The sequence below is a fragment of the Nelumbo lutea genome, chromosome 7, assembly GCF_056320005.1.
Source record: "Nelumbo lutea isolate HS-2025 chromosome 7, American lotus-T2T, whole genome shotgun sequence".
Taxonomy (NCBI): domain Eukaryota; kingdom Viridiplantae; phylum Streptophyta; class Magnoliopsida; order Proteales; family Nelumbonaceae; genus Nelumbo; species Nelumbo lutea.
Genome location: NC_142690.1, coordinates 7,748,720 through 7,992,512, shown reverse-complemented (window position 1 = coordinate 7,992,512; position 243,793 = coordinate 7,748,720). Strand labels below are relative to the sequence as shown.

At 37.8% G+C, this 243,793-nt stretch overlaps 2 protein-coding genes and 5 long non-coding RNA genes across 10 annotated transcripts; 1 reads left to right on the top strand and 6 right to left on the bottom strand.

Moving 5' to 3' along the window:
* Positions 1–583: 583 nt before the first annotated feature.
* Positions 584–30,016, bottom strand: EMB2654 (Tetratricopeptide repeat (TPR)-like superfamily protein). 2 transcript variants are annotated; one of them, XR_016102164.1, is made up of 10 exons: positions 29,235–30,016; positions 28,320–28,492; positions 15,753–15,858; positions 5,782–6,891; positions 5,598–5,703; positions 5,302–5,506; positions 4,891–5,023; positions 3,986–4,261; positions 2,198–2,318; positions 584–841 (listed from the first exon to the last, which is right to left on the bottom strand). XR_016102164.1 is itself a non-coding variant. In XM_088954451.1 (10 exons), the coding sequence occupies exons 1-10, from the start codon at positions 29,661–29,663 to the stop codon at positions 756–758; spliced, it is 2,574 nt and encodes an 857-aa protein (XP_088810577.1). In that variant the 5' UTR covers positions 29,664–30,016; the 3' UTR covers positions 584–755. The 2 variants fall into 2 exon arrangements, 1 of the variants encoding a protein (XP_088810577.1); XM_088954451.1 differs by having other exon boundaries at positions 3,986–4,090.
* A 6,149-nt stretch (positions 30,017–36,165) lies between these two features.
* On the bottom strand, positions 36,166–143,308 carry LOC148844907 (ARM repeat superfamily protein). 2 transcript variants are annotated; one of them, XM_088954448.1, is made up of 18 exons: positions 142,557–143,308; positions 140,553–141,096; positions 123,542–123,793; positions 118,592–118,683; positions 91,573–91,783; positions 76,658–76,842; positions 76,269–76,511; positions 73,743–73,930; positions 71,717–71,810; positions 71,553–71,609; positions 71,342–71,476; positions 68,306–68,377; positions 57,020–57,130; positions 38,130–38,291; positions 37,915–38,043; positions 37,714–37,815; positions 37,046–37,122; positions 36,166–36,945 (listed from the first exon to the last, which is right to left on the bottom strand). In XM_088954448.1, the coding sequence occupies exons 1-18, from the start codon at positions 143,097–143,099 to the stop codon at positions 36,585–36,587; spliced, it is 3,558 nt and encodes a 1,185-aa protein (XP_088810574.1). In that variant the 5' UTR covers positions 143,100–143,308; the 3' UTR covers positions 36,166–36,584. The 2 variants fall into 2 exon arrangements, with proteins under 2 accessions (XP_088810574.1, XP_088810575.1); XM_088954449.1 differs by having other exon boundaries at positions 123,752–123,793; positions 142,557–143,231.
* Positions 143,309–157,208: 13,900 nt separating this feature from the next.
* LOC148844906 (uncharacterized) lies at positions 157,209–157,985 on the bottom strand. Its single transcript, XR_016101741.1, has 2 exons — positions 157,850–157,985; positions 157,209–157,645 (listed from the first exon to the last, which is right to left on the bottom strand). It is a non-coding gene; the product is annotated as an uncharacterized LOC148844906 (long non-coding RNA).
* Positions 157,986–170,310: 12,325 nt separating this feature from the next.
* LOC148844905 (uncharacterized) lies at positions 170,311–186,999 on the bottom strand. Of its 2 annotated transcripts, none has more exons than XR_016102470.1 (4): positions 186,468–186,999; positions 185,332–185,428; positions 171,516–171,722; positions 170,311–170,994 (listed from the first exon to the last, which is right to left on the bottom strand). It is a non-coding gene; the product is annotated as an uncharacterized LOC148844905 (long non-coding RNA). The 2 variants fall into 2 exon arrangements; XR_016102471.1 differs by having other exon boundaries at positions 171,516–171,683; positions 186,468–186,821.
* Positions 187,000–187,628: 629 nt separating this feature from the next.
* LOC148844904 (uncharacterized) lies at positions 187,629–188,373 on the top strand. Its single transcript, XR_016102472.1, has 3 exons — positions 187,629–187,755; positions 188,037–188,085; positions 188,245–188,373. It is a non-coding gene; the product is annotated as an uncharacterized LOC148844904 (long non-coding RNA).
* A 5,722-nt stretch (positions 188,374–194,095) lies between these two features.
* Positions 194,096–200,957, bottom strand: LOC148844903 (uncharacterized). The gene is made up of 3 exons (XR_016102469.1): positions 200,582–200,957; positions 199,412–199,508; positions 194,096–194,542 (listed from the first exon to the last, which is right to left on the bottom strand). It is a non-coding gene; the product is annotated as an uncharacterized LOC148844903 (long non-coding RNA).
* Positions 200,958–229,098: 28,141 nt separating this feature from the next.
* Positions 229,099–235,627, bottom strand: LOC148844902 (uncharacterized). The gene is made up of 3 exons (XR_016101816.1): positions 234,792–235,627; positions 230,214–230,445; positions 229,099–229,782 (listed from the first exon to the last, which is right to left on the bottom strand). It is a non-coding gene; the product is annotated as an uncharacterized LOC148844902 (long non-coding RNA).
* Positions 235,628–243,793: the final 8,166 nt, after the last annotated feature.

Sequence of the window (243,793 nt, the reverse complement as noted above, 5' to 3'; positions counted from 1 at the left end):
TTAAACAAGTTGAGGTAATAAGGTGGAGAGAGACTTATAAACTAGATCCCTAGTGTCCAGAATAACCATCTCATTTAAATGGATTTTATCAGACAACTCTGCGCAAGGAGTCTCGATCCCCTGGTAACAAAATCACGCTTGGCACATCATAGTTTTATACCACCTGTCCTCAATATGCACTTGTTTACATTGTTGTTTGAAAATTCGAATATGTCAAGGACAGAAGACATGAAATTGTAATGTGCCTAGTTTTGTTTGTTTGTAGCAGATCCGAACGCCTTAGGGAGATGGTCTCAATATGATTATATGAATAGGTTGCTGTGGGGATTATCTTTTCTCGGGCAGTTGAATCTGGTGGGGTGGTTACTGGAATGTCTTGATACATGTGACCATCCATTGCTCTGGTCCTCTTTAGTAGGGCTTGACAACTGTACCATCCTTTTATGCACTTTCATTGTAATAGAGGTTTAATTTTATTTACCCAAGAAGAGAACTGAGAAGTAAAAAAAAATGAAGTTTTAACATATGATCCTAGTCTAGGGACAGTAATAATCAATAAATGCCAACATGTATCAGGAAAAAATTTCCCACCAATAGAAACATTAATTTCAATTATGATATGTGATTTTACATTTGCATTGTATGTGTATATCAGTAAGCATCTCTTGCCAGTGAATGGTACATACTAGTAAAGAATTCTGGACACTGTACAGCCTTAAACCTGATATTATGACATTAGACTTTTGTCTGTTCAGTCATTGTACAGGATGCTTCATGCAAGTTTTCCCTTTGTACAGCGTATCTGGTGGGATTTTATCCATTGCTTTTGCTTTCAGGGAGCCTGTGAAATGCCCAAACCTCAATTAATATGGCAAAATTTACTGATTGGAAGCTTCTAATGGAAGATCATAGATATTCACTTAAATTGGAAGATAGCCACTGAGATCATGAATACCAAAAGGGAAAAAGAATAAAAGGAAGACCAAAAATCAAGGTGGAAGAAAAAGAACAAGCAGAAAAGACTTTCCCCTAACATAAAATAAAACACAGTTGTCACAGTGCATAGTGGAAAGGACTGCAAAAAATAAACATCCCAAACACACCAGCCTCTGTCAAAGTCCAAAAAAAATGCAGCCAATGATTGCTTTAGAATACAAAGAGGTAGTAGACAGTATTCTATTTTTCATCCATAAGGCAAGGATGTGCATAAGCGTTATAAGCATGATTACTCATACTTGATAAAATTCTGAAGCAGAAGTTTTATCTAGAATGACCAGCATACACATGCAAGCATGCTACAGGCATATTTACCAAGGATCATTTCAGAATGAATTCAAGAATTTAAGTTAATAAAAAAATTTAACTTTCAAGTAGCCCATCTTTTCCAATTTGCCACATTTTCCTTATTCAACAAAGTTAGCCACAAGTGACTGTACCATGAACACAATGGCCAATCTTAATCAAACTTTTTCCATGTCAAAAGCAGCAATGGAACATGATTGTAAGTTGCTTATTGTTTTCCATTTCTCTTTCTTTTCTTCTCTGGTTGTGTATCGAGACACTCTCCATGCAAAAAAATAAGTTACAAATTTACAACATATGCCAACCTTTTAATTATGGATGGTTATGTTTTATATTTTCTCATTGTATGAAATTAGGTGCAAACACAAGGCATCTGATGGGATATGATAGGCATTCAATGAGGTAATAATCCCATCACTTTATTTTAACACTCAGGTTTCTATGTGAAAGCATTTAGAACATTAGAATATTTATCCAGTTACCTATCCAATGGGTACAGGATTGCACTATATACACACACACACACACACATTATGGCCATTTACAGAGAATGCACTAGACTACAAGTACCACAGGTAGGGATGTCAATCGGTCAGGTTCAGCACACATTTTTCTCAACCTGAACCTGACATGACCTGTCCCACAAATGGTATCCCTATACTCAGCTAAGGCTATAATTAAAAATGTTTGAATGCAATTTTTGTCAGCTAGCGACTACTTTATCACCTAGGTAGGTGAGTAGTTACCTAGACAGACACCATTTAACATAATTCATGGTGTTCAGGCTGGATACCCATCATGGATGCCTTATTGTCAAGGTAATGCCTTGACATCCATGCTATGGATACAGACTGAGTTATAATGTTATATATCATTGTCAAATAAATATTCTTACCCATTCTTTCATGTATGAGAGAAGCATATTCTGTCCCACCACCTTTCCATGCAAAGGAGGTAATGCTGCGATACATTCCAAGTGAAGGTTGAATTCCTGCTTCTTCCATCCATTCCAGTACCTGCATTCACATTCTTCATGATTTCTTCCAGAAACAACCTTAAAAATGCATAACCTTAAAGTATTCAAATGCAAAAAGTTTACATTACTTGGGACATAGTTAAAAAATTAATAAAAATAATAAACAGAGAGAGAGAGAGAGATGGAAAGAAAAATTAGATATTTATGACAATCCTTTTTCTATAAGCTTTGAGCTGTTCATACCATTTTTGAGAAAAGAGGTAACTAATATTCATTTTTCAAGGTGGTGCTTAGGCAAAGGCCCTCATAGAGGGTCACCTCACTTAACCACCAAGGTTTTTTTTACATGGTTCTCTGGATACTTTTATATTCTTAACTTTTTGAGATTATAATAATATAGTAGGCATTGTTAAACTAAATTATTCAGCTTAAGTTAAAATACTACTTTCATTTCATTATTTTCTCATTTGTTAGGGTTCAATCAACATGTATACTTCCTTGAACCCTCAAAGACTTCACAACTTTAATTGATAAGCATGGAAGAACTCAATTTTATCCAATCAACACATATTGATTATTTTCGTCATCTTCTTTCACCTTTTCTTTTCTTTTCTTCTTTTCGTAGGACAAAAATAGAGACTCAGCCCCCTCTATTTTTTGAAATTTCTTTCCTTTTTTCCTTTTTTTTCATGAATGTGTTGATTTTCTATGTTTCAAATAAAGCATAAAAAAGATTGTCTCTAGGGTCTACTACCTTACTATAACAATTTAGAAATATCAAGGTAGTCTAACATGTTAAGCGATGAGTACAAATGACCACGACACTTTCACTCAACCGTCTAATAAAATACAAACATGCTATCAATCAAATAAAAAACCAAATCACCCAGTGAGTGCATGGCCGAGTGATTTGGTTTCAATGATTTCACATGGTCACAACACTTTCTTGCAACCCTACAGTAAAACACAGACATCATCATAGTCGTTCATGCCTTATCCCAACTATATGGGGTCAGCTAAATGAATCCTGTTTCGCCAATCCATTCTATTTAAACCATATCCTCTGTTAAATTATTGGTGCTTAAATCATTTCTTACTACTTCTACCCATGCCCTTTTTGGCCTACCCCTAGCCCTTCCAACCCCTTCAACTTCTAACAAATCGCTTCTCTCATCGTTTCTTTTCTTAGGACAAAAATAGAGGCTCATCCCTTCTATTTTCTGAATTTTCTTTTTTTTTCCAATTTTTTCATGAATATGTTGATTTTCTATGTTTTAAATGAAGCTTATATATTTTTTATGAAGATTATAGACAATTAATAGTGAAGGATGGTAGCTACTTGCTAATGGAACCTAGGTAATTACCCTAGAATTCATGGTTTTTATTCAAAAAAAAAAACATCACCTAGGCAACGAGGCTACAAGGCACCCACTATCGCCTAGTCTCACCTCAACACCTTGAAAACTATACTTGTATTCAATAACTCAAAAACAGGGGGGAAGGGGGGATGTAAAAGAAAGGGCAATGAAAACATACACACACACACAAAAAAAAAAAAAGAGCCCAAGCTAAAAGATTGGCATTGTACTAATGCAATTAATTTTCTGATTTCTATATGGTTCTATACATGCATTTTTGCCTTTTTGAATGCATTAGTACAACTCATTTCTTACACATCAAAGAAACTTTACATGTTATTATAGGTACCTCAATATACTTTCTCCATTTTCCAGCAGCCAAAAGATTCTTCAACAAAACTGAATAGGTCCCTATGTTGACATCTGCACCTGATGCCAGTATTTTGTAAAACAGCTGCAAATTGTGAAAATGAAAATTAATACTGCTTTTCCAACTTCACCCCAAGGATGATAAATAACAGACAATTGCTACGCCTGAAATTTTTAGTTGCAGAAATCCTGGGTAGTGCAATCTTCAGCAAAATGAGACTGCATCTGGACTTGGGGAAGACACAGCTATACAAATCTGAAAATTCATTTAGTAACTATATCAAGACTCTTTAAACAGGAATTTTAGACAAATTTCTGGAAATTAAATTCCAAGAGAAAAGGAAGTAAATGAACAAGACTTGAAGCCTTTGTGCTTAAGCAGAAAATATGGCCCTAGATAGTGTGGAGAGGCATAACAAGACACATGAAGCCAACCAACCATTGTTAGGTTGAGACTCAGAAATAAATAGAGTAACAGAACTATGTTTCTTCCCCGGCATATATGTAATTAGGTAATGAGAATGATAAAACTGAAAGACCAAAAACTTTACCATTGGAAGATAATTACTCCATCAAGGATCAAAGATAATTCTTTTGAAAAAAGAAAAGAATCTTATACCACTTATAAAAAAAAAGACAATTCTTTTAAAATATTTAATTAGCTTTTCTTTCTTCTGAAAAAATATTTGACAAGATCAATATATAGGAGGGAAGGAGGGAAATCAATGTCTTTAAATTTCCTTTCTGAGATAAATGAAACAAAATTTCAGTTATTTGATATGCCAATTGAACCTGCAAAGTAAAGAGTGATATTATCCTTATAATCTTATTACAAGTTAGGAATTAAAGAAAGGAACAATATGAGAGAAAAAATACGTTTAGTACCTTCATCATGGTCTCAATCTTTCCACTTTTCCCAAGGAAATGCAGAAGATGATTTATTAATCCAACTGAGACCTCTGAGAATGACACCTCCATCACTTCAATTAGGTCCGTTGCTGTTCTCCAGTCTCGTAGCCTTATGGAAGTTCAAATAGTTTAGGACAATATAGGACGAGTAAATATGTTCTCATTCTAAAACAATAAATATCCAAAATACAAAGAAACTGATGGATATATCAAAGTGAATGAGCACCATCAGAAAGTAGCTAACACGGTGACACCAACAAGAATTTTATCAAATAAGAAAAGCAGCATGGCATATGCAACTTCTTTAGTGCCATCATGCCCATGTCTACAGTGTAACAATTATAGAAAAAATATCATCTATCTAATGTACAAAAACATAAATCTTACATGCTACAGGCTGATATAATTTCAAAGAAAGTGGCTTCAATGAAAGGGATTTTTCTCTCTCCCATCAACTCTGCCAGAAGAAGAACCTTGGATGGTTGGCATCCTCTGTTAAAAGCTTTCATCAGTGAAGAGCATGCAATAGAATCAGGTTGGATACCATCCATTTCCATTTCTTCAAATAGAGCACATGCTTTCTTCCAGTTTTCTGCAAAATGCAAAATCCAAGTAAATGGAAATTAAAAGGGTTTCTCCAAGCGAGAATCTGATCACCTCAGTATCTTTAAGTGCAATCCAACCTGCTGCATTATATGCATGTATCATGGCAGTATAGGTTATGACATCAGGACTACAGCCATCCATCTTCATTGTTGTGAACAAAGATTCAGCTTCACCAAGTTGGCCCTGAAAATTAGAGAGAAAGCCTTTAATGAATTTTGTTAATCTACCATTGAGGCAAATGAATCTTGTAAAAACACTTGCCTTTTTGCTGTAAGCACAGATTACAGATGAGCACACCTCATTAGATAAAGGAATTTTTAAATCCATCATCTCACCCAAAAAATTGAGTGATTCGTCATACTTTGCCATTTTGCAAGAGCCACTTATTAATATGCTGAAAGTGGCAGAATCAGGTTTAACTTTCTTTCTTCTCATAGATCTATACAAGGTTAGAGCTTTTTCATACTCCCCTACACTCAAATAGCTACCAATAGCTGAATTATATGCAACAGTGTTCAATTCAATCCCTCTCAACTCAGCTGCAGAAAGTACAGAATCAATTTTCGCCAATTGACCACAGCGGCCACAGGCCGCCAAGAGAGTGCATATTGTGACAATATTTGGTTGAACTCCATCACGTTCCATTTCACGCAGCACCTCCACAGCCTCAGCTAACAAACCTTCAGATCCATACGCATCAATCAGTGCATTGTAACTCACTAAATTGGGCTTCCATGAGTTCTGTCTCATCATATCAAATATTTCTCTGGCCTTTTCAGGTTGGTGTGATCTACCATAAGCATTAAGTAAAGAAGTATATGACACAACATCAGGCCGAATGCCAGAACTTTTAAGTTCATTAAAAACTGACAGGGCCTCTCTATGCATTCCATGCAAGGCATATGCACCAATAAGTGAATTATAGGAAACAATATTTGGTTTTAAACCTTCAGCAAGCATCATGTCAAATACAGCCTTGCAGTTTTCTATCTGTCCACAAAGAGAATATGCATGAATAATACTTGTAAATGTTACAATATCAGGGCGACACTCAGCTCTTTTCTCCCTCATTGAGTTGAAAAGGTCCACAGCTTTCCCATATTGTCCCAGCTTTGCCAGACAGTCTATGACTATATTAAGGGTGATTGTGTCAGGATGGATATTTGTCCCTTTCATTAATTCAAAATAGGACAAAGCCTTAGAATACTGAGCCCCATTTTTGTATGCAGATAAAACAATATTGTGTGTCACCAGATCAGGCCCAACTCCATTTTCTGTCATTTTCTTGCAGATTTTCAGAGCCTCTCTCCAGTGTCCACTTGATCCACAAGCATTAATAAGATTATTGTATGTTGACCGACTTGGAGGAATCTGCACCCATATTCCAAAGGATAATTAAAAGTATAAGAATCTACATTCAAATGCTACAAAAAGATAAGCTTCAAATCAGCAGCTTGTCCACTTCCAAATCAAGTCCTAGTATAGCTTTAAGTAAACTGCTTAATTTTTATTTATTCCAAGACAATGAAATTGATGAGGTATGGAAAACAAATAGTGTTAATGAGAGAGTGTAATGATGTGCAAAAAGTGTGAAATAACAATCTCCCTTCAAACCATAAAATATAAGAAAAATGAAAAAAAAGAAACTAGGTACGCAAATAACTAAATACTTGTTATTGTATAAAAGGCCCTCTCTACCAAAGACATAGCTAGGTCATCTAGAATAGAATTCAACTCTCTAGTCATCCTGTATTCAGAGAAGATGGCAACCAAGGTTCGACCTTTTATTTATTTATTTTTTTATTGATAGGTAAGATTTGCCACCTTTATCCTATTTCATTAGGATAAGGTTCCATGGACCTTCTACACCTTGGACATATCTAATAGCACTACCTGAATCCCCTTCTAAATAAGAGGTGAGGCTAGCTTGTTTGACTACCCACTAACCTGTCAAGAGGATGAGGACCACAGCTTTAGTAAAAGCCATGTTTCCTATGGGGCCACTGTAAGCCCAAAACTCACTACCATCAAATTTGAATGCCCCTATATGCCTAAGGGTCCTGGATTAACTTGTGAGCTCCTATCAAAGTGTAACTTATTCAGAAGGAGGATAGGAACCTAATTAAGGGGGTCCACCAAGTTCCTTCTAAGACATTAGAAAAGATGCCTAAAAAGTCCTTCAATGATAGTTACAATAAACTAGGGAGAGATAGGATGTGACCCCTTAGCAATTATCAACAATTTCAAGGAAACCACAAACCACATTTATAACCTCATAGGATGTCATCTTGTATCATCCTATTTTAGCTTATTTTAATAATTCATTAATAAAAAATCCATGCTCAGGAGGCTTACACTGGCATTCTGGTTTACACATCACGCCTCAGGATGGTAGAATGCCTTGTGTCATGCCCCCATGTTTTAAAACATTGGAATGGACACATGTATGAAAATAAAAGCATCACCCTACTAGAAAAATTGTGGCCTATATCCACTCAATGGTGGTAGAATGGGTTTGGCCATTTGGGTGCATCCTAAATTTGACAATAAAGATGGAGAACCTCTGATATCTTTCTTTTTACAGTAAAGGTAAAAGTATATTAAAATAACATAAAGGAAAATAGGGCTTTGTGGCCCAAGCAAAATAATTAGGACCAATTTGAATGTATGGTATACAAGGAAATAGAACCTCCAAATGATGTATACCTCTCATTCCTTAGTTACAGGTGGCTTTGAATATTGTCATGAGTGATGTTTAAGATTCTTAATGGTTTCTTAAATAAATTATTTTGTTTTCCTTTTTTTTCTAGTGAAACCTCTTCACCTTCTCAAGGAACAGTTCCCCTTGCTTTATTCTTTGTCCACATATAAGAGAGAACCCATCTCAAAATTCTGGTTTAATTCCATTTCCAGGCTTATTTGGGACTTTGGTTTAAGAAGAGACTAAAAGAGAGAGAATGTTCTTCTCTAATTGACCTGTTGGTCAAACTTGGTACAATTTTCTTGGACAAACATACAGAAGGCAGTAGGGTAGGGTTTGTTTCTCAAATAGGTGTTTTCTCTTGTGCTTCTTTTTTTAGCACCTTCACCCACTCAAACATTCTAGGGAAAGATTTCCCAGTGAAAGAGATTTGGAGTAGACCTATTGCCCCTAGAATCCAAGCCTTTTATTGGGAAGCTTTCCTTGATAAAATTAGTTCTTGTGATGTGCTCCATAGAAGAAGACCTAATAAATGCCTTTCTCCCATATATGCATTCTTTGCAAAGCAAGCAGTGAGACCATTCCCCATTTACTAATCTCTTGTTCTTTTGTGAATTGTGTTTTTTTATAAAATAAAATTTCATTAAAGAGATGCATCAAACTAGGTGCATTTGTTCTCTCTTTGATTGCAGATGGGACCCTCCTCAAGATGTGGCAACCCTCTTTAGCTCAAGTTTTCCAAGGCAGCTGAAGAAGAGAGGAAGAATTATGTGGAGGGCAGTTAGAGAAGCCTTAGTATGGACAATATGGGAAAAATGAAATGAAAGAATATTCAAAGAGAAGAGTAAGTCCAAAGAGTTAATAGTAGAGAGCATAAAAGTAAAATTTGCACATTGTAGGACTTTCAAGGATTTTCAATGGATGACATAATAAGATCTTGGGGAGCAATGGAAAACTCTTCTATAGTGAAAGGTAAAGTTGTGATGGAGTGGAAACCTCCTCTTACCAATGTGGTGAAGCTGAACTGATGGAAGCTTTCTAGGCAATCCAGGCCCGACGGATATTTCAGAAATGCAGAATGCAAGATGTGGCAATGTATTCAGGCCCAATTAGTTTGGATATTATTTGAAAGGTGAAATATTAGCATTTCTACGAGGTCTAAGGATAGTTAGCAGCTAGGGTTACAGAAAATGGAGGTGGAGGGAGAGTCAAAGTTGGTCATTTCCTGGACAAATAATAAGAATTCAGGTGTTTGGGAATATAGGCCAACACTAAGGGAAATCAACCATTTAGCTAAGAAAATGGGAGCTGCCTTCAGATGGGTTAAAAGGGCTGCAAACGGGATAGCAGATTTTTTAGCTAAGCAAGGGGTTCATAGGCAGCAAGTGTTCTGGACTGAACATTCATTGGCTTAAAGTTGTAACAGGAAGGTTTTTTTATCAATAACAGAACCGGTTCATTAAATTAAAAATGCACGGCAGTACAAGGAATAGAAAAGGGAGAGATAAACTCTCTTAACTCTTCCAAAAGAGAAGAAAAAAATTACACTGTCGCCCAAAAAAACTGATTTCTCCTAAAGTAAGGCCGGAGTGGAAACCACCTGAAGGCAATAAAGTAAAGCTGAATTTTGACGGGTGCTCATATGGAAATCCAGGCATTTCAGGATTAGGAGTATTAAGAAACCCTGACAGGAGGATATTGGGTATGTTCTCAGGGCGGATTGGCAACAGTAACTTGCTGAAGGCTGAACTATTGGCATTACTACAAGGGTTAAAGCTAGCCAAACAACTAGGATGCAGACATGTTGAAGTGGAAGGGGATTCAAAAGTAGTAATTTCATGGGCAAGAAATAGCAGCCACACCCCATGGACATTTAAACATGTGATTAGGGAAGTGGAGAAGATTGCCAAGGAGGTTGAGGCTGAATTTAAATGGGTCCGAAGAAGTGCAAATGGGCTAGCTGATGGATTAGCAAAACAAGGGGCATTGAGACAGCAATTATTTTGGGCTACACTGTAATGAAGGATGAATAGAGTGAGGAAAAGGGATCAACAGTCCCATCATCAAATTGTATAAAATGCTTACAATCTGAATTTTAATAAAACACGTATTTACTGAATAAAAAAAAAAAAAGATTTCTCCCCACCCCTTGTTTAGCCAAACAGTCGGCAAATGAATTAGCATCTCTTTTCACCAATTGTATAATGACCTCCATGTCTTGTAGCAAGCTTCTAATTCTTCTCTTCTCAAAGATGTAGCCCCACCATCCAACATCCTCCTCTTTTTGCAGCCAATTAATAACCATCTTGGAGTGTCCTTCAATCACCAGTTTGCAAATAAGTAATTCCTTAGACTTCTTCACTCCTTCCAACACCACCATTATTTCAGCCCTCAGAGAGTCACCCTACCCAATTGAGCCTGAAAAAAGAGCAAGTACTCTACCACCCTCATCGCTGAATACTCCTATACACCTTAAGGACCCAGATTTCCTTTGTTGGGAATTAACTTCCAATTTTGATGTGTACTCTTAACCATTTCTTTTAATGAAATTCTGTGCTACAGATTAAAAAAAAAAAACTTCTTTTTCATTAATGGAATTTTATCTTATTATCAGAAAAAAAAAACTAATTGTTCGAGTATGAGGGCATTTCTGTCCTTTATGAATATTTGTATTTGGGCGCCTATTCAAGGGCACCTTTGTAATTTTTTCTTGTGAAGAAAAATGAAAAGTCTCTTGGTGTGAACAGTACCACACCAAGCATTCTCAACACTTTCTTCTTCTTCTTCTCTTCTCTCTTCAACATCTCTAAACCTTCGAACTTGGTATCAGAGCATCATACAATCAAAGAAACTATCTGCTGCGGGTTGTGGCTTACAAACAGACCTGCTGACATCAGCATGCTGCCGGTTGACGTCAGGAATCCGTACAGTTGGCAGCATCCTCATGAGTTTTTTATGGTGGCTGATTCGCTCTGATTTTAGGGGAATTTTGGTATAAGTTTCATGGTGGTTTGAAGCTGCTTTGGATTTTTTGGATGAAAATTGGCAAAAAATCCAGATCTATAGTTTAGGGCTTGCATGCTTGTATGGTGGGTTGGTTGCTACTGAAACCTCTTGTATTTGAGTTGTGGTAAACCCCTAGGACTGCAAGAAGTAGTCCTGAATTTTTGGAGCCCTAAAAATTTTTTGGGAAATTCTTTCTTCCCATGTTTTGCCGCCAATACCTATTTTTCCTAGTTTTTTTGGCTGTAACTCGTGTCTAACCCTGTGGGAAAGGTGTTTGGGAGTTCAGCTGGTGTTGGAATACTATGGTGCTGGTGAGAAAATTTTTTTGAGGGCTTGTGATCGATGGGCTCACACAAGGACGTCTGCGTACCTACCTGTGTTCTCCCAGGAAGCAATGACAATGCCGGAGGGCAGATTACTGCTGTAAAACTTGATGGAACAAATTTTCTTGAATGGTCTCAATCAGCCAAGCTTATGATCGGTGTAGAGGTAAAATCGGATTTATTACCGTTAAGGATGCTAAGCTGAAGCCTGAAGATCCAAACTATTCCAAATGGGAAGCAGGATAATTTGTTGGTTGTATCATGGCTCGTATGCTCTATGCAGCCACACATTGCCCGTAACTATATGTTCCTTCCGACAGCTAAAGATATTTGGGATAGACTAACTGCAACTTATTCTCAAGTGAAAAACACTGCCAAAATCTATCAATTGCGGAGAGAGGAATGTAATATGCGATAGGGGGAGAAATCAGTGGCCATGTATTTCTCCTCCTTACAATCAAATTGGGAAAAAAATTGATCATCTTGAGGCTTTGGAGTGGAAGGGTCCTATTGATGCTGAACAATATAGGAAGTACATTGAACAAAACTTAGTTTTTTATTTTCTTGCTGGGTTGAATGTTGATTATGACTTCACCAGGGAAAGGTAATATTAGCATTACCGATGGATCCCACACCCCAATATCAGGTTTGGATGAAGTTGAACTTACCAATAACGTTTCTCTGAACTCTGTACTCCATGTGTTTTTCAGGACCTGAGTAAGGAGATGACGAATGGCAGAGTTTATCTTCTTGGTCAGTCTCCAATGTTAAGGTTGATGTGTTAGTCTGACTCTTGTCATGATGAGAAACTAAGTCAATTGAAATTGTGGCATCACCGTCTTGGGCATGTGTCTTTTGGTTCCTTGAAGTTTTTGTTTCCTAGTTTGTTTGAGTCCTTGTCTAGTTCTGGTCTACAATGTGAAGTCTGTCAACTATCAAAGCAATGTAGAACCACCTTTTTTGCAAGTAACAAAAGAAATAATGTTGCCTTTTATTTAATACATGCTGATGTTTGGGGACCTTATTCTATTCCATGTATGGGTGGCTGTAAATATTTCATTCTCTTTGTTGATGACTATTCGCAATATACTTGGTTGTATTTGATAAAGAGTCGAGATGAAATTCCTTCCATTGTGAAAGGCTTCTTCAGTATGGTGAAGACACAATTTTAGAGGAAGATCAAGATTATTAGATCCGACAATGCCAAGGAGTACTTTGAGAAGCACTTGCAATCCTTCCTTGAAGAAAAAGGATTCACCAGAGTTCCTGCCCTTATACTCCCCAACAAAATGGGGTGTCGAAGAGGAAAAATAGGCATGTGATTGAAGTTGTCAGAGGCTTGTTATTCCATATGCATGTTCCAACTCGGTTTTGGGGGGGTGCTACTCAAATAGTTGTATATCTTATTAATAGACTTCCCTCGCGGACCCTGCACCTCTAGTCTCCTCATTAGCTTCTTTTTCCTAATGAGGATACATTCCATCTTCCTCCCAAGGTTTTTGGGTGTGTCTACTTCATCCATGACATGAGTCCTTTTAGACTGAAATTTGATTTAAAGTCTATCGAGTGTGTCTTCTTGGTGTATTCTTCAGTCCAAAAGGGGTATCGTTGTTATGACCCTTGTTCTGGAAAACGGTATGTGTCCAAAGATGTCACATTCTTTGAGTCAACTCCCTTCTCCGTCTCTCATTCTTCTCTTCAGGGGGGAGAATGTTAGTGAAGATCCGACTCCTTTTTGTATGCCAATTCCTGCAACTGATGTTGTCAATCCTTCTTCTCCTCCACCTCCCTGTGGTGGCAGTAGTCCTCCTCCTTTGCCTCCTCATATTCTTTGGTCTTGGCATTAGTGGTTCATTAGACGAAAAAAGATGATGACTCCAGAGATTAAATGTCCATTACAATCTGACCTCTCGGACTTAGGTAATTTGGATTTTGAACCTCTTCCTATTTCCGATGCATGTGTTGAATCTGTTGTTGAGCCTCCTCTTATAGATTATGACCTTAACCTTCCTATTGCAATCCGTAAAGCAAGACGGACATGTCCTAAGTATCTTATTTCAAATTGTCTCTTATGATACTTTATCACCCTCTTATTGCGCCTATATCTCTTCTATTTATTCTATTTTTATCCCTCACAATGTTACTGAGGCAGTGTAGTTCCCTCATTAGAAGGATACTATGAACCAGGAAATGGAGGCACTCGAAAAAAACCAGACATGGGAAATTGTTTCTCTTCCAGAAGGCAAAGTTCCTATTGGATGCAAGTGGGTTTACACAGAAAAGTATAAAGTTGATGGCTCAATTGAAAGGTATAAAGCTTGACTTGTGGCAAAAGGATGCACTCAGTCTTACGGTATTGAGTTATCATGTCTCTTGCTGCCCACTATTCTTGGCCCTTGTATCAAATGGATGTTAAGAATGCCTTCCTTAATGGAGATCTTCAGGGAGAAGTTTACATGGAACTTCCTCCAGGGGTGAGCATCCCTAGGAGTGAAGGAAAGGTTTTTCGTTTGAAGAAATCCCTTTATGGCCTTAAACAGTCCCCTGAACTTAGTTTGACAGATTCAAGAAAGCTGTCTTAAAAATTTGCTTCTCACAATCACAGCTAACCATACCCTTTTATTCGGAGAGCAAATGGAAAAATAACTATGTTGATGATATTGTTATCATAGGGGGATGATATCTCTGGGATTGTTGAACTAAAGTATTTCCTTACTACTGAGTTTGAAATTAAGGATATCAAAAATCTCCGGTATTTCCTGGGGATTGAGGTAACAAGGTCAAAGAGGGGCATTTATGTTTCTCAGAGGAAATATGTCCTTGATTTGCTCCAGGAGGTAGGAAAATTGGATTGTAAACCAGCTAAAACTCCAATTGATCCCAATCATAAGTTGGGAGTTGATGATGGAGATGTCCTTCCTGACAAAGGTGTGTATCAGAGACTTGTCGGTCACCTTCTCTATTTGTGTCTGACTAGACCAGATAATATCATATGTTGTAAGTGTGGTCAGTCAATACATGCACAAGCCTAGATCATCTCATATGCAAGCAGTGAATAGAATACTTGCCTATTTGAAGGGATGTCCAAGAAAGGGGATATTGTATTCTAGTCATGGGCATCTGAAGGTAGAGGCCTATTCTGATGATGACTAGGCAGGTTCTATTGATGATAAGCGGTCTACTTCTGGCTATTGTACTTTGGTGGATGGTAATGTCGTATCTTAGAGAAGCAAGAAACAATCAGTTGTGGCTCAATCTAGTGCAGAGGCAGAGTACAGAGATATGGCACATGGTGTCTCAAAATTGTCGTGGCTGAAGAACTTGTTGATAGAAATGGGAGTGTAGATTGATACTCTAATGATATTATATTGTGACAATCAAACTGCCATAAACATAGCTCACAATCCTGTACAACATGATCGTACAAAACACATAGAGGTTGATCAACATTTCATTGGAGAAAGAATTGCCAGTGGAGAGATTTGTCTACCTTATGTGAGGTCTGAAGACCAGTTGGCTGATTGTCTTACTAAAGGTGTTCCCAAATCAAAGCTCGACAACAATTTGAACAAGCTGGGCATGATAAATATATAAGCTCAACTTGAGGGGGAGTGTTAAGAGTATGAGGGCATTTATATCCTTTATGAATATTTGTATTTGAGCACCTATTCAAGGGCACCTTTGTAATTTTTGCTTGTAAAGAAAAATGAAAAGTCTCTTGGTGTGAACAGTAACACACCAAGCATTCTCGACATCTCTAAACCTCCAACTCTAACTCTAATAAACTTTCCAACTCTAATAAACTATTGATAGTCAATTATAAAGAGAATATGTCAAGACAATATAAATTTTTATGGTAAATGAAAAATTATTAAAAGAAAAAGACTATTACACAGATAGGTGATGAGGCACTGCCAATTGAGATAAAAACCACAACTGCTCCTATAAAAGAAAAGACCCCTAAAAAAGAAATGCATGAACAATATATACCCCACTCCCTTGCTATTCACATTTACATCCATCTCCTATTAACCTGTTCTCTTCTCTCCAAACTTCCTTATCAGATATATTAACCTTCTTCATTATGCTAAAGTTTGGAGAGAATAATGGGTTAAATACTTAAATATGGAAATAAAAAGAATAATGATCATGTTTGTTACATTTACTAAGACTGATCAAGTAGGAAGAGTACAAATACACACAGCTGCACGAAGCATGTCATCCATGATATTCATAGCCCAACGCCATTGACCAGCTCGACCATGTGCATTAATGAGAGCATTGTACGTTTCAGCATCAGGTTTGCACCTAGTGACAACAATTTACAGGATAGAATTGTTAATTGTTAAGTCACATAAAGTAAAGATGGTTAACTAGATACACTTCTACTAACTAGTCTAGTATATTACAAACCTAAATTAGATGGACAGATAAATCAGTCAATTCCAACAGTAAACAATGACAATTACATGAGCTTGTGATGGCAAATACCACTTATTTGTTTGTTTTCTCTTAATTATTAACAGAACCTTTTGGTACACATCAAAAAAATGGAAATTTTGTTGAAAGATGGAGGGGGGAGGAAAAGGACCCTAAACAACACCTGATTCTACCATGTGAAGAAACCATGTGAGCAATCCAGACTCTCCACCAGATGTTACCCCTCAAGATTGACCATGTGCAGATCCCCACAGTCTACATCAGTTCGATGCTCCAACTTGCATTAAATGGTTGCCTGATTAATAACAGCCCCCTAAACTTTCAATTTTTCAATAAATAAAAGCTTGTTTTGGAGAAATGGACAGGTCTTTTGAGCAGAAGTTTATCAATATAGGATGAGGGGAGGAATAACAAATTGTCTATAAATATACATATGTATAAAGAAGGTAATGAGGCACAGCCTTCATATGCAAACATACACATAAACAGAAGGATACAAGTAAGAACAGAAAGGCAAGCACCCTACACATAATCTACAACAGTATCAAAAAAAGATGCCAAATTTATACCCATCCAAAAAACAGAGAGCCCAAATTCTAATCCAAACGATGCCCAATTTGTTTCTTCTATTCCACTCTCTCCAAATTCCCCAACAGGTTGTAAATGGAGTCATGCTCCATACAATCTTTACCTTTTACCACCAGAAATGTTATGGCCAAGAAACAAATATCTCATGAGGATGATGAAATAGACTGATCCTTAGTTGCTTAAACAACTAAGGAAGTAGGATAAAATGAAGTCTGCCACCTTGTAAAGAATGAACAAATGCATGGCAGTTTCCTCAAAATTCTTGCACATGAAGCACAAGCTTGCCAAATGATACCCTCTAGATTTCAAATGGTTAACTGTCCAAAACTCCAAATGATGTCAAATGACAATAACCAAGCAAAAGCCTCAATTCTTAGAGGGATAGGACTACCCCAAAGGCTCTCATTATGGAATGTTCCACCTGATTTCTGAACAAAAACTCATGATAAGATTTCAATTTGAACATCCTAACATACATTCTTTCCACCATCTTGCATCAGCTAAATCAGGCTTAATCTTCAATTGCTTCTAATATACTGAACAAATTGACACATTTATCCAATTCTCTGTCTAGGAGTGGTCTTCTCAATGTTGGGTGCCATACCATCTAACCTCTCCTTGTTTCAAAGCACTGACTTACTGTGATATCCTTAGAACTCAATTGATATAACCTACGATACATTCGTCACCTCCATCCTTGGCCATGGCAGTCATCCAGTCATCAGAATGACCACAACGATGGCATCTTTATATCACTGTCAACAGAGTAATCAAAACCACGAGGGTCAGGCAGTCAAGCTCTTAGGGAACCATACACTTAGTGTTAGATCTGTGATCAAATTGCTGCCTACTTCTAAATTTCTTTAAATGATAGTCCTCTCTTCACGTTCCTTACAATTTAAGCCAACAGATATCATATCTATTGAGAAAGCAAAATTGTTGGGTCAAACTCCTGCTGCTAATTACCTTCTCTTTTTTCTTAGCTGAAACAGTAGGTTCATTCCAAAACATTAAGCAGTAGTTGGGCATGATTCTTTTGAGAAATGCTAGGAATGTTGCTGGGGAAGATATTGAGATATAGATTTTTGCTCCTTATGGATTTGGCCACAAAAGGTTATAATCTATGGATTTTTTTTGAAATCAAGAAAAAAATTCATTAAAAGAAAAAGATTACATCCTAACACCCGTGGTTGTCTAGATGACACACCAATACAATCACAAAGGATTCTGCATTACAAGGCTGTAAATCAAGGAAATTCCAGAAATTTTCAAACAAATCAGCTTTGGAGACTTGATCACATTGCCCATTCCTGCTATCAAAAATTCAAAGCTCCACCCATTCACCTCCCTCCTCCTTCCTTCTTTCATACCCCTCACAATCCAGCTAAGAAACCTCAACTTCCTCCCACTCTCCTTGTCTTCCCACCAACCCCAAGATCACTCAATCTCGTCCAGTCCCTCCTCTTCTCCCCCTTCCTCATCCCACCCCTTGATTTTCTCCAAGTATTCTTCCTTACTTTTTTTCTCTTCTCTTTCTTTTTTTCAAACTTCTCAAATGCTATTTTTGTGAAGCCTTTCCCTCCCCAAAAGACTAAACCAAGAGACTTTCCTATCTCGACCTCCCTCTCCACCAAATTATTGATATTCACCTTCCCATTTTGTACTAATTCCTTCCCTTATTGGTCCTTTTGAATCTGTTCTGCTCTTTTTCTCTCTCTATTCCTGTCCCCAGTCTTTGAAACTTCTCCATCTTCTCCTTGGTTTTTTTCTTCTGGTCTCTGTTGTGTACTCTTGACAGTGTGGCTGATCTGAAATAAGAGGAAGAGAAGATAAGGGAAGAAGAGAGAAGGGAGAAGAGAAGAGATTGGCAATGGAACAGTGCTGGCGGCGCCAGCTTCTATTAGTGTATATAGGGCGACTACAATAAAAGGGGAAAAGACCCTTGTGCCCCTCTGTAAGTGAAGTACAATAAACAGAAAAATAGAAAAGACATTAATCAACCAAACAGACCCTATCAAGACAAGACTAAAAGACAAGAAATAAAATAAACTATTTCAACACTCCCCCTCAAGTTGGAGCATAGATGTCAATCATGCCCACTTGTCACACAAATCATTATGCCGCACATGATGAAGACCCTTGGTGAAGATGTCTGCAAGTTGTTCTTCTAAGATGACATATGAAGTGCATACTTCTCCATTCACAAGTTTCTCTCTAATAAAATGCTTGTCCACTTCAATGTGTTTCGTCCTATCATGGAGGATTGGATTAGTTGCAATGTTGATAGCAGCTTTATTATCGCAATAGAGTGACAGGGTTACTAACTGCAAAACCCAATTCACCTAACAGGTTTCTTATCCACATGATTTCAGCAACCCCATGAGACATGGCTCTGTATTCGGCTTCAGCACTGGATCTAGCCAACACACTTTGCTTCTTACTTCTCCATGTGACTAAATTTCCTCCTACAAAGGCACAATACCCATTGGTAGACTTTCGGTCATCAACTGCCCCTGCCCAATCAGCATCAGTGTATACTTCCACCTTTAAATGTCCATGTTTTTGGAACAACAAACCAGCTCCGGGGAACTTCTTGAGGTATCTAAGGACCCTCTCTGCAGCTTCAAAGTGAGTTGTCCTAGGATTGTGCATGAACTGGCTAAGGACACCCACTGCATAAGCAATATCAGGCCTGTTAGCGTAGGGGTATTTCTGTCTTTATACCTTGATTGATGTTGCTGATCTGTAATGTTGTGTTGAAACATGTGCTCTTAACTTAAGTAAGGGCACATAGGTCTTTTCAGTTATGTTTTAATAATAATATAAATACTTACTGGCCAACTGGGAGAAATCAAGTTGACTCTTTCAGTTCGAACCAGAATTCTCTCTTCTCTCTTTCTCTCTTTCTCTATTTCTCTATCACTCTTTCTTCTTCTACATAACTGAACTCAGTCAGGCCGAACTCTAAGGCAGACCTGAATTCGAACATGGTATCAGAGCAGGTTAAACCTGCCTAGATTTTTGCTTGACTAGGGTTCATTCTCTGCGCACCCTATCTAGGGTTTTCCTCTTTTTTCCTGTGTTCGATTGGAGATAAGGGAAAGGGCTGAAAAGGAGTGATCGCCCTCTTCCCTTGGGGGTCTCTATGCCTCCAATCAGGTCGTATGTGGTCAGTTGCTGTGATTTCTGAGATCGCCCTCTCCTAGTAGAGGAAGAATAGAGGGCCGAACTGTGTGTGGCTGTTGTGTGTGAAGCGGCTGTTGTGTGTGGACTGCTCTCCTGCTCACATGGCTGTTGTGTGTGAACTGCTCTCCTGCTCACATGGTTGTTACTTCAGCGATAAGGTAAGAGATTTCAGTTCTTAATATCAGTTATGGATTAAATAGGAGGTGTGTTTCAGATCATTTGCTAGTGTTTCGGCCAGTAAGTGCTAGGGTTTATGCTGGTTTCTTTGTGCATGTTGAAGGAAGAGATATGATCATATAGTGGTGAGATTTCAGGTAGTTGTAGGAGCAGGGTTTGTGGTGTAAAGAGCACACATTCCAGCAACAATTAGTGCTGCAATCAGTGTGATAGGTGTGACCTAGTGGTGTGTAGTGTGCAGATCTCAGTGATAATAGAATTCAGCAAGTGTGCAGAATTGGTGATAACATAATGGGAGACGGTAATGATTATAAACCTAGTGTGATGGTGCCTACAGACTACCTGAATGTTCAGATGACCTCCATTAAGTTAAATGGAGAGAATTATGTGCCTTGGGCTAAATACGTTGAAGTCTTTCTAAAGGCAAAGAAGAAGGTAAAACATATCAGAGAGGAGAAACCCTCCTCTGACTCTCACGAGTATGAAGATTGGGAGCAAGAGGACGCTCAGATCATCACATGGTTGTGGAACAGTATGGAACCCAGGATTAGTGTGAACTTCATGTTCCTTGATACTGCCAAAAACGTGTGGGATCATGCGAAAAAATTGTATTCGGGGCAGGACAATACACCTAGAGTTTATCAGCTTTATCAAGAGTACTTTAATCTACAACAGGGCAATCAGAGTCTTGAGGAGTACTATGCCAACATGAGGAACATACGTAATGAGTTGAATGTCTATCATCTTCTCACTTCTGATGTCAAGATTCAGCAACAACAGAGAGAGCATCTTGATGTGACTAGATTTTTGGTGGGACTAAAGTCTGAATATGAACCAGAACGGGCTCAGATATTAGGGGGATCAGCTCTTCCGTCCCTAGAAGAGGTATTTGCTCGACTTCGGAGGATTTCTATCGGATCTACTGAGAACTCTAATATCTCAGATAGATCTGCCTTTGCTGCATCGAGAGGCCATGGTGGTAGAGGTGGAGCTCGAAGAGCTCAGTCTGGCTGTGGTGTTGGTAGAGGTTCTGCATATGGCCGAAGTGGCAATGGTGAGTCTACTTATAATCGCGGTGGTGGTCGTACTGGGAGCAGAGATTCAGGGGGAGCACGTGGTAGAGGACGTAGCTCAGGCCCGAGGAAGTGCACTCATTGTGGTATGGATGGACATACCATCAACTATTGTTATGATTTACATGGTCCTCCCTCAACCTGAGCCAATCATGCCGCGACCGGTGACTCAAGTTCCAGCTTTAAACAGGAGAATCATTCATCTGACCAGTTGCCTCCTACATCCACAGATGGTCCCATGAAGGAGATGGTGAGTGTTCCCCGTGATGAATATGAGAGGTTTATCCAATCACAGCAGAATACGGTGACTTTTGCTCACTCAGGTATGGCTTGTCTAGCATCTACACCCAATCCCTGGATCATTGACTCTGGAGCCTCCGATCACATGACTGGAACTCCAAGTGTGTTTTCCTCCTTATCTCATTGCTCAACATCACAATCTGTCACCCTTGCTAATGGTTCCACATCCTCAATTTGTGGTGTTGGTAATGTTGACCTAGATCCTATATCCCTCTCATCAATTCTGTATGTTCCTAAATTGCCTTTTAACCTTATGTCTGTTAGTAAGCTGACCAAATCACTTAACTGCTCAATTACCTTTTATCCTTCTATGTGTGTCTTTCAGGATCTCAAGACAGGGATGAAGATTGGTGGAAGGCATGAAGCAGGTGGACTGTATTATCTTGACGGTGGTGGTGGTAGAACTTCAACAGCTCTCTAGTCATCTCTTTCTCCTCTCCAGTGGCACTATCGATTTGGTCATCCGTCGCTCAAAGTCTTGAAGTCCTTGGTTCCGTCCTTGAGTCGGTTTTCTGTTTTGGATTGTGAGTCGTGTCAATTTGGGAAACACCATCGTGTTCCCTTTAGTTCTAGGGTTGATAACCGTGTGTCGAGTCCTTTTTCTTTAATTCATTCTGATGTTTGGGGTCCTTATAAAGTAATGTCATATAATGGATACAGATATTTTGTCATTTTTGTGGATGATTTTTCAAGGATGGCGTGGCTCTATTTAATGAAAGAAAGAAGTGAATTGTTTACCATTTTCCAAAAATTTTATGCTGAAATTCGTAACCAATTTGGTACCCACATCAAAGTTTTTCGTTCTGATAATGGCCGCAAATATTTATCCTCATCATTTCAGGAATACTTGGACCAACACGGCATTATACATCAGACCTCGTGTACCTACACCCCACAACAAAACGGGGTGGCTGAGAGAAAGAATCGCCATCTCCTTGAAATAGCAAGATCCCTAATGCATCACATGCATGTTCCCAAACCTTTTTGGAGTGATGCAGTGCTTACTGCTTGTTTTCTGATTAATCGGATGCCAACATTCATCCTTGATGGTCAGTCTCCGTTTCAGGTCTTGTTTCCCTCTTTGTCTCCGTTCCCTCTTACGCCGAGAGTTTTTGGGTGTGTCTATTTTGTCCATAATCTGGGTCCTGGGAACGACAAGTTTGATGCCCGTTCTCTCAAGTGCATCTTCCTTGGCTATTCTCAGACCTAGAAAGGGTATAGGTGTTACCATCCTGGTTCTCGACGGTCCTTTGTGTGTGCTGATGTCAGTTTCTTTGAGTCTACTCCGTTCTTTTTGGGGTTTGGTGATGCTTCTTCCTCCTCATCACCTCCTCCCCTTCCACTTCCCGTTGTCAATCCTCAGTTTGTTTCAGTTGTGACCAAATCCTTGCCTCCGGTGCCACCACCTGTTGAACGCCCACCTATCCGTCATGTGTATACACATCGCCCACATGCACCGGCTACTACTCCTCCGGCTACATCTCCGTCGACGGATCCGGCACCAAAACCCCACTTGGCATCTGAGATTGATCTACCCATTGCTTTGCGGAAAGGTAAGCGTACTTGCACCATTCATCCCATTTCTAATTATGTTTCTCTTACTCACCTTTCCGCTTCCCATCGCCAGTTTGTTACCTTGTTATCATCAGTTATTGTTCCTAAAGATGTCCAGGAAGCCCTTGCCTCTCTAGGGTGGTGTCGTGCCATGGAAGAAGAACTCTCAACCCTTCATCATAATCATACTTGGGACCTCGCTACTCTTCCTCCTGGGAAGCAAGCTGTTGGTTGTAAGTGGGTTTATACGGTTAAGTATTTGCTTGATGGTAGTGTTGAACGCCTGAAAGCGCGATTAGTTGCAAAAGGGTACTCCCAAACCTATGGCATTGACTACACAGAGACCTTCTCACCGGTTGCTAAGATAGGGTCAGTTTCTTGTTGTGATCTCTCTTGCAGCCATGTATGAGTGGCCACTATATCAGTTTGATATCAAGAATGCCTTTTTGCATGGTGACTTACTCGAGGAGGTCTACATGGAGCAACCTCCAGGGTTTGTTGCTCAGGGGGAGGATGGTAACGTGTGCAGACTAAGGAAGGCTATATATGGCTTAAACAGTCTCCTCGAGCATGGTTTGGTAGGTTCAGTGAGGTAGTAAAGAAGTTTGGCATGAAACAGTGCAAGGTTGACCATTTTGTATTTAGTCATGACTCTCCGGGAGGAAAATACTGTTGGTGGTGTATGTAGATGATATTGTTATTACTGGGAATGATAACATTGGTATTGATAGGCTGAAGACTTATCTGCAGGATCACTTTCAGACAAAGGATCTGTGTAAACTAAAATACTTCTTGGGGATAGAGGTAGCGAGATCCAAGTATGGGATTAACCTATGCCAGAGGAAGTATGTGCTTGATTTGCTAGAAGAAACATGCTTGTTGGGTGCCAAACCAGCTGAAACACCCATGGACACAAATACCAAGCTAAGCAGTGATATGGGTGAAGTGTTTGAAGACCCTGGCAGATACCGACGACTTGTGGGCAAACTGAACTACCTAACCATTACCAGACCAGACATCTCATTTGCAGTTAGTGTTATAAGCCAATTCATGCAAAAACCTCTGACTTCTCATTGGAATGCGGTTCTGAGAATTGTGAAGTATCTAAAAGGGGCCCGGGTCGCGGTCTGATATACAAGAGTGGGGGAAAACTTGAAATAGAAGGGTATTCTGATGCTGATTGGGCCGATTCTATGTCTGATAGGCAGTCTACTACAGGCTATTGCACATTTCTAGGAGGTAACCTGGTGACATGGAAAAGTAAGAAGCAGACGGTTGTGGCAAGAAGCAGTGTAGAGGCAGAATATAGGGCTATGGCGCATACTGCTTGTGAATTAGTGTGGCTAAGGAACCTTCTACAGGAAGTAGGGTACAACATTAACACTCCAATGAAGCTCCATTGTGATAATCAGGCTGCAGTTCATATCTCCTCTAATCCAGTGTTTCATGAAAGAACCAAGCACATTGAGGTTGACTGTACTTTGTGAGGGAAAAGGTGCTGAATGGAGAGCTAGACACTACACATGTTAAAACAGGAAATCAGTGGGCTGACTTATTTACAAAAGGCTTGAATCGGGGAAGAGTGGACTACATATGTAACAAGCTGGGAGTATATGATATATACTCACCAGCTTGAGGGGGAGTGTTAGCGTAGGGGTATTTCTGTCTTTATACCTTGATTGATGTTGCTGATATGTAATGTTGTGTTGAAACATGTGCTCTTAACTTAAGTAAGGGCACATAGGTCTTTTCAGTTATGTTTTAATAATAATATAAATACTTACTGGCCGACTGGGAGAAGTCAAGTTGACTCTTTCAGTTCAAACCAGAACTCTCTCTTCTCTCTTCTCTCTTTCTCTCTTTCTCTATTTCTCTCTCACTCTTTCTTCTTCTACATAACTGAACTCGATCAGGCCGAACTCCAAGGCAGACCTGAATTTGAACAAGGCCTAGTCATAGACAAATACAAGAGTCTCCCTACAAGTCTCTGAAACTTCTTCACATCTTTCAAAAACTTCCCCTAACTGTCTCCCAGCTGATGGTTAGGTTCAATTGGTGAGTCAATTGGTTTCAGCCCTAGCTTGCCAGTATCTTTTAGTAGGTCCTATACATATTTCCATTGAGAAATAAAGATGCCCTTTTTAGAGCGGGCAACTTCAATTCCAAGAAAATAACGTAAGGCTCCTAAATCTTTCGCTTCAAATTGAGTGGCTAAGAATTTTTTTAATTTCTGTATTTCAGTCTCCCAATCTCCTGTGATCACTATGTCATCCACATACACAATTAAAGTTGCAACTTTCCCTTCACCTTTCTTCACAAACAGTGTATGGTCTGACTAGAAAATATGAATTTCAGTTTGGAATTGGGTGAACACCATGCGTTGAAAGTCTTTCACAATTTTAGGCACTTCATCTCTAGATCGCATAGGGTAAAACCAAGTACATCTAGAGTAATCATCAATCAAAGTAATGAAGTACTTATGTCCAGCCTCAGTAGGTAGAGTAACAGGGCCCCAAACATCAGAATAAACAATATGAAACAAAAATTCAGATCTTTTATTTCTCAAAGGAAAAGAGTTTCTACAATGCTTACTCAATTGACATGTCTGACACTGCAACTAACTCACTGACAAAGACTTAAACAACTTGGGAAACATAACTTTTAATGACTCAAAAGAAATATGACCAAGACGACTGTGCCATAAATAGGCTTGACTCTCATAGAACGAACTCAAAGACTCTGTAGCCACAAGATCGGCTTTATTCTCCAACACGTAGAAACCATCTACCATGCTTCCTCTACCAATCGTCTTCCCTGAGGCCAAATCCTTAAACACACATGAAGACGGAAAGAAGGTAATTGAACAATTCAAAGAGTGAGTGATACTACTAATGAAAAATAAATTTATAGGCAATTTAGGAACATGCAACACATTAGAGAGGGTAAGACCGAGTGGGAGAGATATGGTTCCTTGGCCGGCTATGGTGGAGAATGAACCATCAGCCAGTCTAACCTTCTCTTGTATGCCTGAAATAAATTTGACTTACCGATCATGTGGTTTGAGGCTTCGAAGTCAATTACCCAAGGAGAATCAGATGTATGAGGTGACACATGGAGAGCAGTGGCAGTGTTACCTGATGTAGACGCAAAGGAGGTAGAAGGGGTAGGACCAGAATCCATTTGGCGAAGAGTCCTACCATATAACTCCAAGTGGTCACAAAAGGAGTTGATAATCTCTTCCTTAGGGTCTGAACTGGGAATAGTCTCTTGAGATGCCATATTGGCTGAGTTGGTTTTGATTTTGTTGAGTTGGTTTCTTACTCTCATAAGATGTTGACTTCTTACCCAAATCCTGTGCCCATTTAGGTTTTCAATGGAGATCCCAACATGTGTCTCTAGTGTGTCTTGTTTTCTGGCAGTGAGTGCACCAAAGTTTACTTTTGTCATCTGCTCTCTTCTATGAATCACCCTTCTTAAAGGAACCTCCGGCATTAGTATTTGTACTTCCCCGGATAGCTAGGGCAACTGGCTCCCCCTCTGCACAATTCATCACACTTCTTCTACTCTCTTCTAACTGGACTAAGGCATAAACCTCCTGAACTGATGGCAAGCCTTTACTTCCCAAAATTTGTACTCTCATGGACTCGTATGAAGGGTTCAACCCCAAGAGAAAAGCAAATACACGTTGTTGAGAGACAAGTGACTTGTATGCCTTTGCATCTTCATCACACTTCCAATTTACATTATGATAGTGATCCAGTTCTTTCCAGATCGATGTTAGATCTGAATAGTATATTGAGACTTTTCTCCCCCTGCTTGCAAGTAAAGGACTCGGCTTACAGTTGGTATATCTTGGCATAGTGCCTTTGCTCTGAATAAGTAGACTTCGCTTGTTCCCATATTTCACAAACTATTTCAGCCCACATGAATGTCTTTCTTACTTGTGGCAACATAGAAACCAAGAGCCATGACATAACCATACTATTTTCTTGGTTCCACCTATCATATTCAGCACTTCCACCCTTCGGTTCCTTCACTTTTCCACTAATGTATAATATTTTCCCCCTATCTGTAATATATAGTTTTATTCCCCTAGACCACTCAAGGTAGTTTAGTCCATCGAAGGGGATTACAGCCATGGGAAAACTCATATCAATTCCCCCATTCAGTCCATTATGGTTTCCTAAAACCCCCGAAGTAGCAGAATTCTCAGATGACATGGTTAAAACAGACAATCAGTCCCAAACAGTGGACTTAGGATCCCTCCTTACTCCGAAAATAAATTGTTCCACACACGTACTCAGTCCACACCCACACACTTGGGTTTAAAGCTAGTTTGAGCACAAACAGTACCAATTTCAGGACAAAAAAGGCAAGTTTCGGCAGATTTCAGACCTGTACGGTTTAACAGTCCCAACCTACCAGCCTTCCAGAATGTCTAAGAACATTAATCAGCAGGAGAGATCCTTAACACTTATAATCAAGCCAAAAAATTGAGATAACAGGTCATCCTTGACCTACAGTCACCTTAACACAGGAACATGATCACATGATCCAAAAAAAAACAAGAGGTATAAACCTCACAAAGGCCTGACAGCATTCAGCAGCCCAGATTCATTTGGTTTTTTCACTTGGTACACGACCAAGGAGGGTAAGGAAGAGAAAAAGGAAGGACTGTACCAGTCGTAGATCTGTTTTCTTCAGCCCAGATTCAACAAGTTGGAAAAGGAAGGAAGCTTGTTCGATCTGTTCTCTCAGTCAGTATTCCCACTCTGATACCATCTTGACAGTGTGGCCGGCCAGAAATAAGAGGAAGAGAAGAGAAGGGATGAAGAAGAGAAAAGGGAGAAGAGAAGAGAAGAGAAGAGGAGATTGGCAATGGAACAGTGCTGGCGGCGCCAGCTTCTATTAGTATATATAGGGCGACTAAAATAAAAGGGGAAAAGACCCTTGTGCCCCTTTGTAAGTGAAGTACAATAATCAGAAAAATAGAAAAGACATTAATCAACCAAACAGACCCTACCAAGACAAGACTAAAAGACAAGAAATAAAATAAACTATTTCAACATGTACCTTGAGCTTCACTGCCTGTATCAGCTTCTAAACCATATACACCATTGCTTTTGATCGGACATTTCTGAGATCTAGAGTTTGCCTTAAGTCCTTTCCTTTTGTAAATTTTCAGGAGAAAAAATTTTAAAGAAACAATCATTACCTTTAACTCCAATTTCTTTGTTTTGCAATCAAACAACTAAACCAATGAAATGGGAGTTTAAGGTTATAACTTATAAAAAAAAATGCATTTTCTCCATAGGTTGGTTTGAGAACAAGATAGAGTATCAGACAATGAAGGAAATGCCTTTCAACTTTTCAAGGGTAGCACCCACAGGTGCAACATACTTTTTCATGTGATGAATTATGAAAACATGAGATATAAACACAACGACAAACCTCCACTCTTGCATCTCAAAAAACAAGCCACGTGCGAGATCTGTTCTATTATGCCTTGCATGCAACCTAATCATCATATTGTAAATATCATTTCGAGCACAGTAGTTCTTTTGACTTTTCATCCAAGAGAAAACTTGAACACTATGTTCAAGCGAACCCAGTTTTGTCATCTCCTACAAAAAGAAAAAATAGTATGAGGCCATTATGGCTTTGTTTGAGGCAATGTTCATCAGGATATCTACTTCTTTTGTAACTATTATAGAATATAGAAATAAGATATACTAATAAAAATGAAAAGCCAATTATACTAGAAAAGAAGTGATTTTCCCTTTACTCTGTCAGAAATAAAAGGAGAATTATGCAAAAACATGCTACGCTTCTGCTTTCAATGATTGAAATACAAGTTCCAAGTGGTCTTTTAAAGTCACTTTCTTGTACATTTAAGCTAAACAAATTCTTCTCTGTGGGGAGCCTATTATTACAAATATACTCATTCTATGACCACAAGGTCCTCAGGTAATATTATAGAACATTAGGTGTTGAGTGAAACTTATCATGGGGGATCTAATAACTTATAGGCCTTAAACATCTCATTGTATGGTGGCCATTAGATGGGGTGGTGATTTCTAAATCACTTGAGTCAGAGACTCTAGACCTGCACATCGTGTATATCGGATACTTTGATATGATCAAAATAAAAGATTCATTGAAAACTTGTTCCATTGTCGGTTTTGAGCTAAAAACTATAGGTGCCATTTTGATAAAAAAAAAAAAAAAAGTTATGAATTTCAGTTTATTCCATCACTCATCAGTCCATGTTCCGTCAATCTAACTAAAAAAAACACCGAATCCTCAGCTTGTTGCAGCAAGGAGAAAAGGCAGGAGAGAATATCGTATATGTCATTTTCTGCATACCCGAATAAGAACAGGGAAATTCTTCCTTGCGAATCGACCAGGCCACCGATTAAGAACTCCTTCAATGTCATCCCAGCGATTGAGCTTGAGAATTTTCTGAACAACCTGAGAGATTGTCCAATCTCTTTGCCACCGGTCCCCTTCGACACGTAACCGGTACCGCTTCGGGATGTCATCTTTCCTGAGCCCACTCACCCGAGCTGAAACTCTATGTTCCCCCTTGTCGTAATCTACAAACCCATCTTTCTTCTCCTCCCAAGCTCCCTCTTCCTTGCTACTTTTGCAGGAAATTACAGTTCTTCGGCTGCTACTCTTCGTCTTGGTCGTCATTTTGGACGAAGGTATGTGTGAGGAATAAAAGGGAAAGGAGTAGGTTTTGGGGTCATTTGAACAATGTAATTTGAAGAGCTCTGGAGTAACCAACGCCATGAATGTGAGATTCAGACAATCAGAGGAAAGGAGAGGGAAGGAGCATTAGGATAAACCTTTCCCTGGATTTTTATTCTACTATCCGTCAGACTTTTAGGAGTGCTGTTGGGACTTGGGACCAGGGGACTATAGAAATAGAACTACAGAAGTGCAGACTGCAGGCCGCTTCTCGTCCTCGACCACCAGACCCAACACCCGACAGAAGAAACGAACCGTGGGCGGCTCTCTTAAACCGGCAGAGCCGGATTCAGTCAGTGCAATACCCGTTCGAACACCCATAATACATTTTGGGAATGAAATAAAGCACAGAAATCCGGAGATGTTCCCGATGCAAATTGTGCAGGGTTTGCACCGACTGAAGCTGATCTCTGCAGCAAGTTACGAGTCAGGATGAAGTGCACATACTCGGCAAATTCGCATGGGAGCCCCACATAAATTTGAATAGCTGAATCCTTTTGACCTTAGAATCAATGATGAGGTTTCACGCCAGTAATAAAATCATGGGCCCATGTATTTAAATGTTGGCGTTCCATACCCCACTGAACAACAAAATCAGTCATTGCAAGACCCTTTCTAATGTTGTTCGAACTTTGAATAGCCTTGCATTAAGAAGATATTCCCAATGCAAAGCTATAAAGGCTATTGAAACGGGCTTTACACAAATTGAATACGGTTTCATTAAAAACATGTCCTATAACAAGTACTAAAGATGTTTTTAATGCATGTTGAGATGTATGTGTGGAGTGCCAATCTAATCTCAAACAGCGCAGATCTCTTCCTCACAGAGAGCTGACACCAATCTCATAGAATGTATTCTCGAATGTCTTAGGCTCCCAGCTGCACATCGGGAACATCACTTATATTTGTATGTCATTATACATGGGAGATGTTCCCAATACATAGTAGGATGTGACTGTAACTACTCTGTGAGGTGAAAATCTCAGTTCTAAGATTGGATTTACTCATGGAATATTCCTCACCTCAAGAAGTCAAGATACATTTGCAACTGCACATGGAAAATAATATCTTTCATATTTGTATGTTTTGATTCATTTGGATGTAAAGACCATTTTGTGAGTAAAGAACACTTTGTGAGAAAATCTAGATTCCCTAAATTCTACCCTTAAATTGATTCTAACGTTTGGAAGCACTTGGAGTGCTTTAGGTTTTAGAATTGAAAAGCCAAAAGCCAGTAAAAAATTAGTTGACAAAAAGATCTTTTTTATAACTGTTTTAACAAAAAGACTTGGAAACAAGTTTTTTTGCATAAAAAAGGCATGTTTAAAAATGCAAAAAAAAAAAAAAACTTTATTTAGCATTTTAAGTTTATAAGAAGCTACTTTTAACAAAAACAAAAAGATAATTGATGTAACCGTTTCTGGTCACGTATCATTTTTTTGGCTAAGTACCTCGTCGTTTGGTCTGCTCCCAAGTGGCCGATGACTCAGAGGCTGAAGTGGAGCTCCCTAGCGTAACACAGCCCAGATGCTCCCTACAAGAATTGATCTGGCTACCAGCAACGACGGGAACTGAACCGGCTACTCCCAAATTGAAGATGATCTGCTCATCTTTGTAGGTGGCGGGAGCTGAGGAACCTACAAGAACTGAATCAGAGAGCCTGGGGGTGTATACCTGGTGAAGTCACTCCGATGGCTAAGTTAGCACTTAGTAGTGAGCTAAGAATGATATTAGAGAATGAGAGAGTTAGAGAGTAAGGGTTACCACCTCATTTTCTCGCCTCTTTTTTCCCCTGGGGGGTGAGGTCTTTATATACTGGAGTCCTCGTGGGTTTGGTGGAGTAGTTCCCGGATTCCCGTTGTAATGGGACATGCTTTCGTGTTAGGTGGGCATAAAGCCACCAACTGGTAAGGTTGCCCATTTCCGTCTAAGTCAGGGAGTGGGTTAGCTAATACAGCCGTTACAAGTCACAATCTCGTAAAACGCGGAGTATAATGGTGAGCTCCTCAGGGTTGTCATGCAGTGGTCGGTTTGATTAGGAGACGAGCTGCCTGGTGGCAAGCTGCCTAGTGGCAAGCTGCCTAGTGGCGAGTTGCCTGTGTAGTGCCAAGTTGTCTAAGTTGTCAGGTTACATGATGGTGAGCTGCCTAGTAGCAAGTTGCCTGAGCTCGTGCCGGGCTGCACCTAGTTGTCAAGCTACACGATGGCGAGCTATCTGTGGTGAGCTGCCTATAAGTGCCAGGCTGTTTGTAAGTGCCAGGTGTCATAATGTCATTGGAGGGCCAAATTCGGCCTCATCAATAATAAAAGCTTGTAAACAGCCAAACACTAAAAAAGTTTTTTATCAAAAATTTCATTTTAAAAAGAAAACCATTTAGACCAAAAAAGCACTCTCAAACATGTTAATAGAAGTCAGTACCTGTTTGGAAGGGCTTTTGTGAAACAACTTTTAGCATTGTGAGATGGGCCTCACTTGGTATTTTTGGTGAAACATCTAGAAAGCCCAAATACATTGTCCTTTAGCCAAAGAATAGGTTTTTGCACAATACTTTAGTTTTAGTAGCTTCTTCAAATTTACTCAATGATGAAAGCATGAGATTGCCATCTCAATACGGCATAGATGTGCTATGGTACATTGTGGGGGGCTGATTTGAACTCCCTAACCACTCTGCATTTGCTACCCACAAAAAGTTCCCACATCTAGACCCCTGGAACACCTCCCTATGAATGGAAAGAGAGATATTCCCAATGCACAACTGTTATATATCCATCAAGCCCTGTGCCCAAACTCACTTTATTTACCAATTACTACACACATAAAAGGGTGGCAACTATCACCTGATTAGCGAATATCCAACAAATCCGATTCTTTTCTTCCAAACCAAATTAATTAAATTACTTAAGACGCAACAAAAATCAACAAGTACATCCAAAACAATTATATAGATGAATTTTGAAAAAATCCTTAGGATTCTTGCCATGGGTACCATGTTGTTGGTATATATATATATCAAAACAAAGTGGTCAAGAAATTTTCTCCATTTTTTGAATTTTTTGTTTTATTATTTCATGTCATTTTTGAAACAACCAATGAGATGCACTTTCCCAATAACTTAAATAATCTCTTCTCCTAAAATTTATCTTAAAATACCTTCCCCACTTTCACAGAATTATCTCTAATTCTAATTTATCTTCTAAATTATCTCTAGATCCTATTTATCCTCTCCCCTATTTTTTATCTATTTATCTATATCTAAAAAAAGTTTGGATTAAAAAATTTAAGAATTATTTAAATATTTTAACAAAATTATATAATAACATTAAAATATTTATTAAAAACACAAAAAATAATTTTATATTTTTACAAAATATATCATAAAATTATGTATTAACAGTTTAAACTATGTTTTTCCAGATCATCAATTTAAATGCTTTATAAATATTTAATAATATGTATTCAAATAACAAAAACAATTAAATATTTTATGGCTATTTAAATATTTAAAAAACTAAATATTTATCATAACTATATTTTAAATAGTTAAAATAATGAAATTATCTAATAAATAATTTTATAATTTTAAAAAATACATCACAAAATTATGTACAAACAATTTAAATTATGTTTTTTGGATCATCAATTTAATTTTTTCAAACATTTAATAATATGTAATAGCTTCAAATAAATAAAATTTAAATAGAAAAAAAGTTAAATAATTTATAGATTATTTAAATATTTAAATAACTAGTTTTTAAATAGTTAAAGTAACAAAATTAAAGCAGAAAAATAATTATAACATAATATTTAAATTAATAATAATTTAATATATTACAAAATTAATAATTAAATTATGTAATAATAGTATAAATTATGATTTTATGGATAATTAAACTCCGTAAATAACTAATATTTTAAATTTTAAATATTTTACATATTATTTAAGTATTTAAATAACTAGGTATTTTGAATAACAAAATATTTAACATAACTAGATTTTAAATAGTTAAAACAAAGAAATTATGTAATAAATTAAAAAAAATCTGAAAAGTAGAAAAATAACTATAACATAATATTGAAATTAATAATAATTTAATATTTTTACATAATATTGTAAATAACTAATTTCACTTATATCAAGTGATAATTTAAGAAAACAGCTTTAAAAAAATAACATTTATTAATAATAATTTTAAACTCTTTAATCTATATTTATTATATAATTATATATACTAAAATTAATATTTATCGTATTTCAGTCATTATTTATTATTTTTGTGATAAATATATTATCAATGATTATGTTTTTGTTATTTAATAGAAAACTTTCAATAATTATTAGAGATTAAATTACTATTAGTGAAATTTTTAAATTTAACTTATGGTATTTATTGTATTGTTGTTATAACTTATTGATTAATATTTATTAGAGATTAAAGTACAACTTGAGATTATACTATTTATTGACTAAGTTAATATATTTTTATTACTTATTATATTTTGTCATTATCAATATATATTTTTAATAGTTATTTATTTTTGCTATAAATTTTTAAGAATTATTGGAGATTAAATTATTATTATTTATCGAAGATGACAATTAATTTAGCTGAAATTATGAGTGTCCATGAGTTGGTTCGGTTCGGTCGTAGGCTATTTGGCCAATCAAATTGACCTAGTCAGGTTGGGGAACTAGTCAACTAAAATCGACTAACTTTTTGTGAAAACCGACCCACTCAACTTGTATCAGTTTGGATCAATTTTTTGGTTTAGTCAGTCGGTTCCAAAGATTTAAACTTAAAAATTAAATTAAATTTTTAAAATTATAATGCAATTATTAAAAAATAAATTTAAAAATTAGATTTATGATATAAAACATTTTAGACTAAGAAATATGGAAAATTTCTCACTTTTCTAGATTAAAAATTATATTTAAAATATAAAATATATAATATGTATATATCCATGGTTAGGTCGTTGAATTTTGGTTGGTTTACAAATGGCAAAAATGAAATTGATCAAACTTGGTCAAATTAGGAAATTTTTAAACCAAAGCCGATCTAAAATACCAGGAAACCGACTAGTTGGTCAGTTTCATCAGTTTGATGAATAAACCTAACCGAAATTAATTATTGTTATTTTTATATTATAAAAAATTTATTAAAAGTATATATAAAATATGAATAATTATTAATTATTTAAAAAGTTGAAAAATATAAAACAATTGTATACTCTTATGTGATTCTATTAGGGTCATTAGTAAAACACATCTTATAATTTTACATATTTACTTAAACCTACCTTATGATTTTCATTTTATTAAAACATCTCATATATTTTACAACTTATTTACTTAACCAACATTTCATTAAGGAGTGTTTGTTTTGCCATTAAGCACATGATTTTTTATTCCAAAAATACCCTTTAACACTTTTTTTTTGTACAAAAAACAAAATTAACCAAATATAGCCAATAGAATTGTTACCCGTGTCTTATAAAGGGCAAAAATGGTATTTTAATTTTTATTTTCTTTTAATTAAATTTATTTAAATGAGCATTATGATCAATATTGTCATTTTCCACTATCATCTAATGGAAGATTGATTAAATCCATTACAAATTATAAGTGGTGTTTTAGTAAAATCTTAACTATAGGGTAGATTTTAGTAAATCAATGAAACTATAAGGGGTATTTTAGTTAATGACCCATTTCTATTATTTAGCTTTTGCTTAACAATACTTATTGCATATATTGTATTTTTGATGTACTTTATTCATTGATATTTATTAGAGATTAAATTATTGTTTGAGATTACAATATTTATAGACTAACTTAATATATTTTTTTAGTATTTTGTAATTATTTTTATTAACAATATATTTTTAATTATTATGCATTTCTGCTATAAATTTTTAACAATTATTGGAGATTAAACTACTTATTTATTGACTAACTTAATGTAGGCTATTTAGCCAACCAAATCGACATGATAAGCTTAAGGAATTGGTTACCCAAAATCTACTGACCATTAGTGAAAACCAACTAAATCAGGTTGTATTGGTTTGGGTTGATTTTTAGTTTGTTTAATTGGTTTAAAATATTATATTAAAAACTTGATTTTAAATTTAAAAAATTACATTCACATTATTAAAAAATAAATTTATAATATAAAATATTTGAGACTAAGAAATATAGGAATTTTTCCACTTTCTTGTATTAAAAAATTATATTTAAAATATAAAAATACTAAAATATATCAGTGATTAGGTCATTCGATTTTGGCCAATTTACAAATGGCCATAGTGAAACTGATCCCAATTTCAACCAGAAATATTAGAAACTGAGCAATTATTGTTATTTTTGTATTATAAAAAATTATTAAAAGTATTATAAAATATAAATAATTAATCATTATTTAAAAAATTAGAAATATAAAATAATTATATGTGTTTTATTGTTTAGCTTTCCTCAACAAATAAATATAAATTCTTTTTATCAAAAACTAACAATAGTAGCTAGTAACGAGCCTATCCAGTAACCACAACTTAAATACAAGAAAAATAGATTGATGAAACAAAAAACTGATATGGAACATCTAAAGAGACCAAAAATGGTTGGCACAATAGCATCTTAATGTCATTAAAAAACAAAAAAAAAAAGGATCAATTATCTTGATAAAGGACAAACCAATGTGCAAAGTGCAACTTCACATTAACTGAATTCCTGACAACTGGTACTCATTCCACCTTCAAGAGGAACTCAGAAATTCAAGCCACGCAATGTTTCATCATCTTCTAGCTTTGCAGTGGAGTGGTGGTATTTTGCAAAATATATGCAGGACTACTCTGAAACTGTAAACTGCTTTCCGTGCAGTTAAAATAGTAGCTGGAGGCACTGCGACTGGCTTTTATGTGCAACAGAAGCATTTTAATATTCCAAGCTCAATGCAGATGTCTAGTTGTTATTAGTATTTTTTCTTTTTCTTCTGGACCTTCAAAGAACCAGCAAGATCAGGAACCAATGCTTTGCCTGCCTTTTTTCGCCCCACCTTTCCCTTTCCTCCAATTGTGGCAATTTTCTTCAACCCCCTCTTTTTGCTCTTATCTCTGTTCATTGGCTGACCTTTCAATAATTTCCCTGATTTAGAGTCAGGTTTGTTCATCCTTCGATTTTCAGTACCACTAACCATATGCTTGTGCGGCTCATTTTTGCGGGAATTTTCAACTTTGCGTTTCTTTTCTCTCCTCTTATGCACAATTCCAAGTGTCCTGGAACCATCTTCCGCATCTGGCACATCTACTCCTCCATAAGCCCTCTTTTTCCTCCTGAGATGGGCAAGTTCCACAATGAGAGATGGAAATCTAAACCTGAAAATTGGAACTAACAATATAATAAAATTCTGTAGGCTTCATAGAGAGTCCAGACCACTTTGGAGATGTATCTGCAAGTTCCAATGCCGTCTCAGTACTACCATCTTTAGAACTTTTCTTTCCATGGCGTTGCTGCAAATGAGTATAAAATCAACTATATAAAAGCTTCTACAGGAAATCCAAGAAATCACAAAATACAAATGACAATCATCTTATTCCATGCAACCTGAGAAAGCAAATAACTTTCCATGAATTCTGACTTGTATAATGGAATCATATATATGAAACGGATTTATCTTTTCTTTCAGGAAAAGTGATCTGTTACAAGTTTAAGGGGCAGACCAAAATGGACTTGGGTATATGTAATAGGAAATGATTTAAGGGTTCATAATTTAATGATGGATATGACACTGAACATAATAGAATAGTTAAATAGGCTTCATGTAACTGATCCCGTATAGTTGGGAAAAGGCTTAGATGATGGTTTTTTTTCTTTTAAGAAAAGGCAAAGCAACAAACTACATCAATTGTCAAATATATGCAATAGACTAACTCTCATCCCTTCAACTGACTGGTCTGACCCCTAATATTCTTCTTATAATTTGTTGCAATCTGCAACATCTAGAACAGTAAGCAAGTATATGAAAATAAAACTCAGGGAACTGCTCAAACAACATGCCAGTAACTTGTTTTATGATGATAACATTCAATGAAAAAGATTACCTCCAAAACAGTTTTGATAAGCCCCTTGTATTTATCTAGCACGATGGACTGAACTAAAGAAGCACCACACTTCCGTATCATGATTTCCAGTATAACTGTGACCTGTAGTGACAAGCATAATCAGAAATCTGTAAATGTCGAGAACAGATAAATATAAAAGAAAACATTGCCAATAAGAGATTCTGCCCAAATTGTATGTACCTTTGATCTAAAGTGATGTCTTGAGACAGAAGACCATGGAAGAACTCCATTGACTATATCGGAAAGAATTTTCTGCAAGTCTTCTACTTGTAAGCAGGATACCACCACTTTCATGAAGCCCAAAACAGCCTGTTTCATGTCAAGTATACTTAAAACAATAAATATAGTAGACAAAAAAAAAAAGATAATACAATGAGTTCGGTCTTTCCAGGTACTTTTATAATTTTTATATCTTTGCTTCGCAGCAAAACTAAAACTGAAGGCAACAGATCAGGTACAGAAAAACAAAGATCACTGTCCTTGTATATCAGCACTGAAAGTGCAGAAACAGCTGCACTTGTTATGTGAGGAGACGGACCAGAAAGATAACCCAATATCTGACAAAATGAACAATCGAAACAGTAAAAATTAAAATTATGATCAAAGCATGAATCAATCACAACAAACTGTCTAACAATGGAATAAAAGCTATTTAAAACTGACCAGCAAAAGATATTAAGACACATGTCAATAAAACTGTGTTTTTCTTATAAAAAAACAAGCTTTTTTCTTTATAATTCGTGAGCATCTTGGAAGAGGGGGAAGCAAGATATTGATATTTCATTTTTATATTGCACAAAACAGATGGCAAAATAACTATATAGGCGCATGTCAAGTTGATAATTACAAATGTAGAAAATGAAACTAGGCCAAATAGTTCTACTTTGGCTGTGAAATTGAACTTGAATCTTTTATAAAGGAAAAAAACAAATGAACCAAATTGGTCAACCTAAATATTTATGCGAGGCATCTCACTCATTAAGAATTTTGATCTTAAATTGAATTTTATTTCTTTTTGCTGACTCTTTCCTATGTGATGTTACCAGTTCATATAGGTTCAGACTGATGGTCAAACAGTTTGAACTGAACTGGCCCTGTTTCTGGTTCATTAGCATGGTTTTTTTAGCATTGAAAAGCGTATACATTTATATTACATTTGTTGAAACTGAAGAGAGGAGAGGAGACTTGTGTGTTTCGGCAATGAGGGTTCTGAGAAGAGTTTTCGAACAGTCTCAATCTCAGCCCTCTAACACTGTTCTATTATATATTTTTGAGTAATTACAAGGAGGCCCTTAGTTGGGCAGAATTTACAAAGAACTTAAAAAAAATAACATAACATTGACAGGATGGACCCAAAATAACAAGAAGAATAAACAACCTATGGGCCGATGGCCCATCTTCTCTACACTCCCCCTCAAGCTGAGCATAGATGTCAATCATGCCAAGCTTGCTGGTATCATGCTGAAGTTTTGCCTTGGGAATGCCTTTGGTAAGAAAATCTGCCAACTGTCCTTTAGATGTGATGAAAGGAAGACACACTTCACCCGAAGAGACCCTTTCCCTAATGAAGTGTCGATCAACTTCAATATGCTTGGTTCTATCATGTTGCACTGGATTGTGAGCAATGTTGATGGCAGCCTGATTATCACAGTATAACATCATTGGCATGTCATATTCAACTCCAAGTTCTTCCATCAAAGATTTTAGCCATAATAATTCAAAAACCCCATGTGCCATGGCCCTATATTCTGCTTCAACAGAAGACCGAGCAACAATCGATTGTTTCTTGCTTCTCCAAGAAACAACATTACCAGCTACCAAACTGCAATACCCAGATGTAGATCTTCTGTCATCAATGTTCTCGACCCAGTCAACATCGGTGTAAGCTTCAAGTTTCATATGACCATGCTTGGCAAACAGAATACCCTTTCCTGGGGAGCCCTTCAAATAACTTAGTATTCTCTCTGCAGCTGTCAAATGAGTGTCTCGAGGAGCATGCATGAATTGGCTAAAGCAACTGACTGCATATGCAATATCTGGCCAAGTCATGCATAGATACAAAAGTTTCCCAAGAAGTCTCTGAAAGATTCCTTTGTCTTCTAACAATGTCCCTTCTGAGGCTGAGAGTTTATGACTCATATCAATAGGAGTAGCAGCTGGTCTAGCACCCATCTTTCCAGTTTTAGAGAGCAAGTCAAGAACATACATTCTTTGGGAGATAAGAATCTCATCCTTGGATCGAGCCACTTCTATGCCAAGAAAGTATCTCAATTCCCCCAAATCTTTAATCTCAAACTCTGTATGGAGAAAAGATTTTAGATCTTGAATTCCTGAGGCATCATTACCCATCACTACAATATCATCTACATACACAATGAGATATATTGCCAGAGGTCCACTCCTCACAAAAAGAGTATGATCGGATTGTGTCTGCACATAACCAAAGTTAACAAGTGTTGTTCTAAATCTCTCAAACCATGATCTAGGGGACTGTTTTAGTCCATAAAGAGATTTCTTCAGCCTGCATACCTTCCCTTTTATATCAGTTCCATACATCCCTGGAAGAAGAGACATGTAAACCTCCTCATGTAATTCACCATTCAGAAATGCATTCTTCACATCCAATTGATAAAGGGACCAGTCAAAGTGAGCAGCTAAAGATGGAAGAACCCTCACAAATGTCATCTTGGCAACAGGTGCAAAAGTCTCTAAATAATCAATCCCATATGTCTGTGTATAGCCTTTTGCAACCAGCCTGGCCTTGTACCTTTCAATGGTACCATCAGCTCTGTATTTGATAGTAAAGACCCACTTGCAACCAACAGGATCCTTCCCTTCAGGCAAATCCATCACTTCCCATGTGTCATTCGTGTAGGGCATCTATTTCAGATTTCATAGCATTCCTCCATTCTGGAATCTTAAGAGCTTCTGACACAGACCTGGGAATAGGATGAGAAGCAACAGAAGCGAGATAGGCAAAATATGAAGGTGAAAGCAAACTGTAAGAAAGGTGCTTGGAAATGTAGTGTGCAGTGCACTTCCGTTTTCTTTTTCTAACAGCAATGGGAATATCAAGGTCAGGGAAGGATGAATCCAAAGGTGCTGAACCAGTACCTGTTGTCTCTTTTGTGACTGGAAGTGTAGGAGGCTAATGTGTTGTAGGAGAAACAACCTGCACATTTCTGGATCTTTGCCTTTGATACACCTTGGGATTGAGGGCAGGACGAAGAGGTAGGGTACCAGGACAAGGAGAATGGAACGACTGATCCAACCTTGATTCATTTGAGGGAGAGGCAGACACATCAAGGGACAGGAAGAGGAAGAGCAAACACCTGTGTCAAATTCCCCCCCTGTGGACAATGTCCTTCTGGAGAGGAACCATAAAAAGGGGAAGACTCATCAATGGTGACATCCATTGAGACATACCGATTGCCAGACTTTGGATCAAAACAACAATAGCCCTTCTGTTTGGGGGAATAACCAAGGAAGATACACTTTTGGGCTTTGGGTTCAAATTTATGCCTTTGGACACTTGGAACATGTACATAACAGGTGCAGCCAAAGACACGAATAGGAATAGGAAAAAGATCTTTGTCCAGATGAAGAAGAGTGAAGGGAGACTTAAAACCCAAAACCCTGGATGGCATGCGGTTTATGAGATAGGTAGTAGTAAGTACAACATCACCCCAAAACCTGGTAGGAACATGTGAGGCAAATAAGATACTTCTTGCAACCTCAACAATATGCCTGCTTTTCCTCTCAGCAACCCCATTCTGTTCTGGGGTCCTAGCACATGAGCTTTGATGAATAACCCCCATGTCAGAAAGATAGCAGGATAGGTTTTTCTCAAAGTATTCTTTTGCATTGTCTGATCTGAAGATTTTAATCCTGGTATCAAATTGGGTTAGAACAAATTCATGGAATTGTTTTACAAGTCTTGGGACTTCATCACGGGATTTCATCAGGAATATCCAAGTGAATCGTGAAAAATCATCAATAAACAGGATAAAATATTTGTAGCCACCCATGGAGGGTAAGTGGTAAGGCTCCCACACATCAGAATGCACAATATTAAAAGGAACAGAAGATCTTTTATTTCTCAAAGGATACTTGCTTCTACAATGCTTTGACAATTCACAAGGCTCACAATGAAGACTGGACAGACTAATTCCCTTAAACAGTTCAGGGAATAGAAGACTCAAAGCCAAAAAAGACGGATGACCAAAACGACAATGACACAACATAATCTGACTAACAGACTCTGAAGAGACAGATCCAAGAGCAACATTCCCAAGATGATCAGTGCATTGTCCCGGAGTATCAAGCAGGTATATTCCGTTCACCTCATGGCCACTCCCAATCACCTTCTGAGACCCCAGATCCTGAAAAACACATTAGGAAGGAAAAAAGGTTACACAACAGTTTAGTGACTTGGTTAAACTGCTCACAGACAACAAATTTGTATTTAGTTTAGGTACATGAAGGGCAGAAGGGAGGTACAAGGAATCTGTAGCCTTGATGGTTCCCTTACCTGAGATAGGGGCAAGTGAACCATCAGCTAAAGTGATTTTATCACGTCCAGGAAGTAAGTCATATGAAACAAACAAGGTAGACAGATTGGTCATATGGTCAGAAGCACCTGAGTCAATAATCCAAGGTATCTTGAGATTACCTGAAGAAGTAGCATGACTAGCAGAAGCCCTTATACCTGAATGAGCAAATGTTGAAGTAGTAGATTTCCCGAAGGGTGGGTAGCAGAGGTCACATCACTCAGCTGATTGATCATCTTCCCAAACTTCTCATATTCTGCTCTCTTGGCTGCCAACTGTGCAGAAGCAGACATCTCTTCACTATCTTGTTCTGCAACTACATTTGCACTTCCTGATCTTTTACTATCATATTTTTTCTGAAACCTGATGGGAACAAGGTTAGGATGTAACTTCCAGCACTTGTCTTTGGTGTGCTTCGGCCTCTTGCAGTACTCACATACAACTTCTTTCTTTCCTGTGCTACTAGAAGTTCCAAAATTCCCTTTAGGTTTAATCCCCATATTGGCAAAATGATCATTAATATCAACCCCTTGAACCTATACAGCCTTTCTGCTCTCTTCACTACTCACCAATGCATAAGCTTGTGACAAAGATACACACTCCTTGGAAAGAATATTCTGTTTTGTGATATCATATTCCAGGTTAAGTCCGGTTAAGAACTCAAATACCCTGTTTCTTTCAACCAGTTTCTTGTAGGTCTCTGCATCATTGGTGGTGTCCCAGGTTACAACTTCTATCAAGTCTATTTCTTGCCACAAAGACTTCAAAGTTGAGAAGTATACAGATAATGGTTTCTCCCCCTGTCTCAGATTCTTCACATCACTTTTCGGCTTATAGGCTCTAGCCACATTTAGTTTTTGGGAATAGGTTTCAGCAACACTATCCCATATTTCCTTTGTTGAATTCATCCATAGATAGTGTTGGCTGATCTGTGGCTGCATTGAGTTCACAAGCCACCCAATGACAGTGTAATTTTCTTGCATCCACTTATCGTAGGATGGATCATCTTCTGGGGGAGCCTTCTTACTCCCGGAAATGAACCCCCACTTTCCTCTACTACAAACATGAATCTTTACTGATTGTGACCATGCCAGATAATTAGTTCCATCTAGCTTAACTGTGGTCACTGTCAATAAGGAATCACTTGGAGTCCCCTGACCCAATCCATATTCAGCACCACTTTTGTTTTCAAACTCTGAGGAGTACATCATGTAAACACTCCGAATATGATTTCAGATGATTTCGACAAGTATGCTGGATAAGAACAAGCAATAACTAAGTTCAGTTGACCACAAGGAGACAACACACTGAGTTCAGCCGACCACAAGGAGACAACACACTGAGTTCAGCCGATCACAAGGAGGCAACACACTGAGTTTAGGCTTTAAGAAGAAATCAGGAATTCCTAGGCACTGTGCACTTAGCCGAAGTACCTTTTCAAGGTTGTACACTCAGCCAAAAAGAGTAAGTACCAATCGGTATTGCTGAATATGCCTTTTCACAAACACAGTGTGGGCAATAGAGACAACCCCACTGTCAAAGAAGAGAAAAGACCCCAAAAACTGTTCGTACAGCCCTCTAAAAACAGCCAAACAAGAGTAACAATACACAGCCTTGTTACAAGGATGTTTCGGCAGATTTTAACATTCCAAGAAGAAGAGAAAAACAGCCCAGAAATTTCTGGGTTAAACCAGATTTAATGGAGTTGAAGGTAGTACAGAACAGCTAAGATTTTCGAACACTTCAACAGTCCAAACACAGTCGAAGGTAATGCAAAACAGAACCAGAAAACTGAGCACAACTTATAGTTCGAGCTTCAGCAGTCCAAGCACAGTCGAGCTTCAAAAACAGAACCGAGCTGTTCCCCTTCCCCTTTTTTCTTTTTCTCTGACTCTTCCTGGTCACCGAACCCCTTCTCCAAGAGATTCTAGTCTTGGGCTTGTCCAATGACCTCCAAGAATCAGGCGATACGTGACTAAGCCTCCAGCCCTAGGACGTTTAAGTTCAGATATGCTCTGATATCATGTTGAAACTAAAGAGAGGAGAGGAGACTTGTGTGTTTCGGCAATGAGGGTTTTGAGAATAGTTTTCGAACAGTCTCTATCTCAGCCCTCTAACACTGTTTTATTAGATATTTTTGAGTAATTACAAGGAGGCCCTTAGTTGGGCAGAATTTACAAAGAACTTAAAAAAAATAACTTAACATTGACAGGATGAACCCAAAATAACAAGAAGAATAAACAACCTATGGGCCATTCGGCCCATCTTCTCTACAACATTGTATGGGATAATTCACAAAATTGGTTCTCTTTATGGTTGTTATGGGGCTAGGGAATAGCTTCCTTCTCACGTCCAACTGTAAGGATAAGATTATGTGCAAATGCCCCACACAAGCCATGGTTTTGATCACCTAGGCTGCAAGCAATGGTTCAGGTCCCCATGCCACTCCATTTGAAACAAATAACAATCTTGAACCAAGTCTCTCTTGTAAGCACTCATTACCACTCCATTTTAAAGCTTCATGTAAGGTCTGCCTAGTAAATACTACTCTTCCAAAAATGAATACGATAACCAGATTTCACCACATAGGATATATTTGAAAATCCAAAAACATGCTCATATATTCCATGTCAAATACTGGATCTATAAGATTCAGAATTAGGTCCAGGTTCCATCCATGTTGAACACTCCATACCTGCTAACACTGATATGCCCTCATCCATTTCATTTCCACATCTTCATTGTTACTCCCGTAGTAGTGCTTTATTCGTCAGATTAAAGGGACTCCAACCAGATCCACCTTTTACTCCACTCGATGAAATGGGACTTCTCTTTCTATTTTCTCTGAGGTTTCAGCCACCAACACCAGAATAGATACAAGTGACAAGTGAGAGGTACATTGAAAGGCAATTTTAATGAGTATCAACTTGCTTTTGAGAGGATTCCTCTCTTTCATCCTGCCAATTTTATTCACGATCTTCTCCACAATTACGTCATATAAAGCCTTCTACTAACAATTAGCTCCGAGAGAAAGTCTGAAATATATTGCAGGGAAAAAACCATGACTAGATCCCAACAGATTTCACTAATTTCATTTTTCCATTCAAGACTTCTTTCTTAACATTCAAGGCACCACCTACTTAAACAACCTTGCTTCTTCTTTAATTCATATAGAGATGAATATTGCATCAAAGCAAAGGAAGGTAAATCTTTCATATCAAAGTGCTTATTTTGTATCACAAAAGAAATAATGAAAGAGCTAACTCAACAACTGTCCCCTAACACACACACACACACAAACACACACATGAAACCCTTCAATCATAGCAATACTTTCAGCATTGGAGGAATACAGAACATCCCCTACCTCATGGACGCAGTTTAGATCAACCACATCATTACTCATTGTTTAGTGCAAGATGGATACTCCTGGCAGAAGTTCCAAGATTATTAATAACCTACTTTCTCCTTGAACAAGGGGGAAGCTCATGAGATGTATAAGTGTAACATTTCTGCAGTAAATTTGCAAGGAATGCCATAGTCTTCCATGATAAGACTCAGATGTGGTTGGGGCAATGATGCCTCAATCCAAGGATCTTCTCTCATTGGTTCTTTCCCTTTTCACATTCACCACCTTCACTGCTTCTATTTTATAAACAACACTTTTTGCAGTGGTATCAAAGTGTCAACCGGTTGACTGACTAGTCAGTTGAGGACCAGACCAACTGCATCACTAACTAGGTGGCTGATACCCATTATGCAGTCGTCTAGGACAACTAAGAATTGACTAGGCAAAGTAGTCAAATAACAAGTTAACCTAGTCAATCAGAGAGCCGGTTTAAAGCTAAACTTGTCTTTTTTCATCTCTACTTGTTTGAAATAATATAGAGCATTTTACATTTTGTTATATTCATGTTGTTGCTTCTTAGAGAAAGAAATGAGAAAGTGGTGACGGAGTGTGTTGGAATAATGTTAGAATAACTTAGTTGCAGTTGTTAGGGCCTATTTGTCTAATTAAAGTGTTTTTTTATTTCGTTTTTTATTTCTGTTATGTCTGTTATTGTACTCAGGGGCACAAGGGTCTTTTCCCTTGTTATTTCTGTCGCCCTATATATATTAAATAAACACTGGCGCCGCCAGTACTGTTGCATTGCAAACTCTCTCTTTTCTTTTCTTTTCTCTTCTCTTCTCTTCTCTTCTCTCCTCTTCCACCTATCTCTGGCCGGCTACACTGTCAAGATGGTATCAGAGCAGGAATATTGATTAAAAGAGAGCAGATCGATCAACCCTACTGTCAAGAGAAGATCGATCAACCCTACTACTGATTAGTGGAACAGGCTAGCAGAAAGGAAATCTGATTCTGGACTACAGAATAGCTACGACTGGTACAGTTCTTCCTCTATTTTTCTCCTCTTTACTCTCCTTGATCATGGGCCGAGTGAAAACCCTATGAATCTGGGGCAGCTGAATGCTATCGAACCTGTGTAACCCTAGTTGTCTTGGATGGTGTGATCCTGTTGATGTGTTAAGACAACTGTAGGTCAATGCTGACCTGTCTTCTCAATGGTTTGAGTTGACTATAAGCAAGAAGGATCTCTCCTGCTGATTAGTGGCTGTTAGCCATTCTAGAATTCTGATAGGCAGGTCTGAAACTGCCGATTATTACCTCAGTTTTGTCCAGAATTTGGTACGGTTTGTGCACAACCTAGTTGGTAAACCCTAGTGTGTGGGTGTGAACTGAGTGGAGCATTGCTTTGTGGAGTAAGGAGGGGTCCTAAATCCGGTGTGTGGGACTGAGTAACTGCTTGACCATGTCGACTGAGAATTCTGCTACTTCAGAAATCTCAGGGAGCCACAATAGAGTGAGTGGGGGAATGGATATGAGCTTTCCCATGGCTGTCATTCCCTTTGATGGTCTGAATTACCTTGAGTGGTCTAGGGGGATAAAACTCTACATCACTGCTAGGGGGCGAATAGGATACATCAATGGGAGAGTAAAGGAACCGAAGTATGGAAGTGCTGAGCATGATAGGTGGGACCAAGAGAACAGTATGGTGATGTCTTGGCTCTTGGTTTCAATGCTGCCACAAGTAAGGAAGACCTTTATGTGGGCTGAAACTGCTTGTGAGATATGGGAACAAGCGAAGTCCACTTATTCAGAACAGAGACACTATGCCAAGATATATCAACTACAAGCAGAATCTTCTACTTGCAAGCAGGGGGAGAGGAGTCTCTCGATGTACTATTCTGATTTTACATCAATATGGAAAGAACTTGATCACTATCAGAATGTGAATTGGAAGTGTGATGAAGATGCAAAAGCCTATAAGTCACTTGTATCACAGCAACGTGTGTTTGCCTTTCTCCTAGGGCTGAATCAGTCATATGAGTCCATTAGGGTACAGATCTTGGGTAGTAAAGATTTGCCATCAGTCCAGGAGGTGTATTGCCTTGGTGCAGTCAGAAGAAAGCAGAAGAAGTGTGATGAATGGTGTAGAAGGGGAGTCAGTTGCCCTAGCGGTCCGGGGAAATTCAGATGCAAATGTCGGAGGTGGTTTTAAAAGGGATGACACTCAGAAAAAAACAGAAGATAAAAGCAAGCTTTAGTGCACTCATTGCCAGAAGACACGACACGCTAAAAATACATGCTGGGATCTCCATGGAAAACCTAAATGGGCACAGGATTTGGGTAAGAAGTCAGCACCGGATCAGGGCAAGAAACCAGGCCAGCAGAATCAAAGAAGGTATAACTCAGCTAATCTGGAATCGACAGAGACTAGTCCTTCCGTAACTCAGGAGAGACATCCCGGTTCTGACCCTAAGGAAGATATTATCAATTCCTTCCGTGAACATTTGGAATTGTATGGTTGGACTCTCCGCCAGGTGGATTCTGGGCCTACTCCTACCTCATTTGCATCTACATCAAGTAATGCCATAGCCTTCCATGTGTCATCTCATACTACTGATTCACCTTGGATTATTGACTCCGGAGCCTCAAATCACATGACCGGTAAGTCAAATTTGTTCCAGACATATAACCTTCTCTCTGTGAGAGATAAGGTAAGATTGGCTGATGGTTCCTTTTCTACCATAGCTGGCCGAGGCACCATATCTCTCCCACTTGGCCTTACTCTACCAAATGTCCTGCATGTTTCGAAATTACCTATTAATTTGTTGTCCATTAGTAGTATTACTCGCTCTTTCAACTGCACAGTCACCTTTTTTCCGTCTTCATGTGTTTTAGGATTTGACCTCGAGGAAGACGATTGGTAGAGGAAGCATGGTGGATGGTCTCTACGAGTTGGAGAATAATGCTGGTCTAGTGGCGACTGAGTCCACAAGTTCGGCGAGTGAGAGTCAGGCCTATTTATGGCATAGTCGTTTAGGTCATCTTTCTTTTGAGTCGTTAAAAGTTATGTTCCCAAAGATTTTTGAGTCCTTGTCAGTGAGTCAATTACAGTGTCAAACTTGTTAGTTGAGTAAGCATTGTAGAAGCTCTTTACCTTTAAGAAATAAGAGATTTGAATTTCCATTTCATATTGTTTATTCTGATGTTTGGGGCCCTGTTACTCTACCTACTGCGGCTGGCTATAAGTATTTTGTTACGTTGATTGATGATTATTCTCGATACACTTGGGTTTATCCTATGCGATCTCGAGATGAAGTGCCACAAATTGTGAAAGATTTCCAACGCATGGTGTTCTTTCACTTCTAAACGGAAATTCATATTTTCCAGTCGGACAATGCAAAGGAATATTTCCATAGTGATCTCACGAAGTTCTTTGCTTCGAGTGGGTCACTTTAGTGAAGCTCTTGTGCCAGGACATCCCAACAAAATGGTGTGGCTGAACGAAAAAAATCATCATCTACTCGAAGTTGGTCGTGGCTTGCTGATTCATATGAATGTGCCGAAACAGTTCTGGATGGATGCAGTATTGTGTGCGACATATATCATCAATCGCATGCCCTCTCGGCTACTAGAGTATAAGGCCCCACATCAGCTCCTGTTCCCTACAGCCCCGCTGTCCTCCATTCCGATGCGTGTCTTTGGGTGTCGTTGTTTTGTCCACAACCTATCACCTACTCGTGGTAAACTTGACCCTCGGGCTATTCCTTGTGTTTTTTATGGTTACCCCTCATCTCAAAAGGGGTATCGTTGCTATGATCCCATTGCCCGTAAGTACTATGTTTCCATTGATGTCTCATTCTTTGAGAGTCAACCGTTCTTCTCGGTTTCTCCTCAGGGGGAGAGTAGGGTTGAGGAGAAACAGGCGAAGACTCAGATTTAACTACCTCCTTTACCCGATCCTCCTCCGTTCCGGGTTTTCCATCGTCGTCATAAGAGCCAGCAGAGTTCAAGAGCCGTGGAGCCGGACACTATGCAACCAACATCATCGGATTCACCCGAGGCAAATCCGTCTCATCAGCCAGGTACACTTGCTCCCATTGCTCCTTTAAATGTTGATTCACATGTCCCCAATGATCTTAATATTCCTATTGCTAAGAGAAAGGGTGTTAGATCTTGTACCACTAATCATCCTATCTCTAACTTTGTGTCCTATGAGCATGTTTCACCCTCGTACCGTGCCTTCCTCTCCTCTGTGGACAGTGTTCCCATCCCTAAGACCAAGGCAGAAGCTTTGTCAAAGCCTGAATGGACATATGCAATGCAGGAAGAAATTGATGCCTTACATAAAAATGGTACGTGGGAGTTGGTAGATCTTCTTGAGGGGAAGGAACCAGTGGGGTGCAAGTGGGTGTTCATAGTGAAACACAAAGCTGATGGAACTATTGAAAGGTACAAGACTATATTGGTAGCAAGAGGCTTCACACAGGTATATGGAGTGGACTATGTAGAGACTTTTGTCCCTGCAGCGAAGATGAACTCCATCCGGATTCTCCTTTCCTTGGCAGCAAATCTTGACTGGGATCTTCACCAATTGGACATCAAGAATGCCTTCTTGAATGGTGACTTGGAAGAGGAGGTGTACATGACCCAACCCCCAGGGTTCTGTGCCAGAGGCAGTGAACAAAAGGTGTGCAAGTTGAAAAAGTCCCTATATGGATTGAAACAATCACCTCGGGCTTGGTTTAGTAAGTTCCATGTAGCAGTCCAACAAATGGGATTCAAACAATGCCAATCAGATCATACCTTGTTTGTAAAAAGAGGTGAAGGTAAAATTGCAACTCTTATTGTGTATGTGGATGACATAGTGATCACAGGAGATTGGGAGGCTGAAATCTAGAGACTAAAAAAATTCTTAGCCACTAAATTTGAGGTGAAGGATCTAGGCTCCTTTAGCCACTAAATTTGAGGTGAAGGATCTAGGCTCCTTACGATACTTCCTTGGAATTGAAGTTGCCCGCTCTCACAAGGGCATCATTATTTCCCAACGGAAGTATGTACTAGATCTACTAGAAGATACAGGCAAGTTGGGGGTAAAACCATCAGATTCACCTATTGAACCTAATCACCATCTGGGAGACAGTCAGGGAGAGTTTTTGAAAGATGTAAAGATGTTCCAAAGACTTGTGGGGAGACTTCTGTATTTGTCTATGACCAGGCTTGATATTGTCTATGCAGTGGGTGTCCTTAGTCAATTCATGCACAGTCCGATGACAACTCACTTTGAAGATGCAGAGAGGATCTTGAGATATCTCAAGAAGTTTCCTGGAGCTGGTTTGTTGTTACAGAAACACAGTCACTTAAAAGTGGAAGTATATACTGATGCAGATTGGGCAGGAACAGTCAATGACCGAAAGTCCACCAGTGGTTATTGTGCCTTTGTAGGAGGAAACCTTGTCACATGGAGAAGCAAAAAACAAAGTGTGGTGGCTAGATCCAGTGCTGAAGCAGAATATAGAGCGATGGCTCATGGGGTTGCGGAAATCATGTGGATAAGAAATCTGTTAGGTGAACTGGGTTTTGTAGTAAACAATCCTACTTCACTCTACTGTGACAATAAAGCAACCATCAATATTGTTGCTAATCCAGTTCTGCATGAAAGGACGAAACACATTGAAGTGGACAAACATTTTATCAGAGAGAAACTTGAAAGTGGAGAAGTGTGCACACCATATGTCAACTCGGAAGAGCAACTTGCAGATATCTTCACCAAAGGTCTTCATCATGTGCGGCACAAAGATTTGTGTGACAAGTTGGGCATGACTGACATCTATGCTCCAACTTGAGGGGGAGTGTTGGAATAATGCTAGAATAACTTAGTTGCAGTTGTTAGGGCCTATTTGTCTAATTAAAGTGTTTTTTTATTTCGTTTTTTATTTCTGTTGTCTGTTATTGTACTCAGGGGCACAAGGGTCTTTTCCCTTGTTATTTCTGTCGCCCTATATATATTAAATAAACACTGGCGCCGCCAGTACTGTTGCATTGCAAACTCTCTCTTTTCTTTTCTCTTCTCTTCTCTTCTCTTCTCTCCTCTTCCACCTATCTCTGGCCGGCTACACTGTCAAGAGAGTGCATAGTAACAAGGGGGATACATTGGGTTAAAACCTTGGGCATTTCCTCACAACCTCTGATGATATTTGGAGGAATTGGGGTACGGTGGCAAAAGGCTCTTCAGAGAAGGAGAAGATTACTTCCTCTTGGATTCCACCTGAAGATGAATTTATTAAGCTTAACTTTGATGGGAGCAGCCAAGGCAACCCAATTCGGGTATAGGGGGTGTTTTCTGAAATAAGGAGGTATTGTTGCATTGTTCTCGAGACCAGCTGGTGCGGGGGATTCAGCTAGAGTGGAGTTTTTAGCTGTACTTCAAGGGGCGCAATTAGCTAATGGAATGGAAGATTCTCTAGCCAAGCAAGGGGTTAATAGGGACCATTTATTCTGGCTCAATTGTAATTCTGACTTTTTTTTTAAGTTTTCTTCTAATCAGTGGTTTGTTGGTACAAGGACCATTACTTCATGTAATGGTAAAATCTCAGGCTGGCACCCAAAAAAATGCAAGTCCAACTCTGAGAGCGGCCACTGTGTAAAAAAAAAAGCCAGATGTAAGGACCTTATCCAGTCTACCCCTCCCAATACACCAGATTGCCGGGACTAACATTGGTTAATGGCCTTTTTAGAGGTATGCTGGTGTGTAGTTGCCACAAACAAAAGGCACATCAAATAGTCACGGTTACTCTTTCTTGGAAAACAAAGGCTGTGATTCCTTGCCCTAGACTATGTACCCTAACTTTTTCTTTGTTTTCAAAACAAAGACTGCAAAGTAAATGTTTAGTATGTAATAAAATATCTGGAGAAACTGGAAAGGAATGCAAGGGTAATAGAGCAGCCGCCATGTGGACAATCTGGGAAGAAAGGAATGCAAGGGTATTCAAAGAAAAGGAAAGAAGCATTCAGACTGTTGAGGATTGTATCTTGACTAGAGCCATTCCTTGGTTAAGAACTATGAATTTTTTTCATACATTTTCCTTTGATGATATTTTGAGAAACTGGAAAGTGGTGGCCAATAGTCATACGAGGAATGACAAGAAATCTGCAATGTGGAAGCCTCCGCCTGAAGGTTGGGCAAATCTGAACTTCGATGGTAGCAGCCAAGGAAACCCAGGCCCTTCGGGGATAGGAGGGGTGCTGAGAGATAAGTAGAGCAACATTTTAGCTTTGTTTTCAGGCCCTGTGGGAATAGGAGACAAATAGATCAGAGATTTTAGCAGCTGTACAAGGTATTCAGATTACAGAACAATTAAGAGTTCAACACTTGGTATGTGTTGTGGGATGGCTGACAGAGCCAGCTTCAGCTATGTGGCGGTATAGAGACTTATTGAGGAAAGTCAACTGGCTCACAAGAAATATGACAGTTACCTCTCTTTGGGTGGAAAGATCAGCAAATACCTTAGCAGATGGGCTAGCTAAGCAAGAGGCTTCAAGGGATCATTTATTTTGGGCTGCTATGTAATTTTATTTCTGTTTATTCCTGTTTTTAATTTGATGTAATAGTTTGTTAGAAGAGGTAACAGCTCGTGCCTCTTCATGGGTTTACTATATTGCCTTAATTTCTGAATTAATAAATTATTTTCATTCATCAGAAAAAATGTTATGTAATCTTTGGAGAAAAATAGTAGAAGAGTGGCAAAAGAAGAGAGGACTGAGGAGAGAAGAGAGAAAACAGAGATTTGAGATTCAAAAGTTCTTGCTGGCGGCACCAGCAATAATATTTATACTAGGGAGTCCCAATACAAAAATTAAAAGAAGGGAAAATTACAAAAGCACCCCTACGGCACTAAAGCTTTTTTTTTTTTTTATAAGTAATAAGATAAGTTTCATTAATAGAGAATTAATGCAGTTACAAGCTTCCCATGGAGAGGCACGAGCTGCGTCCTCCCCTAACAGCAGGAAGAAAGACAAAAAGAAAACGGATTCAATCTACAATTGAGCCCAATATAAGCTTTCCCTGTTTACCCCTTGCTTTGCAAGACCATCAACCATAGAGTTTGCTGATCTCCCCACCCATTGTAATCTCACTGTCAAGCTCCTTGTCAGGCAGTTGAATTTTTTAATTTCATTCTTAAAACACCACACTATAGAGTCCAGGTTTTGTAGCCATCCCACTACCACCTTGGAGTCCCCTTCTATTATCAGTTATTCCACACCTATCTGCACAGCTAGCTGTACTCCCTGGATAGCGGCTGCAAGTTCCGCCCTACTAGAGTTTTCAACTCCTATGGGCCCCGAGTAAATAAGAACCACATTCCCAGCCTCATTCCTCAGTACCCCTCCCACCCCTGACAGACCTGGATTACTAAGACTACTTCCATCAAAGTTCAACTTCAAAAAGCTTTCAGGAGGGGGCTCCTACGTCAAACTCATTTTAGCCTTTCTAGATGAACAATTAGCCACTGCTAACCAATTCCTCCAAATATCATTAAACGAGAATTGATGGAATAGGTCAGTGATTTTAGCCATAGGATCACCCTATTTAGAATGCAGTCCTTCATCTCTTCTAGGTTTCTCTCCTTCTCTTGGAAAGTTCCGGTATTCCTTTCTTCCCAAATGGACCAGATCAGCGCTGCTCTTGCACACCCACATAATTCTTCCTCTTCTGTGTCGCCGAGGGAAGAAAGCAGGATCAAAGATCAAACTTGCATCCGCTGAACTAACCAACCTGCACCCAAACAATGAGAAGAGCCACTCCCATAACTCTGCAATAAATGAACAGGATATTAGTAAATGGTTACAGTCCTCACCATGTGACTTGCAAAGGATACACCAGCAAGGTGAGAGACAGACATAAGGTCTTCTCTTTTGTAGAATGTCTAAGGTGTTTATTTTCCCATAATGCACATCCCAGCAAAAAGCCATAACCTTAGGGGGAACAGGCCTACACCAGATTTCCTTAAAAGGGAAAGGCTGAATGGGGGTAGATTGAGTAATGGATTTAAAGAAAGAAGCGCAAGAGAAGGATCCATTTGGCTTGGGTGTCCAGATCCGTTTGTCGGGTTCAAAAGGGTCCAAACATACTGTATCAAGTAGCTTAGCAGATTTGTTAGGGACACAATTTCCTCTTCCCTTAGACCTCTACGAAACCCAAAGTCCCAATTTGGTGTTAATGGATTAGTCGTAAAGGAACAAAACTTTGACACAGACTCCTTTTTGTACCTTGAAACAGAGAACAAAGAAGGGAATAGGTCCTTCAATGGAGCCTCTCCAACCCAAGTATCCTCCCAAAAAAGGACAGAGTTACCATTACAAACATCATGCCAGACAAAACTGAGAAATTGAGGAAGGATGCCATAATGCTTTCCATGGTGTTGCCCAGGTTTCCTGCCATGATACTCTAGCATCCCACCCATGCCAGAGCCTCTCTCTCTCCACCGGCCACCTCCACAGCCACTTCCCCAGCAGTGCTTTATTGTTTTAATCAAATTTCCTAACCCCAATCCCCCTCGTCTTTATTCTGGCATACCACCTCCCATTTTATCAAGTGATCCTTCTTACCTTCCCCCAGCTCCCAGAGGAAATCTCTCATCACCTTCTCTAGCTCCTTAGCTTCCCTAGGTGGTATCCTAAACATAGAAAGGAAATAAGTTGGTAGGTTAGCTAATGTGGCTCTTATCAATGTGATTCTACCCCCCAAAGATATATAGTTTTTCCTCCACGAAGTCAACTTCTTTTGAAACCTCTCCACCACTGGACACCAAAAGCTACTTTCCTTAGGGTTTTCCCCTAACAGAAGCCCCAAGTAGGTCATAGGCCAAGACGAGATAGAACACCCTAAGCTTCTTGTTATAGCCTCCACCTGACTGTCCTCCAAGTTAACCCCGGCTACACAACTATTCCCAAAGTTGACACTCAGATTTGACACCCTCTCAAAGTTCCTAACCAGATCCTTAAGATTTCTCACTTTCTCAATATCATCCCCTTCACAAAAAATCAAAATATCATATGAAAATTGGAGATGGGTGACCGTAGTACCATCCCTACCCATCCTCCACCCTTTAATCACTTCTTCTTTGTCAGCCTTTGAGATCATTCTACTAAGCACCTCTGCTATTAGAGTGAAGAGGAAAGGTGAAAGCCCCTTGCTTGATACCTCTACAAGCTAGGAAGAAGTCCTTCACCACTCCATTAACCAAGACAGAGTAATGGCATGAACTCACACATCCAAAAATCCAACCGCACCACTTATTCCCAAAGCCACAATTTCTCATTACTTGTACCATGAAGTGCTAGTCCACCAAGTCATAGGCCTTTTCTAGATCCAAACTTACAAACAAAACCTTTTCTTTTCGATCTTCTCATATCCTCCACACACTCACTAGCAATTAGGATCTGATCTACTATTTGTCTCTCTTGTACAAATGCCCCTTGGGCTTGGCTTATTAGGGATGGGAGAACTACTTTCAGCCTCAAAGACAACACCTTAGCCAAGATTTTGTAAGTGCTAGTTACCAAACTAATGGGCCTGTAATCCTTAGGTTGGATAGCATCTGGTTTATTAGGGACTAAGGCCAAAAAGGTGGCATTGACTCCCGGGCTTACTATATAATTCTCGGCAAATTCCTTAACAGCATCACATAAATCTTCTTTCAAAATGTCCCAACAATCTTGGTAGAAAGCCATAGTAAAACCATTTGGACTTGGTGCCTTAGATCTATCCATCACGAACACTGCCTTTCTGACTAGCAGCATATTTAACAAGCATCATTCTTTTCCTGCATACATGTAATCTATATTTACTTAATTTATGAGTTGTTTATAAACAAGTATAAAAGGCTGTTTATAAGTTTGTTTTTCTTTGTATTTTTGTTTCTGTTAGCGCTGCAGGGGTACTATTGTAATTCCCCTCTTTATGTTATATTTTGGTCAACCTAATATAAATACCAAAAAGCTGATGCCGCCAGCAACACTTCTTGCTCTCAGATCTCTCTTTTCTCCTCTCTCTTTCTCTCTTCTCTCTTCTCTTCACTTCAGCTTCTGGACAAGAATGAGATTGCATCAATATCTTAAATTCAAAACATATCTTTTTTTTTTTTTTTTTTTTCTACCAACTAGTCAATGCCTAGACACCAAATTAGTCATCACATTCACTAGAGGAAAAAACAACCAGTCATCACTTCATCATATTGACAAATGATAACACTTCTCTTTTGACATCATTATCAATAAAAAAGGGGCTGGTTCTGTAGGGAAGCTCCATACTTGACCCAATTAAAAAAAAAGGTTTCTTTCATGTAAATATAGAATTATTTGTAACTAGGAGAAAATATAAAGTTACCATACTAAACAGTCGTTGATGAGGTGTACCACTTGAAAACATATCCCTCTTCAAGCTGGAACTTATCGAAAGTAGTACATCATATGCTGCTTTCCTGGATTCTTCCTTCGACTGCAAGAACATTTACAAGCATAAATCAAATGAATAATGTAGTATTAGACCACTACATGTTTCAATGTTAATAAAGAAACTTACGATTAGATAAGTTTTATGCAATATCAGGTTTCAATGTTATTAAAGAAAACTCTTAGGAAAAGCTAAAGTTCAATTTCAACCTCGTCACATGCAACTTACAAGAAACAAACCTTAATCCTTCTTTGACCATACAATTTGCAAGAATTTGTAAGGAATCTTCTGTTATAATAATTTGATGTTCTTAGATGACCAAAAGACATAAAATGGGAAGATTTATAGCGAGAAATAATAGAAGGTTATTTTTTGAGACATGTGCTGACTTTTTCATTTTGATTTCTTAAATAGATTTATGAAGTACCTACATGGCCAATAAAAGTTATTTGCATCACAAACAAGATCCAATGAGCACCACAGAACTAGTGCCAAAATGTCCAAGATCATCATACAGAACAACCGTGACAAGAAATTACAATACTCCCTGAGTATAAGGACAATAATACCCAACATCTGTAACACTAGAAATTATAATACTTCTCTCAAGTGAAATATATATATCATGCATATCCAACTTGTCACAAACTTCAACATGACAATAGCTAATTACACACTTAGTATGTTATCCAATTGTCCCTTAGAGCTTACAAATAAAAGACAAATTTCAACCCTTGCAACTTTCTCACAGATAAAGTGTTTATGTGCAAGTACAATATATTGACTACTGTATTGTAATAGACATTGATCCTGAAACTAGGAAGCCCAACTCATTAACAAATTCTTTAGCCATAAGGCCCGTAATATTTCACCCACTCTGTGTGCCATGGCTTTTTGTGTAATGGAAACATCTCGGGATGGCCTTGTATTCTACCTATCCCAAGACCCCAAATAGCTGGGAACAACATTGTGCAGGGCCCTTTTATATGCCATGACCTTGTATTCTACCAACACACCTGATCTCATCTCTATGTCCGTCTGAATCAGTGTTTTCAAAATCGTGTGATTCACAATTTGAATTGTACGATTCAAATCGAATCAGGGCTAAAGCGATACAAATCGTATATATAAATCGTTTTTTGAATAAATCGTACGATTTGTAAGCAAATCGCTAGTGTAGATCGTAAATCACAATTCTTGGACAATTCATACGATTAGAGTTTGAAAGATTAACTTAAGATTAAATGACCATTTAACCCTCTTCCTTTTTAAAGTTTCGTCTTTACATAGAGGGGCAGAATCGTCAATTTAGTTAATAAAACATAGAATATCCACTTTGGTCAATCAAACATGACTTACCATTGAAGAAAAAGACTTGGTAGGAGACTGGAAGAGAAGAAACCCTCCTCCATTGTTTCGGTGAAGCTCCCAACCTCCTCTACTTGTCTGCATTGAAAGGTGAGAGGTTTTGTTTTGTTTTTTTTTTTTTTTTATTTCTACTGTTTTTATATTATCTGTACATGGTTTGTATTGTTTTCTTCTTTCTTTCTTCCTCCTCCTCCTCATCTTCCTCCTTTCCTCTTCTCTTCTTTCTTCTCCTTTATTTCAGTTGGTTTTTTGGCATGAAAACAGGGGCTCCACCCTATTTATTTCTGTCGGTATTTTGGCATAAAAACAGGGGCTCCGCCCCATTTGTTTCAATCGGTTTTTTGGCATGAAAACAGGGGCTCCATTCCATGTTTTTCATTCATTTTTTCATGAAAGCTAGGGGTACCTAGTTTCATAATATTTCCCCCTTGTTTCATAATATTTTATCTTGATTTTTTTTTTGCATAAAAATAGGGGCTCCGCCCTTTTACTTTTCACCCTTTTTCCATACAAAAATAGGGGCTTTTCCCCAATAATTTTACTTGTTTCTTGCAAGAAAATAGGGCTTTATCCCTGATATATTCCCCACACCCTTTTTCTAATCACAAAACAGGGGTTCATCCCCATTTTTCATTCTTTCTTACACAAAATAAAACTGTATTATGCAAAAACAGATATGTATTTGCACTTTTTAGGTTAAAACAGGGTGTTTTCTATTGTGCAAAAATAGCTTCCTTTTTTTTTTCTTTTTGCTAATGTTAAAACATGTATCATTCAATTATTTTCACTCTCATTTTTTTTTTATGAAAAAACAGGGATATATTCTATTTTTTCACTCTTCTCTAACATGAAAACAAGGTTCATTTGTTTTCTTTGTTTCATTATTCATATTAAAACAGTGACTTTGCCACATTCTTTCCTCTCTTCATTTTTCCCTTGTTTATATTTTCCTTCCTCCTTTAAATTAGATTATGATTTATGAAGCACTTACACTTAGACTTTCATTTGTAGTGTTTGTCTCACTATCGTATAAATTGTATGGATAATTATTAATTGATGACTTGATGTGTGTAGTTTGTTACTTTGTTGAACACTTGAAAGTTAAAATTTAAAACAATAGAAACAAGACTCTATACTATATAGTTATGGTTCCTTTTAAAAAATTATGGTTCATTCATATTTCATATCAAGATAATTAAAGATATTGCTTTTTATTGACACTAGTGTAACTATAAGTGTGTCATTACTATATAGTTATAAGACGTTTATGGGTTAGAAAGCTTGTGCAAAGCATTTTTTTCTTTTTTGTTTTTTTGAGAGATTTAGGTATATTTTAGAGTTTTGAACATCTTTTGAAAAAATAAGAAAAAATCTTGCGATTCGATTCAAACCCCTTTATGATTTATGATACAACTACAATTTTCAGAACATTGGTCTGTATCGGGGTGTCTTGATACTTTTAACACTTTCTCACAATTCTTTTTTGATGATATTTGGAAGAACTGGCATCTAGTAGCAAAAAGAATTCTCATAATTCTCTTTTGATGATGCTTGGAACACTTTCCTAATTCCTACTACTTACCACTGAACAGTTTCTCATAAGAGTCCATTTGGTTCACAGTTGGAATCGGAATGGAGTTCTCTTTTGATGATATTTGGAAGAACTGGAATCTAGTAGCAAAAAACGTTTCTCATAATTCTCTTTCGATGATATTTGGAACACTTTCCTACTGTTTACCACCAAACAGTTTCTCATAAGTGTCAAATTTGGTTCACAGTCGGAATTGGAATGGTCTAGTCCCCCCCCCCCACCCCACCTGTTTGGTTCAGACAGGAATCGGATTTGGAATTGTAATCAAATGGAATGGATTCTCATTCCCAAGGGAGGGGAAGGGAATGGTCATTCCCTGAAATGGGGGGACGCCATTCCAACAGGAATGGGAATCAGATTCTGATTCAGCCCAACCAAATGATTGCAATAGGAATAGACCATTCTGATTCTGATTACAGGAATGGGAATCAGATTCTGAAGTGGGAGCAGCCAAGGCAACCCAGGTCCTTCCGGTATAGGGGTTGTTTTCAGGAACAAAGTAGGAATTGTTGTGGCCTTCTTTTTGGGACAGGCAAATGTGGAGGACTCAGTTAGAGCTGAGCTTCTTACAGGAACTGGAGGCAGTAATTTGGGCGTATACGAAGCATATTAAGAAATTCAAATGGATTACTAGTAACATGACATTAAGAGATCAATGAGAAAGAAGATCAACCAATGGAAAACCAGACGCTTTAGCTAAACAAGGGGTTACTAGGGATCATTTACTCTGGGCTCAGTTGTAATTTGAACATGTTACTTGTGAGAGTTTGCACCTTGCAGCTCTCCCTTTTCTTTGCACCTTCATTTATCTATCAAAAAAAAAAAATGCAGCAACAATTATTGGAGAAAGAAAGGAGAAGAAAACAAGAACCAAACCAGAATAACCCAAAGTACACGACTGTCACTTTACAGAAGATCACCGAGGTCTGACTAACTTAATATAAAGGACAATACCCCTAGAAGACCCCAGATTACAAGATGATCCAAGACACAAAAAAAATCAACAGCAATGCCAGCACAAACTACCCCTAACTTTCCAACTTCACCAATAAATGGCATTCAGCAATTTGTATTTTTTTCCCATTTGTCTGCCTCTCCCTCCAGTATCTTTGCTTGTTATTTCTTGGTGTTTGCTGGTTTTATCCCAGCTTTGATGCCTCTCTGTAGATATCTGAGGCTCCTTCCAGGCTTCCACTCAGTACAATAGCTCCAGTAAATTCTAGAAAAACAGCTTTTGAATCGTCTTGTTCACCTCCTCTGTCTCCATCTCTCAACCAATAACCTGCCCTTGCCTATCCAAATTAATGAGCCTTTTCTTTTAGCTTCCTAAATATAATACCAGCAGAAGTGTCACCATGATGCAACAAGTACAAGGGTACAACAACCCAGGCAGCTTTCCCACATGCACAGTCGCACCTCAATACCTCATGTTGCGTGATGTTTTCCAACAAAAGCAACTTACCCATTTGGCAAGCTTCATCAATTAGAACCTTTTCATCATCTTCACCTCATCTAAAGGGGAAAAGTACCGCAAGGTCTGTCATTAAAATAAAATAAAAAATAAAAAAAAAGGAGCTTGACCCCAAAAGCATGACACAAACCACCACCTCAACACTCTCAAAAAAGGGTGTCTCAAGGGGCACAACAGTAGGAAAGTCAGTAACATCCCCTACCTAACCACGAGCCCAACATTTGGATTCTCTTCAAGAACCTGTAAACTCTATGGATGTTTCACCAAGTTCAAACAATAACCATTTCCCACAAAAGAAAACTTCACCACCAGAAGTACTGAAACATCTTCCACCATAGCCTGAACACCATCCCCCCTCCCCCCAATAATCTCAATCGAGACAAATGACAGGGCAAGATGGTGCCAACAACCTTAACAACGAACAGTGCCATAATCACAAGGAAGCCACTAATGAAAGAGATCTCACCTCAATAAGGATCTTAGGACTGATAACAGCGAACCTCATTAAAGATCCTAAGGTCATATGTATTATAGTCTTTCCAAATATAGGGTTTTGTAGAGAACACTGGATGTGGGCCCCACTGCAGTGGTCCCCACTGTGTTCGTAGGACAGCATGTGTAGTTATTTGTTTCAGTTATAGTAGTGTCAGTTTGTTAATTCAGTTGTTATTTATTTCAGTTTTTATTTACTTTATTTATCATGTAAGTACTAAGGGCAGATGTGTCCTTTCCATTATGTACTAAACATAACCTATAAATAATAAGAGAGTGGCGGCGGCAGATCTGTTAGAATCTGTCCCTCCTTTCAACCCCTTGTGTTCTCCTGCTTCTCTTCTATTCCTTTTCCTTTCTCTCACTTTTCTTCTGTTTTGTAAACCTAAAACCTATTAGGATTCAAGACTGATTACAGTCTTGATCTTCTACTTGGTATCAGAGCCTATCTAGGGCTTCTCATGTGTGTCTAGTCCAGCCGACCACATGAGGACTAGCTAGGGCTGGAAGCTTATGAAGAAGTATTCGGTGGCTGAATCTTGGAGATTACCAGAAGAGGTTCGCAGCAGTTGAAGACTTGTCGCGACTTGCAGAGAGCTGGTAATCAAGAAGCAACAACGAAGGTTAGGGTTCAGGTAACCTTGGAAGGCAGTAAACCGAAATCCATAAGTTTTTTTTGTTTTTTTAATTATTGAGTTTCAGAGACTGTAATCATTCGAGATAGGTTGGACCTATCTAGAAGGAGAGGCAGCGAAGGTTAGGGTTCAGGTAACCCTAGAAGACAGTAAACCGAAGTACATAAGCAAGTTTTTTTACTGAGTTTCAGAGACTGCAATCAGTCGATATAGGTTGGACCTATCTAGAAAGAGGGGCCAAACTGTGCTCAAGTTTGTTCTAGGGTTTGGCTTGTCGAACTGTGTTTAAGTTTGTTTCTAGGGTTTGACTGTTGGGCCGAACCCCCCTCTTCAAAGGTGATTAGTTTTTAGGGTTTCATATTGCCCTACGACAAGTCCCACTTGTGTGGACTGCTTGGAGAGTGCAGCTGAGCACTTACTTCAGACCTACAGTTGAAACCCTAATTTTGCTCTTGCAGCAGTGGGCCCCACAGTAGTGATTTCAGAAAATAGCATCTCAGATTGATAGGCTGCCTGGTACTGTGCATGCCGATTGATTTCAGATCAGATTTGAGTTGATTTCTTGCATATACTGTGATAGGCGATTGATTTCAGATCAGATTTGGGTTGGTTTCAGATCAGATTTGTGTTTCATATCAGATTTCAGACCTGCTTGTTTTACTCTATTTTCTGGTTTAGTGGCTCTGCCAGTTTGTAGCCACTGATTCTTGATCAAAGATGGAGTTTAAGGGTCAGGGAGAAATAGTTTTGGAAACAACAGTTATGGTAGTGTATCTGAAACCGAGTTTCAGATTACAACTATGAGATTTGATGGGTCAAATTACTTAAAGTGGGCTCAATCAGCCATGATGGCTATTGGAGGAAGGGGAAAACTGGGTTACCTCTTGGGAGATGTGAAAGAACCTTCCAAGGAGGACCCAACATACACCAAGTGGATTCAAGAGAACTATTTGGTTATGGCATGGTTGTGTAATTCTATGCAGCCACATATCAGCCGAAATTACTTGTGGGCAAAGAGATATGGGATGTTGTGAAAGAAACCTATTCCCAACCCCTTAATGTTGCCAGAGCCTATGAATTGAAGTGTGAGGTGAACAGCCTTAAACAAGGAGAGAAGCCAGTTTCTATCTATTTCTCTACCTTGAAATCCTTGTGGCATGAGATTGACCATCTAGAGACCCTTGAGTGGGAGAGTCTCAAAGATGCACAGACTCACAGAAAGCAAGTCAAGACGAATAGGGTATTTGAGTTTCTGGCTGGTTTGAATCCAGAATATGACATTGTGCGACAACAGATATTGACAAGGGATAGTGTGACCCTTTCTCAAATATACTCCCCGGTGCATAGTGAAGAGACCAGGAGGAAAGTTATGATGCAGCCTCAGCCCTCTTTCCCAGCCTTGGCAGCTATTAAACCTAAGCCAGGGGGTGATCCAGAAAGGGACCGGAAGAAGGAAGATAAACGGGATCTGGTATGTGAACATTACAAGAAACCCAAGCACACAAAAGATACTTGTTGGAAGCTACATCCTCACTTGGTCCCAGCAAAACTAAGAAATAAGAAGGGTAATGCTGATGTGGTCGTGAACACTGATTCAACATCCTCATCAGGCACATCCCTAGAGACTTTAGCTGCTGTTCGGGCTGCCCTCATTCAGTTGAAAAAGGAAGTTGGGAGTTCAGCTCAGCCATCTTAGTAACCATTAGCTCTTGCCACATCTGCATTTGCACATTCAGGTACTCGAGCCTCAGCTTACCATGCTTCAGCTCCAGGTAATACTGACCACTGCTAGGTAATAGATCCAGGTGCATCTGACCATATGACTAGCTTGCCATCATTGTTCACCTCTTATCACTTGCCCTCTGGCCGAGATAGAGTATCCATTGCTGATGGCTCTCTTGTTCCCATTTCGGGCAAGGGGGACATCAAGCTCTCGGATACTATCTCTTTATCTTCTGTCTTGCATCTTCCTAAGCTTGATACTAACCTGCTTTTAGTTAGTAGTATTACCAAACACATGAACTGTTCAGTAACCTTTTTCCCCGACTGATGTGTTTTTGAGGATTTGGAAACGAGGAAGGTGATTGGGACTGGGCGTGAGATGAACGGGATCTATCTGCTTGGAGAGAGTTCTCGTCGGGAGGAGTCAGTGGATAAGAAAGAAGTCTTTTGTTTCCCAGTCTGTGAGTTCAGTTATGCTTTGGAATAACCGATTAAGTCATTGGTCTTTTAAATCTTTGAAGAGTCTGTTTCCTGCTTTATTTGAGTCTGTTGAGTTATCAACGTTGAGGTGTGAGAGTTGTGAGTTTGCCAAACATTGTAGAACCTCTTATTCTTTAAGTAATAAAAGGAGTAATTCCTCTTTTGATATTGTGCATACTGATGTTTGGGGGCCATATCATATCTCTTCTATGGGTGGGTACAGATATTTTCTACTGTTTGTTGATGACCAAACCCGCTTTTCTTGGGTCTATCTTATGCGTTCTCGGGATGAGGTTCTTGCTCTGACCCAAAACTTCCATCAGATGATTCTCACTCAGTTTGGGGCCAAAATCTAAGTCCTTAGATCTGATAATGCAAAGGAATACTTTGCTCAGCCATTGACCTCCTACCTTCTTAGCCATGGAGTTATTCACCAGAGCACTTGGCCTTATACACCACAACAAAACGGCGTTGCCGAAAGGAAGAATAGGCATATCTTGGAGGTGGCTAGAAGCATTATGTTTACCTCCAATGTACCTATTCGCTTCTGGGGTGATGCTATCCTCACGGCAGTTTATCTCATTAATCGAGTTCCTTCCCGGGTTCTTGATATGAAAACCCCTTTTTCCCTTCTATACCCAAACGAGAAGTTGTTCATTGTTCCCCTTAAAACCTTTGGTTGTACCTATTTCGTTCAACTTCTTGGGCCTCATCATTCCAAGTTTGAACCTAAGGCCTCCAAATGCATTTTCCTCGGTTATGCACAAATTCAAAAGGGTTATTGCTACTATGATCCGGTTTTAGGGAAAAGGTTTGCCTCCATGGATGTCACCTTCTTTGAGGAGACACCCTATTATCCTAGGGTTTCTCCTCAAGGGGAGAGCAGTGAGAGTGGGGCTGTTTTGAGTTTCTTTCCTCAGGGGGAGAGCAGTGAGAGTGGAAGTGGGGCTGGTGGAAGTGGGGTTGTTCCTTTACCTATTCCACTAGGTAATGAAGGCTGTAGTGGTGAGGGGGGTCAGAGGGAGCCGGAGTTGAGAGTCTATCACATGCGATGCAGGCAGGTTGATCCTAGTCATTGGCAGTCCCGGCCAGTTCTAGATCCAGAGCCTACTGAGACACCTCCCACTGTTGCCACTTCCCCTCTTATGGATGACCTTGATCTCCCTATTGCCATTCGCAAAGGGAAACAACATTGCACCACTTCTACAGCTCACAGCATCTCACAGTTCTTATCCTATGATCGTTTATCTCCATCTTACCGGTCCTATCTCAATTCCATTGCCGATGTCCCTATCCCAAGAACAGTGCAAGAAGCCTTATCAGTTCCAAAATGGAAAGAAGCAATGCAAGTCGAAATGGATGCCTTCTTGAAGAATAATACTTGGGCACTGGTTGACCCACCAAAAGGAAAGAAACCAGTGGGATGCAGATGGGTGTTCACTGTGAAGCATAATGCTGATGGCTCTATTGAAAGGTATAAAACCCGGCTGGTTGCAAAGGGGTTCACTCAGACTTATGGTATAGACTACTTGGAGACTTTTGCCCCAATAGCCAAAATGACCACCATTCGAGTTCTGTTATCCCTTGCAACAAATCATTATTGGCCCTTGTTTCAGATGAATGTTAAAAATGCCTTTCTGAATGGAGACTTACAGGAAGAGGTCTACATGCAGTTGCCTCTTAGATTCTATGATACAAAGATAGGTAAGAAGGTTTGCCGACTGAACAAGGCAGTATATGGTCTGAAACAGTCACCTAGAGCCTAGTTTGATAGGTTCAGATTAGCCCTTGGGAAGTTTGGCTATGTACAGGCCCAGTCAGATCATACACTATTCATCAAGAGGGTGGAGTCCTCTCTAGCACTATGCAGTATATGTTGATGATATTATGGTGACAAGAAATGACAGCCATGAGATTGAGTCCCTCAAACAACTCCTTCATCAAGAGTTTGAGGTGAAAGATCTTGGTGCACTACGGTATTTTTTGGGTATTGAGGTTGCTAGATCCAAGTAGAGGATTTTTATCTCTCAAAGAAAATATGTTCTAGATCAGTTGGTGGAAACTGGAAAGTTGGGTGTTAAGCCGGCTGATACATCCATCGAACAAAATCACAAGATTAGTGTAGAGGGCGGGGAGCCTCTTGAAGACAAAGTTATGTTCCAACGGTTGGTTGGAAAGCTCCTATATCTTTGCCTCACTCGGCTAGATATCAGCTATGCAGCTAGTGTTGTTAGCCAGTACATGCACTCCCCTAGAACTTCTCATCTTCTTGCGGCAGAGAGAATATTAGCATACTTGAAGAGATGCCCGGGTAGAGGTATATTGCTCAAGAACAATAATCACATGAGGGTGGAAGTCTATACAGATGTCGATTGGGCTGGGAGTGTTGATGACAGAAGGTCTACCTCTGGATATTGTGCCCTTGTGGGAGGTAACATTGTCTCTTGGAGGAGTAAGAAGCAGAGTGTTGTTTCCCGCTCCAGTGCCGAAGCAGAATACAGGTCAATGGCTAACGGAGTGGCTGAAATCTTATGGCTGAGATCACTACTTGAAGAGTTGGGTATTGACTATGAAAAGCCCTTAATGCTGTAATGTGATAATCAGACAGCTATTAATATAGCCCACAACCCAGTGCTGTATGACAGAACTAAACATTGATCGACATTTTATGTGAGAGAGGGTCACATCACAAGAAGTGTGTCTTCCGTATATCACATCTAATATGCAGCTCGCAGATATCCTCACCAAGGCTGTACCAAGGAAGAAGTTAGAGACAGACCTATCCAAGTTGGGAATGATAGATATCTACTCCCAACTTGAGGGAGAGTGTAGAGAACACTGATGTGGGCCCCACTGCAGTGGTCCCCACTGTGTTCGTAGGACAGCATGTGTAGTTATTTGTTTCAGTTATAGTAGTGTCAGTTTGTTAATTCAGTTGTTATTTATTTCAGTTTTTATTTACTTTATTTATCATGTAAGTACTAAGGGCAGATGTGTCCTTTCCATTATGTACTAAACATAACCTATAAATAATAAGAGAGTGGCGGCGGCAGATCTGTTAGAATCTGTCCCTCCTTTCAACCCCTTGTGTTCTCTTGCTTCTCTTCTATTCCTTCTCCTTTCTCTCACTTTTCTCCTGTTTTGTAAACCTAAAACCTATTAGGATTCAAGACTGATTACAATCTTGATCTTCTACTGGTTTCAATAAAATTTTCCTAAGTTATTGAAATCTAATATCCTTAGTCAAATGTAAATAAATAGAAAGATCCAAGAAAGCACCAAACAGAATCCTAATAATCGAAACAAATAATTGGAACAGAGTATAACCTCTTTTAATTTTTCTTCTTCTAGTCAAGGAGAGATAAATAGACAAAAAACAATGTCTTAAAACAAACTTATCAATGAGCAAAATTAAATCAAATAGGATACCATTTTAAAGCAAACCCTTAAAAAGTTCTTACATCCTTTAGTCTGAGTATGATCTCATTGAGAATAAGAAAAACCTTTGCACTCTTCTCCTCCTCCAAATCACTCTGCACAAAGCATAGAAAAGATTTCAAAGAGAAAGGGAAGTTAATCAGCTATAAAACTAAGATCATTTAAAGCTAATGTACATCACATTAAACTTAAAATATTAATATCATACAGTATAACACCAACTCCTACTAATACATATTCAGAGTAACTTTGACCAAGTCAACACTTCAAAGAATAGGCATTCAAAAAACCATTTCAGACTGCCATTTTCCTGGACATAACAGGCCTGCCTGGTCCTACTCCTATCCAAATCTGACAAAATTAACAAACCATTGAAGACAACTTACAACATTTGCGGTGAACTATTAATAGTACATGAAGTGATAAATGTGATATAAAATCTAAGGATTGACAATTATATAAACTAAAAATTAGTTATGTGTTCAACTGATGACAAAGTTGGAAAGATTGAAACAAAAAGAAATTTGTTCAGAAAAAGCACTCATGGAAAAATTACCATAAATTATCAACTTAAAGCCTAACAAAGCATTAGAGAAGGAGGAAATAATTCAAGAATGCAATATATGTATATTTGATTTCTTCTCATAAACTGCTGTTCAGTGAGAAGCAAGTGCTATACCAAGGAACCCCTTTTTTTAATAAAAAATAAACTTAAAAAACATCCCCAGAAAACCAATTTTTGAAAAACAAAACTAAAAAAAATATAAATATACATGGTTTTTAGTACCAATACGCCTCTGCCAATACACGGGTGTATCAATACTTTGAACCATGGGTGAAAGGAAATGCCTTGCATTGGAATTCAAGACCATGTTCAACATGCCATCAAAGTAGCATAGAGAAGACAAATGATCTTTGACAGCTTTGAGCTGACTGAAATGTCTTCTCTTTATCCTCTTTGGATACTGAAGTTTTTCCCTTTTTCTTAATACAATTCAAGGCTAATGATCAAAAAAAGAAAGAAGACCATAGCATTGCCTTCATGGATATAATATGAAGAACAAGGGGATTCTCAAATAGCTATCTTGTGGACAATCTGAAAAATGGCTTGATAGAAAGCACTATTGTGAAGTGGTACATAGGGCAAAAAAGTTTAAGCTTTTTTACTCATTGGATATAGATGACAATATTTAGGGGTTAACAGATTCTGGTGTATTCTTCATCAACTAAGAGCATCAGATATTATCTTTGGGAAACCCAGGCCCCTAAAGGATTGGTGGTGTTTCCAGGAATAGCCATGGAGACATTAAGGCTATGATCTCTGGACCTTTTTTTCTTTTTTTGAGTAAGTGATGAATTGTGCTGATAAAAGAAAAACAATAAAAAAAGTGAAGTGTACTAGAAGGACAGAGAGGGTTCAAAAGCAATGTTCTCTGAGAATGGCTAGGGAAAGAACAACTTTTATATTCACACAAAGATCAGCCAATAGCCTAATAGATGAATTGGCTAAACAGGGGGTGTACAGAAACAATTTGCATTGGGGAATTACCCCCATGGGGATAGAATGAAGTGCACAATTTATGACAAAATCAGGGTTTAGGTAGCTTAGACTAGGGGTGCTCACAGTTCGGTATGAAAAAATCAGGGTTTAGGTAGCTTAAACCAGGGGTGCTCACGGTTTGGTTAACCGAACCGTGGGGTATTTTTTCAAACCGAACCGACCTGATCGGTTTTTTAAATACCCTAACCGAAACCAAACCGATGCAACTGGTTAACCAGTGGACCGAGAGAAGAGAAGGTTTCAGTTTTTTATGCATTTAAAATACAAAAAAAAATCTAAAACAGAGAACTGAGAGAAGAGAAGGTTTAGGTTTCGAACTTCAAAGAGACAAAACAGAAAGCCAAGACTAACTAGGATGAATGCACAGGTAAATAGCTTGGTGAAAGTAGTATCAGGCACAATGTCTCCATATCCTACGGTGCAGAGAGTCACTACAGAGAAGTACAATGCATCTACTAATCTGACTGTAGAATGACCAGTGAAACTTCCAGTTCTCACCATATAAATGGAAACACCAGCCATGATATACAAGACTACACCGATGAAGGCTTGACGAACAATAGAAGGGATCGATCGGGGGGCGGGGCACTGCTCCACAGAACTGGAGGGAACATCATTTTGATCTGCTAATAAGGAAGGGGCCGAATGGGACTTACACTTAAGCTCCTTCCTTCTACCCAAGTTGGCTATGAGATTGACAAAGGAAGAACTGTTGGCCTTTGCTCGAGTGGTCTGTGGTGGGAGAATAGGAACTATGGCCTCTGTATTGAGAATATGGGTCGGAGGTTGACACAAGGATGAACCAAGATCAAGCCCAGCAGAGGAGATGAAATCCCTGGTCAGTGGTGCTGTGCTAGACTCCTCAGGCAATACTTTCTTATTGGAGAGCAGAAGCTCATCCATGGTGAACCTTTATTATTACATGGCATGAATTAAAGATCAAACCTCAACCAGAGCTTTTGATTGTGGAGATGGGGAGGCTTCTTTTCTCTTTTTTCTTGTTTTCTCCTTTTTGTCTTCTCTGTTTGATAAAGATATGACGCATGAGTAGGTCCAGCTAGTAGAGAAAGGCTGAAAGTTTCGATTTTTGAAGAAACTGAGAAACTGGCAGTCTGAGACTTTCAGCCTTTCTCTTCGAACCTTTCAATTCGATTTTCAAAAAAATGTAAAATATATAATATATAATATTATACAAATATAAAATACTGTATATATCAGTCGGTTCGGTTAACCGGCGGTTTTTTTTTAAATGGTTAACCAAAACTGTCAGTTTTTTTAAGAATATCGAACCAAAACCAAACTGACCGGTTCGGTTAACCGATTTTTCGGTTTGGTTTCAGTCGGTTCAGTTTTTTGGGTTTTTTTTTTGCTCACCCCTAGCTTAAACTACCTATCATTTAAATAAGGATGCCTGGCACATTCATCTGTTACCATTCTTTTTCATTAGTGATAAGGCTTCAAGTTAACAATAGAAAACAGGGGGATTCTGAGTTCTGACCTTTAACATATGAATTAACAAAAAGTGAAAACAAGCAAATCGATTTCTTAGAGACATGACATCAATCGGTGACTTAAGATCAAGAAGTAGTTCCAAAAGTTGATCACACCGTGATGTATAAAACCAAGTATGTTCCTGCACAATACCACAGAAACAATTAGTTCACAGTTATCTGCATATAGATACATGAACGCAAAATGGTTATACAGACCTCAAAAATTCGGCTCAAAGTGTAGTATGCTTCCGAGAGACCAATTCCATTAGATGCCTAAAAAAGAAACACAGAGAAATTATTTTAACCATATATGACTATTAGAAACAAATATTAACTTTCGGTAATATCATACAAGAGAACATATCAAATCAACATCATACCTGTAAAACTGGCTTAATGTGGTTAAAGATTATATCAATGAGGTCTTCATTGGCTCCTTCAATAAGAGAGCATGCAAACTCTACCACAATCAACCTGTTCCAGTAAATAAGTTACTATGTAATTTATCATTTTACTTTTACCTACATGTAGCCTATGATGACCAGATACAGATACGGGTAAAGAAAATGAGGAAACAACTCTCAATTTCTTAAAATCCCGATTCCTGGACACGGATACAGGTATGGCATCCTATACTATATGATTATATCATGTATGTATATCAAATTTTGAAGCTTAATATCATTTCTGAAGACTCATATCTTGCAAAGTTTAATTAAATTCTATCATGTGCAGATCTTTTATAGGATGACTTGTTAAGCATAAAATTTTACATACTATAGAACTGTCAATTCTATTGAGTACATCTAATGGCATCCATCCAGTATCATACCTGACACAGGTATGCCAGGCATGTAATGGCATCCAGGCATCATAGCTTGTAGCAAGAGGCAACCAATAAAATGTGAATTATTCCACCAATAAATGTGCATTATTCCACAACATTAGGATATTAAACCATTTATTCTCACGGGCTTCAAAGAGCTTGATAAGATTCTTAACATCCAAAAGAAATAGAACAGTTGGTCAAGAAGAGAAAAATACCATAAACAAAGTGGTTCTTATATTTTCTTGCACAATAAGATACATAAAGCAGCCAAAATCAACCCTAGCTAGAAACACAACTCATGAGACTCCAAGGGAGGGTAATTTCATAAGATATTACACCAGCAGAGTTTTAAAAGCATGAGGCACAAGGCGAGGTGTGTGCCTTTTTGAAGCAAGGATAAAAAATACAAAAAAATGCCAAAAAATAAAAAAAAAACTATTATAAATGTTTAAAAAACCTATTATCTAAAATTAAAATACATAAACATAACATGTAAAACATATTCAAATGAAAATTTAAAAATAAAATCAAATATATAAAACATATTCAAGCATGTAGAACCCTCAATCTCTTTTTCCTAATTGCATTACTTCAAATAGCTAATGTGATGTAAAACATTTTGCATTCCTGATTTTATGAGCCACCTTTGTACAATTGTACCAAGCCCCCTGAGGCAAGCCCAAACAAGTCCATGATAGGGTTTCAAATTCTTAATCGCTACATAAAAATAATTTTACAGTTTTAATTGCCTTTTAAAAATATATTTTATCAAGATGAAAGAAAGAACAACATTAGTAAATAGAAAGTCTTCATCAAGGTTTATCTTTATGTTGAGATATGGTGTAGTTAGTTGGAAGAGCAGCAAATAGTTGATGGCAAATTCCATAATTGAAGTGGAGTACATTGTCGCAAGTGAAGTTGCCAAGGAAGCTATATGGATAAAGAAATTTGTTCAAGAGTTTGCAGTTGTTTCTTCCGTTGCATCTCCCATCCCTTTGTTGTGTGACAACATTGGGGTGATTGCTCAAGCCAAGGAGCCTCGAGCCTACTCAAAGTCAAAGCACACCGATCGGAAATCCTACATTATTAGGGAGACATAGAGGTAAGGAAGGTAGCGTCAACGGATAATATGACAGACCCATTAACAAAGCCACTTTCATAGGAAGTCTTTGAGAAGCATGTGGATAATATGGAACTTTGCTATGTACCTAATTGGATCTGAGTGCAGGTGAGAGCAGTCGGACAATTTATTATTGCATAAAATCAATTTATGTATGTGTCATTGGGTGTGTTTTTGCGTTTTGGCCCCAAACTCACAGTTTAGGTTAATGGTAATTTACTGGAGACTCTCATCATCAATATGTGATCTAAATGTTCCCAACCAGTGGGTTGACTTGGGCAATTAATCCAATTAAGGAACCACCAATGAAGTAAAATGATAGTGTCACAAGAAAAAGAAACCACCAATGAATTAACAGGAAAAAACTACAAAAATATTCATAAATGAAATAACATTAGGATAAAGGAAATAAGGAAACTCAACAATTGCAAATAACATCAAACCAGATTCATTTTACCTCTTTGCAACTTCTTCCTCCACACACTTCGAATCCCCTCCTTGTTTTGTATCAGCAATACCATTACGACTCTCCAAATTTGCATTATCACCAATACCATTTATAAGCTGGAACCTCTCTAATGACGATGTGAAAAGTTTCTTCACCTTAGAAGTCTCAGCAATAGAAGCCATGCATCTCATAGCCTCCTGAATGAGTAAAGAAAACAATTATGACTGTACATGATTTAACTTCTAGAAGGACATCTCAGAGCATGGAAAAAGAAAAAAGATTCCCCAAAGAATGGTTGGTTTTTGGCCCTCAGAAATATTCACAACAGATCCAGAATAAAGGGAAAAATTACCTAATATCTATGGCCTTGAAACTGTAGATATTTTGAAGAGTTTAAACGATATGATAGTATTAACCTTTTCAATTGATACTTGATAGGATAGTAGATTTTGTTAATAAAAAGAAAAAACAAACTGAGTAAAATAGGGATATCCATAGGAATAAAATTCAATACAGAAATATATGCTCTCTACAATACCATCAATAAAGCATGTTTTTCCCAGCAAACTAGCCGAACCATCAACTATCTTCAAACCCAAAGTCCAATCTAGGATTAAAGAACTAATATACATGCATAATCAACTAGCTTAGATTACTTTCCTATCTTCCAAACTAGAATCATTCAATTAGTCAATTCCTACCATCATCCTGATGGGTACTTCTACCACCAAAACAGACAAGAGAGGGGCAATGACAGCTCCCTAGCCACAGCCCACAAAACTTTAAGATAGATAACAAGGTAAAATAAAAGTATCCATACATCCATCACCTCCATATAGCCACTAAGTCCATCCTGCCCAACTTCTCACCAAGGAGGCGTCGCGCATTAATCCAATACAGTCATAAGCCTTTTAAAGTTCTATGTTGTAAATAAGACCAAGCTAGCCATCTCTAAGTCCTCAGTCCACATGTTAAGTTGCTATCATGATATTATCAAGAATTTACCTACCTTCAACAAAAGTTCCATATCTACCTCCCACACGGATCTCTATTACTTTCTCGATTCATTGAGATGACTTTTTTATAGATAACTGAAAACCATTATCAATGCAGAGAGTAATATTATTTACAATAATACCAATCCAATACCTGTGATGTACTACAAAAGTAGTGGTCTTATGTGGCAGGCCTTTTTGAAGCAAGCTTCATCAGGCAACCAAAAAAAGGGGTCAGATGTTGTGGAGAGCCACAAGAGATGTGGTCTGATGGGTAGTATGGAAGGAGAAAAATATTAGGATCTTTCAAGGAATTGATTGATTGTATCACTATTAAGGTACTGCACTGGGTAAAATCAGCTGAGCTGTTGAAGGAGCTCTTGGTGGATGATTTTCAAGATCCAGTCTCAAGAGAGTTGGGCAGTTTCTACACAACAAAGAACAAAGTTGAACTTCGAGGGCAGCTCATTTGGTAACCCAGGACCTTAGGGTGTAGGAGCCCTTAGAGATGAGGAAGAAAAAATATTGGCTCCTTTTTTGGAGCCTATGGGATTGAGTGATTCATTAAAAGCAAAGGTATTAGCTTTGCTGCAAGGACTGAGGCTGGCTAAACAGATAGGACTGCTCCAGATTGAAGTGGAAGAGGATTCAAGGTTAGTAAATAGACTGGATGAAAGCTGGAAATTTGGGAATCTGGAATCACAGGCAAGCTATGAGATAAGTTTGGAGTCTTACAAAGGAAATTGAAGCAAACTTCACAGGGGTTAGAAGAACAGCAAATGGCCTGGCTGATGCTTTAGCCAAACAAGGACCAAACAGGAGTGAACTTTTCTGCACTGTATTGTCACTGGATCTGTTTTTGGGATCAGCATTCCAGCTATGGAATGTCTAATATGTAATGCTATGATTTTAAAATTTAATTATAAAAGTTACCATGCCTTATCATCCCAACTATATGGGGATAAGGCAAGAATCCCAAATATTAGCTCACAAAAGCATTGCTGGTATCTGACGGTACAGCTTGTAGTTTTTCCCTTTCTCTTTTTCTTTTTTAGATCACAGGTTGCAGCTTCTAATTGGTTAGGTCAATTTGAGTGTCTTTGGAAATCCAAAAAACAAGTTAAGAGATCTGAAGAGGAAGAAATGACCTAAAAGAGTCTTCTGGCCTCATTCTCATCTTGAAGGAATTTCATATGTGAGGAATTGACAAAAACAAGAAGTGGGACTACTTAAGATGCAATTCCATTGAATTTGTAGGTATCTCAAGAATAGGGTTTTAAGTTTTCCAGAAATTTACTATTACTTTTAAATTACTATTTATGGTGAATTTCAGACTTAATAGTAATATCTATAATCACTATTTATAATTTATAGTAAACTCGCGATTTACTATTTTTGGTAATTTCTGGTGCCTTAAATTAAATTAGCTTTCATAGAATTAGGAAAAGTAACATTAGAGTTTGTTCAGACACAAATAAGAAATAGATGTGTCAAGTAGATGTGTAAATAACAAGAAACAAATTAGAAATAGACTGTGAACCTTCAAATAAGTCCGCTTCTCTGGAGGTGAAATAAAGAATACATCAGTAAGGGCCTCAAGCAAGTCCACAGAACATGATGAAATAACCTTGATGTTTCTTCTTGCAATTTTCTTTGAGTAGTGAGATGGTATAGTCCTAGATTCTGCAGAAGAATCTTTTACATGATAATCAGTTGGCTCTTTCACAAACTTGGTAGCATCCTTACTAGATTTTAAGATATTCCTGTTTTGGTTAACAAGTTCCTGCGGAGTCCAGAAAATAACAAATAAGATCTTGCCTCGCACAACTAAAAAAACAACTATGGCCATTATAATTGTTTTTTTATGGGATGTGTCCATTATAATTGTAAAAGAAACTTTTACTTACATTGATTCAAGTAGATCCCTACCTGCAATGCAGTGGCTATATTTTCATGAATATAGGAGGCATCTTTCTTGAGGAATGCTATGAAGAGTTTGGCTAAAGTTTCAAATTCCTGATCAATATCAGTAGGATAACGACAAAAGGAAGGTAGCAGGCCCCAAAAACCATGAGAATAACTCTGCAGATCATGTCGAAGTGATGCCTTTTTAACTGAAAATAACAAAAGCAAACATATCATACATGGATATAAATGGAAATCTTCAGTGAGATACATTAGCATGTAGAATCAGGTAACCAAATGATAAGCCCTATAGATAATAAAACCAAAGAGCTAGCTTCATTATCAGTTCCATAAAGAAGGTATTATTAATCCTTAATAAGAAATGATGGCAAGGTCTAGTTTCTGGATCTAGTGGTTCTTTCTCTTCATTTTCATTACTCTTCAAAATATGCATAGACCTCCCCTACCCCTCTTATCTTAGTTACACAAAGATAAAATCTTTTGAAAGGAGCATGTGTAAAAAAAATTCTATTAATGTAAAGAGAGCGAGAAACCCTCAATCATTTACAAAAAGATAAAGGAAGTTATTCCCTCTAATAGTGTAAAAATGCAGGAATAGAGAACTGGTTAAAGAAGAAAATCTTGCTATGCTAAAATGGTTAAATAAATGCATATTGTTGGACCTTTAACTTCTATTATTAGAGAGGGATTTATAGATTCTAATTGGATGGATCATTGATGTGAGTCTATTGGTGGCTGTGATTTGGGTAATCCAAAATTCTTCAGTGTATCAGTCTTTAGGAGTCATTTAGGAGAGATTGCAGGAACATTAACTTCAGCCCATGCAGATTTTTTTAATGTCTTGTAATTCCTTTTTTGATATCTTTCGAAGGGCTACACAACAGGAGTAGCCCATAACACCCCCCCCCGGGAGCAGGCAGGATTCAATCCTAAGTCTCCGCTACGACTAGAAGGAGACCTTACCAACCAGTTGGTTGGCACCTTGCCAGCCCATGCAGATTTTTTAACTAGTAAAACAAACTTTTATAATCATCAAAAGAAATTGAACAGTGATGCAAAGGAAAAAAAAGAATCATCACCCAACAAATAGACTTAACCCCAGTTTTCAGTCTTCACCAATGTTCTAAAATGCAGAGGCATGACGCGAGGCGTTCCACTACCTAGAGGCATGAGGCGTAGTTTAGAACACAAGGAGGTGTAAGCCTCCTTAAGAAGAGGGGGCTTAGGAGGAGGATGAAGAGGAAAGGGGGATCTCATTTTTTTATTTATTTTTAATAAAAATCTTTTATATTAAGAAGAATAAAGATGCATAACATTAGTTGAAAGGGGGGTCTTGTCGAAAAGGGGGTGGGGGGTCTGGGGGGCGAAGCCCCCAACTGAAGGGGTAGGGGGCAAACCACTTTTTTCCCCCTTATCTTTTCTTCCCTTCCCTTTCCTTCTCTTTTTTTCTTCTCTTTCTTTTTCTTTGATTCTTTCCCTTCCCTTTCTTTTCCTTTCCTTTCCTTTTTTCTTTTTTCTTTTTTCTTTTTTTTTTTGTCTTTTTATATAAGATGTGCATAAGGCGCATGAGGCGTACGCCTCTAGCATGCCTCATGAAAAAAGTGCATGAGGCGTACGCCTCTTGCACCTGAGGCATACGAGTAAGAGGTGTCAATGCCCCTAGCATACGCCTCAGGGCATTTTGGGGGCGCCTCACCTGTCGCGTACGCCTTCCACGCCTTTTAAAACACTGGTCTTCACACAAGATAGAGAAAGTTTGCAAGGGAAAGGGTAGAAAGAAAGAAGAAAAGAGAGGATGAGGAGGAAAGGAAAAATTTCGAAGAGAAGAATTTGGAGCCAAAAACAAAAGTTAGGAGATGTGCCACTTTTCTTAGAATTTATATTTATGCATTCAAATTATATTTAAGCCCTTAATAACAAGAAACAAAAAAAAGGACAAGAGTGCCCTCAAACTAACAAACAATTCACACAAGACTCCCCCTCAAGCTAGGCATAAGATTTTCTTTCAACCTAGATTTGGCTTGGCCTGTAGTCAAACAATATGCAAGTTGATCACATGATTTCAGAAAAGGTAAACACATATCTCCACTAATCACTCTTTCACAAATGAAATGCCAATCAACTTCTATATGCTTTGTGCAATCATGCTGAACCAGATTGTTTGCAATGTTGATGGCAGCCTAGCTGTCACAAAATAGTTTGGATGATCAAAAACAATTTCAATTTCCGTCATGCGCCATTGATCTATATTCAACTTCAGCACTAGATCTTCCAACAAGAAATTGCTTTTTGTTTCTCCAAGAAACAATATTTCTTGCAACAAATGTACAGGATCTAGGTGTGGATCTAGCCCAATTGTCATTAGCATAAGCCTCTATCATGAGATGACCATTAGGACCATATAGAATAGGGTATGTCACAATGAGTAAAGCAAAGGTAGAGCAGCATTCAATCTAGATGTCGGCACATACCCTTGTTTGGGAGGACATCACCATCAGCCCCATTGATTTTGTGGATTGGATCGACAGAAGTGTCTACAGACTTAGGACCAAGTTGACCTATCTCTTCCAGCAGATCTAAAACATACTTCCTATGGGATATGAATACACCCTTCCTAGATCTTGCAATCTCAATTCCAAGGAAATATTTGAGTCCACCAAGATCCTTAATTTCAAATTCAAAGAACAAAAATTGCTTTAGTTGTTGCATTTCAAACTAGTCATCACCAAAAGAGTATGACCAACATGAGAGTGGGAGCAATGTTATTAAAATCTTATGATTTACGATACAATTCATGATTTTAATCATGAACCCAAAGGGTTCCCATTTGAATCTTATGTCTGAATCCTTTTATGCAAAAATCTTAATAATATTGTTAATCGTGGATTTACAATGGCTTTCTATCAAGATTGGTGGGAAGTAGTGAAAGATGAGCTATTGGAAGTCTTTAAGGAATTCTAAAACACACATATTGTGAGCCCCGAAGTTGATGCAAATTTCTTGGGTCTAATTCCGAAAACATCTGATGCTAGCCAACCCAAGGATTTCCGACCCATTAGTTTGGTGACTAGTATCTATAAAATAATTGCTAAAGTTCTGTTATTGATGATTAAAGCAATACTTCCATCCCTCATCAGCCAGTTTCAAGGAGCTTTTGTTCAAGGGAGACAAATAATTGATCAAATCCTAATAGCCAATGAATGTGTAGAGGAAATGAAGAGATCTAGGAGAGAATGATTTGTTTGCAAATTGAACTTCGAAAAGGCTTATGATCTGGTGGACTAGAACTTTTTAATAGAGGTGATGCAAAAGCGTGGATTTGGGGAGAGATGGTGCAATTAGGTGTTTGGTTGTATTCGGTCTTGTCACTATTTTACTAGCGGATGTTTTTAGTAGACTCCTCTCTAAGGCTGACAGGGAAGATGAAATTAGGGGTTATTGATAAAAAAAAAAAAAAAAGAGATTAGGGGTTGGAGAGTGGGGAGAAACAATGTTCCAATTACTCACCTTCAAAATGTAGATGATATCATAATTTTTTGTGAAGGGGAAGATACTAGGAGGGTGAGGAATTTAAAAGAATTCATCAAGAAGTTTGAAAGGATATCAAATTTTAAAACAAACTTAGACAAGAGTTGTCTAGCAAGGATTAATTTGGAGGGGAATGCCTTACGTGCGGTAACCGAGTCCTTAAAGTGTCCTATCACTGGCAAATTCTAGAACCCAATTTCAGAGAGATGTGAAAGGAGGCTGGCTACTTGGAAGAGAAACTATATTTCCTTAAAAGGTAGGATTACCCTAATAAGATCAGTCTTGACTAACCTACCAATTTACTTTCTCTCTATCTCTAGAATTACACCAAAGGAAGAAAAGAAATTAAAGAAAATCATGAGGGACTTCCTTTGGGAGCCAAGTTAGGCTAGAAGACACCACCTAATCAAATGAGAGATTGTATGTAGAAGTAAGAAAAGTGGTTTAGGTATTGGAATGTGATTTGAGAATGGCTAGGATGTTGGTGTATCCATAGTTGTTAAGGCGACACCTAGGCAACAAGGCAGCCACCCTTGGAGGCTCACCTTGCCAAGTCGCCACGCAATTTTGTGTACTATCTTGTATAATACATTTATATTATTATTTTTTTGAGATTATAATTATAAAAGACATTATTAAACAAAAATATTCATTTTCGTGTTTATAAACTAATTTCTTTTTATTATTTTCTTATTTGTTAGGATTTAATCAACACAAACATTGCTAACTGCTCTAGGATATGCTTTTTGAATTTTTTTTTTCTTTCTTCTTTTTCTTCTCATAAATATGTTGATTTTCTCGATTTACATGAAGTTTATATTTTTCTTATGAAAAATATAGATAATTATTAAGGAAAGATGGTTATGGAACCTAGAGAACTACCCTAGGATATGTGGTTTTTACTTAAAAAAGGCAAATTTCTAAACTACTCTTATGGTTTAGCTAATCGACTAACTCTACCCTTACTGTTAAGATATTGTCATAAAGTACCCTTAAGCTTTCTGACAATTGACATCACCGTTAAGTGCTAACGAAAAAAATGAAAGGTCTAATTTGCCCTCCACTATTCCTCAAACTTTCAAAATAAAACCCATCTGATAAAAAATTTGAAGAATTGTAATCTCTCACTCCATCCAATCGATAGCCCCCGTTTAGGTAGAAGAAGACCCAATAAAACACAAATATCACTTTAAAAAGAAATCCAGCAAACCCAAATATTTCAATTGTTTAGGGAAAGGCACACTGTAGTTCAAAGTATCACCGTCCTTCATGGGAGGCGGCACCAAATCTCAAGTATTGGTTAAGTTGTTTTAGCTATTTACCTTTGGGAGACCATTCTGGTTGCGGCATGTGAAGTGGCAAAGAGAGCTTGTTTTTCTACAACTTCTACTGCATCTAAGACCTTGTCTGCACTTTGCCACTTCCAAGGTTGAAACCCTGGTTATTTAATCTTTTATGTAGATAAAAAAAACTTTATTGTACTTAATTTATACATTTAAACCTTTAAAATTATAGTTTACAGGTGAGAGTAAGATACCGATAAACAACATCCTGAATAAAGCATATCCATTTTAGGTTTCACTTACTAGCAACATTGAGTGAAGCCGGGAGGGCATCTCTAAGGACCATGGCTAGGAATGTTTTCCTAGCCTTGGATCGAACCAAAGGCATAACCACAAATCTAGTGACAACCCCCACACCATCTAAGTAATGATTTGCTCATCTTCTCTGTCATTTTTTATAGCTTTCTCACACTATAAAAAAAGTAATGCTACATATAACTTGATCTTGTTGGCAGAGTTCATAACAATCGTAGCGACAACACTAGTGACGAGGAGAAGGAGGAGAATAGGACACCAAAGGTCATAAAGGGTTGGTACACTATCTACACCTTTGACAACCCAAAATCCCCCTTCACTAAATTCAGTGCCAGAGTTCAATTACTAACCGAGATAAAAAAACTAGTGGAGAAATACAAAGGTAAGGAGCTAAGTCTAACACTAACAAGTAATAACCTTGGCACATGCCATCCTGAGTGCTTTCGATGTTGTTGATAACATGTTGTCGATGCCTATAGTAGCAATTGTGTTCGGTTGTCCAAAGGTGGCTAACAAGGCATTCGATCAGAGGATCAAGAAGTTTCCAAAACCTTTGATCTAATACCGCACTACCAAAGCAAAGAACTGGGTTCATTTAGAACTCAGCTAATGAATTTGGAGAAAGTAGAGCTCCTCCCAATCTCAGTGCCCTGAATTTTCTATAACAAAAGGGTATTTTAGGGAGTTTTGAAAAATATATCAGTCACGTGTTGTCACATGTAAATGATTTATGACAGAGTTAACGGTAGGAGAGGTTTTAGACAATTGTCAAAAATTGTAGGGGTATTTTAAGACAATATGTAAGTAGTAAGGGTAGAATTAGTCAATTAGCTAAAGCATAAGGGTAGTTTAAGAAATTTGCCCAAAACAATCTATCGCCCTATCGCCTAGCCTCGCCTTGGCAACTTGAAAACAATGGCTGTATCACGTTGGACTACTTTGGCAACACCTTGGAAAGCAACCCATAGCTTTCGCCATCAATTCCTCAAGTTTGTCAAGTATGACGCTTGTTCAGTGTTGAAGATTAATCAGTTTTATGGTGTTTTTCTGAGTAGATGTTTTATGTTAGTTGTTAGATAGGAGGTGGGGACCACAGTAGTTATGTGAGTCCAAACTTTGTTATGTTTTTTAGCCTTATTTATGTTGTTACATGTTTTGCTGCCCTATAAGGGCATAGTTGTCTTTGTACTGCTTTCTTGGCTGTTATGACCCAAGAGCCAATTTGCGCCTGAGGCGCAAGGCAAGGCGCACGCCTTTTTAAGAAAGGCACAAAATTACAAAAGAATAGCTAAAAAATCAAATAAAAGATCAAAAAATTCCAGAAAATTCCAATTTCTTTTTAAAAAAAAAGCAAAAATATTAAAAATAATGTTAATAAAAATATAAACTTAAGTTTTAAAATAAATTATTTAAAAAACCTATTGTCTAAAAAAAAAATACATAAACATAACATGTAAAGTGTATTCAAATGAAAATTTAAAAATAAAAGCAAACATATAAAGCATTTTCAAGTATGTAAAACCCACAATCTCTTTTTTTCCTTAATTGCATTGCTTCAAGTAGTTAATGTGATGTAAAACATACTGCATTCTTGATTCTACGAGTCACCTTTGTAGCACGCCCCTCGAGGTGTAAAATTTTAAAAAGGCGCACGCTTGGGCTGAGGCGCAAGGCGCATCAGGCGCACCCCTTTTGAAAGAGGTGTGCCTAGGACCTGGGCGAGGCGCATACCCCAAAATGCACCTCGCTTGTGCGCCTAGGCACGCCTTTTAAATCATTGTTACATTTTGTTCCTCTTCCTGTTTCTTTGGTGCATCCATCAGTTCCATCATCGGTTAAGCCAGCACCTCCATCATCAGTTCAGCCAACACCTCCATCGATTCAGCCAGTTTCATTACCTGAGCCACTACGAACAGCCTTACAGAAATATCAGCGCCGACAAACGATGGTTGACTCCACACATCCTCAATCCACACCACTATCTATCAGTCCTTCTGAAACTCTAAAATTCAACAGATACAGTTCCAGGTATTCCTCTTAAGCCTGAGCATGTTATGTTTTCTAATGATAATGTTCTTGTACCTAACACCACTGTTGCAATTGATCCCACTGATCTTGATGTTGCAATTGCACTTCGTAAAGGGAAGAGAAAGTGTACAGCCCATTGCATTTCACACCATCTTTCTTACAGTGCCTTATCACCCTCATACCGTGCTTTCCTTTCTTTTCTGGATTCTGTGTCTATACCTAGGAATGTTACTGAGGCCCTCTCCAAACCTAAGTGGAAAACAACCATGAAAGAAGAGATGGAAGCCTTGGTTAAAAACCAAACTTGGGATAAGGAGACAGACGGATGTGGATGGGTATTCATAGTGAAGCATAGGGCTGATGGCAAGATAGAAAAGTACAAGGCAAGGTTGGTAGCGAAAGGGTATACTTAGACATATGGTGTTGATTATCTGGAAACCTTTGCACCGGTAGCTAAGAAAAGTTCAGTTCGTATTCTTTTCTATCTAGCAGCCACCTATTCATGGCCTTTGTTTCAGCTTGATGTCAAAAATGCTTTCCTCAATGGTGATTTTTAGGAGGTATACATGGACATTCTAGTAGGCTTTTATGAAAATGTTGGTAAAAGAAAGGCGTGCAAACTCAGAAAATCTCTATATGGACTGAAACAGCCACCTTAGGCTTGGTTTGACAGGTTCAGAGGGGCACTTATCTGTTTTGGATAAACACAAACCCAGTCTAATCACACCCTCCTTGTAAAGAGGAGAGATGCTCTGGTATCAATTCTGATTGTGTATGTGGATGATATAGTGGTTACAGGAAATGATCTGGAGGAGATTGATGATCTCAAAAAATCATTGCAGCAAGAATTTAAGATCAAAGATCTTGGTGAGCTCAAATACTTCTTGGGGATTGAAGTTGCAAAATCCAAGCATGGGATCTTCATCTCATAGAGAAAGTATGTACTTGACCTACTGCGGGAGATTGGGAAACTAGGGACCAAACCAACAAACACTCCTATTGATCCAAATCACAGAATTAATGGTGTGGATGGTGAATTGGTAAAAGATGTGGGGAGATATTAAAGAATAGTGGGCCAACTACTATATTTGTTCATGGCACGACTAGACATTTCTTATTTTGTCAATGTTGTGAGTCGGTATATGCATGCACCTTGGTTCAGCACAGGAAAGCTATTGAGAGAATACTTGCATATCTGAAAAAGCACCCTGATAGAGGCATTCTTTTCTCAAATCATGACAATCTGAAGCTAGAATCCTATACAGATGCAGACTGGGCAAGATGCTTAGATGATAGGAGGGGGGTCTACATCAGGAGTGTGTACCTTTGTAGGTGGAAACTTGATCTCCTGGAAGAGTAAGAAGCAAGCGATTATGGAAAGGTCAAGTGCAGAGGTTGAGTATGTTAGACAGTTTGAGAATTCATCTGAGTGGGTGATCATAGTGACAGAATCAGCCACTTTGTCGGACAAAGGGTAATGATCGGGAATGCACTCTCTCTGATGGAAACCAAACTGCCGGCAGTTGATTTCAATCGTTGGAATTTTTGTTTTGCAAAATTAATATATTTATATATATATATGTTCGGTTTCGAATTGTTTGCAAATGGTTTTAATTCCCGGGATCCATGTGAGAGGAGAGTGCGGCACTGTTCCTTGCAGCCGAGGGAGAGGTCCTCTCTTGTCGGGTAGTGCTTAATCATTAAGGGCTGAGAGGTTAAGTGTAAGACCATTGAGGATAATACCTGATGGGCTAATCTTGCACCTGCCCACAGTCCCTGGGTTTTTATAAGATGGCTTGGCCCAGGGACCACTTAATGTAAGTGTTGGGCCCATAGGGTCCATATGATGGACTCAAGGGGTTCATTGAGTTTTTCAGTGAATTCGGCTCGGCCTTGTTTTAGAGGCTAGGCCGAACCCATGTGGCTGGTGTGTAGATCAATGCTTGGGTCCCACGCCATACAAAGAAGCCCAACTGGGCAGTAGATTGGAAAGTAATTAAACACTGAACACTTAATGGGCCAAAAGCCCATTTCAAGGTGGGCTGATATGATCACCCATCCTTGGGGCGAATTTGATATTAAAGTTAGTAAAGGATTGGGCCTTTAGCCTTATCCACTCTTAGAGACCAAATTCAAATTAGATTTGAATCTGGTAACCTCCTGATAAGATCAGGAGTAAGCTAACTCTATCTGCAGAAAAGGATTAAGATTATCCCCTATCCAAATACTGATTTGGATTGGGATAACTCCTAAAAAGGAGGTTTCTTAATCAAGAAGAAAGGAGGAGATTTCGAACCACTTTGAAGAGGTATAGGATACCTCCTGCGAATTCAGATCTGATCTGATTCATACTCTCCAGAAAAACAGAAAAAGCAGTTCAGCCTTTTGTTTTGGAAATCTCCTCCTGCCGCCGCCATCTGCCTTTGCAAGATTAGATCTTTGCAGAGAAGAAAGTCAAGAAATCTGTTTTTGACATCAGTCTTGCAAGAAAGACTGAAAAGGATTCAGTGTTTAGTACTTCCAGAGGATTCTTGTGAAGGATCCAGTGTGTAGGACGCACCCTGCTGGTTCTGTTCCATTCACAGCTGTGTCATCTTCAGCAGGAACGGATCTTGGAGCATTCTTTGGGCGTGAACACCAACTTTGGGAGATACTGCTTCTCCGGATCAGGTATATTCCTCCCATTTATCTTTTGGTACAGATCTGGTTTGATTATGGCTCAAGTAGGATCCTCGAATATTGTATTCTAAATTTAGGGAATATGATTCCCAGTTGAGAGAAGGTAGGAAATTTTTGAAATTCGCCCACCCATTCCGCAACCTTTATGGCGTCCATTAGATGGATCCTACCATTCTTTCAGAGTATAGATCCATAACTCATGGTGTCTCAGAACTTCTTTGGGTTAGATCTCTTTTGAGTGACATTTGGGTGAAAGCAGAGGAACCTATGATGTAGTATTGTGACAATCAGGTTGCAATCAATATTGCCCATAATCCAATTCAGCATGACAGGACAAAACACATTGAAGTTGATAGACACTTTATAAGAGAAAGGGTAACAACCGGATATGTCTCTTTAAAGTTGCAACTGGCCGATGTTCACTGAAGGGGTGGCAAAGAACAAGCTTGAACATGATCTACACAAGTTGGGAATGTGTGATATTTACTCCCAACTTGAGGGGGAGTGTTGAAGATTAATCAGTTTTATGGTGTTTTTCTAAGTAGATGTTTTATGTTATTTGTTAGATAGGAGGTGGGGACCACAATAATTATGTGAGTCCAAATTTTATTATGTTTTTGAGCCTTATATACGCTGTTTTATGTTTTTCCGCCCTATAAGGGCATAGTTGTCTTTGTACTACTTTATTATTTTTAGTATAAATAATAAGTGAAGGAGGCTGCCAGATTGCTGCTCTCTCAAGATCTCTTCTTCTCTTCTTCTCTTCTCCTTTTCTCTTCAAGAAACTACCTTTTCTATTCATATTTATGAATTCAGCAGATTTCTACTTTCGGGGACTCAAATCCAATTTTGGTAAGACTTGTGGATCGGTGACCAGCCTTAAGGGACTTGTTTCCTTCTCTGTATTTCCTTTCCTTGTATAAGAATGAGATGATCTCCAAGTTATCAATACCTCCTAAATTGCCTTTGGATCATAACTGAGATTTTGGGATTCAAAGGGGATTGAGGGATGAAGAGGACACTTGCTTGTCGATGACTTTAGTTCTTCTTGATAAAGCCTGGCTAGAGCCTTCTAAACCAAATAGAAGAGTTTGGTGTCCAAGTCCTAAAGGTTTATTTTCTTTTACCTCTTTTTTTCTTGTTCTTTGCCAGTTCCCTACCCCTATTTCTTTTCCTGTTAAGGAAGTTTGGTGTTAGCCAATTCCCTCCAAAGTCAAAATCTTTTTGTTGGGAAGTGGATTATGAGAAGATTAACACCCTGAACTACCCACAAAAGAAAAGGCCTTTCTTGTGTATTTCCCCGAACTGATGCACTCTTTGCAAATCTGATGGTGAATCTTGTTACCATTTACTAATTTCTTGTTCCTTTGCTCCATATATTTGGGATTGGTTTTTCTCTCAATTTGAGTGTAGGTGGAACATGCCAATGGAGATTAAGTTACCATTTGACACTGTTACCTTTGCTTGGCCAAAAAGAAGGGGAAGAATAATGTAGAGGTTGTACTAGAGCAGTAGTGATTTGGACCCTATGGGAAGAACAAAATGCAAGAATCTTTCAAGAGAAGGAGAAAGGCAAACAACAAATTTTGGATTGTGCAATGATCAAGGTAATACATTGGCTACTAACACTAGATTTATGTAGACAATTCTCCTCTGATGATATTTGGAGGAATTTGTTTTTGGTAGCATTTAGTTCAGTGCAGAAGATTAAAAACAAGGTCGGTGTGGACACCTCTGCTTGAAAGTTTTCTGAAATTAAACTTTGATGGGAGCAATCAAGACAACCCAGGTACTTCAGGACCTGGAGGTCATAAGAAATAAAGAAGGGATCATTCTAGCACTTAATTCAGGATTGGTGGGGATTGGAGACTCTTTAAAGGCTGAAATGTTTGCAATCTTATAAGGTGTTCAGACTGCAAAAGACTTGAACTTAGGAATGGCAACAGGGCGGGTTCAGGGCAGGGATCATATTCCCCATCCCCGTCTGCGGGGACCCAAATCCCCGAAATTTTTTTAGATAATAGTATTCGTTTTGAAAAATAAATTTACTTAAAATAAATAAAAATTTTAAATTATAAATAATGTTTTAAATATGTTTTGTTATATATATAAATAATATATATTTAATATAAATAGCATTTAAATATATAATCGGGGTTGGGGTCGGGGTAGGGCGGGGACCTCAATCCCCATCCCCAACCCCGACCCCGATCAGGGATTCCTATTAATCCCCCACCTGATGGTCAGGTCCCCGTCGGCGATGGGGAAAATTGCCATCCCTACTTGAACTTGGTGAACCTGGTAATTGAAGAGGACTCCACGGTGGTGGTAGGTTGGCTAAGAAATCCGAACTCAATGATTTGGTGGTATAGAAATGAAATGAAGAAGTTCCAGTGGTTAACACAGTAGATGAATATAAGTATACAGTGGGTGGGGAGGGAGGCTAATCCATTGGCCGATTCACTAGCTAACCAAAGGGTAATTAGGGATCAGATGTACTAGGCACAATTGTAATTACTGTACTAGTTATGTTCCAACAGTGAGGCCGTATCTTGTGCCTCCCTTTGGGATGCTTGTAAAGATGCCTACCATTATTGATTTCAATGAAATTAATGATCTTTTACTTATCAAAAAAAAAACTCAATATTATTGTTTGAATCCTATGATTTGAATCATAAATCTTATGATTTATACGATTCTTGTGATTCAAATCAATTCAATTAAGAATTAGTCTACTACTTTTTCATTTTATTTTGTTAATATTTAGTTTTGTCAAAGGTGACTTGTTATAAAGACCTTACTAGAAATTGACTTATTTACGTTATTTAAACCATATATTGTGTTTATTTTCCATCATATATACGATAAAGAGTCATTGTATGTAGGTTATTTGACTTTCAAGTAAAACTTGATTATATCACCTTAGACTTCTATTGTATAAGTGGTAAATTGTATTGTTTAGGTACAAACATGGTAGATATGGATTAAAAACAAGGGAGAATCACTTTTCTATATTTATTTTTTCTTTTAACATATCTATATTTTATTTTTTACAAGTTTTTAAAAATAGAAATAATCTTGCAATTTATGATACGATTCACAATTTTACTCAATTCGATTTTCTCTACGATTTACTATACAATTACGATTTTCAGAACATTGATTAGGAGTATCCAATTGTTAAGAGCACTTCAAAATCAATCAAACCAATTGTTTCAGATCATAGATAGATTTTTTTAGCTTACAAACCTTGCCTTCACTTTTTGGAATAATTACACCAAGAGGGAGATCCATTAACACTCCTCTTGCAAGTCACCATTTAGAAAAACATTCTTAGCATCCATATGATATAGTGGCCAAGAAGAGAAATGAGCAGCAAGAGATATCAAAACCTAGATAGTATTCATCTGGAAACTAGAGCAAAAGTCTCAAGATAATCAATACATGGTTTTGAATATATCCCTTAGCTACTAGTCAAGCGTTGTATTTCTCAATAAAACCATGAGCATCAATTTCAAGGCGCCAAGGAAAGGCTAGGCAACAGAGGGAAGCCTCGTCACCTAGTCACTTAGGCAAATGCCTAGGCATCACCTAGGTGATGAATCTTTTTAAGTAAACAACATATATCCTACGGTAGTTCCCTAGGTTCCATAACCATATTTCCTTTGTAATTATCCATAGTTTTCATAAGAAAAGTATAAACTTCATGTTAAAGAATAGACAACCATAATATTCATAAGAAAAAGAAGAAAGAAAAGAAATTTCAAAATATGGGGATTGAAAATATAGAAGTATTTTATAACACAGTGTACAAAACGGCTTGACAATTAGCCGAGGTGAGTCTCCAAGGGCACCTTGTTGCCTAGATGTCGCCTTGACAACATTAAAGATGAGCATTATACTTTACAACGTATACCCACTTACATCCAACTGATTGCTTTCCCCGTGGAAGCCCAACTAACTGCCAGGTTTGATTCTTTTCCAACTAAATACAGAATTCCTTCTATTAAAAGTATACAAAATGCTTGAGTCTCAAGATCCAATCCATGAAAAAACCGCTAGAATCACTACAAAATCTAGGAAGATCCTTATTTTTCCCTTAGAAATACAAAACTCCTTTTTGTAGCCAAGAATTGCTAAACAATGAATTGAAGAATTCCCAAACAGGTATAGAGCAAACAAGCTATCTATAGATTCCTCCCATCACTTTTATATGCATTTCTGGTTTGGAATGGCAATTCCTTTTATTCAGATGGTCCACTACAAGAACCTCATGTAGAAATAACAGACAACTACTGCATTAAAGCATCAAACCCTGCATCAATAGAGTCACATATTCCCCTAGCCAGGGCCACATAGAACGGACAGAGAACTTCTCATCATAATCCACCTTCAAGCCAACTCATCCCTACTATCAGGGAAGATAAAGAGTGAATCAATCTCTGTCATCAAATAAAGGAATTCACCAAACACCTTTTCTTAGTTGCAAATAAATCAATTCACTTTTACAACTAAAAACTTATTCCCTCTCACAAACAAGAATCCTAAAACATTCATTAAGATGTTGCATATATCTGGAACTAGAGGTGAAAAGGTGAGAGGCACTTGCATTTTAATGGCCAATATTGAAGTTTCTTCGAACATTTTGTCTTTGTTTTTTTTTCTCTTTCTTTTTTTGCTGGATTTTTCTTATGTTCAACTTTCACACTTTCTTTTCTCTTAAATAAAATTCTACCGTCAATAAAGAAAAAGCAGAAACCACAAAAGGCAAGGTCCCTTTGGAGAAGATCTCAAGACCGGTCTAGAATCCTTGCTCTGATATTTGCTTATAGCTTACTGTTCATGTTCCAAGTATCATCTTCCTCTTGTAGCCTACTCAGTATGAGGCATTGAGGTATCCTTTACAATGATGTGTTCCTTATTGATAAAAAAGAATAATGAAACAACTCTTAAGGAGAATCTCCAAAAGCATGGAAAAAAGGCCCAAGCTCCAGATTTTTGTTTACATCATAGGATTGGCTAAGAACTTATCATCGGAAATAAAAAGAGACTAAGAGGTGGTTGATAGAAAATTAGAGCAAATACCTTTACATAGAGCTCCCTCAAGAGATTCTGCAAGGGGCACAATATGCTTCATAAAAAATCCTACAGATTTACCAACAACATATCTCTTCAAAATTGGAACCAACCAAATGTTTAAACAAGTTAACTTTTCAGGATGAATTGTTAAGGGTATCAGTGTCAGTAAATTCTCTGGCCCCATTGCAATAACGGCAGACCCGATGCATTCTTGAAGCTGCAGGCAATAATAAAATGAAATTATCAATAATTCAAAGCAAACAAATTAATTTAGCATTACACATTTAGATAAATAGGTAAAGCATAGTCACCCCCAGAAATATCAATCAAATTAGAACCCAGAAAAATGAAAGCAAAGAGCTCTCTTAATGCAGGTTCACCCTACCCTCATAAGTATAACCAACAGAAGCTCCTAACAACTCATCATCATCATGAATTTTACAAAAGATCCCTCACAGGATTATGCAAGGAGAAAATATGCTTCACATAAAATCTTAAAGATATGCCAACAACATAACTCCTCAACACTGGTACCAAGCAAATATTTAAACAAGTGAACTTTTCAGAATAAAATATTATGGGTATCAATGTCAGTAACTTCTCTGGTCCCACTGCAATGACAGAAGACCCAATGCATTCTAGCCTTCCCACCCATCCATGTCAACATTCACATTTCTGTCACACCCAAGTGATATTCTCCTATCACGTAAGACACTGGATGAACCTTTCCATTATGCCCATCCTGCTTTGATCCTGTTGATGACATCATCCTCAATCTTTCCCCTGTTGGGGTTAATTGAACCAATAAATTGTCATTGATGATAATCAAACGACTTTTTACAGTATATGCAAAAAACAACTAGACTTCTACAGGAAGTCCAGTAGGAGATTCTGAAACATTAATGAATGCATTTCCACTTTTTTTCTTTTGAAAAAAAAAAAGGCAACTTCATTTTTTCGACAAGTCAACAGTAAATGGACATGGAGGATCATATCCTAGCGAAGAAGCTACAGCTGTTGATAGAGTAAATCCTAGACTGGAAGAAAAACAGTTTTAAGCAGTAGAATTAAAGAAAGGAGAGTTGTTAAGCACCATTGAAGAGCTGGATAGGAAAGAAGAGCTTGTGAACCTATCTGAAGAAGAGAAGGCAGCTAGGACTGAGGCCAAAATGTGTTTTGATAAAGTAGCTTACCAGGAAGAGATCAAGTGGAGACAACAGGCTAAAATCTCTTGGCTGAAGGTGGGGGACAGGAATACAAAGTACTTCCATGCAGTTGCAAATTGTCGAAGAAGGGAGAATACTTTGGAGAAGCTACAGGTGAGGGACAGGCTTATCGAGGATCAATCCTCTATTAAGGAGGTGGTGAAAATCTATAAAAATTTATATAAGTTAGTGTGGCCGGTCCGTCCGGGTTTGAATGGGAGCTTGTTTGAAGCCATCTCCAACATTCAAAGAGATGACCTAGAGAAAGCTTTCTCAAAAGAGGAAGTTTGGGGAGTTATCACAAGCCTAGAGGGAGAGAAGACCCCTGGTCATGATGGGTTCACAATGCTGTTCTTCAAGAAATGATGGAGTTTCCTGAAGCCAGAGGTGATGAAGGCTTTGTCAGAATTCCACGATAGAGCATCCTTAGAGTGTAGCTTAAATTCTACGTTTATAACTTTGATTCCAAAGGTTCAGTACCCTATTTGCCTCTCTGATTACAGACCCATAAGTTTGGTAGGGGTTTCTACAAAATTCTGGCAAAAACCCTTGCCAATAGAATGAGGAAGGTACTCCCTGAGATCATTTCAGGGGTGCAGGGGGCATTCATGCCCAGTCGACTATTATTAGAAGGTGTTCTTGTTGCTAATGAGCTGGTAGACTCGAAGTTAAGGAGTGGCAGCAATGGGGTGGTATGCAAAATTGTTTTAGAAAAGGCATACGATCATGTAAAATGGAGGTTTCTCAACTTGGTGCTGCAGAAAATGAACTTTGGCCAGAAATGGAGGAATTGGGTCAGAGTGTGCATATCTACTGCTAAGTTTTTCTATACTTGTGAATGGATCATCTTCTGGCACTTTTAGAAGTTCGAGCGGTCTTTGACAGGGAGACCCTCTTTCTCCCTTGCTGTTTATTTGTGTGGTGGAGGCTCTAGCTAGATTAACTAAAAGAGCTGCGGCTGAAGGCTGTTTGGAAGGTTTTAGAGTGGCAGAGGAAGGAACCGAGGTCCCTTTACTGCAGTATGCAGATGATACTTTATTCTTTGTTCAGGCAGAAAAGGAGCAGTTAAGTAATCTTCAGATGATTCTGGTGTGGTTCGAGGTGATTTCAGGATTACGGGTGAATTTCCAGAAAAGTGAAATTATCCCAGTTGGGGAGGTCAACAACATCCAGGAACATGCTATGGAGCTTGGTTGTAAAGTGGGAAAACTCCCTTTCAGGTTCCTGGGCCTTCCAGTTGGAGCAAAATGTCACACCAAGTCCATGTGGGACCCGCTGATTGAAAGACTAGAGAAGAAGCTGGGGGGTTGGAAGTCCAGGTATTTGTCCAAGGGAGCTAAGATTACTCTGTTGAAAAGTGTCCTAGCTAATCTACCTATTCACTTTTTATCTTTGTATCCAATCCCAACACAGGTGGCTGAAAGGATGGAAAAGTTAGAAAGGAATTTCCTCGGGTGTGGGAAGGATGGTGAACAGAAGATTCACCAGGTTAAGTGGGAAACCATCTGCAAACCTGTCTCAGAAGGGGGTTTAGGAGTGAGAAACTTTAGGCAGGTGAATACTGCTCTCCTAGGTAGATGGTTCTGGCTCTTTAAGTCTAATCCCTGGGCTCTCTAGAGGCGGCCAATTGTGGAAAGGTTTGGAACTAGAAACTATGGATGGGACCACCTACACCCACTTCTGCTGGTTGCTCAGTTTGGAAAGGAATTGAGAAGGGTCCAAGGGATTAGGCTAAAATTAGGGGATGGCAACAGGACTAGTTTCTGGCGAGACACCTGGTGCAATGGTTCTTCTCTAATGGAGACTATCCCTTCTCTATTCCTTATAGCAAAAGACAGGGATGTGATGGTGGCAGATCAGTTTGAGTGGCATGGAAATTCAGGATACTGATGTCCAAAGTTTAGGAGGCATCTCAATGATTGGGAAGTCTCTGATCTGTTAGAGTTGCTCCAATTAATTCAGGACAATCAACTCAATCCAAATCAGCAAGATTCCAGAATTTAGAAGTGGACTAGGGATGGAATTTTCTCAGTGTAGTCTTTTTATTTAAAACTGAGTGCTGGTTCGTCTCAGGCTTTTCCATGGAAAGAGAATTGGCCCCCTCACATTCCTACTAAAGTCTCCTTCTTGGTCTGGACAGCAGTTCATGGTAAATGTCTTTCCAAGGAGCAGCTAATCAGGAGGGGTCTGGTGCTGCCCTCCATAAGATGTGTGATGTGTAGTGGAGAAGATGAATCTTGGATCATTTATTTCTTCATTGTGAGGTTGCCCATCTGCTGTTCAATCATTTCTGCTCCCTGTTAAATGTTAGGTGGTGCTGCACCATATCTATAGCTGACCTGCTTTTCTCTTGGAAGTTGACGGGCTTAAGCAGCAGGGGCAAGGTGCTGTGGTGTATGATCCCTCATGTAGTGTGCTAGGTCCTGTGGAAAGAAATAAAATAGTAGGATTTTTGAAGGTCAAAGGTGCTCCTTAGATGAGTTGGTGGTTCGGGCAATGGCTACTATACATTCCTGGCTGTCAGCCAAGGACTCTTTTAAGCATATCCCACACCATCAGTATTTTGATCTGGGTTTTTTGTTTACTTGATTTAGTTGGGGATCTCTTGTATGTATTCCAGCGAGACCAGTTTTTGTTGGCTTTTTGTATAGTTTCTGGCTGTACATGGAGTTTTTGTGGACCGAATGGTGTTATGTTTTACAGTTATACTCATTAATACAATTACCTTACTTTTTCTCAAAAAAAAAAGGATCAAAAGAGATGGGAGGGGGGATATACATGAAGGATGTACAATAAAACCAAAAAAAAACAGTCCATCTACAACATTAATGAGTTTTCACTACACAAAAAAATATATATATATGTATCCACCCCCGATTTAGAGAGTGAGTCAGCCCAAGAATTCAATTCCCTTGGAATCTATCAAAAAGAGCAAAAAACATCTACAGGTATCTCCTAAACCACATTTAGCAGATTAGCAAGTCTCCAAGGGTCCCCATCATTTGTAGGCCCAGCCAATCATGTTCCCAGAATCACCATCCACGAGGTAAGGCCAAGCATTGATGGATTTTGCCAGTCTCAAACCAAGAATAAGGGCTCTAGTTTCTGCTTCTGAGGCATCAGAAAAGCCTATAGGCCCCACTAAAAAACCATATATGATTGCCTCTAGCATCCGTAATATGCCCCCCGATCCTAGCATGCCTTCTGTGGCCCATCAATACCTCTGCAATTTCTATCAAACTTCAGATAAACACTAGTAGGTCATGAATCAGCATTATTCTGTACAGTTGTCAACACTATATGTAAGCATGGTTGTGAGCTACTTTTGCTTTTTTTATAATAAAATAAAATTTATTAAAAGAAAAAAGTGAAGATTACAAGAAAAGTGAAACCAACAAGAAAGAAACAAGAATCAAAATACTCCGACCACTGAAACAACCAACAGCCCACCACCCCTAAGTTGAACAAGCAGAATTCCAAACTTACAATCTCACAACAAACTAAACCCCATATGAGAGACCAAAGAACAACGAGACCCAACCCAACACAAGCCAACAGTCCAATCCCGATATGAACCGAAAATGATCAGATGCTCCCTACTTTTGCTAATATTGCCCACCAATTCTTTTTAAAATTTTGGTCAAGGTTTGTTTTGATGCAGCTCCCCAATAAGCAATTGTTAGAAAATACATAGATTGTACTGCCAGAAGATAGACTTGCTTCTTGACCATATCCATAAACACAAACAGTTTGAGGATTGAGTAGTGTAGGCAAGGCATGGATTCATGTGGTAAAGATGGAAATGCAAAGAGAAAGGCTTTCTATGCAAATGCTTAGTAGGGAGAAATGTTTAGGGCACAGTAGTAGGAAAGTTAAAAGAAAACCCAATGGGTGGAGATAAGACTCCTTATCTCTAAACTGCTTTGCTGGGAAGTGATTTTGAATATTTGGGGAGAGTCAAGGAGGGCTTTGGAAAAGGGTGGTGCAGACTAAGTATGGTTTAGGGTTTAGGGTTTTAGGGTTTAGATCCAAGGCAACTGGACCAAATTGATTTACAATGGCATTTTACCAAGATTGTTGGGAAGTACTGAATGATGCTTTGTTTGAGGTTTTTAAGGAATTTGCAAACAATCACATAGTGAGCAGGGGTGTCAACGCCACTTTCGTGGCCTTAGTCCCTAAGAAACCTGATGCTAGTCATTCGAAGGATTTTAGACCAATTAGCTTAGTGACGAGCATCCACAAAATTGTAGCCAAGGTTCTATCTCTGAGGCTTAAAGAAGCTATCCCCTCCTTAGTCAGCCAAGCCCAAGGGGCCTTTGTACAAGGAAGACAAATAATTGACCAAATATTGATTGCTAATGGAAATGTGGAGGATTTGCGGAGATCGGATGGAAAAGGCTTTGTGTGTAAGTTGGATATTGAAAAGGCTTATTGCATGGTGGACTGGAAGTTCCATCTTGAAATCTCAAGAAATTGTGGCTTTGGTGAAAGGTGGTGTAATTGGATCTTAGGTTGTGTTAGTTCCTGTCACCATTCAATTCTAGTGAATGGAGTGGTGAAGGATTTCTTCTTAGCTAGTAGGGGTGTTAGGCAAGGGGCCTCTCTCACCTTTTCTTTTCACCTTAGTTGCTGATGTGCTTAGTCATTTAATCTCTAAGGCTGATAGAGAAGGTGTAGTTAGAGGGTAGAGAGCTAGTAGAAATGAGACCCCAGTTACCCATCTCCAATTTGCAAATGATATCTTAATCCTTTGTGAGGGGGCTGATATTGAGAGGGTGAAAAGTTTAAAGATGCTGATTAGAAATTTTGAAAGTTTTTCTAACTTGAAAATCAATTTTGAAAAGAGTTGCATTGCAGGGATTAATTTGGAACTAGGAGAAGTGGAGGCTATTGCAGAGTGCTTAGAGTGTTCTATCTCTATTTGACCTTTGACCTATTTGGTGCTTCCTCTAGGAGAAAATCCTCAGGAGAGTAGGTTTTGGTGCCCAGTTGTAGAGAAGTTTTAGAAGAGATTGGATTCATAGAAAAAGAATTACATTTCTCTAGGAAGAATCGCCTTAATAAGAGCTACACTTGCGAACCTTTTTTTATGAATAAAGATAATTTATTAATTCAGCAAAAGGCAATACAGGAAACCCAAGAAGAGGCACGAGCTGTTACCTCTTCAAAAAACTATTACATCAAATTAAAACAAAAATAGCCAGAAGTAGAATTACAGAGCAGCCCAAAATAAACCTTCCCACCCAAAAAGAGGTAACAGTCATGTTTCTTGTGAGCCAGTTGACTTTCCTCAATAAATCTCTATGTTACCACATAGCTGAAGCTGGGTCTGTCAGCCACCCCACAACAATTTGAGAGTCTCCTTCCACTACTAGGTATTGAACTCCTAATTGTTCTGCAATCTGTATATCTTGTACCACCGCTAAAATTTCAGCTCTATTAGAGTCTCCTATTCCCATGGAGCCTAAAAACAAGGCTAGCATGTTGCTCTCCGTATCTCTTAACACCCCTCCAATCAACAAAGGGCCTGGGTTTCCTTGGTTGTTGCCATCAAAGTTCAGCTTTATCCATCCTTCGGGTGGCGGGATCCACACTGCAAATTCCCTGTCCTTCCTTGTATGGCAATTAGCCACCGCTATCCAATTTCTCCAACTATCATCAAAGAAATAGGTATGAAAGAAGTCCATAGTTCTCAACCAATGAATGGTCCTAGTCAATATACAATCCTCAACAACCTGAATAATTATTTCCTTTTCCTTGAATATCCTTGCATTCCTTTCTTCCCAGATTGTCCACAATGCAGCTGCTCTCATACATCTCCACATCAATTTTCCTTTTTTGTAGGCCACACAAAAAATGAAGGATTGAATAGCTGACTTAAGTCTGTGGACAGATTCCACCTGCACCCAAACAAAGAAAAAATCCAAATCCAAATAGCTCTAGAAAAAGAAGATACAAGTAGGTGGGAACAATCCTCACCACTAGCCCTGCAAAGTACACACCAATTAAGGGGACAAACACATGAAAAGGCCGTTTCTTCTACAAGCAATCCAAGGTATTAATCTTACCATAAAACACCTCCCAGCAAAAAATAACAAATTTAGGTGGAATAGGTTTAGACCAAATCTCCTTGGTTGGAAAACCCCACTGCCTCAGGGAAGAGCAAAGGGACTTACAGAAGAGAAGAAAAACAGCCTTTTGAGAAGACAGGACTGTTTAGAAAGTTGCAAAAATCAAAAGAAAGTAGCAGAAATCAGAGTTCAAGAGGAGAGAAGAAGAAAAAGAAGGTGGCAGCAAATAACATAAAAGATAATTTACAGAGAAGCCCCTAGTTGGGCAAAAAATTAAAAAGATATAACATAAGAAAGAATAAATCCCAGATTAAGGCACATTACAGCAAAGAACATAAAAGATAAAAAAGGATAAACAGCCTATTGGCCATTCGGCCAATCTTCTCTACACTCCCCCTCAAGCTGAGAATAGATGCCAATCATGCCAAGCTTGCTAGTATCATGCTGGAGTTTAGCCTTGGGAATGCCCATGGTGAGGAAATCAGCTAACTATCCTCCAGAGGTGATGAAAGGTAGACACATTTCTCCAGAAGCCACTCTTTCTCGAATGAAGTGTCTGTGAACTTCAATATGCTTAGTTCTGTCATGTTGCACTGTGTTGTGAGCAATGTTAATGGCGGCTTGATTATCACAGTATAACATCATTGACTTATCATGCTCAATACCCAGTTCCTCCATTAAGGATCTAAGCCACAATACTTCAGAAACTCCATGAGCCATGACTCTGTATTCTGCCCTGACAGAAGATCGAGCAACAACTGATTGTTTCTTGCTTCTCCAAGAGACAATATTACCTACCACCAAACTACAGTACCCAGAGGTAGATCTTCTGTCATCAATGCTTCCGGCCCAGTCAAGATCTGTGTAGGCTTCAAGTTTCATATGGCCATGCTTAGCAAATAGAATTCCCTTTCCAGGGGAGCCCTTCAAATAACACAGAATTCGCTCTGCTACTGCCATGTGAGTATCCCTTAAAGCATGCATGAACCGACTGATGCAACTGACAACAAATGTAGTGTCTAGCGAGTCATGCATAGATAAAGAAGTTTTTTAAGTAGCCTCTAGAAGACTCCCTTAACTTCTAACAATATTCCATCTGAACTAGAGAGTTTTTGGCTCATACCGATAGGAGTAGCAACTGGTCTAACACCCATCTTCCTTGTTTCAGAGAGCAAATCAAGAACATACTTTCTCTGAGAGATAAGGATCCCATCCCTGAGACATCATTACCAGTCACAACAATATCATCAACATACACAATCAGGTAAACGGCCAAGGATCCTCTCCTCTTCACAAAAAGGGTATGATTAGACTGTGTTTGTACATAGCGAAAGCTAACAAGGGCAGCTCTAAACCTTTCAAACCATGCTTTAGGGAACTATTTGAGTCCATAAAGAGATTTCTTCATCCTGCAGACCTTTCCTTTCATATCTGTTTCATACATCCCTAGAGGAAGAGACATATAGACCTCTTCATGTAACTCTCAATTCAGAAATGCATTCTTTACATCCAATTGATAAAGTGGCCAGTCTAAGTGTGCAGCCAAAGATAGCAAAACTCTCACAGAAGTCATCTTGACAATAGGGGCAAAGGCTGTGTATAGCCTTTTGCAACCAGCCTAGCCTTGTACCTTTCAATGGTGCCATCAGCATGATATTTGATAGTAAAAACCCACTTACAGCCTATTGGAACCTTCCCTTCAGGCAAATCAACCACTTCCCAAGTGTCATTCTTGTGCAGAGCATCAATTTCTATTCTCATAGCATCCCTCCATTCTGGAATAGTAAGAGCTACTGAAACAAGCCTAGAAATTGGGTTAGAAGCAACAGAAGAAAGGTAGACAAAATATGAAGGAGAGAGCAAACTATAAGAAAGGTGTTTGGAAATGCAATGTGCAGTACACTTCCTTTTTCCTTTCCTAATAGCAATGGGGATATCAAGGTCTGGAAAGGATGGCTCCAAAGGGGTTGTAACAGTACCTGTTGTCTCATCTGTAACTGGAAGTGCACGAGACTCATGTGTTGGAGGGGAAACAATCTGCTCATTTCGGGTTCTCAGTCATTAGTACAACCTAGAATTAAAAAAAGGGCGAGGAGGTAAAGGAGGAGGAATAGGAACACTGAAATGAGAGTGAAGTGACTGATCCTCCCTTGACTCATTTGAAAGAGGAAGAAACTCAGCAAAAGACTGAACTGGAAAAGGAAGAGGAAGAGCAAACATCTGTGACAAACCCTCCCCCTTTGGACAATGTCTCTCTAGAGAAGAACCATAAAAGGAAGAAAGCCCATCAAAGGTGACATCCATTGAGACATATTGAGTGTCAGTCTTCAGATCAAAACAACAATAATCCTTCTGTGTGGGGGAATAAACAAGGAAGATACACTTATGGGCTTTTGGTTCAAATTTATGTCTCTACACTTGGGATATGTACACAACAAGTGCAGCCAAAGACACGAAGAGGAATAGGAAAAAGATCCTTGTCCGGATGAAAACTAAAGGGAGACTTAAACCCTAAAACCCTATATGGCATATGGTTTATAAGGTAGATAGCAATGAGAACAGCATCACCCCAAAATTTTGTAGGGACATGTGAGGCAAATAGAATACTTCTTGCAACTTCAACAATATGTCTATTTTTTCTTTCAACAACTCGATTCTGTTCTGGTGTCCTAACACATGAGCTTTGATGAATAACCTCTAAATCAGTGAGATAACAGGTAAGGTTTTTCTCAAAATATTCTTTTGCATTGTCGAATCTGAAAATTTTAATTCTGGTATCAAACTGGGTTAGGACAAATTCATGGAATTGCCTCACAAGTCTGGAACTTCATCACGGGACTTCATCAAAAATATCCAAGTGAATCGAGAAAAGTCATCAATGAACAAGATAAAATATTTGTAGCCACCCATAGAAGGTAAGTGGTAAGGACCCCACACATCAGAGTGCACACTATTAAAAGGAGAAAAATATCTTTTATTGCTTAGATGATAATTGTTTCTACAATGTTTTGACAATTCACAAGACTCACAACAAAGACTGGACAAACTAATTCCCTTAAACAATTCTGGGAATAAATGACTTAATGCAGAAAAAGAAAGATGATCCAAACGAAAATGACATAACATGACTCGACTGATGGACTCTGTAGATGTAGACCCAAAAGCAGTTTTTCTAGGTTGTTCATGGCACTGTCCAGGAGTATCCAGCAGATATATTCCATTCGCTTCACGGCCACTCCCAATCACCTTCTGAGACTCCAGATCCTGAAAAACACAGTAGGAAGGGAAGAAGGTTACACAACAGTTTAATGACCTAGTTAGGCTATTTACAGACAACAAGTTTGTATTTAGTCCGGGTACATGAAGAGCAGAAGAAAGAACCAAGGAGTCTGTAGCCTTGATGGTTCCCTTGTCGGAGATAGGGGCAAGAGAGCCATCGGCTATGGTGATTTTGTCACATCCAGGAAGTAAATCATATGAAACAAACAAAGTAAAAAGGTTGGTCATATGATCAGAAGCACCAGAAACAATAATCCAAGGGATCCTACGATTACCTGAAATGGTTGTATGATTAGCAGAAGCCCATATACCTAAATGAGCAAATGTAGAAGAGGTTGAATTTCCTGGAGGGTTGGAAGAAGATGTCACACCCTCTAGGTGACTGATCATCCTCCCAAACTTCTCATATTTTGCCTTCATAGCTGCTAACTGCTCACTAGCCGTCATCTCTTCAGTTTGGTATCTGTCACTATCTGGACCAACAGCAACATTAGCACTCCCTGCCTTTATATTATCAGGCTTCTTCTTAAACCGAAGTGGTAGGAACTCAGGATGCAATTTCCAGCACTTGTCTTTAGTGTGTTTTGGCTTTTTACAGTACTTTCAGATAATCTCTTTCTTCCCTGAGCTACTTGGAGTCCCTACAACCCCCTTGGGTTTCACTCCCATATTAGCAAAGTGATCATTTAGACCAGCCCCTTGGACTTGGACAAGTCTTCTGCTTTCTTCACTACTTACCAAGGCATATGCTTGAGACAGTGAGACACTATCCTTGGATAAAATATTTTGCTTTGTAATGTCGTACTCTGGATTTAGCACTGTCAAGAACTCAAAACACCATGTTTCTCTCAACCAGTTTTCTATAGGTCTCAGCATCTTTAGTGGTGTCCCAGGCTACAACTTCCATCAAATCTATTTCTTGTCATAAAGATTTCAGTGTTGAGGAGTATACAGCTAATGGTTTCTCCCCCTGTCTCAAATTCTTCACATCACTTCTCAACTTGTAAACCCTAGCCACATTTAATTTTTGGGAATATGTTTCAGCAACACTATCCCAAATTTCCTTTGCTGAATTCATCCACAAATAGTGCTGGCTAATCTGTGGTTGCATTGAGTTCACAAGCCATCCAATAACAGTATAATTTTCTTGCATCCACTTTTCGTATGATGGATCATCTTCCAGAAGAGCCTTTTTGCTCCACTTGTCCGGATTCAGCAACATGCTTGTTTTCAAGGTCTGAGGAGTTCAGCTTCTTAAATACTTCAAAAATGACTTCAAACAACTTCAAATAACAACAAATGAAGACAGAACAAAATTGTGTTGTGAGCCAACCTCTATGCAACCGTACCAATAACCTGCATCAAACCCAGAAGTTGGGAGAAACAAAGAAAACCCAACTGCTCCTTGTAGACTTCACAGAACACCAATCCACTTGATTTGATCTTCAAGAAGAATGAAAAGGCCTTCAGTCACTGAGCTCCCAGGTCAAACTCCCTATGGGGCCCGCAATCAGATTTCTCTAGAAAATTAGGGTTTTGGGCAACACACTTTAATCCGTCAAGAGGACAGCAAAACCAGTCCCCTTCTCTCCAGAAACCACTAACAACTGGGTTGAAATAGGTTTCTTTAACTATTCATATGAATCAGTTCTCCATACACACTGTGTATAGAAAAAAAATGCGAAAAAAAGGGAAAAACGAGTTTGCTCTGATACCAAGAAGAAAGACAGCATTTTGAGAAGAAATGATTGTTTAGAAAGTTGCAAAAATCAAAAGAAAGTAGAAGAAATCAGAGTGCAAGAGGAGAGAAGAAGAAGAAGAAGGTGGCGGCAACTTGGGTTCAAAGAGAGATTTTTCGAACATAATCTCTTTTCTTACTCCCTTAATTATATTTCATTAAGTTAAACTTTAGTAATTTACAGAGAAACCCCTAGTTGGGTAGAAAATTTAAAAGACATAACATAAGAAAGAATAAAGCCCAGATTAAGGCACATTACAGCAAAGAACATTAAAGATAAAAAAGGATAAACAGCCTATGGGCCATTCGGCCCATCTTCTCTACAAGAAGGAAGCACAAGAAAATTGACCTTTTGGATAAAGGGACCATAATCTCACATCCACACTAAGGGGGTCCAAAAAGACACTGCCAAGAAGAGACAACAAATCTGAAACACTGTTAAGTTCATCATCCCTCAAACCTCTCTGAAAGCCAAAATCCCAACTTAAGGACGAGGGTGAAATAGGGATGGGAGGAAATGAAAGATAGCTTTTTCCTTGAAGAGGGAAATAGAATAAAGAGACGGGAATTGGTCCTTAAGAGCAACAATACCCACCCAAGTGTCTTCCCAAAATAAAACAGAATTACCCGAATTGGCATCATACCTGACAAAGTTGAGGAATAGAGGGAGGATACTCTGGATTGCTTTCCAAGGAGATGCTGACGTTGCTCGACGTGATACACCCGCATCCCATCCATTTTCCAAACTACCATGTATACTAGCTATCACTTCATATCACAACCTCTCCCTTTCTCTAGGCCACCTCCACAATCATTTTCCAAATAGGGCTTTATTCTTGATAGTTAACCTTCCTAACCCCAGTCCACCTACCTCTTTGCTCCTACAAACTATTTCCCAATTGAATAGATGACCTTTCGTTTCCTCCTATGGCTCCCAAAGAAAAGTTCTCATTAATCTCTCCAGCTTCTTAGCCTCCCTATTTAGAATCCTAAAGATGGACAAAAAATAGACAGGTAGGTTTGCTAGGGTGGCTCTCAATAAAGTTACTCTACCCCCTATAGAGAAATATTTCCTTTTCCAAGAAGCTAGTCTTTTCTCAAACTTTTCCAAAATTGGGGTCCAAAAACTACTCTCTTTCGGATTAGCCCCTAGAGGGAGACCTAGGTACTGCAAGGGCCAAGAAGAAATGGAACAACCTAGACAATCTGCCACAGACTGAAGAATCCCCTCATTCATATTGATACCTACCACATAGCTCTTATCCAGGTTTATCTTCAAATTGGAGACCTTCTCAAAGTGTTGCACCAGAGCTCTAAGGTTCCTCACTTTTTGCCTGTCACCCCCTTCACAAAATATTATGATATCGTCGGCAAACTGTAAATGGGTTATCCAGACACTGTTCCTTCCTATCCTCCACCCACTCACTTCCTCTTCCCTATTTGCCTTAGAGATTAATCTGTTGAAAACATTTGCAACTAAGGTGAAAAGAAACGAGGGAAGTGGGTCACCTTGTCTAAGGTCTCTACAAGCTGGGAAAAAGTCTTTGACCACCCCATTAATCAATACTAAGTAATGGCAAGAACTAATACAGCCCTTTACCCAGTTGCACCATCTCCAAACCCACAACACCCAAGGACCTCTAGTAAAAAACTCTAATCCACCAAATCATAAGCCTTCTCTAAGTCTAGCTTACATTCAAAACCTTGATTCCCCGACTTTCTCATGTCCTCCACACACTCATTTAATACTAAATTTTGATATGTTATTTGCCTTCCCTGCACAAAAGCCCCTTGTGCTTGACCAATGATGGATTCTAGTTCCACTCGAATTCTCATAGACAACACTTTAGCCAAGATTTTATAAATGCTTGTCACCAAACTAATTGGCCTATAATCCTTCGGGTCCTTTGCATCTATCTTCTTCGAAACTAGGGCTAAGAAAGTTGCATTTACTCCAGGTACTTTAGATCTATCCCAACAATCTTGATAAAAAGCCATTGTGAAGCCATCTGGACCAAGTGCTTTAGATCTATCCATTGAAAACACCGCCTGTCTGATCTCTTCACTAAAATCCCTTTCTAGCCAGTTTACCTGTTCTTCATATATCCTATTTCAATCCAAATCTTCCAATGTTGGCCTATTATTCAATGGTTTCTTATAGTTGATTTGAAATGATCCACAAACAATCTTGCTATCTCCTCTTGATTTGTTACTTCCTCACCGTTCACCTCTAACTTAGCCACAAAATTTTTTCTTCTCCTCTCATTCGCCAACGCATGAAAAAATTTTGTTCTCCCATCCCCTTCCTTAATCCATTTGTGTCTTGACTTTTGCCTCCAAGAAATTTCCTCTCTCAGAAGGACCTCTACCAAATCCTTCTTCAAATTTCTTCTCAAAACCCTTTCTTGCTCACTCATCGTCCTTTGGGCTTCTTTGGAATCTAATTCCTTGATACTAGACAACAACCTACTTTTTTGCTCCTCTATTCTTCCAAATTGTTCATTGTTCCACTCCTTGATTTTGGATCTCAAACTTTTCAGCTTTTTGTGGAATCTCACTCCCTTCCACTTCACCCCACTTAGATCTCTCCACCATTCCCTAATTAGGTGCACAAAATCTAGGTGAGTTAACCACATATTCTCAAATCTAAAAGGTCGTGGACCAGAGGCTATTTTCCCGGTAACTGGATAGGGCAGTGATCAGAAGTGACTCTGGGTAAGGCACTAGCCATCAAGTTCCTCCAATGACTCTCCCACTGTTGGAAATTAGACAAAGAAAATTTGGCCTATAAGAGAGATAAATCCTTTAGACCACAATTACTAATGAATTCATTAAACTTTCTAATGCTAGTTGTAACCCTCCCATAAGCCTCGTATTCCACACAATTCTTCCCACATCTCATTCCTCTCTCTATAAGTGTTTGCTCCATAGACATTGGTTAGAACCAAGGTAAATCTACAGTAACCCGAACCAGCAAGAGGAAGAAGAAGAAGAAGAGGAAGAAGAAGAGAAGAAGAAGAAGAATGAAAAGAAGGGACTGTCGAATCTGATAGGTAAACCCTATCAGTCGACCCCTTAATAGTAATTAGTCTCTAATAATTTCTACAAAGACTAAACTGCCCTTACTTAAGTGTGGGGCAGAGTGTCTCTAATAAAACTACCACATAAGCATACAACTTAACAAAGATAAGATGACTAAACTACCCTTATTCGGCTCACTTTAACACTCCTCAAACAGGAGAATATATGTCATATAATCCAAGCTTGCTACATAGATAGTTCACTTTCCCAGAGCTTAGAGCTTTTTGTAAACAAATATGCCCACATGTTCTGTGCTTATCTCTACAACAAGAACCTTCTCCCTCACAAAGTGGCAATCAACCTCTATGTGCTTCGTTCTCTCATGAAAAACAGGGTTGGATGAGATATGGAGTGCAGCTTGATTGTCACAATACAATTTCATAGGTTTATCCATGTGGAACTCAATTTCTTGTGGGAGATTCCTCAACCACACTAATTCATAGGTAGTGTGTGCCATGGCCCTATACTCGACTTCAGCACTGCTTCTAGCCACAACCATCTGCTTTTTACTCTTCCACGTCACAAAATTTGCTCCAAAAAATGCGCAATAGCATGTAGTAGATCTTTTGTCATTCATTGAGCCTGCTCAGTCTGCATCTGTGTACCCAACTACTTCAAGTTTTCCTCCTGGTTTATACAATAGCCCACGGCCTGAAGCTCCCTTTAGATGTCTTACAATTCTAAGAACTGCATCCCAGTCAGGTATACGAGGGTTCTGTATGAATTGGCTCACCACACTGACTGCAAAGAAGATGTCGGGTCTCGTGATAGTTAGATAGTTCAGCTTCCCCACTACTCGTCTATACCTTTTAGGATCTTCAAATACTTCCCCTGTATCACTGCTCAACTTAACATTTGGTTCCACAGGGGTCACAGTCGGTTTTGCACCTAACAGTCTTGTTTCTTCCAATAGATCAAGAACATATTTTCTTTAGCACAGATTTACACCTTGTTTTGACCTGGCAACTTCTATGCCCAAGAAATACTTCAATGTCCCAAAGTCTTTTGTTTGAAAATGATTTTGCAGAAATACCTTTAGTCTGTCAATCCCCAATTTGTCACTGCCTGTAATAACAATATCATCCACATACACTACTAATAAAATATTTACAGCTTATGAGTCATAGTTGAACACTGAGTGATCAACTTGGCATTGCTTCATTCCAAAACTCTTCACCACTTCACTAAACATCCCAAACCAAGCACACAAAGATTGTTTCAACCCATAAATTGTCTTCTTCAATCTGCACACCTTACCATCCTCCCCCTGAGCAACAAACCCAGGTGGTTGCTCCATATATACCTCCTCCACAAGGTCACCATGAAGGAAGGCATTTTTTATGTCAAGCTGAAACAAAGGCCAATCATACATAACTACCAGGGAGATTAGCACACGAACAGAGCAAATCTTAGCAACCGGAGAGAATGTCTCCATGTAATCCACTCCATACAACTGTGAGCAACCTTTAGCAACAAGCCTAGCCTTTAGACGCTCCACACTACCATCTGGCAAGTATTTAACAGTGTACACCCATTTACAGCCCACAACATGCTTACCAGGTGGGAGAGTAGTGAGCTCCCACATTTGAGCATGTTGAAGAGCAGAGAGTTCCTCCTCCATTGCCTGCCGCCACCCAGGTGAACTAAGAGCTTCTTGGACATTGTTAGGTATGGAAATAGATGACAAAAGTGAAACAAACTGACGATGTGAGGTGGAGAGGCGAGATAATGAAACAAAATTGGAAATGGAATGGAGAGTAGAACTGCGTTTACCTTTCCGTAAGGCAATGGGTAGGTCAAGTTCTGAGGGTTCAGCAACAAAAGCCATGACAGGATCCGAAGATAAGGTAGAAGCTAGAGGATGGGCCGGTGTCATTCGACGTGTATACACTTGCCGGATCAGTGGTCGTTCAGTAGTATCTGCACTGGATGAGATGATGAGTCTACTCCAACAGCAACATCTGCAACAGGATCACTGACAGGAAAAGGAAGAGAAAGTAAGGGTGGAGACGAAGGTGCTTCAGGTCCTGAGAAGAAGGGGATAGACTCAAAAAATGTGACATCAGGACAGACATAGCACTTTCGAGTAATGGAATAATAACACTTGTACCATTTTTGAGTCCGAAAGTAGCCAAGAAAAACACATTTAACGGATGGTGCATCTAGCTTGTCTATTCCAGAACTCAGATTGTTGACAAAGCACATGCAGCCAAAGACACGAGGAGTTAATGGAAACGGAGATAAAGTGGGGAACAAGATAAAGAAGGGGGACCGACCATGAAGAATGAAGGAGGGCATCCGATTAATGAGAAAACATGCAGTGAGTACAGCATCACTCCAAAAACGTTTAGGAACATTCATGTGGTGAAGAATAGACCGAGCAGTTTCAAGAAGCTGACGGTTCTTCCGTTCAGCTACCCCATTTTGTTGAGGGGTGTATGCACATGATGTCTGATGAATAATGCCATGCTGTTCTAAATACTGTTGAAATGAAGTAAGAAAGTATTCACGACCATTATCTGAACGGAGAATTTTGATTGGAACACCAAATTGTGTGCGTATTTCAGCATGGAATTTTTGAAAAATAGAAAACAATTCACTTCTTTCTTTCATTAAGTAAATCCATGTCATTCTTGAACAATCATCAATAAAGGAGACAAAATACTTGTACCCATTATAAGACTATTTTGATTGGACCCAAAGCATCTAAATGAACCAAAGAAAAAGGACTCAACATACGACCCTCAACTCTTGGACTGAAAGACACACGACGGTGTTTACCAAACTGACATGACTCACATTGTAAAACTGACAACTGACTCAATGACGGAACCAAAATCTTGAGAGCCTTGAGAGATGGATGTCCCAGTCGGCAATGCCATTGTAGAGTAAGGAAAGTCTAAAGTGCAATTGAAGATCCACCAACGTCAAGGTAATACAATCCGCTAGCTTCATGCCCCCCCACCAATCTTCTTCCCCGTCTTGAGATCCTAAAAAACACAAGAGGAAGAAAGAAAGGTAACAGAACAGTTAAGAGTCTTGGTTAATTTACTAACAGACATAAAATTGAAATGGAAACTTAGGTACATATAGAACAGATGATAAAGAAAGAGAAACCATATCAACATTACCAACACCACAGATGGGAGATGAAGAGCCATTGGTAAGTGTAACAGTTTGTGATGTGGAAATTTCAGAAAGAGAAGAGAACACACCTAGAGTCCCGGTCATGTGATCAGAGGCTCCAAAGTCAATAATCCAAGAAGAGGTTTTAGATGGCATGCAAGCAATACCTGAGTGGGCAAGAGTAGCATTGGTATGCTGTGAAGTGGTTTGAAGGAACCGTTCATACTCGTTACGCGGTACACTCACCATCTCCCTCCCAGAAGCAAATGTAGATGTGGAAGGAGTTAGATCTGCCTGTTTACTGTCACTGATATCAACCTCACCAACTACAACATGATTAGCCCATTTAGAAGGAGGGCCATGTAGATCATAACAGAAATTCGCTGTGTGTCCTTCCCTGCCACAATGAGTACACTTCCTTGCAGAGTTACTCTTTCCTTTGCCACGGCCTCCCCCTGAGTCACGACCACCACCCCGGCCAAACATGAAACTGCCACGGCCACCTCGAGTGGCATGTCCTCCCCCTCTTGTACCATGTCCACTTCCTCTAGATGTCACAAGTGTTGATCTATCAAAGTGTGTGGGATTCTCTGTCTGTCCCAAAGAAATCCTACGAAGCCGTGCAAATACTTCCTCAAGAGTAGGAAGGGTAGAGCTCCCTAATATTTGGGCTCTAACTGGTTCATACTCCGATTTCAACCCCACTAAGAATCTTGTAACATCTAGTTGTTCCCTCTGTTGTTGTTGAACTTTAACATCTGGAGTGAAGGGATGATAGACATTGAGTTCATTCCTTATATTCTTCATGCAGGCAAAATACTCTTCTAGGGTTTTGTTTCCTTGTTGCAAATCAAAGTATTCCTGATAAAGTTGATATACCCTTGTAGTATTATCTTGTCCAGAATATAGGTTCTTAACATGTTCCCATATATCCTTAGTCGTATCTAAGAACATGAAGTTGGCATTAATTTTGGGTTCCATACTATTCCATAGCCAGGTCATGATTTGAGCATCCTCTTGTTCCCAATCATCAAACCCTAGAGAGTCAGTCGGTGGTTTATCTTCTTTCGCATGCTTCACTTTCCTCTTTGCCTTGAGGAAAACTTCCACTGACTTGGCCCATGGAGCATAGTTCCCCCCATTCAGTTTAATTAAGGTCATCTATACACCTAGGTAGTCAGAGGGAACCACCACACTAGGTTTCTGATCATTATACCCATCTCCTATTGTTGCCATGGTACTCTTTCACCGTTGCCTCTAACCTGAATTCTCAGCTACAAACTGAGTGTTGTTATTAGGAGTTTGATGTTCCAGCACCTATAGCAGCCCCTAAAAACAATAATAGGTACGCAAACCTTGTTTTTGTTCACACTACTACTAATCTCACAACACCACGAACCACATAAACATCAATTCAATACTTACTAATCACATGCAAACCTTCTTACAACCACTCAATAAAAATTGTGCATCACAAGCACCACCACATAGTCATATATGTTACACCCGGTACAGACCTGTTTAGCACCTTTAAGAGGGCACTACACGACCACAAGGAACTCGGCTAGGTCACTGCATTACGTTTTGCACCACTTGGCCACTTACAGCAGCCCTTACACCACTCGGCAACTTACAGCAGCCCCTACACCATTCGGATACTGTACACACAGACCGTTCTTGGGATTTTCTCCAAGAACTAGGGCAACAATAAACCTAGTTCTCTAGGTTCTGATCAGTACTAGCAGGTTATTGAAGATTTTCTACCCAGAAATACCAGCAACACAAGGAGAAGAAGAAACCGACCTTCTTTTGAGAGTCTCAACCAACCATTCACCACTGAGGTCATTTTTCTTAATAAAGAAGGTTATGCACAGCAGAGAGAGACGAGCTGCGATGTTTCAAACCTAGGACGAACCAGTTTTCTCCATTAACAGCCCAGAAACGAAGAAAGAGAGGTCATGAACACTGCTGAGATGTTTCACGAACTGAAGTAGGTCAGGGACATGGCTCTGATACCATGTTTTGACTGCTGCTACAGTAACCCGAACCAGCAAGAGGAAGAAGAGGAAGAAGAGAAGAAGAAAAAGGAAAAGGGACTGTTGAATCTGATAGGTAAACCCTATCAGTCGACCCCTTAATAGTAATTAGTCTCTAATAATTTCTACAAAGACTAAACTGCCCTTACTTAAGTGTGGGGCAGAGCGTCTCTAATAAAACTGCCACATAAGCATACAACTTAACAAAGATAAGATGACTAAACTACCCTTATTCAGCTCACTTTAATAATCTGAAATCAATCTCTCCACTTCTGATCTATTCTTCTTCTTTTTCTTATTACCCTCGGTCTCCCTAGATGATGCATTAGCTTCAGCCACCTCTCCCCCTAACTCGGAGCTTCTGTAGTAATCCCTCTTCTGAGATTTTACTACTTTCTTCCTTTGATCTAATTCCTCCTCCTCTCTGTACTCCTCCAGCAGTGTGCAGATCATTTCCCAAATTTTCTCTAATTCCTCCTCCCGTCTCTCTCTAAGTGCCACTTCTCCCTCTCTCAGTTCAATCTCAGGATTTCCAGTTTCTCTTCCCTTCCACCCAACTGGAATTTCCGCTCGAGATGCTGGTGTATCCATTACAAGCACAGAAGGCACATTAGTATCCAAAACTGAATGGACATTCATACCTGTGTTATTGGGGACCAATGGGCCATCATTCAAGGGAGGGGGCTGTGCATAAGGAAAGAGGCCTAACTCTGTTCCCCATGATTGAGCATGCCTTAGAGAGTTTATAGTAGGAGTCAATACCATGTCGGCTTTTACAGTTAAACTATTCTTCCAGTGCTGTCTTTCTTCTGGTACTACGTTACAGACCAAAGTGTTAGGACTTTTCCTTACCGACCCCATATCCTGATTTTCCTGAGCTACTGGACTGACTTCCCTTCAGAGTGCAGGCAGCACCTGAACTGCAGCTTTTGTTGGACGATCCAAACCATTCGCAGTGTCTTCTTCAACTCTTTGTGAATCCTCTTCTTCCTTGTTCTCTTGAAATAGTATCTCTGCACCCAAACTGTCTTCATCAAAAATGTTCCTCGAGCTGCTCAGATCAATGCATCCTAGACTTACTGTATTTTCAGAATCAGTATTACTTGAAACTTCCTCCTCAGAGCACTCATAATGCTTCGCTCCTCAAGAACACTTCTCGATTTGCGTTTTTCCGGCGACGTTCTGTTCGATTTTTCTGACGCAACCCAATGTAAGGAGTAGCCAGGAGTAGCGAACTTCGCTCTTCGTGGTTTTCGATCCGTTGTTCTCAACGAAGAAGATAGATGGATTTTACCATCTATCGACTTCACCCCCTGGTCAAGTGACCTTTTAAAATCTTTTTGGGCCCCTTCAGTGGGCTGGTAATATTCGGCCCATGTACTGTGTTAATATATTGTCCCCCCTGTCCCTTAGATAGACCCACCATTTTGTCCCTCCTTTTATTATTTGGCCCATCTTTTTGAACCTGGGGCCCACCTCTTTGAAAAGGCCCATTCACAATTACCTGGCCCGGATTGGGTAGAGATTAGGCCCTGTTCATTTTAAAAAGACCCAACGTTTCAGCTCCCCTACTCTCTGCGGCTCTGCCCCCTTCTTACCTTTTGTCATTCTAACAGGTGTATTTAATGAAGAAGCTTGAACGCCATTTGTTACTGCTAATGCATATGATCTATCAGGTACCCAGTTAATGCCTTGTTGGTCACGTTTGTGACTTTCCATATTCAGCAACGCTTTTGAACTTCCAGCATCTTGCTTGCTCTCTTTTATGTAACTGCATCTTCCTTGCAGGTTGGCCAACCCCTTACTACCACGTAAGGCTTCTTCTTCAACCTTACCATCTTCCTCCCTTCGAGCTTCCCTCCACATATCAGCTTCAAAGGAGGAAATCAACCAGACCGCCAATGAAGGCTCCAACTTTCAGATTCACTTTCCTGGGAATCTCCTCAGGCTTGACACCATTTAATAAGATTGCTGCAGACCTGAGATCTCTCCAGAAAACACCAACCAGTCTTGCTCCACACAGTGTTGCCATGACTTCTGCTATTTCATCCTTCCACAGATGGAAAGGTAGACCAACCACTCGTACTTTAACTCCATCCATTACCAAAGACTCCTTCGAGTTTGATGATGGAGACCACCTGAATATGTTCACAGAACCCAGTTTGTCTTGCAAACTCGCAGCCTCAGTTTCTGGCTTATTATCCAGCGGATCTAGCAGAGCTTTGCACCCATCAAAAGGAGTTAATACATATGTGGTCGTCATCCTTAGCTGTTTTGTCACCAAATCAGCAATCTCCTCCCAATTTCTACCTGGTTTATCAACTTCAACAATCAGTTTGTTAGACCACCCTCCTTTTGCCACAGATATCAATAATGCTGCTCTATTTCCATCTTGCACTAAGGTCAGGGCCAATTTGTTGGGAGGCTCAATGTTCACTACTGTCTTCAGGATATCCTCTCTTACTTTTTCTTCCAAACCCATTTCCTTTTTCATCTTCATTCTAGATATAAAGTCTCTCAGAGCCTTGACAATTTCAGTCCACCCTTGGCTCTTCCTTCCTTCTGGGAAGCAGACCATCTGCTTCCTAGTCTTGTCATACTGCTCTAAAACTCTCATGAAGAATTCTTTGTGGTTTTTCCTGCATTCCACCACATACCTCCTTCCCACCTCTGTTAGGAATTCTTGCCAGCATCTGTCCTTTCCTTTTGCACTCCCTGCAACTATAAAATCTATTAACCATTCTACCACATTCAGTCCTACCAACAGAACTGTAGCCAGCTTAGCTTCCCTGATTTTCAAGCTAATCTGCCCTCTGATTCTTAGTTCTTCCAGCAGAAAGCTCTTCGTCTCCACCTTGAGATACTTTCTCCATCGATAACCTCCACGAAGTTCTTCGCCTCCATTCCTTCAGCTCCTTGCTACACTTGTGAACCTTCCAACATAATATCTCTATATCTTTAGGATTCCAACTAGGGAAGCTAAAAAGTTGGAAAAATTAATGAGCGACTTTCTTTGGGTACCAAGGGAAAATAGGAAAGATGATTTAATTAAGTGAGAGGTGGTGTGTAGGAGTAAAGAGGAAGGGGGCTTAGTCATTGATTTAAAAGGCGTGCCTAGGCGCATTTTAGGGTAGGCGCCTCGCCCAAGTCCTAGGCGCAGCCCATTCAACTGGTGTGCCTTGCGCCTTTTGAAAATTTGCCGTTTTTTCCTTTTTTTTTTTGAGTCCAGTGCCACGCCCCTCGAGGCCAGCCAAAGCTTCAAGAATCCCCTAGTTGATAATGTTGTCCATTCATTCATCCCAATAAAATATCTTCTTCAAAGCAATTAAAACTATAAAAAAGCAATTAAAACTATAAAATTATTATCTTTTGTGTGAAAACTAAGAATTTAATACCCTAACATGGACTTGTTTGGGCTTGCCTTGAGGGGCGTGGCACAAAGGCGGCTCGTAGAATTATGAATATAATATGTCACATTAGCTACTTGATGCAATTGAGAAAAAAAAAAAAAAAAAGAGATTGTGGGTTTTATATGCTTGAAAATGTTTTATATGTTTGATTTCATTTTTAACTTCTCATTTGAATATGCTTTACATATTATACTTATGTATTTTAATTTTAGATAATAGGTTTTTTAAAACTTAAGTTTATATTTTTATTAATATTATGTTTTATAATTTTTTGAGTTTTTTGCTTTTTTTATTTTTTTGAATTTTTTACTTTTTTTAAATTGTGTGCCTTGCTTCAAAAAGGCACGCGCCTCACAATGGCCCTTGCGCCTTGCGCTTTTAAAACACTGGGCTAATTTGGTTCATCTGGACCAAGAGGAATAGAAGGATTTTCAATAACAAGATTCTAAGTCTGGAAGAGTTCATTCAGAAATCAGTGGGCAAGCTGATTTCTTGGGTGTCTGTAGCTGCGGATTTTAGAAACTGTAATGTATCAGATGTATTTCTTTCTAGCTCTTGATGGAAAGTGTATTTGCTGATTTGATCAGTCAGCCTGTTCTGGGACTGATCTCAGCCTCCTGTGTGTAATTTCTTATCAATAAATATTACTTTGCCTTTTCCAAAAAAAAAAAAAGGTATTAGGGAACTTAATTCAGAAAAATACAACCTTATTGGGGAAGTGGTTGTGATTGTGGCATGAGGTGATCAGAAGTATACATGGATGCTCAAAGAATAGATGGGATGCTGGTGTATCAAGGCGAGCAACTTCAGCAACTCCTTAGAAAGGTTGTGCACAATAATCTCCCTCAGTTCCTCAGTTATATCAAGTATGATGTGTGTAATGGCAACTCTGTCCTCTTTTGGGAGGACATTTGGGTTGGAGATATCCCCCTTGAAGATCCTTTTCCCCTCCTTGTTCTTCATTTCGTGGTACAAAAAGGAAGTTGTTTCCAAATTTTGTTCATCATTGGAAACCCCTTGGGCTCCTACTTGGTATTTCGGGTTTTGTTGAGGTTTAAGGGATGAGGAGATGGAGTGCTTAGTCAGTTTACTGTGCCTTCTTGAGAAAGTTTGTTTGAACCCCTCTGAACCTGACAAAAGAATTTGGACACCTCAATCGAAAGGATCCTTGTGCTTCTTTTTTCAAATCCATTTGTTGTTCTTTCCCTCTCCCGGCCTTCCCTTTTAAGGAAGTGTGGTGCAGACCTGTTCCCCCTAAGATTATGGCTTTTTGCTGGGAAGTGTACTATGGAAAAGTAAATACCTTGGACAATCTACAAAAGCAAAGACCTTTTCTCTGTATTTCCCCCAACTGGTGCATCCTTTGCAGATCTCAGAGTAAGGACTGTTATCATTTACTAATTTCTTGTTCCTTTACTGCATAGTTATGGGATTGGCTCCTCTCTTTGTTTGGGAGCAGTTGGAACTTGCCAACAGATTTAAGATTGCTTTTTGATCCCTCCACTTTTGTCCGGCAACAGAAAAGGGGTAAAATCATGTGGAGGTGTGCAAGAGCTGCATTGAAACGGACAATTTGGGAAAAAAAGGAATGTTAGAACTTTCCTGGAGAAGGAAAGAAACCTTCAAGAGATTAAGGACTGTGTCTTGTTTAGGGTGATTCATTGGCTGAAATCTTTGGACTTGCTCCACCAATTCTCCTTTAATGACATTTGAAGGAATTGGGCAGCAGTGGCAATTTGTTCCTCTTCCAAGATTAAAGTAAGAACAAGCTGGTCATCACCTCCTGCTGGGTTCTTGAAGTTGAATTTTGACGGAAGCAGTCTAGGAAACCCAGGCCCCTCTAAGTTAGGTGGGATATTGAAAAGGAAGTCGGGAATGTGATACTTATCTTCTCAGGTCCTCTAGAAGTGGGAGACTCTACTAGAGCAGAACAGTTTGCTGCCTTGCAAGGTGTACAGTTTGCAGCTCAATTAGGGGTGGAACAGCTAATAGTTGAAGCTGATTCCAAGGTTGTAATAAGCTGGTTGCAGAACCCAGAGTTGGTATTTTGGTGTTTCAGGAATGAAATTAAAAAGTTTAAGTTGCTGACAAGAAACATGGACCTAAGAATATAATGGGTGGAGAGATCAGCAAATGCTATGGCGGACTTTCTAGCAAGTAAGGGGCAGCTAGGGAACTTTTGTATTGGGCACAATTGTAACTTAGTTTTTGTTTTCTTCTTTAGTGGAGAGTTTGCAGCTCGCACCTCTGCAAGGGCTGCTTGTATGTGCTAATATTTCCAAATTAATGAAAGGTTCTATTTATTTATCAAAAAAAAAAATTGGATGGGATCACTCATTTATCAAAAAAAAAAAATGGATGGGATCCAGGAACTTTAAACCAGTCCTATGGATGCTCAGTTTGGAAAGGTATTGAAAAAACTTAAAATTGGTTTGCAAAAGGTGTAAAGTTCAAGGTAGGAAATGGGGAGAGGGTCAATTTTTTGAAGGATGTTTGGTGTGGGGATAGGCCTTTGAATGAGAGGCTCCCTGCCTTGTTTGAATTGCTGAATGCTTGCAAATCCAAGATGGTAGCATGGTTTGGATCCCACAATTCAGGAGGAATCTAAATGATTGGGAAGTGGAGTTGATGGAACTACTGCAGCTCCTTTACAGTACAAAGTTGGAGTCAGCAAGGGCTTATAGTAGAATCTGGAAGTGGGAGAAGACTAGAAATATCTTCTCATTGTCCAAACAAGGTGGTAGCTCTCACTAATCCTCTAAAGATAATATTGAAAGTTGAAACCAAAGTCGTAGCACCTGAATCTGATCCATCAGAAGAAAATGTTATCCATGGCTGGTATTACAAACTTTATATATTACTCATCCAATTGTTGGGAATGAAGACTAGAAGCATAGTACTATTTCCCATACACATGTACTAAATATTTTTCTTTTATCCAACAAACAATAAAGCAAAGCAGGTATTATGAGAAAGTGAAAAATAAACAAGCATAAGAAGAATTATCCTCTAATCAAGTCCATGTGAGCATTCAAACATATTTAGTGAAGTTCCATACTTCCATTCATGGACTTACATGGTTAATGCTAGACATGTCTCCCTTAGTAAGCTTCACCATGTCTGCAATTTTAAGCACAATGCTTTTCATAAAAAAGTATGAGACATTGCCTACAAAACAAAAACAAGTATGAGATATTACTTACAAAACAATTTGCAAACTAGTCAGCAAATCCAAAGTGTCAATTATAACCACATCTAAAATATATACTTGCAAACTCAAACTTATACTGATAGTCCAGCAAGCACATAGACATATAAACCAATATATACAACTCTTAACCTTCACTTTGGTTATGAGCAAAACAAAAACACCTTCAACAACCAATCTTGGAATCTAAACAGAAAAGATTTCCAAATTGTCCCATAAAGACCAACTCTCTCCCTCTATCGCCTTCTGGTTGAAAGGAGAGGGGGAAATTATCGTGTCAATGACAGTACATAAAGTGTAGGAGGGTAGTGTGTGGCACTAGGGGTATCTACCTAAAGGACAGTAGATGGCGGCGCTGGTGTTCTCCAAGAGGTTGAGAACGAGAGTGAGTACAAAAGGGTGAGGGAAGGTAGAGTTTTCCAAAGGGCAGAGCTCACAAAAGGTTCATGTAATGGATCAGCGTGGGGATCTTCGGAGGTCCCCTACTTATAAAGATACCCTCGGGGAAAGGAGGGAAGTTTTCCCACTTTGGAAAGGCAATCCCAAGTTTGTTGGATCTGTGATTTGTAAGTAGGTTGGGGTTTTTCCACGTGTCCATGCAGTTATGCCAGTGCAAAAGATCTCTTTACTCCCAAAGTCCGCATGTGAGCACGAGTGCAGCTACTCCCCTTCTAGAAGCATGACCCTATGCAGCGCTGGAGACATTACATCCAAAAACGTCTAAGTGTTGATGGAGCTATAGGATATAGGGTATAGGATCAATACACAGGTGTGAGGCTGGGAAATAGGCTTGCGATGGGGGGACACGGCTCACATCACAAGGTCATGATGGCCTACAATGCAAAGCCGGAATGCTATAGCGCACTACATAATCATTACTACGGCATGAACCATCTGAGGCGAAGCTAGAATGCATAGTGTGTCACTACAAAGTCTTTCTGTGCTAGGACCTAGGGGAAGGCAATGAGTGTGCCCCTATTAGGCAGATGTGTTGGAACTGAGTATTGCTATTTTAATGTTTCACCGTGCTGCCATTATTTATGTGTTGGTCACTGGTGTGGACTCACCAAAGGCCATTTATCGCACGTGATGTGATATCAAAATCCATGTACCTACACCAAGTATAAATATGTTGAATAATACAGTATAGATTAACCTGAGACAATGGTGACCCCAGTAGAGTGGTTGCCTATTCAATCCCCCCTCCCCCCCCCCTAAAAAAGAACAAAAACAAACAAGATTATCAACCAGTGAATTGGCATAAATGATCTTCCTATAGCTACACATGAGATTTTTCCATGTGGCCATTTGATGGTAATAGGGAATCAAAGATTTTATTGGCATTTTAATCATTTATGATGGTCTGGAAGGAGAGATAATAGGTGCATATTTTAATGGCAAGTCTAAAGGTGTAATACGATTTTGTGAGGATATCTGTTCTATTCTCTGGAATCTTGGACCATCGCTCGCCCAGAATTGGAAGATCTTTATAGAGCTCTTCTGCCACAGATTTTTGGACAAGTCTAGACTAAGTGGATGAGGATGTATAGCTCATGTGCATTTTGTAGTCAACCAAATTTTCTTGTATAGGTGGTCATTTCTAGCCCAACCTAGCCCACAAACTTCTGGCTTGGACCTAGGTTATGTGTCCGGCCTCAGCTTGGACCTGGGCCCAATCAGGCCCAAAAATAAGTGGGCCAGACCTGGGCCAAATAGTTTAGGCCCAATCCATCCCTAAACATAGTTGCCAATGTGGCACCTATGCAATAAGGTGCCCTACAGTCCCACCTTTTCTTTTCTTCTTTTCCTAGGACAAAAATAGGGCTCAGCCCCTAGATCTTCTTAACTTTCTTTTATTTCATCTTTTTCTTCTTATGGATATGTTGATTTTTTATGTTTTAATACAAAGCTTATACTTTCTTATGAAGGTTATAGAGAACTACAAATGAAAGACGGTTGCCAGTTGCTGTTGAACCTAGGGAGTTACCCTAGGGGATTCATGATTTTTATTTAAGAAAGTCATCACCTAGGCAACTAGGCAACAAGGCACCCCCCCTGTCAGCTAGCCGCCATGCCGTGGCGCCTTGAAATGGAATCAGGTGGATGACTAGGGACATTGACATGAGAATTAGATGGGTATAGAGAGCTGCCAATAGCATGGCAAATGGTCTAACAAGGCAAGGGGTGGGAACAGATCTCTGAAAAAAGATCTTTGGAGGAAATCATAGACAGCATAAAACTAAAGGTAGCTTTGTGGATAAAGACATTGGATTGCTTCCAAAATTTTTCTATCACTGATATTTTAAGGGCCTGGACTGAGGTAGAACACTCATTAAGAGTTAAAGATAGAATGTTAATGGAGTTGAAGCCTCCAGAAGGTAACAAAGTCAAGCTAAATTTTGATGGGAGCTCCCTTGGAAATCCAGGAATGGCAGGAACAGGACGGGTAATCAGAAATTTCGAGAGGATGATATTGGCCTTATATTCAAGACCGATTGGCAAGGGAAACTCCTTGAAGTCTGAACTGTAGGCCTTACTACAAGGGCTCAAATTAGCTAAGCAGTTGGGATTCAAATTGATTGAGGTTGAAGAGGACTCAAAAGTAGTTGTCTCTTGGGTAAACACAAATAGGCATATCCCTTGGACTCTTAGACATGTGATAAGAGAAGTGGAACAGGTTGCAAAGGACATAGGGGCAGAATTTTAAGTGGATCAGAAGGACTGCAAATAAGTTTGCTGACTCCCTTGCTAAACAAGGAGTTACAAGACAACATTTGTTCTGGGCTTCTATGTAACTTGGGTGTTGGATCTGAAGAAAGGGATTAACATTTCAGTATTCATGTTGTACTAAGCACCATTTTTTCTATTTAATATAATAAAACTAATTTTCTGTTGATCAAAAAAAGGCAGGAAGAGAATCAAGAGATCAAATGTTTTGGACACAAATTATCGGTCAAAAAAAAATGCTTTGGACACAAATGTAAGTGAAAAGAAAGGAGAGAGAAGGTAGAAGGGTGAACATACATTTTATTGTGTTATAATTAACAAAACTGAAGGTTACTAATCAAAAAATAAAGGACCCAGTTATCTGGGGTCTTATGAGGGGTAGATTGGAAATGGAACTAACCTTAAGCGTTTTTAGTACAAAGTAGCTCAACCCCTAACCTATGCGATATTGTGGCCTCCTAGGGTAGTTCCCTAGGTTCAATCATTATTCCTTAATAAATATCAATAATTTTCATAAGAAAAGTACAAACTTCATGTTAAAGTATAGAAACTCAACATATCCATGAGAAGAAAAAGAAGAAAGAAAAGAAATTTCAAAAAATATAGGGGCTGAACCCCTGTTTCTGTTATAGGAAAAGAAGAAAAGAAAATGTGGAAGAAAAAGAATTTAGTATATAAACACACAAAATTAGTAAAGAAAAATAAGAAAATGTGTTGATTGGACAACATTTTATGTTCTTCCTTACTTACTGGTTCAGGTTTTGAAGTCTTTGAGGGTTCAATACAGCATTTAGAAATGTTTGTGCTGATTAAACCCTAACAAATAAGAAAATAATAAAAAGTAATTAGTATATAAACACACAAAATGAATATTTTAGCTTAAAAATGTCTATTTTATAATTATAACCTCAAAAAATCAAGAAAATATAAGTTTTTATAACACGCTATAGAAAACTGCTTGGCAATTTGGCGAGGTGAGCCTCCAAGGGCGCCTTGTTGCCTAGGCGTCGCCTTTACAACTATGGTGGCTACTCTCACTCAAAACTCATGTTCTCATGCTAGTCAGCCTACGATTTCACCATTATACTAAGCAATGGCCCCTAGGTAACAGGTAGTAGCAAATCAATAATAGAAACTAGGTAAACTTCACTGAACAAAAACATTAATCTAGAAAACTATGTCACACTGAAACACTCAATCAATAAAATCATAAGATATTAAGGCTCCGTTTTGAAGACTGCAAACACCGGTGTTTGAAGGGAACATTTGTATTCGGCTCAGTCGTAATCTTTTTTAGTGTTTGAAGGGTTGAAGAGGTCGCAGCTTGTGCCTCTCCAAGTGTCTTCTGTAAAAGTTGCTCCTGATTTCTTTCTCTAATAAATTCTTCATTTATCAAAAAAAAAGTGTAAACACTGGTTTGAGACATATATGCTCTGGTTCAGTTTTCCAGGCATTTGGTAAGAATACATGTGTAGTGAAAATGACAGTCATCACTCATCACAAATTCCAATACATGATTGCATTCAAAATGAGAGCAAATTTTGCATCCAAAAAATGGATACAAACTTTGTACTCAATGTTGGTCAATGTAAAAGAATAAAATAAAACGTAGATTCCAGTCTTGGAATTCATGTTTGTACCCATCACAACCAAAACCATTTGGTAAGAACACCAACTTATCTCCTTTAACTGAACAATAAAAAGGCCAAATTTATCAACACAAAACTAAACCATCTTTGCATTTTCATGAACCAGCGTATTTGTATTTGCACTCTTCCCAAGGGCAGCCCAGTACATGAGACTCCTGCCTATGTGGGCTCTGGGGAGGGACAGATGTACACAGCCTTACCCCTAAACATAAAGAGAGGCTGCTTCCAAGGTATTTGCACTCTTCCTAAATGGAGACTAAATAGCACAAAATTGTTAATGAAAAAAATTAAATAGCACAAAATCTAATCTTCAAAGTCACAAGCCCCCATTACCAAAATGTCATATGCCCACATGCATTACAATCTTTATTTAGATATACTTTACCCACAGCAGTAACTTCTTAACAACAAATTTTCAATGTCTAGGGATGCAAAGGCGTACCAAGTTTGAGTAGCAAATCTGAAATGACAGCCAACATATGCTTATTTGGAACCCCCCCGGTAGTAGTGAGCATGTTCTCAAATACATTACAAATAGAAGAGATGACTACAGATTCAGTGGTATCCCTTAGTTTATCCTCATATGTTTCATTTTCACTGGTCAATAAAGTCATTTGATTGAGAAGGTGGCTGATCAACTCTTTCAAGATACCTGCAGCCTGTGATGCTGTACTAGCCTCAGAAACTAGAAGACCTGCAAATATGGTAAAGGGATCAGTATAAATATATATTTGCTGATCAAAAAAATCAGTATACATATATATTTTTCCTTTGCTTTTTTTTATAAGTAAAAGATTCTTTAAAATTTCATTAAATCAGAAAAAATAAGCAACTGTTACAAGCTTCCCCAATGGAGGCACGAGATGCAGCCTCACTCATAAAGAAAAGACAGCACAAAAATTACAACTAAGCCCAAAACAATTGATCCCTAGTTACCCCTTGCTTAGCTAATGAATCAGCCATAGCACTTGCCTCCCTTCCCACCCATTGTATAATTAAGCTCATCTCTTGTGTTAACCATTTGAATTTCTTCATTTCATTTCGATAGCACCATATCACTGAATCTGGGTCTTTTAACCAGCCCACCACCACCTTGGAATCCCCTTTAATCACCAGGTCTTCCAAGTCCATCCCATTTAGAATCTGGACACCTTGTAGGACTGCAAACAGTTCACCCCTTATAGAGTCTCCATTCCCCACCGGTCCTGAAAAAAGTGCCATGAGATTTCCTTCCCTATCGCTTATGACTCCTCCAATTCCAGACGGACCTGGATTGACTTGGCTACTTCCATCAAAATTTAATTTCAAGAGGTGCCCATAAAAACCTTGTTTTTGTCTTCTGTACTGAACTAGAAGCCACTGATAACCAGTTCCTCCAAATACCATCGAAGGAGAACTGTCTAAAGAGATCCAAAGTTAGTAGCAAATGTGTAACTCTGGTCAAGATACAATCCATAATTTCTTGCTTGCTTCTCGGGTTCTCTTGGAAGATCCTAGCATTTCTTCCCTCCCATAAGGTCCAAATCACTGCTGTTCTGGTGCATTTCCACATTATTCTTCCCCCTCTTTTTGGCCACACAAAGGTAGCCGGATCAAACAAAGAAAACCTATGCATGTATCATGGTAGGATACAAAAATTATTAATATTTCAATATATGAAATGTTACCCAAACTTCCAAAAAAGTGCAAAAAAGAGAAGTTGATCCACAGCCAATCCCAAGTATTTTCTATAAAATCAAAAATAAAGACGCATCCATTATAAAGGGAAAAAGACAATGTAGCATAGTCTTGAAGATTCAGACAAATTGGAAAAAAAAGGATCCTAACATAGAAGCAAGGTTCAATATCAACCAAAAATCTTACCCAAACACAGCTTTTCTCAAATCTTGAGATTCAGGATTGACCACCATTCAATTTTTTCTTTTTTGTAAAAGGTCAGGTATTTTACTAAATCACATTACAGTACAAAGGAGCCTAGGCCAGTAGAGGCTGCCTAGAGCCACCTCAGATTACAAATGCATCCAAGACTGAGAACTAGACAACAATCGCATGTTCTGATTTTTAAATTCCTCCATTACCGACACCCGAGATAGTAATTTCCCCACATCTTTCTACACCATTTCCTCTGGAGATTTAGCTTTACCCTGAAAAATTCTGTTGTTTCTTTCAATCCAGATAGCCCAAATCACCGCAGCCGGAATAGTGTTCCAAACCAAGGTTCCTTTCTTGCTGAGACCCTCAATTCTCCAACAATACAGCAGTTCCTTCACAGAATTTGGCATTACCCAACTGACTTCCAAAGCCTGAAGGAAATGCCTCCAAATACAAATTGAAACTGGGCAATGCAAAGAAAGATGTTCAATAGTTTCTGCTGACCCACCACACAAGCCACATGACATGTCCAGAATCTGAATGCCACGTTTCATTAGATTAACTCTGGTTAGACAGTTATTTAAAGCCATTGTCCAGAGCAGAAACTTCACTTTAGAAGGACTAGTTGAGTTCCAAATTTGCCTAGCCGGAAAGTTCACATGACCTGAACTTATCAACTTACTGAACATAGACTTTACAGTGAACCAGCCATCAGCTTCCCATTTCCATCTCCAAGCATCCTCTTTGTTCAAGTCAACCCTCTGATTATGAAGCACGCCCAACAGATTCGCATACTCTTCCACTTCCCAATCAAAGAGGCTCCTCCTACAAAGCAGATTCCAACTAATAGAATTAGCAGAAGCAATGAAAGTCTCAGCAACCGAGGAATCCTGATTTACAGAAATTTGATACAAGAGAGGAAAGGCATCTTTCAGACACACTTCAGAACACCAAGAATCTTTCCAAAATTTAATTCTTTCCCCATTTCCCAATTTATATCCGATTCCTTCCTCAAATAGAGTAGAGATCTTCAAGATACCTGTCCAAATGGAACTTATCCCTCTTGCAGTAGGACACTTGGATCTCCAATCACCCCAATCCACTCCATATTTATCCACAATAAACTTTCTCCACCATGCATTTCTTTCATTTGCAAATCTCCAAAGCCATTTACACAGGAGGGCAGAGTTGAACTTCTTCAATTTTCTTATGCCCAACCCACCAACTTCCTTAGGAAGACACACTTGGTCCCAGTTTACAATATGAACCTTTTTCTCCTCCTCCCAACCTCTCCAAAGAAAGTTTCTCTGTATTTGCTCCAATCTATTTGCTACTTTGGATGGAATAGGGAAGAGGGAGAGGAAATAAGTAGGAAGATTAGAGAGAGTGCTCTTTATCAATGTAACTCTCCCCCCAAAAGAAAAATATTTAGCTTTCCAAGATGCCAATTTCCTCTCCATTCTCTCAATCAGTGGAACCCAAGTCTTAAAGGAAGTACATTTAGCTCCAAGAGGAAGCCCCAAGTACTTGACCGGAAGATGGGCAGTCTAACAAACCATTACTTCTGCACAGTCATCTAGATTTGTAACATGACCTACAGGGATGATCTGAGATTTACTCAAATTAACCTTGAGGCAGACACCACCTCAAGCCAACTCAAAATTCCAAGCACCACCTCCAGCTGACTTGGGGAAGCATCAACAAAACATAAAGTGTCGTCGGCAAATTGAAAAATCTTAACTTTTTCCTTGCCTCGTGCAATTGCAAAGCCATCCCAAAGCCCATTCTCAGCAGCCTTCTTGCTAAAAAGGGTTAGGATTTCCATGACACAAATGAAAAGCAAGGGAGAGAGAGGGTCACCTTGCCTCAAACCTCTAGAGCTCCCAAAAAACCCCGTCGATTGCCCATTAACTAAAATGGAGAACTTAGGGGTCTTGACACAAACTCTGATCCAGTTTCTCCAATTCTGCCCAAAATTCATTTTCTCCAACACCAGGTCCAAGCAATGCCAGCTTACATGATCATAAGCTTTTTCAATATCAAGTTTACACATAACACCTGAGGTCCCCTCTCTTCTTTTGGATTCCAGCAATTCATTAGCAATGATAATCGAGTCAACCATCTGTCTACCTGGGACAGAAGCACTTTGATTGCAAGAAATAACACTGCCTAACACACATTTCATCCTTTCTGCCAAGACTTTAGCCAAGATTTTGTAAAAACTGTGCAAGAGACTAATGGGCCTAAAATCCTTTATATTGACAGCCCCCTCAATTTTTGGAACGAGAGTGATGAAAATTGCATTCAGGCTTCTTTGAAATGAGGCATTAGTATGAAATGCCTGGAACACCTGCATCAGATCATTCTTCACAATATCCAAACATTTTAAATAAAATAGATTAGAAAACCCATCCAGACCCGGTGACTTTTCACTTTCCAGCTTCTTTACTGCATCCTTAATATCCTCTGCAGTAAAAGGTCTCTCAATCCAGACTTTTTGCTCTTCATTTAATTTATTGAAATGCAGCTCGGAGGGAAAAGGTCTCTGAACCCACCTCTCTTTATAAAGGTTCTTATAAAAAGAGGTAGCCACAGATTTAACCTCAGAGCTAGATTCACCACACCTGTCCTCCCACACCAGCTTGCTGATTGAAGAGATCCTAGCACGAGCATTTGCCATTTTATGAAAGAACTTCGTATTTGTATCCCCCTCTTTGAGCCAAATAGATTTAGCTCTTTGTCTCCACTTCATCTCTTCCTCTATTGCCATCTTATCATATCTGAGTTTTGCAATTGACCTCTTAAGTCTCAGATCTTCAGTCAAGGAACCCGCCTCTTCAGCTCTGTCAATCTTGACAATGGTGCTCAACAAAGCCTTCTTTTTAGTATCCATCTTCATGTTCTTCTTCATACTCCAAATTTTTAATTTACCCTTGATGTCTTTTAGTTTTGATGCCAAAACAAAAGAGCTAGAACCCTCCACCTGCAACTCATTCCACACAGATCTGATTAAGGGGATAAGATTTTCCTCCTCAAACCAAGCATTTTCGAATTTAAACGGGGATTTGACTGTCTCACGAAGACCACAAACAAGCTGAATAGGACTGTGGTCGGACACAAGTCTAGGAAGGGTAAACTGCCTGAAATCAGGAAAAAATTCATCGCAGTTTGAAGATACCAAAAATCTCTCCAGCCTTACCAGAGTCAGGACTGATTGATTATTAGTCCAAGTGAATCTATTACCCTGAATTGGAACATCCATTAACTCCATACTATTAATGAAGCCAGCAAACATGTTCATCAAGCCAGTTCTTCTACCCCTTGTATTCTTCTCATCCACCGGAATAGTTGCATTAAAAACACCCCCGATTACCCAAGGATAATTCTGAGGGTCTCTCAAGTGTGCTAATTCCTCCCAAAAAGCCGCTTGAAGATTTGAGTCAACAGGACCATCTTGTAATTTCAGCCTTAGAGAGATTGAGAAGTTACCAATTCTGATGGAAACCAGAGAACAGGAAGTAGGGTCCCAAAGGCTCGCAATACCACCAACACTCCCAAACGCAGCCAAGGCCTTCCATCTGACCTGACTCTCCCCCCAGACACTTCGAACCGTAGCAGCATCAAGACTTTCTAGCTTAGTTTCTTGGAGCAAGACTATCTTAGACTTCGATTGTTTCAGGGAATCACATACCATCACCCTCCTCCTTCCCAACCCCAGACCTCTAACATTCCAGGAAAGGATTTTCGATTCCATAGGATTTAACTGATAACAGGAACCCATACCTCACAACTTCTTAGACTCCCTTGCCACCCCTTCACTACTCCCCGCCTTATCATTCAAACCCCACATTAATCTCATCATTTCTCTACTTCTCTTTGTTTTTGTTTCCCCTTTTTTTTGCCAACAATTTTCCCCTCTCCATAAGCACTCTTTGTTCAATCCCTTCCAAAAATTTGATAGTGTTTCGACTTGTGCTTCAGTAGTCCGAACCAAAAAGAGAAGAAGAAGAAGAAGGGTCTGTTGAAATCTGATGGATCACCCATACAGTCAACCCCCTTCATCTATATTAGACTCTAATAATCTTTACAAAGACAAAAATGCCCTTACTTAAGTGTGGGGCAGAGTAACTCTAATAACACTACCACATAAGCAAGCTACTTAACAAACATAAGAAGACTAAACTACCCCTATTCGGCACACTTTAACACTCCCCCTCAAGCTGGAGAATATATGTCATATAATCCCAGCTTGTTACATAGATAGTTCACTTTCTCTGAGCTTAGAGCTTTTGTAAACAAATCTGCCCACTGGTCATTCGAGCCCATATGTTCTGTAATTATCTCTCCAGCAAGAACCTTCTCTCTCACAAAGTGGCAATCAACCTCTATGTGCTTTGTTCTCTCATGAAAGACAAGATTGGAAGAGATATGGAGTGCAGATTGGTTGTCACAATACAATCTCGTAGGTTTATCCATGTGAAACCCAATTTCTTGTAGGAGATTCCTCAACCACACTAATTCACAGGTGGTGTGGGTCATGGCCCTATATTCGGCTTCAGCATTGCTTCTGGCCACAACCGTCTGCTTTTTACTCTTCCATGTCACAAGATTTCCTCCAAGAAATGTGCAATAGCCTGTAGTAGATCTTCTATCATTCACTGAGCCTGCCCAGTCTACATCTATATACCCAACTACTTCAAGTTTTCCCCTTGGTTTATACAATAGCCCACGGCCTGGAGCTCCTTTCAGATACCTCACAATTCTAAGGATTGCATCCCAGTGAGGTATACGAGGGTTCTGCATGAATTGGCTCACCACACTGACTGCAAAGGAGATGTCGAGTCTCGTGATAGTCAGATTGTTCAGCTTTCCCACTAGTCGTCTATACCTTCCAGGATCTTCAAATACTTCTCCTGTATCACTGCTCAACTTAACATTTGATTCCATAGGGGTCTCTGCCGGTTTTGCACCTAACAGTCCTGTTTCTTCCAATAGATCAAGAACATATTTCCTTTGGCACAGATTTACACCTTGTTTTGACATGGCAACTTCTATTCCCAAGAAATACTTTAATGTTCCAAGGTCTTTTGTTTGAAAATGATTTTGCAGAAATACCTTTAGTTTGCCAATCCCCAATTTATCACTACCAGTGATGACAATATCATCCACATAGACCACTAATAAAATCTTCTCAGCTTCTGAGTCATAGCTGAACACTAAGTAATCAACCTGGCATTGCTTCATTCCAAAACTCTTCACCACTTCGCTGAACTTCCCAAACCAAGCACATGGAGATTGCTTCAACCCATAAATTGCCTCATTCAGTTTGCACACCTTACCAACCTCCCCTTGAGCAACAAACCCAGGTGGTTGCTCCATATATACCTCCTCCACTAGGGTTGTTCATAAGAAGGCCCAACCCAACCAAACCAACCAACCCGGACCGACCCAATCCGAGTTGGTCGGGTTTTCATCAGCACGGGTCGGTTTCGGGTTGTACAATTTCCTAAACCGATCCGAACTTAACCGACTTAGTTCCTAAGTCAAGCATGAAGTTCCAAAGCCCATTAGCCACCTAGTTTTTGAATGGTTGCAAGAAACTTTGGATTAGTGAATAGTAATTAATGAACAACTTTTGTGATTAACTTTTCATTTAAATTTTATCAAAGATGACTGAAATGATGTTCAATTTATGACTATTTTTAAAATTAGCAAGATTTTATCACAGGGGTGAACTTAGAACCGAAACCGACCCAAACCGACTCAAACCGACCAGGTCAGTTTTGCTTAACACTGGGTCAGTTTCGGTTTCTATGTCAGGTAACCCGACCAGGTCAAGTCAGGTCAGTTGAAAAAACCGCAATAAACCGACCCAACTTGACCCGTGAACAGCCATATCCTCCACCAAATCACCATGGAGGAAGGCATTCTTTATGTCAAGTTGAAAGAGAGGTCAATCATACATAACTGCCAAGGAAATGAGTACACGAACAGAACCAATTTTAGCCACCACAAAGAATGTCTCCATGTAGTCCACTCCATACAACTGTGAGTAACCTTTAGCAACAACTCTGGCCTTCAGACGCTCCACACTACCATCTGGCAGGTATTTCATAGTATACACCCATTTACAGCCAACACAGCATGCTTACCAAGTGGGAGAGTAGTAAGTTCCCACGTTTGAGTATGTTGAAGAGCAGAAAGTTCCTCCTCTATTGTCTGCCGCCATCCAAGTGAACTAAGAGCTTCTTGAACATTGTTAGGTATGGAAATAGAGGACAAAAGTGAAACAAACTACCAATGTGAGGTAGAAAGACGAGATAATGAAACAAAATTAGAAATGGGATGGAGGGTAGAACTGCGTTTACCTTTCTGTAAGGTAATGGGTAGGTCGAGGTCTGAAGATTCAGCAATAGGAGCCATGAGAGGATCCGCAGATGAGGTAGAAGTCGGAGGAGGGGCCGGTGTCGTTCGGCGTGTATACACTTATCGGATCGGTGGTCGTTCAGTGGTGACCTGCACTGGATGAGGTGATGAGTATACAACAACAGCCTCTGGAACTGAATCACTGACAGGAAGAGGAAGAGGAGGTAAGGGTGAAGACAAGGGTGCTTCATGACTGAAGAAGAAGGGTAGAGACTCAAAAAATGTGACATCAGGGCAGACATAGCACTTTCGGGTAATGGGATTATAACCCTTGCACCCTTTTTGAGTCCGAGAGTAGCCAAGGAAAACACATTTAATTGAGTGTGCATCTAGCTTGTCTACTCCAGGACTCAGATTGTGGACAAAGCACACAACCAAAGACACGAGGAGTTAAAGTGGGAAACAAGATAAAGAAGGGGGACCGACCATGAAGAATAAAAGAGGGCATCCGATTAATGAGAAAACATGTAGTGAGTACAGCATCACTCCAAAACCGTTTAGAAACATTCATGTGGTGAAGCATAGACCGAGCAGTTTCAAGAAGCTAACGATTCTTCCATTCAGCCACCCCATTTTGTTGAGGGGTGAAAGCACATGAGGTCTGATGAATAATGCCATGTTGTTCTAAATACTATTGAAATAAAGTAAGAAAGTATTCACGACCATTATCTGAACGAAAGACTTTGATTGGAACACCAAATTGTGTACATATTTCAGCATGTAATTTTTGAAAAATGGAAAATAATTCACTTCTTTCTTTCATTAAGTAAATCCATGTCATTCTTGAACAGTCATCAATAAAGGAGACAAAATACTTGTACCCATTATAAGACTATTTTGATTGGACCCAAAGCATCTAAATGAACCAAAGAAAAAGGACTCAACATACGACCCTCAACTCTTGGACTGAAAGACACACGACGGTGTTTACCAAACTGACATGACTCACATTGTAAAACTGACAACTGACTCAATGACGGAACCAACATCTTGAGAACCTTGAGAGATGGATGTCTCAGTCAGCAATGCCATTGTAGAGGAGTAAGGGAAGTCTGAAGTGCAATTGAAGATCCACCACCGTCAAGGTAATACAATCCACCAGCTTCATGCCCCCCCCACCAATCTTCTTCCCCGTCTTGAAATCCTAAAAAACACAAGTGGAAGGAAAGAAGGTAATAGAACAGTTAAGAGCCTTGGTTATTTTACTAACAGACATAAGATTGAATGGAAACTTAGGTACATATAAAACAGATGATAAGGGGACAGAAGCCATGTCAACATTACCAACACCATAGATGGGAGATGATGACCCATTGGCAAGTGTAACAGTTTGTGATGTGGAGGTTTCAGAAAGAGAAGAGAACACACCTGAAGTCCTGGTCATATGATCTGAGGCTACAGAGTCAATAATCCAGGAAGGAGTTTTAGATGACATGCAAGCTATACCTGATTGGGCAAGTGTGGCAGTGGTATGCTGTGAAATAGTTTGAAGGAACCATTCATACTCATCACGCGGTACACTCACCATCTCCCTCCCAGAAGTAGATGTAGATGTGGGAGGAGTTCGGCCTGCCAGTTTACTGTCACTGATATCAACCTCGCTTGCTACAGCATGATTAGCCCATTTAGAGGGAGGGCCATGTAGGTCATACAGAAATTCACTGTGTCCTTCCCTATTTTTTCCTCTGTCGCGGCCTCCCCTTGAGTCACGGCCACCCCGACCAATCATGGAATTGCCACGGCCTCCTCTGGGAGCATAACCACCCCCTCGTGTACTACGTCCACCTCCTCTAGCTGTCACAAGTGTTGATCTATCAAACTGTGTGGGATTCTCTGTTTGTCCCAAAGAAAGTCTATGAAGCCTTGAGAATACTTCCTCAAGTGTAGGAAGAGTAGAGCCCCCCAGTATTTGGGCTCTAACTGGTTCATATTCCAACTTCAGCCCCACTAAAAATCTTGTAACATCTAGTTGTTCCTTTTGCTGTTGCTGAACTTTAATATCTGGAGTGAGGGGATGATAGACATTGAGTTCATTCCTTATATTCTTCATGCAGGCATGGTACTCTTCTAGTGTTTTGGTTCCTTGTTGTAAATCAAAGTACTCCTGATAAAGCTGATATACTCTTGTTGTGTTATCTTGTCCAGAATATAGCTTCTTAGCATGCTCCCATATATCCTTAGCCGTATCAAGGAACATGAAGTTGGCACTAATTTTGGGCTCCATACCATTCCACTGCTACACCCAATTCAGACTTGTTTAACACACTTAAGAGGGCATTACACAACCACAAAGAGCTCGGCAAGATCACTGCATTCCACCTTACACCACTCGGCCACTTATAGCAGCCCTAACACCACTCAACAACTCACAGCAGCCCTACCCCATTCGGCTACTGCACACACAGCCCTTTCTAGGGCAACAATTAACCTAGTTCTCTAGGTTTCAATCAATACTAACAGCTTCTTGTAGGGTTTCTACCCAGAAATATCAGTAACACTAGAAGAAGAGAAAACCGACCTTCCTTTGAGAATATCAACCAACCATTCACTGTTGAAGTCACTTTCCTTACTGAAGAAGGTTATGCGTAGCAGAGAGAGACGAGCGGTGATGTTTCTGACCTAGGGCGAACCAATTCTCTCCATTGACTGACCAGAAACGAAGGAGAAGAGTCACGAACACTACTGAGGCACTTTACCAACTGAAGTAGGTCAGAAGCATGGCTCTAATACCATGTTTCGACTAGTGCTACAGTAGTCCGAACCAAAAAGAGAAGAAGAAGAAGAAGAAGAAGAAGAAGGGTCTGTCGAAATCTGATGGATCATCCATACAGTCGACCCCCTTAATCTATATTAGACTCTAATAATCTTTACAAAGACAAAAATGCCCTTACTTAAGTGTGGGGTAGAGTAACTCTAATAACACTGCCAAATAAGCAAGCTACTTAACAAACATAAGAAGACTAAACTACCCCTATTCGGCACACTTTAACAGATAGTTTTAGCTTCCGTCCCCTCTATGAAGTCTCCATCGATATTCCCAGGAAATTCCCCAACCCCAGAAGTTTCGACGTCACCCAAGAAGAAGGATTGTTTTCAGACACACTATGTTTACCTACCTCCGCAGCTAATAAACTAGACTTACCCTTGTTTCCTATCAAGACATCTTCTTCGCTTCTCATTGGCTCAAGACTTCCTCTACTAATCCCCAACTCCTTGGATTGGTCATGATTGTTTCCCTCATTCTCGCTTTGAACCTCCTTTCCCAACACTGCAATAGGGGTCACCACCACTGGAGTCTCTTCCACTGGCACCAGAGGAAGCTCGTGAATTTGTCACCACCTAGTATCCGGCTCCAACAAACCTTTTGAAGAAGACTGAACCTTTTGGGAAGACGAAGCAGCCCGACTCAGGCCTCTTAGCTCCATTTCTTCAGAACTGGAAACCTGGACCAAAGGAGAATCAAGACTAGGGTTCATCGGCTATTTGGAAGGAAGACGGACCCAAGTCGGCTCCAGTCGAACCAGGGTATAAGATGTTTGTCTTCCAGTGGGCCACCGAGGCTCACTAAAAAATGTTTTGACCTCGTTTCTCTTAAACGCTTGTTTGGATTGGGTAGACAGATTATTAAGGCTAACTTGACTCGGGACCGGCTCCTAAGTCCAAATCTAAGCCACCTCACCATCATTGGAATCCAAAACAGCCCCTTGTCGAGCCTCCCACCCCATACTCCTCGAAACCTCAACATCTGGTTCCACGTGCATCTCTTTGATGCACTGCTTAATTAGACTTTTTAATTCCTCCACCCTCGAGAATCCCCCACATCTTCCCTTAATTAATTATGGCGCACTAGACTTGAAAATATCATTTTGAGGACAATCCTGGCCATCCAAAGAGACTGCTTGTGAACGGATCAGATTCACTCCACGATCATCATCTTCCCCTCCGTCGAACTCCAGCGGTCTTCTCAACGGCGATTTGCTTCTCAGTAAACTTCTCTGAGCATCTTGAGGCAGCGAAACCTCTCCCTCATCTTATAAGACCACGGTATTTGAAATCTCCGAGCTCATTCCCTACAACCGGGTCTGATTGTTCACATGATTCTCCTACATCCAACTTCGAACTATTGGCAGGGATTCGGGCTAGATGCAGGCTTCAAATAGCGACTCCCCCACAACAATCTTCACTTTTTCAGGAATATGACCGGATCTTCTCACCTTCACTCGAACCCACTCACAAGTTGATAGCTCCTCGGGGGAATCGTCGGTTTCCACAAAACCACCACACGCATCCCCTATGGTTTTGATCACACTCAGACACCACAATAACAGGGGAAGACCAAAAACCCTAACCCAGATGGTTTTCGATCAATCGGAGTCTTCACTTGATTTCGGATAGAAGCAACCAGCTCTTGCACCCCATTCTCCCCATTTTCCATGGACCCTAATTGAGGATCCATGTCGCCGCTGACCTCGACAAGAAGATAAACAGGAAGAGGTCATTAGCTAATTTCTTTACTCTCACTCCCCTCACATCCTTCTAGTATCTACTTACCCAGTTTTCCACTTCTTGAAACCCTACCCTCCGCTGGAATCTCCCCACCAAGCAACCTCGCAGGAATCTCCTTCTAGCCTCAACACCTTGGACCTTTGTCAATATCACCTGCTTTTCCTCCACCTTCTTGATTCCTGACTGCCCAAAATCCGGCCAAACTCCAGCCGCAACTGCCTTACTATAAGAGAAATGCAGTCTCCCCTATGGTTTTGATCACACTCAGACACCACAATAACAGGGGAAGACCAAAAACCCTAACCCAAATGGTTTTCGATCAATCAGAGTCTTCACTTGATTTCGGATAGAAGCAACCAGCTCTTGCACCCCATTCTCCCCATTTTCCATGGACCCTAATTGAGGATCCATGTCGCCGCTGACCTCGACAAGAAGATAAACAGGAAGAGGTCATTAGCTAATTTCTTTACTCTCACTCCCCCCACATCCTTCTAGTATCTACTTACCCAGTTTTCCACTTCTTGAAACCCTACCCTCCGCTGGAATCTCCCCACCAAGCAACCTCGCAGGAATCTCCTTCTAGCCTCAACACCTTGGACCTTTGTCAATATCACCTGCTTTTCCTCCACCTTCTTGATTCCTGACTGCCCAAAATCCGACCAAACTCCAGCCGCAACTGCCTTACTATAAGAGAAATGCAGTCTCCTCCTCACCCCCTTCTCTTCACCCCTGTACCAGTTGCTAGCTTCCCATCTCCCACCTCCCCGAACTCTCCGAAGAAATCTATAACGAAACATCTTCACCCCTGATTAGAAAAGTCAAAACTTCAAAATCATTTACACAAGTAGCATTCAAACACTAATGAGACAGAGGGAGCAAACATGAGGAGAGATACATCTGCCTCTGAGTTTCTTTTGTAACACAAAATCTGCAAAGATTCTTCTATTCTCTCTTCTTTACCTTCAAATAATCTCCTTTTCTTTTCCTCCCGAAGGCCCCAAAATGCAGTGAACATAACTTTATGGATAATAAAACCAAAAGGGAAATTGAATGAGAAGCAAAAGGAATAAGTGTTGAGATGGCACTCCAGAAAAGAACCTTATAGCCAGGAATAAAAACCAAACTAGAATGCATCTCAAAATCAATCATTTATTAAAATATTAGAAGCACTCCAGAGGTTGTGCCACAAGCATTGCTTGCAATGTTCTTGAACTCCAGATAGTCCATAACCTAATTTAAAATGAGAGCCAACATCAGCATAATGTCTGTCACCTTTCTTCTTTTCCTTCCAAAAGACACCTTCTATTTCTTCCTTCCAAGTGCCCTCATATATAAACGAAATGATGCTCCAAAACAATTATGCCTTCTTGAGTCCAACAAATAATGGTCCATATGAGAAAATCTAATGAGGTTCACTAGGCCTGAACATTGGCTTCAAAAATGCAAGAAAAAAGAATGACCATATATGTAATTAACCACCTCACAATTAATGAAGAGGTGCCACACATGTTTGTTCTTGTTACATATAAAACAGAGGGTAGCCATCTTAAATTCTCTTCTTCTCGAGTGATCAAACATTAGGATGCTATTCAATGAAAGAGGACAACTGAAAGTTTCCAAGCTTTGAGCTTAAGAAAACTGGCCAAGAACCTTCCACCATCTACTACTTAAGACTAAAAAAGACATACGTGTAGCTTCCAAGCTGCAAAAGATATGAATGCATTCCTCAAGTTCTCTCTCTGTTGAGGGTCTACAAAGTGCCAAATGCCACAGAACCTTGTAATTTCTGAACTCAAAGTGTAGGCTAAAATCTTTAGGAAGCAACTGACAGAGCAGATGATACAATTAAAGTCTTCCAATGCCACTTGCCACAGACTCATCTGGCTAAAACCTTATTATTACGCCTTAATCAAGATAGAATTTAGAACATCCAGGTAACAGTTGATGGACCTTCATATACCTTTTCAAACATAAACTCCATAAGTAGCAGAAACCTCTCCTGAATCCAAATAAAATCTTTTCATAAAATGTTAAAAAAATAAGCATCCTCTGCAATGTATTCTTTTCCAATCCAACCTCCAAAATCACTTCTCCAACAATTCTTTTCTAATCAGTAGCTATGCTTTATTCATCCCCCTTGTACTCCTAAAGCCCAATTAACCCACTTTTATCGGTTCGCCTACCAAGTCCCACTTAACCAAGTGAAATTTCTTTTCAACAACTCCATCCAATCAATAGAAAGTCTCTTTGAATTTTTCCAATGTGATTAGCCACTTATCTCAAAAATTTTAAATCCATATATTAATAAACATCCAAGCAAGAAAATGCACTTTTTATCAGGCTATTCCTACCACCACAAGACAGTTACCTGCACTTCTAGCCTACAAGTTCTTTTCAAATATTGCAACCAATGGTTGCGGTAGACTGATTTCAGATACAAAAATTCTCTAAAATTGATGCAGAGGCTAGAGAGATCTCCCACTACCTATTTATCTTAATTGATAATTAACAGGTAAATTACAAGTACACCTTAATGAGCTGGCAGCAATTAAACAAACAAGAAAACTGGCCCATGGGCCCAATAGTAAAACATATTAACAGCCAACTTACTACACATAAAACAAATACAATTCGAGGCCCAATAACAAATAAGAAAAAGGATATGTCAGCCTGTCAACACTCTCCCTCAAGTTGGAACTTGGAAGTAAACAACTAGCATTCCCAACTTGCTAAAAGTAGTCTGTAACTTCAGCTGAGGAACTGCCTTGGTGAAAACATCTACTAGCTGGATCTATATTCATATGAGAAAGACACTTCCCCAAACACCACCCTCTCTCTAATAAAGTGACAATCCACCTCAATATGCTTGGCATGATCATGTTGAACTGGATTATTAGCAATGTTAATTGCTGCCTTGTCTTTTTGAGAAAAGGTCAGTAAGAAGATTTGAACTTATGACCTCTTAGTTATGCGCCTTAACCTACTCCCATTAATCTATTATGATATTTGTGTTCATTTATACCTTTTTAATATACTACATATAAGACTTGAACCCTGGTCACTTGTATCAAAAATAAATAAATAAATAAGGAACTAACCATCTAGCCACAACTTAAATATGTATTATAAATTACAAAACATATTATTTATATATATATATATATATATATATATATATATATATATATTATCTGACTAGCGATCAAACCGTTTAGCCTGTGAGCCAGCAAGTATTCCGGTTCTGTGTCCAGTCCAGTCCAAGTATGCCCTTAATCAACATTCAGCAGAAGCAATTAAACAAAGAAGAAAATGGTCCATGGGCCCAATAATAAAACATATTAACAGCCAACTGACCACACATAAAACTAAAAACATATAAGCCCTAATAACAAAAAAGAAAAGGAAATGTCAGTCTGTAATAGTTCCCATATAGATAGGGGTGTCAATTGGACTGGATTTGGCCCAATCTGATCCAGTACAATGTGAGTCCATTATAAATGGACCAGGTCCAATCCAATCCAATGAATGTTTTGGACCAATTTGGACCGGTCCAATTCAATGTTTGGACTGTCTAATCTGTTCAAATTCATTTTGATTTAGATTGGTTTCAACCCAAACCCGGTCCATTGACACATATATTCTTATTTTATATCAATGGACCAGATATTGGCTTAATCCAACCCAATCCAATATAAATTTGTTACGAACGGACCAGGCCAATCCAATCTAATAAATATTTTGGACCGGATTGGTCCAATCCAATATGTCTTCTTGGTCCCACCAATCCGTCCAAATTGATTTTGGACTGGACGGGGTCCAATCCAAAACCGGTCCATTGACACCCTTACATGTAGAGACAGATGATGCCCTAGAGGCCTAACCCCAATTGACCAAAATTAAGTAAATGGAAACTTGGAAAGTTACCTACATGCTAACCAAAAGGAGAACATTGTTCCAACAAATCTGGTTAAACATCATCCACCCCAATCATCACTCAGTCCAATTCATCTTCAAACAAGACAGCACTCCAAAAGCCAAAAGGTTGAGCTGTAATTTTTATAATTTTTCTGTATTTTAATTATATTTTTATTATTTAATTTATGACATCACAAGTTGACCCATTTGACCCAGGTCATTGGGCTGCTGACCCACCACTACCACCCAGACACAAAAGTGGTTCAATTTCCAATTAAGTATATCATCTAGCCATACCATGGCATTTTCCTCTCACTATGGCATATTCTAGCAAGCTAACCTCTCAACTTGTCTCAAAGCTGGTCAACTGCTATATATTACCTAATTCTACTGCTGTTGTAATCTCTTAATTTAGGGTTAGCCTCCTGTCGTCATATGTTTAGAGTGTGCTTATTTCTCTACCCTCATTTTCTCATTAATTTGTTACATCATTCTAGATCAAATCAGGCAAGTACATGGCCACCAAAAAAAAGAAACTAAAAAACCAATAATAAGAGATAATATTTTGTGATTATTATACAAGAGAAGTCAAATAAACAGAAGAGCGATAAGTCATAAAAATACAAAACTGAATATGAAAACTTAATCCAGACAGGAAACAATTGATATTGTCAATGTTCAATTTCTAAAGAAAATGGTGATGAAGCTTTCTACAGGCACACCTAACAGCATACCTGCTAAAGAACCAAATACCAGAGGAAGATTTCCAATCAATATGCTCGGGTCTGCTGCATGAATTTTGGTTGAACCACTTTTTATCAAATTAGCTGCAGAAAGTATGGTGTCCATGGGGTTCTCACCAGAAGATACATATGATGCAAGTAACTTCAAGCAGTTCTCTACCTCTGGAGCAATGACTTCTGCTCTTGAAGATTTAAAAAAAGTTTCAATAATGTTAAAAACATGCCGGGTAAGTGGTGAGAACTGGCAAGTCAACAGCTTATATAGTTCTTTCAAGATTTTCATATTGACTTTGTCAGAAAGATAAGGCGCAATCAGTTTCAGTGCATTCAGCATATGGATGACCTCCAAATGCTCAGATTTTGACCACACTTCACTTTTGGATCCATCTAAGGTTCTTGCAACACTTAACTCAATTGCCAAAGGCATGTATTTTCTGAGCAAAGAGAGTACCATTTTGTTTGCCTTCTTGATGGCAATGGAACACTGAAGAGATTGAAAGACTTTCTCAATGCAAACTTGAGCACATCTGCGAACCTACAACACAAGATTAGAAAAACATAAAATGCTAACAACATAATATTTTGACAGTTCCATACTTCCATGATCAGTTGCCATAATATTTGCCCACCAAAAACCAAGGACAGGAAAAGGATATAAATAATAAACAATTTCCTTTGATGTTGTATTCAGACAGATGGTTTTGTTGCTTGAAAAAATAAACAATTTCCTTTGATTACTTCAATTGCACTTCCAAAAGTAAGAGTTTACATTTTCACCCAAAACAAACAATGTATTTCAACACCTTGTTTTGCTAGTACATTGACAATCCATTTGCAGTCCTTCTAATCCAGATGAAGGTGATATTGAGTTCCCTTGAATGAATGAATTTCTGTGTTGCTGATCAAAAAAAAAAAAACAATATCTCCCTGAAGGCGTGCCTGCACCCCTACTTCTTATGCAGCCGGTATTTACACTTTCAATGAATTTCCAAATACAGCCAATTTATTTTCATTAGTTAATGATTTTTTATAGGAAATATACATCATGTATATTAGTTGTTCATTTATGTCAAATAAGCAAGGATTAGAAAGAAAAATTAACATAGAAATGACCCATAAGAAGTCACAGTGTTAGAATTCAACTCATGCCTGACAAAGATACTTCATCCACTTAGGAGAGTCCATGCAGCACTGCTTCCAAGAAAAGGAAGTAGACCATCCAAATCCACCTCACCAAGATTTCCCAATCCATCAAAGACCAATAAGAAGTAGTTATTCACCTACAGGTGACAGGAAGAAACACCAACCATCTCCCTATATTTGTTGGCTTTTGTTCTCTAGGATACCTTTAGGCATGTTGATGTATCTTTGTGGCTCCTTTCTCGTGGGATCTCATGCTCTCATGCTTTCCAATTCCACCAAAATCATAAAAATACAAAACAGAAATATCCCAAATGGATTCAGTAACTGTAAATTAGAAACCAAGTCCTAAAACTGTGGTAAAAAAAATATATATATCAATAAAGAATTGCCCATCAAAGATAAAGTACATTTTCTGCTTCCCTATTTCTATGAGCTTTGATTAATATGGAAACTGAATACTTGTGTCACCTTTTCAGACCAATAACTTCAATTTCGTTAAACTAAATACTTGTATCGTCATCCTCAGAAATACAAGACTGTCAATCAAACTACCAAACAATTTGGGCATAAGTGATATTCTTAGCGCTTCCCAGTTAATTATCGCCGCTCTTCCAGCCATGACTGCTACTAATTAATTTGATTCGTCCAACTGACCAAAACAAATTTAACTTTGTAGAAGAAAAAAGGGTGTCTCAGTTTTGAGCTTTCAAAACTTTACTGACTAAAACTAATAGAATTTTACTTCAACATTTGGGATTTCATCCAATGCATTACAGCCAATTCCAATTTTCCACTAATTTACCGATATATGAATTCAGTAAAATTGATAAACCAAAGCACATGATTCCATACCTTGGGGCGTTTATCAACAGAGAACTTAATAATTGTCTCAAAAGGCAACTTCACTGCATCCCAGTCCTCCAGTTGACAGAAACCAATAAGAAACCCCAATGATTTGATGACAGACCGCACGGTTGCCGTCGATACAGTTTCTGGCGGTCTATTTAGTAGCTTAACAAGTACCGTCACGGCCTCACTTGCCTTCGACGGGGGCAGCGATTCCGACGGAACAAGCGGAATCAAAATGGAGAGTAACGAAGATAGAGCAGCAATAGCATCGGAGTCTAGAGTCTCAGAAGCATCGTTAATAGCTGTTATAACTGCAGCGAAATAGGCAGGTGGAGTAAAGGGGAGACCTTCGTCTTGGAGCATGGCTCTCATGGCGGCCGCAGAAGCGCAGAGATGACGGTGCTGAGGAGCTGAGGATTTACCATATCGTTCCATTAGTCTCTGACAGAGGTCTGTATTTCCGTCGATGGTACCGTCTGCAACTTCTAGCTCTTCTTCATCTTTGCCTTCCATGGCGTCTATGTCTTTTGCTGGTCTCTTTTTCATTGTTACTGAAGAGCTCAACACCTCAACTTCAACGTTTTTGGCGGCTGGGAAGCTTAGAGTTCGAAGTTCGAATTTGCTAATGGCTTCCGAGGGAAGGGAGGCAGGGAGAGGGAGCTGAGAAAAAGTATTTCAGTATTAAACTCTTCAATACCAATGTTATTGTCTATAGTGGCGGTAGGGCTGCCAACGGATCAAATCCAATCGGATACAGGTAAATCCAATTATGCAGATTTTTCATTATATTTAGGTTTCTAGCATATAGACGCAACTTTTTGCCCTAAATATAAATAAAAGATAATATTTTTATAAAATAATTAAAATAAGATAAATTTTAAACAGTATATGTCATTAGCTCCAATCAATTTTATATACATATGACATTTATTATAAATGAATAAAGTACATATTTGATTCATGTTATATTGGTGTGTTTCCGTGTAATACCCTTAAACTGAATACTTATGAAATCCGTGTTAGTTTAAAATATTTACAGCCATTTGATAGATTTGAGGATATTTATCTTGCAAAGTCTAACACTAATGTTCTACCAAGTGGGTTGGGATGGCTTGTTTCAACTACCAAGACATGAAGCACATGCAATGTGGGTTTGCTTGAAACTCTAAAACTATACCATTTTCTACTTGTGCCTTGGGCCTAGGAGATAGATGGGCAAAACTGGAAAGTTACACCTGACCCCTAAACTCGATTATAGTACTGCACTAAGTGTCGGATTGGGCTGCCTTTGATATGCCAATCAGTGAGATCCTTAGATGGGTCAAAACTTGGGTATATTGGGGCAGTCTAAGAATTCATCTGAGTAGGCAATCATAGTGATAGGATCAACCATTTTGTTAAACAAAGTGAATGATCGGGGAATGCACTCTCTTTGATGAAAACCTAAATTGCCGGTAGTTGATTTGAAATTTGTTGAAATTTGTTTTTGCAAAATATGTTTATATAAAGATATACATATATATTATGGTTTCACAAATTGTTTGTAAAATGTTTTAATTCTCGGGATCCATGTAAGTAGAGAGTGCAACACTGTACCTTGCAACCGAGGGAGAGGTCATTTATTGTCGGGTAGTGTTTGATCATTATAAACTAAGAGGTTAAGTGTAATACCATTTTTAGGGATAATAAACCTGATGGTCTAATGTCACATAAGTCCATAGTCCTTGGGCCTTCATAAGGCGACTGAACCTAGGGACCATTTAATCTAAATGTTGGGTCTAGTAAGATCAGGGGTTCATTGTCTTTAGTAGTGAATTTGGCCAAGCTTCTAATAGATGCTAGGCTGAATCCATATGGCTTTTGTGGAGATCAATGCTAGGGTCTCACACCATACAAAGAGAACCAAACTAGCCAGCATTCAATGGGAAAGTGAGCTATGTGATTAAATGGGCCTAAAGCCCATTTCAAATTGGGCTTAAGTGATTTAATTAAATGGGTGAATTCTGTTTTATAATCTGATTATGATTAACTAAAAGATAAGATAAGCCTTATCTCATTTAAGAGGCCAGATCCAAATAAAGATTAGGATAAAAAAACTATTTCCTAATTGGATTAGGAAGTTAATCCAAAGAAGGTTACAAATAAAAGGGCGAATTTTTCTTAAAGAGGTAATTCTTTCTACAATCATTTTCTCCCTCTGCTCTTGTTGCCATACCCAATTCAATCTCTACTTCCTAGAGTTATCGAGAACTGTTCTTAATATTATTTATTGGTATAAGAAACAATCTAAAGTCGTGCTCACATACTCCCTACTCAATTCTTGGTGAAGAATCTAGGTTTGGTGAAGAACCCCTTTGTTAATCCTACCTCAACATAAGTTGTGTCATCTTCAGTGAATGTGGGTTTTGGTGACTTCTTTGGGCATGAACACCTACATTGGGAGGTGCTTTTGCGTGGATTCTATATCAGGTATTCATCTCCCTCTTTTGGTTTCAAATCTGGTCCGATTTGTTTTAAGAACAAACCTTGAAAATATAGTTTTCTAAATTAAGAAATAGGATTCTTGAAAGGGAGAAAGAAAATTTTTTGAAATTTTGCCCAACCTCCCTGCAAGGTTCGGCCATCCATATGATGAATCTCCCTTCCCTTCAAATCGCCATTAGTGGCTTTTGTAGATCTGCAAGGATAACTTGGTTTTCCAAACCATGGTAAGCTGTGAAGGGGCAATACCGCCGTTAGTGGCTTTATCTCAGTCTAGCACATCTCGCTTTGTCTCAATCCAGTCTATTTGCATGAATACAGAGGTAGAGGAAGAGGAAGATGATGAACAATATCATTGCCCTTCCTTGATATTTTCATAAAAAGTTGCCCTATTTTTGTTATTTTATAAAAATATTATCTTTTATTGATATTAGGGCAAAAAATTACCTTTATCTACTAGAAACCCTTGTTTATATTCAAATTCGGATTCGAAACAAATTCGAACTACATTTGGATTTTTCTAAATATATATCATTCATCCATTGCTCATTAGTTTCGACTTGATTATCAAGCTTTGAATTTTTTACGTATATTCGACTCAAATAGCAAGTTATTTGAGTTTGGTTTAGCTTGAGTTTATTAAAAATAAATTAATATTCAAAAAATATTAAGAAATTTGAATAAATGTTATAAAAATATATATATATATATATATATATATATATATATATATAATGTATTATGAAGCTTGATTATAAATTTATTATTTTATGTATGTTATAATTAAAAATAATATTTTTATAAGCATAATTAGGCTCACAAATGACTCGAGTGGGATTAGTTGCATTTGATGGTCCATGTTAGGAGTGGATTTTTTTAGGGCTTTATTCGCTTTTTGATAAGTTACTTACCCGGGTAAATGTATTTACCTAGGTAAGTGTTTCCTAGGAAAGACTTACCCGAGTAATTGCATTTACCCATGTTCTTTTATTTCCCATAATGCTTATTTTAGCCATAAAAATCCAATATTAAAAGGGGCATTTTTGTCCCATTCAAGTGTTAGCAACTTTTACCCCAAGTGGGAAAATTATTTATCCACCTAGGAGATAGGTATCACTTAATAATCTTTCCTTGGTTTCCATATAAATCTAGAAAACGAACATGGGTTTCTTGGTCAATGGAATTCCCATTGACCAACTTTCCCCCAATCAAATTTGAGAACAAGAGCGCCCCCTAGGAGGTAGAGTAGTGAGAAATTAGAGGCTACTTACAATTGAGGGGTAACCCTTCCCCAAGCATCACAAAGTGACAAAGAAATAATAAAGTAGAAGCTTAAAAATAAAACAATAACAACAATGAGCCTTACATTGGGAACATCTCCCTTGTAAGGACCATGCCATGGTAGTTGATCTAAACTCAATTTCATGAGCCGCCCAAGCTTCTTCCATAGTGATAGATTTTGAACCAACATCTTTTCTAACTACGAAGTAAATTTTTCATCGCGATCTCTTGCCACCACACCTATGTAGGGGTGTCCATGAAAAATTGAAAAACCGAACCATAAAATGTGGTTAACCTAACAGGTCGGTTCGGTTTTGGTTCAGAATTTTTGAAAAACCGAAGGACCGGTTCAGTTTTCGGTTAACCTATAAAAAACTAACGGTTAATTGAACCGATCGGTATATATATTTATATGTATATTTTATAAATATTTTTAATACATGTCACATATTTTCTATGTATTTTATATAAATATATATTCATTATAAAAAATATATACTTATATTTTATTTATAATGATCTATTTTCAAATATATTATATATTTTTTAAATATTTAAAATATATTATATATCATTTATTATTTATAATATAATATTATACATATATTTATATAATATACATTACAAATATAAAAAATCGAAAAACCAAAGAATCGAACCTGTCAAAAACTAAAACTGGTGGACCGGTTAACCGGTGGTAGCGGTTTAGTTTCGGTTTGGCAAAATAAAAAAACCGGTACCACCAGTTCGGTTTACAAAAAAGGTCCATGGTTCGGTTAACCGAACTATGGACACCCCTACACCTATGGTACACATCATTTTTTTTCCTGGATGCATTGGATTTTATCTTCACTTCATTCCTATTAGGAAATTTCTATCAAACTTGAATGAATTTGTTTGAAGAGCATGGTTGAGGATCAACATCTAGGTAAATACTGAAAACTCCACAAAATTTGACCTAACTTTATTGATGATCATCAACGGAAGTATACTAGAATTACTGAAAAATCTTGTTATTTTTATTTTTCCAAATATGTCATTATAAGGTCATCATGCAAGCATTTCTAAGTATTCTCACTCTCATGAGGTCTACAAGTGATCAGATCCATCATTGACTAAAATTAATTAGCAATTTGACATTTAGTAAAGATATGATTAATATCATCATCATCACCACAAAAGGAACAAACCACATTTTTTGGTAGTACCCATAACTCTTAATCTTACCTTGCTCAAAGTTTGTCTCGAGGAGAAACATAAAATATTTTATCTTAAGGTGGACACTTTAATTTCTAAATTAGAGGATGTGTAGTCGTGTACTATTTCTTAAAGAATAATTTTCTTTTTTGAGTAGGGAATAGACTGGTCTTATCTTAAACTTGCATTTATGGTTAGCTCACCAAATCAGTTCATTCTCTATCATCTAGTGGGAAGATAATAGATTACTAAAGACTATTTCTAAAATTTTCTACTTCTTTTATCAGTGACTAAAGCATTTAATAAATTATTCCATCACATCTAAGGTATTTATTTTTAATGACTTGAACACAAAGGTTATTGAGTTGGTATCAACACCTAATTTTTGCTCAGTCTGCCGCCTGTACCCTCCAATTTACCCCAAACACTCAGTCAGACCCATCCCTTGAAACACCCAAAAAAACCCAAAAGCCAAATTTCACCCCATGAACCCTCAGATCAATCATTAAACCTTTCCGATACCTACCCAATGGACCTGATCAACCCTCACTTACACCTAAGCCATTAGATCAGATACAACCATCAGACTCAGGACCTCCCAAAACACCTACCCATGAAATTTCAACTCAAGATTCCTCCATTTACCCTTAATCATACCAAGATTCCACTTCAAGGTTCCAGATAGAACGAATTACAATTTTGCCCAATTCGGGCCTAGTTAGCTCAATCTAACCTTACCAATCACCTCAAACTGCCTGAACACCTTACCTTGCGAAATTTTACCAAAAACTATCTTTATTTGTCCCTTCATCACACAAAGATTCCATTTCGACCCCTAAGATTAACCAAATTCACCCATTTCCAAATCTGCCCAATCTAGGTCCAGTTAGGCCAATTTGACCTCAGCGATCAACTCAAATGGCCAAAAACCCCACTCTAAAAAATTTCAGCCAAAAATACCTTCATTAACCCTTCCATCCCAAAAATATTTCTTTTCGGCTAATCCCATAGGTCCGCGCACACAAACCCACCCCCTATCATCGGTTCCATCTCAACCCTTCATTTTCGATTCAAAAATCTCCACCCTCGAACCAAACCCCCCGGTCCAGTCTCCTAGACCGATCTTGACATGGGTTCGCGAAATTCCAAAATTACTCGTAAATTTGGTAAAGTCGCAAAAAACCCCCTGCATGCAATATAAAATGCCCAAAACACTCATTTACCCTAATCATCGGAGAAGTTTATGAGGGAGAGATTGTTCACTGTCTTCTCTGCTTGAACCAGCAACAGAGCAAGAATGATCCCTTTTCTCTTGCGATTTTGCCCCGCTTCCTCTCATCTTCTCCCTTTTTTCTCAGTTTTCCCCTCTTCCCCCATTTCCTCTTCTTTTTCATCGTCCATCAGACCTAACGGTATAGTGGCTACGAGGAAAAATCCCTTCCATCACTGAATCTTCTCTTCTTCCTTCTTCTAATTTCATTTTGTTTTGAAAATATGGTTATCATCATTGCTTCATCGACTTTCGATCCCTCGCACCTGTGGTGATCCATCCCATTTTTAATGTGAAGTAGAGAACATGCTTTTGTTTGAATAGAGCACATGTGTAGCGTCGATTTCAAATTCCCCAAACAACCTAAGTTTCTCTGAAATTCATAAATAGACCATTCTCCATCCCCACCGAGGTGTTCAGCTTCTTTGTTCTCCAACCACGTTTTGGGAGCAAGCAGGATTAGGTAATCTTTCCTTAACCAGTTCTCTCACTCTTTCATTTACTTATTCTGTCTTTTATGTATGCATGATCGAAGAATGAGAAAAGGAAAAACCCGATTCTCTATTAGTTTTAATTTTGTTTATCTATTCCTCAGTTAGTTTCTTTTTTTTTTTATACGTCTTTTTTGATGCTTCTTATTATTGTTTAAGTGATCCCTACATTTTAAATCTGCTTTTGTGTTATATAAGATTTAAATCTTAGTGTTAAGTTTGTACTTCAATTTCCATGTTAATTTCTTTTCTTTAAATTTTCTTTTATATATTTTATCAAATCTTTAGTGTTCCTTTGTCTTTGTTTTTCGCCATTTCCTTGTTGTGCATTTTACCTCTTATTCTTTGATGCATTTTATCAAACCACATTAGTATTTCTTGTCTTTGCATTTTTCCGTTTATTTTCTGTTACACTTCTTTAAACTGTATTGGTTTTACCCACTGTCGAATAACAAGTTTGATTGATTTCTCATGCGTTTGATCAAATAGTTTTTAATTCAGCGCTTCTTCATTGATATTTTAATTCTTACCGAACAACAGGCTTAGTTGGTTCCAATGCATTTGATCAAACATTAGTATGAGTGTTTTATTTTTTGGGTTATGTTGCATCTTATTTTCATTTTATTTTTTTATTTCCATTTTTATCTTCATACTATATGGTCTTCTTGGATTTGGTTAAAGGAATTGTTTATCGCTTATTCAATATGTGAAATAATCGTTAAGTTGTGTGCTCTCTATGGTGATGATCGATTGTGTTTCTCCTTAGGTTTTTTTTTTAATAATTTGTTTCAGGCCTTTACTTAATTCATGTTATCAGTTTTCCTTAGCCTGTGCATACTTGTTCTCAGCATTCCAAGTGGGCCCTACCTTTGGATTTGGGAGATGATGCCTAATCCCTTCCCTTTCCCATCCGAGACTTACCCAAACCGTTTTAGCTAGTACAACTCCATTTTCAACCAAAATGGCAAGTGAGCCGATTTTTTTTATGCTCACACTTGGGTTAAAACTTTCCATTCTAATATTGCAACACAAGTCACATTAATCCATCCCAATTTTTTTATACTTCATCTACTATTCATAGGGTTTACATATTAAGTTCCATTTAACCAAATTTATTAAATTCTTATAATTTTCCCCTAATTAAAAGAAATTGAAATACCTCATTAAAAATTATGAGCCCATACAAATTATTGATTTAAGAAATGTAACTATAATAAATAATGAAAGATAATTATTTTTCCCACTTAGATATTTTTATCAATTTTGTACATGGCCCTCTTCAAGGTCTCCTTATTAACCCTAGGCTCAATAATAAAAAATCTTCGATAGTTCTCTTTCTTTATTAATAAAAATCCCAAAGATCCTAGAAATGGTCATTTTCTATCTCCAATCAATTTTTTTAGAGTATTATTATTGATTTATTAAAATTTGCCTTTCCCCTCATGATTATAACAAGTTTTTTCATAAGTTATTTAATCTTAAGAGCGTTATTAATTGTAGCTTAAGCAAAAATTAGGCAATCATCTACAAATTAAAGAATTAGAATATTAGGTCTATATTTTGAGGCCTTAAAACTTAACTCTTCTTTAGGACTCTTTATTTGTTATTTACTGATTTAAATAAAACTTCACTACAAAGAATAAAAATATAGGGTGATAGAATATTTCATTTTCTAATTATTTTTGGGAGTTTGAAAACCTTTGAGGGGAAACTATTGATTAAAACTTGATAATAATATTTGATGAGGGTTTTGAAATTTTTAGTTTGAGAAACATCATCAAGCACAGTGTAGAAAATAAAACTAAGTTATATGAATAACAAATTTTAAGCCACTTATATTAAAGGCTTTATAAAAATAAGAACATTCATGCTAATCGCTATTAGGTTTTCAAGTTATTACACTCTAAAAAATATGTATTTTCCATTTATGTATGACTAAATGGAGTATTTTGTTAGTGATTTTCAATAGGTTTGTTTAAAATTATCTCACTATATGACATTCACTGAAATGAATGCTATGAAAGTCTAACATAATCGATTAAACAAGTCTCTACACCCAAATCCCTCTTTATTGTGCTCATTAAAGAAGGCTCAGACCTGATTTACAAGCCTTATTTATAAATTTTGGATTATTCTTTTGTTCAAGAAAATCAATATTATTGTTATCATTATCTTTTCTTATATGAGATTCACATGTTTCCTTTAAGATTCTTCTCATTATCACCAATGATGGACAATAATGGGGTTCTCTTAATAAGATAAAAGATTTTTAATTAATTTATTTAGATAAGGAATGAGAGGGAAGACTTTACTAATCACTAGCTGAGGAACTAGCTAGAAAAATATCACTCTCCTTGGACTAGATTTGAATGGACATTAAAATAGAGAAGAGGCATAATGCACATTTTTATTAATTTGATTTAATTTTAGAAAAGAGTATCTATTATCTATTATAGTTCAATTTTAAATAGATTAAAAGTGGTTGTATTAGATTCCACAAAAGGTGAGTTGGTACTTAGAATTAACTCTATGTCGATTTTAAGGAACTGTGAGAATTGTTTTGAAATTTAGTTTAATAAAAAAATCTTTGCATCTATTACCATTTTATCCTAAAATGGTAGAGGAAATAAGTTTACTCATTTTTGTTTTATTTATGACAATGTTATTTTATATTTTCCTTTTTATACATTATGTAAGAAAAAAATATAAGCAATTTAACTTTTGAATGCATTTTAAAAGAGATACATTATTAAAGATGTACCTTTGAATATATTTTTACTTACAAGATCCATTTTTTTTTCAATTTATATTTATGAGATGAATAAAAGAATTCAAGTTTATACTATCACTCTGAAAATTTAAGTGATAGACAATCGCAAAAAGCACTTAAAAATGAACAAAATAACTTAAGTTATCAAGTGAGTCATATCAAGAATGAAATGACATCTCTGTATTCAATATTATGTGTTTCGTTCTGTGGATATTTCATGATAGGCATTTATCAAAACTCTACTTTGTCATCGCCAAATCAACATTTAGCCCATTATGGTGATTGATATACATGGATACTCACAAAAGTTGGCATTGATTTATATGTACACGCTTATCATTGGGGGATCTTCATTTTAACGCTTTTCCCAATAGTTAGGCATTTATTCACCGTCTTACTGATGTAGCACCTAATGGCACCTAGTGGTGCCTACTTGTCATAAATGGTTGACATGTGCAAAATTGAAATTAAGAGGAAAATTTTTAAAATTCCTAGAATCCATCTCACAAAAAAAAAAAGAGATTAATCGTTGTTTTTTGATGGCATTCTTGAAATAACTTGAAAACTTAATGTCATATGTAAAATTAAAAAAGAGGCAATGATTACTTTTTAATGACATTCATATAATTAGTAAAAATTCAAGGTGACAAATAATGACACTCTTGTAATTACATTAAAACTCAATGTCATATGCAAAAATAAAAATAAAACAATAATTGATTTCAATGATACTCTTATAATTAGAAAACTCAAGATGACAAATAATAACACTCTTATAACTATTAAAAAAACTCAATGTGACAAATAATGACTCTTTAAACTAGTAAAAAACTGAAGATAATAAATAATAACACTTTTGTAACTATAAAAAACTTAAGGAAATAAATAATGATGACATTCTTGTAATTAGTAAATATTTATGGACACTCGCATGTACCATTAGTGCCAAAACAACAAAATATCTCACAAGATTTTATACAACCATCGCATGTCTGTACTCATTTTGCTTTTAATATATAGATATATATTTAACCACTAATTTAAATGAATTTTTTAAGTAGCTTAATTAATCATTCAACTTAATTCGATTCTTACTATTTCATAAGAAATCACTTTGGCACCCTAACTTATCAATATGACACGTGACTAATATATCTTAAGAGAGAAATTTTAGGAGTATTTTTAGGTAATTGGATTGGAAATAAATAAATATAGAATGATAACTTGACATAATAAGAGTGGTGTGGAACGAGAATGTGAATGCATTAAGAAAAGTGTAACATAGGGGTTTGAAGTAATGAGAAACTTTTTTTGACGTGGGACACATTGATTTATATATATGATACAGATGATAAGATGAATATTGGGCTTGAAAAGTAAAATATAATTTGTCTTGTTCATAAAAGATTGGAAAAATGAAGCTTTTTGTCTTCTAAAAGTTGAAAAAATATTTTAAAAGACAAAAAATGAATCTTCTAAATATGAGAAAAGTTGAAAAGGTCAAACTTTTTGTCTTATTTAAAAGGTGGAATATCTTCAAGGACAGATGTTAATTTTTTTAACAAGAGAAAGATTAAGAATTTCTAGACTTTTGTTTTATTTGTATAAATTAAAAAATTATTTTAAAAGACAAAAGTAAAGTTTACTTATTTATGAAAGGATTGAAAAGGCTTTCCAAATTTTCTTTTTAATATAATATTAATGGTTATTAATAAAAGTAAAAATAAAATATTTTTAATTAAGAAAAACATTGTAAAAAGTGAAAAGACAAAGATTTTTTTTAAATAAGACACAAAGTATCCACTTTGTATTTGTCTATCTTTAAGAAACTTATAGACACTATTTGTTTTGTTTTGTTTTTTTTTTTTTTTGATAAATGGAGGGAGAAGTTGGTTAATAGGAAAATGTTCCATTTAATTAATACTTTCATACTTTCTTTTTAATAACTGTGAGTCACACGATAAATTACTTTCCCATGAGTACCACTTACTTCTCTTAAGTGAAAAATAACTTTCTTACTTGGGGAAAAGTTGCCAAAACATTATGTTTCTATTTGTTTTTACTTAATATGTGTCTGTGAGGGGGGGGATGGTTCACATTGACTAAGAATCCCATGTTCTTTTTGTGAATTTACGCGAAGCCTAATAAAAAGTTACTTTTCGTAGGTATTATTTACCAAAGTAACTAATACATTTTTCAAAGTGGATACTTTTTTTTCTTACAATAGGGGAAAATTGCTAGTACATGATGGGATAATATTATTCCTCTTAATTTTGTCTTTTTAAGGATAAAATGGTTATTATCTTTACTTACCTAGGAAATAAAAGAACACGGGTAAATACACTTACCCAAGTAAAGTATACTTACTCAGATAAATCGCCAAAAGAGAAAACGAATAAGGCCAATGAGACAAAATTGTCCCTTTTAATAATGAAGTTTTATGAAAAAAAAGATTAATTATTGAAATTACCTAAGAAATATTTTTGATCAAATGAACATTAGAAATGCATTCACCTTAGTAAGTATTTTTGGTAAATGACTTACCAAAAAAATGAGCGAGAATATAAAGGGAAAACAAGAACATGATTTGTTATTGTATTATATCTAGTATTTAAGAGGAAAGTAAATGTGCATGTTGAGTTTTCAAGGGTTGAAGGCAAAACTATATCAAATTTTTAGAAAAAATACGGAAACAATGTTAAGTTCTTAAGAATGTGAAAGTGTGTGACATTGAGTGTTTAAGGATTAAAGGATGAGGTGTGAATTAAGATAGCACATTCGAGTTTAATTAGTAGGAAAATGGTTTAGATAATACCCATACAATTTATTATGTTGATGTAAATGGTTTGGTTGACACCTATCAAGTCTAAATGATTAGTAGATTGTAAATTCTCAAAGTAGTTACATTGATGACAAAATATAAGTCTCAAAAGGATTAAACCTATATAAATCCTAATATCATCGTTAAATCTTTTTATCATTCTTTCTTAATTTCAATTTTATTATACGTAATTGTAACGTGTTTCAAATTTGATTAAAATGTTTGAAAGCAACATTTAAATATTCAAATAGATGTTCATAACTTATATTTAAATAAGGATTGATTAGTTAAATATCTATTTTTTTTGGCAAAAAAATTATTTATTAAGGACAAGACAATAAACTTCAAATAAAATCAGGCATTATAACAATACTAACCACATGAGGCATAGTAAATTAACATAAATCTAAATAACACAACAAATAACAAACTCAAAAAGAAAGGAAAAATAAAGACAATCAACACGTTACAAAATAAACCACAACTAAAATATCCAAGAGGGACAACAATTATTAATAATAGAACAATAACTACTAACACAGTTGACAACATGAGACAATTAATGCAAAAATCCCCAATAAACTAAAAATTAGATTTTAAACACTTTCTTGCAATAGTATGAGCCATTTCATTTTCTTTAATGGGAATCCAACACACTTTGAGAAACATAATAGCCCATCGAGCTTTGATATCTTTGCACCAAAAGAGAAATCTTATGGACAAAGTATTTATCACCAAAAGAGCTTTGGTTTTAGCTAATAAAGGAGAAGAAACCACACAAGAGCCACCTTTAACACCCAACAAATACCATCTCTATTTCTAAACAAAAAAACCAAAAATTGTACATAAACTATTCACAAAACCACCATTTTTATCTCTAATTTACTCAAGTATGATTGCAATAGATATCCAATCAATTCAATCAATTAATTGAACATATATTGCTATCATACTTGAGTAGATTGATGTGTTTTATTCATTAAGAAAGCAAAATTGTAAAATTGTATAACCTAATTCACCCTCTATTAGGTTGCTAATTGAGCAGCAATTTAATTTTTATCTTTTTTTTTTATGTAATCTATTAGCATGTTATTAGTAGTCTACCTTGTAGGAACAAAGGTACTTTGGTAAGGCCCAATCAATTCAATCAAATAAGATTTGACCCTATTAACTAATATCTTAGTAGTGATATTGTAAATGACATTATTTATAAAAAAGAGAGTTTTTTTTTAATAATCAAAAGAATGAGGGGGCATGAGACCTTACCCTTGAAACAAAAAACTAAAAGCGAAAGCTTGATCTATAGAAAAAGTTAATAAACAAAAAACAAGAGTAAATTAAGAACAATAGGGGTGTTAGCTTTTGTTTTTTTGTTTTTTGTTTTTATAGGATCCATGAACATTTTCTAGTTTAGGCATCTCTTGAATCTTCTTGGATTTAGAATCCATTTTCTTTCTTTTGCTTTTCACTGTCAATGTTAATTTGAGCCATTTATCTCGTGTATAGTAGTTTTAATTGAGTTCTCGCCAATGGGATCACTTTGCTTTGTAGGAGTAGTTGTATGGTCAGAGATCATTGTGCATGTGCCTTCAAGAACACCCTGAGCTCTATGGCGTTGAGATCTACTAAAAAGGAAATGCACATTTTTATTGATTTTGATCTTCTAACCGTTTTGACTCCATTGATTCACCCTTAGCCAAGGAAAACCCGACCTTTCATCGCCACACTATTTTCTTGTTCTGTTTCTATCATTTCATGTAGTTTTGTGTTACGAAGCTTCCAATTACTTTTCTTTGCTCAATCTTCATGTTCCTTCTCAGTGTGTCCATATTAACATTTTGTCAAATACAACTTGTGCTAACCTCTGGTTTTGTCTCATGTTATCTAAGACTTACGCATGCTTGTCATGATCTACACTATTTCTCATAAAGTCATTTTATCAAACACCAAACATGTTCCCAAATATAGTTTTTGGGTCACCATCATCTCCACTTTTGTTCTTCACCATGGGTAGTTGTTCAGTTAGTAGAGCTTCAATTATTCAGAACTCAGACTCACAACAGGCTCTACAATGAGGGGATCTGTATTGGGGGTGTCTTCCGTTTGAATCTTTTAGGACATTTATTCGTGGTTTCCATTCTTAACGTTTAATCAGTATAATCTTCTTGGCATTGGGATGATCAAGGTCAATGACGAAATCTATTTTACCCTTTTCTTTTTTAGTAGTTTCTATTTTCTACGTGAACATATTGTCCTTGCAATCCGATCCTTATGTCCAAGCTTGAAATAGCAAATAAAATAATTAAGTAGTTGCTGATAAAAAATTGATTGCCAAAGCCCACCATTGCTAGAACCAATCAACAGCCATTGAAGGTGGTCTTTGAGTAGATTTAAATGAGATAAACCGTATTTCAGAACATGCCCAATAACTTTGCAATCGATAGAAACAAGTTCTCCAAAAAAAAAAAAAAAAAAATCACCGGTAGGTAGGGAAAATTGATCCAAAGTGGAATTACAAAAGTCTCCAAACTGACACAAAATCCAAAGTGGAATTACCCTCTTTTAACTAGTTCTTCGGAAAATCTTCCTCTATAGAGAAATGAATCAAAATGTGTTTTGAGTCTTGCTTAGGTTTCAGCTTTCAAGTTGAACGAGCATAGTACAAAATCCTTGATCTTAGTGAGAGGTGGGCGTTCATGCATGCATTTGCTGATCAGAGTGTGTTTTAGCACCTTGTAGGTCTGGAGAAATATCTCATCAAGGAAGAAAAATCTGGTTCTCCTGCTTTAGAGTCAACGAAATAACATAAACATAAAAAAAAAAAAAGGGGTGGTGAGCAAAGAAGAATGTGAAGGAACAACAATAAATTATAATTTCCCCACCAATGGGAAAGAAAGAACTTGATTAGTAATGTCAGTGACTACTAGGGTTTCTCTCATGACAAAACCTCCTCTACACTAATATTAGATACAGGGAAATGCTCACATTTTGGACAATTTTCCGAGCTGATGGTCCATATGCGTCTGCTTATGCAAAACTCATAAAACATCTTTGTACTATTCCAAAAAGCCACTTGCCACATTGCTCACACGAGTTCTTCTAGCCTCTCCCTTTTCACATTCCAGTCTATTTTATTTTAAATAACAAAAATAACCCTATAAGAAATCTATACCTGCTGACTAGGCACAATAATAAACCTTTCTCATGTTATCAATGCCTTTGCAGGAATCTTAGTCCGCCCATGCCTCCCTTTCTCTCTGTCTTCTTTATTTTTTTTCCTTAACGGTTTCTGTATTTTGAAACTACTAAGCCTCCACCTCCCAAATAACATTTGGTCTCATTTGTTTCTCTCCTCCAAGCTATTACACCTCTTTCACTTTCTATTTAGACCTCTTAAAAAATCATAGATTTCTCAAATTTTTATTTGCAGATTATTACCTCTTGGATAATTTCTCAGTCCTGTTCTCTATAGGATGAAATTTTCTTTGTTTTTACTTACAGATTATTACCTCTCAGATAATTCTGTCCAATTTCTTAGTCCTATGCTATATATATATATATTCTTAGATCTGCATTTTATATATTTTTACATCCTTATCCTAGGTAGGACTTTTCCCAAACGTAGTCTGATTTCCATGTGCAATTGCTCTATTTGTACTTTGCATTTTATATATTTTTACATCCTTAACCTTTGTAGGGCTTTTCCCAAACGTAACATGATTTCCATGTGCATTCATTTATCTCTTAAATACTTTTCTTCATTCTCAACATCGTGTGCTCTAAAGTCCAGATGATCAGGTTTAATATTCCTAGCTTTGCATTTTAATATTTAAAATAGCTTGATGGATAAAAAATATTGACCAGATTTAAGTGTTTATAATGCATACTAATGGTATTCTTATTTGTTAATGCTTTTACTATTTCTTTAGCATCAGATATTCAAAGAGTATCCATATGCATTTTGTCACCATTGCATTCCCTATTCCCTATTCAAAGATCTACCCATATTTGGGTTTAGGTTATACCTTTGAATTTATTTATTCTTATTTGTGGGATTAATTTAACTAAATAAACAAGCTTCAACTATTGTTGATGAACTTGATAATTGTTATGTGCCAATTCTCCCTACTAAAAAGTTGGTTGTGTCAGTCCCCTTTCATCTGCTAGGACATTCTGAATATTTGCACTTTGAAATAACTTTCCATTTTAAAAACCATCATTTTCATGATTTTTGAAGTGCTAAACCAACCTGGATTTGAATCTCAAAGATCAGATCCTTTTATAATTAATCATATAGAACCCAGACCCACCCCGATACATTAAAATAAATTTGTTGAGAAAGTTGATTGAAGTACTTTATTTTTTTAAGGTTATAGGTTCATGTCTAATTCAAGGTTCAAAGTATTGGCATGTATTGACTGATACGTATAGTATTGGGAGCACCCCAATACGCCCCTACATAGAGGGTGTGTCAGGGTTCTGACCGGTTCAGGGGGTGGAGGAGCCTTAAACCGCCTACTGAACCGGTTTTGAAAAAAATAAAAAAAGTAAAAAAAAGGGATTGGTACAGCGATATTTAGAACCTTGGTCTCATTAAAATTTTAGAATGAGTTGGCTCTCCAACTTATTTCTAAAAGACTCATTCGCCATAATTCTTATTTTAAACAAAGCCCTTCCTATATTATTTTCTGTATGGATTTCTGCTTTTGAAATTTGAAGTGGGGAAATATAAATTATATACTCATTCTTCTTTTCTTTCATGGACCTAATGTCTTTATGTATTTTTGCTTTTGATAAATTATAAGAGAGAAATAGAAATTTTCCGATCAAAAGAGAGAGAGAGAAATAGAAATTTCAAACAAAGTTCATAAAGAATTTAAAGAGAAATGGAAAGTTGAGGGAAAGTTCTGGATAAATGAACTAAACATAGCTTATAGAAGACAGGAATTAGAAAAAAAACTTGACTAATTGCCTCATTGAAAAGCTTCTCTATAATCCATAATGCATGAAGTATATGACCTAAGACATGCCCTCGTGATGAGGGCAAAATCTTTTGTACATCAAACACAGATTCTTCATCTAAAGTGTGTTATATATGCTGATCCTGGCAAGGTATCTAGATCCTATAAGCTGGAACCGGAATCAACTAAAATTCCCAATTCTGCCCTTGTTAAAAATCTCAAAAACAGCCACTCATTACATATTTTCGACATATACACACATTGGCAACCTGCTAACAAGTGCATATATGGAGAAAACATGAAAAAAAAAAAGAAAAACACAAAAACAAACAAAAATCATAATAAATAAATCATTCTCCACCATAAAAAATGAAAAGAAAAATACATAAACAAACAAAAATCTCTGCAACTCTATAATAAACATCCCCAAGAATTGATCCAACTTGAGTCCATGCACTATTATCTTCTATATCAATGTGAATAGATAAAAAATTTAGTAGGTCAACAATGATGAATGGAACATCAGATGCATATGAAAGTCTCTTGTAGTCGTGGCCACCACTTCGGACACCAAGTTACAAGCCCACTTTTCTAGAACAAATAACTGTTGCTTGGATATGAGACATATTGGTATAGGAGCCAATTGCAGGGATTAATTGCTTCCATTTATAATGGTCCCTATGAGATATAAGACATGTATTAGTTGACTAGAAAAATTTTAGAGTTAGATAGTTTCAAACCCCATCTGAACTTAAAAAGGAAAATTTGATTTTTCATGTTTAATCTACTATATAACTATTGGGTTAATAGTTCAAATATTTTGCAGAAATTTCAAAAAAAGAAAAAAAAAGAAGAAATAAGGACTGAACTTACATAATTCAAGATATGGTGTTACATAGTTCATGATAAGTTGGACACATAAGCTCCCTTGCATACACTTGGATGAATCTGCATAACTAGGTAAATGAAGTTGTATGTAAGAAAAAAGTTGGAATATACCAGTCTTATTCGTCTGTGTTGTGTGCAACTCCCTCCCTAGTTGATTCCAGTCTCAAGCATACGGAACCGAATCATTGTGGATCCATGATCCTTTTGTACCTGAATCAATCAAGTGTTTGATTCCAACGATTCCTTTGACTCCTACACAAGTCACACTGACTCTTCCAAGTCAACCTTCATTAAATCTTACCCATAATCCATGTCAACATTTGGATGAAGGCCTATTGATATCAGCAATAGATCAAAGAGGACAGTCAGCCAAACTCGACGGTTCCTCCAAAGATATATGGCTCCCCATTCAATAACTTGAACAAGCAATTTATTCCATACCCTATGCACCCAAGTTCATCCTCACAACTTGTACATTTTCCAACCACAAAGCAAAGCTTAGTTTCATGCCTTGAATTATAGAGGCCAGCTCTGCTTGTATAGGTCCAAAAAATTGTAAAGTGATCCCTCCATAAGTTGTACGTGAAGATTACCATCACAAGCAGTTCAGACCAATTTCTTTTTCTTATCAGAAATATTCAGATAAAAAATATTTTATATTTCAAGAAGTGGAAGATAACAATTTACTCCATAAGTTTGTCAACACATGTGCTCACTGTCAATTAGTAATGAGGAATAGTTTGTTTTGAAAGTAGCAAGCGTGAAGCTATGACCTGCCAAAAATAGGGTAAAAGAGATGATAAAGTTTCCATTTCACCATGTTAGGTCTCTGTATTCCTATTAACATATGCAATAAATAAGCTAAGGTGATTACTTTTCTTATCTGAGAGTGTGGAAGGTCAGTGTAGTCCATTGTTTCTGCTACTGTTGTGTCCTTGGTCTTGGAGACTAGAACCGAAAAATCCTTTCCGCTGGAAGCTACAATATAGGACAGAACTAGTAGGAAAGTTATAGGATCCAAGTGATATGTAATCAGTCAGAAGAACTATTCTGAACAAGAGAACAATAAAAAGAGAGACCTCAGAGTCCAATAAATGATACAGACCTACATATTAGCAGTATGTCCATTTAAGGTCAAAAGATGTTAACTTTCACTGAATGCCAATAATGTGAACTACATGAAAACATTGGTAAATGTTAAATGCACTCTAGCTGATACTTGATTACCCTGTAATGGTAAATGCACTTACTTTCTAATGAATAAAAAAGAGGCTAGGTTTCAATTGGCAAAGAAGGTACACGTTCTTAACTTCTTACCTGTGAATACAAGGAAATGTGAAACCTTCTGGCTTCCTCTAGCTACAACATCTCATCTTTAATTGTAGTAGCATTTTTTATTAATTCAGTTGCACCAATAATATGAAGAAACCTGATAAGAAATATGGCACAAACATTTATACAAAAATTGAATCAAAATTTAAGTATGTTTCCATTGACACCTGCCAATTTGTGAGGTTCTTTCAATTAGAGGACTCATTGGTGGAAAGTAAAACCATACAGGTGGAAGTGAAGAAAATGTAAAAGATTGGAATTTGAACCAAGCATTGAGGAGCCTCTCAAGAGAGGAAGAGCCTAGCTTGGTTTTCTATTAGAAATGCTATATCCTGAAAACTACAGTTGCTCATATTGATCTAATGTTTTTTGAGTGTCTCTTATATCAACTATGTTGATTTACTGAAAAAAAACTTAAATAATGTTGATTTATTGTCTTTAGACATGTGCATATATGAGAATTTTGGTAGAGGGAAGGAAAGCAATCTAGATAAGCCCTGCTAAGCCAAGTAAACTCAAGTTTCAGGTAAAATCACTATAACCACTACAAGCTGATTTGATTTAGGTTGAAGCCTTGGAACCGGAGTTGGTTAGTTAGGCTTGGGTTGGTTTAGAGGATTGGTAAAAAAAAAACAAGGCTCAAGAGCAATTGTTCCAAAAATTTATGGTTTGTGATGCCTAGTCATGATTGTCATGACAACTTTAAAATTTGCATCCCTTCCTACCTGATACAAAATTTGAATTTCTACCTTTTGTCCTGCCCCTCTATTTTTGCCACTTCAGATAAAGTTGAGAGAAATCCCAATGCCAAGAAAGCAATATAAGCCTTGGCAGAAATGTCTGAAAACATGGAAACTCTTTCTTCCAAGTAGTCAACCCACCACACTGTAGATTGAAAACACAGGCCCTCGAATGAAAATTTATAGCAAATAAGTTGATCCATCATATCAAAGCAGCATGACCACTATATGGAAAATCATGGCCATGTCTAGATCTTTGATGGCACAAATGCTCTTCGCATATTCAATGTTCAACACTTGAATCTATAAACACTAGTTCTAAGGATCCTACCATCCTTAGAAAATATTGGAGAGGCACAAAAGAAACAGATCACCTTTGTTGGTTGAATGCCCAATTAACTTCTGTGATCTGAACTAAAAGCTTATTTGGGCTTTAATGCATGCAAAGAAACATATCACTCAGATACTCACTATCTGTAATTTGACCCAACTCCTGAGCTGTTGGTTTGGGGTAAGAATCAACTATTCTATTGGTTGTATCAATTTCAACCTTGTTGATGGATGTAATAACTACTAACAAATTTTGAAAGAATGTTATAATGCTGGGATTTGGAGTGGAGTTTGGGTTTTGCTTTCAAATGGTTGCTATAATTGGTTGTTGGTGTGTGCTGATCTAAAGAGTGGAGGTGCAAGTGGGTGGTAATGGATTTTTTTTCTTTTCTTTTTTCTTGTTCTTTTTTATATTTCTCTTAGATGATTGCTGGTCATCTTTCTTGTCATTCTCACTAGTACCTTCTAACAATTCTTTAGGGTTGGCAACATAAGACTACTGACTTTGCTTGGATTTCAAACTCCAAATCAGCACTTATATGAAGGATTTGGCAGAATTTTTTCAACCAACACCCAATTTGACATGATCTCCTCCGATCTGTGCTTGCTTGCCATTGGCAATGCACAGCATGAGCATAGTCTAAAAGGTCCTAATTTATTTTTCTTTGTTCTTTTTCTTTGATATTTTCTCTGAAGAAAGCTCATTACTGGACTCTAGTACATGAGATTTTGTTTATAAAACTCTTGCTATTGATTTCAAACTCTTGCTTTCTATTGTCACTATTCATGTTTAATCAGACTTCTATCTAATTTGAAATTAGATTAGAATGTTATTATACTCTAATCAACTTGATAGAGATCTTTCAAACTTATTAGCTACAAAGATAGAGCTAAATCAGGCAAACAACAAAATAAGCATAGAAAAATTCAAACACCATACAAAACTAACAACCAAATAACTCTATTCACATAAGGATGCATTCCAAACTGAAATTGGGAAAAAAATTAAAGCACATTTAAATATTTGAAAGGAGATGCTAAATTTAACATGCATTTCATACAAAGGAAAATCAAGGAAAGCATACCTTGTTATGGTTTGGTTTGGCCTGGTCTGCAGTGGAAAAACTAGAGAGGAATGAAAAAATAAAGTAAGAGAGTGTTAGACAGTTTTGTATGCCCTTAGCTTCAATCAAAATGATGTACTTTATGAGTTTATTGTAAATGAATAAAAGTGCATATTTGATTCATGTTCCCTTGGTATGTTTCTGTATAATACCCTTAAACTGGACACTTAATGAGACTCATGTTAGTTTAGAATGTTCACAGCCAGTGGGTCGGTCTGGGGAGACCTATCCTGACAAGATTGACATTGTGGTGCCACCAAGTCGGTTGGGGTGGCTTGTCTCAGCTGCCGGGGTGAGACCCTAGGCACATATAGTGTAGGATTAATTGAATATTTGAATTGGACTAGATTTCCAGTATTGCCTTGGACCTTGGAGATTGATGGGCAAAATTGGAAAGTTACACCCGACCCCTAGACTCGATTATGATACTGTACTAGGTGTCAGATTAGACTGTCTTTGATGTACCAATCAGTGAGATCCTTAGCGAGGGTCAAAACCTGGGTATGTTGGGACAGTCTGAGAATTCATCTGAGTGGGTGATCATAGTGACAGGATCAGCCCCTTTGTCGGACAAATGTAATGATCGGGGATGCACTCTCACTGATGGAAACCAAGACTGTCGGTAGCCGATTTCAATCGTTGAGATTTGTTTTGCAAAATATATTTTATATGAGATATAAAAGTATATACATTATGGTTTTGAAATGATTTGCAAAAGGTTTTAATTCCCGGGATCCATACTAGAGAGAGTGCAACACTGTTCCTTGCAGCCAAGGGAGAGGTCCTCTCTTGTCGGGCAGTGTATGATCATTATGGGCTGAAAGGTTAAGTGTAAGACCATTGAGGATAATACCTGATGGGCTAATCTTGCATCTTCCCACAGTCCCTGGGTGTTACAAGGTGGTTTGGCCCAGGGACTACTTAGGGTAAGTGTTGGGCCCATAGAGCCCATCTGATGGGTTTCAGGGGGTGCACTGTCCATAACAGTGTATTCGGCCAGGCCTTGTAACAAAGGCTGGGCTGAACCCATGTGGCTGATGTGTAGATCAATGTTTGGGTCCCACGCCAACTGGGCAGCAGTTTGGAAGGCTAAATGAATACATAATCTTAAATGGGCCTTAAGCCCATTTCGAATTGGGCTAATTTGATTAGTCACTTAAGGGGCGAATTCTGAGATGGATCAGCTGATAGGATTGGGCCCACACCCTATCCACTTAGAGAGTCCAAGGTCTAAATAAGATTTAGATCTAGAAACTTCCTAATTAGATTAGGAGATGACTGATCTAACCTGCAGATAAGATAAGGGTTATCCCTTATCTTAAAGGGACTTCTAATCCAGATATGATTTGGGTTAGCAACTCCTAATGGGATTAGGAGCTGATACCTTTAAGTCTATAAAAGGAAGAGGGGGCGACACCCTTTAGACATAATATCCATCACAAGCAAGCAATAGATAGTCTTGTCTTCAGAGCTGAAATCACAGAAGAGAGAATCTGCACTCTGCAAATACTCTCTTGCCGCCTCCTTCTTACAGCCGCCGCCTACAGCAGTTTGATCTCCAGTTCTTGGGAGAAATCAGGATTGGATCTTGATTCCAATCTTTTGGAAAAAAGATTGGTGGGAGTTGTATTCACAATCCATCCAGGTGATTCTTGAGAATGATCAAGTTCTTTAGGAAGAACACTGTTAATTCTGCTCCACCCTGTACTGCGCGATCTTCAGTGGGAGCAGATTTTGGATCCTTCCTTGGGCGTGAACACCTCCATTGAGAGATATTATTTCTTTGTATCAAGTATTATCTCTCCCTACTCCTTTTGGTTCAGATCTGGTTCAATTTATGGTTCAAGAATGATCATTGAAAATATGATTTTCTAAATGAGGAATTCGATTCCCAGTTGAAGGGAGAGAAAAATTTTTAAAATTCGCCCCCTTATTCCGCAATCTTTGGGCGTCCATGTGATGGATTTCCTATCCCTTCAGAGAGAGAAGGAGAGGAGGAGGAAGAAGAAGAATAGGAAAGAGGAGAGAAAAAAAATTAACGGTAATTTACCTCGTCATCACTATTGCCGGAGTTTCGATTCAGATCAGTACTTCGAACTTCTGCCGGAGGAGGGAGTGACAAAAGAATGAGTGAGGGTTAGAAAGTTGGATTCGAGTAGATAGATATTTTGTCATTTTGGTTTTTTCTTATATTAAATAGTGGGAATGGTATTCTGATTGGGGGATTGCCATTCCGATTCTGGACCCCTATTCCTGCAAACCAAACATACCCTAAATATGATTACTAGATGAATTTCATCGAGTATGCATGCATGGTGTTGTAAGAACGTTCTGATTGGTGATATATGCCCAATCTTTATCAACTAAAACAGTGAAGCCTACCAAATAAAGTTTAAAGAATAAACATATGAATGAGATCCCACTTGGAAAACAATGTCATTCCAATAGAACAATATATCCTTGTAGAAAATCCCTCTATAAGATATTATTTCTTATTTACCCAGGGTATTAGCTTTTTTTGCTTTTCTGATAGCTTTATTTTTTATTTTATATAATCAGCCAATCTCTATATAAGATATTTCTTTTCCATGTTTAGGTAAAATCATAGTATAAGAAATGTGATTTTCTCTGTTTTTGTAGAAAGTCGGGTAAAGTGTGGTACCAAGAAGAGATTGCATCAGTCTATGCGGAAGTGGTGCTAACATAAGCTACACTCGTGGCCAGCCGTTGCATTATAGGAACCCAACTCTATACAAACCCAGCTCATTTGTATTTATATGTTTTCTTGCATTATCTGGATAGCATTGTTAGCCAATGGCCACCAACAGATACTCCTAGCTTTTTTCTCTACAACATTCCCATCTCTTAGGACAAAAATGGGAGATTATGTAGAAATAGCCCAAGCAACCATCCCTTGAACCATTTGAGAGGAAAAGAATGACTGATTTTGGAATGGCACAATGGGCAAAGACTAGGGAGGAATTAAGAAATATTTTTCCTAGATGTTGTGATTCCATGGTTGGCTAATGAGGACTAGCCCAATCGGATTAGTGAAAGTCCTTATATGTGTGGGATCAACCCCTTGCCAAGTGGCTTCTTTAGCAAGGCCCACCAATCAATGTTGATTGGATTAACCCAAATTTGGTGGAGATGACCATATTAATAGAATTGGATAGGGCATCCCAAGTTAATCTAGTGGGTCCCCCTCTAAATTAAATGCAATTGAAAGGAAGCCACGAATGTGAAGGATTGACTTTCCTTTCATATACGATTTTGAATTCATTTGAATGGAGTTGGGCGAATTCTTTAAATGAACCCAACTCATTATAAAAGGGGAGATGGGATGAGAAGAACTACCCCTTGGAGGAAGAGAGCAGGTTTTTTTATAGAAAAGAGAAGATAAAAAAAATAATAATAAAAATAAGAGAAGGGAAAGAGAAGACAGAAGAATTTAAAAGAAGTCTAGCTCCCACACTGCTGTTAAAGTTTCAAGTTAAATGCTGTTAGCTATATGCATGTCAAGAGGCATGCTCAACTGAAATCATTTTATTTTCCCCTTTGGCTATCCAATTCTTCTCTTTTGCTTTTGATGCTTTTGACAAAGAAGAAGAAGAAAGTTGTACCAAGATAAAGGGAAGAAGAATTAGAATTTTGGCTCCCCAACCATTGAAGCTTCAAAACAGCGTATAGCTCCGTGCCACATCGGCTGAAGAATTTGGGTTTTTGAGTTGCTGCAATCGAAAGCTTCATCAAATTACTACTACTGAAAAAAATTCTCCTATCTTGTTCGCATACAATTGATCATTGCAAGTTCTTTCTAAAACCACAAGTTGTCAAGCTTTTTGGATCATGTCCGTGACAAGACATAAATACAAGTTTGGGTCGTGTTCGTGACAAGAGAATCAGAGGGTTTTATTTGCTAAATAAAAAAAAAAGAATTTGTATCCCACTTACATCTTTAAAAATAAATAAATTTCTTTGATTTGTCTTCATTAATTTTTGTGCTCCAAATTTAGCACAAAATTTGTATCGACAAATGCAATGAGATCTATCTATGCTTCTACTTTTGCTCCTTGGGATGCATAATAACAACCTTTTTAGCCATTTGTGGCCATTGAAATGACAACTTTCATAGAGAGGGGGTAGTAATTGGAATGTTTCAGCTGTACCATATGCCTTTGGACAAGTAATTGCTTTGCTTCAGTTGGGTTAAATAAAAGATATTTTCCTAAATATAACTATTAATTTATCTTTATGCCAATGCATCTCTTTATACTGATTCTCGAATAATAAAAATCATGTACCTGTGACTTATTACATGCATTAACATTTAAAACCTAACTAATCACATGCATCACACAGGTTGCTTGCTAGTACTTTTTATAGAAAAATACATTTAGTCCATTAGGGCTAGAGGCTTTAAGATCTCCTGTGGAGTTAAGACCTTCCAAAGTTTCATCATTTGTGCATCCCTTACAGCCTTACTAAGTCCTCATTTTACTCCTTAACCACCGATTGATTAAATGAATTCAGGATTCCATCTATATTTTCACTTTCACTCCTTTGAATTTATATGTAAATTTTGTAAGAAAATGATTCTTTATATCGTTCATATTCACTAACCAAGCCTGTATCCTTCCCAGTGAAGTGAAAAATATTATTTCGGTTTATTTTTATCATTGTACCAATATGAAAATATCTTTTGTTTTTATCAGTGTTTAACTCAGTTTATTTCACATTGAATTTTTGAGCCCTTAATGCCTCCTCTCTTAATAAAGAAACATTTAATTGTCTACGAAGAGTCATCTCTTTTTGACCAAATTCCCTATTTTTAGGATTTCTATAAATTTTTTTTTGAACACCATCAATTTGGTTAAATAATTTTCCTTTTTTTCCACAATATTTCCAAAGAATTTATCCCATTTTTAATTTTTAAAATAACCCTTCTTGATATTTAATAAATTGCATTCCTCTTGATTCATTGTTGGTTTTAGTCCAAATTGCATAGTTTCTTACAATTGTTCCACATACATTACTTCAAACTTAAACGGTTTTCTTGTATTGCTTTCTTAGGCTTTCTTAGGCAAGGGCAAGGCACCTTGCTTTGATTTAATGTGCTGCTACTTGCTTATTTTCAAGATTTCAATGTTGCGATATTTGCTTGGATTTAGTGAGACAAAAATTACAAATTTTGTGTCAAGTAGGAGTGTAAATTATAATTACAAACAAGTAGATGCAAAATTGAACCAGGTGCAAATTTTGTATCTAGTTCAGATTTGCATCACAACCAAATGCAGCCAAAAGGTTGTATGAAATACAAAAGAGGGGAAAAACGATTCATGCAAAATGGATTAGACTAACATAAAGTTGCCTATACCTAGTTGCCTCCGCAACATGAGTGTTGTTATTGCCTTGTTAATATTTCTTTTTAGTGCAAATAAATGCCAAAGTTTCAGATCTTTAAAAGGAAATTCAAAATTGACAAATCACAAATGAGAGAAATTGATGTAATGAATGTTCAAAAATCACAAGTTTTCAATGTAATATTGCCTTCTACTCAAAATAAGTAATCTTTAATTGCTTGATAAAGATAAATAAATTTGTCTGGTTCCTCTAAGAACTCCCAGAATTTGCTTCAATTAGCATGTTGCAGGGGTATGAAAATTCAAGTTTAGGAAATGGTTTGTGGAGATACAAGTTTAGGAAATTACTATTATCTTTCAATGTGACGCAGGGCAAAAAAGAGATGGACTGCTCTTAGGGAAGAGGGATCATGGGGACCTGAATGGCCTTAGGAGGAAAAAGAGACGAATCTTTTACACCACTCACAGGAATCTTTACTAATATAAGAAAATAAAATAGAAGTAAAAGACGACAAGTCTTTGTTTTTTATATACAAGAATAAAACTACAATTTACAAATTTATATAAAAATGTTCAGAGATGGCATAGGCATTGATATCACTCACTAGGTCTGTTCTCAGCCAGAATTTCATGGACACATAAAGAGCAATCAGAATCCAACATATGTCTGGGTTTCTGACTGAACAAAACAACTAAAATACCATCTAATTTTTTATAAGAAAAATAATTCACATTTTTATTTACAAAAAGCAAAATCTCCAAATGTACAAAAGATTACCATACAGTGAACAAAGCAGCAAAAAGTTGATCACACCCTTCTTTTTACACTATTTCCTTTACATTGATTCCCCCGGTCCAGGTTCAACCCAACATAAGTTTGTCTTTGAAAATCCTGCTCTGACCAAATCATCTGCCTAACTGTTTTCTGATCTAAGAACCTACAAAAACAAGCAATTCATGTAGATCCCCAATGCCCTAACATGATCACCAGAAAATGCAAGATCCAAAGCACATCATTCCCAGATTTATGCCAACCTGAAGAATTTACACAACATTGAAGGATTGGCTTCTACTCTGAATGCTCAAGTGCCATGCACGGTTCATGACAAGGCAAAAGATATTGTTCAGTTAATATCTGCTATGGCTGAAATTTGAAGAGGTAGCTGAGCTCATAACCTTCCATGATTGAGACACCACTATGGCATGCCACACAGAAATTATTAGAGCAACCTAGGAGAACCAACACTGATATCATCATATGGCTTTAGTCTAAATTCGACATGCTCAAATTGCCCCATTGAATTGGAGAATCCAACCAGACAGGTAATGCAGGCCTGGCAAATCTAACTCCGGCTCCAATTCCAGTAACCTAGGAGGATTATTCAACATAGTCTGCAAAAAAAAAAAAAAAATACAGTTTATTACTTAGCATGGAGCTTAGAAATATAAAAGTACAGGATAATGAAAGAAAAAATGTAAAAACTTCCAGAATCCGTTTAAGGATACTAAACCTCTGATTGTTTAGGCTTCATGAATATAGCAGGAGAAATTAAATATGCAAGTGAATAGCTTACATGGTCAAAGGCTTGTTCATGTGGAAACACCAAAATATTTGCTATTCTAATCAGAGAAATGTTAGTAAGTTTATGCAACTCTTAGTTATCTTCACCCCAGAGATAAGGTGGAACCCATGAAAATGCATGTCCAACATTGCCATGTCAACTCTCCAATCATGGTTGAAAGCATTAAACATGTATCTTACTGTATTGTAATATGTCAGCTTTCAGGGTTAAATAATAATACTAGGTGAGCATTAATGGTGATAAGATGGACATTGATTGAAACTAAAAAAAAAAGAGAGAATTGATCATTTTAGACACCTGAGTGTCTAAAATGTGCACAAACTCACTTACTAGCACTCGTCCATAAATACTAACGTGTCAAAGTCATGGATGAGTCTTCTTTGACGATCTCCTGTTGAGGACATGATATGTTGGTAATGTCGCCAAGAGCTTTCCAGTAGCCAAGACCCCCTTTGCCTTTCTTGATGGTTGTTTTAGAACTCATGTTCCTTTCATCAACTGAAATTTTTTCCTTAGTTCAGCATATTACACATGACACTGGTCACAGATTAAGAACCACTTATCAACACTTCCAATGCAGACTAAACTTAGATACATATAGTCACACTCATACACCAAATCATGCAAACAAGCAAATTAATACAGAGAGAGAGAGAGGAATGATGAAAAAGGATTCATGTAGCCAATTCCATATACTTGTGACAAAGATCTCTTGAGTTCAGTTGAGATATGTAATATATGGTGGGCAAGAAAATGCTGGATTGGAAAAGGATCCCGGGAACACAACATGTCCTTATAAATCTCCAAAAGCATTTTGAAAAATATTGAACAGTTAGACACCAGCATACTTGAGTAATATAACATAAAACTTCAGAATTTATGGTTTTTCTTCTCTGCCTTTGTCTAAAGGGCAAGCTTAAAATCATCCGTATGACACTCTGTATCATTGCAATATTAAAATCACAAGCAACCTTTCAATGTGTTATTGGGTACAATTTAGGCCATTCATTCTCTCTCTAGCTCTATAGATATACTTTTCTTCAGCGTCCCCTTATGGTTGACGCCTCTACAACCATGTCCCAGGGTCCCTTTAATGCTCACTATGTATATAATGGCAATTAGTAGTTGTCTCCATACACAACTCAGTCTGATATGACATCTCTTGAAGCACCAACAAAATTGGACCAATGAAAAGCTTTCAACATATTCAACAAGTTACGGGTGAGATTTCTTCTAGAGAATAGTCCATAGGTTTCTAAGGTTGCTACCCAACCTCGGACTGGGAGTAGAAGGAGATAGCAGCCCTCTTATCCAAGGTTGAACTTAGAAAAGTGGGAGTTGAAGGAGATAGCAACTCTCTTATCCAATCTCCAAGGCCGTTGCGCAACCTCGGGTGTTCTTGAGAAAATGATTTGGAAGTGGAAAATAAATGCTTCTCTTATCTATTTTTTCAAAAGACAAACTTATAGACAAAACAAAAACAATTGAAGCCACAAGTAGTTAGTCATATAATGAAAATAGTTGAACTCACTCTCCATCACCATAAAGATCTCCAACAACAAGGCCAAAAAAATTGAAACAAACATATTTAATACTAGAGCCTTTGTTGAGTCCAAGCAATAATTACCCAAAATCGACTTGATGAGTTATTAGTTACAAGGGCCTAATTTTCTAAGATATTCAAAAATCTTTACTTATTAAGAATTTGATAAGCATGATAGATCCATGTTTTTCAATTAGTGTGGAATACAATGATTGGAAGATTTTATAATAGTTTTCTTAACAGTTTAATAGAAAGTTCAATGAACATTTAATAAACTTAATTGTCAATACATATGAATAAGAGCTTGTCTATGATAAGCTTTTTGGATCGGACTATTAACCCAGCATACACAACAAAACTTCAATACATAACAATTAGAGCAATCACAACTTAAACATCTTCAATATATCCAATGATTTCATATCATAGCATATAATAAACTTAACTGTCAAATTCCAAATCCATTCAAGTTGTTCAATTGGTTAACTGGTCAAGGTGTGATTAACCATTTTTTGTTATTAAAATTTGAAATCATAAAATACTTATAGGTATGCATTGCAATATCCTAATGGTCCCCCAAATATAGATCAAAATTTCATTGCAAGTCTTTGATTTAAGGCCATGTTTGGTTTGCAAGAAGATTTGGGTGGGATGAGATAGAAAAAGGGAAAACTGGTGGAAAATTTCATGTTCCATTTTTTGGTTGCAAAAGGGTAAATAGTGGGAAAATCAACCCAAGTTTTATTAATTAATTAACTAGTAATGTTTTACTTATTAATATTTTCATGAAATAATTTTATAATTAATTATTATTAATAATTACTTAAAGTATTAATTATTATTAGATTCATAAACCAAAAAAATATTAAATATTTATTAATTGAAGAAAAAAATTCATAAATAAGATAAAATAAAAAATAATGAAAAATTAATCAATAAAAATTTCATAAATAATTATTTTTTGAAATGAAATATTAAAATTATTAATTAAGTCATAAGTATTAAGAAAATAAAATATTAATTATAAAACGTAGAATAGTAAAAATTCGAAAAATAAATTTTATTATCAATTAACTGAAAAATAACAACAGAGTATTTAATAATTAATAGATTTATTAAAAGTAATTAAACTAAGTAATTTATGAATGAAAATTAATTTTGTACATTATGAATTAATAATATTAAATTTATGAATTAAGTCATGGAAATTAATAAAATATAATATTACTAAAAACTTATAAACTAACAAAATGTAAAATGTTAATTATTTAAAATAATTAACTAACTAATTATGGATTTTAAATAATTAATATCTAATTAAGAATGAATTACTAAATAATAAAAAGTATTATTAGTTACTAATTAACAAAAAACTAATATTTAATTAACTAAGTAATTAATGAATAAATAAATAAAGATTTTATTATAAATCTAATTTTTGATTCAATAATATGATTAAATAATAAAAATTCTAAATAATTAATAGTAAAAATAATATTATTAATTAATTCATATTAAATATTTATTAATTGAAGAAAAAAATTCATAAATAAGATAAAATAAAAAATAATGAAAAATTAATCAATAAAAATTTCATAAATAATTATTTTTTGAAATGAAATATTAAAATTATTAATTAAGTCATAAGTATTAAGAAAATAAAATATTAATTATAAAACGTAGAATAGTAAAAATTCGAAAAATAAATTTTATTATCAATTAACTGAAAAATAACAACAGAGTATTTAATAATTAATAGATTTATTAAAAGTAATTAAACTAAGTAATTTATGAATGAAAATTAATTTTGTACATTATGAATTAATAATATTAAATTTATGAATTAAGTCATGGAAATTAATAAAATATAATATTACTAAAAACTTATAAACTAACAAAATGTAAAATTTTAATTATTTAAAATAATTAACTAACTAATTATGGATTTTAAATAATTAATATCTAATTAAGAATGAATTACTAAATAATAAAAAGTATTATTAGTTACTAATTAACAAAAAACTAATATTTAATTAACTAAGTAATTAATGAATAAATAAATAAAGATTTTATTATAAATCTAATTTTTGATTCAATAATATGATTAAATAATAAAAATTCTAAATAATTAATAGTAAAAATAATATTATTAATTAATTCATATTAAATGTTAATAAAATAAATTTAAACATATTAATTCTTAATAAATAATTGATTAGAAAATTATCAACATTAAATAATTATAAACTTTTCAATAATAAATTAATAAATGTTACTAGGTTGATTTTCCCACTATTTTCCCTTTTGCACCAAACAATGGAACATGAAAAAAATTCCACCCATTTCCCCTTTCCCATCCCACCAAAATCTTTCCACAAACCATGCACAACTATAAATCAAAGATTTGCAATGAAATTTCTTCTATATTTGGGGGACCATTAGGGTATTGCAATGCATACCTATAAGTATTTATGATTTCAAATTTTAATAATAAAAAATGGTTAATCACACCTTAACCAGTTAACCAAGTAAACACCTTGAATGGATTTGGAATTTGACAGCTAAGTTTATTATATGCTCTGATATGAAATCGTTGAATATATTGAAGATGTTCAAGTTGCGAATGCTCTTATTGTTATGTATTTAAGTTTTGTTATGTACGTTGGGTCACTGGTCCGATCCAAAAAGCTTATTATATGTTCATTGACAAGCTCTTATTGATATGTATTGACACTTAAGTTTATTATATCATTGAACTTTCTATTAAATTGTTAAGAGAACTATAATAAAATCTTCCAATCATTGTATTCCACACTAATTGAAGAGCATGGATCTATCATGCTTATCAAATTCTTAATAAGTCGGATCGTCTTCAGTCTACACGGTCGATTCTTGGTTACTAGCTATAAATAGTGGGGGACCCCAGTTGGTTTGTTACTTCTGCGGTTGTCTATCGAGTTCGCGTCCAACCTTCCAACTCGCGTCTTTCTTCTAGCTCGCGTCGAGGCTGGTTATACAGTCTTCACGGTTCTTTAGCTTGTTCTTCAAACTTTCCGGTGAGTACTTTCTTGAATCTATCTTTTCCCCAATGTCTAGCTTTGATAGCTCAGACGATTCTTCGAGTAGGGCCGACTTAGGTTCCACCAACCGAGCCTTGTCCCCAGACTGCCTCAGTGACCCCGAGGTGGAGCTTGAAGACTATGAACTAGTGGGCCGAGTTGCTTCGGGCAGTTTGGCGTCTACCTCCCGCCGAGGTCGGATGCTAGACAGGTTTGGTCCTTCGACCATGACGCCTGAGGGGCTTCAATCCATACTTCTGTCCTACAATCTTCCTGGGGGGTACACCTATTTCATTCCTTCGGGTAGCTTTCCTTGGGAACACGGTCCCGACGAGATCGTGATTTTTCGAGAGCAGCTCGCCGCAGGGTTGCGACTTCCTTTCCATCCCCTCCTCGTCGAAGTCATAAACCACTTTGGTGTCACCATTGGCCAGCTTCATCCGAACTCTATTCGGAACCTGGTGGGGATGATATCCCTTTTATGCGAGCAGAATTTCCCCTTGGACTTAGAGATATTCTCCTCTATCTTGATGCTCAAGAGACAGGCGGGTCCTCTTCCTGGGGGGAGACGGGCGTATTACCTTACTCCTCGCCAGGGTTTTAAGCTTCTGCACGATCTCCCTAACAAGGTCCCGGCGTGGAAGCGGGACTATTTCGGCGTGCGAAGTGCACAAGGATGGTCCTTTCAGACCGGGTGGGGTGAGGCCGCTCCCGACTCGGGCGTAACTCTTGATAAAGAGACGGTGAAGGGTCTCCGGCAGTGGGCACGGCAAGGCTTAAAGTGCCACCACTACTTAACGGAGGCTAAGCTTTTTGCAGCCGGCCTGAGTTCGGGTAGGTTTCTGGCTATGCGGTTTCTTGCATGTTGTTCCTTCGTTTTTTCTGATGTCGAACTCGTTCTGCAGGTGTGATGGATGCGGAGAGAACTCGCGGCGGGCGTTTGTTCCAAGGTATGAAGAGGAGGAAGCGGATCGCCAAGCGAACTCGTACCGAGCTGCCCCTGGATGAGGAGCCCCAAGCCCCAGACCATACGACAGAGGATCTGCCCAGGGAGCCCGAAGTGACTCCATCGGTGCACGAGACTGCCGGGGCGCCTTTCGCTAAAACCACTCATACGGGCGCTCCTGCGTACTCAAGTGCTCCTCACTCCGGGTCTGCTCATACGCGGGCTGGGCCCTCAGGCTCGGGAGCTCAAGGGGAGTTTAGGAGCGTGTTGATGCCGATCTTCCCTTGAATTAGGTCGCTTGCCGCGCCGTAACACATGCCATGGTGGTAAGTGAGATTCCGTCTTCCTTTTTTATTCTGTTGCTTCTGCTGTTATTTGCTCACTTGTTTCTTTTGCTAGGTGAATTCTTCAATTCATGCCTTGGCTACCCAAGTGGAGAGGAGCTCGCGACAGGCGCGAGCTGCTGAGGCTGCTGCTCATGCGGCTGAAGAAGCCTTCCGTGCTGCAGAGGCAAATACCCGGGCTGCTGAGGCGGCTGCTTACGCTGCTGAAAAGGCTGCTCGCGTCGCGATGGCCAGACAGGCGAGGTCTCAGCGTGGCGCCGAGGCCATGGGGGTAGTTGTCAAGCACATGGCGGACTTGAAGTTGGATTTGCAGCATCAAGTCGAGCATCTTCAGGAGGACATTAGGGAGAGAGCACAGATTTTCTCCCAAGGCATTGAAGATGCCAAAAAGAAAGCAGTTGAAGACTATATTGCCTCCCCGCGTTTTGACGATCTGATGGTGGACTCTTACAGGAGGGGGTTCAAGTTGAGCCGGTGGATGATCCGGAATACATACCCCGACCTCGATGTAAGTGCCATAACCACTTCGCGCATAACGCAGGAGATGGCCAATGCTGCCGATGGCGAGCCGGACTCTGAAGGAGAGGCAGGGCCTTCGGGTGTTGTTGAAGTGCCTTCCGATGGCGAAGAAGTTGCTCCGGGCATGTAGTTTTTTTTTTTTTTTGCCAATGTACTATTTCTTGCAATGGAGTGACTTTTTTCCCCTTGCCCATCTTCCCCGAGCTGTTTCTTTGCCGGGTTTTTAGATTTCCGTGGTCTTTTATGCCGCGAACTGATTTTTTGCTGAGCTGATAATGTGCTGAAGTTCCTCGGCTTGCCTTGTGGCACGACCTGACTTTGTCCACTTTGCTAGGTGGTTTATAGGTAGTATCGCCTCAAGTTCACGATGTTCCACGTTCGGGGTACTCGTTTGCCTTCCAAGGTTTCGAGTTCATATGCGCCCCCGAGCTCTGTTTTTACTTTATAGGGACCTTCCCAATTAGGTCCAAGCTTGCCGACGTCGGGTTCGGGCACCATAATTTTCCGGAGGACCAGGTCGCCGACTCGAAGGCTTCGTCGCTTTACTCTGCTATTGTAGTAGCGGGCTACCTGCTGCTGGTATGCCGCTGTTCGGATGTGCGCGAGGTCCCTTACCTCGTCCAGTAGGTCGAGGTTGGTGCGTAACTCGTCTCCGTTCGTCTGATCGTTGTATGTTTCTAATCGCAACGTTGGTATTTCGATTTCTGCTGGGATCACCGCTTCAGTGCCGTAGGTGAGGTTGAAGGGGGTTTCTCCCGTGGCTGCTTTTTCGGTCGTTCGGTGAGCCCATAAGACACTTGGTAGCTCTTTGGTCCACAATCCCTTAGCTCGGTCTAGACGTGCTTTCAATCCGCGTAGGATGGCTCTGTTCATTACATCCGTCTGACCATTTGCCTGTGGGTGCGCGACTGACGTGAAATTTTGCCGAATCCCCATGTCCTGGCACCACTCTTGGAACTTGATATCCTCGAACTGTTTGCCGTTGTCGGAAATCAGAACCCGAGGTAATCCGAAGCGACAAACTAGGTTCTTCCAAAAGAAGTTCTGTATGTTTCGGGCCGAAACAGTTGCCAGGGGTTCGGCTTCTATCCACTTCGTAAAATAATCTACCGCAACAACTAAGAATTTTCGCCCGCCTGCTGCTGGTGGGAATGGCCCGAGGAGGTCGATGCCTCATTGTGCAAAGGGCCACGGGCTGGCGAGGTATTTGAGGTCGGAGGCAGGTTGATGGTGGATGTTAGCGTGCTTCTGACACTTGTCGCATTTTCTGACGAGCTCGACAGCTTCTGCCTTCATTGTTGGCCAATAGTATCCTTGGCGAAGTGCCTTTTGGGCGAGTGCTCTGCCCCCCAAGTGTCCGCCGCACAGGCCTTCATGAGTGTCACGGAGTACAAACTCGGCTTCGGTAGGTCGCAGGCACCGCAAATAGGGGAGCGTGTACGACCGTCGGTATAACCGTTCGTCTATTATGACATATTTGGCCGCCTGGCGCTGCACCCTTTTGGCGGCGTTGCGTTCTACAGGGAGGGTTTCGTCTATCAGGAAGCTCGCGAGTGGATCGATCCAGCTCGGCTCTGCTTCTAAGACGGGAGCGACCTCCTCTGTCCCCCCGAGAATACTAGGCCGAGGTAAGTCCTCTATGTACACGGTTCTCATATTGTTGTGACTCGTGCTGGCTAACCGGGACAGGGTGTCGGCCTCAGTGTTTTCGGACCTCGGGATTTGCCTGATGATGTGTGACCGGAAGTTGAGCAGTGCTTCTTTTACTTTGGCCAAATATGCGATCATGGAGAGATCGCGTGCTTCGTACTCGCCGATAACTTGGTTTACCACGAGCTGAGAATCGCTGCAGATGATGACCAAGTGTTTTGCCTTCAACTTTCGCGCTAGGTCCAGCCTGGCGATTAGTGCTTCGTACTCTGCCTCGTTGTTCGATGCCGCGAACTCAAAGCATAGCGCGTACTCTACTTTTGTGCCGCTCGGGCCGCACAAGACTATTCCAGCTCTGCTGCCCTGCCGGTTCGAGGAACCATCCACGTGAAGGATCCAGGGCTCCTCATCCCAATTCGCTCTTCGCCTAATCAGGAGAGATGCCACACTGGATGCTACTTCATGGGGTTCGAACCCTATGGGCTCAGGAGCTCCGGGTTCGCCGCAAATGGGGACCTCGGGCTTGACCTGCGGGGCTTCGTGGCTGAAAGTGCACTCGGCGATAAAATCTGCCAGAGCTTGGGCCTTGATAGCGGTTCTCGGTTTGTACTGGAGATAGTACTCGCTGAGTTCGATGGCCCATTTCGTCAGTCGACCGGAGACTTCGGGTTTGAGTAAAACTTGTCTGAGGGGCTTGTCAGTTAGGACGATGACCGTATGAGCCTGGAAGTATGGGCAGAGTTTCCGAGCTGCTATTACTAGGGCGTATGTTAGTTTTTCTATCTCCGGGTACCTTGCCTCTGCTCCCTGCAAAATCTTACTAACATAATATATGGGTCGTTGGACCCGGTCTGTTTCCTTTATTAGTACCGAACTGACCGCCTCGTCGCTTGCCGAGAGGTACAGTTGTAAGACCTCGCCCACCTCGGGCCGTGCTAAGGTTGGTATACTAGCGAGGTAACCTTTTAGTTCGTCGAACGCGAACTGGCAGTCCTGGGCCCATTCGAACCCTTTGCCTTTGACTGCCTTGAAGAAGGGTAGGCAGCGGTCTGCTGACTTGGATAAGAAGCGGCTTAGAGCGGCTATGCGGCCGTTTAGCCTCTGGACCTCTTTTACTTTCCGAGGTGGTTTCATATCTAGAACGGCTTTTACTTTGTCCGGGTTGGCCTCAATACCGCGCCGATTGACAATGTAGCCTAGGAACTTGCCCGAGGTGACGCCGAAGACACACTTGTTGGGATTCAACTTCATGCTAAAGTGTCGCATGATTTGGAAAACAGAATCTAAGTCTTGTATTAACTCTTGTGAAAACTGAGTTTTGATGACCATGTCGTCTACATAGCACTCTATTTTCGTACCAATCAGGGGCCGAAACAGCTTATTTACAAGTCTTTGGAAAGTTGCCCCGGCGTTTTTTAGTCCGAAGGGCATGACTTTGTAGCAATACAGGCCGAACTCGATAATGAAGCTGGTTTTTTCCTCGTCAGATGGGTCCATCCTAACTTGGTTGTAGCCCGAGTAGGCGTCCAGGAAGCTTAGCAACTCGTTTCCCGAGGTCGCGTCCAATAGGCGGTCAATTCTGGGGAGGGGGAAGCAGTCTTTCGGGCAAGCTCAGTTCAGGTTGGTATAGTCGACGCACACGTGCCACTTGCCGTTTGCCTTTTTTACCAACACCGGGTTGACCACCCAGCTCGGGTAGTGGACTTCCCTTATGAAGTTTGCTGCGAGGAGCTTCTCAACCTCCTCGTCGACCGCTCTCCAGCGTTCTGGGGCTAAGTTGCGTTTCTTCTGTCTAATGGGTCTGACTACAGGGTCAGTATTAAGCTTGTGAGTTATCAGTCCGGGGCTAATGTCGGGCATGTCGGCCGCGGACCAGGCAAAAATATCTAAATTTTGGAGTGTAAAAACTTACCAGTTCGGCTCGTAGGGTATCTTCGATGGAAGCTCCGATGCTTAGTGTGCGAGCTGGGTCCGTAGCTGAAGCCTGGATTGCGACTGTTTTCTCCGTGGGCGAGGCTCGCTCCTCACCTTGATCCACCGGCCGCTCCAGCTCGAGGTCGTCGGCCGTCTTCGTTTTTCCCTTTAGGGCGGCAACGTAGCACTTGCGGGACTCGAGCTGGTCGCCCCGCGCTACCCCTATACCGAAGTCCGTAGGGAACTTCATGGCCAAATAGTAGGTGGAGACCGCCACCCGTAGGACATGCGTGATCGGCCGCCCTATTATGGCATTGTATGGGGAGGGGGTCACGACTACCAGGAAATCATGGTTGAGTCTGACCGCACAAGGCCATGTGCCGACTTCCACAGGGACAGTTATTTTCCCGAGGGGCCTAACTTCCTCTCCGCTGAAACCTACCAGGGGAGTGTTCGCGGGCTTCAGCTCGCTCCTCTTTAACTGCAGCTGGTCAAATGCCGATTTGAAGAGGATGTCCGCTGAGCTGCCCGAATCTACGAGCACGCGCCTGACCTCGAAATCGCTAATCCTTAGCTTAATGACAAGCGCGTCATCATGGAGGTAGTGGACTCCTCGCGCGTCGTCCTCCGTGAAAAAGATTGGCTCTTCGGTCTTTGGTCTCTTCGGGGGGTTCCTTTCTTCGAGGGCCACTTCGCGAACTGAAGTCCGGGCTGCTGCCGAGGTACACCCCGCTACTACGGATCTTCCCACTATTACATGGATGGTTCCCCGAACTGGCCTCTCTTCCGGAGGCTGCTTCTACAACGGTTCGGCAGGTCTGTTACTAGACTCGGGTGCATCCTTTTCTTGCTCCCCTTGCCGACCTGCTTTATTGTTATTGTGTTGTACGAAATTTCTCAAGTATCCGCGACGGATGAGTCCCTCTATCTCGTCGCGGAGGTTATTACACTGTTCGGTGCTATGACCATGGTCTCGATGGAAACTACAATACAAATTCTTGTTTCTATCGTTCGGATTTCCCTTCAGGCGAGGTGGCCACTTAACGTACGGAGCGTCTTTGATCGTCATTAAGATCTCTGTCAGCCTCGTGTTCAACGGCGTGTAGTCCGTCCGAACTGCTAAGGGGGCCCGGAAGGACTGGTTCGGCTTCGGCTCCCGGGTCGGGTTTTTTCTACTCACCGGGTTGGAGAGCTCGCCTTCTCTCTTTCTTTTCTCGTTCCCGCCTTCGGTTCGTTGGTTGATCTCTTCCTCCGTCCTCATGAACTTATCCGCGAGCTTGAGGAATTCGGCCACGGTTTTGTGCGTCACCCCTCTTTTGGCCGCTGCGAGCTGCACTGCGGGGTCCAACCGTGGTATTTGCAAGCATGCCTCGTTGAACCGCTTGATGTAGCCCCGAATAGACTCTCCTTCACTTTGGACCACTCCGAAGATGCTTTCCTCTATTCTGGGGCACCGTCGGCTGGTGACGAAGTGCGTGGTGAAGACTTGCACGAACTGGGCCCAGCACTTTATCGACCCGGGGGCCAGGTTCCTGTACCAAGTGCGGGCTACCCCCCTGAGGGTGGTGGTAAAGGCCACGCACATGCACGATTCGCTAGCCCTGGCGAGGTGCATTTGCGACTGAAAGGCGTCAACGTGGTCGTTGGGGTCGAAGGACCCGTCGTACTTGTCCAGAGGTGGGAGTTTGAAGTCTCTGGGTAAGGGGACCGCCAGGAGTTCCGATGCGAGGGGGGAAGGAACGGAGAGAGCCGGGGTAGCCCCTACCTCGTCCGAGCTCGCGGCTTTGCCTCTGACTTTCGACAAGGTGCGGGTGGCGGTCTGGCGGCTTCGCCGGCGCCTTCGCCGTTGAGCGGGCCTTGTGCTGGCGCTGCTGTTTGTAATTGCTTTTTCCTAGGGATTTTGTTTACCCCTGTTCTTGGATCCTTATTGTACATATTTGCTTACATTAATGAAATGAATAGAGGTAACCTATAAAAAAAATCTAATAGAAAGAACTAAATTATTAGGCAAGTCAATTGTACTGGGCTCAGTTTTTTCTTCAAGTCCAGTTCAAATGCTACCATGTTAAAAGTGATTAACCAGCAACCTTCTCTTCTCCTATGCTTCTCGTTTATCTTTCCTATTTTACTTTTTGCTGTTAAAAACAAAAAATAAAGTCAGATAACCAGTTCTAACTCTTTCTAGAACCCTTAAATTTCCCTCCATATTCTCGAAACCACCACCACCATCATCGATTTCAATGAGTGTCAGGATTTCTAATCAAGAGCCCATTGTAGCTCAAACCAACTCCTTCAAACTTCCTAGGGTAAGTTAGGGAGACAATAGAAGCGAGAACTCAGGAAAGTTTGTCACTTGGAAGAGATATACTCATAAGGACAAGAGAATACAAGCAATGCAGAGGAGAAACTAGAGGGGGGACCAAAGAGATTTGTGATAATGGAATAGAAAAACAGAGAAGAAACTTTTGTGGTAGCTCCCACCTTGTTGATGTATTCTCCCCATTCCCACATATCTCCTTTTCAAAATGACTATTGAAACCTTTACTACGAAAACTAGTAAATCAGAACCAAAGATAATGACAAATTGTGAAGGTATGGAAAAGCATGTAAGCAACAAAGAAAGAAAAGCTTGCAGGTAAATGCCTGTACTATGTAGGAGAAATGGCTCTCCTTCTCTGAAATTCTACATGAACTCAAGTGGCTTCAATTCCAAAATTTGACTGTTGTGGTTGCTGAATTTCCATTAATGAACTTTTACCATGGCTTCGGTTGATGATGTTGTATTTGTGTGGTAATGGAATTCAAAATTCTTCAGGAGTTACGGGCTTACAGTCTTTGATGAGAACCAAAATTCAAGATAACTTGACTGGTTTCTGCCTGAGGTGTTAAAATCAAGGGAAAACCTCATTGAAACCCACCTAAGAAATTTTAACTCCACTGTTAACCAAGAGGAAATCAGTTTTGGTTGACTCTGGTTACTGGTTATTAGTTTGGTGTGAACTTGCCATCATTGGCTCTATTTTGGGTATTGTTTCCAAAAGAGGCTAGTGAAGGTTTTACATTTCAGATTTCAGTTAAGTCCCATCTTAAAAAGAAGAAATTATATATTTTTAATTTTTAAACGATAAAAATCTTTTAAGTGAAATGGAAAAGCATCTCAGCATCAGGTCAAGTGGTTCTTACTTTTTACATGTCATTAAATCATTTGGGATCAAAGCAAAACCCCTTCATGTTCAAAAGCACTAAAACTAGACTCTTTCTAGATGTACTCTATAATTAAAACTTTTAAAACATACAAAATGGTATGTTTTAACAGATTGTACTACAAAAGAACTGTATGTTTAAGATATTTAATTAAATTTAGCAATAAATAAGTCTTGAGAAATGATATTTAACTTCTAAAACTAGATATAGAACCATGATACAAGCATATAACATGAAATCAGTATCCATATATGCAGCTGGAATTTTTGGAAATGAAGTCTTATCTCCATTTCCTTTATCTGTCTCGGTTGTTTGTATCAGAGCATCAATAGGTTGATCCAGAAAAAAAAAAAGGTTAGTCCAGAAAAAATAGTCAAGTAAAAGCACTATCGATAATGCCACCAAAGGATGCAAATGAGCTGGCTGATTCATAATAAAATTTCTCTTGCGTTACCTATCACAAAAAAAAAAAAGAAAAAAATGACAGTACTATTTCAATGGGTTCCAAAGGATGCAAATGAGCTGGCTGATTCTTTAGCTAAGCAAGGGGTATATAGGGAGCAATTGTACTGGGCTCAGTTTGTAATTGCTTTTTCCTAGGGATTTTGTTTACCCCTGTTCTTGGATCCTTATTGTACATATTTGCTTACATTAATGAAATGAATAGAGGTAACCTATAAAAAAAATCTAATAGAGAGAACTAAATTATTAGGCAAGTCAATACTAAGAAACTCTTGTATAAAAGTTATAACATAAAAAAAAGCGACTAGCAACCTGTCATGCAAGAACCTAAATCCTTGCTACATCAAATCACACTACATTAAATTGAGATTTTGGTAGAAATCAATTGCAAAGAAGAAGAGATGAGAAAGGGGCAGAGGAAGACTGATATGCTTCATATCATATTGTCACAGATTCTCTCTTTGAGTAAGAGGTTGCAATTGGAGAAATTGTTTAAATAATATACCTTTTATGTTAACGAGGCTGGGTGTTGGTGCAATGGTTGGGTTGCTTCGTTGCGACTTGGGTGACCATGGTTCAAATCTTGGAAATAGCCTCGTGCACTGGCAACAATTGGGAAAAGCATAAAAAGTCAACACTTCCCATTTCTCATTAGGTTTCCTCCCATATTAAAAAGATTTTTGCAAAGAAAACCATGATCCACTAGCGTCCACCCCAACATTTTGAAACAGACAACACACTTAAAAAAAAAAAAAAAACAAATAGCCACTTTGGCAGTTCAATTCTCTATAAATCCTTTGTTATAACTCATTCCTTACCAGCTACTCCTAAACACCAATCAAAGCATTGATTATATCTTAACTCAGTCTCAGACAAAAGTAGCCAACTACAAAAAAAAAATCTCAAAACCAATAATATCACTGGATATGAATATCGTAATCATAAATACAAGCATCAAATTGCTATTTTCAACCTTTTCTCTAACCCAAATCAGAAATTGCAAAATCCTCTATCTACTCGTTACTTGTCTGAAAGAAAAGCCCCATCAAGACCAATCAATCTTTGCATCTCCAAAACCCAACATCTAATATTAATTTTCTTACAGAATTTCATACGTTATTTTTTGATCAATAGAATTTTATACGTTATGGTGAGACTAAATGTCTGAATCTGAAAGCCAAATTGAAATTTAACTCTACGAGAGTGCCGCGTCTGTTGCTAAGCCTCTGCAACAATGTCTTCGTCCGCTTGAAATCTACTTTGGAATTGAAAACCTATTGGAAATCCATATAGACGTCAGGATCTTAGATTCCTGTCTCCAAACCCAAGAACTCTTTACGATGACCACAGACAACACAAAAACCGACAAGGTTTGATGAATAAAAAAGCGAAAAAAAAAGGAAAGACGAAGACAACTATAAGTTTCTTGGGTTCTGGCCTTTTGGGCCTCTGCACTAGCGCTGCAACCAAAACCAGAAGCCCTAAATTTGTTCGAGGTTGGAGGCACAAAGGAAACTTTAATGCAAGAACGAAAACATAACTTTAATTACATTATACTAATTTAGAATGTTTTCACCAAAATTAATTGGAACTATAAAAAAAAATCATGAATAAAAGAAAGGAAAAAAGAAAAAGACTCACAGGTTTTCAGATTATCAAGCTCAGTACTCTCTGAGCATCTTCGGGTGAAACAAGCCTTCAGCACCAAAAGATCGACTCGCGGAGGTAGCAACAGAGACCGAAGTCACAATTAAAAACTAGCGAGCGAGAGAGAGAGAGAGAGATTGCAGGTATGGAATAATGGAAATGGTATTTGGGTTTTGAATTTTCTAATTGCGCTTTTTAGTTCCAACTTCTAACGGTAGTCTCTATGCTACTTGAATGAATTGGGTTCGGCTTCTGTCGGTGCAAAGCCAGTGCTGAAACTGTTCGCACACTGCGAGGATGCGCCACGCACGTCCTCAATTCGTACATTATCTAGACTCGTGCGAACTCTCAACACCCCGTTCGGCTTCAGGCTTCAGTTAAAGGATGCGCCACGCGTCTTTTAATTCGTGCGTTGGTTTAATACGTGAATTAAGGGAGTCCCGTTAGCTACTCTGCCGTCACCGGTCACCAGTCACTCTCACTCTCTCCCTTTCCAACCGGCGGTGATTAACAGCCATCACCGGACCCCTCAGGTATTTTGGGCTCTGCCATGATAGAAACCGGACTGCTATCATCGGCGACTGATAGAAGCTGGACTCCTGTCAACGGTAATCGTTCAAATTCTCTCTTCTTCTTCCTCCTCTTCTCCAGAGAATCCCAACCATTTCTCTCTCTCTCTCTCATCTCTGTTTCTCAACCAAAACCCAGACGCCAGGACCTACTAGCTGAAAAGTCCATCTCTTCCTCTGTTCTATCCACCAGCTCCACCACCACCCAAGATGGCAACGATGGTTCCAACTCCTCCACCACAGCTACCACCGTTAGGGGCCTTTGGGCCTCTATTTTATAATCCATTTTACCCAGTTCTAGGCAATCAGTATCGACGATCATGCAGCGTTTATTACTGTCCTCCACCTCCACTATTGCCACGACCGGCACTGCATTTTCCTACTTACGCAAGTTGTACCATTACTGCAGAGAACCAGATTAAAAGCATGGAAGTGAAAAGTGGCGGTATTTCAAGAAGGTTTTTTCTGGCGAGATTTAAGGGGTCATACAGACGGCCCTTCTGATGGGGTTTCCGAGAGAAGAGTAGCTGTAGGTGGATTTGGAGACCAAAGGCTGATAAGGCGGAGGAATGCGGCCATTATTGTTCAAAGCTGGAGACTACAGATAATCTCCGTTCAATTCCTCCCACTCCCACAGCGGGGTTTAATGGCTGTGGGTCCATTCTTCATGGTAGTACAACTGTTATGATGAAAAATCTGCCCAACATATTGAGGTTTTCCTCTCTCCCTCTCTTTGTATATCCAAAAAACTCTTCTAGTCCCTAGACTTTTTGCTTGAGAACTGTTCTGGAATGGTACTTACCTTAATTTTTGCCAAATTCTTAAGCTCTGTAGACTAAGGTTTTCTTTTCTCGATAATTAGTCCCAAAGTTTTTGAAGTTGCTTCAGCCTTCAATCCTGTTTGTATTTCTTCATTAATCTACACACATTTTCTCTCTCTGTTGCATTTTGTTTTGTTTTTTCTTCTGAACTTGTTATCTGTACTTCATGTCAGTAGGGAGATGTTGCTGGGCTTACTTGACAAGCATTGTGCTAAGATCCAGGTGAGCTTCATCTTTCTATCTTTTCTTTACATATTAAGCACTTTCTTCATTTTTTTTTATTTGGGTTTTCATTAGTTCTATCTCATTTTCTTTCTTTCATGCACCTAGTTTTTGTTAATCTGGGTTTGTTTCAATTTCCTTCTGTTCCATCTGGTTCAGGAAAAGGAAGTTCTTCTTGCTCGTTTCCGGGCATCCAACTTCGCTTGTGATACAGTCCATGGCTGCAGACGACATTCTCCAGATTGAAGGTTGAAACCGACTCCCCGAGTGGCAGAGTGAGAAAACACGAGACAACGACGATGACACCTCCATTTCTTCTTGTTTTCGGTGGCCATCTCTTCTCTCATCGGACTTCATCGGACTCCTTTGTCCATAGAATCCTCCATTCTTGCTTGTTCAGCAAAATGATCACCGTTGACAGGAGTCTGGCTTCTATCAGTCGCCGGTGATAGTAGTCTGGCTTCTATCAGGGCAGAGTCCAAAATACCTGAGGGGGTCGCCAGTGATGGCTGTTAATCACCATCGATTGAAAAGGGAGAGAGTAAGAGTGACTGGCGACGGTAGAGTTCGGTGAGTCAGAGCAGGAAGTGGAATGAAAACCAACGACATGAAGGATAGACTCTGTTTAATTCATTTTGCACGTATTAAACCAACGCACGAATTAAAAGATGGGCGCGTCCTCATGCGCGAACGTTGCGCGTATATAGTGTGCCTGAACTGAAGCCGAACTCCTTATAACAATCTAACGAGGAGACCTAGCAATTGAATTGGGTGGGTCAGGTTCGGGTTGAATCAAGACACTTTGGGTTGGGTCGGGTTCGGGTTGAATCAAGACACTTTGGGTTAGTTTCGCGTGGAATCGACAAATGTTAAACTTAAATGGGACAAATCGGGTCATCCCTAAAAATAATTGGAAATTTAAAAAATAAAGAAAAATACTAAAATATTAAAATTAAATGAATTATCCTTAAAATTCTAACAATAAAATAAAAAACTTGAAACATTAACGATTCAAAAAGTAAACGATAAAGTGTAAAGACTAAATAGTATAGATTAAAGAGTGTAAACTTTTAACAAAACATAAATAGTCCCAATTAGACCAGACAATCTGGTTAGTCCATGACCCAACCCAGTTTTTTTTTGGGTCGGGTTGGATCGTTTTCACATTCAGGTAACTAAATATGAGACCTGAACTTTGTTTTTTTGGGTTGGGTCAACTCTTTTTTAGGTCTACTAACAAGCAACAAGGGAGAGCCGTTGAACGATGCCCCCATTCTCACACCTGGTGTTAGAGGTGAGCATGTGTGGGTTTGGTTCGATTCCATGGCAGAACTTGGTTCCAAGTTTTTGGAACCGGAACCTACCCTTGAAGGTCAGTTCTAGCCTTGGTGGTTCTGCAGTTGGTTCCAGGGTCTACCCGTGGAACCTGTTCTTTGTTTACTTTCCCCCTTCAAAAAACATGTTTTATTTAAAAACTTGATTTTTAATAAATTGAGTAAGTTAATATGTAGATTATCATTATATGGTTCAAAACTTCTAATTTAAATTTAAATTTTACATTACTTATTATATACATTCAAATATTAATCTGAAAACAAATGATTAAATCACTTAAAGTGAGACCATGGCCTTTATAACCATGAGTGATTGGGTTCAAATCTTTACATCCCTAAAAGTATTTTGTGGTTTATTTCAAGATAAATTCAGTTCCAAGGCATGTTCAATCAAGGGCAGTTCCACCAATGCCAGTTCAGGTACGATAAACCCCTAGACCCTAGAGCTGGCCTAGGTGGGGGTCAGTTCCAAGAATTTGGAACTAGATCCTACCTTGTAACAGATCGGGTCGAGTCAGTACAAGGCTAGTTTCATTCGCTTCTAGGTAGAACCTACCCATTTGCTCACCCCTACTTGGCATGCTTGATCCTCCCCTCTCTTCCCAACCAAAATTGCCCTATTGATGCTATAATTCTTCACTAGTGGTTCTGGGAAGAACCCTATTTTTTCATCTTGTAGTATCCCCTTACGATACCCTCTATGCTTCGATTATTTCTGGGCATTCTCTAATTTCTTGAGATGTTCTCTCCGGTGTAAAGCTACAATTGGCATTCTTTATTTTTAGGACTTATCTCCTTTTTTGCGGTTAAAATGCTCTTATAAACACTCAATTTTTAACTACAAAAAAGAAGATAAATCCTTAAAATAAGAAATGCAAAATGCAGCCTAAGAACAATCCAAATCATAAAAAATCAAAAGACATTGACTCGCATTAACCCACAAACACCCTCTCTCTCTCACCCAAAATGCCAATTGTCTCACCCAAAATGCCAATTGTCTCGCAAGAGGGCTCCAAATCATAAAAATAAGGAAGCTAGCAAGATAGGAGAGCTTGGAGGCTTATAGTTTTGCCGTGACAAACATCTGTGAGAGAGAGAGAGAGAGAGAGGGATGGAGGGGTTCAAGCTTCAGACCTCTGAGAAGGCAACTCATATACATGAGCAGCCCAACATGTAGCACTTGTCATTTAGACTGCATCGCGTCTTCGACCTTAATCCAATTAGAGAGATACACGTGTTCATTGTTTGGGACGATGGGATTGCTATGATGAGTTCACTACCTGTGACATGCAGAGAGAGAGAGAGAGAGAGGAGAATGAGAGAGACGGAGATAGAGGAGGATAGATAATAGATTGTTGCTGTTACGAAAAATGGAGACGTAGAAGATGGTGAACAGTGGAGAAGAAGGCCGCTTCCCCTGCCTCCTTCCTCTTTTGGATGTTTCCTATACCCAAACAACCTCCATCCCTGCTTCTAGTGACTACTGACTACCCGCATCTAATTCTATAATCTATTCTCTCTTCCATTTGTTTCCCTAAGATCTCTCTCATTAACTTTTTTACGATTCAACTCACTTTTCCTAGGACCCTAAAGACAGAGAGATAATACTGTTAGTTAAATAAAACACAGTAATTAATACTGTTAATAAAATTCTGTAAATAAAATAAAATACTGTTAATTAACATATTAATATTATACTACATTTAAAAGTATACTTTAATTAACTAAATACTTTTAAATGTAGTAAATAAAATAAAATACTGTTAATTAACATATTAATATTATACTACAGTAATTAATACTGTTAATAAAATATTGTAATTAAAATAAAATACTTTTAATAAATATAGTATTTAAATACTGTTGATAAAATACTGTAATTAAAATACTGTCAATAAAATATAGTTTTTCAAAATACTGTTAATAAATACTGTATATATGTTATATATTTATTTATATATATAAAATACATATGTATGTTATTTATTTATTTATAAATATATTATTTATATTGTATTTTTATAAATTTGTTATATTACTAATTCTTTTATAAAAACATGTATATATATGATGAAAATAATTAAAAAAAACTTGTATTATTTATTTATTTATTTATTTAAATTGGTATATTTTATTTTTCTTATAATAATTTGTAAATTTTTAAATAAAACAAGTTGGATCGGATTAGATCCATCGATTCAACTTATTGGTAGGATTCAAATTCAAATCGAAGACGATAAGATTCGATGGAATCGGATCCGCCATGATTAGTGTCAGATCGGACTCGGATATTCCCTTATTCAAATTTGATCCAATCTATTTGCATTCCTACTTAGAGGCCAACCTAGATATTTCAATGTCCATTTTGAAAACCTTACAAGCTATGATCTTAGCTCTCCATCTCATCTTCCCCTCATCCATGTTAATCCAACCACATAGTTCTTATCAAAATTAACTTTTAAGTTTGATATATATTTTTTTTAAAGTTGAACCACCCATTTCAAATTTTTAATCCACCTAACATCAATCACCCTCACATAAAAGAATTATATCATTAACAAACTATAAAATGAGTGACATGTATCATATCCCTCCTAACCCTCCACCCCCTCACCAAATTTTTAGAGTCTATGCTTTCACTTTTAGTATGTCCAATACTTCCATAATTGTGGTGGACAAGAAAGGGGAAATGGGCCTTCTTGCTTGATTCCTCTAATTGATAAAATGTGATCAACCGCTGTCCCATTCACCAAAATTAAATAAGGACATATTTCAATACAGTCTAGTGTCAACTTACACCATTTATCCCCAAAGCCAAAACACTCCATTACCTACATTGAAAAAGGTTAGTCAGCCATATCATAAGCCATCTCCAAATCCAGTTTATACAGTACAAATTTTCAACTTGTCTTCATATCATCCACACTCTCATGAGCAATTAAAATTTGACCAATATATCTATTCCCCACAAATTCACTTTGATTCTATGAGATTAAATGAGAAAGCACCAATTTAATTCTTCGAGAAAGCACCTTATCTATGATTTCTTTCTTTTTCTTTTGGATTATGAATGCTTCTAAAGCCAGCGTTACCTTGAACTCAAACCTGAAACCTATTGAAGCTGGCAGTACCCTGATCGAACTCAACCTATCAAAAGAAGTTCCAAGAACAGAGCAGGTGCCCACACCTGGATTTTTATCTTAGATTTTTCATACATCTTTGATCTACGTTTTGCATTTCTTTTATTTTTAGAAAAAGAGCTCCTAAACTGGGGTTGGACTATTGGAGTTACGCTACTGCACCACGCAGCCCCATCATCGATGGGTTACCTCTAGGGGTGTCAATTGGATTGGACCTCCAATCCAATCCAATTCAATGTGAGTCCATTACAAATGGACCAGGTCCAATCCAATCCAATAAATATTTTGGACCAGTCCAATTCAATGTCTGGACAGTCCAATCTGTTCTAATTTTTTTAATTTTAATTACTTTCAACCAAAATCCAGTCCATTGATATCTATATTCTTATCTTATATCAATGGACCAGATATTGGCTTAACTCAGCCCAATCCAATATAAATTTATTACGGATGGACCAGGTCCAATCCAATCTAATAGATATTTTGGACTGGATTGATCCAATTCAATATGTCTTGTTGGTCCATCCAAATTGATTTTGGACTAGAAGGGGTCCAATCCAAACCAGTCAATTGAAAGCCTTAATTACCTCATCACCATCAAAACTAGCCAAATGATTTCTAACATGCATTTAGAGTATTTAAGGCTCTAGATAATCTTTTCAAATATGGAATATTCCCATGTTATCCGTTGAGTGCATGTGCCCATCAATCCCAGCAATATCGCAATTTATATGCAAGATTGATGTGGGGGCGTTATTTATTATTATTATTATTATTATTGCATTAATAAAAAGCCAACAACTAAACAATCAAACTGGATCGACTCGAGTTGAGATGGTCGGTTCTAAAAGAACCTATTCAATTTTTGTTTAGCAAATGATAGAATACGATACATTGATTTGGTTGCGGCACTACAAGAAAAACGGTCAAAGGCGGTAGTCGTAAGACCACAGGCTTAGCCCTTTAGACTGTTGTCTCAGAATTAAGGTGGTGGTCCTAAGTCCGCCCCCTAAACCACTGCCGGCTTAGGTCAAGACCGCCACGTTAGTTTGGAAAGACTGCTGCGATTCAGTCATTCCTAAAGCGGTGGTATGTCAGAAGCACCGGTTCAGAGTTAATAAAGGTGGCGGTCTAGACTGCTGGCTTATAACCCTTTAGACCGCTGCCTTAGGTCGCTCAAACTGTTACTAATGTTTTTTGGTGGCGGTTCGGACCATTGGCTTAGAACTCTCTAGACTGCCGCCTTAGGTCAATCAAACTGTTGTTTCTGTTTTTCAGGTGGTGGTTTGGACTGCCGCCTTGGAACTCTTTGGACCGCCGCCTTGGGTCAGTCAAATTGTTGTTTCTGTTTTTAGGTGGCCGTCTGGACCGTCGGCTTAAAACTCTTTGAACCGCCTTAGGTCGGTCAAACTGTTACTAACGTTTTCAGGTGGAATTTTGGACCGCCGGCTTAGAACTCTCTAGATCGCCACCTTAGGTCTTTTTTTAGTACCTGTTTAATATAGATCTCATGGCAGATAAATAAAAAAATGCAAATTAAAAATAAAAAACTATTGATTAAATTATTAATTATTATAAAATCCAAAAGAAATTGCTTAAATACAATATCCAATAGACAAATAAAAAAATACAAGGCATTTAAAAAAAATCTTCTTGAATAATGTAACACATCTTCTGATTTAATTCCACCACCCACAGCTGCAGCAACAACAAAGCCACCCTTCTCTGTTATCAAGTCTTCTTTACCACTTTCTTCCAACCTAACAGCTTGAGCAAAGTTCTTGGTCATCTGTTTTATGAAATCACTAGATATTGAGATTGGATTTCAGTGCTCATTGCCACCAACAGCAGGAACAACCATCAAGCTGGCCTACAGTTTCTTCCTTTCCTACATAGCTTACTGGTGATCCTCGTAAAAATCGAAATCAAGCAGGATGGTCACATCAATTTCATAATTCTTGAAAGTGTTCAACATTTCAATTCCTTGTTTCAATTTGACATGCAAAAAAATACTGGTATTAGATAGGAAAAGAAACTAAGGTTGACATGAAAACCCACATGCAAACAAATAAAACACAGCCAACAGTATATCATCCAAAGTGATAATTTCAATCTAAGTACTCGACTTAAAAATTTTACACTGTATCAAGGGCCCAGACCCTTTCAAAATTTAACGAAAGCTCTAACCAAGCCTGCACAAGTTGCACCCAGCCCTCTGGATATGGTTGAAATGAGATGCCTCGGTTCCCTAGATAAGAGAAAGACCTTTAGCACTGTCTTCTCCTATTTCTAATTTGATATATAAAATATTTACAACTGCTGGAAAGGCAAACTAAAAGAAAATCTCCTCCCAGTTGCCTATCTATTATCAGAGGCAAGGTCTGTTGGAAAGCCTTTGTAGAAATTGTTCTCATAATTCTGAAGGCCAAGGCTTATCAACAATCCAACATGGATCTTGTCCTGGTATAGAAAAAATCTTCGGCTGGAGACAGAGAGAACTTTTTACCCAGCTACTTTTGACCACAATCAGGTCATCCGTGTCAAAGGTTATGGAATCACTAAAAAAAGGCTCCTATCAGTATATCACAGTGGCGTGATGGTAAAGGTGCAGGCCAGACACTAACTCGTGACATTGTGAAAGAAACTAAATCCCAAAGATCTAAAGCAGCAAGTGAGACTTGAGAACATTATTCAGAACAGATGGTAAGCTTAATATTTCTGGCTCGCAATTTTTAGTTTGATTCTCTTTCCCCAAAGAAGAAGAAGATGATGAAAAAGGGTTAACTTCTAGTCCTTATCCTTTCTATCAACTTAACTTATTCAAGCTCATGGGTCAGCAGCTGATGGAGCCTGAGGGTATTATTATTCTCTTTTTGTCTAAGGAAATTATTTATAGTTTTCTTCGCATCTTCTCCAAGTGAGGCACATGGGGTGATGAGGGATTCTTCATTTGACTTCTTAGCCAGCCTCGTTGGGAATCCCTCTGACTTTTCCAAACCCTACTGAAACAAGAATCCTGATTAAAGAAAGAAATCAGAAGATTAGAAGGCAAACTTCTCTACCACAAATATCGGATCTAAAGGGTCTTATCAAAGTGCTCTGCATGTGGTAAACCGTCCATCTAAAAGGATTAAATGTCAATCTAGCCCTTCCACTCCCTTTGCTTTCTAATCAACTTGCCTCTTTTTGAGCAGCCCTCCGTTGTACCCATCTGATGAGGGCGGATTTGGCCCTCTAGTAAAATTGTGACACGTGGCACCCCGTGACAACTAGGAAAACACCCAGCCAACAAACTTACGAAGTTGTTGACCCACCAGGGCACCTGTCTGGCCGGCCTGGCGCGACCTGCGCGAGTTGCGCACGGGGTGAAGATGACTGTGATTCCAAGAAATTGGTTGTTGTTGTTGAATGTGATTCTAGTTTTGAGAAACAAGAAATAGATGACTGTGCCAAACACATTTGGTGATTCTCGGGGTGAAGATTCTCAGAATCCATTCTTTTCAAGTGAAAGGATTCTGAGAATGAGAATCCCTAGAATTAATGCCAAACAGAGCCTAAATGACTAATGCACTCAGAGATGCATAACAATTGGATAAACAAACAATCGACTAATGATAAAAACACTAACAACTAGAAAGACATAAAGAATTACATAATGTGAAGCTAGCTAGCTAAAGCTTTTTAGTAGCTAGCTAAATTGATAAACTTCCAGAGTTGTTTTATTTTTTTCCTATGTGAATATTCTACCAAGGAATACACATTTCTTACAAATATAGAAAGCAACTAGAAACCCTAGAATTAAAAAACAAATCCTATTGGAGTCAGCTACATTAATCCTATGTTGCCATTCCATTTTGTTCAATGCCATATATAGATAAATTAAGGACCCTTAAATGATTTCTCTCTACTACAACCCATGTATTTATCCATTGCTCTTCTAGCCTCTAGAACTTGTAACAAATCACTTCTTACAGATTTTGTAGATGGTCTCCTTTGCACATAACAAACCTTCTTATTCTACTTTCCCTCATTTTATTACCTGTTGAAATACTCCTAGATTAATTCAAAAAAGCTGATTTCTAACCTTATATTTTCTAGTTTTCCCTCTTATCCATCTCAATGTTTACATTCCCACCACACTCATTTTTTAACATGTTGTCTTGACTTCCCAACATTACTCCATATAACATTGCTCATTTTACAAAATTTTACTTTGAATCGAAGTGGTACTCTCTTATCATATAAGACTCCATATGCACCACTATCTTGTCCATCATACTCACATTTTTATATGCTAAGTTTGAAACTTGTATAAGTGACCATGCAATATATGCTAAGTTACATTTTGAATAGACCTAAACCCAAACCAGTGTAAAATCATCAGTTTGGGTACCGAAGTTGCACCCTAGTATATGCCTATCATACCAATGTCAAACAAAATACTTACTAAGATTCAACATGTATTGCATGATCACTTATACATCACTCCGAATCCATTGCACTTGTATAAGTGATTTTTCTTTAAGTCCAGTTCAAATGCTACCATGTTAAAAGTGATTAACCAGCAACCATCTCTTCTCCAATGCTTCTCGTTTATCTTTCCTATTTTACTTTCTGCTGTTAAAAACAGAAAATAAAGTCAGATAACCAGTTCTAACTCTTTCTAGAACCCTTAAATTTCCCTCCATATTCTCCAAACCACCACCACCATCATCTATTTCAATGAGTGTCAGGATTTCTAATCAAGAGTCCATTATAGCTCAAACCAACTCCTTCAAGCTTCCTAGGGTAAGGAGACAATAGAAGAGAACTTAGGAAAGTTTGTCACTTGGAAGAGATATACTCATAAGGACAAGAGAATACAAGCAATGCAGAGGAGAAACTAGAGGGGACCAAAGAGATTTGTGATAATGGAATAGAAAAACAGAGAAGAAACTTTTGTGGTAGCTCCCACCTTGTTGAAGTATTGTCCCCATTCCCACATATCTCCTTTTCAAAATGACTGTATTGAACCTTTACTACAAAAACTAGTAAATCAGAACCAAAGATAATGACATATTGTGAAGGTATGGAAAAGCATAAAAAAAGCATGTAAGCAACAAAGAAAGAAAAGATTGCAAGTAAATGCCTGCACTATGTAGGAGAAATGGCTCTCCTTCTCTGAAATTCTACATGAACTCATGTGGCTTCAATTCCAATATTTGACTGTTGTGGTTGCTGAATTTCCATTAATGAACTTTTACCATGGCTTCGGTTGATGATGTTGTATTTGTGTGGTAATGGAATTTAAAATTCTTCCAGAGTTATGGGCTTACAGTCTTTGATGAGAACCAAAATTCAAGATAACTTGACTGGTTTCTGCCTGAGGTGTTAAAATCAAGGGAAAACCTCACTGAAACCCCCCTAAGAAATTTTAACTCCACTGTTAACCAAGAGGAAATCAGTTTTGATTTGATGGCTCTGGTTACTGGTTATTAGTTTGGTGTGAACTTGCCATCATTGGCTCTATTTTGGGTATTGTTTCCAAACGAAGGTAGTGAAGGTTTTACATTTCAGATTTCAGCTAAGTCCCATCTTAAAAAGAAGAAATGATATATTTTTAATTTTTAAATGATAAAAATCTTTTAAGTGAAATGGAAAAGCATCTCAGCATCAGGTCAAGTGGTTCTTACTTTTTACATGCCATTAAACCATTTGGGATCAAAGCAAAACCCCTTCAAGTTCAAAAGCACTAAAATTAGACTCTTTCTAGATGTACTCTATAATTAAAACTTTTAAAACATACAAAATGGTATGTTTTAACAGATTGTACCACAAAAGAACTGTATGTTTAAGATATTTAATTAAATTTAGCAAGAAATAAGTCTTGAGAAATGATATTTAACTTCTAAAACTAGATATAGAACCATGATATAAGCATATAACATGAAATCAGTACCCATATATGCAGCTGGAATTTTTGGAAATGAAGTCTTATCTCCATTTCCTTTATCTGTCTCGGTTGTTTGTATCAGAGCATCGATAGGTTGGTCCAGAAAAAAATAAGGTTAGTCCAGAAAAATTAGTCAAGTAAAAGCACTATCAATAATGCCACCATGATCCAATAGAAGTATAGGGGAAAAGAAAAAAACAGGATATTTATGAGATCAGTCTATCAATATTTCCATTCAAGTGGTGAGATGTGTATATATATTCTCTGTTTAGTTGTGTATCTCTTTTGGGTGCTTGTATATATGTATATACATACACACACACACACACACATTCTCTATTTCATAATAAAATTTCTCTAGCATTACCTATCAAAAAAAAAAAAAAAGAAAAGAAAAGAAAAAAATGACAGTACTATTTCAATGGATTCCCAAGGATGCAAATGAGCTGGCTGATTCTTTAGCTAAGCAAGGGGTATATAGGGAGCAATTGTACTGGGCTCAGTTTGTAATTGCTTTTTCCTAGGGATTTTGTTTACCCTGTTCTTGGATCCTTATTGTACATATTTGCTTACATTAATGAAATGAATAGAGGTTACCTTTAAAAAAAATCTAATAGAAAGAACTAAATTATTAGGCAAGTCAATACTAAGAAACTCCTGTATAAAAGTTATAACATCAAAAAACTGACAAGCAGCCTGTCTTTTAAGCTTGGAAGTACAAAAGAAATCTTGATAAAAGAACCTAAAGCCTTGCTACATCAAATCACACTACATTTATTGAGATTTTGGTAGAAATCAATTGCAAAGAAGAAGAGATGCAAAAGGAGCAGAGGAAGACTGATAATGCTTCGTATCATATTATCACAGATTCCCTCTTTGAGTAAGAGGTTGCAATTGGAGAAATTGTTTAAATAATATACCTTTTATGTTAACGAGGCTGGGTGTTGGTGCAATGGTTGGGTTGCTTGGTTGCGACTTGGGTGACCATGGTTCAAATCTTGGAAATAGCCTCGTGCACTGGCAACAATTAGGAGAAGCATAAAAAGTCAAAACTTCCCATTCTCATTAGGTTTCCTCCAATACTAAAAAGACTTTTGCAAAGAAAACCATGATCCACTAGCGTCCACCGCAACATTTTGAAACAGACAACACACTTAAAAAGAAAAGACAAATAGAACCAACAAATTTTTCCAATCTCTAGACCCACTTTGGCGGTTCAATTCTCTATAAATCCATTGTTATAACACATTCCTTACCAGCTACTCCTAAACACCAATCAAAGCATTGATTATATCTTAACTCAGAGTCTCAGACAAAAGTAGCCAACTACAAAATAAATCTCAAAACCAATAATATCACAGGATATGAATATCGGAATCATAAAGACAAGCATCAAATTGCTATTTTCAACCTTTTCTCTAACCCAAATCAGAAATTGCAAAATCCTCTATCTACTCGTTACTTGTCTGGAAGAAAAGCCCCATCAAGACCAATCAATCTTTGCATCTCCAAAACCCAACATCTAATATTAATTTTCTTACAGAATTTCATACGTTATTTTTTGATCAATAGAATTTCATACGTTATGGTGAGACTAAATGTATGAATCTGAAAACCAAATTGAAATTTAACTCAACGAGAGCGCCGCGTTTGTTGCTAAGCCTCTGCAACAATGTCTTCGTCCGCTTGAAATCTACTTTGGAATTGAAAACCTATTGGAAATCCATATAGACGTTTCCTCCAGATCCTAGATTCTTGTCTCCAAACCCAAGAACACTATACGATGACCACAGACAACTCAAAAACCAACAAGATTTGCTGAAGAAAAAAGCGAAAAAAAAAAAGGAAAGACGAAGACATCTAAGTTTCTTGGGTTCTGGCTTCTGGGCCTCTGCTTAGACTAGCGCCGCAACCAAAACCAAATGCCCTAAATTTGTTCGAGGTTGGAGGCACAAAGGAAACTTTAATGCAAGAACGAAAACATAACTTTAATTACATTATACTAATATAGAATGTTTTCACCAAAATTAATTGGAACTATAGAAAAAAAAAATCATGAATAAAAGAAAGGAAAAAAGAAAAAGACTCACAGGTTTTCAGATTATCAAGCTCAATACTCTGAGCATCTTCGGGTGGAACAAGCCTTCAGCACCAAAAGATCGACTCGCGGAGGTAGCAACAGAGACCGAAGTCACAATTAAAAACTAGCGAGCGAGAGAGAGAGAGTGAGAGAGAGAGAGAGAGATTGTAGGTATGGAATAATGGAAATGGTATTTGGGTTTTGAATTTCTAATTGCGCTTTTTAGTTCTAACTTCTAACGGTGGTCTCTATGCGACTTAAATGAATTGGGTTCGGCTTCTGTCGGTGCAAAGCCAGTGCTGAAACCGTTCGCACACTCGTTCGAACTCTCAACACCCCTTTCGCAGTATACGCGCACCGTTCCAAGCAGGATAAGGATGCGCCACGCGTGTTTTAATTCTTGCGTTGGTTTAATACGTGCGAAATGAATTAAACGGAGTCTATCATTCATGCCGTTAGCTTCTCATTAGTTCCTTTTCCATTTCCTGCTAGAGACTCACCGGACTCTGCCGTCACCAGTCACTGTCACTCTCTCCCTTTCTTACCGGCGGTGACTAACAGCCATCACCGGATCCCTCAGGTATTTTGGACTCTGCCATGATAGAAATCGGACTGCTATAACCAGCAACTGATAGAAGCCGGACTCCTGTCAACGGTAATCGTTCAAATTCGCTCTCCTTCTTCCTCCTCTTCTCCTCAGAATCCCAATCATCTCTCCTGTTGTATATTTCTCTCTCTCTCTCTCTCTCTCTCTCTCTCTCTCTCTCTCTCTTTCTCTCTCTCTCTCTCTCTCTCAACCAAAACCCAGACGCCAGGCCCTACAAGCTGAAAAGCCCATCTCTTCCTCTGTTTTATCCACCAGCTCCATCACCACCCAAGATGGCAACGGTGGTTCCAACTCTTCCACCGCAGCTACCACCGTTTGGGGCCTTTGGGCCTCTATCTTATCATCCATTTTACCCAGTTCTAGGCCGTCAGTATCGACGACCATGCAGCGTTTAGTACTGTCCTCCACCTCCACTGTTGCCACGATTGGCACTGCATTTTCCTACTTACGCAAGCTGCACCATTGCTGCAGAGAACCAGATTAAGAGCATGGAGGTGAAAAGTGGCGGTATTTCAAGAAGGTTTTTTCCAGCGAGATTTAAGGGGTCATACAGACGACCCTTCTGACGGGGTTTCCGAGAGAAGAGTAGCTGTAGGTGGATTTGGAGACCAAAGGCTAATAATGCGGAGAAATGCGGCCATTCATGTTCAAAGCTGGAGATTGCAGATAATCTCCGTTCAACTCCTCCCACTCCCACGGCGGGGTTTAATGGCTGTGATGTGAGTCCATTCTTCATGGTAGTACAACTGTTATGATAAAAAATCTGCCCAACATATTGAGGGTTTCCTCTCTCCCTCTCTCTGTATATCCAAAAAATTCTTCTAGTCCCTAGACTTTTTGCTTGAGAACTGTTCTGGAATGGTACTTGCCTTAATTTTGCCAAATTCTTAAGCTCTGTAGATTAAGGTTTTCTTTTCTCGATAATTAGTCCCAAAGTTTTTGAAGTTGCTTCAGCCTTCAATACTGTCCTCAGTTCTCACTGACGTCTCTCTCCATTCCTCTATTATGGCATTTGCATTTACATTGTATCTCTTAATATGCACGCATGCATGGCGACATACATGGATCATGGATGCATTTTTTCTCTTGCAAAATATTTACGTTAGCAAAGTCCCAGTTTTGGAATTTAAATGATTGTTGCTTGCAAAATATCATGACCTCGAATCCTGTTTGTATTTCTTCATTAATCTACACACTTTCTCTCGCTGTTGCATTTTGTTTTGTTTTTTCTTCTGAACTTGTTATCTGTACTTCATGTCAGTAGGGAGATGTTGCTGGGCTTACTTGACAAGCATTGTGCTAAGATCTAGGTGAGCTTCATCTTTCTATCTTTTCTTTATATATTAAGTACTTTCTTCTTTTTTTTTTATTTGGGTTTTCATTAGTTCTATCTCATTTTCTTTCTTTCATGCATCCAGTTTTTGTTAATCTGGGTTTGTTTCAATTTCCTTCTGTTCCATCTGGTTCAGGAAAAGGAAGTTCTTCTTGTGCGTTTCCGGGCATCCAACTTCGCTTGTGATACAGTCCATGGCTGCAGACGACATTCTCCAGATTGAAGGTTGAAACCGACTCCCCGAGTGGCAGAGTGAGAAAACACGAGACAACGACGATGACACCTCCACTTCTTCTTGTTTTCGGTGGCCATCTCTTCTCTCATCGGACTTCATCGGACTCCTTTGTCCATAGAATCCTCCATTCTTGCTTGTTCAGCAAAATGATCACCGTTGACAGGAGTCCGGCTTCCATCAGTCGCCGGTGATAGCAGTCTGGATTCTATCAGGGAAGAGTCCAAAATACCTGAGGGGGTCGCCAGTGATGGCTGTTAATCACCGCCGGTTGAAAAGGGAGAGAGCGAGAGTGACTGACGAAGGTAGAGTCCGGTGAGTTTCGAGCAGGAAGTGGAATGAAAACCAACGACATGAAGGATAGACTCTGTTTAATTCATTTTGCACGTATTAAACCAACACACGAATTAAAAGACGCGTGGCGCGTCCTCATGCTGCGCGAGCGTATGTAGTGTGCCTGAACTGAAGCCGAACTCCTTATAACAAGCTAACGAGTAGACCTAGCAATTGAATTGGGTGGGTCGGGTTCGGGTTGAATGAAGACACTTTGGGTTGGCTTCGCGTTGGATCGACAAGTGTTAAACTTAAATGGGTCAAATCGGGTAATTCCTAAAAATAAATGGAAATTTAAAAAATAAAGGAAAATAAAAAAATTACTAAAATTAAATGAATTAACCTTAAAATTCTAACAATAAAAAAAACTTGAAACATTAACATTCAAAAAGTAAACGATAAAGTGTAAAAATTAAATAGTATAGATTAAAGAGCGTAAACTTTTAACAAAACATAAATAGTCCCAATTAGACTGGTTAGTCCATGGCTTAACCCAGTTTTTTTCTGGGTCGGATCGGATCATTCTCACATTCAAGTGGATATAAAATTGTATTTATAATCCAAGAAAATACTGTTAATAATGGATATAAAGTTGTATTTATTAAAAATATTGTATTTATAAAGTACTGTTAACAAATTTAGTATTTAAATACTGTTAATTAATAAATATAGTATTTTTTAAAATAATGTAATTAAACATATTATATTATACTACATTTAAAATTATACTATAATTAACTAAATACAAATATACTACAATTAATTTAACATATATTGTATTTAGTTAACAGTAATTTAGCATTAAATAATAGTAATTAAATTATATTTAACATTAATTAAATGAAATACTGCATTTTTCTAATACTGTTAATTATTATTATTATTGTTATTATTATTATTATTACTATTATTATTATTGTTACTACTATTATTATTATTATTACTATTATTGTTATTATTATTATTATTATTATTATTATTATTATTATTATTATTATTATTATTATTATTATATTATAGTTTTTATGGATATAAAATAGCATATATTTATTATACATAACATACTGTTAATTCATAAAATACTGTAAATGATTAATTAATAGTATTAACTTATAAATACTTTAATTAATACTATTAATTAAATGTTGTAATTAATACTGTTCATTAATAAATATAGTATGTTTTCAAAATACTGTAATTGATATTGTTAATTTGTAAATACTGTAATTAGTACTGTTAATTAATAAGTATAGTATGTTTTTAAAGTATTGTGATAATTTAAATGATAGAAATACTGTTTTTATTGATTAAATAAAATACTGTAATTAACACTGTTAATTTATAAATACTGTAATTAATACTATTAATTAATATTGTTAATAAAATATTGAAATTAAAATAAAATACTTTTAATAAATATAGTATTTAAAAACTGTTGATCAAATACTGTTAATAAAATATAGTTTTTCAAAATACTGTTAATAAATACTGTATATATGTTATACATTTATTTAAATATATAAAATACTTATATATATATGTTATTTATTTATTTATAAATATATTATTTATATTGTATTTTTATAAATTTGTTATATTACTTATTCTTTTATAAAAACATGTATATATATGATGAAAATAATTAAAAAAATACTTGTATTTTTTGTTTTTTATTTATTTAAATTGGTATATTTTATTTTTCTTATAATAATTTGTTAATTTTTAAATAAAACAAGTTGGATCGGATTAAATCCATCTATTCAACTTATTGATAGGATTCAAATTCAAATCGAAGATGATAAGATTCGATGGAATCGGATCCGCCATGAACAGTGTCTGATCGGATTCGGATATTCCCTTATTCAAATTTGATTCGATCTATTTGCATCTAGGGCTGTTCACGGGTCGGATTGGGTCGATTTACTGAGGTTTTTCCAGATGACCCGACCTGGTCGGGTTACCTAAGATGGAAACCTTAACCGACCCAGTGTTAAGCAAAACCGACCTGGTCAATCTGTCGGGTTGGGTCGGTTTGGGTCAGTTTCGGCTCTAAGTTCATCCATGCCCCCCATGGCCACCTAGTTTTCGGGAAATATATTTAAAACTGAAATATGTATTTTAGAATATATATAAACAAAAATAGACATACAAATATATTAAAATATATATTTTCTGAAAATATATATCTGACATATTTTATAATATATTTTTTAGATATAGATATTGGAATATATATTTTTAGATATTTCAATTTTTAGTCAAGTTGGAACTAAGTCGGTTCGGTTCGGGTCGATTTTGGTTTTCACACAAGAAAACCGAAACCGACCCGAGCCATCGGTTTATGAATTTGTACAACCCAAAACCGACCAGTGTTGATGAAAACCCGGCCAACTAGGGTTGGGTCGGTCCAAGTTGGTCGGGTTGGGCCTTCTTATGAGCAGCCCTATTGGCATCCCTACTTAGAGGCCAACCTAGATATTTCAATGTCCATTTTGAAAACCTTACAAACTATGACCTTAGCTCTTCCTCTCATCTTCCCCTCATCCATGTTAATCCAACCGCATAGTTCTTATCAAAATTAACTTTTAAGTTTGATATATATTTTTTTAAAGTTGAACCACCCATTTCAAATTTTTAATCCACCTAACATCAATCACCTTCACATAAAAGAATTATATCATCAACAAACTGTAAAATGAGTGACATGTATCATATCCCTCCTAACCCTCCATCCCCTCACCAAATTTTTAGAGTCTATGCTTTCACTTTTAGTCTGTCCAATACTTCCATAATTGTGGTGGACAAGAAAGGGGAAATGGGGCCCTCTTGCTTGATTCCTCTAATTGATAATATGTGATCAACCGCTGTCCCATTCACCAAAATTAAATAAGGACATATTTCAATACAGTCTAGTGTCAACTTACACCATTTATCCCCAAAGCCAAAACACTCCATTACCTACATTGAAAAAGATTAGTCACCCATGTCATAAGCCATCTCCAAATCCAGTTTATACAGTACAGATTTTCAACTTGTCTTCATATCATCCACACTCTCATGAGCAATTAAAAACTATTGATTAAATTATTAATTATTATAAAATCCAAAAGAAATTGCTTAAATATAATATCCAATAGACATATAAAAAAATACAAGGCATTTAAAAAAGAAATCTTCTTGAATAATGTAACACATCTTCAGATTTAACTCCAGCACCCACAGCTGCAGCAACAACAAAGCCACCCTTCTCTGTTATTAAGTCTTCTTTACCACTTTCTTCCAACCTAACAGCTTGAGCAAAGTTCTTGGTCATCTGTTTTATGAAATCACTAGATATTGAGATTGGATTTCAGTGATCATTGCCACCAACAACAGGAACAACCATCAACTTGGCCTACTGTTTCTTCCTTTCCTGCATGGCTTACTGGTGATCCTTGTAAAAATCGAAATCATGCAGGGTGGTCACATCAATTTCATAATTCTTGAAAATGTTCAACATTTCAATTCCTTGTTTCAATTTGACCTACAAAAAATATTGGAATTAAATAGGAAAAGAAACTAAGGTTGACATGAAAACCCACATGCAAACAAATAAAACGCAACCAACAGTATATCATCCAAAGTGATAATTTCAATCTAAGTACTCGACTTAAAAATGTTACACTGTATCAAGGGCCCAGACCCTTTCAAAATTTAACGAAAGCTCTAACCAAGCCTGCACAAGTTGCACCCAGACCTCTGGATATGGTTGAGAATGAGATGCCTCGGTTCCCTAGATAAGAGAAAGACCTTTAGCACTGTCTTCTCCTATTTCTAATTTGATATATAAAATATTTACAACTGCTGGAAAGGCAAACTAAAAGAAAATCTCCTCCCAGTTGCCTATCTATTATCAGAGGCAAGGTCTGTTGGAAAGCCTTTGTAGAAATTGTTCTCATAATTCTAAAGGCCAAGGCTTATCAACAATTCAACATGGATCTTGTCTTGGTATAGAATAAATCTTCAGCTGGAGACTGAGAGAACTTTTTACCCAGCTACTTTTGACAACAATCAGGCCATCCGTGTCGAAGGTTATGGAATCACTAAAAAGAAGGCTCCTATCAGTATATCACAGTGGCGTGATGGTAAAGGTGCAGGCCAGACATTAGCTCGTGACATTGTGAAAGAAACTAAATCCCAAAGATCTAATGCAGCAAGTGATATCATTGAAAGAAGAAAGTCATACCCCTGAGTTTTACCTTCATATTAAACTCTTTAGAATCTTATCTTTCAAAGATTAAAACAGAGATGTTGTCATACACTTTGCTTGGGTCCTAGAGATTAAAAAAAGCACTAAAAATATACCATAGGTGTCAACCACCAAAGGTTGAGATTTGAGAACATTATTCAGAACAGATGGTAAGCATAATATTTCTGGCTTGCAATATTTAGTTTGATTCTCTTTCTCACAAAGAAGAAGAAGATGATGAAAAAGGGTTAACTTCTAGTCCTTATCCTTTCTATCAACTAAACTTATTCAAGCTCATGGGTCAGTAGCTGATGGAGCCTAAGGGTATTATTATTCTCTTTTTGTCTAAGGAAATTATTTATAGTTTTCTTCGCATATTCTCCAAATTAAATATGGATTTGATGCCCCAATGAGGCACATGGGGTGATGAGGGATTCTTCATTTGACTTCTTAGCCAGCCTCGTTGGGAATCCCTCTGACTTTTCCAAACCCTACTGAAACAAGAATCCTGATTAAAGAAAGAAATCAGAAGATTAGAAGGCAAACTTCTCTACCACAAATTTAGGATCTAAAGGGTCGGATCAAAGTGCTCTGCATGTGGTAAACCGTCCATCTGAAAGGATTAAATGTCAATCTAGCCCTTCCACTCCCTTTGCTTTGTAATCAACTTGCCTCTTTTTGAGCAGCCCTCAGCTGTACCCATCTGATTACCTGCAATGATTTTCATGCGCAGACCATGAATACAAATAATTCTCTTCTTTAGAGCTTAACAAACCCACAGAACTAAAAACAACTAGGGATCATGGTCTATCCTAAAGTTCCAGTTGTCTTCAGTGTATTGATCAACAACTTCCTAAATACAGGGTTAATTACTCAAGCTAACCATTTTTCCTTTTAGATTACAACATGGATATATACAGTCTTTCAAGTTTTCAAAAAGCTTAGAGGATTATTTTATTGGAAATTATAGCTTAATAACTTATTAGCAGATGATGAGAAAGGAAAAACAGTTAAGCATCTATGGTGATATTTCAACCTCATCTATTAATATATTACTTTACCAATCTTGTGATTCGGTCAATACCGATATGGTCAAGTTGGTAATGGTAGAGGCACGTGGGATTAACTGTATCACGAGTCCTTTTCTTACGATTTTCGACTGACGTAGTTTCGGTTAGATTAGTTCTCAGAGAAGGATGTAGAACATAGAGACCATTCTCCAGTTCTCCGCATGTGATGAATTTGTTATTCCGTTTAACAGTAATCATATTATTAAAATAAACAGTATATCCATCAGCACACAGTTTAGAAACATAAATTAAATTACTGTATCACGAGTCCTTTTCTTGCGATTTTCGACTGACGTAGTTTCGGTTAGGTTAGTTCTCAGAGAAGGATGTAGAACATAGAGACCATTCTCCAGTTCCCCGCATGTGATGAATTTGTTATTCCGTTTAACAGTAATCATATTACTAAAATAAACAGTATATCCATCAGCACACAGTTTAGAAACATAAATTAAATTTCTTCTCAAGTTCTGTACATAAAGACAATCTTTAAGTATAAGGACTCATTCTCTAAAAACTAATTCTACGGTTCCTATCGTCGCAGCTGCAACACTTGCAGTCGTTCCCAAAAATAGTGTCACTTCGCCATCACTCAATCTTCTGCTAACTTTGAACCCCTGCAGTGAGTTACACGCATGAGTTGAAGCCCTGGAGTCAGCACACCAGGACACAAAAGTAACTAACATATTAGTTTCTATGACACAAGTTTCGATGTTACCTTTCTTAGATTCCAGGTAGGCAGGACAGTTCCTCTTCCAGTGGCCGGTCTGTTTGCAGAAGTGACAAACATCAGATGCCTTGTTCTTTTTCTGCTTCTTGGGTTTGGCAGCTTTCTTCTGGGGCTTCTTTGCCTTTCTCTTTTTCTTGCCCGATTTGTTAGCTTCAGCAAGCATAACCATAGGCTCATCCTTCTTTAAAAGATCCTCGGCCCTCTGCAGCATATTGCTGAGTTCCTGGACGCTGACATTCAACTTATTCATATTGTAGTTTATTGTGAACGCATTGAAGGAAGAGGGCAAAGAATTCAGGATGGCATCCACTTGTGTGCCAAGATCTAGCCCAGATCCAAGAGCTTCGAGTTCGTTAATGTATCCCATCATCTGAAGACAATGGTCATGAACTTTCTGCCCTTTGGACATCTGCGCAGTCATGAACAATTTCAGAACCTTCTGTCAAGTAGAATGGTTCTGCTCTTCATACATTGTTCTTAGACTATCCAATATATCATTGGCTAGTTTGATCTGATCGAACTACCTCTGTATTGAGTTGTCTAATGAGGCAATGACAAAGTAGTGGGCAAGGGAGTTCTTATCCTCCCAATCTTGGTAGTCCCTCCTACGGGCCTCAGAAGCCCTATCACCCGGACGTTCCGGGGCAGGATTTTTCACCACCTTATCTAACTTTTCAGAAGTTAGGACCAGCATAAGATTTCTGTACCAGTCGGCATAGTTTGGGCCCTTAAGCTTGTTATCGTTTAGAAGCTTTGCAAATTGTTCGTTTGCCATTTTCTGATAAAACAACAAAGACGTTAGTCCACAACCTTAATTTGATTCATGTTACCTACATAGATATGGCTTTTAATCCATGTTCCATTCCCATTTATTCATCTCTGAGATGCAGTGATGGAGACCACGAAAGGTCTCTGGAAATGTGGAAAATCACATAGGGTGCGTGAAGCCAACTGTTTCAGCTGCATAACCCCACCACCTTTCTATGACGAATCATATCCACTCATCAGATGAGTTTCCCTTTGGCCTCTGTCAGACAAGGTTCAGAGCTGTTTTTAGGTAAACCTTTCTGTCCAGTGAGTGCACACCCATCATATTCAGGTTACGCCAAGGTACCGTGAGAGAGTTCCCATTTTCTAGTGAAGCCCCTCCCACATCGGTCTATGACGCCCCTATCATCTAATGAAACACTCTAACAGATCCAACAGCAAATGGATAGCCCAATTTTATGGTGCGTTTCCTCATTACTGATGGACCCATCATTGTGCTAATGACGGAAGGCCTTTAGAGAGTCCATCATATGGATCTCCCTATCACACGCACTCATATTTGCTGGAGGGAACAAAATTACGCCCTAGTTCTAATTTAGGTCAAACCAAAGTGGCTCCCACTGGCTTTCATAAAGTCAGATTTCTGGTGGGCCTCAATCGGCTAGGGGTTCCGTACGCATCCCTTTTCATGGTTGTGGGGCCCACCAAGTAGAGAGGGGGTCATCCAATGAACTTAAGGGACACCATGGCAATGATGTGCATTCAGCCATGGTGTGCGCAAGAGCCACTAACGAGTCAACATGGCCCAAGTGCTTATGACCCATGGTCGCAGCACATCAAACATCCAAACATCACATGTAATTGAGGAATTGATCCAATCAATTAACTACTGTAAAGCCCATCGAATAGCCCATTTAAAAACCTAAAGCACTAACAATTAATGTCTACTAGGTGTATGGGCTGAATTGCAGTTAGCAGTTCGGCTCATACAGCTTTTCTCACAATAATGGGCTTTTGCAATTTTAACCCTTTAAAACTGGGCTTTACAGGTGGGTCGAATTAATCCCTGTAATTGAACATCAGATTTGGAATTACAAGTGTGAGAAAAATGGACTGAAAAACAGCCCCTTTCGAATCTAAGATTCGGTCCAAACGGTTTTGGTCTAATCTAGTTCGAAATGGTCCAAAACTAATTTTCAATTCAAGAATTAATTCACGAGAGATCTGAAATTAATAATTTTGATTTTAGACAATCACAAATCAAATATGGACTATTCATATCACCTACAAAACAGAGGTTAATCACAAATGTTATAGTTTCATAAACTGTAAATCGCAGGAGGCGATTTCTCCATCTGCAAATCTCCAGTGCCGCCATCTTCTTCCTTCTTCTTTAATCAAGAAAATAAATAGAAAATAGAAATCCTGTTTCTATTAATTAATTACATTCTTGATCAAATCCTATACATTCAGTCTAGAAAAATAAAAAAAATTATTTACAGACCGAATAATAATAAAAGAAAAGGAAAAAGGGTGCGCAGACCATCTGCGCCAAATTTGCGCTGCAATCTCCAGGTTCGAACAGTCCATTAAATCAAAAATAAATAATGAACAATTCTAAATAAATTTTGGATTTAACAAAATTAATTTCAGATCAATCACCCTTAACAAGAAACAATTTCTTGAAAATAAAGAAAACAATCTGCGCAGATCTTGGCATAACATCTTCTGTCCATCTGCGCAGGGTCAGATCTGATTTTCTTTTGGTTCAAGATTTGAACCTGTGGCTCTGATACCACTGAAAGAATGGTAGGATCCATCTAATGGACACCAGGAAGGGTGCGGAATGGGTGGGCGAATTTCAAAAAAAATTCCTACCTTCTTCCAGCTGGGAATCATATTCCCTAAATTTAGAATACACTATTCAATGATTCTACTTGAACCATAATTAAACCAGATCTGAACTAAAGGAAGCAGGAAAGATTATACTTGATCCAGAGAAACAATATCTCCCAAAGTTGGTGTTCATGCTCAAAGAAGAAACCAGGATCTGCTCCTGCTGAAGATAATGCAACTGTGGATGGAACGAAACCAGTAGGGTGCGTCCTACACACTGGATTCTTCACAAGAACCCTCTGGAAATCTTGAACACCGAATCCTTTAGTCTTTCTTGCAAGACTGTTGTCCAAACTGGTTTCTTGACTTCCTGTTGCTGCAAAGATCCAATCTCCCAACAGGGAATGGCGACTACTGGAGGAGGAGAAATCCAGGGACGAAGAGGGCAGAGCTGTCTCTTCTCTCTGGAGTCTGTGAGAGATCAAATCTCATTTCGCAGGAGGTGTCTCTTGCATACACAAAACCCTAGTTCGAAATCTGATATCTTTTCTTAGGGTTTTCTCCTCTTTCTTCTTGATTAAGAAACCTCCCAATATTTTGGGAGTTATCCCAATCCAGATCTGTATTTGGATAGGGGATAATCTTAATCCTATCTCAATTGGACTGGACTTGGTCCAATCCGATCCAATTCAATGTGAGTCCATTACAAATGGACCAGGTCCAATCCAATCCAATAAATATTTTGGACCAGTCCAATTCAATGTTTGGACCGTCCAATCTGTTCTAATTTGTTTTAATTTAGATTGCTTTCAACCAAAATCCAGTCCATTGATACCTATATTCTTATCTTATATCAATGGACCAGATATTGGCTTAACTCAGCCCAATCCAATATAAATTTATTACGGATGGACCAGGTCCAATCCAATCTAATAGATATTTTGGACTGGATTGATCCAATTCAATATGTCTTGTTGGTCCATCCAAATTGATTTTGGACTAGAAGAGGTCCAATCCAAAACCGGTCCATTGACACCCTTAATTACGTCTTCACCCTCAAAACTAGCCAAATGATTTCTAACATGCATTTAGAGTATTTAAGGCTCTAATAATCTTTTCAAATATGGACTGTTCCCATGTTATCCGTTGAGTGCATGTGCCCATGAATCCCAGCAATATCGCAATTCATATGCAAGATTGATGTGGGGGCGTTATTTATTATTAATATTATTATTATTGCATTAGAAAAAAGCCAACGACTAAACAATCAAACTGGATCGACTCGACTCGAGATGGTCGGTTCTAAAAGAACCTATTCAATTTTTGTTTAGCAAATGATAGAATACGATACATTGATTTGGTTGCGGCACTACAAGAAAAACGGTCAAAGGCGGTAGTCGTAAGACCACAGGCTTAGCCCTTTAGACTGCTGCCTCAGAATTAAGGTGGCAGTCCTAAGTCTGCCCCCTAAACCACTGCTGGCTTAGGTCAAGACTGCCACGTTAGTTTGGAAAGACTGCCGCGGTTCAGTCATTCCTAAAGCGGTGGTATGTCAGAAGCACCGGTTCAGAGTTAAGAAAGGTGGCGGTCTAGACTGCTGGCTTATAACCCTTTAGACCGCTGCCTTAGGTCGCTCAAACTATTACTAATGTTTTTTGGTGGCGGTTCGGACCATTGGATTAGAACTCTCTAGACTGCCGCCTTAGGTCAGTCAAACTGTTGTTTCTGTTTTTTAGGTTGTGGTCTGGACCGCCGCCTTAGAACTCTTTGGACCACCGCCTTGGGTCAGTCAAATTGTTGTTTCTGTTTTTAGGTGGCCATCTGGACCGCCAGCTTAAAACTCTTTGAACAGCCTTAGGTCGGTCAAACTGTTACTAACGTTTTCAGGTGGCAGTTTGGACCGCCAGCTTAGAACTCTCTAGACCGCCAGCTTAGGTCTTTTTTTATATCTAAGACGACGGCTATATGACCGTTGGCTTTGTTTTTTTTTATTATTTATATCAATTTGATTTCAACAGTTTTTAGTACCTGTTTAATATAGATCTCATGGCAGATAATAAATAAAAAAATGCAAATTAAAAATAAAAAACTATTGATTAAATTATTAATTAATATAAAATCCAAAAGAAATTGCTTAAATACAATATCCAATAGACATATAAAAAAATACAAGGCATTTAAAAAAAATCTTCTTGAGTAATGTAACACATCTTCTGATTTAACTCCAGCACCCACAGCTGCAGGAACAACAAAGCCACCCTTCTCTGTTATCAAGTCTTCTTTACCACTTTCTTCCAACCTAACAGCTTGAGCAAAGTTCTTGGTCATCTGTTTTATGAAATCACTAGATATTGAGATTGGATTTCAGTGCTCATTGCCACCAACAGCAGGAACAACCATCAAGCTGGCCTACTGTTTCTTCCTTTCCTGCATGGCTTACTGGTGATCCTCGTAAAAGTCGAAATCATGCAGGATGGTCACATCAATTTCATAATTCTTGAAAGTGTTCAACATTTCAATTCCTTATTTCAATTTGACATGCAAAAAAATACTGGTATTAGATAGGAAAAGAAACTAAGGTTGACATGAAAACCCACATGCAAACAAATAAAACACAACCAACAGTATATCATCCATAGTGATAATTTCAATCAAGTACTCGACTTAAAAATTTTACACTGTATCAAGGGCCCAGACCCTTTCAAAATTTAACGAAAAATCTAACCAAGCCTGCACAAGTTGCACCCAGACCTCTGGATATGGTTGAGAATGAGATGCCTCGGTTCCCTAGATAAGAGAAAGACCTTTAGCACTGTCTTCTCCTATTTCTAATTTGATATATAAAATATTTACAACTGCTGGAAAGGCAAACTAAAAGAAAATCTCCTTCCAGTTGCCTATCTATTATCAGAGGCAAGGTCTGTTGGAAAGCCTTTGTAGAAATTGTTCTCATAATTCTGAAGGCCAAGGCTTATCAACAATCCAACATGGATCTTGTCCTGGTATAGAATAAATCTTCAGCTGGAGACTGAGAGAACTTTACGCAGCTACTTTTGACAACAATCAGGTCATCCGTGTCGAAGGTTATGGAATCACTAAAAAGAAGGCTCCTATCAGTATATCACAGTGGCGTGATGGTAAAGGTGCAGACCAGACAATAGCTCGTGACATTGTGAAAGAAACTAAATCCCAACGATCTAATGCAGCAAGTGATATCATTGAAAGAAGAAAGTCATACCCCTGAGTTTTACCTTCATATTAAACTCTTTAGAATCTTATCCTTCAAAGATAAAAACAGAGATGTTGTCATACACTTTGCTTGGGTCCTAGAGATTAAAAAAATCACTAAAAATATACCCTAGGTGTCAACCACCAAAGGTTGAGACTTGAGAACATTATTCAGAACAGATGGTAAGCTTAATATTTCTGGCTCGCAATTTTTAGTTTGATTCTCTTTCTCACAAAGAAGAAGAAGATGATGAAAAAGGGATAACTTTTAGTCTTTATCCTTTCTATCAACTTAACTTATTCAAGCTCATGGGTCAGCAGCTGATGGAGCCTGAGGGTATTATTATTCTCTTTTTGTCTAAGGAAATTATTTATAGTTTTCTTCGCATCTTCTCCAAATTAAATATGGATTTGATGCCCCAATGAGGCACATGGGGTGATGAGGGATTCTTCATTTGACTTCTTAGCCGGCCCCGTTGGGAATCCCTCTGACTTTTCCAAACCCTACTGAAACAAGAATCCTGATTAAAGAAAGAAATCAGAAGATTAGAAGGCAAACTTCTCTACCACAAATTTAGGATCTAAAGGGTCTGATCAAAGTGCTCTGCATGTGGTAAACCGTCCATCTGAAAGGATTAAATGTCAATCTAGCCCTTCCACTCCCTTTGCTTTCTAATCAACTTGCCTCTTTTTGAGCAGCCCTCAGCTGTACCCATCTGATTACCTGCAATGATTTTCATGCGCAGACCATGAATACAAATAATTCTCTTCTTTAGAGCTTAACAAACCCACAGAACTAAAAACAACTAGGGATCATGGTCTATCCTAAAGTTCCAGTTGTCTTCAGTGTATTTATCAACAACTTCCTAAATACAGGGTTAATTACTAAAGCTAATCATTTTTCCTTTTAGATTACAACATGGGTATATACAGTCTTTCAAGTTTTCAAAAAGCTCAGAGGATTATTTTATTGGAAATTATAGCTTAATAACTTATTAGCAGATGATGAGAAAGGAAAAACAGTTAAGCATCTATGGTGATATTTCAACCTCATCTATTCTATATATATTCTTGTCTTCCCACTTCCATGTTCAGTGTGATCTCACTCTTTTCAGTTTTCCCCGGAGAATTATTAAAAACCCCACTTGGTTCTTCCTCTTAACTACCATGACTTCAATCAGATAATGTATATAGTTATAGAGAGGAGAACTTTGATTTCTCTTCACTCATGTTCATCATTAGGAGTTGTTAAGCTCAAGTATATATAGACAAAGATGATCACCTAACTGCACCAAAACATATGTGTTCTCTCTCAACTGAGATTCCAGTAAAAATGAGCTACTCATCAAGACTGAATGCAACATTTGTTTGGGCATAATGATTAGGGAGCTCTCCAAAGACTTGAACAAGTTTTTTCATTTGCTGCAAATCCCATACCTAACCATGAATTAACAAATAAAACTAGTAAGCCAGTGTTCAAATTGTAACAAAATCAAATCATAAACAATTTTTAACAAGGTATTAATGATGTCCAACAAACTAAAAGTATATATTTAACCTTCAACGAACTATCCGTGTTTGTTGACACCAGAGTCCGCCCCTCACTGGAGAACTTAAGTGCAGTAATATCATCTTCATGTCCTTTTTCAACATGGATATCTGGCCGGCTTCCCCATCCAGGCTTATGGTTCCATATCTAAGAAGTAAAATTAAGAGCAATGCAATATAAGAGAAAGCAACATGGATAAAAAATTTTCACTTGCAAGTATTAACAGATCTTAAAACTACTTTATAATAAAACAGTGAAGGTTGAAATTTTAAAATATCAAGAATAAATACCTGAATGGAGCCATAACCTATACCACCAGCAACGCATTTTCCCTCACGATCCCAAGAACATGTTGTAACTAGGACTCTTCCAGGCCTTGAAAGCTTGGTTTTGATAACCTATTTGTGGAAACATTACTGCATTTAGACTGAGATTACTCATTCAATTGCGGGGGGAAAAAAAGCCTTACTTCAGGCTACTATAGATGATTGCAACTAGTAGCATCCGCTTGATAGATTATAAAACGGAGTCAAGGTTAACAACCTTCCCTAAACTTTCTCTCTCTCTCTCTCTCTTATTTACTATCAAATCAAACACAGCAAAAGAGTCCTTTGGGTTAAGATTATGGACCACCACGAGGGTAGCAGTGATGTGGATGATATGGGAAGAGATTAGATATCTCTTATTCAACAAAATCTTTAACATATCAAGTTAGAAGCAGACCTCCACATTTAGCATAGGATTTTTCTTTCATAGAAGGGAAGTCTTTGTTACGTGTGGAGTGACTCAAATTATAAATTTTACAACCACAGAGGTTAGATATCAATTGGAAAAGTCAATTACTATGAGTTATATTGTGAACAAAAAGTGCTGTAAAATATCTTTAGGTATGAAGAATACCTGAGAAGATCCTCAAAAAAATCTGATTGGTTATTGTTCAATTCACTGACAGACATGGAAGTATATTTTGGACCCAGCTCCTGACAGACAGAGTCAGGGTGAACATCTACAAGGAAAAGCAAGCAAGAATAATTTGATTATTGGAGGAATGGGTCAACTTCCATGAATCTAGTTTGGCTGAAAGTTGCAAGTGGATCCAGTAAGTTGGCCACTACAGAAATTTGAGAACAAATGTTATTGCATAATTAAATAAAATTAAAAAAGAAAATCATGTATACCGCTTATTCCAGTTATCCAGTATAAAATTTGTAAATTGCAATACTAGAAGTTAAGAGCATCAAAGCAGAATTCAAGAGTACTCACACAAACCAAATGCACAAAGCTTCAGAGATTTGATTTTGATAATTGTCATTGTTCTGAAACCAGTCCCAACAAGGACCTGTGATACATGTGGAGGTTGCATAATAATGTTCAAAACTCTCCAGGAAAACAAAATAAATTGGTAGAATATAGATGCAATAAAAGAAAGAATTGACCACCAGCAAATGTTTCATCTGTAAAATGGTGACAGCTTTATAAAATACACCTTCTATTACATGAGTCACCATTTAAAAATTCCAGTTTCATTAGGACTGCAAATGGTATCCATTTGCACATATTCAAATTCGAACTGATTAAGACAATCCAAACTCAATCTGTATAAGTGGATCCAATATGGATTCACCCCAATCCTATTCCCCGTGATCTGATCCGATAATATTTAAGTATATATTCTTATATTTAGATAAAACTAATATGCATCTATCATGGTTTTCAAAACTGGATAGATGTAATGTTAAATGCTTAGTACAAAGTCATAGTTCAAATATCATAAAAATTATTTTCAAGTCACTTTATTCATGATACACAATATTGAAGTCAGTTCTCGTTCATTTTGATAGTAGTATAATAGCTTGATTGTTTTCAGTTGAATTTATTAATGGTATTCAATTTCCTAGCTTGAATTCAATAGATAAGATTCGATTCAAATCCAAATTTTAATTAATCAAATTTAGATATAGGGATATCTAATTTGATCCAATCCATTTACAGTCCTGGGTTTCATACAGATAATGGTAAAAATTTGCATAAAACATGCAAATTTTTATGTGAAATGATAAGTAAAACATTAGTGGCCAGTTTTCCCCGGCTAGAATGTTATCTAAAATTGCAGGGAACTTAATGCCTATTCTTGGCTCAACTGCATGCCTGCTCCAGTCCATGTCTAGAAAAGAACAGCCAGTGCATCCCCGGTGGTCATCCACACAGGATCTTTGATTCAAGTGTCCACTGATTTCTACATCAGTATTCTCTAGAGGGACATGCAGGACCTTTGGGGATCTTGAACAAGAAGTCAAAGTCAGAGTAGGAAAGAATTGATATGGAAAACAGAGATAAAATATATGGTTCAGTAAATGTCGGCATACATTCATCAGTAGTCAACATGGTAGTATGCAAAGGAAAAAGGTTTGAACTGATGGGGTATAGGAGGAACGTTTAGAAATGATAAAGGTGACATCTTTGCATTATTCTCTGGACCAGTGGGACAAGGAAATTCAACAAGGGTAGAGTTACTGGCAGTGCTAACAAGGTTTGAAGCTTGCCATCTCAACATTTCTAAACTCATAGTAGAAGGGCATTCAAAAGTAGCAGTTGGGTAGTTAAGAAAGGATGGATTGTTTACATGGCAATACAGAAACAGTTGGAGGGAACTAAAACAGATAATGAGGGATATGGAGATTTAATTTAGCTGGACACACAGATCAACCGATGGGTTATGAGATTCTATGTCCCTAAAGAGAGGTGCTTGGCACTCTTGTCCCTACAAAAAGAATTATTTTTTCTTATTTTGATATAGTTGACAGTTACACTTTTCTCCAAAAGAAAGGAAAAAAGAAACAAAAAACAGCAAAAACTTCAATTCACATACAACAGATAAAAGTAAAAAATGAACAAGAACATTGCATATTGCCGCTTCCCTTTTTTTTTTTGAAATAAGTTAACTTTATTCAATAAAGGGAAGGCACAAGAGGAGATGTACACAGAAATCAAACACTCAAAGAGTTATACAGGCAGAAAAATATCACTAAATAAGTAATCCCTGTGAGGACCAGATTTAGCTATACTGTCGGATAGAGAGTTTAGCTCCCTTGAAACCCAGCCCAAGTGTGCATTCAAAGAGGAGAGGATGTCTCTTGCTTCAGCCAAGTAGTGGGTTAAGGCCCAAGGCCCACCATCAGGATTAGTTCAACAGGGAAATTGACCTCACATGGAGATACTGCAGCTTCTTGCAAGAAATGTTCAATCATGGAAATGTTCAATATGGGTAATAATAATATGCATTAGAATAAGAGGCCTTGAAAACCCAAATGTCTCTCTCTATAATAGTGTGTAACTTTATTAATCTAATCAAGATAAACAATGGTTTCTGTTTTATATTTTTAAAACAAAAGAAAATAAGAAAAAATTTCAAAAAATGGAGAAAATAGATAAATAACTTCTCTCAAAGGAGAGACATGCTAACGTGAACCGTTCAATTTTATTATATATAATATAGATAAGAGAGAAAAAAGTAAAGCTGATGGAAAGTTTAAGGAATTTTACAAAATTTGTTAACAACTTTTCACCAACTTTCTATTTCTCTATTACTTTCTATCATGCAAGAATATAAAACCCTTGCCATATGTTGGATGTTATTGAGACTTGTTAACAACATTAAATGCAACATCTAATGAAGGTTGAAAAATCACAAGTTGCATGTGGCCTTAGGGAAGAGGGATCATGGGAACCTGAGTGGCCTTAGGAGGAAAAAGAGTCGAAGCTTTTACACCACTTACAGGAATCTTTATTAATATAAGAAAATAAAATAGAAGTAAAAGACGACAAGTCTTTGTTTTGTATAAAAATGTTATAGACATAGATATCACGCATTAGGCCTGTTCTCAGCCAGAATTGCATGGACACAAAAAGAGCAATTAGAATCCAACATATGTCAAGGTTTCTGATTGAGTAACACAATGGAATATATGTTAATTGAAAATTTTGTCTTAGTTTAGCATATTATGCATGGCACTATTCACAGATTAAGAGCTATTTATCAACACTTCCAATACAGACTAAACTTAGATACATATAGTCTGTTATGGGCCCGCGAATAGGATCTCGTCACGGGTCGGTCCACGGGGGAAACCCTCTATTTTCCCTTGTTCCTCCCTGCTCTTTATAAACCTATCTAGGCGCCCTAATGGTGATTTGTTCAAGAGATCACCTAACTCTCCTTACTTGACTGAATATTCAATATCCTCATTCAATAATGGTGTCTCCTTAAATAGGAGATTACAAGAGTCCTAATCTTAGGGATTCTCCTTGCTGAATAGGGAGACTTCCAATTCTATCTTGCTAAGGATAAGATAAGCTAATCATAATCTGATAATAAGATAAATTAATCCTAATCTGATAATAAGATAAACTAATCATAATCTGATAACTTTCTAACAAGATAAGGTAAGAGCAATAGAATAAGATAAGAACAAGCAAGATGATCTAATCTAATCTGGCGGTGGGTCAGGTTCCTATTGCTGTCGGCGGCGATGGTACGTCTTTCCGAGGAATTCATCCATAACATTACTCCCCTCTTGGACTACGAGCTTGTCCTCAAGCTCGAACTCCGGATATGTGGCTTGGAACTTTGTCAATGGGATCCATGTGGCTTTGGCCGATGGTAAGCTACACCATTTCACCAAGACTTCAAGAACTCCTTGATATAAACGAGAGCAGATGACAGCTTTAGGTTAGGGAACCAGTTTGCCATCTTGCAGGGGTGGCAGGGAGGGGACTTGGTCCGGAGGAACACCCGTAAATGGTTTCAACAAGGTGATGTGGAGAACATCATGCATCCGGCTGGTCTCTGGCAGTTCCAGCTGGTAGGCCACACTGCCAATCCATCGGAGAACCTTGAAGGGCCCATAGGACTTAGGGCCCAGTTTCAGGGCAACTATACTAGGACTAGTAATAGCTGCTCGGAGAAGCTGCTGTTGCAGTTGTTGACCATGTTGTTGCTTCTGCTACTGCAGTTGTTGTTGTTGTTGGTTGTCTAGCTGTTGTGGCTGAGGGTGTTGCTGCTGCTGTGGACCAAGAAGAGTCTGCTACTGCTGCTGTTGTTTGTCGGACGACTCCGTCAAGTCTGGTCGGAGGCTGTTTGTGGTTACAGCCCCTTCTAGATTCCTCCCCGTGTTAGAGAAATACAATTCCAGCAAGCATCGCAGCTCCCGAACATCGTTTTGACCTCACAAACCTCCCTGTTGGTTTCTACGAGCCTTTGCTCCAGTTTGTAGACCTTGGATGATAGCTTCTCCAGATCTCCCATGACGGTAGGCTCTGATATTAGAATGTTATGGGCCAGCGAATAGGATCTCGTCACGGGTCGGTCCATGGGGGAAACCCTCTCTTTTCCCTTGTTCCTCCCTACTCTTGATGAACCTATCTAGGCACCCTAATGGTGATTTGTTCAAGAGATCACCTAACTCTCCTTTACTCTCTTTTTTGACTAAATATTCGATATCCTCATTCAATAATGATGTCTCCTTAAATAGGAGATTACATGAGTCCTAATCTTAGGGAGTCTCCTTGCTGAATATGAAGACTTCCAATTCTATCTTGCTAAGGATAAGATAAGCTAATCCTAATCTGATAATAAGATAAATTAATCCTAATCTGATAATAAGATAAACTAATAATAATCTGATAACTTACAAAGATAAGGTAAGAGCAATAGAATAAGATAAGAACAAGCAAGATAATCTAATCTAATATGGCGGTGGGTCAGGTTCCTGTTGCTGCCGGCGGCGATGGTACATCTTTCTGAGGAATTCATCCATAACATAGCCACACTCATACACTCATACACCCAATTCCACATACTTGCAACAAAGATCACTTGAATTCAGTTGAGATATGTAATATATGGTTGGCAAGAATGCTGGATTGGAAAAGGATCATAGGAACACAACATGTCCTTATAAATCTCCAAAAGCATTTTGTAAAATATTGAACAGTTAGAGACCGGCATACTTGATTAATATTACATAAAATTTCAGAATTTATGGTTGTTCTTCTTTGCCTTTGTCTAAAGGGCAAATTTAAAATCATCCATACGACACTTTGTATCATTGCCATATTAAAATCACAAGCAACTGTTCAATGTGTTATTGGGTACAACTTAGGCCATTCATATTAAAATCACAAGTAACCGTTCAATGTGTTATTGGGTACAACTTAGGCCATTCATTCTCTCTCTAGTTCTATAGATATACTTTTCTTCAGCGTCCGCTTATGGTTGAGGACTCTACAACCATGTCCAAGGGTCCCTTTGATGCTCACTAGGTATATAATGAGTTTTACTAGTTGTCTCCGTACACAACTCAATCCGATATGACATCTCTTGAAGCCCCAACAAAATTGGACCAATGAAAAGTTTTCATCATGTTTTAACATATTCAACAAGCCATGAGTGAGATTTCTTCTAGAGGATAGTCCATAGTTTCTAAGGCAGCTGCGTAACCTCGGACTAGGAGTTGAAGGAGATAGCAGGCCTCTTATCCAAGGTTGAACTTAGAAAACTAGGAGTTGAAGGAGATAACAACTCTCTTATCCAGTCTCCAAGGCCGCTACACAACAGCTGGTGTGCTAGAGAAAATGATTTGGAAGTGGAAAATGAATGATTCTCTTATCTAATTTTTCAAAAGATAGACTTTGAAAAAGGAGTCCGTTTGTATAATTATAGATGTTGTTACTAGTGTCCTTGATTCCGTTAACTCTTCTATCATCTCCTCCATGCAAGGAGTTTTGGGAATCAAGACCCATTTCTCAGACAACAACTTGTTGTTCAAAGAATTTTACAGTGAATTCAAAAGAAAATTTCGACTAGGATATCTAGAAGAAGATTACTTTGAACTTGGGATTTATGCTCTCTGAGCACACGATACCATTTCTACACTAACACAGGCAATGATAGAGAAATCAACTAGTAAAGTAGTACTTCAAGAGTGTTATTAGAGAAAGAACTATCAACTGATTTCAATGGTTTAAGTGGAGAAATTCGATTCACAGACGGAGAATTATCAATCTCGCCAATTTTTTAAATAGTAAATGTATTTGGAAAGAGTTACAAAGAGCACAACTTCTGGTCGGATGACATTGGTTTCTTTGAGAACCTCGGAGAGAAAAGCGGTGGTGGTCATATTCTTAGAACCATGGAATGCTTGATTGGTCATTTTGGTCCCATAAATTGGCCAGGAGGACTACAACGAGCTCCACTTGGTTGGGGATTTCCTTTTAATGGTGAACTGATGAGAATCGGTGTCCCAGGCAAAACTTCTTTCCAGAAGTTCGTGAAGGTGGAAGATAAGGAGAACAAAACAAGTTTTACAAGTTTCTGCATTGATATCTTCCAAGCTGCTTTTCTAAACCGAACCAATGACTATTCTTTGTTGTATGAGTTCATGCCTTTTTATGGCTTGTATGATGAACTTGTTGAATAGGTTTATTACCAGGTGATGAACCCATCTCTGAAAACAAGTAACTATTGCAAGAGGAAGAAAATGAACAATGTTTTTGTCTTTAATTGATATTATTTTTAAAAATATAATCTATTTTTGAAATTTTATTAAAAGTATTACATTTATTGATATTAGGGCCCAAAAGTTGCCCTTATCATCTATAATCCCTATTATTATTTTCAAGAAAATTATCTACTAATAAAATTCCTTTTTCTAATTTTTAATTTTGAGTGCGTAAGGTTTAAGTTTTTTGTATTACGGTAGAACTGATGAGGAAGGAATGAATATGTTATACATCATAGTTTATATTTTATTTTTTTAGCCTCAAACTTTTCCAGGAGGGGTAGCCACCTCTAGGGGTGCTCACAATTCGAACTTGAACCGTGGGGTTATTTTTTTTAACCAAATCAACCGGTTAATTATGGTTTAGTTTGTTAGTTTTTTTATGCACTCAAAAATTAAAAAAAAGGGGAGACAAAGAGAGACCGATAGATGGCCTATTTTTTCCTATTGGGGAAGATGAAGAGAGATGAGAAACTGAGAGAGTGGGAACTGAGAGGGATGAGAGACTGAGATTCTAAGAGAGATGAGAGACTAAGTGAGATGTGAGAACTGAGAGACCGCCAGTTGGTCGGTTTGGGAGTTTTTCCTGTTGGGGAAGAAGAAGAGATATGAGAGACTGAGAACTCGAAGGCTGTCAGTTGGAGAATGGAGGTTGCTAGTCGGAGACTCGGAGGCCATCGGTCGGTCTGGGGAAGAAGAAGAGAGATGAGAGACATAGAACTGTGAGTGAGAGAGAAAGGGAAAGGCGTATAGGATGTAGGCAAATTTGAAATTAGAATTGGTCGGTTCGGGTAACTGCCATTTTTTTTTCAAAAGGTTAACCAAAACTAAACCGGAATTGTCGTTTAACCAAATCCAACAATTTCAGATTTCTCTTGATCTTTTAATCACTAAGGGTCCGTTTGCCTTGTAGGCATGATTGAAATTAGAATTGAAATCCACCCTAGTAATCAAATTTGGAATCACTTATTCTTGACACCTGTTTGGTTCAATTAGGAATCAGAATAGAATAGGATTCTTATTGTTGTTGTTTGGTTCATTTGGAGTTGAAATTGGAACTGATTGAGACTTTTCAATTTTGTATTATTATTTTATTGTTATTTTTATTAACATTTTATGAATATATAATTGTTATTTTATTAGTATTTTAATAATTAGTATCTTATTATTTATCATTAATTTATTAATATTTTATTAATATTTCATTATATTATTACTATTATTTGAATAATATATTTATTGTTATATTTTATTATTATTTTCTTATTAGTTAATTAATATGTTATTGTTCTTATTTTTTTATAAATTAGTTTATTATTATTTAATAAATATTTCTTTATTTATTATTATTAATTTAATAATATTTTATTATTTTATTAAAATTCGGGTTTGGGGGTTTCTTGTCATAAGGAAAAAATCTCGTATCTTAGGTTGTTTTTTTAGCCCCAAACTTTTCTAGGTGGAGGGGTGACCACTAGTCCTATTAATGATGATAACGAAAATTTCGAGTTCCAATCCGATATTCGATACGATTATTTTGATCATGTATTTTTGTAATCAAATCGAATTAGGATGTTATAATTTATATCTGATTAGTAATTGGATTGGATTCGGATTTGACCCATTCAACCTTAATTAAATTTGAATTATGGTATATTATAATATTTATTAATTTTAATATATAAAATGTATATAATTATATTTAAAATTAAAAAAAATCATATATAAATTTTGAAAAATAAATAAAATTTTAGTTTTTCTATTATTTTAGAAAAGTTAAAGCAGAGTCGAATTAAATCCAAATCCAATAGGATACAAATTCGAATCCAAAATTTTAAATCCATTCAAATTTCGGGTGGATTTGGACGCAAGTTCTCAGTATTCAAATGATATGCGGATTTTGCTACATCCAATCCAAGTCCGAACCGATTACATTCCTAACAGCCTCCTTAAAATTTGTTATCTTAATTAGGTTGTGTTTGTCCAATAATGTCAGATTTCTCTTGATCTTTTAATCACTATGGTCCGTTTGGTTTCAGAGAAAAAGATGGGATGGGAAGCATCTTTAAAGAATATTCTATTTTCCATATGTTTGTTTTGAAAGAAAATCTGGGATTGAGAGAGAAAGAGGTGGGATGCAAGTTCCCAATAATCAATACGCGGGGTCGCACCAAAGTGATGAGACCCCGGTGGGAAAAGAAAATTTGGCCATTTGTGAGAAAATATTATCGAGAGCACCTTGAAGACAGCCATGTTCTTCCTACATGTCATCCAATAGTCATCTCTCTAGCGCCATCTCCGACGATTTATTTTAGCTTAAATCTTGCATCCCTTTGATATTTTCGTTCTTTTTGGTATTGTTTTTGTCTTCATTTGTTTTATAAATTCCCCCTTCGTCTCACCGTCGTCTTCTTTCATTGAGCAAGTTCCCCCATCAGATCCCAACACCAGATCTGGCATCTCCCACGCCATCTCACCATTGTTCTAGATCTTAGCATCAGATCTCTCATTTTAATGTTGGAACTCATCATATCTGGCATTTTTTGTTGTGTTTATAAAAGATCTTCTGTTTTTTGTAGTTGGGAACTCTCTGGTGTTATGTTAAGAAGCAAATCTTCCGTTTTATTGTTGTTGAAACTCATTAATGTAATTTTTTATTTTTGGTTTGTTCCAAATCTGCAATAATTGTGATTATATTTAGTTTTTGATTTTTGATTTATTGTTGAGAACTCATTGTTCAGATATTCCGGTTTGATGTTTGATGTTTATTATTGCTCTGTTTCTAGTCATCTCAGGTTTTTTTTTTTTTTTTTTTTGAGCTACTGAAAGTTACAATAGTTTTTTTTTTCTTTTTTCTATTCTCTTACTCTATTAATAATGTTTATTATTGCTCTGTTTCTGATTTTTCTATTGAACACTAATACGTATTTAACTGATTCTTTTCCTTATTATATTTGTTAGATCCAATTTTTACCATATTCTTTATTTAGGTATAATTTCTTCTACCATATTAATTTTCTGGTTTTTCTAGTTTTTTTTTGTGGAACTGTAAGATAGTTTTTAATGGTTACAGGCATCTTGAGATATTAATTTTTTGGTTTTTAGCTGTAGTATATTAATAAGAATGCTAGATTAAGGTGCCAATAACTCGAAATGAAACTGAGAAGAGCAGGAAATATGTATACTTTCTTCTCCAGAAACCAAGATTTTGGTTTCTTCAACCTCACATGTTTCATTGTTCAAATTGTGTCACGTCGTCCCCAAAACAAGTATTGTAAGAATGCATGGATTTGTCAAATTGGGATGGATCTAATAATCCTATAAAATTTTCCCAATTCAGTGGCTCAATTATTAAACGAGCCAAGCTCGAGCCTACTGGAGCTTGACTCGTGAGTCGTGACGCTCGTGAGCCGACTCGAATATAATGCTGTTGGTATATAAATTTCAACTTACTGAAATTGAATAAAAAGACTTGTTGGGCCTATTCAGAAAGTTGTTGGGACCACTAAGAAAAAGAATAATAAAAAAAGATGTGAGATACAATATAGGGGCCTCTAACGTATTGGCCCAAGAAATGAGGCCCAATATTAATCGAACGTGTAGGGGTAGGGGTGGGGGGCATTTAAATGGTTATAATTACACCCAAATTAATTAAGAAAAATTATGGCTGAATAAATTACCTTTTATGTGACACCCAATTATCTCACCTTGGCATGATAGGAAGAAAGTGACACAATATTCATTCAAATCAATTCGAGGGATTTACTCAAGTGGGACCTAATTGAATGACAATCACATTAAGTGATGGGTCTATAGAAATGGAAACATGGTTGGCTAATGAGGACTAGCCCAATCGGATTAGTGAAAGTCCTTATATGTGTGGGATCAACCCCTTGCCAAGTGGCTTCTTTAGCAAGGCCCACCAATGAATGTTGATTGGATTAACCCAAATTTGGTGAAAATGATCATATTAATATAATTGGATAGGACATCCCAAGTTAATATGGTGGGCCCCCTCTAAATTAAATGCAATTGAAAGGAAGAAACCAATGTGAAGGATTGACTTTCCTTTCATATAAGATTTTGAATTCATTTGAATGGAGTTGGGCGAGCTCTTCAAATGAACCCAACTCATTATAAAAGGGGAGATTCAAAATTGACAAATCACAAATGAGAGAAATTGATGTAATGAATGTTCAAAAATCACAAGTTTGCAATGTAATATTGCCTTCTTTAGCAAGGCCCACCAATCAATGTTGATTGGATTAACCCAAATTTGGTGGAGATGATCATATTAATATAATTGGATAGGACATCCCAAGTTAATATGGTGGGCCCCCTCTAAATTAAATGCAATTGAAAGGAAGCCGCCTGTGTGAAGGATTGACTTTCCTTTCATATAAGATTTTGAATTCATTTGAATAATGAACCCAACTCATTATAAAAGGGGAGATTCAAAATTGACAAATCACAAATGAGAGAAATTGATCTAATGAATGTTCAAAAATCACAAGTTTGCAATGTAATATTGCCTTCTACTCAAAATAAGTAATCTTTAATTGATTGATAAAAATAAATAAATGTCTGGTTCCTCTAAGAACTCCCAGAATTTGCTTGAATTAGCATGTTGCAGGTGGTATGAAAATTCAACTTTAGGAAATGGTTTGTGGAGATACAAGTTTAGGAAATTACTATTATCTTTCAATGCAACGCAGGGCAAAAAAGAGATGGACTGCTTTTAGGGAAGAGGGATCATGGGGACCTGAATGGCCTTAGGAGGAAAAAGTGACGAATCTTTTACACCACTCACAAGAATCTTTACTAATATAAGAAAATAAAATAGAAGTAAAAGACGACAAGTCTTTGTATTTTATATACAAAAAAAAAGCAACTATTTACAAATTTATATAAAATTGTTCAGAGATGGCATAGGCATTGATATCACTCAATAGGTCTGTTCTCAGCCAGAATTTCATGGACACATTAAGAGCAATCAGAATCCAACATATGTCTGGGTTTCTAATTGAATAGCAGCACAACTAAAATAGTCCATCTAATTTTTTATAAGCAAAATAATTCACCTTTTTATTTACAAAAAGCAAAATCTCCAAATGTACAAAAGGTGACCACACAATGAACAAAGCAGCAAAAAGTTGATCACACCCTTCTTTTTACACTATTTCCTTTACATTAATTCCCCCGGTCCAGGTTCAACGCAACATAAGTTTGTCTTTGAAAATCCTGCTCTGACAAAATCATCTGCCTAACTGTTTTTTGATCTAAGAACCTACCCAAACAAGCAATTCATGCAGATCCCCAGTGCCCTAACATGATCACCAGAAAATGCAGAATCCAAAGCACACCATTCCCAGATTTATGCCAACCTGAAGAATTTACACAACACTGAAGGATTGGCTTCTACTCTAAATGCTCAAGTGTCATGCACGGTTCATGACAAGGCAAAAGAGATTGTTCAGTTAATATCTGCTATGGCTGAAATTTGAAGAGGTAGCTGAGCTCATAACCGTCTATGATTGAGACACCACTATGGCATGCCACACAGAAATTCTTAGAGCAACCTAGGAGAACCAACACCGATATCATCATATGGCTTTAGTCTAAAATCGACATGCTCAAATTGCCCCATTGAATTGGAGAATCCAACCAGACAGGTAATGCAGGCCTGGCAATTCTAACTCCGGCTCCAATTCCAGTAACCTAGGAGGATTATTCAACATAGTCTGCAAAGAAAAAAAATACAGTTTATTACTTAGCATGGAGCTTAGAAATATAAAAGTACAGGATAATGAAAGAAAAAATGTAAAAACTTTCAGAATCCGTTTAAGGATACTAAACCTCTGATTGTTTAGGCTTCATGAATATAGCAGGAGAAATTAAATATGCAAGTGAATAGCTTACATGGTCAAACACTTGTTCATGTGGAAACACCAAATTATTTGCTAAAAAAGAGAGAGATGGACACTGATTGAAACTAAAAAAGATGGACACTGATTGAAACTAAAAAAGAGAGAGAATTGATCATTTTAGACTAAAATGTGCACAAGCTCATTTACTGGCACCCATCCATAAATACTAACGTGTCAGAGTCATGTAATGATCAGGATCTAAAAGAAATGTGTCCAAAAAATAACGGTCCATTGCTGCTGCTTACTTCTGTATACATTTTCTGTGGTCATGTAAAAATGCTTCCTCGGCTATATTGAACTCCTTTGGATGAGTCTTCTTTGACGATGTCTCCTGTTGAGGACATGATATGTTGGTAATGTCGCCAAGAGCTTTCCAGTAGCCAAGGCCCCCTTTGCCTTTCTTGATGGTTGTTTCAGAACTCATGTTCCTTCCATCAACTCAAATTTTTTCCTTAGTTCAGCATATTGCGCATGACACTAGTCACAAATTAAGAACCACTTATCAACGCTTCCAATACAGACTAAACTTAGATACATGTAGTCACATTCATGCACCAAATCATGCAAACAAGCAAATTAATAGAGAGAGAGAGAGAGGAATGATGAAAAAGGATTCATGTAGCCAATTCCTTATACTTGCGACAAAGATCTCTTAAGTTCAGTTGAGATATGCAATATATGGTGGGCAAGAAAAATGCTGGTTTCTAAGGTTGCTGCCCAACCTCGGACTGGGAGTAGAAGGAGATAGCAGCCCTCTTATCCAAGGTTGAACTTAGAAAACAGGGAGTTGAAGGAGATAACAACTTTCTTATCCAATCTGCAAGGCTGTTGCGCAACCTCTGGTGTTCTAGAGAAAATGATTTGGAAGTGGAAATTAAATAATTATTTTTTGCAATGAAACATTAAAATTATTAATTAAGTCATAAGTATTAATAAAATATAATATTACTAATAACTTATAAACTAACAAAATGTAAAATGTTAATTAATTAAAATAATTAACTAACTAATTATGGATTTTAAGTAATTAATATCAAATTAAGGATGAATTACTAAATAATAAAAAGTATTATTAGTGACTAATTAACAAAAAAACAAATATTTAATTAACTAAGTAATTAATGAATAAATAAATAAGGATTTTATTATAAATCTAGTTTGTGATTCAATAATATGATTAAATAATAAAAATTCTAAATAATTAATAGTAAAAATAATATTATTTATTAATTCATATTAAATGTTAATAAAATAAATTTGAACATATTAATTCTTAATAAATAATTGATTAGAAAATTATCAACATTAAATAATTATAAAATTTTTCAATAATAAATTAATTAATTTTACTAGGGTTGATTTTCCCACTATTTTCCCTTTTGCAACCAAACAATGGAACATGAAAAAATTTCCACCCATTTCCCCTTTCCTATCTCACCAAAATCTTTCCACAAACCATGCACAACTGTAAATCAAAGACTTGCAATGAAATTTCTTCTATATTTGGGGGACCATTACAGTATTGCAACGGATACCTATAAGTATTTATGATTTCAAATGTTAATAATAAAAAATGGTTAATCACACCCTAACCAGTTAACCAAGAAACAAGTTGAGTGGATTTGGAATTTGACAACTAAGTTTATTATATGCTCTGATATGAAATCGTTGGATATATTGAAGATGTTCAAGTTGTGAATGTTTTTATTGTTATGTATTTAAGTTTTGTTGTGTACGTTGGGTCACTGGTCCGATCCAAAAAGCTTATTATATGCTCATTGACAAGATCTTATTGATATGTATTGACACTTAAGTTTATTATATCATTAAATTTCTATTAAATTGTTAAGAGAACTATTATAAAATCTTCCAATGATTGTATTCCACACTAGTTGAAAAACATGGATCTATCATGCTTATCAAATTCTTAATAAGCAAAGATTCTTGAATATTTTAGAAAATTAGGCCCTTGTAACTAGGAACTCATCAAGTCAATTTTGAATAGTTATTGTTTGGACTCAACAAAGGCTCTAGTATTAAATATGTTTGTCTCTATTTTCTTGACCTTGTTGTTGGAGATCTTTGTTGTTTATGGTGATAGAGAGTGATTTCAACTGTTTTCATTATAAATACTTGTGGTCTCAATTGTTTTCAGTTTGTTTGAAAGTCTGTCTTGTGAAAAAGTAGATAACATAAGCATTAATTTTCCACTTCCAAAACATTTTCTCTAGAACACCCGAGGTTGCATAGCGGCCTTGGAGGTTGGATAAGAGAGTTGATATCTCCTTCAACTCTTTGTTTTCTAAGTTCAACCTTGGATAAGAGGCTGCTATCTCATTCAACTCCAAGTCTGAGGTTGGGCAGTAGCCATAGAAACCTATGGACTATCCGTTAGAAGAAATCTCACTCATGGCTTGTTGAATATGTTAAAACATGATGAAAGTTTTTCATTGGTCCAATTGTGTTGGTGCTTCCAGAGATGTCATATCGGACTGCGTTGTGTAAGGAGACAAATACTAATTGCCACTATATACGTAGTGAGCATCAAAGGGACCCTTGGACATGGTTGTACAGGCCTCAACCAGAAAGGGGATACTTGGACATGAACATGTGGCTTCTCTCATTTTTTATATGTATTTGACAATGATTTACACGCAATTGAGTACAATGTAGCTTCAGTCATCTAGAGAATTGATTCCAAGAAATTGGTTGTGGTCGAATGTGATTCTAGTTTTGAGAAACAAGAAATAGATGACTGTGCCAAACACATTTGGCGATTCTCGGGATAAAGATTCTCATAATCCATTCTTTTCAAGTGAAAGGATTCTGAGAATGAGAATCTCTAGAATTAATGCCAAACAGAGCCTAAATGACTAATGCACCCAGAGATGCATAACGATTGGATAAACAAACAATAGAAGTATAGGGGAAAAGAAAAAAACAGGATATTTATGAGATCAGTCTATCAATATTTCCATTCAAGTGGTGAGATGTGTATATATATTCTCTGTTTAGTTGTGTATCTCTTTTGGGTGCTTGTATATATGTATATACATATACACACACACACATTCTCTATTTCATAATAAAATTTCTCTAGCATTACCTATCAAAAAAAAAAAAAAAAAAAGAAAAGAAAAAAATGACTACTATTTCAATGGATTCCAAAGGATGCAAATGAGCTGGCTGATTCTTTAGCTAAGCAAGGGGTATATAGGGAGCAATTGTACTGGGCTCAGTTTGTAATTGCTTTTTCCTAGGGATTTTGTTTACCCCTGTTCTTGGATCCTTATTGTACATATTTGCTTACATTAATGAAATGAATAGAGGTGACCTTTAAAAAAAATATAATAGAAAGAACTAAATTATTAGGCAAGGCAATACTAAGAAACTCTTGTATAAAAGTTATAACATCAAAAAACCGACTAGCAGCCTGTCTTTTAAGCTTGGAAGTACAAAAGAAATCTTGATAAAAGAACCTAAAGCCTTGCTACATCAAATCACACTACATTAATTGAGATTTTGGTAGAAATCAATTGCAAAGAAGAAGAGATGAGAAAGGAGCAGAGGAAGACTGATATGCTTCATATCATATTATCACAGATTCCCTCTTTGAGTAAGAGGTTGCAATTGGAGAAATTGTTTAAATAATATACCTTTTATGTTAATGAGGCTGGGTGTTGGTGCAATGGTTGGGTTGCTTGGTTGCGACTTGGGTGACCATGGTTCAAATCTTGGAAATAGCCTCGTGCACTGGCAACAATTGGGAGAAGCATAAAAAGTAAACACTTCCCATTTCTCATTTGGTTTCCTCCCATACTAAAAAGACTTGTGCAAAGAAAACCATGATCCACTAGCGTCCACCGCAACATTTTGAAACAGACAACACACTTAAAAAGAAAAAACAAACAGAACCAACAAAAATTTCCAATCTCTAGACCCACTTTGGCAGTTCAATTCTCTATAAATCCTTTGTTATAACTCATTCCTTACCAGCTACTCCTAAACACCAATCAAAGCATTGATTATATCTTAACTCGGAGTCTCAGACAAAAGTAGCCAACTACAAAATAAATCTCAAAACCAATAATATCACAGGATATGAATATCGGAATCATAAAGACATGCATCAAATTGCTATTTTCAACCTTTTCTCTAACCCAAATCAGAAATTGCAAAATCCTCTATCTACTCGTTACTTGTCTGGAAGAAAAGCCCCATCAAGACCAATCAATCTTTGCATCTCCAAAACCCAACATCTAATATTGATTTTCTTACAGAATTTCATACGTTATTTTTTGATCAATAGAATTCCATACGTTGTGGTGAGACTAAATGTCTGAATCTGAAAGCCAATTTGAAATTTAACTCAAGGAGAGCGCCGCGTTTGTTGCTAAGCCTCTGCAACAATGTCTTCGTCCGCTTGAAATCTACTTTGGAATTGAAAACCTATTGGAAATCCATATAGACGTTTCCTCCAGATCCTAGATTCTTGTCTCCAAACCCAAGAACTCTATACGATGACAACAGACAACTCAAAAACCAACAAGATTTGATGAATAAAAAAGCGAAAAAAAAGGAAAGATGAAGACATCTAAGTTTCTTGGGTTCTGGCTTCTGGGCCTCTGCTTAGACTTGCGCCGCAACCAAAACCAAATGCCCTAAATTTGTTCGAGGTTGGAGGCACAAAGGAAACTTTAATGCAAGAACGAAAACATAACTTTAATTACATTATACTAATTTAGAATGTTTTCACCAAAATTAATTGGAACCATAGAAAAAAAAATCATGAATAAAAGAAAGAAAAAAAGAAAAAGACTCACAGGTTTTCAGATTATCAAGCTCAATACTCTGAGCATCTTCGGGTGGAACAAGCCTTCAGCACCAAAAGATCGACTCGCGGAGGTAGCAACAGAGACCGAAGTCACAATTAAAAACTAGCGAGCGAGAGAGAGAGAGAGAGAGAGAGAGAGAGAGAGAGAAAGAGAGATTGTAGGTATGGAATAATGGAAATGGTATTTGGGTTTTGAATTTTCTAATTGCGCTTTTTAGTTCTAACTTCTAACGGTAGTCTCTATGCGACTTAAATGAATTGGGTTCGGCTTCTGTCGGTGCAAAGCCAGTGCTGAAACCGTTCGCACACTCATGCGAACTCTCAACACCCAGTGCTGAAACCGTTCGCACGTTCGCGCAAGATATAATGCGCCACGCGTCTTTTAATTCGTCGTTGGTTTAATAGGTGCGAAATGAATTAAACGGAGTCTATCATTCATGCCGTTAGCTTCTTGTTAGTTCATTTCCACTTCCTTCTCAAGACTCACCGGACTCTGCCGTCACCAGTCACCAGTCACTCTCACTCTCTCCATTTTCCAACCGGCGGTGATTAACAGCCATCACCGGACCCCTCAGGTATTTTGGACTCTGCCATGATAAAAACTGGACTGCTATCACCGGCGACTGATAGATGTCGGACTCCTGTCAACGGTAATCGTTCAAATTCGCTTTTCTTCTTCCTCCTCTTCTCCTAAGAACCCCAATCATCTCTCCTGTTGTATCTCTCTCTCTCTCTCTCAAACCAAAACCCAGACGCCAGGCCCTACCAGCTGAAAAGCCCATCTCTTCCTCTATTCTATCCACCAGCTCCACCACCACCCAAGATGGCAACGGTGGTTCCAACTCTTCCACAGCAGCTACCACCGTTTGGGGCCTTTGGGCCTCCATTTTATAATCCATTTTACCCAGTTCTAGGCCTTTGGGCCATCAGTATCGACGATCATTCAGCGTTTACTATTGCCCGGTCCAATTCAATGTGAGTCCATTACAAATGGACCAGGTTCAATCCAATCCAATAAATATCTTGGACAAGTCCAATTCAATGTTTGGACCGTCCAATCTGTTCTAATTTGTTTTATTTTAGATTGCTTTCAACCAAAATCCAGACCATTGATACCTATATTCTTATCTTATATCAATGGACCAGATATTGGCTTAACTCAGCCCGATTCAATATAAATTTATTACGGATGGATCAGGTTCAATCCAATCTAATAAATATTTTGCATTGGATTGATCCAATTCAATATGTCTTATTGGTCCATCCAAATTGATTTTGGACTAGAAGAGGTCCAATCCAAAACCGGTTCATTGACATCACCCTCAAAACTAGCCAAATGATTTCTAGCATGCATTTAGAGTATTTAAGGCTCTAGATAATCTTTTCAAATATGGACTATTCCCATGTTATCCGTTGAGTGCATGTGCCCATCAATCCCAGCAATATCGCAATTCATTTGCAAGATTGATGTGGGGGCGTTATTTATTATTATTATTATTATTATTATTATTATTATTATTATTATTATTGAATTAGAAAAAAACCAACAACTAAACAATCAAACTGGATCAACTCGACTCGAGATGGTCGGTTCTAAAAGAACCTATTCGATTTCTGTTTAGCAAATGATAGAATACGATACATTGATTTGGTTCGGTACTACAAGAAAAACGGTCAAAGGCGGTAGTCGTAAGACCACGGGCTTAGCCCTTTAGACTGCTGCCTCAGAATTAAGGTGGCGGTCCTAAGTCCGCCCCCTAAACCACTACCGACTTAGGTCAAGACCGCCATGTTAGTCTAGAAAGACCGACGCGGTTCAGTCATTCCTAAAGCGGTGGTATGTCAGAACCACCGGCTCAGAGTTAATAAAGGTGGCGGTCTAGACCGCTGGCTTATAACCCTTTAGACCGCCACCTTAGGTCTTTTTTAATATCTAAGGCGGCAGCTATATGACCGTTGGCTTTGTTTTTTTTTATTATTTATATCAATTTGATTTCAACATTTTTTAATACCTGTTTAGTATAGATCTCATGGCAGATAATAAATAAAAAAAATACAAATTAAAAATAAAAAACTATTGATTAAATTATTAATTATTATAAAATCCAAAAGAAATTGCTTAAATACAATATCCAATAGACATATAAAAAATACAAGGCATTTAAAAAAATCTTCTTGAGTAATGTAACGCATCTTCAGATTTAACTCCAGCACCCACAGCTGCAGCAACAACAAAGCCACCCTTCTTTGTTATCAAGTCTTCTCTACCACTTTCTTCCAACCTAACAGCTTGAGCAAAGTTCTTGGTCATCTGTTTTATGAAATCACTAGATATTGAGATTGGATTTCAGTGCTCATTGCCACCAACAGCAGGAACAACCATCAAGCTGGCCTACTGTTTCTTCCTTTCCTGCATGTCTTACTGGTGATCCTCGTAAAAATCGAAATCATGCAGGATGGTCACATCAATTTCATAATTCTTGAAAATATTCAACATTTCAATTCCTTGTTTCAATTTGACATGCAAAAAATACTGGTATTAGATAGGAAAAGAAACTAAGGTTGACATGAAAACCCACATGCAAACAAATAAAACACAACCAACATTATATCATCCAAAGTGATAATTTCAATCAAGTACTCGACTTAAAAATTTTACACTGTATCAAGGGCCCAGACCCTTTCAAAATTTAACGAAAGCTCTAACCAAGCCTGCACAAGTTGCACCCAGACCTCTGGATATGGTTGAGAATGAGATGCCTCGGTTCCCTAGATAAGAGAAAGACCTTTAGCACTGTCTTCTCCTATTTCTAATTCGATATATAAAATATTTACAACTGCTGGAAAGGCAAACTAAAAGAAAATCTCCTCCCAGTTGCCTATCTATTATCAGAGGCAAGGTCTATTGGAAAGCCTTTGTAGAAATTGTTCTTATAATTTTGAAGGCCAAGGCTTATCAACAATCCAACATGGATCTTGTCCTGGTATAGAATAAATCTTCAGCTGGAGACTGAGGGAACTTTTTACCCAACTACTTTTGACAACAATCAGGTCATCCGTGTCGAAGGTTATGGAATCACTAAAAAGAAGGCTCCTATCAGTATATCACAGTGGCGTGATGGTAAAGGTGCAGGCCAGACATTAGCTCGTGACATTGTGAAAGAAACTAAATCCCAAAGATCTAATGCAGCAAGTGATATCATTGAAAGAAGAAAGTCATACCCCTGAGTTTTACCTTCATATTAAACTCTTTAGAATCTTATCCTTCAAAGATAAAAACAGAGATGTTGTCATACACTTTGCTTGGGTCCTAGAGATTAAAAAAATCACTAAAAATATACCATAGGTGTCAACGACCGAAGGTTGAGACTTGAGAACATTATTCAGAACAGATGGTAAGCTTAATATTTCTGGCTCGCAATTTTTAGTTTGATTCTCTTTCTCACAAAGAAGAAGAAGATGATGAAAAAGGGTTAACTTCTAGTCCTTATCCTTTCTATCAACTTAACTTATTCAAGCTCATGGGTCAGCAGCTGATAGAGCCTGAGGGTATTATTATTCTCTTTTTGTCTAAGGAAATTATTTATAGTTTTCTTCGCATCTTCTCCAAATTAAATATGGATTTGATGACCCAATGCGGCACATGGGGTGATGAGGGATTCTTCATTTGACTTCTTAGCCAGCCTCGTTGTCAATCTAGCCCTTCCACTCCCTTTGCTTTCTAATCAACTTGCCTCTTTTTGAGCAGCCCTCAGCTGTACCCATCTGATTATCTGCAATGATTTTCATGCGCGGACCATGAATACAAATAATTCTCTTCTTTAGAGCTTAACAAACCAACAGAACTAAAAACAACTAGGGATCATGGTCTATCCTAAAGTTCCAGTTGTCTTCAGTGTATTGATCGACAACTTCCTAAATACAGGGTTAATTACTCAAGCTAATCATTTTTCCTTTTAGATTACAACATGGGTATATACAGTCTTTCAAGTATTCAAAAAGCTCAGAGGGTTATTTTATTGGAAGTTATAGCTTAATAACTTATTAGCAGATGATGAGAAAGGAAAAACAGTTAAGCATCTATGGTGATATTTCAACCTCATCTATTATATATCTCTATATCTATATATATATATATATATATATTCTTGTCTTCCCACTTCCATATTCAGTGTGATCTCACTCTTTTCAGTTTTCCCTGGAGAATTATTAAAAACCCCACTTGTGTCTTCCTCTTAACTACCATGACTTCAATCAGATAATGTATATAGTTATAGAGAGGAGAACTTTGATTTCTCTTCACTCATGTTCATCATTAGGAGTTGTTAAGCTCAAGTATATATAGACAAAGATGATCACCTAACTGCACCAAAACATATGTGTTCTCTCTCAACTGAGATTCCAGTAAAAATGAGCTACTCATCAAGACTAAATGCAACATTTGTTTGGGCATAATGATTAGGGAGCTCTCCAAAGACTTGAACAAGTTTGTTCATTTGCTGCAAATCCCATACCTGACCATGAATTTAACAAATAAAACTAGTAAGCCAGTGTTCAAATTGTAGCAAAATCAAATCATAAACAATTTTTAACAAGGAATTAATGATGTCCATCAAACTAAAAATATATATTTAACCTTCAACAAACTATCCGTGTTTCTTGACACCAGAGTCCGCCCCTCACTGGAGAACTTAAGTGCAGTAATATCATCTTCATGTCCTTTTTCAACATGGATATCTGGCCGGCTTCCCCATCCAGGCTTATGGTTCCATATCTAAGAAGTAAAATTAAGCGCAATGCAAGATAAGAGCAAGCAACATGGATAAAAAATTTTCACTTGCAAGTATTAACAGATCTTAAAACTACTTTATAATAAAACAGTGAAGGTTGAAATTTTAAAATGTCAAGAATAAATACCTGAATGGAGCCATAACCTATACCACCAGCAATGCATTTTCCCTCACGATCCCAAGAACATGTTGTAACTAGGACTCTTCCAGGCCTTGAAAGCTTGGTTTTGATAACCTATTTGTGGAAACATTACTGCATTTAGACTGAGATTACTCATTCAATTGCGGGGGAAAAAAAAATCCTTACTTGATGCTACTATAGATGATTGCAACTAGTAGCATCCGCTTGATAGATTATAAAACGGAGTCAAGGTTAACAACCTTCCCTCAACTTTCTCTCTCTCTCTCTCTCTCTCTCTCTCTCTCTTATTTACTATCAAACCAAACACAGCAAAAGAGTCCTTTGGGTTAAGATTATGGACCACCACGAGGGTAGCAGTGATGTGGATGATATGGGAAGAGATTAGATATCTCTTATTCAACAAAATCTTTCACACATCAAGTTAGAAGCAGACCTCCACATTTAGCATAGGATTTTTCTTTCATAGAAGGGAAGTCTTTGTTACGTGTGGAGTGACTCAAATTATAAATTTTACAACCACAGAGATTAGATATCAATTGGAAAAGTCAATTACTACGAGTTATATTGTGAACAAAAAGTGCTTTAAAATATCTTTAGGTATGAAGAATACCTGAGAAGATCCTCAAAAAAATCTGATTGGTTTTTGTTCAATTCACTGACAGACATGGAAGCATATTTTGGACCCAGCTCCTGACAGACAGAGTCAGGGTGAACATCTACAAGAAAAAGCAAGCAAGAATAATTTGATTATTGGAGGAATGGGTCAACTTCCATGAATCTAGTTTGGCTGAAAGTTGCAAGTGGATCCAGTAAGTTGGCCTCTACAGAAATTTGAGAACAAATGTTATTGCATAATTAAATAAAATTAAAAAAGGAAATCATGTATACCGCTTATTCCAGTTATCCAGTATAGAAATTTGTAAATTGCAATACTAGAAGTTAAGAGCATCAAAGCAAGAATTCAAGAGTACTCACACAAACCAAATGCACAAAGCTTCAGAGATTTGATTTTGATAATTGTCATTGTTCTGAAACCAGTCCCAACAAGGACCTGTGATACATGTGGAGGTTGCATAATAATGTTCAAAACTCTCCAGGAAAACAAAATAAATTGGTAGAATATAGATGCAATAAAAGAAAGAATTGACCACCAGCAAATGTTTCATCTGTAAAATGGTGACAGCTTTATAAAATACACCTTCTATTACATGAGTCACCATTTAAAAATTCCAGTTTCATTAGGACTGCAAATGGTATCCATTTGCACATATTCAAATTCGAACTGATTAAGACAATCCAAACTCAATCTGTATAAGTGGATCCAATATGGATTCACCCCAATCCTATTCCCTGTGATCTGATCCGATAATATTTAAGTATATATTCTTATATTTAGATAAAACTAATATGCATCTATCTTGGTTTTCAAAACTGGATAGATGTGATGTTAAATGCTTAGTACAAAGTCATAGTTCAAATATCATAAAAATTATTTTCAAATCATTTTATTCATGATACACAATATTGAAGTCAGTTCTAGTTCATTTTGATAGTAGTATAATAGCTTGATTGTTTTCAGTTGAATTTATTAATGGTATTCAATTTCCAAGCTTGAATTCAATAGATAAGATTCGATTCAAATCCAAATTTTAACTAATCAAATTTAGATATAGGGATATCTAATTTGATCCAATCCATTTACAGTCCTGGGTTTCATACAGATAATGGTAAAAATTTGCATAAAACATGCAAATTTTTATGTGAAATGATAAGTAAAACATTAGTGGCCAGTTTTCCCCGGCTAGAATGTTATCTAAAATTGCAGGGAACTTAATGCCTATTCTTGGCTCAACTGCATGCCTGCTCCGGTCCATGTCTAGAAAAGAACAGCCAGTGCATCCCCGGTGGTCATCCACACAGGATCTTTGATTCAAGTGTCCACTGATTTCTACATCAGTATTCTCTAGAGGGACATGCAGGACCTTTGGGGATCTTGAACAAGAAGTCAAAGTCAGAGTAGGAAAGAATTGATATGGAAAACAGAGATAAAATATATGTTTCAGTGAATGTCGGCATGCATTCATCAGTAGTCAACATGGTAGTATGCAAAGAAAAAAGGTTTGAATTGATGGGGTATAGGAGGAACATTTAGAAATGATAAAGGTGACATCTTTGCATTATTCTCTGGACCAGTGGGACAAGGAAATTCAACAAGGGTAGAGTTACTGGCAGTGCTAACAAGGTTTGAAGCTTGCCATCTCAACATTTCTAAACTCATAGTAGAAGGGCATTCAAAAGTTGCAGTTGGGTAGTTAAGAAAGGATGGATTGTTTACATGGCAATACAGAAACAGTTGGAGGGAACTAAAGCAGATAATGAGGGATATGGAGATTTAATTTAGCTGGACACACAGATCAACCGATGGGTTATGAGATTCTATGTCCCTAAAGAGAGGTGCTTGGCACTCTTGTCCCTACAAAAAGAATTATTTTTTCTTATTTTGATAAAAGTTGACAGTTACACTTTTCTCCAAAAGAAAGGAAAAAAGAAACAAAAAACAGCAAAAACTTCAATTCACATACAACAGATAAAAGTAAAAAATGAACAAGAACATTGCATATTGCCGCTTCCTTTTTTTTTTTTTTTTGAAATAAGTTAACTTTATTCAATAAAGGGAAGGCACAAGAGGAAATGTACACAGAAATCAAACACTCAAAGAGTTATACAGGCAGAAAAATATCACTAAATAAGTAATCCCTGTGAGGACCAGATTTAGCTAGACTGTCGGATAGAGAGTTTAGCTCCCTTGAAACCCAGCCCAAGTGTGCATTCAAAGAGGAGAGGATGTCTCTTGCTTCAGCCAAGTAGTGGGTTAAGGCCCAAGGTCCAACATCAGGATTAGTTCAACAGGGAAATTGACCTCACATGGAAATATTGCAGCTTCTTGCAAGAAATGTTCAACCATGGAAATGTTCAATATGGGTAATAATAATATGCATTAGAATAAGAGGCTTTGAAAACCCAAACGTCTCTCTCTATAATAGTGTGTAACTTTATTAATCTAATCAAGATAATCAATGGTTTCTGTTTTATATTTTTAAAACAAAAGAAAATAAGAAGAAAATTCAAGAAAATGGAGAAAATAGATAAATAACTTCTCTCAAAGGAGAGACATGCTAACGTGAACCGTCCAATTTTATTATATATAATATAGATAAGAGAGAAAAAAGAAAAACTGATGGAAAGTTTAAGGAATTTTACAAAATTTGTTAACAACTTTTCACCAACTTTCTATTTCTCTATTACTTTCTATCAAACCAAGCATAGTGTTTAAGAACTCTTGTTCCCCAATTTTTTTCTCATACAAGAATATAAAACCCTTGCCATTTGTTGGATGTTATTGACACTTGTGAATGGGTCACAAGAATCAATGAATGATAAATTAGTTTCAAGAATCGAGTGATGATATATATTGGGGATGAGGGTGCAAATTAACCGTGCTAGCCAAGTTTAGGGTGAAAAATCAAACCTAACATGAGGCTTTTATCATCGAGTTTAATTCAATTTATTCTCATTGGGTTTTTGAGCCCTTCTATTCCTCTCTTAATAAAGCAGCATTTAATTGCCTAGGAAGAGTCGTCTCTTTTTTTACCAAATTCCCTATTTTTAGGATTTCTATAATTTCTTTTTGAACACCATCAATTTGATTAAATATATATATATTTTTTTTGTTCCACAATATTTCCAAAGAATTTGTACCATTTTTAATTTTCTAAAATAGCCCTTATTGTTTTTTTTAATAAATTGCATTCCTCTTGATCCATTGTTGATTTCAGCCTAATACTGCATAGCTTCTCACAATTGTTCCACTTTACTTCAAACTTCTTGTATTGCTTTCTTAGGCAAGGGAAGGACAAGGCAGACATCTTGGTTGCTTCGATTTGCTGCTGTTTGCTTATTTTCAAGATCTCAATGTTGTGATATTTGCTTGGATCTAGTGAGACAAAAATTACAAATTTTGCATCAGGTAGGAGTGTAAATTATAATTACAAACAAGGA

Bases quoted from the DNA above. Each gene is read 5' to 3' on its own strand.
- EMB2654 (XM_088954451.1), bottom strand. From the start codon at position 29,663: ATGGCGTTGGTTACTCCAGAGCTCTTCAAATTACATTGTTCAAATGAC. The intron at 5,704-5,781 runs GCAAGTGTTTTT...TCTAATTTTCAG, and splicing joins TCTGTGCTTACAGCAAAAAG to GGCCAACTTGGTGAAGCTGA. The intron at 5,024-5,301 runs GTAAGATTTATG...AACTTCCATAAG, and splicing joins ATTATATCAGCCTGTAGCAT to GCTACGAGACTGGAGAACAG.
- LOC148844907 (XM_088954448.1), bottom strand. From the start codon at position 143,099: ATGAAAAAGAGACCAGCAAAAGACATAGACGCCATGGAAGGCAAAGAT. The intron at 141,097-142,556 runs GTATGGAATCAT...CTTGTGTTGTAG, and splicing joins CTGTTGATAAACGCCCCAAG to GTTCGCAGATGTGCTCAAGT. The intron at 91,784-118,591 runs GTAAGTCCATGA...TATTGCCTGCAG, and splicing joins ACATGTCTAGCATTAACCAT to CTTCAAGAATGCATCGGGTC.